This window comes from Vidua chalybeata, chromosome 10, assembly GCF_026979565.1.
Source record: "Vidua chalybeata isolate OUT-0048 chromosome 10, bVidCha1 merged haplotype, whole genome shotgun sequence".
Classification (NCBI taxonomy): Eukaryota; Metazoa; Chordata; class Aves; order Passeriformes; family Viduidae; genus Vidua; species Vidua chalybeata.
The window spans coordinates 16,805,350-17,057,978 of NC_071539.1; the positions used below are offsets into that span (position 1 = coordinate 16,805,350).

Here is a 252,629-nt window from a genome sequence, read left to right on the forward strand (position 1 = left end):
GCTTCCATTTTGTGTTTTAAGAGATAATAATGTAATCTTCACACCATACTAAACTTTCCCAGGGTATTTCTTCAGAAACAGCTGTTATTAGAAGAATTGTATGGTGTTAATTTCTTTTCTGCCTCAAAAAAAATCTGGCACTTAAGACAACAATCAAGAACTTCAAACTGTAATGCATGAGTCATGTTCAAATCCTGTTAGTTCCCCTAATATAACTGATTTACTTATTTGAAGTTTCTCACATTTTCCATTTAATTATATGAGATGCCAGAAAGTTTTGTTGTGGAAAAGCCAATAACTTCAGGCTACATTCAGTGAAAAATATACTCTATCTTGTTGCATAATCCCACAGATCTGAATTAATCCCAGCTATGGAAAATGAAATGGGGAGGGGGTCTACTTTGATAATTATGAATAATAACAATTAGCAAGTCTTGTAGAAATTATTTTGAGGTGATAAGGATTTGGTTGAAGCCACTTTGGTAAGAATGAACATGTAAAACTGAGATATGATTACAGAATCAGATATCTTAATGCTCCATTTTTCCATGTGGAAGACCACAATGTCCAGCTCTTGTGTCACCATAACAAAACTGTATTCTGAGATATCCTCTAAAGTGATAATGCTGTAAAGCTATAAAAGAAATTCTTCTCCCATGTCCCAGTTTACTGACATTTCACCTGTCCTATTAGAGGTCAGGTCACACAACCAAAACAAAGCAAAACAAGAAGCATTTTCAAAAATGTTTGTGTAGCTTCTTTTCCGCAGATTTGAGAATGAGAATGAGCAGATGGAAGCAGAGAAATGCCCGAGGTGGCTATTCAGCTTGATATTGACAAATTGGGACCACACCCCCATGGCATTGTAATGGCCACCAAGTGAGCTGAGGCTGGTGCTGTTAATGCTCATGGTACCTTCAAAGCAATGGCAAATATCTTTGTTGTGTTTTGTTTGAGAGCCTGATTGGACAAACATTGGAGCCTTTGGCTCTGGATCTGTTTACGTATTTCTGAGCAAAATGCAGTTCCATTACTGATGTCAGTGGATTTAACCTCAGTTGATTTATTTACTGGATGGTAATAAAAATTCCTGCCATATAAAGTAACTGTAACATTACTTAAGCTAGATATGTCATGAACATATGGTGGCAACTGAAAGAAAAAAAGCCAAAGGAGCAGTGTGTAAATGCAACACACAGAACATGAAAATGTTAGCATTTTGAGAGTCATAATTGGGTTAAAATTAAAGGAAATGCCCTTCATCCTTTTGGGCTTAAATATATTTGAACTTAGAGGGATTTTATGTTGCTAGATTATGCACAGTCTTCTATAAGCATTTTTGCACCACTCCATCATTTTGATGATGAACATGTGTGCTTGTGACTTCATTCTGTGCCATATTGTTTGCTGGTAGAAAATGTCAGATTGATTAATGGTGCTTTTTAACAAAAAGGAATATTTCAGCTATTCTGACTATCTTCTTTAAATGACTGCATAACATATTTTGCCCCATTATCCAGCTCATTATTATTTTTTTTTATAGTCACAGCATGCCTCTAATACTTAAAGATCTCAAGAGATGGGAAGCAACAGTGCATCCTTGGATAAGAGATCTATAAGTTAACCAATCTCACTGTCCTTCTTTGAAATGGCTTTTCATTTTATTGGCCTTACCTTTGTTAGATCAAATGACAGACATAGCAGAATTTTGCTGGGTTTTTCAGTTTTAAAACACTTTCAGTAAAAACAATTCAAATTTCAAAAATTTCCAAATGGAAAGTAAGAAAAATAAAAGTTGAAACGTCTTCTTCAGTGGATGCTTGTTTAACTCAATGGAGAATTACTACAATTCCCAACTTTTCCATAATTTGTTTTCATTTCCTGCTTCACTTATATGGCAATATTCACAGTAGCTGTTAGATATCTAGTAACTCAGTGAAAATGAGATTTTCATGTTTCTCTGGTGACAATTGATTTGTGCCTGGGACCATAAAAATACCTTTTATGAGGGCATAGATGGATCAGACATATGGCATTGGTAAAAAATCATAACCAGGGTTGCCAGAGATTTTTTTTTGTTTTTTCCTGTGTTCTACAGAAAAAGCTGCTTTCCTCAAACAATGGATGTGAAACCATATGAAATGAGGAAATACATAAATCTCTGTATTTTCTGTTTCTGTTTTGCAGCATTGGTACTGCCTAGAGTCATTCCTAAGAAATCTTAGCTGGCTCCCTTCTGCTGATTTACTAGGTTTGTGCATTGTGTCGAATATCCTGATCCCACTGAAGATTTTTCTATTTATTTAATGAAATTTTCATGGGTAGACCCAAAGAAGTCTGTTGTAATTATTAGTGCAAAGTATATGCATGGCTGGAATCGGGGAATCCAAGTCATGGTAACTGACCAGGAGCAAGCAATCATTCCCTTCTCATTAATACAACTCCTGCAGGTGTATTGTTTGCTCAAGCTCTGAACTGGGGCACTTGTGGGTTTGAACATAACTGTGGGTAAGTTTCCTTGATGGCAAAAGTGATCACCTCTAAAAGCGAGGATCATTTCTGCCATATTTGTATTATCAAACAAGTATTTGGAGAAGGAAAAAAAGCTTTGGTTGCTTTGAAAAGTCACAGAGCAAAAAATGTCAAAACAGTGTGGCTGAAGTGTGCTTTAATGAATGTGAATAATACAAAACTTATTTATGTAGACAGGCTTTTCAGCTGAATAGTCTCTTCGGTCTACTGTGTTTCATTTTGTTAGCTTATCACTGACATTTTAACCAATCCTTCCCAGGGTCCATCTGGTGGTCCATCTGTCTTCAGCATCTACAGTTCACTGTGTGACAAATGACGTATACACTATTAAAGAATAACAATTAGCTACAACATTAAACATAAAGGTTACACAAATTGCATACTTCTGTTATCAAACAGTGTCATACTAAGGCATGAAGTATTTAGCAAGTCAGACAGTAAAAGTATACTTTATATCACAGAGCAAAACATATTTAGGTCAAATGATTTGCTGTGATTTTTTTTTTTCTACCCCTCGGGTCTTCTGAATAACAGATGTTGGCTGTACAGTGTTTTGATTATGCAGAACCTTTTTAATGCAGTAATGTTCACTATAAAGGTCAGATTTACATGCAAAACAAAATAGTCAAATTATTCATCAACCAAACATTTGTCATTCACCATGCATTACTTCAGGCTAATCACCTTGAAGCAGGGAAATTATAAGGGAAAAAAAAAAAAAAAGCAAAAAGCATAGCAAATTTCCAGTACAGCTGCAGTGTGAGTTGCAGTGTGAGTTTAACCTTTGTTCTACCTGCTCTGGTTCAAAATAATCTCTCCCCTGATACAGAGAGGTTGTGCATGGACTGTGTCAAATTACCTGAGACCAAAAGAGGAAAGAGTTAACTACTGAACAGGGTTCATTTGACTCCTGAATCTTTCTGCAGAGTATGACTGTATACCTATGCACAGAGAGGAAGTCTGCAGCATTCTACGTATCAGCCAAGTGATGGAGAAATTGCCCAGGCTTCCAGCAAAAGGTAGTGCTAGAAGAATGGTGAGAGAAGGTTAAAAAACCAAACTGGTGAAAGTGGCAGGGCAACCTTTTTACACAACAGTGACGCTGCATCAGCATGGTTCACTAATTCAGCAAGTCTCTTCCTGTCATTTCATGCCAAAAAAGTGGCATCCATCCAAATTCCTTGCATGCTAATGTTGCATTCTGCTAGGTGCAGCTTTCCCACCTGTTGGGTCCCTTTAAAGAACCTTGAATGTTTAATGAGTACTTCTGACCTGGTAAAATGTGACTGGACCTTGCAAGTATAGCCATGCTGTAGCAGAGTTTGGGGTGTTTTTATCATATTTTTAAGACCTTTTTCTTTTTTTTTTTTTTTAATTGATTCAGGACCCCACAATGAATTGGAAAAGTGGTCTTGAAATTTGAGAATTTCCTTTCTCTCCTGAGTCATTAATTCTGGCCCTTTCTTTTCTGGAGGCACAAAGGCTCAACTACTGCCCCCTTTATTTCTTTCTTCCCCTCTCCTGTAGCTCACCTCATCACCATCTCCTTTGTTAAACTTCATCTGGGTGCATGAGCTGACGGCAGGTAGAAACAGTGCACAGAGCTACTTATATTTAAGTACTCACTTCTCTGTTCTTAAAATTATTTCTGATGAGAAATCCCACCCTAAATCCTAGGCAGAGAAGAGTATTAACCTGAGCTTTCAGAGGTTGAATTGCTGATGTTGTTACTAAGAAGAAATATATTTAAAGCCCCTAGTTTTCTGATTTATCCTATGCTCTGCAAGAGGGACTGTGTGCCCTGCTAAATGCATGAAGAGTTGCAGACACTAACTCATGTTTGTCAGTGGAACAGTGTATTACCAGAGTATCATACAGGGTTTTTGCCCTTTCAGGGCTTGGCAAACTACTTTGGAGTATGTGGCTATTGCTTCACCCAGACTGTTTTGGTGAATTAATATCCTCTAGGGGAGGCACAGATATGACCCTACAGAAATATGGAGTAGATACAAGATTTCAGGGGTGTGTTGAGAACACAAGGTCATACATATTAGGGGAAGGACTGTGAAGGGACAGAATTTAGGAAGAATGTGGAGGAGGATTACAATTAATACTTTTTAGTCCGGGTCAGAGTGGTACCAGCCCCTGCTGTGTTGGACCCTCAGCTTGGTGACTGTTCACCTGCAGACCAGAACTCTGGGTAGGAGTCAAGCAATGAAGGAAGTCCTTGGCTCTGACAAGGAATAGGTGGTCAGTTTGAAGGACAGAAATTGGCTGTGGGATAAGCTATAATTCTGTGTGTGGAGTGACAAGGTTTTTATTGATAATGGGGGAAAGTGGATGAGCAGAAGGGTGAAAAATTCCTGGTGATGCAAAGTTAATCAAATGTAGGAATTGAGGGAACCTTAAAGAATGCTAATGGCTCTGTCAGGGTGATAGTGATTGAAAATCAACACTGATAGACACAAACCTACATGAATGATTGACAAATTTTTCATGGTAGAAGCTTACCAAAACCTCTTTGTATGCTGCAAAATGTCCGACAAGAGCAATACGTGTTGTTCATGGGGTACAAGTGACAAGGGGCATGTGCTCCATAGTAAATGCTGTTATGACTTTTGCCAAATGACAGCTGTCCCAGTAGTGAACTTCATTATGTTCAAATTTTTCCATTCTCTTTCCTGTCCTACAGTATTGGAGGAAAGTAAAATTGACACTCTCCTTCAGAGATGGCCTCACCTGGTGCGTGAAATGATCTTAGATGCTTTCTGCATCTTAAAATGTGTAAGCACTCTTGAATTCTTCAGGAAGAAAGACCTTCTCCAAAGGCAAGGTAAAGGAGTAATATAGCAAAACATCAGTAAGTAACAGGAGTAATCTGGCAAAACATCATAATTATGTTTAATAATTCTTACTAGTAATAATATTATAGTTATAATATAGTTATTTTAAATACCACATTGAAATATTAAAAGAACAGGTGTAGTTTTTAGGATTTACCAAGGCCACATATTACTATCCAAAAAATGTAAAGTTGATTGCTAGTTCCAACAGAACTATTAAAAGCTTCATACTTTTAAGCATATAGTGAATTACATGGCTGTACAAGTACCGGAGAAATTCTTATTTATTTGGTTTTTACAGTCAATAGTTGGCATAGCATTTGTTTTCCCTTTGTTGATTTTTTTCTAACAACCTAATGCAGAGTGCCTAAATGTTGCACTTAATTTATTTTTCTGCTTGAATAGTGAATGCCAATTTGTCTGGGGGCAACAATTGTGCTTAGTATCAGCTAGTATTCCTCTCCCAGCAACAAAGGCAGAATATTTTTGAAAGAAAATATGTAGTAACATTAAGAAAAAAATACCACCCTTAGAAAAGAAGTTTTAGAATATAACTTGAAAGTGTCAAAATTGCTGTAATAGCTTCTGTGTCTATTTGAGAAAATGATGACTGGACCTTAAATTTATGAATGAGATTTTGTTATCCTTTTAGAACAGAGAGGGCATCCTCTAACATTGTTTTCAGTCTTCAATACTGAAAGGAAAACAAATTAATACTTCCTAAGAGTGCTGTGGGTGAGGAATGTAGCTCAAGTGTGCAATGGCCACGTTGGCTGTGCTGGTCAGTCCAACGAGCTTTGTGTGTTTCAGCAAGCGCAAGAAGCGAGCGTCACTGTGACCGCACATCAACCCTCTCCACTGCCACACAAAATCCACATCACGTCTGCTTGCCTGGGTCTGGGCTGGGAATTCAGGTGCTGTGGGGTTGTGAAACTGCACTGCATGGTCTGAAGGCAGGGCTGCAGCAGAGCAGCTCCAGCTGCCCCTCCCCGGCCCCACTGCTTCAGGTAGTGCTGGACTGTAAAAAGATGTTCAGAATTTGCATCAAATTCCCAGAAGTCTAAGTTACCCGAGCCTGCTTCAAAACTAACCATTGCAGAGCTGTCAGGCTTTTGTTCCACTTTATGAATGCCCTTGATAAGAAGGGTAGGCTGTATGATTGGGTTTTGTTTTTTCTTTGTTGCCTGTAAAGGTGCCCAACTGATAATCTTAGAGAATAAAATCCCCTTTTCAGTCACAAAGCAGATAACTGCCTGTGAAGTGACAGTGCAGGTCTCAGTTCTGACCTGTAAGGAGATGAAGGAATATGAAAGACTGTACAATTTTCAGTTCATACTTATTCAGACCTGACTGGCATCCAAGACATTAAGTGCATCTGGCAATGATGTCACGTTACAGACAACCTGCCCTTCCTGAGATAGACTGAAATTTCTGTGTGTGTTTTTGCTGCTGACAGAAGATCTCTGGGATATCCTGAAAGTTTTAAATTTGCACTTGTTTTGTATTTGATCATAGACTTTTTTCCCCCCCATGGAAAGAATAAGATTTATTTCATAAAAAAAGTATGATTTTGGAGCTATATAATTTTAATAGCTTAAAATGCATCTCTGTGAGGTTGAATGCTTCAAATTAATAATGTTAGAATATAAATTTATGGAACTTCCAACAAGATTGTATTTTACAAGAAGGAAAATAGAAGCCCTTTTGGGTTGTGGGCTATTTTTGCCAAGACTATTTACTTAGGAAACTCTTCAGCAGTTAGGGGTGTTCACAGGGTCAGTATTCTGGTGCTGAGTAGAGGGGCAAGTCCAGACTCATGTCAAAGAAGTAACTGTTCCTGGCAATTCCTGATCTCCTGGATCTTGAGATAGGCATCCAAACTGACAAAATACAGACAAAATGCTATGAGCTGTGATGTTGCATGATATTGTCCACTGAATTGCAAGCTGGGCAGGCAACAGAGCACCAATTTTCCTTCCAATTCCTAGTCATTCCTATTTCAATGTTCTGCTCCATCCTGATGACACTTGCTCCTCTAATTTAGGAAGATGTTGATTTCCCTCAAGGGTTTAAACAGGTTCTGTACTGTTGTAGACACAGTGTGGCCAATATTTTATGGGGCTCTATGGTTCAGATTTTCTTACTAAACTCAGATGTTTGATGCAGATTCAACACTTCATTTTCACAGAGCTTGTCACCACAGAAGAGTTTCCTTTAGGCAAGTCTTACATGCTATAATCAGCTAGAAATATTGACTGGCTCTGTGGTTGCAGCAAAGGCCTTGGGTAACAAGCAGCCATGGAACATGAAATATACTTAACAATCCTATTTAAGCAAAAAAAGATGAAGGAAGGTGAAGGACTCTGTATCCTAGAGGTATTTGTACCACTCTAGATACAAGTATAACTGTTTAAAACAGTCCTGAAAACAGTTTATTTATTCTATTTCTAAATACTTCCAGACACTTGAAAGCTTTTTCCTTGCTGTCAGTTGATCTTTTCACTTAGCCAATTTTAGGAGTGCTCAAGACAATATTTTCCTGGATCAGCTTTGATAACATGTTCAAGGAATTTTTCAAAGTAACAATACTAAATAAATAGTGTGGGGATTGGCCATTCTTTCACGCTCAGCTCAGCTCAGCTCTATCTGAATCTCCTTTCTAATCACATCAAAAGGTTGTCTAGGTGTCTTGCATTGTGCTATTGCCAGTAGGAAGCTTGGGACTCCAGAAGTGGACATGAAGCTCCCACTAGGGTGTGCGTGGCACTGCGTTTGGCAGAGCTGACTGACTGCAGTGCACAGTGATTCGTGAGCAGAGCCACCAGGTCACTTTATTTGTTTCCTGCAAGTATTCAGCACTAGCCTGACACTTGAGGAAGTGCTCAGAAATCCCTTTCAGTTCATAAGCAGGAAAGCCATCTTACTTCTTTTTCCTTGCTTGCATTCTGTCTTTAACCTTACTACAGCATTGATCTGCTCCTTTTCTTAGTAAAAACAGCTAGAGGACCTGACCTCAATTTCCCAGGATTCTGTGTTTGTCAGCAGGGAGCTACCATCAATATAAGAGGGAAAAGCTGTGTTTCTCTATCTGTTTACTTCAAGCTCAGTAGCCAGGCTCCATTGCAACAAGGGCACTGGTCTTTGCTGTGTGTTTGTGTACGGGGTAACGGTGGGGTTCCCATCGAGAGCTGGAGCTCTTAGATGTTACTGTGACAGAAATAATGTGAGGAATAATGGCAGTGCTGACAGGGAGGCAAATCAGAGCTTGGCAGGGAATCTTCCCTCAGCCCTGGTCCCTTTTTAAATGTGCAGGTAAGCTAGCTGTGCAAATTAGCTTGTCCAGCTTCTGGTACATAGGGAACAAAACTGATTTAGCCAGGTTTTGCCTATGAATGTTACTGTGTGATGGGATGTTTCCTGTGGCCTTCATGAACACTGACTAAAGCTGCTATGTGTGTGATACAGTCACATTTGAAAGTGAATTCAGAACAAAGTTGAGCTGTAATTGTAGGCATACAGTCTGTGGTAATCAGGAGTGAGGCTGTGGGAGCCTCATCCCCAGTGGGCCCAGCTGTGAGAAGCAGTGAGCAGCACTGACAGCAATGAGCCATGGAGTGCCCAGGGGCACTGAGCAACCACCAAAGGGAACAGAGGGCACACAGTGCAATGCTTGAACATGAGGGGATAAAAGGCTGGGCTAAAGAACAAGAAGAGCAGATGCCTGAAGCCTTCTGATGTGGTGATCCTCTGTATGGGCTGAACCTTTCTGAACTTGCATGATGATACTGTGTATCATGGCCATCTCAACTGCAACATGTGCTGCGACAGTAATGGCTTTACAAATCTTTCCTGATGGAATTGAGAATGTTGGGGTATTGAGAATGCCATCCTAGGTGAATTGTATGTAGAACAGAGAATGCTGCACATTTGAGAAAAACAGCTTGAATGGAAAAATATACTATTGGAAGACTAATATGCTAGCAGCAGTCTCTGTTTAAAGGCAGAGCAAATAGGCACACCAGGCCTCATAGATGCTTTGAGATTTTCTGTCCTGGCAGTAGGGAAGGGTGTTTGAAGACCTCAGACTCTACTTAGAGACTTCTCAAGCAAATGGTCTCCTATTGCCTTGTTCTTGTAGAGTGGGTAGCTGGAGGATCACCTTCTCATGATTTTACATGATTGCTTATATGATGAAAGGTCTTGAAGTGTTGAGATTTCCATGTACAAAGAGAAAACCAAAAATACTTCTGCATCAAAGTGAAACTTAATTTCCTAGAAACAGACATTGTCATCTAGGGGGAGTAGAACAGAAGTGCCTAAAACCAATTGTGCAGCTTCACTCTGCACCTCAGAGCTTTGGCTGTTTGGTGAGCCCACCACAAGCTCAGAGTTTAATGGATTTTGGTGAGACTGATTCAGCCACAGCTTCTAAGGCCCTGGCACTTTTCATCCTGCAAGAAACTGAATTAGCAAGAAATCAAGGTTTGAAGAGCCAATAAAATTACACTGCTCTTCAAACTTTTCAGTTTTGACAAACCTCCATTTTTCAAAAGACTAATGTTCCATCAGAGAACTGATGGAACCACAGGTGTGCCTTGGGGAAGGGGAGGAGGGATAAGAAGTTTACTCTTTTCCTTCTGTCTTCCAAAACAACAGGCCAGAAAGATGTTCTCATTATATAAGCAGGGACTGAGTCATGTAGAATTGAATCAAGAAAATTAGTTTAAAAGGGAGTGATGGAGGTTGTCAGTGGGTGGACTCTACAGATGTGATTTGTCTCTTCCATGTTGCTGCCTATTTTGGGGTTGCTGCCTTCCTGACTCTGCCAGCACCCAGCTGAGCCCCTCCAAGAGCCTGGAGGGACCTAGTGGAAGTGGGCTTAGGATGAAAACCACCAGTTACAATCCTGGTTGTGGTTGTAGATGTATTCACTGCATGCAGATTTGTGCAATACATTTGGATATAAAGATTTTTTAAAACTGTGTGGAAGTTTTTTTTTTTTAATTAATTGAGTGATTTAGAGGCCCAGTGGTTTGCAAGTTACAATTATAACCCATGCAATGTAATGCAAAGGGTTCTAACTTAAATTCAGCAGGCTAGTGTTGCTGTTGACAAGTTGATACAAATAGGAGAGTCATATGGCCATCATCTGGTCCAGCTGCTTGGTGAGAGCAGCCAGTGTCACCCGAGTCAGAAAAAACCAGCAACTTCACAAGGTGATTCTCTAAACAAGGTACATATTCAGAATTCTTGACATGTGCTGAAGCTGAAATTGAATGTGAAATGTTATCATACTTTCATTTCTGTGTGATTAAACTTTCTATAATATTAACCACAGAATTTGTACAATAAGTACAAAATTATCAATGGAATTGAAGCCAGCAACAGACAGTATGATTCATAGCAGAATACTGTCACTACTAAATGCTTACTTGAAGTTTTGGCAGGGTTTTATTATACAGGACAAACGCTCTGTCTCTTGTATGATTTTGCAAATCTCACTGTTAGCCTTATTTTTCCATTTCGCTTAAATTTTCAGGAACTTTAGGTTATTATAGCTGCATTGTAACAAAGGAGCTTATAAACTAGGCACAGAACAAACTTAATCTGCAAAAGCATATGGTTAATATGGGGTTCAGGCATAGTGGGTGTGAAAGAGAAATGAATTTCAGCCAGCATGTGTTTATCAAGCATTGTCATTGCCAGCTATTTGAAATTCATTTTTTGCCATTTGGAAATGTTAACATTGTAATTCTCATGTTTTTCCAGACACAAAGAGCAAACAGACACTTTCTATGCGAATTAGGTTTCTTTGATTAAGAGAAAAACAAACCAAACAAAAAAGTCCCCTTGAAAGAATGCCCTGGTGGGGTTTTCTTCTGACAGTCTGCACTGCAGTTTGCTCCGCTCCACAAATAAAGGTCATCTAGAAACGGAAAGAAGTGCACAAGAAAATGATTTTCCTTCTTCGTTTCTGCCTGTCATTGTGCCCTGAAGAACAACAGGCAAAATGCAGAGTGGGTGAGCATCGGTGGTTGTTTTTCCCACTAGTTCAGAGGATTAAGCCCAGGATATGCTGCCTGCAGTCTGTTTGCCTTGAGGGAATTCTTAAAGGACAGCCCTGAGAATGGATTGGCAGGCAGGGAGAGCCACAGAGGGTGCCATGCAGTGACTTTGGGGCGGTGAGGTGGCCGATTGGAAGGACTTGTAAAAGCAGTGGTGCTTGGGGAGGATGGCTCCAAGAGGGACAGGGGCTCACCTGGCAGCAGTCAGAGGTGCCAGGCAAAGAGGTGCCTCTCCCAAAGGCAACTGCATCTTACCTGGGAAAAAATAAAGTGAGTTTTATAGCACGTTGTCTTTGTAACACTGGCACGGGATTCTTTTATAATAAAAATATAATATTTGAATATTCTCTTTCTATCTTATTTGTTAAGATTATTTGTTGCAAAACCCTCACAAGGGTAGTCTAGCAGAAGTGGAATTCTGCATATTTGCATAACAAAACCCATCATTTTCATATTTCAACTGAAAACATGTGATACACCTAATTCCTCATCACATATCAAATTAATACTTTATTCCTCTAGATATTGTTTATATTGAAGCTTTTTCTGTAAAGAGCATAATATAATTTTAATTATTATGCAAATTGCTAACAGAAACCGCTGGGCTTTGTGCTTTGTTTTTAAATCACAGTTCCTTAAACTTTAAATTGCAGCCATTAGGGTCCCTTTTGTTTCATGAAGATGAGGGTGTGATTTCCACTGCTGATGGTATTTTTTGGGATATGGTATGGGTCAAAGCCAAGGGGGAGTTGAGTCAGGTGGGAGAGGACAGAGGTGGGTGGGTGGATAGCAGGGCAGTTGCCATGGGGATGGAAGCCCCTCACAGAGTACTGGAGGGTTAAACAAGTCTCTCCTTTGGTTAGGAAGGCAGACTGGAAGAAGCTGCTCCCCAGACTGAACCAGCTGCACTGTAGTGTTCATCTGTGTATGAAAAATTAAGATCCACTTACCTTCTTTTCTAATAAAAAGATGAAACTGTTGAGTATCTGGATGGCAACTTAGCCAAAAGCAGAAATGAAAGGTGTATGGGAGTGTCTGACTGCTGCGTGTCCTTTAGTGGCACTTAGAATATTCCTCCTCCCGTTTATCAAATTCCCATGAGTTGCTGGTTACTTCTCCCTGCCCTCCCCAACCCCACCCCCAAAAACTAGAAAAAATAATGAAAGCAAAAGTAAGAGATCTGTGGAAAAAGTTCACTGGCTTATGTCTGCTAGGTTTTATTTTTAGATCTTTAAAGTATTTCTCAACTTTCTGCCTTGTGTCACTGTCAATAAGCTTCCCTGATGTGCTCCAGCTCTAGTTCCTGTTATTAGAATTGACATAGAAGTATTAGAAAGAATTTGGGTAGCAATGCTGTGTCTGTGATACTGTATTTCAGAAGTCTGAGGGAGTCAGAGATCTTGCAAATACATCTCCTATTAGTCTTACAAAACTATTCTCATGTGCCAGGAAGATTAATGCTAATACTTTTGCAGTGAGAAGAGTAAATCCCTGAGATCACACATTCAGCTCCTGTCTGCAGGTTCTTATTATGTCTTGCCTTATTATGTCAACTCTAAGGCTTTCACCAGGCCTGCACCAAAGTAATAAGAAAACTGGAGTGGATCCTGGAGGTGAGGAAGTTACACTCCCAGTCAGCACAGGCTCCTGTCATTGCTTCCTAGGAGCTCAGCAAGAGACTGGATCTACTGTGCTTGTAGGGAGGTTGTTACTCACAAAAAGTCATTCCTTTGGTTAAAAACCTTCTGTTGACATCCAATTTTCAGTTTATTCAGGGAAAGCTCACGCTGCTTTATTCTTGTGCCAGCATTTTCTATTTTCACAGAAAGAGATCTTTCCCCTTCCTGGCATTTATCCCTGTGATGTATTTATAGACACTAATGGGCTTCTATCCATTCTCTGCTTTCATTGTTAGCAGAAGTAAATCAGGCTTCACCAGTCACCTTTATTTGAGCAAAATTATAGCCAATACTGTAGTCAAAGCTGTTTAATGTTGTGTATTCTTTCCTCAAGCATTACCTGCTTTTAATGAAGTGGATGATGTCTCTGTTACTTTCACAGGTGTCATTGTGGCAGCTTGTTGTTATCTTACATTCAGATTGCATCTCCATATATTTCTCAGTTGCTTTTACACTGAAGAACTCCTATTTTATATCAGGAGTTGTGGGGGTGGTTTTTTTTGGTTTTTTTTTTTTTTTTTTTTTTAATTAGGCCATTAAGACTTGATGTTTTATGTTACTAAATTCATTCTGTTTCTATTACTGTTTTTGTCTAGCCCTCCAATCTTCTTCTGTTGCTGATACAGCCTACATTAACTTCTATTAATCCATTTCCCTTGCTCTCTTACAATTACTTTTTCAGTCCTCACCTTCTTTAGCTCAGCTAATGGACTCCTATGTGCTGTTCTCCTGGACTCCAGCTAGTCTAGATCCTTTTGGGTTAGAAAACCAGTTCTCAAAAAAATCTAGATGAATCCAAACTAATCTGATATAGCCTGTCATTTCTTGTCCAATCCACTCAGAACCTGGGGCTGGAAATAACTCAATTTTGCATGTTTCATTTTCTCAATGCTATGTGTTCATTTGAGGTTTATTTCCATACAATTCCTGGTCATTTCTGTACCCTTTACTTAAGCCTATCTGTTTTGATTCCTATATTCTATTCCATTCAGGCCAGGCCTTATTTTCTTTTCTGTCTATAGTGAGTGGCATCTCAGGTATTTTAATTAGCTAATTACCAAACTCTTCTTGTGGCAAATAGAGTGCCTACATAGTTCAGTTGTTTGCAATGACTTCCAGAACTGTTCTAGAACCTGAAACAGATTTTTTGAGCCTATTTTTCCATTACCTTTTTAGAAGGAAGAAGGAGAGAAGACACTCAGCAGTGCAAAAAGCAAAATTTAAAGAAAGACTGCAATGCTCTCTGTATCAGCCTCTGTCATCATGACCACAGGAAGTTTTACAGAATGACTAAAGTAAGGAAATATCTTAATGAGACCCTCACAAACAGAACTTGGTATGGAATAGCTTTATCATGAGTGATTTGGGAGATTTGTGTTTCACCAGGAATGAATTTGATCCAATGACTTTGAATCTCTAAAATATTAAATTCAAATGTCAATCTATTAGACCTTATCTAAAATGTTTATTATAGACTGTTTTTGATACTTTACTATTGGCTCAGAAAAGAGTTCAATAGGTGTTACAGAACAACCATTCATATTCTTACCTTGACAGTCATGGCAGTTCTTGTTTAAAATTCTTATTTTCATGAGTTTGTCATTTGGTCGAAAGTGTTCCAGACTGAAGCTTGGCATAAGAATGTAGCTACAGATTGCATTTATTCAATTAATCTGGGGTCTGGGTAGGGGGTTGGTGGTTTATTTTATTTTTGTTTTGTTGGAGTTTTTTAAATTGCAGAACTGCTGTATAATTTAAAGAAGGGGATTGAGGGTTTTTGTCCCTAATATGAATTAATGCTACTGAGTATTTAAAGTGTCAAAGACATTTCCACAGTCAGCAGGTTTGCTGCATGAAGTGTTATTCCATTTTCAAGATGTATTACATGCATTACTTTCAGAAAATATGGGACCAAAATATTCTGAGTCTGCTTCTGTATGATGTTAATCTAACTTTGCATGTTTTTTGCAACACAAGGTTGTTGTGAAGTTGATAGTCACAGGAAGCTGATTCTAGCTGCTCAAGAGCCTTCAGCTGGCAGGGACAGCAAGGATGCTTACACACCAACTTCTTAGCTTTAACACTGTGGCTGGGATCAGGGCTTGTATTGCTAAAATTGCATTTCTGTAAACATTTGCAGCCACAAGCCAGTGTCAGCCTCTCAGTCTAGTTGCACCACTGCTGATAAGCAATTTATAATTTGTCAGTGTGCAGAAAAAAAATTAAATTGTTAATAATTTACCTTTTCTCATCTTCCTTTCTTGTCCACATTTCACATCATGTTTTGTAACAGAATAAGATTGGAAAGAATATCTAATGTATAGAATATTTTTTGCAAATACAAAACACTGGCTCATAGATGTTTAAGTTTCAAAACAAAAAAAACCAAAATCACCAAAACCTTATTCCTGATGAAATTGCCTTTCTTAGCACATACTTTATTCTAGGCATGGTATCAACAAAATATGGTTGTCATGGAGAGCCCCAGCCAGGACCCCCAGCTCAGGGGCTGACAGGGTCTGTTCAGCAGTGTGTGCACAGCTCCTGTGGCATCTGTGATGAGCAGCACTTGAGCTGTTTACAAACCAAGCACAGCACAGGGACAGCTGCCTGTCTCCTTCTCTCTTTTGTCCTTGGGTTAGAGCAGTATTAGAGCAAAGGAGATGTTGTTTTTGTCTGTAACCCAAGAGATAATTACAAATCTAAACTATAAGTGTTAGTGCTTCACATATTCAAGGAATTATTTATGAATATGGATTAGCCCAGCCAGTGAATACTAACAATGATAAATATCTTGTGTTCTTCAGCATTGTTTATCAACAGGTATTCCAAAATTCATTGGAGTTTTAACCTTGATTTATACAAACTCTCCAATATGCAGAAGTCACTCTGTAACAAATCACAGGCAAAACAAAGTAAATTAAGTTTAGCAGTTAATGTATTCAAGCAAAGTAACAAGGTTATCTGAAAGTAATAGGCTTTAGCAAGAAAAGATGCCCAGGTTAGAATTCTCTGGACTACCAACTTTTGCAGCAAGTTAACAATGATAAGTATATTCTGAGGTTTTCGTGGCTACAAACTGTCCAGCAACGTGGGTTTCCAATCCCATGGAAGCCCAACTACCTCACTACAGTAACACAAAGTACTCAGGTGGGAACTTGGCCTGCCCCTCAGTCAGACTTTGCTCAGCTTTGTGGGACTGGTGGTCTTTTGAGGACATGCTCTGTCTGCTGACCTGCATGACCAAATCCAACCTACACTACACAACAGAGCCCAGTGCAGCGCCCTGGGAAGAGCCACCCCTTCCTTTAGCAGTGTAACTTTTACTTGTACTGCTCTTAGAGCCCTGCCACTCAAGTATAGACCCTCTTCTCTTATAAGTTCTGACAAGATCACAGCTGGAGACAGTATGGCTTGTGGGCATTATGCATTTTCATGCACTCTGAGTACTCTTTCAGGATGAAAGCGATAAAAAATTTTCACATATTGAAGAAAAAAATGGGGAAGTCACATGGACTGCAACTTTAAAATACAAAATAAAACATGAGGAAGCCATGTGGACTACAATTTAAAACCACAAAATATTAAAAAGTAATAATCATGAGTGCAGAACATTTTGCACACCCTGGGCCTTTGAAACAGTTTTATTTAGTAATAGGGCTTCTGTTTGAAGTGTCATGATTACTGTATATTTTTGACAAACTTATTCGATTTTAGAGCTATCAAAAGTGTCTTCTCAGATTGATTCATATATTGCAAAACAGGAGATACTGAAAGGTGAGGAGAGAGACTGTTTGTTATAATAATGATTAACTCTATCATTAGTATTTCATTTTAATAGCTTCCAAATATAAACACATGCTAAAATCAAAATAAAGGGCATGTCAGGATAAAGAGACAAGCAAAAAGGTGTAACGCACACACTCAACAACAGAACAAATAAATGGAGCTGCAGAATACATTATATTTTCCAGAGTCACAGCTGACTTGTATGGTTATGTTGGTAAGAGAGACCACGTGCTCATATTGACCTCAAAAGCAGAAATGAAAGGAAACATAAGGCAAATATATGTGAAGGGGCCAGATACAAGTCAGGTTGGGTTTGCATGCCATTTATCATGCTTGCATAGACCTAGTGAGGCATTCCAAGACATTTTGGACACAAGTGAATAAATCCACTTAGCACTAAACTGCATAGACATACTGACTCTGGTCTGAGGACTTGGCTCTGGGTTTCCTGAAGTACATCCTATTCCTTTAGTGTAGGCATGCCTTAAAATTATTTCTTGGCTAGGTCTTCCCTTAGCTGTGAGCAGCAAGGGGTTGGGGGAAAAGAGGTTTAGCAGTGCTACATCACATGGAGCAGGAAGTGGTTACTGTGGTATTATATGAAACACAGAAGTTTGAGAGGGTGAAGGTTACAGCAAGAGAAGACAAATTAGGTTATTTTGTTTTAAAATCAAAGGAAAAAGAAAATTCTTACCATGTTGATATTTCAAGGTTGAGACGTGAATTGTGGTTACTGCACATTAAGCATAATGTTATGTGTAGGGTTAGGACTAGGAGACTCTCTAAATTGGTATCTTACAAATTTCTGTGTAAGAACAAATGAGGTCATAAATTAGGGACAACAGGCAAAATTCAGCTAATTAGAATTTATGATGGCAGAGAAGATACTTTGTGCTACTAACAAGTATCAGACTACCTTGTGTTAAATACAGGTTGTATATTTAATTGAGGTCCAGCATTTTGACCCAATAGTTTCTCCTTGGTGCAGGGTTACAAGTCTGTGTTCCTGTAACTTCAGCTGATTTGTTCTTTTACTATCTCACACTGCTCAGTAGGTTGATAGCTCAGTAATACTGTTAAAGGGATAGGTGGGCTTGCAAGCATTTGTTTTCCAGTTCTGGGCACAACCTGTGATGAGAACAGACAGTCCATGCTTCTGGACTTCTCTCTCTGGTAAATTTTCATGTGGAGCTGTTATAAATAAGGAGATTTCCTAAGAGATATTCCAAATGTCTTGACCTCTCTCTTTCTTGCTAGAAGATACTGTCAGTAAAACTCATTCCTTCAGAGCAGTGCTTTAAAAGGTCCAACTCTGCAGGAAATGGAAGTTTGAGCCAAATTCTGAATGTTCCCAAATGTTTGGGCACTCCTGCCTCAGTCTGTCTCTGGTGCCAGCCCAGTGACTCAGTGCTCTTCTGAGAAAGTCTTGCCTATTTCTTACATTCCTTCCATTCAGATCATTTATGTTTGGGCTCCCTGGTTTTACAGGGAGATACAGCTTTCTTTTCTGTCCTGGGAGGATTGCTGACCAGTATGCAGGGAATACAGTGATGGGGCTGGTGATTTTTTTTCAGAAGTCTCTTTACTACTGTCTCTACATTCCCTCTGCTCTGAGGCTGATAGAAAGAACCAGTGATGAAAGCCTAAATACTGGAAAAACACTTGGAATGCTTTAGAGGAAAGTCAAGGCCTTATCCCTGACATGAAAAATCTAGAAACTCTCTTCCAGTTACTGGCATTAGAGAGCTGATGATAATTTTGTAAGTAGAGGAAAGTCAATAAATCTGGAAAAGTAATCACCTACAATAATGTATGTGCTCTTTCCAGAAAAACAAATGTATGCTAGCTGCAGCCAAGGACTTTAAAATACCTTTGTGGAAAACAATTTTCCAAAGGCTTAATTTTTTTCTCCTTTATTATACCCTTGCAGCTCTCTATTGAAATCTTAGAGTGTTTGCTCTAGCAAGTGCTTTTTTCTTGTATGTGTGCAAAGGCAAATGAAAATTATATCAGTGATAGTCAAAATATCTGAATTATAAATAGAAGATACTTGTTGCCTGCAACTCTGATGGCAGCAGGATCTTGTACTCTGTGTCTTGAGTAAAGGCTGAATGAAATATTCACTGATGTGTTTGCAGGTCCAAGTCACTCCTAATGTTTCCCCCACTTAGGTTCCTGATCCATTTGTGTGGGATATGTTGATGTTAATCCTGCCTGGTCTCATGCAAGCTCTGCTCCTCTGCAGTCAGAACATGCATCCACTGGCAGCCCCCTGCTTGGGCAGTAACTGACTTGAGTCAGAACTGACAGAAAAAGCAGCTTTGGTTTAACTTTGTCAAATTTTCTTGAGTGTCCTCCAGATCCATTTTTAAAATATTCTTTAATAATTTAATTAGTGGAGGCAAACTTTACAAAATAATTTCTCCCAAACTAATTTTCCTCTAAATGACTTCTAGAAATGTTGGTGTTTTATCTGAAACTGCTCTCATTAGCATAAACAATGTATTGTCCATCTATCAAAGGTCACAAAACTCGCAGACTGCACAGGTTGAAGCCTCAGTCCCTTCTAGAAAAATTTCCAGTGCCATTTGTGTGCTGAAGTGGTAGAGACACGGATTTTGATACGAAAATCATGGCACTTCATACCTGCCTCTCATTCAGCAAGGTTGGCATAAGCAGAGGAAATTCTGGATTGTCTTTAAAAGTCCACGTGTATTATTTGGGAAAGGTTTTGTTACCAAAACTATTCTGAATGGAAGTTGACTGGATCCTTCTAAATAACTGAAGAAATTATAGTGAACCTTTAAATTTTAACATTAATTTCTTAATTTTACCTATTTTTTCTAACTTTAAAAGGATTGGTGATATACACTGGTACCTGAAGGGAAGGGAAAATGTGAGAAAAGGAAAATTAAGATATGACTGAATTGGTGTCTGACCAGATTAAAACCCATAATAAATTTCAAAATTTACATGGTATTTTTTTAACCTTAAAGTTATTTTTCATTATTAAGTTAAACAATTTAGTATCACCATTACTGTCTTCCTAGAAATAAAGCACTGCAGTCTTTTGCTTTGGTGCTGGAGGCTAATCCTGCAGCCAGGGACTATAAAGAAACGGAAATAGTGAAATGTGGTTTTCAAGTTAACTGGCTGCTTTCCAGCTGTATTAAGCTGAAGTGAAGACTGTGTAGGACACCACTGAGTCTCTCAGCAAGAGAATTCTAATGGAGTCTGAGATTGTGAGATTTCTGTTCAGGCAGAGCAGAGCAACTTTTCAAAGCTTGTCAAGGATGAAACTTAATTGAGTGCTGCAAGAGACCAGGAAATAATCATTCAAACTGCCTGACAACTAAATCCTAGAAATATAAGGGTATTAAAGGCCAGATGTCATACATATAATCCTAACGCATTGAGAACATTTCTATGGGGTCTAGACCAATAAGAAAATCTGGATATTGTAACATTTTCTGCCTGCATGGTTCTAGTGATCTTGGATGTGAATGGCTTTGGAGTAAGAGCCAGAAAAGTGAAACCAAAAATCTTAAATCCCCAAATGTCACAAAGGACCTTGGACATACAAAAAACAATGAGAACCGACTGTGAGTTTCCAGAGAGACTTTTACACCATGGCAGTAGCTATCAGGTAAACAAATTAATTATGCTGGTACTGCAAGATTTAATACACAGAAATACAGGACACTGCTACAATTTTTACAGAAGCAGATAAAATTTGTCTCTCATCGTTATAAACATATGCTAGATTTTTCTTACAAAGAAAAAAAGAATTGAATTAAGAAAACAAGAGCACAGACTTGTTTCCCAATATCAGATGGGATTTTCTCATCTGTGAAAAATTCAAGAACCAAATTCTATTTTCCTCACTTACTGCTCCAGCTGATTTCCTCCCACATGTCATCAAATCTATTTATGGATTTCATTAGCCCAGCGTCTCTTTCTTTAACAATGTCAGACTCTTTTCTGAGCTAAATAAAAACAAATGAATATTAATGCTTTCTTCTTTTGTTTGGCTCTTCTAACATACAGCAACAGCAGATGCAAATTTGTTCACTGTGATTGTATTCCTTTGGGTGGTAAGGGACAACATTTTTTCATAGACTTTAATAATAGTAATTTCAAAACACAGATTAGGTAAGGTAAGGTGTGTTTCTTGGTGTACATGTGGAACAGTTCTATGTATGCAAATATAAGATGATCCTAAACAAAAGCTCTTAACATAATATGCACAAAATTGTGATTCTTCTATACACCAGATGTTAAATCTGCAAGGAATCCTGTTGATAGATAACTGGATGGCATCCTAGTTCTCTTCCTATACAAGAAACAAAAAGAAAATCCTCAGATAACACTGTCATGCTATTCCTTAAGGCTTTCCTTTTTTCAAAGCAATATGCAAAATATTGCAATGCATCACAGACATAATTTTGCCTTAGTTAAGGCAGAAAAAACATCCATCAAACAAGTCAATCACTTCAAGCAGGAAAAGCATCTTGCAGTTTTATTCTGTGTTCAGTAATTTTTAATTGATTTTATTTACAAATGAAAGGACCCCCTCGTTAATTTATGTAGCATTTTTGGTATAATATGGTTTCAAATATGAAGATAAGTTTTATCATTTCTCCTTTTGTAACAAGAGAAAAGGAAAAAAGTTGTGCACTGAGATATTATTTTATTCAGCCTTCCCAGTAGATCTAAACCTGAGTTAGTAGGTCATTTAAAGCACTGGGGAGAAGTGAAAGACAAAGCAGAAAGGATCATGTTGTAACTCAGTCATGGAAAAAAGGGATCTGTTAAACTTTGTGGTTCATTCTTTTTATATTTTGATCAGAAGAGAAAAACATTGCTTGACTGAATTGCCCTCCACCTTTCTCCCCAGCCTCATCCTTGAGGACACACCTGTGTGTTCTATTTTCATCTGATTTATGCCATACTCCTTTGGAGTCCTCTTCTTCTGCCACCTCCCTTTCCATTCTGCCACAGTAATTCCCGTCTGGGGTGACAGGAATTCATTCCCATGTGTCCAGATTAGTATGACTGTTCACAGCCTGATTTATTCTTTAATGCTTGTCTGCCCCAAAAATTATAAATTGACTTGATGGTGGGAAAACTCTGCCCACAGGTGTAGAAAGCTCGTGTTAGTGTCAGTTGTCAGTTATTAACAGTGGTGTAACTTTGGAAAGGTTATGCTGAGACTTTTCTGTCTAGTGTTGTTTTAAGTATCAGGTAGCATTTGTTGTAAGTTTATGCTTCAAGTCAGTATACACTTCAGTAAAATTTCTATTTCACTTTGGTTGGGCTTAAATTAATTAGGGGCAGTATTAAGCTATAAATATCCATTAACTTGGTAAACAATTAGAGCATTTCAACATTTTTTTTAATCTAATGCTCAACATTTAGTCCACAGTTCTACCAGCAGATCAGAACATGGGAGCATTTATTAATCTGTTCCAGCATGAAGTGCAGAGGCTTACTTCAAGGTCTGCACAGATCTACTGCAGGTTTTGGTTTTTGCTGTGGGCTTTTTTTGTCTCACATTACATAATTGCTGAATTTAGATTGAATGACAATTTATTCTGTCATCACTAAGTATATGAAGATAGCTAAAAGAAGAATTTTATTTGTTTCTTATATTTGTTCTTGAATTTAGCCTGGAGTTTATACTACTGGCTCAAAATAAGATATTTATTTTTAATAACCACATTTATAGGCTCCACAAAGTGCTTATTGAGTGACATATTTGGCAGGTTTTAGATTAGTTTTGTTCAGGAAAGCTGAACATTATTTTACACTATTAGATTTCTTTAAAAGCATCCTTCCAAGAGAATATATAGCAATTTCATTCAGTTAGCCTGATTAAAAACATTTGCAGATGTCATTTGAAACTTGTGCATAAAAGCCGTTTCTTTTCTTACCATTTCTGTAGCTGGAACTTTCCTTCTCTTCTCTGTAATTGTGCACGTCCATGGAGAACTGCAGGCCTGCAGCCTGTGATTTCCCAGTTGGGCTGGAGTCAGAGCTGACCCCTGAGTGCAGGGCAGCAGCCTGCTCAGGTGTGCTGGGCTCAGGGCAGCCTGCTGAGCTGTGCTGGGCTCAGGGCAGCAGCCTGCTCAGGTGTGCTGGGCTCAGGGCAGCCTGCTGAGCTGTGCTGGGCTCAGGGCAGCAGCCTGCTGAGCTGTGCAGGGCTCAGGGCAGCCTGCTGAGCTGTGCTGGGCTCAGGGCAGCCTGCTGAGCTGTGCAGGGCTCAGGGCAGCAGCCTGCTCAGGTGTGCAGGGCTCAGGGCAGCCTGCTGAGCTGTGCTGGGCTCAGGGCAGCCTGCTGAGCTGTGCTGGGCTCAGGGCAGCAGCCTGCTGAGGTGTGCAGGGCTCAGGGCAGCAGCCTGCTGAGGTGTGCAGGGCTCAGGGCAGCAGCCTGCTGAGGTGTGCTGGGCTCAGGGCAGCAGCCTGCTGAGGTGTGCAGGGCTCAGGGCAGCAGCCTGCTGAGCTGTGCTGGGCTCAGGGCAGCAGCCTGCTGAGGTGTGCTGGGCTCAGGGCAGCAGCCTGGGGGTGTCTGGTGCCCCAGAGAGCTCCGTTTCCCAGCCCACAGCCGTGGCTGTGGTTGTTGCTGCCTGATCCCTTCTGCCTGGGGGTCCTCTCCCGTGGTGGCTGTCACCATGAGCATTAAGATGTCATGTCCTGCAGCTCCTGCTGAAGCCAGAGCTGATTTCAAAAATATCTGTGTGTAAAAATGATAGTAGCAGACCATCTGCTATAGCTACTTCACCAAGAAAACAAAAATCAAACAAACCATAAATATTTTACTTATTTCAAATAAGAAAATAATTCTTTCCACCACGTGAGGAACCAGTACAACTCTTCTTCTTTACTAACATGCATATTAGCAACGGGATCACAGGGAAAATGGGAAACTGGCCCTTACTACAGAATATGCTTTATTAAAAAATAACTTGCCTTTAATCTCAGATACAGCAATGTGCACCCAAATGTGTAATCCCTTCCTCTCCATTTCGAGGGAGTTAAGCCTAGCCTTAGATATGGAACACACATAAATTTTATTTTTTATTGACTCAGGATAACAAATGGTTCCAGCACTCTGTCTCTCGTATTCTTCAATCCTTTCTGTTTCTGCCTGCTCATTTGGAAGTGGCGAGTTCCACCAAAGATATATCACTGTATTCCAGGGACAAATTAACTTTCCTCTCACATAATTTAAGATACAGTAAATCATTCGTTTTCCTCGGAGAATTTATGCTTGTTTCCTTTATATTTGATTAAAGACTCAGATCTGAGAAGAAATTTTAAGAACCTTTGTGTAAATACTAATTAGGAATCCTGGTTATTCAGCTATCAGGGTCTTGCCAGAGCTCTGGCTTGCAGCAGACAGGAATCTCAGTGTTAGAATTCTTCTTCTAAAGATTTAAAAATGGTCGAGGTTTCTCCAGCACACCTAATTTCTGGAAGGGTACAGCACTTCTGCATTTGTGAGTCTAAAATTAGAAACAGTAGATTTCAGGGAGATATGTAAATTACTGATCCTGGGAGCTTTCCATGTTTTCAGATTACCTGAGTGTTCAAATACAGAATAAATAATCAACTTAGTCACCATTTTTGAAAACTTAAGTTGTGCTGTACATAAGTAGTTGTAATAATTTTTAATTTTTTGTACTATTACTGCTAGGGATTGTTAATTGTACTGTCAGTTTTCAAAAATAAATAAATCAGCTTAGCATAAAATTGTCATCTTTCTCCCCGAAATATCTCTGAGTGCACTGCTGTCCTGCATTCTAATTCTAAAATGAATTTGTTAAAAAGGGAAAAGAACACCGGGTAGACACATTTCATTAAATGTCCAATTATATTCATAGCTGGAGCTGTAGTGGTTCTTCCCTGATCTTTTAATAGAGACACTGGTCTCCCAATAATTATAATTGCTTGTTAAACTAACCTGATAGTGCAGTGCTAGCCTATAAAGAGTTGTTTAAACTTGACATTCAGGTAGCTCTTTCTAATTCTAGGCACCTATTTTGTTAAGGCTAATTGAATTATAGAGGTTATTCCACTGTCCTCTAAGAGGAAGAATTTATCAGTCACACAAAATCTTGCAGAATAGTAATGCAGCAACATCTCTAGCTCAACTGCCATTTTAGAAATTTGCAACAAATGTCTTTAAGAACTGAAATGATGTGATAAACAACAGAAAACGCTTAACATATGAATTTTAGAATTGGTTTGGAATATTCTCTATTATCTCTGTGAAAGCTTTTCAGACTATGCTGCCATTTTATTTCCTAAATGTTTTTCGTACTCCTCCCCATTAATTTCAAAACAGTTCAACAAATTCAATTTTCCAATCACTTTGCCTGACCCGAATCTGTATCGTTCAGTAAATTCAACATTTTCTTAAAGAACTTCTTCAACCCACAATTCAAGATGAAGCACTGACTCTCCTGTGTAAGCTGACTGAAGACTTACAGCCATACTTGTACTGAACTATAGTTAAAAGTAAGTTCAAAACTCACTTGTTCAAAAAAGACAAAGAGGCAGTATTGAGTCAAATGAAGGGCAAACTTTTCAACAGCTCAAAGTCATTTATCTGAAAGCTCTACAAAGACCTTCCTTTTGTGTATGAGCACCTCCCATACCTGAAAAATAAGGGAAACCTGGAGTTTGTTCAGAAGCTGGTGTTGCTGCAGGCAGTGGTGAAATGAGCATCCTGTTTGAGGGAGGATGTGGTTTGCAGGTGGCAAAGAGGAACTGGAGATCTGCCAGTGTTAGCACCAGTATGGCATTCAAGTTAACTCCATCAACCTCCCAGCCAACTCAAAGTAACACATGCTGCATGCTAATAAACATCATATGGCTTTTCAGTCTGGGGTGGGAAGGGCCAAACCTGCAATTTTTAAAAGTTTTTTTTTGTATTGCAATTATTTAATTAATAAGATTCATGTAAAGGCACAGCATGGACAAAATCAAAAATGTCAGAATCCCAGCAGTGTCAGAAGTTACAGTTTGGGTTGGGTGTAGGTGAAGAGGTTCATCAACTTTCATCAAGAGGAGATTCAGGATAATGGAAATGTCACCAAAGGGCCCTGGAATGTTTAGATGCATCTTCTGCCATGTCTTCTGACAGCTGGCCACAGAGTAGTAGTGAAATGCAGGAAAAGGTTAAAATAGCTTGTCAGTAAGATGCTGTCTGTATGAAGGTATCTTGGTTTGTGCTGTTTCTTATCATTTCTTATTTCAATGCACAGCAGCCAGCAGATTACTATGTGGCAAGCACATTTCTCTCTCTCTCAGGATTTTTTATTGAGGTGCACAGAGAGAAATGTGCTTGCCACATTACATAAAATTCCTAAAATAAGATTAAAAATTATGTGATTTTAGTGTGCTATTATATCTGTCAGCTTCACTTGGTGATGTCAGTAGAGAAGACATAGAAGGAGATCTATGTCTAGAGAGGTTTGATTGTGTTTGTCAGTGAGTCTTTTCCCTTTTTGGATTTTAATTGTCTGATTACAATGTGTTGTCTAGTATAAATATTAACTAGGTACTTGGAAAGGCTTAAATATTTGCCAGGAGTGTTATCAATGGGGTCTAGTGTCACAAATGAGTAGTTTAGGTTGCTTAAAGCATCATAATCAAAGCTATTAGCAAAAGCGGGTTTAATAGAAATTTGTGGAAATGTAACATAATGAAGTTTGACAGCACAGTTCACTCTATTACTGCACGGATGAAGCATGCAAAGGAAATTCAGATTAGAATGTGTTTAGAATGATTTACAGACAGGGAACACAACAGGGTAAGGCTGCAGAGGGGTAGGGACACAAAGGTTGAGGATGCAATAGGTGAGGGAGACCCTTGCACTGGGTCATGAGGTTCAGAATAGTCCCCCTTGCTTTCTATGCTTCTGGTGAAGCCTAAGCTGAGCCCAAACTTAACCTCTAAGTTGGTCAACAGTTTACATCAAACGCATTTAACAGCCCTTAATCGACAGCTGATCCAATAGGATTTGCTATAAGCACAGCAGTAACTCTAGATCTGGGATGAAAACATTCCTTCCATGCTTGCTGTGGAGTGTTTCAGTCAATTCACACCTGCACACACACAACACAGTGTATTATGTAGTATGTGCAGGGGTACAGAGGCACAGAGGTACCTGCTGAAACTCCCTGAACTCACATTCAGTGGAACACTCGGGATGCCTTTGCATTTCTCAGCAGACAAGGAGTGAGCCTCCATCAATGGGGGTCACAGCTCAGGCCCTTCAGCAGATTTCAGGGTGGCCTTTGAGTACTGCCAAGGTGACAGCTGGTGAGCTGAGCTGTCCCACTCAGGGAGGTGCTGCCACAGCCCCCTGTGACCCCAGAGAGCCCCAAGGGCCTCACTTAGCACCGTGGTTTATGAGGTTGCAGGATGATTGGCATTAGTCATCAGTCATTGTCCAGCCTGGCCACAATCCAATCCAGTAATTATTGGAATTTTTCAAAAGTCCAGTAGCAATAGTATTGTTCTCCTTGGGCTATGATTCAGGCAAGCAGTGTTCCAAGGCTGCCCAGGGATAACTACTTATCTCTTGTCCCCTTCCTTGGTTGGGCAACAGAAGTTCCTGCTGCAGCCACTGTTCCTGATAAGCTGCAGGGCAGTTTAACTGCCATGGGGCCATTAGCCAAGGCCTAAGAAGATTCCTGAGATCATAGAGCAGCCTGACGGAGGAGGATGTGGAGAATTCACCACCAAACCCAGTTACACTAGAAAGGGCACAAAACCAGTATTCAAGATGTAATCACAAGTCTCCTTCACTAATCTCTTTAATTAGATATTTTCTAGCTTTCATAGCTGCAATGTGTAATCCAAGTGTAGCAGGCAATGTACAGGAAATTAAAGTACAATCTTATTGTTGGAAGGAATATGGCAATGTAGATTGTAAATGGCAGATACAAAAAGCAAGGGAACGATAGTAGGAACCTGTCAGTCCTTCTGCAGGACATCGTCTGATAGCTATTAATCAGAGAAGGAAACCTGTTCTGGATTCTTAGGCAGCCTAAATTGAATTGTCTGGACTGGGGTAAACAGAAGGGATTTATATCGACTGAGATCTTGCCCCACAAGTTTGGAAACTCAGATTCAATTTTATAACATGTCAGAAAGCCTTATTTTTTTTTTTTTCTCAAAAATATTCTACTGGCTGGATCTGCAGAAAATTAAGCTTGTCCAAGGCTGTCAGCAGCTTGTTAAAAATGTGAAGAGCTTACAGTGACTGTACCTTTAGAGGTACACATTTAAGATGCAGTGTGACTATCTAGCACCTAGACGTGGTCTGTAGATGTGGAAATATATTTTTGTAGAAAATTTTAGCAAAATTCAAGAAACAGAAGCATCTTTGCTTTAGTTACGTGGGGGGAATGTGAATCTTCCAGATCAGAAACCATGACTTGTACAGCACAGGAAGAGCACTCAAAATTCAGACAAGCAGGTTATGACGGGGGACTAGAAACCACAGGGTGATGTGATCATAAAGCTCAGGACACAGCCAGGTCATGGTTGAGGCAGTCCAGACTTAAATATCCTTTGGCAAAGTGTTCAGAAATTACCCATTATATACAATTGAATAAGACTTTTTTTTTTCCAATTAATAGCAATTCTACACGGCTCTCTAGGCTTTTCTCTTCAGGAATTATCCTGGAGGAAAGAGACTATACAGAAGCTAAAGATTTATACTGGCCAACTTTGGAAGGGTTCTGTATTAAATTCTTACAAGCCTTATTTTCTACAGACCCTCCTAATGGCAGTAAAAGGAGTCCAGCAGCTGCAGCAGAATTGGACTGTTCCAGAACACTTGCCTTCTGTTTTTCTAGTAACTTTAATACACTGGACTGTTCCAGAACACTTGCCTTCTGTTTTTCTAGTAACTTTAATACACTGAGGCATGTCAGTCCAGGTAGAAACCTCTGCTCTCTGAAATAAGCCTATTTAGGTCAATGTGTCAAAGAAATTTAATTATTTTCAGTTGTATTTATTTATATTGAAGACCTGTTACATATGAAAAAAAATTGAATTGTTGAAATTGAGGTGTGTGTTTATTTGAATCTGAGGTTCTATTGGAATGGAATTTTTTTTACTTATCAAAAATCAAAAATATGAATGCTGAAAACTATTTTAATTCCACTTTTTGGCTGAGGACAAACACAGCTGTATGGAAATTTAGTGTGGTGGTTACCACAGCAGCTGTAGTCCCACCATAGAACACAACAATTCTTAATTTTCTTCTAAAACTTAAAATCCACCATTGTCTGGAATAAAAAATCTTAGTAATTTCACTTGCATAGTGAGTGATATATTTTTGAAGAAACAGCACTATTGAAGTTGGAGCTTCAGTAGCCTTTCATTTCCCATCTGTAATTTCCCATTAAGATAGGATTTTGTACCAATGTATTTCTATAGAACATGACAACAGTTCCTTTTACAGGCACTTATTTTTGTAGTATTTAAAATATGAAGATCAAAGTGATTAATGGATTCCATTTCACTGTAGAAGTACTAAGAGAATACTTCCTTCAATGACTTCTGTAATCAGGTTTAATTAAAATAGTTTTTTGCACTTCAGAAAATGAGATTCAGATATTTATTTGAATGTAACTATAGTCATTTAATTAAATCATTAGCAATCACAGAGATGACATTATTAGTTCAAGCTCACTTAGCGTGTATTTTAGCTTGAGGCAAAGCCATGGGCTGAAATCAAGACAGGCAAGTAATATTTTTTTCCATTTCATTAACATAAAACCTTGTGAATGTAGTGTGTTATTATTGTAGTCTGAGTTAGAGCAAGTTCTATCAGATTTCACCAAGACTGGAATCCAATGTGCTGGGCCTTAGAGCTTCCTGAAAGAGAGCTCCTGGCAGGCACAGTTTGTAGTTTAAGTGGACAATAGAAATAAAGTATAGAAAGGAGAACAGGCAGCTGCAGCTCCCAAACCTGGTCACAGCATAGCTTCAGATGATCAGGTATTACACAGGAGCTGATGTGGCCTCCACCAATTCCACTGGAGTTGGGAACCCTTCCTCTGAATTGCAAATCAACAGTGTTACAGCCGTTCGTTGTTCCTCTGCCTGTATTTTGTTAAACTCGAAGATTTGGCGTTATGACTAACATGAAAAACTTGAGAGCGAGCCATCTGTTAGTATCAAATAGTTGCTTTGTCATCTTCCCTTTATTCTGTGTCCTTATGCCACTGAAATACTCACTGGATTTTTCTGGTATTTCCCTTGGTTTTGGCGCAAGACATAAAAAACCTGGGGGTGAATTGGATGCAAATGTTACTTCTAATGAGGAGTAGAAACCTTATTTCCATTAAATGATCATAAGAGAAAAGAAGATCTTTTAGTGAAAGATACTCTAGAGAGACAAAACTGTCTCCAGTAGGGCTTTTCAGGACTATTGTACAGAGACTGTTGCCTCACAGTGTCTCAGTTCAGAGCCCCAACTCCAAGCAAGGCCACATGTTCCTGCTGGGCAGTCAAAATCTACTAAACAAATGGTTATTAGGGTATAGAAGAGCTCCTAGAGGAGATGCAATTTTTGTATTGCCACAGTCCAGTCCTAATTAGTGTTACAAAATGTGCTGTCTTTGAGGTGGGCAAGCAGACAAAGACATCTGAGAGACAGGAATGGGAGCCAGAAGCCAAATTGCAAAGTATTAGTGGGCTGGGGGGGGATTATACTAAGAGGGTTTTCCTAAAAGCTGTAAAGACCCATAGGGAGAAGTGGGATACTTCACTGTGGAGGTCTTGGACATGAGTGTATATACTGACAGTTTCAGTTCTCTCATTTGCAATTTATGAATAGATGAAAAGAGCAACTAAAAACAAAATAAAAGTGCAATTGCCTTTTTCAGTCTTCATTAGCATTCTTTTCTTGAACAGATGGGCCCTCACTAGATATTCTTATGTTAAGTTTTGTTCTGTTCTGGGCAATATTATGTTATTTGAATTATTTAATAAACTTAAATTTGCAGAGACAGTATCTGAATTGTCATGAACAAAAGGCTTAGAGCTTGGAGAAAAGCATCTTCTTCCTGTCAGCTTAAAAATCACCTGAAATTTATATTGTTTCTGAAACCAAGGACAACTCTGGAAAAATCTTCACTGTGGTTTACAGACCACAACTGTTTCAAGATCATCACCCCTCTTTCCTTATCAATTTAAAATTCAGGTCATATTTTCAAGGTGGTTGGTGAGATTTACACACATGGAACATGTCTGCAAACTCTACACCATCTTTACTGTCTTCAGGTGCATTACTGCTGCTTTTTATATTTTGCTGTTTGATTGATTTGTAAGAAGGAAGAAAACTCAAGGATTGAGATAAACCAGCAGTAAATTTAAACTCTTTTTTTCCATCCTGTTTTCTTTTGTTTGGTCTGATTATAGCTATTCACATTTATATGACATGATGAAAATTTGCTTATTTTGTCATATTTTTAAATAAATTGGTCTAACTTTTAAATAAATTGTTAGAGATCTGAAAATTTCTGGGAAATCAAACCTACATTTTGGTAAATATTTTCTTTAAGAAAAGGAAATGAGAATGCTAAGACATTAGCCTTAATTTTTCATTCTGGAGCTGACAAAATATTTGATTTTAATATTTCAGATGTCATTTAAATATGTGATATATGTAATATCAGTAGGTAAATGAGGTTCTACATTTATAAGTAAAACATCTCATTTTCAGTCAAATTAACTATTTTAACTTCCTTTTATTGGAATCCAAAATAATATTGATATCTAAAATGTTTAACATTGAATCAAATTTCTTTCTGAGGTTTTTTTCTTTCAGCTGTTAAGGCAAAAAAAATTTTCTCTCAGAGAGCAGGGAGATGTAATAACCAAAGACTTCCTGCTGTTGGCAAGGCAGGATGAGAAAAAATGTGCCAGTACCTGGGTAAGAAGCTACCTGTGGTTGAAGGCTTCAGCATCTTCTTTTGCTTTGTTTTGCTTAAAGGCATTTCTGATTTATTTCAGTGTTCCAGAGTCCAAACAGTGTAATGTAATATTTAAATCCCTGTTCTACTTCTCTTCAAGCTTGATTTGAAACATGTATTTGTATGGAGGCCTTAGGCTTGCAAGAGGAAAACAACAACAGGGAATCCAAGGTGTCCCTTGGCCATCCAAAGATTGGGTCTTTGGGATCTCTGAACTGTCTGGTTCTTGAGGGAGAACACCTCACTCCAGGGGAGCTCAGTGCAGTGATTTAGATTACACTGATCCTGCCTGGGACAGAGAAGGGATTTGGTGCCAGACAAAGGAGCATCTGTTGATCTTTTTGAACCTGGAGAGAGCCTGCTGCGATAAGTTCTAGTTCAGCATCCTGTAAATGCACACAAAGCTGCGTATATGTGGGAGGAGTGTAGCTTAACTCACTGCCAATGTTTTTCTCTTTTCTCTACACACAAAGCAATTCACAGGAATGCAAGCAAAGGGAAGAGAACTCTTGGTTTGGCTCAGCAAACTTGAACTCCAGCTGCAGAAACTTGTCCCATGTGTAAGGAAAAGCTCTTCTGTGTCTCAGGCCGTGCTTTACCAGCTCTGAAAGCAGCTACAGTGATATTACTGTGCTCTGCAGAGCACTTGGCACATTCCAGCAGTGGGCATCCTAATCCTAATTGCTCTTACTGGGAGCCAACTGCCAGGGCAAATGGAGTGAACTGCTGGAACTCCAAATGATTCCGGGAGCTAAGAGTGAAATGTGGTTCACTGGTTTTCACTCCCTTCTTCCTACCTGGTATTTTAATGCCAAATATCTGGCTTATATTTCTGGAGCCTCTCTTCTGACCTACACTGTTGTGAATCTGACTCTCCTCTTCCCTTTGCTGCCTGCCAACATGCAGGATTTCCTCTGGAGCTACTGCCCTGTGTCTCTCTGAGAAGCCTGTGGCCAGCACGGGCCCCCAGGCAAAGCTGTCTTCTTTCTAACATTAATTTCACGTATTTATAAACATCAATGATTGCAAGTTTCCCAAGGATCTGTGTAGGTACTGAGGAGCCTTTGAGGAATTACCATTGCCTCTGCTGGCCACAAAATTGTTCTCAGCATGATGCTATGGGAGGGCTGTTTTAATTCTGGATGAAAGGTCTGTTCTGCTGGAAATCTGGTATTGGCTGCCAATAAATAAGACAGAAACCAGGAATTCCCAGACTGTTTCTACCATGTTACAAATCTGGCCTCTTCAGCTGTATTCTTGGCATTGTTCCTTACCATAAAAACTGTGTGAACATCTTGTCATACTCACTATACCAGGACTTTGAGAAACATACTGGAATATTCGTCAAGGGAAACAATGTAATTTGAAAAGATGCACATCTTGAACTAAGCATTTATTTTTGAAAGAGATGGAATAAAGTTATTTCATCTCTTACAGTTAGTCTATTAATATTTTTATTTTTTGCCCTTTGCAATGAAAGGGAGTGTATTTTCTTAGCTTTATATTGTATTCAAATTACCCTGTGGATTGGGGACAATTTTATTCTTAGTTTGAAATGTTGTGTATGGAGCATTCACAATAAAATCATGTTAATAAGTATAGCTTTGTTAAAGACTTATATAGAATAAAATAGAAGCTACCTGATCCTTCTCTGTCTACCTTAAGCCCAGAAAAATAATGCAGATACTGCTATGGTAACCACAACTGAGTATTGTACCAAGACTAAATTTATACTGCTCCTCTAGTTTCTTTACCTTGTTTGTGGCTATTGAGTTTCAAGAATGTAAATCTTTCAGATGAGGACCTCAGAGCCAGGCTAACCCTCTGGTTAAAAAAAAAAAAAATTAAATACTGTAAAATTTTTTGTGGAAGTGAAACTGACTCCTTTAACATGTTCATTTGAAATGAGGTTTTCTGCCTTTGTTTTCCTGCTCACAACTCTCTCTTTCTTTGTAGTCCTCTTTGGCTCAGTGAATATTTAATTATGTACCCAAAATGAAACAGTTCCAGCAGGAAAGAGGCAGACTCTATAAAGTCTACTGTTAATATTATAGCTTCCTTTTACAAAAATGCAATGAATTTATAATTCTGGTAACCAGATGTGCTTTACCATGACTCACAAAGGTCTGATATTTCCCTCTCGAATGCATTTTCTGTCCCTGCAAGCTTTCACCACTAAAAACCTTCCACAGAGGAGAATAGTTTTTGCCCCATTCCTGTTTGGAAATGAACCATTTAATCTGACCTTGAACTTAATTGTGTTCTGCTGCCAAGTACTGCACCATGGACACAAGAGCCTCTATATGGTAAGGGAAACTCCATGAATTCACAGTCAGGGCACTGACACAAACAGGGATATGAACCTTTCTTTCCTGTGTTCCTCCCCACTAGGATATTATTTCAAGGTGAAAATTCTAGTTTTGAAGAGCTTGTATTTTCCAGAGGAAAAATGTTCAATCAGAAACAGAAATTACACATTAGTTCTCATAGCAGTTAACATAGAAGTAATAATGAAAGTATTTTCTGGGTTTAAAAGAGAGTGATTAGATATTTCCCTCAAGATATATTTACTTACTAGGTTACTTCTGTGGGTGGAAACTTTTCCTTACTGGTGCTTCCCAGGTAAACACTATTCTAAACCTCTGTGGACAAGAGTATGTACCTTTTGCTATAGAAGTTCATGAAGCTTCCAGAGAAGTATGCTATTTTGGAGGGATTTTATATTCTCTACTCTGGCTGTCCAGGCTCTTTTCCAGCTCTTGTTATGCACAATTGCAATAACTCCAAGTAGAGGACAGTAATGCATTTCCTACTGTCTAAATGTAGCTGCCATATTTAAAGGGTTTGTTCCTCATGTTCCCCATGTTGCCTCAGTATTTAACAAGCACAGAGTGTCTCCTGGCCACTGTTGTCCTCCGCCAAATCTATAACTAGAAAACAGAAGGTATTAACTTCAGATTCTCAACTTCCTTACACAAGGATCCAACTTGAGCAAGTGAGCAAATACACGCAGTCTATGCAAATACACTGCGGTTTTGGGCCTCCTGTTGCTCCACAGAACTGCCCCATTCAGTCCCAGACCACGCAGGAGGGGAATGCACCAGCCCCCTGACCATTTTGGTGGCCTTCAACAGAATTCACTTCATCTCATCAGTGTCTTCAGTTTGCTGTGCTGGCACCCCAAACGGGCAGCCAGCTGCAGGTATCAAGTGTAGCTCACTGTGGCGTGGGTGTCCTCCATGCTACTGCACAAATGTGCATTAATATTGTCATTTGAGCACTGGGAGCTGAGGCCTGGATCTGGCACCTGCTCCCTGGGGTGGTTGGAAGAAGGGCAGCCACCAGATCTGTCTTCACTCCTTTGGTGTGCTCTGGTGCCAGGCTCTGGTCAGGAGAAGACAATACTGGAAGTGGACAGCCACAATTCATCTGCTCCTTAGAGGAACTTGAATCTTTCTGTACTTGCCCTGCTTTCAGGCAAGTGTCAGTGCTGTAACACTGCTGTGTAAATTCTTGAATAACACAGTGTAGGTCCACAGTCTGTGGTGATTGGGAGTGGGGCTGTGGGAGCCTCATCCCCAGTGGGCACAGCTGTGAGAAGCAGTGAGCAGCACTGACAGCAATGAGCCAGGGAGTGCCCAGGGGCACTGAGCAACCACCAAAGGGAGCAGAGGGCACACAGTGCAATGCTTGAACATGAGGGGATAAAAGGCTGGGCTGAAGAACAAGAGGAGCAGCTGCTTGCAGCCTTCTGAAGTGACCTGATGTTCATCTGTATGGGCAGAAGCCTGAGGCCTTCTGGTATGGTAAAGGTGCTACTCTGTATGGTCAAATGCTTAAAGCTTTCTGAAATTGTTTGGTGATACTCTGTGTATCGTGGCCATCTCAACTGCAGCATGTGCTGTGAGAACACAGTATGTGGCTTCTCTGGACACCATTTGTTCATTGGGACAGGGGATACACCAAGGTTGCTATAAATGATGTTAGCCAGAGTGTCCATGGTTTGACAGTACAGAAGCATGAGTCACTAAGTCATATTCCCCTGCAACTGGAATAACTGGCTACTGGCTTCATTGGTAGCACAACAGCATAGATATGGTGGGTTTAGTGTAGGATACGATGCAGACGAAGAAGAACTTGTGAAAAGGAAGATGTTGTTATCAGTATCAGCACGGTTATGTGATGTTTATTTTTTCAGGTAGTCTGCTGATTAGCTAAAAATAGAAAGAGAAGTGGAAGTTTCATTACCTGAAATTTATTGGTATAGAGAAGCATCCTTTGACCAGTTGCACAGGGCCATTTCTGGCAATGGTATTGCTTTGAGTTTGCAAGAAATCTCCGTTACTCATTGAAGTGTGATACTTTGGAAAGGGAGCAACTCAATACCTTTAGAGGAAGGGTAACATTCTCTGAGTATTCCTGTTGTGGAATACAAATGAAGGTTTACAGCTGGTCATTCAGTAAAGCTTATTAGAGTGAGCTTCATTAGCTCTTTTGTATGATTTTGCTAAAGGCTAAGCAGCATTCTTCATGTCTTTGTCACTTTTTACGCATGCTTGTATGTAGGCTAAATATAGGAACCTAGAGAGATGGAATTGGTTACAGAAGACACAGCTGTGGAGTTATTATTTACAATCAAATTATAGAAGAAGAACAATTGAAGGGAACAGAGACCCCACTAATAACTGCTGGGAGTCTTGATTGAAGTACTCCTTTTTTTCTTATATCCAAATGTATCATTGAGAGACAAACAATTCTGTATGGTGGTATTATTGTTGCAGTACTAAATTGTGTTGTTTTTTCTTTGCCAAAATTTACTTTTTGTACAACTACTGTATTATATTAATCTGTTGCTTTGATTTTTCCTATTTTCTTTCTCCCATAAATTGCTGGGTTTCATTGTAGTGTTCTATGAAGAAAAGCATCTAAAGGCAGCAGAGGTGGTACTACAGAATGAAACTTTCCTTTCCAAAATCAGTCATGTCAATCCATCATGTCACTAGCAGATGACGAGGCTCCAAGACTAACATTAGCATCCTAAGAAAACACAAGTTCTGGCTGTATGGTGATTTCAAGCCCACCTTCTTAAGGTTCAAATCTGTTCAGCAAAAATTCTCCTACGTATCTCCCAAGACATCGCTGTGTTGGCTTCAGTCACATTTTGTGACAGCAGTGTCCTGTGGTGCTCCTGCCCTTTTACCACCCTCGTCCCAGGCTGTACTTAACGCTCTGCTGCAACCTACTGATACTCCGAGGAACTACAGATTGGGCAAGCCCTCCTCAGCCCCACCCAAGCAGGAGGTTTTAAATAATTTAAACAGTCCATTTTCAGCACTCGTGGCATCATTGTTTGGAGGGGAATGCTCTTCTATTTTGGCGTTTCTATATTGGAAAGTTTCCTGAAACGCAAACTTAAAAATGAGTTGCTAGTTCTGAAAATGGCTGTCAAGTTTGATGAGCACAGCAGGCTGAACAGATTGTAGAATCACTAACATGAGGAATTGTTTCCTTCTCACTGTTACATTCTTTCTAGAACCTCAGTAATTTTTCTGAATTTATGCAGAATGATTAATGAAATCAGCTTTGGTAACAGTTAGTAAGCACTTGCTGTGCAGGAGCAACTTGCTCTATTAAGCAACTGAGAATGGTAATATGTACAGAAGGTAGCAGAGTTTTTTCTCTAAGGTAATCAAGGTGCTGTGATTTTTCCTTGTTCTAGCATGGCAATTAATATGTGCCCTATTAGTGTTTTGTCTTCATAAGCTGTGCAGAGACAATCTGGAATTCTCAAACGCACATAGTAGCTGCCAAGTCTTGTTAATTTTTGTAGAAATGGGGAGCCCAGCACTGAGGTGGGCTCTGGTTGTACAGCTGAACTGTTGGTTGCTTAAGAATATGCTGGTGTTAGGATAAGACTAACAAGCCAGATGGCCAAGGTCTACCACAGATACCTCTACAAAGATGATAGGTAGGTGAGGAAATATCCAAATTCTACTTTCAAATTGTACTGATAGGTGGTGATGGGAGATAGAGCTTATGATTATAAGAAAAATGAGTAGAAAGAAGGATGACTAAAGTGGAAAAGGCAACTATGGACACCTCAGTAGCTGTACTTTATGGTGTGCTTTGGAAAGACCAGTGCAGCAGTGCCCTGTGTCTTTCTTTGCAAACTGTCTGCACATGGCACCTGACTGGAGTCCCTCCTGTACCAAGGCTCTCCCAGGCAGAGAGAGAAGCAGGTGTGGAGCAGTGGCTGTTAACAGGTTGTGCCATGTGGATTATGGCCATGCTCAGAAAGACCTTGGGAACACACCTGGCTCAGGGGGAGAGGCAGGGTCTGGCAGAAAGCAGTGACTCATGGATGATGTTTCTGCAAATCTCATGGAATGACAGTCTGCATCACCAAGCTGGTCACCTCCTTGCTGGTGGAGGGTGATCACATGTTCTGAGGAGCAGCCTAGAACACTAGTTACTATTCAAAATTAAATTAGTATTCATTAAAGAAACCAGGGGAGGCTCACAGTTTTCCAGAAGCTGTCCTAATGTACTTCTTTAGGATTTTTAGCATTTAAAACAGTTCCCAAATTAAACACTATCAAAATTATTTCAGAGCATGTCATGCTTTCTATTCCAGTGTACTTGAAGAAGAGCTGGGGGGGGGGGGGGGGAAGTTGCATAAAAAAACCTGGAAAGAAAAGTGTTGCTCTCATGTTCTGACTTCAACAGCCTACTGAGCCACCTTCAGGTTCAAGCCCCAGACCTCAAGAGGGAGCTCATAAGTACTTTACTGACTTTGTCCTTCACATTTGAGCTAAAAATATTCCTCATTTTAGGGTCACACATTGCTAATCTTAATTGTGGTTCTTTTCCCCATGTCTAATTTTCACATGTTAACTCCACCACAGTGCTATTGAGTAATGCCTGCCATTGTGTGAAGAGCTTTGGAATAGCAGAGCCTGATCTGGAGCAGATTCTCTGACAGAATAAGTCAGAGAATGAGAACATACTTCTGTAGTTCTTAGACACCAGAAAGAAACAAGGGAAAAGCATTTTGCAGTTTAGTCTGAAAGGACAGTCCAGCAGACAGGACACGGGCACTCCAGTGATCCTCACCTGCACTACTGTTCCCTGACTCTTGGGTGTGCCAGGGATGAGGGTACCAGCATTTCATAGTCCCACCTCACCGGCTCAAGAGCTAGTGCTGGCACCCTGTGACTTCCCAGTCACCTGGCATGGCTCAGGCCTTGCTGCCAGCCCAGCAGTGATTTCCCAGGAGAGCCTGATGTGACAGATTTGCTATTAATGGGTGTTTGACTCAGCCCACACACTGACCCCTCTCAAGATACATCACACAACCTTATTCCATTTCTGAAGACTGCCTTCAAGGAGCCAAACCAGCAGCCTGTACCTGTCTGAGGGGTTATATTAAGAAGCCTGTCTGGCATTGTGTGAAGTGTAGAAAGCAGGTAAATGGTACAGAAACATAGAGGCAGTGGTTCAGGGACCATGTGCTCCAAGGGGAGAGCCCATGTAACTATAGCTGCAGAATTGCTGAGGGTCTGGAAGGCACCAAGGGGTGGCAGGACAGCTTGAATTGTCCTGTTCTTCCCATGTTACTTCCATGCCCTGCCACCTGCTTCTGTCTGAGCCTGAGCTGTTCTCTGCTAGTTTCGGTCCCAATAACCAAACCAGAGCAAACGAGTTATTTCCCTATTTGGACCTCCAGGTGTCTGTTCTGCATAGAATGGTCTGGGAGAGGAAAAGCTCCTGAAGGAAAACAATCTGGGAACAGAAGTTCATTAGGCTGTGAATGGCTTGGGTAAGGACACCTAGGAGAGAGTTATGAAATACTGTGTTAGTTCTGGGGAGTGGGAACCTCTCCATGATATTCTCTAAAGGAAAGATGATGCTTTAATTTAACACTGGCAGAAGAAGATGGATTATCTGAATACTTGGAGGAAATTGTGTGAGGAGATGAGTTAAGAGCTATTAATCAACAAGGACTGCTAAATTGAAACAAATGCAATCCAATATGCTTCAGACTGTCCTGGGCAACAGAACACTTACACAGATTGGGATCACAAGAAAATAATTTATGCTGGGGAAGTTTCAACCTAGGAGGAAATTATAAGCATATGTTTTGGGGCAGCTGTAACCTAGAGCATTGTGGAATATGATTCTTAGTAATTAATATTGCAAAAGCAAGGACACCAGCATCTGAAGTGCTACCCATAGTATATTAGCAAATTACTCTTAGTAATAGGAGTACTCCTAGATAACACAGGAGTTTGCCTTATGCTGGCAAATTAGTTATTGGATCAGAGAGAATGTCCTGCTGATTAGACAAAGTGGCTGAATAGAAATAGAATAGACAATGCATTATATGGATGGAAAATACATTAGAAGAATGTTAAACATATGGAAAGCATTTAAGACTCTGAAGGGGGAAAATGGCTGGATCAAATCTGAAGTAAGAAATGTTCTGTGTGAGACACAGGGGTTTTGAAGCTAAAGAGAAACCTTAAAGATTGTGGTTTATGCTTTTGTTCTTCCTTTCTTCACTTCCTTATAAAATGCCTGCTCTTATGGGAACCCACAGGTCCCAGCCAGGCACACAGCAGTGCCAGCCCACAGTTGCAGTGGGCTCCCTTCCCATTGCAGAAGCAGTAGGAGTTCCCTTTGCCTCCCTGTGCCACCCTGCCCCCAGCTCCACTTTCCCAGTCAGTGTGACTTTACATGTTTTGCTAGCACAATTATACAGTACTTTGACTTCTACTGAAGAGCTGAGAGAGGGATAGAATTCAAGTTTGGAAGCATGCAGAACTTTAAGTCTGTGATAGAAAAGAATGCCTACAAATATTTCATGTGAGGCAAAATGTCCTTGAAATGCAGACCTTGTAGGTAGGCTGCTGGTAATGGCTTACACCTCCATTAAGAACATGCAGAAAATCTGGCACAGAAGATCGTGTAGGCATTTTTATAGGCCACTGACTCTAGATGGGTGTTCTAATGTTTGCCTTTCTGAAAAAGCAGTTGTGATACTGCAGACCATTATTTCTTTCCCATTTTATCTCTTGAAAACATGTCAAGTAGTTTAAAATCTCTGGGAGCTGCTCTGAGCTAGTGGGCTTTCCTGGAGAGTCTCCTAACCATCAGCTGAACACTGCAACAATTTAAAACTGGATTTGCCACTCAGCATGAAGCCAGGCGAAATTTGGGTGATTTAGGTGCAAAGATGTGCTCCTGCAAAGCCCACCAAGCTGCTGCCACAGCATCTGAGCAACACAGTTTGCTAATGGGTCTGGTAATAAGTTGCTCAGAGCACATGGAGTGCATAGGAGGAGGCTCAGTTGTTTCAATACACATTTCCTAAGCAAAAGGTGTTCAGGAATTCCTTCCTCTAAATTGTCTTCTTTAAACCATTTTGGTATTTTGAATTGGTAGTGATTGTGTAGAAAATAATGAATTGGGAAAGTTTTTCCCTTTTTTGAGAGATTTCAAACCCATGTTTCCCATTCCTTTGGCTATAGTGTCAGCAGCAGAAACTGCTCTGTGTCTGGCTGAAGCAATGCCTTTGTACAGAACCAATTCAGCTCTCTGGAAATACACAGACAACTGGCATCAAAAAGAATGAACATGACCTTGCATTTTGGCATTATGCAAGAATGCTGAAGTATTGTATGTCAAATAGAACATCTACTTTTTAAACTTGGTTTCTGATCTAGTCTGAAGTAATTCACTATTGTTTTTGCAATAAGAATCCATGCCAGGACTGAAACCCCAAACAAAGTTTCCTGCCTTCAAGTCTTCCCTTAGTACCTGAAAATACTGTATTCTGATATTGACCATTTTGGAAAGTAATTTCCTGCTTCCCTTTTCATGTAAATCTATGTTAAGAGGAGATGCTCCACTGAAGAATGAGAAGCATTTTTTTATCACCTTGTTTTCTCACTTAAATACTGGTGTCTCTGTTGCATGAATGTGCATGTGACATTTGTGTTTATTGTCTATGTAGCTTCATAACTTCAGAGAAAGTTTGAAAACATTAGATGAAAAGCTGAGAAGGTAATTTTTTATATCCATAGGTTGGGTAACCTATGGATATAAAACCTTAAATTTAAATATGATAATAAAAAATAAGAGGCATAATATAGACTAAATGTAGTCAGTTATAACTGTGAGCAAGCAAAGACTGGGAGGAAGTTGGCTACTGTACTAATATCTGGTATTTCATATAAAACCAGACATGTCACAGTCTGACCAGGAAGATGATATCAACAGGACTAATTTACCCAACAATATGCTGAGTTGAATGAGAAATAAAGACTTGCAGAATATTCCAAATTCTGACTGGTCTTTCTTCTTCTGGTTTTAAACAGAAGAGTTGTAAAATTTTAATTGTATGATACTTCTACTTGAAAAGCTTTCACTGGGAAAAGCTCTTAAGCTTTATTTATATACTGAATTTATTTTATTTGTATACTACTTTAATCTCCAATGTTCTTGATGCCTGCAGGACAGCTCTTGAGTGTTGCTGTCCTATATACACACAAAGACAATGTGTGTGGGAGGGGGTTATATTTTTACACTGACTTAAAATCCCTGATCTCCAGGAGTCATGTACAGGAATAGCTAAATGCTGCATCACTGGAACATTCTAGATAATTGTTTTAGTGGCATAACACATGTATAAGCACTGATCCCTACCTCTGCACACTGGGTGTAGCATTCTGACACAGTATTAGTGCAGGTAAATAGAATCATATGACAGAAAATATTTGGGAAACAGACCCCATTCTCTTGGTGGTGCAGTGCAGGATCTCATACCTGCATTTAAATTTTGTATTTGATATCAATTCATCATAATTCTAATTTTCTGTTAATAGAAGTTGTCTTACTCCGGGCCTTTTAGTGTCCTATTGCACTCATCTCCCAACAGAATCTTTTTTTGTTTTATATATCTTGGAAATAGTCAACCAGCATCTTGTCCCACTGTTTTCCCGACACAGAAATATAAAATCTCTAGCAATCTGAATAACTGTGGACTTAAAGGATTGTTATGATCTATGCTTAGTTTTTGAGTGACTGGGCTGTGCTATTCCCACTCATAGACAAATATCTTGCTAGCTACAAACTGGAAAAAACTGCATGCAGTGCTCTCAGTAGGTGACATGCTTGATATACCTTGTAAAATGGAAAGACTTTGACCTTAACAATATTAAATTTCTGTTGTTTGTCCCTTGATTCTATTCCTTTAAAGAGTTCTGCAGAAATTGTTTTGTATGTTGCTGTATCTCCTTATTTAACTACTTGGGATAAGTACATCACTGATTAGTTGTTTCTGAATGTTTCTTGAACCCGTGCCTAACTCTGTTCTCCCCACCAAGCCTCTGCTTCCACTCTGGATCTTTACCCTGCATTTTCACTCAGCAAACAACAAAATGCAGCAGAACATTAAAAATGTCACTGACTGACTATGGCATTTAATACCATTCAAAGTTGAAATACCTGACTGCTACTTCATTAAAAATTCAAAATTCAGAAGATTTTGACTCTGCTAGTCTCCTGCTTCTGTCAAAACTTGTACCAGTGTCCCAAGTCATCACATTTTGGCTTCTTGAAATCCTCCACAGAGTCTCACTTTAGTAAGTATTAAGTACCAGTGCACAAAAGTAATGCTTAGCCCCTTTTAGGATCCAGAGTCTTCATCTTTCTGACTTACTCATCTGCAGAGCACAGTCTAATACTTTCCAGGTCTGCCTGACAGATTGTGGAGGGATCTTGTGGATAATATCCCACAGCAGTGAAAAGAAATAGCATGCATGCCTTATCCAGCAGCTCCATGGCTAGGGCACACATCTGAAATGCTGGAAATCCCAGATCAGCTTTCTATTTAGGTGAGTTAATCTGAATCCCTCTCTCCCAGGATAAAGCCCTGATAAACATCTATAGGGTTGAGGTATTCAGCCCTCAGACTGGAGTGTCTACAGTGCAGAAGGAGATCACAGACACTCTACAGCACCTTTCCAGTTTTCCTGAGGATTTTGCCATCTCTTATTACTGTGTGACTGCGTGTCTATCTCAAAAGCAGCAGGGTACTGGAGTTCCACAGGCTGGTCAGAGCACATGGGAAAGCTGGAAGTAAAGGGCCTCACATCTCCATTTCCCTGCTGCAATAAAAAGCTGGAATACTGTTGCCTTTTAGGTGCAGGCAGCAATCAAATAAGGATTGAGACACAGAGGGCATGAAAAACTAGAGGTACTGGCAATTAGCCAGAAGAGGAGAGGCATATATATCTGTGGGGGATTTGTGTCTTGTTTATCCTCTGTGCACTCTGTAGCCCAAATTGCCTTAGCAATAGATATGTCAAAACATTTGCATTCAGGCAGTAAAATTTTCTTCTTTGACAGACCAGCTGACCTCCCAGAGCAGGGTGTGCTATATCAGATACGTGGCACACTGAGAACTCATTCTCACATGACATTCCCATAAACAGACTAAGGCAGCAGAATCTAGATGAAATCATCATTAGCTGACTACAGGACCAGCTGAAAACTGTCCAAAGGTCAGGTGTCAATTGGTTTGCTAAAAAAGAAGGAAATTTCAAGAGAAAGCTGTCCTCAGCTTAACTCTTGGCTACTGACATAAGAGTAGAACAAAGATGGTCTATTAACATTTGTAGATGATGCTGCGCAGGGAAGGGTTGCAGTACTTTGATGTAGAAAACCAGAATATTCAGATATTTAATAAATGGTCTGAAATTCACCATTTGACATTCAGTCTGGGTCCAAAACATTGCATTTCAGATAAATTGGGTACTCAAATATGAAACAGGAGAGTAACCAGCCAAGCAGCAGAAAGATGCAGGAGTTGGACACTTCAATGGGAGTACCAAGATGGTGACATTACTGTGAGGGCAGATCTCTCAGTGATGAGAAAAACTAGAGTTTAGTCCAGGAAGAAAAGAAGGCAAAGGGTATGTGGAGGAAAGAGACATAACACCAAGCCTTGAGGATATCCTTCACCCTGCCTCCAAAAAAAGATGTAAACTGTTATGACCCCTATACCCTTACATGTCTTCTCTACATAAAGGCTTCCTTACCTAATCTGAGGTAAGTTGAGGTAAAAAGAGAGAATGTGAAATGGAATAAATAATGAGAAGTGAATTAGGCTTTTAGGATTAATGGATTAATAATATTCTTTCTTGTTTAATCATCTAATTGTAACTTTCACTATGGGTGGGAAACCATTTGCAGGGACAGCGCTTATCTTCCACCTGTGACTAATCAGCTGGCAGAAACTCAAGTGTCACCCCCCCCAGGTGAAATCTGGGTAGGGATAGAGCTTTAAAGAGGGACATTAGACAGTGCATCTATGGGGAGGGAATGACTGTAAACATCCCTATTTTTTGTTTATGGCATGTGTTATGTCTGATTTGTATGCATCATTCCACTTCTGTGTAAATGTAAGGTGATAAGAAGGTGGGCCTAGAAATTTTAAATTGTTGGGTTCCACATAAAACAACATTTAAGGACACAGTCAGGGACTCCCTGCTTGTTAAACTGGGAATTCAGGGAACTATAATTATTAGTGCCACTAGTCATAAATAAATATTAAATAGTCATAAAAGCAATCCTGATGTTAGCCCCTCATGTTTTGTTATTATCCCTCAAAGGAGCTATTAAGTATTACAGATCTTCTGGCTGAGCAGGGCAGAAATGGCTTATTCCAAAGCTGAAGAGATGGCCTTGAGGAAGATGAAGCAGCTCAGAAAACAGAGCAGTAGTCTAATTGTGATGGGCCCAGAGCTGCAGCCAAAGTCACCTGGACAGTTTATCATGTAGGCAGATGCTGATTCTAGACACTGATTTCTAGGTCTTGATATCTGCCTACTGAGCCCACTGCTCTAGGAGAAATACACACACAGTAAATGTCTTTGTGAACCTGCAGTGTCAAGTCCCAGGCAGTGCACTAATGCAGCTTGTAATATTTGCACTTTCTGGTGTTTTCACTTATCTTTTATGCGTGACACGTTTCAAGTTGCATCTTTTTTCAGCTTTCTGAATGTAGTTTCCTTTTAAGAACCATTGCTTATGAAAATGGCACCTGCTCTGAACTCTACCTGCTGCTTGTAGTGCCAAAGCATTTCCAGTTTTCCTGTCCCACCAACTCTCCAAATGGGCGGGTAGAAGAATTTCTCTTTGCTTGTCTCTGATCCACCCATGAGGCATTCCCAGTAGTTTATTGCCTTATAAACTAATGAGAGACAGTGGTCTATAGTGGAATCTCATTGGGGCCTGGAGGCTACAGAGATGTGTCACATAACAGTAGCAGTAAGTAAGATTAAAAACCCAGGTGGTTTACTATCATGGCACGTTGAAGGCAGAAGGTGAGCCAAGAATATCCTACATGACAGTTTCCACTGTAGAGGTAACAGGGAGGGAAGGCTTTCTTTAAAACTTAAGTTTCTGCACCTGGGGAAATGAATGGCTCTGTGTTCCACTGCACAGATGGTAAAGTAAAAGGTATCATATAGAAAAAAGGAGGTGGTAATTGCTGTAAAAATCTTCCCTTACGTGTAATATTTGCATCTTTCCCTTCTGCCACATTAATTAATCTATGGAAGTTGAATGAGAATATGTGTGTACACTTCAGGAGACAGTTTTTCCCTCATGTTAAAGATGTACTTCAGTAGTAAGTTAGGAGGTCCCTCTTGCTTTTGCAGGGGAGAATGTCAGAGTCCAGTAAAATTAGTGGATTTAGTCCCATGAACTTTAATGAGATTTGGTCAGTCTCAATAACATGATGTATTGTTACTATCAAGTAAAAGACAGAATCTGATAACAGCTCCAGAGTACAGCTGCAGGCCAGTTTTTAACACTCTTCTCTAGTTACATTGAGTATATAGAGTTACCCTAAGCAGAGTAACTTCTTATTCCATCTTGTTGAATGTGTTTATTTATGAGTACAGAAAGAGGAGAGATGTCTTGGCACCTGTCATTGTTACAGACAGAGGAGCAGAATTATTTTACATTGACTGATGCTGGCAGAAGTTCCTGTTCAGATTTTCAGTTGGTCTCCATGGGTAGCTCTCTCCATTGGATGTTATGTAGCTATTGTGCCCATCTGTGCTCTCATTTAATAACAAATCACTTTCTAATAATCTATTAGTATTTTTGTACTCTGTTCTCTAGTAGAACTTCTATTTATATATTTCATGATACACTCCAAAGATTCAAGAAATCCATCAGAAAGAAGACATTTGATTCTCCAGTGTGGAGTACGCTCATACAGCCTGCTGCTTTCATTTATATCATATAAGTTACAATCTGAGCTTGACCTCAATTTGGCCTTGTTGCTGGATAGGTGAAAAGGATTTTTGTTTAAAATACAATCATTTTTAATTTAAGTGTCTAAATTGAAGTTAAAAGTAAACCTATTGCCATTCTAGTATTGCTGTTTGTAAATATCAAGTGATTGCTGGAGGGCATACAAACTTTATGTGGTGCAAGCAAATTGGACCCAGAGGCAGCTCTTATAGTCAAAGAAACTAGATTAAACTCTGGATTTTCACTTACGTAAATTGGTTACAATCAGCTGCTAAGCAAAGAGTTTATACTTCAGGGATGACATTTTCCCCTCTTTCTCCTGCCAATGCATCCACGTGAGTTGTTGACGGTTTTTAGTATTTTACCTGTTTGCCACTGAATAGGACAGAGGGAAAGATAACTTGACTATCTCCTTTTTCTTATTCCACAAGTTCCCTTGTAAGTGAAGAAGAAAGCAAATTTTAGCAAAACTAAACCTCTAGAGAGTAAATTTCAGAATGCCTGTTTACATTTCTTTTCTGACACATGTTTATGGTGTAGCACTTTGTTCAACCCTTCTGACTCAGAAGCGGGAGTGGGCCCAAGAGTCTTCTAACTTGGAAAATTCAAGTCCCTGGATGTTTTAGAAAGAGCCAGATTACATCAATCTGAGTGTTTTCCACAACTAAATCAGCCCTGGCAATAGTATTCTTGCAGTGTCCAGACAAGATTTCAGAGGGATTGTGGGAGACATCAAATCTTTCTGCATTCTGGTGGCAAAGAAGGTGAGAAGAGTAGGTCTCACTGTGAGTGTTTGTTCATGAAGGGAAACCAAAAGTGATTTCAATGACTTTGTGTGAGAAGCAAGAGAGGAAATAGAGAACAAATCTTACCCCAAAGCCACATGATGTGACCACGTTTCCACTTCAAGAAGCAGGCTTTAAGAGCCAGTGAGTGTTTGTGGTAGGGACAGGGCTGCTGCTGTGGCTCCTACTCACTTTTCCAGCACAGCAATAGAACAAGAGTCTAAGAGGGAGCACAGGAAAGGCCTCTGCTTTTCCTGTGACATTTGAGGACAATTCCTCCCCCTGTGCAGGCAGGGTGGTGGGAGGAAGTCAATGATAAGGGCAGAGGCCACTCACTGATGTTCCTGGCTGTATTTAGGGATGTGCAAGCTGGTGGATGCATTTCCTGAACAACCTCTTCCACAATTTTAGTGCTCTGACTATGAACTCCAGCATCTAATCTTCTTTTCTTTCCTTTTTTTTTTTTCCTTTTTTTCTCAAATGGAGCAAGAAAGAAAAAAAAAAAAAAGTTCTTTCCTCCCAAAGGAAAGTACTGAATCACATCCAGTACATTTATCCTTTTCACTCCCATCTGGCCATGCAGAATTTCCAGTCTCCAGCAGCTGCTTCCCACCATGGCAGCAGTACATTGCTCTAAGTGTGTTGCTGCATCCCAACAAACCACCAAAAAGAAAAGGGCAGTAATAGGTTCAGCCTTTACTTCCTTCCTGCTTTAAACTGGACCTGTACTGTATTGAAACCTGTGTCTTTATAAAAATGACTGAAATACATAATGGGCTTTCTGCCTTATTTCTGTTACCTTCTTCGTTCTTGGTTATGGCTACGTCTTCCTTTCCAAAGAGTTGACTCTTTGTATATATGTAGTACCCAAGAGTTTTGGCAAAAGTAAAGTCAGATTGGCTGGTTTTGCTGTTTATTGTTTTATACCATAGATCTTATAATCTATGTGCTCTGTATTTTCATGAAGGAAAAAAAAAAAAACATTTGTGCAACATCTGCTTTTAAAAAAGGAAAATATGACAAAGTATCCAGCTTTCACCCAGGAGGGTTACCCATTAGACTATGGTTACATCCAATTCTCATGTCAGTTCTTTTCCATTGGAAATTTTTACCTGTGAAGTAGCAGGCCAAACACATTTTAAAATTTAAATTTAGAGGTCACATCCTATTAATCATTTCAAGCAGTAGAAAAATCAAGCAGACTATGTGTTTAGAACAGAAAAAAGAGGATCCTGGAATGCAATCCTCAATGCCAAGTACACTTTGTATAGAGTATCATGGAAAAACAGCATTTAAAAATGGAAAGGTCAGGATCTTGACCTGATTGACTTCCACAAATGGTAAAATATGCTTACTGTGAAAGAAGAGTATGTGCTATGGAGGTATGGGACATGAAAATGAGAATTAAAAGCATGAAGCCAATTAATCTTGACTTTACTATCATCTATAAGTACAGTGAAAAATGTGCAGGTGGAGCACTTACTAGAAGTTTCAAGCTGTCTGAATATTCCTAAATTAAGACTGTGATCACAGAGAATTACCTTAAGTTTCTGCTATTTTATATTTAAATTTTCTGCCAATTTTTAAAACTAAAGTGATGGTTCTAATGATGCACACTTGTCGAGTGCTACATGGAACAGAGAATTTCTACTTTAAAAGGGAAAAGGCTCCTTGAGCTGTAGTTTAATTTGTGTGATTATGTGCACTTTCACCAATGCAAAATATGGCAGAGATCTTTTTTTTGTGACAATGGACCTCAGTCTATTTACAACAGGGTTGGTGTCACAATTAAATCATGCATGACATTGCATCAGTCATACCAAATGGAGCCTCTCAGCAATGTATGTTTAATGTAATTGATAATGGAGTCATATTTTGAAATTGAGAACATATCAATCATCCAATGATTAAGATTAAATTGAAATTGATTTGACGTGATTTTCCTTGCAGCTTCCATGTTAGAATTTTATGAGAATTTCCAAAATGTATCTGATGGCTCAACAGAGAGGGGATGTGAAGAATGACTCTTAGAAGGGCTACAGTGCTCAGTGCTGCCATGCTTGAGAATTCATAACAGCTTTGCAGAGAGAAAGGTTTAAACACCAAACTTGTTATTTTCGGCACACTTAAGAAAAGCACTCTGTATTTAATGATGTCTGTACTCCTGTGAGTGCCTGAGCACTTACAGGATGAGCATCTCATGAATCATGAGTAATGCTTCTGCTCCATAAAGGTGCTTAAATCCATGTGTGAATCTTTTCCTAAGAGCCTAATACAGCTGTCACAAATTCAAGGGTTTGCCTTCGCACAGCTGAAGTGAAAAGAACTTTTTTTTTTGTATGTTCCAGCTAGGTATTTACAATACTGGTCTGAATGCAGTGTTTGGATGCTTTATAAACAGTATTGCTCTTGCACTTTCACCATAATAAAAGGGAAAGTATTGAAACTGTTTATTAGGAGAATGATTAATGTGAATTATACAGCTGACCAGAAAATGAAATACAATATTTAGATGGAAATTTTTTGTGAAACTCCAGCTCTGAATGAGACTAATAAACAGCTTAAAATTACCACTGTTAAATTAGTATTAATTATTTTTGTTTTTACAAGTATTTACATATAGCCATAAATAGCCTTGGTACTCATTTGGACTTTGTGAACTAAACATTTGAACTCCTTTATACTACACCCATGGTGAGGATATAGTTTTTCCCATCTTCCAGAGAAAAGTCAGATAGAGAAGATAAATCCTGCAGAATAGGAATCAACACAAATGTTCAGATTATTGCCCTAACCATTACGTAGTGCCCTCTCAGGTTTAAAACCATGCCACATAAAAACTGGCAGTAAATGTTATGCTTATTCATCATGCAAAGACACATTACCCTAAAGAAACTGGTTTGGATGAATAAATGCTTCTTGTAGTATTAAATTTAAGGGTGTTGGGATGGGAGAGGAGCTTATCTCTAGAGTTCAAAGCATGAATGAATTCAGACCCACAAGACATACTGGATTTTCTGGCTGCTTATGTGATTGCATGCCCTAGTCAGAGATAACATTAAATATGTATACATCTTTGTTTTCATTTAAACTGTGTACTTGAGTACTTTGGATGCCTTTAAATATGGAGGTGGGTTTTTTTAACCCTGCAGTGCTCCAGTCTTCTCAACTTCTTGCATTTAACTCTCCAGAAGGACTAGAATTCTGTCCTAGCATTGTAACAAAATATGAGGTCAGATATGATATTCTGTAATTAAGGAAAGAAATTCTGATCTTGTTGAACATATAAAATAATGACATAGCCTGTCTTTTATAAGCAGTGTGTTTTCTAATAAGAATTTATAAAAAGGATAAGAGCACTGTTTGCCCAGTGTTTGAGATTTACACTTAACTACCAACTCGATCCCGATTCATTAAAGACATACATGTGTTAATTGATTAATAAAAACAGTTCCACTGTGATCTGTCAGCTGTAGCTCCTCAGCGATGAGCCTACATCCTCACAAATCTAGCAGAAATAGTTAAATTTATATGCATTCACAGAGCAGGTCTTAGCATGAAGCTTGAAATATTTAGAGCCACCCCCTGACCCTCTTACTTGCCTTGCTAAAATAACCCTACTGATGCCAATGTGCTTCTACTGAGGCAGCTACACCCAGCCTGGTGCCTTAGAGAAAGGGTAAATGAAGGGCTGGAAACTTATTTCTCTTAATATCCTTTATGCTATAAGCCTGTTTTTACAGAGTGTAACCTTTGCAGCAGAGTGAGCCTGTATGTGTAGATATTAAAGGCACGTGCAAGAGTATTACTTTTGCAGTTTTTAATTTGAGCGTTGAAGGAGGTATTTTGTGTTTGCAGGTTTTCATTTTCTTCTGTTGCTATCTTGTATTATGACACATAAAACAGATCTATCACCTTGAATTTGTTGAGTTCATCCACTGTGAGATGAAGCAGTGCAGGTATCAGCTGTGGAGGGAGAGAGATCTCCTCAGTGCTGGGGGTGTGCTGTGCCTGGGCAGGCTGAGCTGTGTTCCAGAGCAACCATGGTCACCCTGTGAAGGGCAGGTGGGATGTCATGTTCTGCAGGTGGCAGAACAATTAAAGATTGTGCAACGCTGTATTTTGTAACAAATCAGATGGAGTGGCAATTACCTGGGAAGTGAATAGTGAAGACTAAACAGTTTCTGAGTTACTGGACCAATGTAAAAGGCACTTGCATTTAGAATCATGTTAAAGGAGTCAACCTTCTTGTGCTATTAGTAGTGATGGAGATTCCCAAATTCCATGTAGCAAACATCTGCATCAGCATTTAGTGACAACTGTTCTAGAATCTAAGGAAGGTCTCATGGACAGGAAGATTCTTTACACTGCACACAGGAAAAAGTTTAAAGCCTATGAGAAAATGAAGTTACACTTTAGGGTATGTTTTGGGGGTTTTGCAGCTCAGATGATAAAAAAACCACAGCAGTTAGTTTCACTTCGCAGTTAGTGTGTGCTGATAATATGACAGAAATGCATTTGTGGTCAGAGGCAGAAGAGGCAGGGGTGGGGGAAGGTGTTATCTCAATGAAAAAAATGCTTGTCTTGAATGTTTGTGTGCACCAGCTTAATGGTATAAGAAATATAATAACTTTTTCACTAATCAAATTAATGAACATTTCAGGGACAAAGAAAACTTAGGTAAAATGTTTAAATAATCACACTCCTGAATAACTTGTTGGCATGAAACTAGAATCCCCAGATAACAAAGCTGGATGTCTGTGTTAGAAAACTAATGCATATTGGGTAAGTTGTGCCAGTACAGACATATAAAATGACAGATTTCTGTGATTTTCTTCAAAGGGAAGTTCTAGAAATGTTAGACTACCAAACAGGCTAAAGAAGCAAACCTAAACAGAGTGTCACTATCTTTTGTTTTGCTGTAAGCCTGGGGGAAATGGCCACTGGGGGAAACGGAGTCAATTCTTTGATGCATTTGTGAGAAAGTGGAACTTTTGTCTATTAAAGCTCATACACAGTTGTGAAAGAAAATAGTTTTCATGGTCTTGCTAAACAGAGACAAGACTCACATGGCCTTGCTATTTAATGCAACTGCAAATTGAAGGTTTTTGCTTCTGATTAGCAGTGGTATTGAAATGAAATTTTCCCAAACATTCTTGAAATTTGAAAAAAAAGTGTTCCAGATCCAAAGCCAACTTTGAGTGTGAAACCCAGTCCAAACAGTTACTGCCAGCCATTTTATGCTGTGCTGAAATGGCTCTCCATCAGTGATGCTATATCACCCATCTTTCAGGGGCAGCCTGAAGTAGTGTAGGAATAGGCTTCAAACTCATGTTTTAAGAATGACTTGTTTCTGTATATCAAAATCTCTAGTCCTAGATCAATTGGATATCCAAAGTTACAACTCTGCTGTTGCTGCTTTTTTACTAATGCTAAATACGGGTTTATCAAGGCAACCATTTTTTAAAGGTGGGGAACTAACAGCTTATAGCAGATACACCTTTTTAGCAGAACCACACTATGGGGTACCCAAAATCAAATGGAAAGCCTCCTAGGGAGTGCAGTGGCCTTGTGTAACAACTGATTGAAATCTGAAAACCAAAGAACTTCTGAAATACAGAGGAACTGTGAAACACACACAAAGAGTTACTCTTGCATAAGAGATTTTGGACAACAACCACATGCATGTAAAATCCTGGACACTTTTTGCTTTGCACTGTGTGTGACAATTTGAGAGACTCAGCTTGTCTTTGACAGAGGTCCTTTCCTAGACTATCCCTGAATGTTTACTTAGAAGGATGATAATAAAAAAAAATGTTCTATTTAATCCTACTGCCTTTTTTTTTTTTCTCTTTATTTGAGTATTTGTGGATATTTCTTGCTTCCCTGCAGGCTTAAAAATGTTTGTGGTGTAGAAACAGCTGGCTCTTTTACTTCTTGATGTCTACCAATAGATTTCAGCAGCCAAATGCTCACTGACAAGTATCTGCATATTCACTCAACCCCAGCTTGCCCATGTGCAGTTGTGAAGGGAGAAGTATTGTGGAGCACAGGCTGCTATTGCCTGACCACAGGGCTGACCACATCTGAGCAGGAGCAATAGTACTGTGCCCAAAGACAGAGATGGCTGGACAGTTTTGGTCTGCGTTATGGCGATGATTTTCTTAAAACCATTTTTCAGAATGTACATGTACATACTGAATGGAAGAAACTATTAATTTTCTTTGTCCTTTCTCACATATGCAATGTGTGTTTTCTTTGCTGTCTGCAATAAATTGCAGTCAAATTTATTCTAAATTACATCCTTGTGTTGAGGCAGAATGCTTCCCTAGTCTCTGAGGTTACTTACTCTTCTTTTTTGTTTCTTTGCAACATCAGGCTGCATTCCTAAAATAAGCCTTATATGGATTGTTTGCAAAATGAATGGAGTCTCCTTTTTCATCTCACAGTAGCTTTTTGTGTCAAATTTCTCAAGAAATCTTTTCCAATCCAGTAGTATTTTCTTACTGAGCTTTAGCTTCAAACAAATGTCATCTCCAAGATATTACAATGTAGCACCTGTTCCCTGGCTAGACTAGAGAGCTTAATTGTTTTAAGCCCATTCTGGAGCACACTTCAGATAATTCACTTTATGGGGAAACATTTCCATTGCAGAGCAATACTTAAACTCTCTTATCATTGCTGCCTTTGGTATCTTCTGTAAGCTTGGAGGAGAGAACTGGGAGCCACGAGGAGGCTGCAGTGAATTCGTACCACACTGCAACCTGCCCTGTCTTACAGGCAACTACCTCAAAACACACACAGCGCTTCTGGGCAAGGGCCTAATCCAGGAGCTCTTGCAACACTTAATTCCCTAATGGAAAATCTAGCTAAATGTTAACTGACTCTGTTGGGTTTTGTGTTTTAGCACCTTTGCAGCTTCAGCTGTTGCCCTCACATGTGTACTGGCAGTGTTGCCCTTCAGGCATTACACCTGAAGCTGCTCGGGTTCTATTTCAATCTTTTCTTACAGGGTATGCACTCAGGTATGTTATCTCTCATGGTTACCTCCTTTCCCATCCCTACTAGTTTAACTGGAGAAAGAAAACTGCATTACAGAGGAGAATGTAGGTATTATTGTGCAAAGAAATTAAGATACAGCTCTCACAGCAATCCTTTATTCTCCACATTGCAGCTTTAGTGTTAAGGCATAAAGCTGTATTCCTACGAACAGAAGGTGTGATCGCTGCGCTGGGGGCTGGGAGAACTGTTACTATTGTATAACTTCTGTGGGCTTAAATGGCTAAACTTAATAGTGGATCGGCTGAGTTTTCCACTGTGAAGAGAGGGATGCCATTCCAGCTGGCAGAAGGACTGGGAGACATCCAGCCTTCATCTGTGCAGGGTCTCCGTGCTGCTTGGAGGATGCTTTCTAAGAGCTCAGTGGACAGTGGTGATGACCAGAGAGTGGATTTCTCGTGAAACCTGGACACCGCTTCGGTTTCATCTCCTGAACCGCGTTTCCGCCTTAGCAAGCGGTTAACACCAAGAGTAGCTCTTCCTGTGCCGAACGCACCCGCAGCCTTGCCGGGAGAGCATCCTTTGGTGAGCGCCGCACGGAAAGCGGTGTGGCTGCGCTGGCCCTGCTCGGGCTCCCCCCGGAGCCCCCCGTGCGCCGCCGTCTCGCAGCAGCCGGGGCCGTGCCCGCGGCGCCTCTCGGGCCGGCGCTGCCCCGGCGCGCACATGGCCAGCGCGGGCGGCGGGGGCGCGACGCTGCCCCGGGGAGGGTCGGCGGGCGGCCCCCGCCCCGCACACCTCCCCCGCGCGGGGGGAGCGGGAGGGAAACCCCCAGTTCCGCTTCCTGACGGCGCCGCGGCCCGGGCGGGGAGCGGCGGCCGGAGCGCGGGGCTGCCGGCGCCCATGGCCGGCGAGCGGACGCGGCGCTTCACGCGGAGCCTCCTGCGGCCGGGGCAGGCGGCGGAGCTGCGGCACAGCGCGGCCGCCGCGGCCGCCAGCGGGCGGCTGCAGCTGCGGGTGAGTGCGGCGGGGCAGCGGGCACCGGCCCGGGTGCGAAGCGCGCTCGGTTCCCGGGGAGGGCGCGGCGGCAGCGCCGGGAGCCCCGGCCCGCCCGAGCCGCTCCGCTCCGCGCCTCCCCGCGCTACGGCCGGCGGCTGACAGCCCTCGCTGACAGCCCCCGGCGGCGGCCCGGCATCCTCCCTTCGCTTTCGCCGGTTTTCTGTCCCTGTGGCTGAGCTTCGCGGTGGCGGGTGAAGTGAGAGCCGGGAGCGCCCAGCCGGAGCGGGACAGGCGCGGGCTCGCCGGTGTGTGACAGTCACATGAGCGTCGGTCCTGCACAGCCCGGGTGTCACCATCGCTACCGAGAAGCGTGTGCGCTCCCGGTGATTTCCACTGGAAACCCCGCGCAAGAAGCCTCAAATGCCACGGAAACACAGACCCTGCTCTTCCTTACTTGCGTTTGCTTTTAAAATGTACTGCATGCGGCTTCAGGCCCCGTGTCTCTCCATCACTGGAGTTTTCTCCTCCGTTACATAGTTGTACCTAAGTCCTTAGCTGGTAGGCATAGATGGTAAATTGCTAGGGTTCACGAGCTTTTCAGATCTGGAGGTATTTATGAGTCATTTATTAGCCATTTTGATATTAAGATTCCTTTGGACTTAAAACTATGCGTTATGACACTTATATGACTCTTTAGATGATTAAGCAGATCATTTCTGTGAATCATTTAATTCAGATAAATATTTTCTTTTTTCTAGTTTTTCAGGCAAGACAGCTCATGAAGTGGAGGGAAAGTTTTAAGTGAAAGGTCATCACTCATCAGTTTACCCCACAGCAGTGCCTAGCTGTAATACATCCTCTCTGCATAAAACAGAAAGCAATTCTGCAAGTGTGTTCCCATAAAGTGTGTGGGCATTTTCCATCATCTGAGGGGTCTTGCCCAGTGTGCTTAGAGACAGCAGCCAGTTCACAGTTCCTAGTTACCTCTACAGCAAATGTGAGTTGTTTTCTTTACATCACTAGATTTGAAGTGCTTTTACAGTCAGATTTCAAGGTCTTCATGAAGTATTCCAAAACTCCTGATTTTTGAAAGCTTAGAAGAAGTTACATATCTCTCCTGATTTTCCACAAATGTTGTGCGTGCTATGAGTCCTTGTCAAGTCCCAAAGCATCCCTACAACTGCACCACCAACAGATTTACATGGTCCCACCTGCTGGGCACGGAGATCAAAATTTGGCTCACTACTAAACAGGATGCACTACACTGATGGACTTTTGGTGGAAACCCTCAAGGAACCATCATGGTTGGTTTGGGCTCTGACCAGACACTGTGCTGAGTAGTTGTCCCCTAAGAGGCAATGTTTCAGTTCAAGTATCACTAAACTATTGTATTGCCTCATTGCATCTTGGAGTGTTATAAATTAAGTTTTGTTAGCAATGTATTTTACTCTGCTGTGCCTTTGCTGCAAGAATGCAGAAACAGAATGAAATTGATGAAGCAAATCTGAAATTGATGGTCTGTTTCCTTAGAGGATGGTGGTGTTTTTAATGTGTTGCTAACAAATCTTAGACTGCTATCGTAATATAGCATTTAATTACTCCTCGTGTATTCACATTCTATTTTATTCAATCTGTCTTTAAAACATCAAGACTTCAGTTCTAGGGTGACAAAAATCATCTGCCACTTTTGTGAGTCTTCTGTGAGACTTCCCGTTGGCTGATGAAACACACTGGTGCTGGATTTCATCAGAGCTTTTGATGCAATATCTGAGGCAAATACAGTCAGATCTGAATAGATGGTCTTTGAAAGATACTGAAGTTAAGATTTGAAGATGCCAGACCAAATTCTGGTTTCAGTTATACCGCTCAGTGGGATCACTTAGGGACTTCCAGATGTGTTTTATTCACCAGCAGGCACAATGGTTCTGAAGTTTGAGTTGCTTGCTGTGTTGAATATGTACAGCTCTGGGGAACTTAATGGCGTTACCATCTTTTTACCATACTTTTTCGGGTTGCCAGTAATGTTGTCTCTGAAAGACAAAGTTTTATACAATGCCTTATGCTGAGGTCTTATGATGGAGTACAAAGCTGCTCCCTTCAGGGTTAAATCTTTTCTACCTACATCAGCTAGATTAGCAGAATTAACCATTGTATCTTGGCTCAGGGATGCTGGGATGGCACAGCCATTGCAGTAAAGCTGTGTTGCTTTTGTAAAAACATTCCACAGAACCTGAAATTTCTGGCTGAATTTCAACTGACATTTTGTATCAGAAGTGAATATTCCCACAGAAAAGAAAAAGTGGGTGTATTCAGTGAGGTCTGTTGGTTCTCAGCACATCTTGCTCTGGATGTATCAGCACCTTATATTCCAGTTATACTAAATCTGTTTTGTGTTGGAGTGTCCTGAAAGTTGGCTCAGCTGCTGTTAAGTCTGCAAATAACTGGCAGCTACAAAGGAGGGAAAGCATAAACATGTAATGTGTAAAGAATTATGTGTAAAGAGCAAAGAACTAAGCCTTCTGGTACTGCTTTTGTGTATGTCCTGTATTGAGTTGCAGCTGGACTTCTGCTGGTAATGTTTGGACAGCACCTGCTCTAGGTGCAACCCTTCAGTTCAGTAGGAGCATAGGGATCAAATGTCTAAACTATCTTAGAGAAAAGTGAATTGTTGTGTCTTACAGCTCTTTACTGTTTTTGTATAGATTGCTTCTTCTTTTGTGTCCTTCACCTTTACTTTTGCTCATTTATTCATTTAATATTTGCTAGCGTTCAGCACACAAATCTGTTTGTAAAAAAGAAGGTGCCATTATAATCAGGAAAAAGAGCTGGCAGAAGTAAGGATGTTTGTCACTTGGTGTTGTATAAGAGAGGAACTTCTGCAGTGCCCTGAAAGATAAAAAGTGGAAACAGAGATTGAAGGTGGAATATATGTGTGTATCTTGCTGGTAGGGGTAGTAACTGCAGTGTTTGGGCAGAAGGAACACATTCTACAATAATCACCCAACTCTGCAGCAGGTGGGAGGAGTGATGCTATCAGGTGTTAGTGGTGTATGGCTGTACTTCAGCTTGTTTCCATTGCCTCCTTAAGCTTTCAAGTAGTAATGGCAATTCACCAAACTAGCTGGTGAAATAGATCAGGATCATCTAGAAGGTAAATAATTTATTGTACTTTAAAACTTTGATGTGAAATTCTTTGTCTCTTCTAATAGAAAACACTTGTTTGAAAGTTGCTTTATGAACACTCGCTGCCACTGCCCAGGAGAGCTGAATAGCCATGCACAAGAAAGGGAAATTAATATGTCTGTTGCTTCATTTGTGCCTGTCACTGCAGCAGTATTCTACTGGAAGTTTTTAAAATGGGGATGGGCCAGTCAGTTCTCCTAGAAATCGGCTTGCTAACTGCTTAGCTAGTACTGAACTTCATGTTATACTATTATTTTCAGATCTCAATTAATTTGGCTAAGTACTGCTGGCTGCAGTCCTCATCCTTTACATAAAGTGTTGTGACGTTGCTTTTATAAAAGAGCTGTGGCAGGTCTTGCTCCTCATCTCTCTTCCACCGTTAAACAAGTTAATAGCAGTCTGGAATTGGGCTGTTGCTCCACGTGTCTTTTTTTTGGCAGAGGTTTCTTTCCATCCCACTGCAGCCAAGCACAGAGTCGGGATGTCCAATCCCTCAGTACTGGCTCTCTCTCACGTGGAAGGCTGGATTACATGGTTCTCTCTTCTGCACAATATGGGTTTGTCTCCTTTTTACCTTACCTGGGGCCACCCTAATTCCTCCCTGAAAGAACAGATCCCCTTAGTTTCCCATGTGTATTTTATGTAGTAGGTACTTTACAAATAATAAATAACATCTCTGTTTATATTGTGGTTGTATATTTCTAGTTTTGTGTGGGTAATGAACTGGTTTGTGACTCCAGTGATGTGTTTTAGTCTCTCAAGAAGAGTGATGTGGGTGGTTTCCAGCCTCTCAGGGAGCACCCACTGCCTTGGTACCTGGATAATGATACCAGAGTTTGGACTCTGCCTACTCTGTATGGCCTCTTCTCGTTATGTGGTTGGGCTTGCATGTTGTGAATGAAATATCACTGAAAACCTCATCTGTTGAGAAGGTACAGTGCTACCTGAGCTACTTCAAAGACAGAAACTGCACTGTAAAATACTCCTTTCTTCTGAGGATGTTCTAATGTCTTCTGTTAGTCCAGGGTGAACCCAAGTAATGCATTTATAAAGGCAGTGAGTCTGTCGTGGTGTTGTACCCAAAACAGACTCTGTATTCTTGTAATAGGTGCACAGGCACTGTCTTCACACACCAGCCACTAGATTTTTTGTCTATTTCTCTGTCAGAAAACCCCAAACTGGTGCAGTAATCTTAAGAGCATGTGCATACAGAGAAAGCCTCATCCTGGTCTAGCAGCTGAGAGTTTGTTCATGGCACCAGTGTAAGGGAGTATCACCTGCAGGTCTGGAGCTGGAGTTCTGTTATGGCAGGCCTTGGCATTTGAGATAAGTTAGGGTTTGCTCAGGACAGACAACTTGACAGGCATATTTAGAATGATAACAGCCTTGTGCAATGTTGAAAAATTAAATAACTTGTTTATATTTGTAATTCACCTGTGAACCTTGTTCACGGATCTACACTCTAAAACTTACCTTTCATTTATAGCCTGTGTGACATCCCTTACTTGCTCAAGCACAAGACCCACATTATTTGCAAGCAGTCTCCTTTATTAACCTTTTTTTTTTGTTGTTTTGAAGTGTCTGACAAGTAATTCTGTAGATGTTTTTCAGCTGGGGTATCCCAAGAGCTCTTGGTCTGGCCCAGGCAAGGCTCCGATTGCTTTCAGCTGGCTGCTGGAGCTCAGATGTAAGGGCAAATCAAGCAAAGGGTACAGACAAGAATGCACTACTTGCACATTCTCCAGCTGCAAGGCTCCCTCCTCTGCAGGCAGACAAAGGGGCAAAGTCTGCTTCTGAGCAATTCTAGGAACTTCATCTGGCACTGGCGATGAAATTGATGCAGAAATGAGGAAAAGGAGATAAGGGAACAGAGCCTCAGAGAGGGCAGAGACAGAGAAGGGAAGAAAAGCATTGGAGAAAATGGGGGAAAAAAGAAAAGACTTTGTGGGGAAGGAGAGGCTGAAGAAGATGATAAAACGAAGGAAAGAAACAAAGAGAGCTGCAAGAAGGTTTCGTCAGGTTGGTGAATAACTTGTGCAGATAAGGCATTAACGTGCACCCCTGGGCAGTCATTTAGGAGGTGGGGAGACCCAGGCACTTGGATTTAAATGCAGGGTTTTTTACTCTTGTCTTGTGTCCGTCACCTGACTGACACTTTCTTTTAAATTCATGGGAAGTGAGTCAGCTTGTGTAACTCAAAATGCTCTTAGTTTATAGAAGCTGCATTAACGTTTTTCCCTTTGCCTGCATGGTTAAATAAGGGGTCTTGAGAGAGAGAGAATGAACATCAATAGCAAAGAGAAGCTGGAAAATTAAGTCTTGTGTTGGCTTTGGAGGAGGATGGATACACAGAGAGATAGTTTAATATTGTTGTGGTTTATAACAGGCAATTCTGCAGAGCATATGTCACTTCCAGAAGTCAAAACATGTTTGTAACTTTTCTAGCATAAGGTCAAAGGCCTATGAAGTAGTGACACAGATATGATTATTACACAAAGACTTGCTTGTCATGTGTATAATGTTTCTAGTTTAGAATTCATTGCATTTCATGGAACTCAATAATAATTTTCTGGATCTAAATTATACTTGCTGTCTGTTTTATAACAACTGTATATTCTTATTTTAGCAAAAGCCAACTTTATCCTTGTTTTCGTTGACAAGAAAAACAAAACACCAAGAGCCAACTGCCCAAGTTCATGCACTAAATCTATAGTAAAAGCTGTAGAATGATTGTCTCCAAGTTTATCCCCCTCACAGGCTGCCCTGCCCCACATGGTTGAATAATTTGCCTGGCTTCATTATCCCCCCTACTCCTCTCATTCCTGACATGGGAAAATGTTTCCCTCTCTTGAAAAATATAAGAAAACTGAAGGCTGCCTGTCCTTTGCATGCTTGCTTAGTGTAAGTGACTTCAGCTCATGTTATCCCTTTCTGGGCAGAGCACAGACCGACTCCAGGTAGCAGTGTAACAGGAGGGCACTGAGCTGCATTGGTGTTAGATGGTGATCTGTGTCAGTGAAGTGCTGGAGCTGGGAAGGCTTTTCCTACTTTTCTTTTTTTTTTAATTTAAATTTCCCAAGTCTCCTTACCTCGCCTCCATTTTTTAGTTTGGGTGCTCAAGGCAGTCTAGTCTATTATTCTTTCTCCTTCATGTCAGTGCTGCATAATCACAACCTAAATGCATGGCTTAAATACATTTTTTGTAGATTACTTGTCATTTCTGGTACTAGTTTTTCCTTCATGATGCAGACAGGAAGAGGTCAATGTTGCATTTTTGTTCTTAAATTTTACACAGGAAGACAGTTCCCTTGGAGCACTGGGGATAGGTGGTGCTGCCCAGCCTCTCCTTCCCAGTGTTACACTGGGAGCCAACATCCAGCCTCTTTACTTGGGTACTCTAAAGTTACTTTTCAGTTGGAACCCAAATACTGCATGTTTTGGAACACAGTGTGATGTTTTGAGATGACATAATATAGATGTTCTTTAAGCTTGTATAAACTTGTACATCAGCTGGGGAAATCTGGATATGTTTGTGACGTGTGTGGGTTCATACTGTGCAGACAGCAGTGTGAACTGCAGCTACTGTCACTGGGATCCCAGGAAGATATGGGGAAAGGGAGATGGGTACCTCCCTCCAAGGAGAGTCTTCTGCTGCCTCTGTGAAACAAAGTTTTATTTGCAGACCCAAAGGAAAAAAAAAGGAAACCCCAGAAGTTGAAAATTACACTGTATTACATTTTAAATTCCTAATGCAGCCATTAGTAAATAACAATTAACTTTCTGCTAGACTTTCTTCCCCTTATTGGTGTTGAGCAGTTGTATAATATTCCTTTGTACTGAAGCTTAGTGTGCTGTCAGCATTGCAGTGTAGTTTTTCCTTCATGGACTGTGGTGGAAGTGGAGGGCAATTCTGTCACTGAGTCTGAAATGGGCTGCTCACGTGGGAGAATAATGTTGGCTGACTTAAAGCAAACATGATCCTAGGTTACTTTGACATGTTGACCTAAATTAAATGATGTAGATATAATGAAATTTAATGAATGCAATTGAATTGGATATGATAGAGGGGAAAAAAGGTTTCATTTTTTTATGTGTTGCTGTTTATCAACAAGAGTAATACAGAAATATTATCTCTGAAAGTGGAGTGATTAGGAATGTTTAGAATAGCAAAAAGAAATCTATTATCTTTGTATTTTAGTTATTAAATTGTCATTGTCTAAATGTATTGCTTGCCCATGCTAGATGTGCCTGCTTTGGTAACCATGTTTAGATTGATGATTTTGAGGAGTGTACTGCTAATTTATAGGCAAGACTGAAATTCTAAACTCTTAAGTGTCTTGTGGCTCTGCTTTTCTAGGGCTAAATTAAAAGCTCCCCACATGGGGAGCACAATGGCTCTGCAGACAAGGCCTAGAAGCATATTTTATCCAAAAGCTGCTTGGAACATTTCAACTAAGGGTTAATGTGTCTATCTTTTGATGCAGATTCCTCAGTGATCTTTGTTCTGGATTGGGTTTTTCTTGTGGTTTAGGGGCAGAGGTTGGCATGGTTTGAAGAAAATGTATTTTTAAAGAGTGAGAATATTCTCCTGTGATCTGAGTGTTTGCCAGGCCCTGGGACAGAGCAAGTGCATGGCAGAGGGACATGAGGAGAGGAGGAGGAAGACTGCTGTGGTATCCTCTGGTCACAGTGGTGTGTAACAAAGCATTAAACTACATTTTCTGCCTCTTTCTTCTGCTGTGAGGTGCTTGTTGCAGCTTCCTCCTTGCCCACTCTCTACTCCCTGCTTTCTTTCTCTCTTAGTCCTGTGCAAGCTCTGGCAGCCCTGGAGGGAGTCTGAGCCAAAAAGTCAACAGAATAGAGGAAGGAAAGGCTGCCTATACCCAGACACTGTGCAAAATGTATGTTCAGTTTGAGGGAGGGCAGGGTGCCAGCCCTCCACATCCCCCTTCTCTCCTCTTTGGAAGCAGGCACAGCACTCCTTTCCATGCCATGAGTAGGTGCAGGAGAAAGGATTCAGAGCTTGTTGAGTCTTTGAGGAAAGTGGTGGGCTGAAGTCAGCCTGGGGGCTATTGATTGGACTGTGCTTGTTTAGATAATAAGTCATCTTTGGAGCCTGTCCTGTGAAAGAGCTTTCTCCAGTGCTGTGCAAGTACCATGGCACAGGCCAGGCTTGATGTCTTTTGTTAGGAATGCCTCTTGCATTTCACAGGCCATAAATAACTCGTGGTATTTGTAGCAATCTCAGTCTCTCTTTGAAGATACAAGTGCACAGCCTTTTTCCTGGCTTCTCTTTTTTTCTTCTTTTTTTGTTACTTAGCCTCAAGTGGTCTCAAGTCTGAAAAGTGGTTCAGGGGCCTAAATTTGGCCATCCTTGGGATAGAACTGTTTTGTGGCTTTGAACATCAAGCTATATGGAACAAAATAAATAAAAGTTTTTCTACTGAACAATGGTGTGTTGACAGGGAGAGACCTTGGGAAAACAAGTTCTGGGTCATACCTCTGATTCTGTGTGCAGAGAGAAAGGGTGTGATGAGTAAGTATTAAAACCAGTAATGAGCAGACTTTGATATTCTAGAATATCATGTGGTGTGTGAATACCTTTTGTATTCACATATTTGCAATGCATAGTAAAATATGTGCTGAGCCATCATGTTTCTGTTGTCAGTATATAGGCACACAGTTTTCCCCTTCAATTCATGGGTAGCAGGTGGACTTCTAGCAGTGGTTAGAGAGCAATTACAGAAGCAAATGCAGATGTTAAATATCCTACACGTCTCTCCTCTGAAAGCAAGTTACTGAAAAGCATCTGTCTGTTCCAAAGCTGCATCTCACTTTAGGCAACAGTTGCCTTTTACATGAGTAACAGTTGTCCTTTGCTTTGAGCTGTGTGATTGCATAGTGCCTCTGTTCTGCTGACACCCTTTCATTAAACAGCTAAAATCGCAAGCGCTGATGGAAACGAAGTTGTACAACATTAAGTAGGGTTGAATTATACTGGTCTCTTTAGTGCTGCATGAATTTATCCTCATTGCTTCCCCTGAATCAATGAAAACTGTTTTGGAGGTTTTGTAAGAGAACCTACAAAACAGAAATCCATGAACAGAAATTTGGCTGTGATTTAACAGTAATGTTAGGAAATCCCTAATATAAACAAAAAAAAAATTGTAGTCAAGGTAGATGATGACTTTTCTTCGGGTGTCTTTCAGAAGACACCTGCTTCTTTTTATATTTCAAATGCATATCCAGTTGTTTCCATGTTTCTATATACTTTCTAAAAGAAATGCAGCTCATGTAACACACCAACTCCAAGTGGTTTAACTCCAATTTGTTTGGAAATGGAAGAAGATGGCATGGTGGTTTTGGGGGAGTTTTATGTAGCCATGGTAGTTCCAGCTGGCTGGAGATGTTGGCAATGAAATGCTTTTTGCCTTCTATGTTTTCTTTCCTCAGAAACAGTGAGGAGAAAACTGCAGAGGGGTTTCACGTGAATGTTACCAGTTACTTGTGTTGCAATAAGGATAGGCAGCAGTACAGTGGGACACAATATCTTACATACCTTAATGTGAAGTTTATCTCCATTTTTTCCCCCTAGAGTTTTTCTTACAATGAGAACCCTTCAAAACCACTAGCCATGGCCTGTATGTTGCAGTTAAATATTATCTTTCTCTCATTTCTTCATTCTCACATCTGCCTACTCCCTGCTTTGCTGCCCTCACCCCTTCCAGTCCTGGATCCTTGTTGTGCTTTGTGTCCCTCTCCCACTTGTCTCAGAGCCTCTGTTAATGCCTCTCTGTGCAGGGAACAGTGTGTCAGTTGTGTCAGGCACCCTATCTTTGCCTGCCATCCATGCCACATTAAAACCCACTTCTTCCAGGAATGCTCCTTGCCAGTTCTGCGAGTGGATAATCTCTGTGCTCCTCCCCTCCTGAGCAGCTGCCCCGTGCTGCTCTGCCCAGCCATGCCTGTCTCCCCCAAACTGGCAATGGAAAGCCTTTGCCTTTGGTAATAGGCCTCTCTTCTGCCTTTAGTGTGAAGTTTTGCATTGAACACATGGGTTTGTATTGATAGGTGCTATTTGAATGACTGTTCACCGGATAAAATATAGTTCAAATAGTACTGAGTGACTCTTCTTGAAAGAAGAACTTTTCCTGTGTCTGTTTCCTTAAAGGAAGCAGTGTTTCCCTGTTCCGTGTAGTGTGGAAGACAAGTCCATGTTGTGATGTGTGAATATATCAGTGGATTTATATCTATTTTAAAATCAACTCAGGTAAATAGGGCTATAATCAGTTTCCTTGGAATAATGTGGCATGCCTGGTTTGGGGGTTTTTAAGACAAGAACTTAGCATTTAAATTCCATGATGATGGGTACTGAGCTGTGCTAGAATAAGGTATAAGGGCTGCTCTGCTTGGTCTTTGTGCCCCAAGGCTTCTGGGTTTCTGATTTCTACCATTGTTTCCCAGTGTGTGTTTTAGAAGATCTTCATTCCTAATCCTAAAGGATCTGTCAAGGGTTCAGCTAATAAATTTGAGTTTCTTTATTTTGGGGGAAGATTTTGTGTGATCAAGAATGGGAGTCAGCAAATGACTTGTAATTAGAGCTTGAAAACTGAGGTGTGAAAGCTCTATGATGCACAACGAAGGGCTGCTGCTCAGTGTGTAACTGGGTCTGTCATCATCCCAGCAGCAAGTCCTGAACCCACCTGGCATAGTTTGCCAGTGCAGCTGGTTGTTGTTAACATCTGTGAAGTAAAAAAGATAATGCAAGACTGGCTTTTGTTTGCCGGTGTCAGAGCTCCAGACATGCCCCAGAGCCTATATGCCAAACACATCCTGCTATCATTAGCTAACAAGGACAATTTAACAAATACTTTTTTCTGTCATAAGGGTGCAAAAAGAAATGAAAATTGAGCCATGAGTAAGGAATAATACATTCTAGTTGCTATTATCATGGGCTCAACTTAGCAGATTTTTTAGCTTTTGCCTGTCTGTAAGATAACAGGAATAAAAGCCAGCAAAGTGCAGTGCTAACAGTATGACTGCTTTTAGACAGTTTGGCAGGAAATGCTGTTTCCTGTTCTTTTGATGTTCTGTTGACTTTCTCAGAAATATTAACCCATCTGGGGCTTCAACATTTGTTGTTATAGCGGCATAGACAATGTCAGTGACAGCCAAATTTAAATGTAGTTGTTCCTTTAAGTAGATTGAACAGGTTCTGCTTAAAAAATACAGAATTATGCTGTAGTTCTTTTGACTGCAGTGTAACATCTTCAGATTTCTGTCTGCATAGTCAAGTTGGAAAGCAGGATTAGATTTGTCTTGAAAGTATGGGCTCACTGGTGTGGTTTGCTCTTCTGGATCAGATTAGAGCTTCCAGAAATCCTGTGTCATAGGCAGATGCCAGGTTCTCTAGGCACACAGTCTGTGGTGATTGGGAGTGGGGCTGTGGGAGCCTCATCCCCAGTGGGCCCAGCTGTGAGAAGCAGTGAGCAGCACTGACAGCAATGAGCCAGGGAGTGCCCAGGGGCACTGAGCAACCACCAAAGGGAGCTGAGGGCACACAGTGCCATGCTTGAACATGAGGGGATAAAAGGCTGGGCTAAAGAACAACAAGGGCAGATGCCTGAAGCCTTCTGATGTGGTGTGATGACACTCTGAGTATTGTGGCCGTCTCGACTATGACATGTGCTGTGACAAGGTTCCTCAGCACTCCAGGTAATAATTGTAGTGCCATTTGATGTCCTTTCACCAGATGTGCAGATCACCAGATAAATTTATATTTGGAATAGGATGATAGATCCATCTTCTCCATTACTTTTTTGAGAGGAATTGTGTCTTTGTTTCTTGAGACCCCAAGCAAGTGCTGTCCACAGGGGTGTCAAGGTCCCTTCCAACCCAAACTCTTGTGTGATAGAGGTGAACCTCTCCTAACCTTTCACCCTGCCTGTTCCTCTTGGCTGGCAGTCATGTGAGCACTGGTTCAGCAGGATGTCTTGGTTAGGGTAGTACCTCCTATCAGGGTGCACCAGTCTTTTGGGCTTTTAAACTTGTGGTTTTTTCAAATCAGATGTTGATAGATGAGATTTGAAGCAGAGAGTGCTGCTTCCCAGAGAGCTGAGATCTGCAGACACGTTTGTGCTGGGTGGAGGACATCTCTAGGTGTCTCCCTGGAAATGCAGTAGCTTCCATTGCCAGTGTTTGTGCATGCCAGTGACACTGTGCCCCAGCAGTCTCCTCAGTAAATTGCCAGCCTGATCTTTTGTGAAGAGCAGTCGTGTTGAATTTAGTGTTACTATATCAAGAGTGAAGCGCTGATACCGAGAATGAGTAATTGTAACCAAGTCTGCCCTTATGCCTGACAGTGTGTGTTTGGTATTTAGCTGTATGTAACTGTTCCTAATTTGCTCAGCTGCTTGACAAAAGCATAAATGACATCGAGGTGAGAGTTCTTCTGTTGGCTGCAACTCTGTGTTACCATTAAATAATTGTAACATTACACAGAAAGTGATAAATGATTGTTAACTTTAATTAGAGCACTAATTACATATTGGAGTGAATTTCAGCAGAAATGAAAAATTGCTATCTCTGCATTTAAATTTCCATCTGAATTGTAAGAGAAAGTTGGGAATATTTTCCCTTGGTGTGAAAAAGGGGTGTGTTTAAAAGGAATATGCATGTACCACCATATTTTCACTTGGATATCATATGTTCTAATGACAGCTTTGTCAGCACAGACAACCAGACTTCCTTAAAAAACAACTATAAACAATATTTTGGGTTAAAGTTCCCATGTGTACCCTGTAAACATCTAAATAATTTACTTATGCATTTTCACTTTTTCTTCTGGAACTACTTAAGAACATAACCCTGTTGAATACTCAGCTGTCAGCAGAAGAATGAGGGGGTGGCCTAGGAAGTTGGTCATCTATTTAAAAATCTAATTGCATGTTGCACACAGGGAACTGCTTGATGCCCTGAAGTAAATCAATAGCTTTGTGAGTGTAAATAGTTGTGATTTCTTGAAAAACACTCTCTGGCTGATCTCCATTTCCTGCTTGATTGAGAAGTCCTGAAAGACTAAAAAGAGTGGTCAACATTTGGGTACTACCTAAAACTACTAGGATCCTCTGGGAGTTCATTTGAGATGTGTCATAATAATCTAGAAAATGACATTGCTTCTCTTATATACTAGGTAATTTTTTAAAGTAATGTTCTGAAGTGGTTCTGTAAGAACAGGATATTTTCATAAGTATCAGTTATTTTTACGAAAAGTCAATAGCACATGCTATTAGGACTTTAATAAGAAAAAGAAATTACTTGTAACCCGACATTTCAGTCAGTGAGAATGAAAGCTCATTGCACATATGTGCATTTAGCTCATAGTTTCTACTCATATTTTAATCTCCCTTGGAGTTCAGTATTAGTCTTTCAAAACACACATGTTACTAATCAAAATATTATTCTTCTAAGGATTTCTTCCTGAAAAACCAACCAGAAGACATATGTTTATAGAGACTGTGTTAGAACTTAACAAATACAGGCCAAACAACTTATAATTGGCCTGGTTTTGCTTATTTTGCATTTTGTTGATTCAACAACCTTGTGGATGTGAATGTTAATGGATGCCAGAAACCTAAGGTCCGTTAGTTTTAGATTTTGTATGATTTTATTATCTTCTGGAGGTCAAATAAAAGAAAGGGAGTGAAATCCTGACAAGAGACATAAAATGAAAACCACATGTTGTACAGAAAAGCTGTCCAGGGGACAGTGTCACTCATTAGCTGCTACAATAGCTGTTGCTTGGTTTGATATAGTGAGCACATTGTTGTGCTGTGACAAAAGCCCAGCAATATTATTTCTAAAAGGGGCAGCATGCTATTTGATTGGATTGGTGTGTTTTGTTTTGCCTTTTGGGGTGCTTTTTCTTTTCCATGGTGACAAGGGCAAAGCTGTGGGTTTCAGGCACTGCCTTGGGTGTGGTGTGAGGAGCTGTGTTTGAGTTGCTCCTTTCTGAAAGGGTGACAATGTCCCAGTGAGCAGTGTGGGTCTGAGGGACCTTGTCTCTTTTCCATGCTGTTGTCTGGGTGGTCTCACTATTCCATTGTGCAGCTTGGGCTTCCTGGCTGGTGTAAACAGGAGGAATGTGAGCCTGCCTGAGCTTCTAGATGTGCTAAGAAAGGAAAGGTTTTGGGGCTAATCAACCCCCACATTGCAATCAAGAGGATAACTTCTCTTACAGTATCTGGCACTATATACACACAGATCCCTTTTCTTGTCTGGTGAGGGCTGATGTTTATGCCAGTAGAATTCTCTGTAGGTGGACTTCTCTGTGGAAATTAATAATTTGCCCTGTGTGCTTTAGCCCAAGAAGCATCATAGTTAGGTGATATTTGACATGATCAAACAGGGGAAAAGTGCTTGGCTGGCTGCCCCTGGACCTGTCAGATTTGGGTAGGGTTTTTTGAGTAATATGTAAACAAACAAAAAAATCAAGACAGCTCTGTAATATTTATAGCCATAAAAACTTTCAGAGAGTCCTAACTCTTAGCTTCTTTATTTTGGATTCTTGGCACTGATAATAAAAAAGGAATCTGAAGCCACATTATTATACTGCTAGTGGAAACAATCCATATTCTTCTTGTGGGATCTTTTCTGACAGATACAAGGATACATCTGCAGCTGCTGTATTTGGGGGAGTGGGGTGATGGGAGAGCAGCACCTGAGACAACAGAGTTTTTGCTGGCCCTGTATGCACAGATTTTACTTTGCATTTCTTTTTTTTTACTATGTCCACATTTTGTGCCTAATTTTTCCTTTTGCAGCTGTAGAAGCTTATACTTGGAAATTGAATGAGATTGTTCCTTTTGGTTCCTTGCTTCTGGCTGAACTCTTTGTATATGCCTCAAAGTGAAATTGCCTTGAAATAATAAGCAGGGATTGTAGAGCTGACTTAGAGTTGAAAGAAGCCTGATTGGGAGCCTCTTTTGTTCACTTCTGGGTTAGTTTAGAAACAGAGCCTTGTGTCAAGAGAAATTGTACGGCCTGAATGGCCAGCTCATGGCCTCTAGCCTTTGGTTTAAGGCTTTGGCTTTCTTCTGCTTTGGTTGTGTTTGGGGCTGTCCCAAAGAGGGCACAAATTCAAGCTCTGGTTTGTTGGGCTGAATAAGCCATGTTCTTACACATTCATGAAATAAGTTTGGAAAGAACTTCTGGAGGTTGTCAAGTCCAGCTCCCTGTTCAAAGCAGTTCCACAGTGATAAGGTTACTTAGGACTTTGTCCACTCTCCAAGGATGCCCTGTTCCTGTGTTTGACCGCCCTTTGTGGTTAAAAGTTCATTTTACTGTATTTAATTGAAATATCCACTATCACATGTGTTCTGTTTGTTGTCTCATCCCCTGCTGCTATGCCTCTCTCTTCTCTAGACCCTGTGGGAGTGTAGACTGGAAAGGTTTTCCATCAGCCTTCATTTCTTACAGCTGGACAAAGGTATTTTCCTCACAATTTCCTCCAGCCTCAGTCTGTCTTGGTGATCTTGCAAAGAGTTCAATCCTCTGTGTCAGTGCACTTGTGCTGGGTGTCTGAGAGCCTGGCACACCATCCACATTAATTTCCTGAGCATGTTGGCAGGTCTCTTCTGCAGCTGGGTCATTCTTGAAGGTGGCCAGGCCTGTTCATGTACTTTCAGTGATGTCTCAGCAGGGTGTTCATGTCATTACTTTTAAACACAGTAGTGTGAGTACTCCCTTTGCTAGAGTTACCTTGCATGATATCCCAAACTATACTGAACTCTCCTTGTGCTGGTGTCATATTGGTAGTTGATGATCATTTTGGTATTGGCCTCTGCTTCCAGCTCTTCCTCCTTTGTTTTCAGCTGCTGATTGCCCAGCTTGCAGTAGAAATTCTTAGCTTCAAGGCATTTGATGTTTTGTATTAAAAATTTGATGTTTTGTATTAAAAATTTATTAAATTAGTCTGGAATGCTTTAGCCAGAACTCCTGGCTCCTGGGACAGCCCAAGTCCCAGGTGAGGGACTTTGGAAGGGGCTTTCTTGGCTTGAAAATCCAACAGCCTTCTGTGAAGAGCATGTGCAGAGCCAGGTGGGAATTGCTGCTGACCTCCATCACATGCAGAGTCTTGACTCAGAAACAGAAGGTGCTGGATACTACTGTAATGTCAGTCTGGCATCTGAGAGGGAGGAAGGGTATGAAAAGTGGGAGCCAGGAGATGAGTGACTGTACATCTCTGGCCTGATTTCATCTGCAGGGGAAAAATGGTGGGGTTTGGGTTCTTTTTAATTTTTCATGCAGACAAATAAAAAAACATGCTTAGCTCCCAATCTGAGTGCTGAAGAATGGGAAACTGTGCTGGAAGGCTGTGACTGAGGTGAAGATGCCATCTAACCTGCCACTGAGTTCCACTTCATTTCTCAAAATGTTTTTACCATGTGTACATTTGCAATCAATATGATCCTGCCTCCCTAGCTTATCTGTTATGGCCTGAATTTAGACCTGTCCTGTGTAATCTGTGGCATTTGTGTATGAAGCCTGACCTGTTCATTTAATACCTGATTCCACTCTTTCTTGGTTGTAAAACATTAGTTTTTCTTTGTTAAGCAATATGAAAAACATTAAATAAAAAATTCACTTATATTATTTAAATTCCTACCTCAAATGTTGAGACATGTGCTTTTGTCCTACTCAAGTTGTTTGAAAACAAAAGGAATGTATGAGTAGATTGGAGTGTCCCAAGAGATACCTTCCTTTGCAGGCTCTCTGTGACCTGAAAAAAAGAGTTATCTTTTCAAAGAGTTAGAGGCTGAAAGTGCTCTGGTTATGGAGCAGTTCTGGGTTTTGTTATTGTTCTTAGCTGGGCTGTAAATACAAAGATGTCATTGGCTCGGATTGGAGGCAAATTAAAATAAGAAATGCATTTTCGACCAAGATAATTACTGTCTAAAATTCTGCTCTAGTCCAGATTTGAGTGGTCTTTTTGAAAGTAACTCCAGTCTCTCTTTGTCCCTATTTGTGTTTGCTCTGTGTTTCTAGCCTGTATTTGACCAGAAATACCAGTTTTGGATTATGGCAAGCTGTGGTTGTTACAGAAATAGAGAATAGGTTGCACATCCTGAAGATGAGATGTCAGCAATAAAGGTTTCTATGGCTTTTGTCCAAAGTTTGTGGATGTGGGTGAGAGGTTTTGCAATGTTTTTTTTAGGCCTTTGATCATTTGTTAGAGAAGAAGTGTTGGTTTATTAAACCACAGTGTTGGTTTATTAAACCACAGTGCTGTTCAGGCCACTCACCATAGAGAACATGGGTGTACAAATGACACCTCATCCAAATCCAGATCTCGTTCCTACAACCTCCTTAGTGGCTGCTGACATCTCTGTCTCCGTGTGCCCTGGGAGGGCTGGCTGGGGGACATTCCTGCCTGGTCTCTCCAGTTGCCTTGTTCTCTTTCCAGTGTTCCCATAAGTGGCAGGGCTGGTGCCAGGGCAGCAAATGGAGAATGCATTTGCTCTTCTGTGGAAGAGCATCTTCCCATGGAGCTGGGTGTGTTTTGTTCTTTAAAATTGTTTTGTGAAACATCTAGAGAAAAGGCTTTAGACTTTATGCATGTCATGGAGATCTTGGACTGTGACAGGTAACAGACGAGTGGCACTCTGTTTAGCTGTAAGGAATGCCACAAAGCCAACATGTTAGAGTGAAAACAGGCACTGTGGTCTTTTTAGGTTTTTTTTCTCTCATGCCAGTTTTGGTTTTCAGACACTCTCCCATTGGGCTAGTGAAATGGAGGTCACCTGGAAACAGGACAAGCTGTTGATAATGCAATTTGAGGGGCTGTGTGGAAGTTAAATGTGTATCTTTCTGAAAGAGGGTAATAATTTGCTCCCAGTTCTTTTTGGGAACCAGTGGGGTGGTGGCTGCTTTTTTTTCTCTTGTGACTTACCTGTAAAATCTTTGCTTTGGAAGTCTGAGCTCAGCCAGGGTTATAACTTCTGGTGAAAACAGAGTTTATTTTAATACAGTGTTTTTATTTAACTGTGTGCCAAAGAAAAGAAGAGTTTTGGTAGCTCAAACTAATTCCCCACCAGTTTTATGGGATAATAAAAGTTCTTTTTAAAAACAAACAAACATTTGCTTTGTAGGTTAAGTAGTTATTTTTCCTGGTTTGAAGTCAAAGATTTCTTTTCCTGTTACATGTTTAAGGAAACCACAACAATGCTCTTAGATGCATTTTAGAATGTTCTGTGCTAGATCCAGAAGCCACTGAAGTGCATTGCAATGAGGAGGTTTTCATCACTGCCTATGGGTTGCAGTTCTCCATTTTACTTGATCTAAGAATAATCCCGTTGATCACACAGAAGCTGTAATTGTGGAAAATTACCTGTCAAAGTGAGGAATTTCTTGGAAATCAGCAGGGTGCTTCACCTGAGTTGAAAATAAGAATGTGGAAACTACTCGTATGCAGGTTACAGATTTATTTCCCTTTTTGTGTAAAGAGAATATTCTAAGAAACTTCTTTAGAGGTTGAAACTCCAGAGATACGAGATTGTAGACGAGCTTCTGTCATCAGCCTGTTGGAAGTCTTTACACCAGTCTTTTATCACTTTTTTTTTTTTATTATTTGTCAAGCGGTTGCAATTTGTTGATGCAATCAGCTGAAGATCTAATGGGGGAAACCTGTATTTGGGCCATGTGTGGTAGTGATTAAAGAGTCTTCCACACAAGGTCTGTGTAGCACTTTGCACCAGACGTCAACATGAAAGAACAAAAGAATATTGAGAAGAGAAAGGCAGCACTAGCACGGGCAGTCATGGGAACCCTATTTCTGTGCTTATCTGACTTTTTTTTGTCTTTCCTGCCATGCCTGTAGCAATTGTTTCTGCTTTGAGCAGGTGAAGTCAGGAAGCAGCAGTTGAGAGCTGGTCTTTCGTGTACTACTCCCTAGAGGGTGCCAGACACTCGCGTTCTGCAGCCCTGTGTGCTCCGCCGCCAGGTGCCATCATCAGCCCTGTGGCACTGCCGCTGCCTCCCGGTGCCATCATCAGCCCTGTGGCAGTGCCGCTCTCTCCCGGTGCCATCATCAGCCCTGTGGCACTGCCGCTGCCTCCCGGTGCCATCATCAGCCCTGTGGCAGTGCCGCTCTCTCCCGGTGCCATCATCAGCCCTGTGGCACTGCCGCTGCCTCCCGGTGCCATCATCAGCCCTGTGGCACTGCCGCTCTCTCCCGGTGCCATCATCAGCCCTGTGGCACTGCCGCTGCCTCCCGGTGCCATCAGCCCTGTGGCAGTGCCGCTGCCTCCCGGTGCCATCATCAGCCCTGTGGCAGTGCCGCTCTCTCCCGGTGCCATCATCAGCCCTGTGGCAGTGCCGCTGCCTCCCGGCCCGCAGCAGTGCGAGCATCGCTTGCTGCTGCAAGGGGCAGTGGGGAGAAATGAACTGGCTGAATGGTTCGGGCAGCTCTCACACAGTCGTAACCGTGTACTCTCATTCGTGGGTTTCTGCTTACTTTAACTTGTGTGTTATGAGTCGTCTGTGTTGGTCAAGGATAACTTCGTGAGAAGAAAACAATTTCAAGATGAAAAAGCAGTAAATCGTTCAGGAGTTGTGCTGACCAGTTACTGCAGTAAATACCTGCTTTCCTGGGTCACTAGGGAGCAGCTGGTGGAAACGAAAGTATTACAAAGCCTGTGTTTTCTGACTATTAGTCACCCCCTCTGCTGTTTGAGACCTCAGTGTTTCTGATATTTAACCATTTTTGCAGCAACACTTCAAGATACAGTGCATGAACATTTTGAAATGAGTGCAAGAGGGATGTTATGAGTGGAAGGCACAGATGCTATTCATGGCTTGTAGCACCTGTGACTGCATAAGCTTTCTTTGAAGTAAATGTGGCATCCCCGTGTGTCCTTTAAAGCACTTTTTTTTTCTCCTCCCTCAAAACATATGGCAGCAGAGGTTCAGCCTAGCCCTGCACAGCCTCCTGTTGGCCTCTGGGCTGGGTGTGAAAGGTTTGGGACATAACTTTTGAAAAGAGAAGACAGGGCTGCTCCTTGAGGTGTGTTGGAAATGCTGCCTCTGTAGCAGTGAGACATGCAGCTCTAACATGGTATCCTCCACATTGCTTTAAGGCCGTAGTCATAAGAGTAAAGTGCATGGAACGACCTGAGCTTATACTCAGGTATATGTACTTATAGCTTTTCCTTGTGTATAAAACGTGCAAGAAAAAGAGGCCCATTAATCAGGGTTTGTCTCGTTAAGCTACCTGCCATGAAGACCATCTCTTGGAGTACTGCATGTGTGTGATCTGGGTCTCGATGCTGATTTCTTGGGGGCCAGTTAGTATTCTCCCTGTTTGTTTTGGAGTAACAGAGCACAGAGAGTCTTTCAAACTTGGGTGTGTTTTTTCCCCCTTTGCTTTCTTTGCAAGTGCCTTCAAGCCTTTATGAAAACAAATACTAGAGACAAAGACCTTTGCTAAGAAAACGTGTATCAGCTCTTTTTGTTTGAAAGGGTAGGTGATAAATATTTATGTGTTGTGAAATGAGACATTAGCTTACCAAAATGTGAGTGACCCTCATTTGCATCAAGGCAGAGACTGTAATTTTGTTGTCATGTCTTGCTTCAAATGTTTATCTGCTACTTGTATAGACTATTTTAAGAGAAGTTTTATTATAAACTGTGGGTCTATGTGTGGAGCTGTGAATGACAGCCACTGGCCACTTATGTTGTTTATGTGCTGCTGGGCAGCTGCTCATCACCTGTACCAGGATATGATCTATGTGGAATGGTAACAGTGGTAACTTGTAATGATGGCATGAGCCTTATCATTTGTAACAGTGAGTTCTTACTGCTTGTACTGCTATGCTGCCTTTAGTTCCTGCTAATGGCTTGAGGCTTCTGTGGGCCAGACTAAACACACTGCTGTAAGCGGTTCCAGGGGTGTTCCTGTTCATTTTGATGGCTCCTGGGCTCACCTGCCACTGCTGCTTTAGGATTGTCACACTACAGGAGCTTCTCAGCTTGGATACTGGACCTTCTCAGTATGTGTCATGCAAAAATACCATGGAGAGGCAGGCTTGTTTTCCAAATAAAAAAAAACCCAACCAAACAAAATGGTGCATGTCATGCTGGCAGCTGAGAGGTCTTAGGGCAAAGGGGGGGTTCTAACCTGCAGCCATCCTCCTTGCTTGAGAACTCAGCCTCCTTTGGGGGTGGAAGAAGGATCAGTATTGAATTTGATAAGTCATCCTCTCACTAAAGGATCTTCTCCAACATTAGCCTTTCTGCCTGCTTCTTTAAAGCCCTCAGCTGAAGACTAAAATACCAGTAGATTGTATCCTCTTTATTATAATCACAGGAATTCAAATGCCACAAAGAGCAAGGAGAATTAATGGAATAAAATAAGCTGTTGGAAGGAAAACAGCTTTTAATGTGATGTGCTAATGAGGTATGAAATAGGTGTGTAAGAAAATGTTTTGTAGCATCTTTAGAAAATCTTGCAACCTGCAGAAACAGAAATACAGGAATACTGTGGAAGAGAAATAACCCAGTGCTTGAGGCGAAGGAGTTTACGGTCTGCTATAGACTTTGTGTGAGAGAGTGTTTGCCTCTTCATGCTGTGGCTGCCCTTTTGCAGAGCTGGCATCTCTTTCATGTGGAAGCTGAGGCTGCAATAGCTGTAAGCTCGAGGAGACAGATGCCTTTGAACTCTGCTTTCTTATCACGGACCTTATAAGACATGGCAAGTGTGACCCACTTCTGTTCCTGCACAGCTCAGCTGCTACACAGACCCAGCCCCAGGAGCTGCTGAGGACTGGGTCACTGAAGTCCTCTGGGTTAAAACAATTGCCCTGACTATAACTTTATTTTTTTTTCCTTTTCTTCATTGAGTTGCCTTTAGTGGTCTCCTTCTCAGCCTGTCCCCACAAACCATGATGTTGGTGTTACATGTCCGTGTAGCATAGCTAAAATGAGTGGTGGTAAGAATGGAGTGAGAGTGGGCAGTGGAAGGTTTCCAGTGTGCATATTCCTTAGCCCAGCATTGCTGCCGAAGTCGTCCTAATGGGGAATTAAGGAATTGCTTGCACAAAGGAGTATTTTGCTTCCCAGGGGGTTTCACTGAATTTTGTTTCTGGATTAAAGTGCTAATTAACACAAAATAGTGCTGAATGCTTCACTGTAAGAGTAACTAACACTGTTGATAACTGGTGTATAAACATAATGTATGCTAATGAGATCCCTACCTTTGTAAAACAAAGCTGTTGATACTCTGTATGTGTCCAGGCATTTTTAGTGGCTGGGAGGTTTCTTTTCCAATGATAGCTTATGTTTCTGTGAGATTTCCTTAAAACAGAAGGGAATTTTTCAGCTCCTCAGTGGTTTCTTTTTTCAGTGCATTAGCTGTTTTTCAGTTCTTGAATTTTGATCAAGAGCTGGAGGCTACTTTTAGCTGGCTTTGGCTTGTTAGTTTACTTGCTTTCAGACTAAGTGTCATTTTTCTGTCCAAAGAGCCAAAATGCCAAGATTGTGTCATTTCTACTTGTATCTAATAATAGCTTAATCCACAAATGATTTTATAATGAAGTTACTAAGGCCACTGGCAGAGAATAGTGTGATCCAAAGACCCCTGGAATGAATGGGAATCTTCCCTGAGAACGAAGTGAAGCTTTGGGTCGAGCCCTAGGGTTCCATACGCACGTGCCTGCACATGTGCGACTGTGTTGGGCTGCGCTGTGGAAACCAAATTTCAAAAATACGCTGCCAACTCTCCCAGCTGAGCGCTGGTGAGTGAAGGAGGATGCTGTGCAGACAGACAGAAGTGTTAGCAGCCCCCAAGGCAGCAGAGCAGTTGCCATAACAGCCAGCAGCAGATGTTACCCAGGACCGTGGTGCTGCTGCTGGCATTAGAGGAGGAATGGAGGTGTCCCAGCTGCCAAGTGCATGGTTGGTGTGGCCACGGTGTCAGTTGCAGCTCTGGAGCAGGCAGGGGGCCGATGAAAACACAGACAATAGCGGCAGCAGCAGGATTGCAGGTTTGGTGCAGGAATTACTCAGCTGTGCCACTGTGCCCTTGTAATCCCATTAGGAAAGTCAGACTAACAAGCATGATAGGAGGCCCCCTCTGCAGGGTTTGCTGCTGGGGGCGGGGGGGCAAGGACATCTCACCAGCCTGTGAAGGGTGTGCCCAGGAGGATCCAAGGGGGAAGAGCCAGGTGGGTGCATTGGCAGGGCTGGGTCTCAGGTTGTGCAGTGCCTGCCAGTGCTGCTCACTGTTTTCCACGTGCACTTAAAGCTGTTTGCTCTAAAGAAATAAAGGTAAGAAATAATGGTGATGAGTTTGTTGCTATTAAAGGACAGATCTAAAGGATTTACCTTTTCTGGGAAATGCTTTAATTAGAATGATGATGTCTTTTGCCATATAGCTGAGCAATTAAACTCTACTTAAGCCCAGAAAAAGTACTTCCATAAAAAGTTTTCAGTGTAGTTCCTGGCTCAGATTGTGAAGAGGATATTGTTTACAAATATCTCATTAACAGACATTATAAAGTTGATTATGTCCCCATGGGAATTGATGACAAAACTTTTCATGGCCTTCATTAGAAACGAAAACCTTTTGATGCAAGGTAAATATGGTTTTGGGTGCACATATAATAAAGTTACACATATTAGCTTAAAAGCAACTGCTCTGGAAACCCTATTGGAAATTTTTAGTTTTCCTAATGTGTAGGAGAAATCCATTTTCTGTAGGTATTTTTAGTGCTAACTTCCTCTCCTGTGCTATTATCTTACACACTCTCCCATTAGTGCTTGCTGTGTTTCCAGGTCAGCCATGTGATTGCCGAGCATCCCTGCCTGCTTTTGAATGACTTGCAAGGCAGGAGCCAGAGAGGCAAGTTGTTAGTGCTGGCTACCAGCAGCAGCTTCTGCCAGCCTGGACCCACTGATAACACACAGAAACCCTCTCTTCTCACCCTTCTGGGAAGGTCATCACAGTGTGGTTCAGAGTGAGACCCTGCCCCTGTGTAGGTGCAAAGATGTTTCTCTGTGTTGTGTGTAGGAGCACAGAGCAGCCCCACTGCTGAGAGGCATTTCAGAGCTACTGCTCCGCCTTGAGCCACGGTTGTTTCAGCAGGAGCTGGATGAAGCACTCACATTTCTGCCTTTTTGCCACTTGTTACATTTACAACTCAAATGAACTTGCTGTGCTTCAGAAAATTGCAAGAAGTGTCCAAATCCCTCTGTGAGGTTTTTGTGTGTGTGGTAAGAAAACCCTTTGGCAAAGTGTTTTAAACTCAGCAGTGCTGATAATGAGAGTTAATAACTTTGCAGATATTGGCTTTTTTGCTACGTACGACTTTTTTAAAAAGGTATTTAAACTGATCCAGCCAGTTGCTGTGGATGCCTCTGTGTGTGAACAGCTGGCTCTTTTGAACTGGGAATTTTAATACTTTCAGTTCCATGAAACTCGAATCGGAGGAGGCGGATGATTGTACAAGAGAGGGAGCGCGTTTTCTCATGCGAATTCAGGAGCAGAGAGGGAGGGAGGGAGAGGAAAGCATTGTAATATTGCGTGTGTTTCTGTTTCAGTGGATCAAATCTTTCCTCTGTCTGCATCCAAGCTATTTGGTTGTGATCAGATGATCAGAGCTCAAGGAAGCGATTGGAGAGCGAGCTGGCTGCAGCTGCACTGTAGGCTGTTTTCAGGGACAAGGAGCCACTGTTTTTCAAACATAGCATAAACATAGAAGTTATTTTGTAGGCTTCAGGATGCAGATATGGGTTGTGCTGCCAGCATTGTTCTGCTCCAAGCCTTTCGTTCTGTGGTACAGAGGAACTGTCCACATATCTGCAGGCGCCGACGACGAGAGGAGTTGTCACATGAAATTCTGCCGCTGGATAGTGATGATGAAATGAGCAGACCCAGGACTCTCATCATAATGGTATGGTACACTTTAATCAAGAGAGAGGTGATAGAATTATTATTACAGATGTTATGTGATTATTTTTTTCCTTTGACTATATATACTTGTACAGAGAGAGCATTGACAGGCAGTTTGTCAGTTCGGTTCGTTTGCTGGTAGATTTGCTGTATCTGTGTTTCTTTTTAGGTGAAGCTGTAAGCTGCACATAAGCTCTGTGTAAAGTAAATGTTCTTTTATTTAATTGTTGGTGGGTTTTGTCTGAGAGATAGGCAGCACTGGAGCCGGTAGCATGGTTATGTTTTATTTCAGACTTGGAATTCCAAACAGCAGACAGCTTAGGAAGTGTTTGCTAAGTCTGTTCATCATAAAAACAAAAACAAACCCAAAAGCCAAGTCAAACAAAACGAAAAAACCAATCTTTACTTGCACCCAGGATGCAGTTGGAATTCATATTAAGTTGTATGCAAATAAACTCCCATATATCTTTGCTTCAAACAGTTTGCAGCAGTACAATGTTTGCTGGATCACTGCTTTCCACGTTACTGAGTTGCCTCTGTTCTTTAATGAAGGAGGGCTTGAAAGGCTGTCTGTCTCTGAGCGTCATTTGCTTCCTGAATTAAATTTTTGTTTTGTGATGGCAATATAATAAGCACTACAGGTTTATTAGAAATAAGTGACAGGGTTGTTCCTGATTATAAATCACTGTTTCAGAATGAGGAATACACTTACTGCCTAGTTACTGCTCTTCCTTGCCAAATACACATATGGTGAGCATTTCCAGAACCCTGGAGTGGTCTGCATCTGAGGTGACAATGATTTGTTACTCTGTGGCTATCACTTGATAAAAATATTACCAAGACACTGAAAATAATATTTTTGTCAGTTTGTCAGGACATTCGTTTATATCATTTAAGTGGTAGAAATTTGAAGAAGTTCAAAGTGCACTCCCATGATACTCTGATCCCACCCAAGGCTGTAACTTAGTGGTAAAGGGTAACATTAGAGAATTTAATAGCTCTCCTGAGCAGCTGTTTTGAGTAGAGTAATGCTGCCCATGGAGAGGTGTGTGGTGCAGTCATGGCAACGATAGTAGCAAGGACCCAATCTCAGCAGTGCTTTATGTATCAACTGAGGGTATTATCCAGTGCAGGGGGAAGTTGCATGGTCATAAGGAGGAAGGAAATTGATTTCATCATTGTCAATCTGACGTTAAAGCTTCTTTTGCTCTAAAAGTATCTGTCTGTACAACAAACTTTTTTTTTTTTTTCCCACTTAATGGTTAAATATATGACCTCAACAGTATTTAAATGAATAAATGGCTCCTTCCTGGTAGTAATTTCCAGCATGATGAAGTGAGAAATGTCTGGAAGCACATCTGAGTATGGATCATCTGTGTAACTTGCTTCAGTCCTTGGAAGAAAAGGGTAGTCTTGGGTGTTGTGCCAGCCTTGCCAAACCCAGAAATACTCATCAGCAGCTTGAGTTGTGTTTCTTTCTGTGGTAAGTCCTGTGAGATCAGGGCTCCAAGAGCAAAGGTCCCTGGGCTCTCAGGGAGGTGGGGCTTTACCCTGCAGTGTGGAGGGAGCCGTGGAAGGAGAGACATTCTGGTCAAGATGATGTGTTACCTGATGCTGGATGTGGGCTCTGAGATCCCCTCAAACACATCCCCCAGCTGTACTAACAGGGGCTTAGGTTTTCTATGTCAGTGGTTCATACACTGGTGTTTGTCCTGTCAAAAGGCTGCCCTTCCCTAGGAGCTTTGTGGAATCATTTTCTCCCTCTCAGTCCCTTTGAGAAGAGGAGGAGGGTTGGTCCAGCCCTGTCCTGAGGCTGGGGTAGGTGCAGGCAGGTGCTTTGGAAGAAAGCTGCTGGGCAGAGGTTGACTTTAGACACATCTTTCTCTTCAGGATGTGTATTATTACCATGCTTTTGTTTTGAACCAGTTAATTACGTAAATATCTAAAGGAATGATGTGGAGATCTGGCAAGCTGAGAAAAAAGGTCCTGTTTCCACCTGAATTCATGTAACTTGAAAGAACATCATGATAAAGACAGCTGGAGGCTACTGGGCCTTAATACAACACATTATGGTCCTAACAAATTAGTTTTTCCCCGGGTCTGTTGTAGATCATTGAGGATTATGTCTGGATAGTGGAGGCAACTATGTAGATGAGCAAAAGAGTGTTTGGTTCCCAGTGTCATTATGCACATTGTGCAGATGCCAGGAGCTGAACTGATCCAAATGAGATTCCCAAGTGCTCGTGTCTGAGGGCAGTGAGTAACTGGGGTGCCCAAGAAGAGAGGCGAGGAAATCTCAAATGTAGAATACCAGAAATAGACTGATGGGCCTGGGTGTGATCATTTGGCTCCTGCCAGCTGAAGGTCTGGCATTCTGCCTCTTCAGATGAAATGGTCTTCCTCTGTCGCTCGTGTGCCACTGCCTATATACGTCCTGCTGGAAGTGTGAGCATTTGGTATTGATTTCAGGAGATAAACTATGCCTTCTGATTGAACAGCTTTTTGCAGTCACCAGGCTCTGCTGTCTGTTCTTGCAAGTTTGCTTGTCCTGTGTATAGCAAATGTAACATCCTGGTGTTGTCTTGATACGGAAAGCAGCCCTGAATCAGAGAGAACAGCAGTCTACCCTAAAGTGCTTCAAGCAAGCAAACAGCTCTAGGGATGTGCCCCATTTTGCTTTGATATTCACTGAAGAGGAACATCCTGGTAGGGTATTCTTCTAGGAATTGTTTTTGCCAGTGGCACTCCAAACAGGAGGTTCTGTGGGTGCACTCTATGAGAAAAGAAAGGAACAAGTCCCAAGCACAGCTTCCAGCTATTGCTGCGTGGCTACCTACTAATCACTGTATGAAGCCTTTAGGCATCACAGCAGGTATTTCTAACATTCTGGTCCTTGCAGAACGTGAGGATTGATGTCTTTATTCTGAGAATTTTTTTCCTTTCATTTGTTAGTTTAGAAAACTGGTTTTACCCTTAGGCAAGACAGATAAATCATTAGTTTTAGATCTTGACTGGATCCACAGAGCTGGCAGAGATGTCAGAAAGAGAAAACTGTAAATTCTCTGTCAATTACTATGGTGTGTCATCTTCTCTTGGATGAAATCCTGGAATTTGCCAGAGACATGTGAAGTGTCCAAAGCTCTAATATGGTATACAAGTTCAATCAATTTGTTCAGTGACAGTAATTTAATTGACCCTTGTTTTCTGTACCTTTAAGAGCATGTCTGCAAGAACTGGCTTTCAAAATAAGACTGAGGTTTGAGGTACTAAAAACCTTTCTAGAGTGAATGCAAATGGCTGTACATGCTGTTTCCACAACAAAAAGGAGAAGAGGAAGATGCCTGAAGGAAGAAAATGAAGTACATGGGTTATGTAGAGCTGTTTGGTGTTTTAAGGGGGGCACAAACATTCAAGATGATGGTTTGCATTTGGAACTTGTGACTTGAAGTTGAGCTTTATCTAGTAGGTCATTCTTTGGGTTTATTCATGCAATTTATTACAAACTGTGCCAGCTGGGATTTGTGTGATAAGAGCAAAGCATATTTGAGAATACGATCCTGCTTTCCCCCACCCCCAGTCTTCCTGCCCTTGGTAATAAACTATATAAAGCTGTAAAAATTATTTTGCATTTTGAATAAAATAGTGTAACTTGAGCTGATTTATTAGCTTGAACACCGCAATATTCACTTCATTAATGCTGCCCAATTTGCTTCTCAGGTCACTTAGTGTGTAAATGAATTTTTACTCTTCTAAAAGCATTAGAAGCATGGCTTTCAGAATTTTCCATCATCTAGTGTTGAAGTTTGCCTCCAGAACTGTGTTCCTTAAGTTTTGTTGTATAGTCTGTGTTAATTTTCTACTTATAGTTGAAATAATTTTGTGCACTCATCTCATTTGTATTTCTCTCCTGAAGGCCTATACAATATAAGTGCTATCAATGGGTGGCAATTCTAGGAATTGCAGGATCTCTGACTCAAAACTTACTGGTTTTGAATGTGGGAATGTGTCTGTGTATACTCACCTGGTGTGGAATTGCAGTGCCTTTTGGAGGCTCAACCCTGGGAGCAGAATGGTGTTCCCTTCTTGCAGTGTTTTGGAGGAGGGATTGTCTTTGCAAATCAAGATTACCCAGAGCTGCAAAATGAAAAAAAAAAAAAATACTCAAAATTTTCATGACTTCTTAGCTCAAGTCAGAAGCTTCAATGTGTAATACACTTTTAAGCAACAATAAGCATATGGAGCTTTATTTGACCTTAACTTTCACTTCAGCACTTGACCTCAGCAGGAACAGAAACAGGCCCATGTTTGAATAAATGAATAACATTAGAGTGTAAAGAGGAGAAGTAGTAAGTGATGCACAAAATCAGTTCTGCTTCAGAGTCATTTTGGCCACTGTTCTTGTTACCATTGCAGCTGCTTTGTGTGCTGTGCCACTCAGAGCTGTGAGTGACTGCAGTGACTGCCAGCCCTTCCCCTGGGCACCAGGGACAGTGTCCCTTGCAGCTCCTCAGAAGGATGTTGGGTTTGTTTTGGTGTTTATCCACTCAGACAGCAGCTGTGGCTCTGGGTAGAGTTTCTTATATACAGAGGGGAGGAAATGTGGGTCAGTTTTCATTCTTCAGTGTTGCAGTACCATGTAGTGTATGCACATGGTTCAAGAAAAGCTGATGTTAAAAAGTAGCCTTTTAGCACTGAGCAAATCTTCTCCATTTGACTTTGGTACTCTGAGCAATGTTTTATACTGCTTTCACTTCTTATTAGTGTTGCAGCAATGTGTATAGTATGACAGTGTGTGAAATGTAATTATTATGAATGTGTTAACCAAATTTTTTATGACAGCTTATGAAGAGTGTGGGCTTAAAGCAATAAAGTGATGAAAACATTCTCTTATATATGAGGAATTTATTCTCTTTTTTCTAGGGAAAAAAGAGAGAAGTAAACTATTTATTTGTTAGCAATGCCTACCTGAAGGAATAAGCTATGAATTAAAGAGGCACAGAAAGTCTGTAAGTCTCAGTCCTTGGGAGTGCTTTGGGAAGGTGATCTATGCATTTGACAAAAATCCCAATTTAGAATGTGTGCTCAAAATACTACTTGAGAGAGAAGAAAATTGAACTATAGAAAGGCAGAGGAACTTGATTAAAGCCAGTAATACAAAGAGAGAAACAAACCTGTACAAGAAAAGCTGGAAAAAACCAAGTCCGGTTTTTCAGGCTTTGGCCATCTGCCGGCACAGTGCTGTGGCACAGGCACATATACAGACAGAGCTATGCATGCACATGCTTGATTTGTCACAGTTTTATCAGTGATACTCTGCAGTTCAGCTTGGCTCCAGCTCTCGTGGGCTTTAACAAATGCAAGCTTTCTGTATTTCTCTTCATCATTTTGCTCTTTGGATTGTCACACAGAGGAAGGTAGGGGAGTTAAGAGGAAGATCCCAGTGATCTGTGCAGTCTGGGATTTTGGAACTAGGTGAGCAGTGGTTCTAGTAACCTGAAGCTCTGTACGTGGTGTGGTGCACTCATACTCCAAGTCAGCCATGAGCAGAGATTTTGCATTTGTTTGTGTCTCTCCCGTGTTTATCACAATATTAAATACTTGACTGAATTATAATAAAAAGATAAACTGAATAATAATTAAGATACTAACATAGATTTAAATGCCAAGTGCTAGACACAGGATGAATCACCTAAAGTAACCACAGTAATATCTTAGAAGTTCTGGAGATTTGATTTGAAATGCATTTCACACAGAATTTAGTAGAGGTATTTTCTTTCATGCTGTCAGACAGTGTAGTGTTGGATAGAAATATAAAACATGTATACATGTATTTGGAACCAGCAGCCTTTAGGTATAATTTCAGAGTAGTTCTCTGGGTTTTTTATGCATGTCTTGGGCTGCACAAGGAGTTTCAGACTCATGACTTTGTTCAAATAATTTGGTCTTCTGCTTCCCCCAGTGAGGTTTTGGTGCTGGGATGTGTGGCTGCTGCTGGCACTGTACTGACCAGGCTGTGGGAATGGGTTAGGTTGATAGTTCATATCTACAGAAATTAAGTGATAAACCTGCTGCAGTGTCTTGGCTGAGAAGCAGGCGCTGCCATGCTCCCTTACAAGGAGCCTGTCTCCATTAGGCAGGATTCACAGAATCACAGCACACTCTGAGTTTAGCAGCACTGTCACTGCCCATAGCTCACAGGAGGCAGGCTGGGGCAGCACAGGCAGTCTGATGTGCCAGAGGAGTGCAGAAACCCCGCTGTGATGCTTCATTCCCAGTCCCAGCACATCACAGGTGTTTGCACTGCATTGCCAGTGAGAGCATTCCTGCAGGGATCTGCTGCTGGAGCACCGACCTGCGATGGGCAGGGCAGCTGGACAGCCTCTGGCTGCAGCCTGGTGGCAGCAGGGGCAGTGGCAGCCTGGTGACAGCAGGGACAGTGGCAGTGTGGTGGCAGCAGCACTTGCCTCTGAACGTGCGCTCGCTGTCCTTGGCCCAGGCTCTGGCAGACTGGGTCTCTCTGGCTGAATTAGGGACAGTTGCAGCTGGTTCCAGAAGAGCACAAAGGAACAGTATATTAGTCTCATGCTTTCAGAAAACGTTATTAGTGCCAGCCCTCAGCCCTTGCCTCTCACTGGCCTTAACTCACTGCTGGCTGCAGCCCTGAGAGCCGGGCTGGGCTTTCTTTTTCCTGCTGTTGTCAATACAGAATCCTCTGAGTAGCACTGAACTGGATTTAAATGCATATGGCTGAGTCCAGAGTCCATTTCAGGCCTTTGGCCACAAATATGGGATATCGATTTAGCTTGGAAACAGTTCTGCCCTGTAAGAGGTATGCTGAGTGCTGAAGGGAGCCATAAAGCCACCTGGGCCCTCAGAGAGCACTGGCCAGCCAAAAGTACGGCCAAAGTAAAAGCTGCTGGGAGGGAGGTTTGTTGAGGCAAAGACAGTGTGTAAGAGAGGAAGAGTTAAGTGATGAGAGAGAAGCCAAGAGGGAAATTTCTTCTCATCTGAAATTAAACAGGCACACTGCTGTTAAACTGTGGTCAGATGCTTCAATTTAGAGGGCTACCCACCATTGTTCTCTTGATATATCATATTCTGCTTTTTGCCTCCCACCTTGTTTTTTTCAAAAGCTTTGGTTTTACTTCAGAGTATGTATCTTTCTCACTGATATTAAATTCTTCTCCCTTGCCCTTCTTCCATCTCCCCCTTCCCAAAGTGTAAAATAATCGTCTGCTTTGACTTCAGCATAAATATGCTCCATTCCCCTCCCCTGCCTGGATTGGAAATCTGAATGGAGTGCAACAGAACTGTTCCTAATATTTCTCACTTCCATGAAATTTCTTCTTTACAGCATACACTTGTTCTAAACCTAGTTTAAATAAACCAGAATGCCAGTTTAGCGCATTTCAGACAAAAGCATTATGCAAAGTTTCATTGCTCTTGAGCGACAGAGATATATCTCTGAACCTTTATGTCCATGCTTCATACTCTTCCATCCAACAGAACTATTTGCTTTTTGTGTATGTGGAAGGTCTCTGTTGCTCTGTAACCTCTCTGGTAACCTCGGGGCAGCAAAGCAAGGTCATGTAGTAACAGGAGTCACTTCTCTTCAGAGCAGCTGCTCAACCATTCCACCATCAGCTGTGGCAGAAAGTTGAATGGATGAGTAGATACTGTGAATGCACCTGCAGCCTAAAATTAAGTGTGGTCAACTGTGTGCTGCAAAGCCTGGTGTGGGCAGCTTTGTTCTTGGTTTTTTCTGTGCATCTCAAGGGGATTCCCACCTGATTTCAAAAAACCTCTCAAGAGATTCTGACTTCTAGATTACATTTCCTGAGCCATACAGGGTTGTGATGAAAGGCAGCAGTGCTTCATGACTATCAGATGCCTGCTGTCATTGTGGGGGTGAATACAGACCAGCTTCTGCTTGCACCATCTCCTGTAGTGGAAGGGGAACTGGACAAACACAGACAAATGGTTTTGATGTTCCCTTGTCCAAAGAGAGGTTTGTAAAGGCAAAACACAGGATTTAATTTCTAGGTCTACGCAGCAGTTCAGCCCGTTTGAGGATGACAGCTAGTAGTGGCAGCTCTACTTTTATGAGTAAAACAAAAATTAAATTACCTGCTGAAGTACTCAACTGAACTCTTGTTCCCTGCAGTAATGTTGTTCAGGAATATAGGAGCAGGTTTGTTATCTTCAGAGTGTTTGGAGCTAAGGAAGATGAAGGAAAATGGACTGTTGAGGAAATATGGGAACCATTCCTGGTCTTTCAGCTTTCAAATCACTTCCTTGAATAATTAAGGCTTCCAGCTTGAATTAGTGATTGGAGTGAGGAATACCACAATATTGAAAGGATTAGGATTCAGCATCAAAAGCAAGTCACATGAATACTTCAGGATGTTTTGGGTGGCAAGGGTTTGACATCATCTCAAGGGACTATTCCAAGTCCCGTCCAGCTGAAGCTGGCTCAGACCATGGGCCATGATCTCCTATGCCAGGGTGTGGTAGCTGTACATGTGTGCACACATTTACAGTCAGAAACTGATTACTTCATTGTTCTGGGGCTCAATTATTTCTCTTATTTTAAACTGTTTAAGTAAATATATTCTGTAAAAATGTACTTTCATTATCCTGTTAATGTGGTGCCTCTTCAGAACAAAATGTTATTTTCTGTCCAAACGGAAAAAGCTATGTGCAATATCTTACTTTACAATTGCTGTCTGTTAATAATTATTGCCAATATGTGGTTAGCTTAAAAAATAATAGATTCTCTGTGTGTGGTTTTCAATGAAAAATAGCCATTGTGATGTTTGTTGGACTTTCTGCCTCAGGGATCACTCTGAGTACAGTGTATGGAGCCAGTTGAATTGAATACTTCGTGTCTTTGGTGTTTGTTTTTCCTCACTTCTCATCTGTCAACTGCTGTGCTCATTTTCTTTTCATTAGTATTGATACTTGCAGGAAGATGAGTCAGCCAGATTCAGTTCTGTTAAATGTGTGCAAGTCCAGCAGAATAAGGTTTTGACTTAAAGCAATAAAACAGATCAGAAGTTTAATTCTGTGCTGCTTGCATGTTTCTCTCTCCAAAAAAAGAAATTATAAAGTTAGAGTGGAAAATGTGTGTGGCCTGGCTGGATCAGTCAGTGGTTGGCTCTGAAATGGGGATGCTGGGAGTTGAACATCATGCCACCAATCACTCAGGACTTTCTTTGGCATTTCAAGTGAGGGTTTGGTGTTATTACCTTGATGTATTCCACAGGTTGTGAAACCTGTGCTAAAATTAGCTTGTGCAGAGTATAAGCCTTACCAGTAAAGAGATTAATTACTGAAATGGAGATTCCTGGATCCAGATGCTCCCCCATAATTTGAGATGTTTCTGCCATTAGTAAATTATGTGCAAACATTCATTGCAGCCATCACTGTAGGAGATCTGATCTTAATGAGATTACAGGGAAGTTCTTGAGAGAAACTGCTCTTGGAATTGGGCCTAGATTTTTTTTTTTCATTTTTGGATCCTTCTCTTTTATGGCTTGAAGTTAAAGAATAAAAAGTGCTCACACAGCTGATCTTCCTTTTCATTGCCTTAGCCCTTTCCCTGTCTTTATTCTCCCATGAGTTTGAGGAGATTTTTCTCACCTCCCTAGAGCTCCCCAGAAGATGCATCCAGCTGCCTGTTTGGTCTCTCCACCTGCCAGGTGGTGCTTGAGCCTGACTTTGCTCATTCCAGCTGTGACTCTGGTTGGCTTTTGCAGTGCTCGAGTTCCTCCAGCTATTGTCCCCTGTCTGCTCTTTGGTTTTAAGCAAGGGCACAGCCCTTAAGGAGGTGCAGTGATCTAAGCAGTTACCTAATATTTTGTTTGTTGCCAAGAATGTCCAGTTCCTTTGGCCTTTCAGCCTTGCAGTTGGCTCTCCTTTTATCTTTAACTGGGCTGTTAGGAAAGAAAGCAAGTCCCTTATTTGCTGTCTGCTCCCAGGTGTCGGACATGTGCTCCCTAAGACATACTCCAGATGAATGTGAGCATCACATGTGTCAAAGGTAAAGGGAGAGCAATCCTAACCTTGAATCTGGTGCATCCAGCAGGAAACATTCACTGTTGCTTTGCACTTTCCAGTATTTCAATATATTTTGTTGTTCATGGTGCAGCTGATTCTTCATGATGACCATTTGCCCCTTGTAGCGCCTGATTTTATTTGTGGTGGCAGTGCAAAGGCGTCACTTGGGGAGTGACTCGTGACTGGAGTGTTTGTGCATCTGTCACCTGCTTTTGTTCAGAAACCCTCTGACCAAGCAGCTCTGACAGACCGCATGCTCATTCCTCAAACTCATCTGTAAATGCAATATATTTTAGCAGAATGTATGGAAGTATACAAAATACTCATAAACACAGTTTGAACTGAAGAACTATTTGGAAATAATAGAAATGTTTACTAACACGTGCTTAATTCTGCTTTTTATATAAAAGATAAAAGTGAGTCCAAGCCTGGAATAATACCAATATGTTTTAGCCTGTCCTCTCTGAATCTAAATGAAACTGTAAGTATCAGTTAATAAAATGTAATTCTGAAACATTTTACCGTATTAAAAAAGCCAGTTCTTGAAGAATGCACCAAAGCAGACCTGCCCAGATGAAATGTTTGAGATGAGTTGACATAAAAGTTTGTACCAGCTCCCACTGAGAAGTTTCTTTACACAGTATTTTTAAGCTGCCAAAAACTTTTGTACGTGCTAAGTGCTTGCCAAATTTTCCTTTCTAAAAGAACTCAAAGGCAATTTTAAGTTACATGAGCCTGCAGAAAGAATCTGAATTGGTGGCTAAACATTGTGTTTTGTAAAATGCATTCAAAAGACAACTGTATTTCTTGGAAATATTTTCAAAAAAGGTTTTGTTCCTACAGTCAGGACGTGTCTGCAATTTTTCAGGCAGAACAAGGAGCTGAGTGAGGAGGAACTGCAGCAAACTCTGCTTTATTTCCCATCCACATCCTTTTCTGGCACTTGTTTATGCCTGGCTGTAGTGTGTGTTTGTAGGAAATCAGAAGTTAACCTTTTAGTTTCTGATTTCCTGACCAATTCTTTTGTTTCCAGCTGAAGTGGCACTTAATAGAAACAAGAATCATGATGTTCCAGCAATTTCCCAGTAAAAGGGAATTTTTTGGACTTTCCAGAATTTCTATATTAAAAAAAACCCCAGAATTTCCAAATTAAGAAAAGACTTCTTGGTACAGAGTCAGTTGTCAGTGACCAGTTCAGGATTGATATAAGGCCAGAACAAAGGTGCAAACAATTGTCCTTGTGTGTTGGATACAAAGAGCATGCTATGGGAGTGGGGAGAAACACAAGGCAAGGAATACTGGCTTATCCTGCTGGAGAAAGTCATCCAGAAAGGGTGAAGGAAGAGGAATCACTATGATTTAACTCCCTGCCTTGCCGGGGCTGGGATCTGGAAGCTTAGAGCAGCTTTATTGTATTAAGAATGACATTGTTTTGGAGCTGTTTTCCAGTTCACTGAGAAATCAGGGTTAAAAAATCAGGATAAATAAATTTTGTTTTTTGATCTATCCTTGGATAGAAGAGTTCTATAGCAACTTCTTGGGAGGCCTTTAATACCTCACAGAATTCAGACAGACTTACTGGAATTGGAAAATTACAGGGAAGGGTGAGGAGAATCAGCAAAATTTGTCCATGACTACATTTGTACATAAAGACTGGGCCTGGACTGGCCTGAGAAATAACTATCAGGGGATATGATGGAAGTCACAAATCAAGAATGGTCAGAGGCATGTAGACTTTGCTTGCAGTTTTTTCTAAGTGAGAGAAGGTGGACTAAGGATCATCCAATTAAACCTACAGGGGACATGTTTTGGGGAAAAAAATGTACAGAATTAACATTAAAACTGAATTTCTTTGCCACAAAATATGTAGGTTTGAAGAATGACTGCAGAAATTTGTGAGAGAAAAGTCTTGGAGGACTAGTAAATATGCTGATGCTGTCTCAGGCTGGGAACCTGCATGAGTGCAGATTGAAAGGGTATTCAGGAGAAATTCTGTTACAGTGACCATGTTCTGTACTTCTACTGAAGCACCTGCAGACACAGGTGCAGAAATGTGGTTTAAATCCTACATGTTATGACCATGCTTACAAAACTGAAATTTGGTGTGGGATAACTGAAGGAGTAGAATTTGATGGATTACATTATATCTCTTTTTCTGGTCAAGGTTGGGTTACATGTGGTTTTAATGACTTCACTTGGGCACACTCAGAGACCCTAAGCACTGCCACTTACCTTATAGTTTTTGCCTTCTTATTTTGGCAATACTGAAGATTGCATATTTTTTTATGTCTCAATTAGGATAAGCAGTTTTTAATTAAGAAATTAATCACAAAGGCCTGGAAAGGTGAAACAATTCTCTGGGTTTACAGAAAGTTGTGTCAGAGTGAGAAATACCATATCAGATGTTGGCACAATTTGATGATGCTGTTTTATTTTCTGTGTTCCAGGAGAACAAAAAGAGAAGAGCAATGTCAAAAGGATGCAAATTGTCTTTCTCTCTTTTCCACACACCAAATTTAATTAATGTAAATCTTCCTTGCAGAGTTTTATACGTCACACTTTTTTTTTTTCCTAAAATGAGAAAATAATCTTGCTTATTTGCTTTTGGAATTTGTGTGCTTTTTGTCTCTTCCAAAATGCCATTATTAACTTTCAATTATAGCATCCAGATGATTAATTATTACATGCAGTTGTTTTCTTAATTGCTTAAGTTACCCACAGACACTAGAAGAGAGTATACAGAATTTGTGACATTGATCTTAAGTTATAAATATATGATATCAAACACAATAATGATTGTAGAGTCATCTTGCAGATGTATGGAGGAGAGAGTGTTTTAGTGTTTAGAAAAAAAGAAGAGGATTCTAGGATATTTTATATCAATATTATAGCATTGTAGATATTGATTGTGACCTTGAGTAAATGAGTGAGTTGCCCAGCCTCCTTTTGCTTCAGTTATTCCAGCTGGGAAATTGGATGAAAATGTGGATTCTCTTTATAAACCAGATGTCTGATCTGAGGTTTTTCTCAGTAAAGAAAAAATATTTTTTGCAGCATAGCATAGACCTGAATAAAAAGGATTAAAGTTACATTCAGAAAAGCAAGCAACAGGAGCCAAAGTCACAGCTGCATTTTCATGTCTGGAGATACTGTAAAGTCAGATGATTAAATAACTTAATCACCTTTCATGTCCCTTCATCACTCTGTGTGTTGCTATCAAGGGCTGATTCCAGTCCAAGTAGACGAAAACAAAAGGGGATAATATTTGTTTGAAATTTCCCAATGGATCAAGCTAAAGAAGAAATTAAAGTAATTGCGTATTTTGCTTTTGTACACATCAGCAGGACAACATTTCTAATGGGAAGTTTATTCTTCCAACCTGATTGCTGGTGCAAGAAGCAGCATTTTGTTTGCTCAAAGAGAGCAAGTGCAGCCCAGTTTCTCCCCAGCCTGTGATGGCTGCGCTCAGCTGTGCTCTCGTGGGGCTGCAGTGCCCTGGGGAGCCTGGCACTGGCACAGGGCACCAGCTGGCAGCACCATGGCACAGAACCAGTGCCCTGCTCCCTGTGCTCCCCCCGGGGCTCTGTGCCCAGAGGGCTGATGGGGTAGGAGAGGAACAGCAGCAAACATGAGAGCCGAGGTGATGGTGTCTGTAAATGAGACCATCATTAGGTTCTCCAAGGCCCCTTTCATTTTCATTCAGCCCTGTGGCAGAGGAATGTATTATATTTGTGCCAGCTGCAGGTGGGTTTCCAGCTTGGGAAGCTGCTGAAATGATGCTGCTGTTCATCAGTGTTCTTGTGGGGTGAGCTGACAGAAATGTTGTAGTGGCAGACTGGAAGCAGGATGGTGTGTGCAGGGGGAGCAGCATTCTCAGGCTGTGGGGCAGAGAGGGATTCTCTGGCTCAGCCAAGCCTGCTTCCCTAACAGGAGGACAGCAGGATGTTCTTTAGGAGCTGTAAATTCAGCTAAGGGGGTAGCAAGTGGTTCTTGGGGTGTGGGTGTTACCAGCCAGCCCTTGTGTTCACATGGGCACATTGAGGTGGTGAAAGGCCGTCGGGTGCTGTGTGGGTGGTCAGGCTGGGAGCTGCCAAATTGCTTTCCCAAGGCCTTCTCCTCAAGCCCAGGGGTCCCCTTTGGCCCTGGGTGAATTCTCTGGCAAGGCACAGACTGGCACAGACAACCTGGGCATGGCTCCTGTCACCACCAGTTGATCTGGAGGGGCTGTTTCAGCCTTGCATGCAGGGCAAAGAGACACAGCAGCCTCTGCCAGAGGAGTTCTGTGTGAATGCCCTGATAGCTGGGGCACAAAGAGAAGGTGAAGGCACAGAGGGAGGAATTGCTGAGATCAGCACACAATCTGCCTGGGAAGAACAGAGATGGATTGACACAGGCAGAGTCTCTGACATCAGGGAGTGCTCTCTGGAAAGGTCTGTTAGCAGAGCTCTGACAGCCAGAAGGGCTGCTTTTCATGGATATTTATGCAGGGGCACTGTCCCCCTGCCTTGGAGAGCTCACCTTGTGTGCTGATGTCGTTTTAACTGTGATGGATTCCCAGCCCTTTGCCTGGTCAGAGTGAGCTTTATGGATGTTTGGGCAAAATGCAAGCACCAGCTGCTCTAAAGGCTTTGTGGAGTGTTTGTATGCAAGACTTGATGTATCAGCTTAAGCTGTTAGACCATAGGTGGAGTCATATTTCTCAAAAAAAAAAAAAAAGTCATTCAATTTCAGTTGATTCAATACCAGAATGGCTTTGCAAAAGGTTGCTTTAGATGTACTTTTTCCTAACTCTGTTTTTTTACCTTTCTGTTTACATTGCTTTGGTTTCAAAATTTTCCTTTTTTTTTTTTTTAATGACTTGTTTAAATGTTTATGGATCAATAGTGAGCATTTAATTCCAAAATACAACCTCTTGGTTTGATTTGGGAGTTTTTTGACAGGGGAGGAGAAGAGGAGAGAATGTACAGTCTTTGACAAAGGGATTGGGATGGAGGTCACTAGTGCTTTCTGTGGTCTTTGTTTGTTGCTAGTGAAAAGCACCTATCTGTCCCTGGCCCCAGTGTAGGGATCTGCTTTACCTGTCCAACATGAAGCTTTTGGGAAGTGCAGTTTTTGGGGGCAGTCACACATCACTCCAGAGCACACGCTCTTCCCGAAGCCGGGACGATGCAGGTAAGGTGAACGTGGTGTCCAGCCCCTGTCGCCTCAGCTTTAGTCCCACAGTCCCATTTGGAGATTTTTGACTGTCATATCTGAAAAAAACACATCCAGTGTGTGGCCACTCAGTGCAATCAGTGTCCTAGAGAGCATTGTGACCACAGAAAGGACAGTGTGTAATATCTGATCCTGCTGGCTTTGTCCAAACACAAAACTGGCTTCTGGCAGCATTGCCTTGTTCAGGGGGATTTGCTGGGGATTAACACTGAAGACATGAAAAGCAGCATCAGCCTGTATATCTGCACTGCCTGGATGCTGTGGGATATTAACTGTGTAAATCTCCTCATTACTGGCCTCAGAAGATGAATACACCAGCTACATCTCCAAGTTTTGGAGAAAATTATGTGAAAATTAAAAATTATTAAAATTTTAAAAGAAAAAATATAAAGAGCTCTTCGTGACCCTCTCCAAGAACATGATTTTTTTTCTTCTCCCCAGTACCTGAGCTAATAGCTGCCAACCTGTAACCATGGGCACAGAGTGCAGGATTGTTTCTGCTTCTACCCCAGGGGCTGAGTGTTGGCAGGGCTGGCATCCTCTGGTTTTTCTTCTATGACTTTATTGTAGTGGTTCTACCAGGAACTCTGATGTGCTAGAAGTGCCACAAGCCATTCAAGGGAGGTAGGGAGGTTTTTATCTGCACTCTGCCAAGCTGGGAAATGTTAAGTGTGTCAGAAGATCTCTCAGTACTGGTCTAGGCTGCACAGACTTTCTGAATGGCAGTGTCACTGTCATCACAGGGGTCTTAGTTTATAAATGAAGCAAGGTTTTTTTATGAAAAGCTTCTGTTTCATGTCAGAATTTAACCTCAGCATAGGCAGAAAATACAGTTGATGCAGCAAAAGGAGCTTTCTTACTTGTTAATTCAACTTTTTCCCAAATCTGTTAAACAAAAGGCCTGAGTCAGGATTATACTATACACTGGCATAAGTCAAGATTTTGTTTTTGACTTGCACTCTGTTCAGGTCAGCATTGCTCCCAGACAGAAGTCCTGAGCTGAAGGGAAGCATTCATTCCCTGAAATTTGCTATGAATTTGATGTTTGCATGAGATTTCTTCTTTTGGTTTTTGTTTTTTTTTTTTTTTTTTTTTTTTTTTTTTTTTTTTTTTTTTTTTTTTTTTTTTTTTTTTTTTTGTTGTTCTCTAATCTGTGTGGAAAAAATGCCAGTGTGGCAGACAAAATATCAGTCCTTGATCCTTCTTCGTTGGAGTTGGTAGATTGTATTATTTCAGAAGGACACTATGTTGAATTGATTATTTGCAACACAGCAAATGTTCAGCCTGTTTTGGGATGTCTTTTATGTTAGTTGAAGATACACACTTTAGGAACTGCATTTTTGTATCTTTCTATGGCTCCTAGCAAAGCACTATCGAATGCATTTTCTAGTGATCACATGATGTGCTGTAGCAGTGAATTTGTTTTGTTCAATGCTGTTTTTTTACATATTGCTGTATATCAGAATTAAAACTGAAGTAAATGAAGCATGACAATTAATAGATCTACAAGGGAAATAAGAAACTCTAGAAGAAATGGAGGAAAAGGAAATTAAAGTTACTAAAGAACTTGTGACCCCCGTTGGAAAATTAAATGCTAGTGGTTCTGCAGCAAAAGGAATGCACAGTTTTTCCTTAACTGGAGCAGAGGTGTCAAATATCATTATTCTTCCCTTCTGGATATTTATGCATTTCTGAAAACTGCTGGGAGCAGATGAACATGTCCCACAAAGCAGAGCAGAAGGCAATTAAACACTTAATTGACTACTTTACATAACAAAATGTTTTTTGAAGGGCTTCAGCATCCTTATTTTGACTCTATGTATTGGGTACAAGAGTTCACAAATGTAAACCAAGGCTTGTAGTTTTTGTGGAGCCAAATCCCTCTCTTCATGGAATAGCTTGAGGTGTGGATAATACTTCTCACCTTATACATTATAGTTTTGAATTTAAAAGTAGTACAGGAGCTTTATTCATATTAACATAACCAATTTTATGATCATCTTAAATTATCTGGCATCTTTAACTGAAGAGACAGAGAAGTCTTGAGGAAAAGTTAGGAAATCTTTTACAGTCACACTGATGCTAATGAAGTTTGCTTTGTACTTTGGTACAGGACAAAGCATTATTAGACATTTGAATGGTATTGTTATTCCCCATTACAGGAGGGATTTGCATCCAAAACAGATCTAAAAAAAGTAGATTCTTTATTTGCAGTTGTTTGCTATTATTTTAGGTCATATCTCTGTGTGAATGCTGCAGCTTATTTGTTATTTCAGTACTTCAACTTTTTAATGCCCTGGTGTTGAGAAAATACAGTGATCTTAGTATTGTTCCTGAAAACCTATTTGCCAGAGATATGGCAGTAAATGAGGATTAATAATAATATTAGGAATGAAAATCTTCTGGACAAAAGACACTCAGTGGAGTAAACTGGATGAGGACCAGCTGGAAGCTTGAACCTAAGTTCATCTTTTGTATTACTTTGGAGTAATTCAAGTTCATTAAAGTTTCAGGAAGTGCTAGTGACCCTTATCTCAGTGGAAAGGGCACCCTGGACAGGTTCCTCTGTGCTGTGGGAGGCAGGAAGCTGAGGAGAGCCTTGCCAGGGAGGGGAAGGATGGAACTCTGCTTGTTCTGTGTGACAGTTGAGTTAAGGAGTGGATAAGCAAAGGAGCCTCAGAGGAACTGATACCTGCCCAAAGTTCAGCCAGCAGAGCTGATGATTCCAGCATTAAATTTAACTTCTGGCAAGGAGCTCTGGTCTTGGCAGCCACATTCTGTGTTACATGAGAGGCACCAGGGACTCCAGTAGAGATAGCGCGGTAGTTTGAGAGAAAACAAGGGAGATTCCAGCTTGGTTAATGCTGTGCTTCTATATTGGTAGCTACTTGAAATGTCTGCATACCTTGGCAAAGGGTTTCTGTTGTCTTTTTTGTTTCCTATGGCCAGACAGATGCCTTTCACCACTAAGTAGGAGTACAGTGAAATCTGTTTTAGGGCATCACACAGCAGGCACAGCACTCAGTTTAAAAGAGTTGATCTTCTCAAAGGCAAAGCTGAATGTCAAAGAAAATGCTGAGATGGGGGGTTAATTCAAGAGTAGCACCATGTTTTAACTTTGGAAGAGGAAAGCAACTGGTCAGACGGATGTGGTTTTATAGTGTTCAGGGTAGGATGTGCTGGGCTCAGTGTCTCTGCTCTCCCAGAATGGAAACCTAGCATATGGAACAATCCTTGGAACTCATGCAAAGGTTTGGTACTTTGGATCAAATGTTACTAATCTTGAGAAATGTGTGAAAGAGTTCCTAGATTTTGTAGAACTCAGAATTATTTGTTAGAAAGGAAAAAAAATGGCACTCAGGATGAAGTTGCAGATCTCAAACAGAGTAATTAATTAATTCAAAAAAGTTATGAGAATGATGCTTATTGTCCAATTGGCAAAAAATACAGAATGAGAAAGCAGAAAAACTATTCATTTGTCCTAGCTATGCACACAGATACTCAATAAAAATAAAAACCTAATGCATGCCTCATAAGGGCTGTGTGCATAGGGGAGTGCAGCATTGCTGCTGCAGCAGGATGAATCCTCAGCTGGAGCAAAGAAGAAAAGGGTCTGTGTGTGTGCCTGCACATGTGTGGGCAACTGAGAGAGTTTGTTCAGTTTTAAAAGACCTTTGTGCCCTGCCAGCCTTCAGACAGCTGAGCACTGGGTGAGTCTCCTACCTTAATTAAGAATCATTTCACTGGCCCTGTCACTGCTCCTGTTGCCACTGCAGTTCTGAGGCACTGAGTGAGGGCTTCTACATTGCCAAGGTGCTGCAAGGATTGCCCCTGTATGGGGTAGTGGGCAAGGGGAGCTGCTGGTATTTCCCATGTGTGGAGCATTTGGGGAGCAGCTCAGTCTGGCAGCTTTGCTTCTCCTGAGGTGGGAGCAGGGTGTGAAGCAAGAAAGTTCTTAGCTGGCAGGTTACAAGCACTTCTAAATCCTGCCTTTTACAAGCCAAAAATTTATTTTGGACATTAGCATATTCATTTCTCTGTTTTCCCCTTTTTTTAACTGTCTGCAAATTTAGGAATTTGCAGGGTTCTTCCTCTTATTGGTGTTTCACACTCCTTTGAAAGAGGAACTGCTACCTTGGTCCAAAAGCAGAGGTGGCCCTGGCAGCACAAATCTGTCACTGCATGCTCTGTCGTCCAAGTCAGCTGCCAAGGGGCTCTGTAGGAGATGGCTGTGCTGTGAATGACTTTTTTTATCTTGCAGACACACACACATGAAGTAAAAGTGCAGCTGTTTTGGCTTTCGAATCGGGGAGGGTGGTGAGGAGAAAGGATGTAATGGTGTTTGAGACAAAGATAGATGCTCGCTTGCAGTGTTTTTTCTACAACTTCCTATTTCGATTTGCATTAGAGGTGGGGACTGGGTGTATTTATGGTTTAATGAGACGCTCTTACCTTAATAGCAGAATGTTGTTCACAGGAAGAAATGAGTTATTGCTGGTTTTCTTCTTCTTTCTGTTCAGTTACTGTGGATACAGCATGTAACTTTTAGACCTACTTCTGCCTTGAACAGCATATGCAGCTTCCAGTTGTTGTGCTGAAGCTGCTGAAGGAAGGAGGTTATAGGAGCACAGTTTTTAAACAGATATTTGTTGGCTGCTTAATTCCTACGGATACAATGAGCTTTCGTGGGAGATTCAGAAGGGAGGCCAGTGAACTGCGGAGGAAGAGAAAGACCACTAGGAGAGTGAATCAAGGAGAAATTCAAAGATTAAGCTGTGTGAGTATGCACCCTTCTTGCACCTCTTCTGAGCAATGGCTAAGAAATTGCAGGTCACTCTTAGGACTACACTTTGGAAAGAGTGGGATTTATTGCTTGTTGTTTATGTAGGAGTCACCAAGCCTCATTCAGTCTGCGATTAGGGACTGAGCACTGGAGAATGAGACTGAAGCACAGGGAGTTCAGGAGTTTACAGAACTCGGGCACATTTGGGAGACTTTTATAGCCTCACATTGCTGATCAGAAACCTTCCAAGAGTAGCAGTGTTTGACAGTCTCTCTGGCACCTATAGCAAGTGCCTGGAAATTCCATGAAAATTCAAAGTGCTGCTTCTGGAGTGGAAAGTTCCTCTGTGGTATTTCAGAGCTTGTGATCTGTGATGGGCGCCTCTCAAGGCTGGGAAGAGGAGGAGGACAGTGCAGGGAGCCACTGGAGAAAGCTCCAGAACCTTTGGTGGAAAGCTAGGGCGAGGTTCTTCCCCATGGGCTACACAGCAGCTTTGCCACTGACAGTTTTGGGACAGGACTGAGCCTCCTGAAACTGCACTGTGGGGCACTGGGAGGCTCACGTTAACTGCGTTGTGCCTAAACTGTCCTGGCTGAAACTGAAACTGCAGACAGCAAGAGGTAAAACGCTTAGAGCCTGCTGTTGAGGAGTCTTGGGCAAGTACTGGCTTTCAGCGTATTCTCTTCACTTGAAAGTCTGCTTTAGCTCATAAAACGGCTTCCCCAAGAAGAGACAATGAATCCTTTTCCTCAAGGCAAGAGGTGTTTGGTTTTCTTCCATAGTTTTGTTCATCCAATTACTCTGTTTGCATGTGCATGCAGAGGGCACTTTTGAGGCTTTTCAGCATTTTCAGTGTAAGAGAATCAGTGATAATATGACCGAGAAGAGTATTCTCATTCTCTATTTTAAATAGGAAGGAAAAGAACATTGCAGTTGTAACACTTGGTCACAAGTTAAGATGTTTGTGGTTCATCTAGTAGTGTTTGGGTTTTGCTTGTGACTTTTTGGAAGGTACTAGCTGCCTTTTTGGATAGGTACTTTACATGGAAGTGCTCTTTTTGGCAAGGCTACTTCATGGTGTAGTTTCTGCTGCCCTAAGCTATTGGCAGGAGTCAAAGATGACCTGTTTGAGCTTCATGGTCAAGGCTCCCAGGAATCAGCTTCTTTCAGCTGCTGGTGCTGCTGAAGGCATCTAACCCTGGCAGTTCACAGGGCTTTGGTAGGAGGCAGGCACTGCTTACTTGACTTATCCTCTTAAATCCTGGTGAGGAGGGATTTTTGTCATTATTGTACAAATCTTGACTGGACTTCATTAGTGCTCACCAGAGGTGGTTGCAGCCTTACAGGAAAGTCTGGCTGGAAATAAAGTCCAAATGGTAACAACAAGCCAGCAGCCTGCCTGGAGATAAAGAGGAATCTATTTGTTCCCTGTTGCATGTATCCTCAGATAACAGAAACTGAGCATTCAATTTAGTGGTGCTAAATAGTGCAATATTAGTGCAATAGGTAGTGCAAATATTAACACTGCATTGCAGTTTGCAGTGTAGAGCACTTGTAACCCTGGGCCTGTTGCCTGTAATTGGAAATAGGAAACAAGCCTGTTTCATCAGAAGCTTGTGGGTCACGCTGCACTTTCCCTGACGTGGATGGCTCCTCTGTGTCAGCTACATAGCTCAGCAGGGGAATCTGTGCTGATTTCTGTTCTTTTCAAACATAAGATAGACTAAGATGGGTCACTGTGTCATATTACTCTGTAGATGTATTTCACAGTAGTTTGTTTAGCCCTTAGGAAATGCAGGCACACTTGGCTTTACTTCTGTGCCTTGCAATCTGTGTCTTTCTGCCCAATATTTCATAATTGGAGCATGTTAAATCTTTGGCCTACAGGCACTTTTGCTATCAACCAGCAGCCAATCTCTCCTTCATGCATCAGCCCTCTGCACCTCCACACAGATTTCAAAGTGATGTCAGCTCCCACTGCAGCTGTAAAGGATTTTGTGTATGGGGACCTTACTCAAAGAGTGCATTTCTTCAGATATTGTTCTTAGACCCGTATTTTCTGTCAATTGACTCGCATTATTTGCTGGAAGCTCCTTGTTTTCTAAGACTAATTATTATCTGATTAGCTTTAATTGTTAGTAGGTTGATGATTGAGTTCAGTGTGATTGACCAGATTTTGCTCTCATTTACATCCTGTGAGTGTAAATGCATTGATAGCCAGATAATTGACTGGGAGGGGAGTTGATGTCAAGGAAACAGTTACAAATCTAATGTCATTGTGAGAGCTGAGTTTATAGTGGTCATGTACAGATGATGTTAATTTTACAGATAAAGCCTCTGTGGAAATACTTAAAATCATTTACTCAGATACGTAGCATGAGAAATACGTATCACTTGTGAAGAAATAGTAGCCACAGTGCGAGTAGAGAAAGAGGTATATTCACTGAGTAAAATGAAGCAGAACGCCATACATGAGATTTGCCCCGTGGGACAGTGACTTATTACTGAGTACTCTAGAAGTTAAATGATATCTTTGAAAAGTTTATTTAGAGCTAATGCAAACATTTTTCTTAGTTGTCTTGCTTCAGGGGCTTCTGAAGTGGTTGAGCCCATTTCAAAACAGTTGTTTGCTTAGTCGACATGTCTAGGTCTTCATAAATCTAAACTTTAGGTTTTAATGGAAAATGAACAATGGATGTTTGCCTTTGCACTGCGTTGCAACTTCATCAGACATACAATAGTGATCAAAGTTTTTAACATCAGAGTGTGATCTAATGAACAGACAGAGCTTTCCCTTCAGTCCTTGAAAAACAAACTCTTCTATGTGTTCTAAAACCAAAGACTGCTAAAAAGAAATCTTAAGTTTCAAAGTAAATAAAACCATTTTAAAGACAATCTCATGCTGTGCATGGTGTTACCTAAAATCTACCTGTTTTTAGCAGCAGATTTGTGCTGAATGAACCTTGAGGAGGGTGGATGAGGCAGGAATGCCTGGCACATCCTTCTTTTTGTACTTCCCCTGAACCTGTACACTGATATCCATGGGTCTCCCTAATTCATCCAGTTTGCACAAAAGCAGGGGACCAGTTTGCCTGTTGCTCTGTTCACTTCTGTTATTGCTGTGTAGATATGTGTCAAAGCTGGGCTTCTGCCTCTGCTAGGAGTGCTGCTTAATGGCAAAAATTGGGAGTATCTTTTCTTTAAATCTAGATTTTCCTGAGCCTACAAAGACTGTCTATGTGAAGTTTTACATATATATGTGTATGTGTGTGCATGCATGCTCCAACAGACTCAGAAGTGCTGTTTACATAAACTTTATACTGGAAGCTGACAAGTTTTGGTCAAATCCACTGCATGCAGTTTTCAGGCTGGTGTTGTTAACATTTCTGCCTGGGGGTCTGCCCACCTGCAACTGTGCTGGAAGAAGCAGATGTGAAGCAAAGCATATCCCCAGAAGAGCTGAACTAGACACACTTCAGCATCCCCTTTGTGGGACAATGCCCTTTTCCTTCCCTGGACTGAAGTAATCACTAACGAGGCAAGTGCCAGATCAGAACACTCCAGCTCTGTTGGCAGCTCCTCTCTGCTCCCCCACAGTTCCCATCCCTTCTGCCCACTCCCCTTCCACCATATCCTCCCTGTCTCTTCAGATGCCTGCGTGAAGAGCAGTGAATTGTGTCTTTGGCTTTTGCTTGCTTTCTTTATGAATAGATTCTGTGTGATAGATTCAAAGAAAGCCTTTTGTTGCTAAAACTGCACTTTTTTTTTCCAGGTTAAGTCAGGTAAGCGGAGAGAAAGTGGCTGAGTGTTGCTAGGTTAGAGGTCTGTGTAAATTATATATTTAAAAAAACCCTTACGATGCTTTACAAAACTTTCTTGTTTTTCCCCTGAGGTGACCTATGGGCAAATATTTAGTCTAGGCTTCAGAAGTCCTCACTATTTAGAAGCTGTTATTCTTGACATTTTGAAAAGCCAACCAGTTAAATCCAAATTTAAAACTTAGCATTTTCTTGTCAGTGGCTGATTTTGGTAGTTTTATGATTAAATGAAATTTTTTAATCTTCCTAAGGAGAGTTTCAAGATAGTGCATAAGCAGAGAGAATGAGTAAGTTGTTGCTGTGTTACCCTGAATGTTTTTTGCAGATTATACTGATAATTTTATTAACTGTCTAAAAGGACGAGTGCTAGTCCATGAAGATGGACATTCCAGAGTCACAAGGCTGCAATGCCAGGTGCACAATCAGGGTTGGGAAGCAGAATTCAGGAAATGCATATGACTAAGTCGAACATAGCACAAAGCATCTCCTCTCGCCCCCCAGCTGGATGCTTTGCTGAACCAACAATCCTGTGTGGCTTCCACAGTTTAACCATGAGGGCAATAGTTTTATGAGGGCTGGAGCTTTCAAAATTCATAATGAAAGGTACAATAAGTTCTGTCTTGAGAAACAAGAGGTATTAGAAGGAGTGGGTCACGCCCAGTTGCCTGAGAGCAGATCTCTGTGGTTTGAGCAGCCTTAGCCCTGGCCACTCGCCGTGCTGGAGCAGCTCCGTGTGCCACTGAAGGCTCCGAGGGCTCCAGCTGGACCATCAGTTGACATGAAAGTTTTCAGTTAGCTCGTCCACATGAGAGGTGTTTCTGTTTTTCAAGACATGCTGAATTCTCTTACAGTAATTTTTAAAGCTGGAACATAATACAAATTAGACTTACATAGGTTGGGATCCACAAAACAATGGTAATGTAAGCAATTAGAATTCATCCTATCCCAGCTGTATTTGTACAAAGTCTCATTTAGTCAAGCAGGTCACTCACTGGTGTCAGAATTTTCTTTGAATAAAGAGGCTTTAAGGATTGAAAATTACTTTTCACTTTTGTCATTCCCAGAAGGGTCTTCAACAGGTTTCCTTTCTTCTGCTGTTTGAGCTGATGGGTACTATAGCATATTGCCAAGTAATTTCAGAAGCACTAGGAATTGGGGGTTAGAGTCTTCATAATTCTTTGTGATTTTCTCTCTAGCAAAATCGTGTGGGAACTGGAAATCCCCTTAATGAAATTTATTGGAACGTTGGCTTCAGTGCTGACACTGTAAAGTATATTAGTTGTGCTGTACCACCCTGACTGGATTCTTTCCAAGTGCAATTCTCCAAGGTTTACTGAAAGTCATGACAAATTAAACATTTTGGACCTGACAAGTGAATGTATTTTAAAGTGGGAGGGGGTGTGTCAAAGAAAATTTTCTTTGTACCACTAATTTTAATAAATTTGTTGACTGTGAATCACATACTGAGCCAAAGGAAGCCTTTGTAATGTGACCAAAGAGTTTGTTGACTGTAAATAGATGCAGAACAGGCCAAGCAGTTATAAAGAAGAGGAGATCTGAATCAAAAGGAGAGACCGTCTGCCTGCTGGTTCAGGCTGTGCCTCCTGATCCATACTCGAGATACCTTTTGCAGACCTTGAATTGCCTGCCCTGTGCTTGAAATGCAAATCTTACTTTCCTTAAAGGAAATCTGTTACATGATGCAGAGTGTGTTGGGAGCAGAGGGAGGGCAGGCCTGTGGGGTGAAGCATTTTGAGTGGGTGATTCCTGTCACCCCCAGCTCAGCTGATTGAGGCTCTTGGGAACCCCTTAATCCCAGAGTGGCTGTGCTGTTTCCCCTGGAAAAGTGCTGCCATGGGATTCCCTGACAGCAGTACACAGGGTCTTGGGCTGCTCACCCATGATCTGGTGGGGAAAAGGTGCACCCAATGGAGATATCCTTCCCGTGGAATTATCCCCGGGCACCAAACTGCTCTGCTGCCCTGTGAATAGAGACATACATTGCTCCTACAGAAATGCAAAAGTTTTGGTGACTCTGTGAAACCCAAGTTGTTTCATAGCTTCAGCTCCTCAAGTGTCCAGGCAGCTGCAGGTAGCACATCTCAGAACTGCTGGATCTCTGGCATATCTGAGGCAGGGTTAAATTCAGCCTTTATGCCGCATTTTCTCCAGAAGTCATGGAGTTCTGGCTTCAGCTTGGACAGGCTTCAGTTTGGACAGGCTTGGCAAAGAAATATTCCATTGAAGTTGTTCTGCCCTGGTGGAATATAATTAGCTACATATATTAACCATATGAAAACATAGAAAGACGTGTGTTATATCAGAGACACAGTGTTTAACAGGGGAAAGGAAAAGAAGAACAAAGGAGTGTGAGAAACACTTCATGTTGGTGTCATCCTAGAAAGCATTTTAATTTGCTGTTGTGAGTTTTGGTGGGATTGGGCCTGGTTCATAATATCATTAAGTCTAAAAAAGTGAAGGAAGGTGATGGTGTTGTTTTAGTAAGTGGCCTTTTCTTTTTAAGTGCCCATTTCAGTATTTCAAATGTATATTAGAATGAATTGTCATTTTTGACAAGCCATAGGTTGGATGAAATATAAAATCTGAGTCTTGCTTGATCTTGGTCAATCTGGCAATCACAGTAGTTTTGAATCTCTTTATGAGCATGGGTCCTCCTGTCACAGAGACAGGGTTAGGGTATCTGAAGTCCATCAAATAACTTCGTTCTGTTTATCTGTTTTCTTAATTTTTTTCTTCCTTTTGTGTGGAAGAGAAGGAATTAATGTAAACATCTCTATTAAAATCAATAAATTCTAGATATTCATGATTTGGTGTCAGAATAATATGACATTAAAGCATAGAAATCATAGCAGTTAGTCTAGCTTATTTTTAGAATGGAGAAGTTCTTGGGATGACTGTTCAGAGACTATTGGTCTCTGTTACATCGTTTCCTCCTTCAGAGAGTGTTCACAGAAATGCAGCTTTAGGAGGATGAGATATAATTATGAAGAAAAGATGGGTACTAGCATCAGTGTAAAATGTCTGTGCATCTGGAGGCAAGTCAAGTACCATATTTAATTCTATAATATCATTTATGGGGATATTTTGGGTAGTTACTACTGGGAAATATAATCCTTTTTTACCTAGACTAGAAGATGCTGGCAATGAAGCCATATATCACTGGTGGAATCTGGCTGGTTTCACCCCTGTGAAACTATATTGTCCTCTTATGGTATTGGCTCTGATTTAACATCTCTCCAGTGTTCCAAAAGACTGTGGAAAAGCTGGCTCAACAACATACAAAGCTACACTACACTGTCAGGGTGTGAAGTAAATGGTACTGCTGAGAATGTTGTAGCAGGTGAGGAGTTGGAGAGTGACTTTTTACTAGATGTATTCACAGCCATTTCAGCACAACTAAATTCATTACTCACTTGAGATGGGGAATATAAAAAGCATTACAGAACTCCAAGCCAGCATAATTCGATTTTGGCATGGATTGCCAGGTTGGCCTGTTTCCAAAAAGAACAGACAAGTTAAATTGAGAAGAGGCAGTGCTGTGGTTATTAAATTAGCTTTAAATCATCCCCACTATTTACAGATCTCTGCTAGTGCTTGCAGGGAGGAATTTGCTAATCCCAACATCACTGCTTCTGTCTGCTTGGGAGGAAAAAACCGAGCAGCCACCCCACAGCAGCAGAGATAAGCTGCTCACTAACCAGCTGCTGCTTCCCATGACAACTGCAGCACGAGCATTGCACTGCTGAGCCTTGCCAAGTCCAAAGTACTGGCTCTGCAAAGGATGGAGTCAGTGTCCACAGAACAGTATTATGGTCTGTAAGAACATGCAGAATTGATGAAGAGAGGCATCATGTTTATTGCACTATCATGCTGGATGCTGGCAAGGAATGGACTAAATTATCTCTGCAGCCAGTGTATTGACAAGGATGGGCTATTACTTGCATCTATGATTTATGGGAGCTGGCATAATACAGTATTGCATTATACACAGGATTTTGCTGTACTGACATGGAAGGAAGAATGTAATTTTTATTGCATCAGTAGAAAAACATCAGCATTAATATTGAAGTGCTTCAGTGAAAAGTTTTACAGTAGGTTTAATAATGTCATATCTACTTATATTTAGTTCAGATGTGTAATGTTTCTCCAAAGACTTCTCTGTTAACATCTGTTAAAATGCTTCCATCAGATCATGCCCTTTGCAGCACTGAGAGTAGGAGAATTACTGCTGTGGGAACAGTGATGTTCATGCTTGCTGTGTTCCTCTGCTTCGGGGTTTTCTCGAGCTGTATTTTTGTCTCATGTAAATGACCTTGCAGCTGCCAAGGAGAAGTTTCCCCCTGGAGTGTTAGAGCAGCTTTCAGCAATGGCTTTGTGAGCATTGCTGGTTTCTGAAGAGCAAAGAGAGGGCAATGTGGTATAGCTTACCCTGCCTCCACTTGCACCCCAGCATCTACAGAGTATTAATTTTGGAGGGGATGTAGCTGCGTTCACCCCAACCTTACTGGGATTTCCAGGGGGAAGAAGGAATACCTCTTCCTTCTGCCAGCCCCAGCAAAAAGGGTGGTTTCCACAGGCATAGAAAACCTGCAAATGCTACACATTTTTATGGGATTTCCCCATATTTCAAGAGAAGTTCCAAGATTTCTGGGGTTTCCCAGCTCTTCCCTGGTCTACAACTTCAATAAGGTGACTACTTATGCCATTTGTTTGCTAATGTTTTTTAGGAGATTTTGAAAATTGACATTCATGATGTTTCCAAGGAGCATCTGACCAAGACTGAGATTGTGTTGACACATGGTTTTTTTTTGGGAGAGCAGACATTTTATGATTTCAGTGGCATATCTGTCTTACCAAGAGTTGAGATGTTGCAGAACCATTAGCATGACAGTATCAGCTCTGGGAAGGGAGAGTTATCAGTGTAGTCAATGTCACAAATTTTCTGCAGAAGATGTTCATGTTTTAGTGAAACCACTACATAGGAAAAATGCCTGTGTGAAGCACTGGTGCCTCATAAATGTCAGTGCATATATTTCTTTTACTTGGAGTTTTCTGGTAAATGGTTGCTATAAGGTTTCCTACTGAAGTTGCACTACTACAAGTTTGCTTTCTGCTGAACTTGACCTGAATGAACTTTGTTCAGGCCTAGGTATCATTATCAAAATCAGTGGTACAGCATAGATGGTACTCTCACTGTGCACTGGTGTCTTCTCTTCATGTTTCTAACTCCTTGAAATGTATGTTTATAAAGTAATATTTAATAAATAGATGCAATGACAGTTTAATGACAAAAAGTCTGAAACTCCTGTAAAAAAGATTCTGCAGTGACTTAACACAGTTTGGATGGGAATGAGAGCAAGCTGTGCATGTTGACATGGCCAAGTGACCCCATTAAGATCCTGTGGGGAGCCACTGTCAGCAAAAGACAGCGAGAGAGCTCCCTAAGGGATATGGCTGATTCTGAGCCCAAGAGCTCCTTGAGCAGGGCTGGATCATTGTGTGTCAGCTGGGGCAGGCCAGGGCTAAGTACTGGCTTGGGACAGCTTAAGGTGACGTGGCTGGGTTCATATGAAGTCTTATGTCCTAGTAGGGCTCCTTCTTAACTGGACATCACAAAACCAGAATCTAGTCCTGTCACAGAATCTAAATCAAACATTAAAGTAGTTTGATTTGTTACTGTTATGTGTTGATCTTGCATGTCTTTTATAATCCTTTCATGTCTCAGCATCAGTAGATAGTGCTTGTGGCCTGTGAATGCTAAATAGTAATGATTTTTAGAAGTTTATTACTCTTAAGTGTGCAAATGGAAGTGTGAGAGTTAATAGATCAAGAGAGGTCATAGATTGAACTGCTGACGGAGCAGTTGTAACTTTTTTAATTGCCTTGCCAGACTTTGGTGGAGCTTTGATGCTTTAAGCATCAAAGTTGGAGTAGATGACCTGCAGAGGTCCCGAGTTATTTTGTGATTCTTGCAGCAGCTGTTCAGCAATTGAATGATTTTCTAAGAACATGTGTATTCCTGTGTTTTAATCTAATTTGTGTGGCTGTGTTACTGATACTTAATTAAGTTATTCATAGATGCATTTGATGCCAAGGGGAGTCTTGGACTAAATATTGAAGGGAAACAATGCTCATAAAGGATCTTGAGATGACTGTGATTACAGAATAAACAACAACTTTCTAGGACAAAGTCAAAAGAGAGAGGGACTATTACATTTGAGTCATTATATGTATGAGGGACCATACATGGATCAGATAGGTAAAATCATATATGATGGACGATCTCCTTGGAGAAATTTGTTTTATGGAGATGTCAAAGCTTTCTTTTTCAATACACCTTGGTTTTGATTTAGGGAAGACAGGAAAATTTTATATAATTTTGAATAGCCCAATGAAAGAACAGTGAATAAAATACTACTTATCTAATGTCCTCTTTTGAATCAGAGTAAGAGAGTAAATATTTCTGCATTTGCTTTCCACTAGTGCCCTTCTTCTCTCTCATCATTTTCATTTCCATCCCTTCTGGCAGTTCTCTTGCCCTTTCTCATTCACTCTTCCTGATGCCTGCATCTTTGAATTGAGCAAATGTTCTCACTCTAGTACATGACTCTTCATTTGTTTAATGTATTCTAGCATGTCAGGCAGGCTTCTCTTTTTCTATTTTTGGGTTGTATTTCAAGACACTGTGACTTTCCTTTTTCCTCTGGTGGTTTCTTACCTTACTGCTGTTTCAGGCAATAGTAGTTCTGCTATGATGATACTAGTCCTGCTTTCTGACAAGAGAAGCTGTGGAGGTGGATGCCAGATAGTTTATCCCAGGAGAATAACCTTGGATTATTACCAAGTAAAACAATATGGTGCCTTTCACAAGCTGCCAGCAGTTCAAAAGGTGAATTGTGTAAGACAGTGAAGAAATAAGTAGGTTTCTTATTCTGAAACATATTAGCTCCAAGTCCTGTCTATGTTCAGTTCAAACTGTGTCCATCAGTTTTCTTGATGTATTTATGAAGAAAGAGAGAGAGAATCCCTGAGACTTCCAGGTTAATTAATATGGTGGTTTCAGTCTCCGTAATGAGCTGACAGATTGCTCTGGAGTTTTGAGATGGAGAGTGGCTCTTACAAGTGGCCCAACTTCCTCACTTCACTCTCATGGCATGAGCTCAGATGCGACAAGCTGAGCAGAATGGAATGAAAGGAGAAGTTATTCATGCTTTGGTGTACAAAAGCAAAAATGCCACAGACCTCAGTTTATGAAGGGGGAGGAAAGCAAATTTATGTATAGAGAGATCACCTGGTCTTTTCTTTTTTTCCACAGCAGGAAAAACCCAAACTCTTGGAGCCTTTGGATTATGAAGCTGTTATCACAGAGATCGAAAAAAATATTGGGGACAGCCAGTTTAAGGATCTGATATTATTCCCTGATGATGACTTTTCAGTAAGTACAAGCCAAATATGTGTTGTTTCTTTGCTTAGGTTTGTTTTGTTCATTGATTTAATCTCCACTGCTGGAGGGAGAGCCTGAAATTGTCCAAGGGCTCTCTAAGATTTTCTTAACTCATGCATAATGCCATACTTCCCTCCCACCAAATTCACTTGGCTTTTGTTTTTTTTTTTTTTTTTTCCTCTGACATTTATATATGCATGACTTTACTGCTCAGGATTAGATAAAGTTTGAAGGCCTGGTTGTTCCCAGATACAGATGTTCAGGAACCCACAAAACACGTTATTCTATAATGTATACTTGTCTGTTTGCTCAGCACAGTATTCGTTTGGCCAGTCCTAGAATCTCTCCAAACTATTATAGTCTAATTTAGTCTAATTTAATCTGTAACTTCTGATCCTGTTCTGTTTGATGTATTTGGCCACTAGATAGAGTCTCTGGTGCTGAGGAAAGCTCTCATGGTGGAACACTGAGGAGCAGTGGATCCCCAGCCCACAGCCATGGAGCTGCCTGACCTCATCCTGGGCTTCCCCTTGTTTGTCCTGGCAAACTGCAGACACTGAGAGCCTGGGGGCCCAGGCAGCTCTCCAGGGGCAGTGCTGGGGTGCTCAGAGGGGTTCCTGGGGAGCTGTGTTGCCAGGCAAGTGCACGGGCACATTGCCTGCATTGAGCAGCAACTTCTGCAAAATCACCCCATCTTTGTATAACATTTAGGTTTTGATGAATAGGCATTCTCTAATGGAAAGACATTTCAATTTGTGACCAATTGTAACTGCTCTGTGAGGGCCCTTCCCATCAGCTCATGGCACTGCTGCTGTCCTAGGAGGGCAGCTTAATCTAATTGACTGCTTTGTTTTACTAAATGGCTCTATTTCCTTGGTGGCATTAACTGAGTTAATGTGCTCATGGGATTGAGAGAAGCTAAACAGAATAGATTTCCTCTTTATTGTTAATTCCTTTATCCATTTTGCACATTTGTCAATTTATGAAATTGAAACTTAGCATTACAAAGCTGACTAGGCATACTGTATGCTGTGACAAGGCCCCTGAGCTCTTTGATTTAGAGTAACTGAGCTCAAGTCCATGGAGCAAATCTTCTCAGTGAAAGAAGAATCTTGTCCTACTGCTGAAGACCTCTGTCTTTCAAGCATATTTTCATATCCTTATTTTAATTTTACTTTGAGCAGTTGTTGCCTGGATTTTTAGAAGCTAGTTCTATTTTGTTTCCTCTGTGTTACGCTTTGCAACTATTTGGCATAATCTATTTGAATTCAAAAAATAATAATAAAAAATAGACTAAGACAGATGAGAGAGGTAGTTGCATGGTAGAGGTGGTCTGTACTTACAGAAGATCAAAATCCATGGTAGGTAGGGTCCATATCCTTGCAATGAACCTCTCATGTGTATTATCTCCTCTTGAAGTCAGTGTCAGGGGCAAGAGCCTGCATCACCAGACAGGACTGCAGGGCTTTTGTCCCAGGCAGGTTTTCCAGTTGCAAAGTATCTATTTACAGTCCTGATCCCTCCTGCTGAAATATTACCTGAGCACAAAAGTCTGGGTCAGCCATTTGAGTAGAAAGAGATCCACGTCTGACTGAATTAGGAGGTGCCCAGGCTGGCTCTGAGTGGGATTTAATGTGATAATGCCCGAGGAAATGGTGGCCAGCTCTGTTTAACTGCTAATGATTACACTTGCTGCAGACTTTGTGTCTCAGTGTTGATACAGCCCCAATTTGGGCCTGTGGGTGAGCACATCCTATGGGCAAAAGTCTCTTCAGAGTAAAACCCTAACCAAAAGGGTTGGCTGAAGTAGTGAATATGGGAGAAAATTCTGCTTTTAATAATGTTTTTCTGTTTTTGGATCTGTCATGTTCACCACATGCATCAGCTGTGGGTGAATTATTGTAGCTGTTGTTGCATCTCAGATTTGTTTCTCTTTTTGACTTGCATTTAAAGAGAATGCTGTTATTCTCACAAGACTTCTGTTGGTCATTTCCAACATCTTATGTGAAGTCTGTGGAACAGCAGAGAATTCTTTATATCAATCTGAGCCTGATAGACTGTATTCCTCCATTCCCAGCATCTCCACAGAAGGGTGCAAGATGTATACATCACAGATGCCTCCTCTGGTTTTATTCCAGTTGGGGAAAAGATATTTCACTTCTTTTGTAACCATGCTTAATAATCCCTTTAAAAAAATTAAAAATACTTGATTCACACCAGTTCCACTTCTTGTTTTCCTAGCAATTTCTTCCTTATAATTCATTTGCCTGCCTAAAGTCCATTTTCCATTTCAGAAAAAGCATGTCAGCTCAGCTTCATTTTTCACCTGTTCCTGGATCCCGTGAACAAATTTCCCTTCTCTTGCTGTGCTGTGAAATAATGCCCAGTGGAAATTTCTGCAGCACTACATCAGTACAGAGCTTACACTGTACTTCTTGGTGGTAGTGAGAGGGAGTTGATGAGCTTCCTGTTGCACCTATAAAAAGCTTGGTGATGATCCTGGTAGTTTTGCATCCTCACCATTGGGTTGTTGTGCTTCCTTCACCTTCTGCTCCCCAAACCTGGCCATGCTCTCCTTGACAACTGGAGCTGCTGCTGTCTGGGATTCCTGTTTCTCACTTCTCCACTGTGTTTGACAGAAAGGAAGCCATGCAGGAAGTAGTACACCTTCCTTCATGTTGGTCTCACTCCCACCTTTAACTTTTAACATCTTAGTGTTACCTGGATTTGTTGTCATACGTCTGTGCTTCTGCTCCTAAGCACTGCCATACATCCAAACATGTATCCTTGTTGTATCCTTTCATAGGTATTTTTTTATCTTTTCTTCCATCCTTTGGAAATTTACCGAACACCCAGCAGGCTCTTTTCAAATCTGCAAGATCTGAAGTCTTGCTTAAAATCACTGTTGCTCTTCCTTAGTGGCAAGGAGTGCTGGCAGGACCAGCACTCCTTTGCTAATAGCATTTCTTGTGTGGAGGTTTAGTAGCTAAATATGTTAATACTATGTTGATAAATATAAATTAATTGTATTAAAAAGGTAGATTAAAGTATTTAATAGTCACTTAAATTTGTATGGTGTAAAAGCATGTTAAACTCTCTGGGTCATGAAAATTTGTTCCTCCTTTTCACATATGACTTTCCTAAATCTGTTTGAAAAGCGGAACTCAGATTTTTTTTTTAAACTATTTGTATAAATATGGCTGAATGCCTGGTTTTCAACCTGCAATAGAAACAATAATTCATTGCCTAAATTTAGGACAGGTGTAAGATGTCAAAACTTGCCTGCATAATGCAAAACCTATTGAAGTTCAGCCTGATATGCTCCTGACTCTTTGGGCTTCTGAAAGCCCACCTGGGAGCCCTGCTCCCTCCAAGCATCACGGAGGCCTTCAAAGAAGAGGGGCTGAGTTGTGAAATTGCTGTAGTTGCCATCACTGCAGGCATGATTGTTTCCAAGCTTCTTATTTTTAGCTCTGAACAAAAGCCAAAATCTCCCTGTTTTTCAGGTTGTGAAACCTCTGCTTTCTAGATGTTGTGCAGGGACAAAAGTTGTTCATTTGGACACAGAAGTTCATAACAGAACCAGATGCATCTGTAAGGGGAGGGAGCAAGACAAGGACACTGTCTCTTAACATGAAATGTGTATGCCATAGGGGCAGCTGGAAGTGCAGGTCTTGGAGCCTCCTTGGAAAAAACCCTAGAAACCTGACTGTTATTTCTAAGATCAGAAGAGCTACTGTGGTGAAATCATGAGTTATTTCAAATAGCACATGATTTAACTCCCACTTTGCATGTGAGTATCTGCTCATTCTTAGAGGAGCAGAAATTGAGTCCATTTCTCTCATGATTAATGGGGTTATGGCTATCCTGGACATGCAGGTTTGCATGGGCTGGCAGGAGCAGGTCAGTGAGAGGTATCTGGACTCCTAGGGAGGCACTCCAACTGCTTAAGTAGAGAGAGCTAATACAGTCAGCAAAGCAAGCTGTGGGCAAAGCATAGCTGCTCACACTGAATGTGATTCAGCGAGTGATGGGGCAAAATCTGTCCTTGAAAGGTGCTCTGTTCCTGCTTTCCTTTCTCCTTGGCCCCACACAGCTGGTGAGGTCTGTGCTGGGACTGCAGCCTGTCAGCAAGCCCTGTACCACAGCAGCCTCTGCACCGTGGTATCTGCACAGCATAGTTGCATCTTAGCCTTCTTTTTTATTTTGATGGACTATGTCATTGCATGTTTTGGTAACGTTTAGTAAATCTGTTTACTTGGATGAAAGTGGGGCTGAGCAGCTTTTATTTAGAGAGCCTGAACTTCAGCATTACGAGGGAGGAACATGTCAGCCCATGTGTGGTTAGGTCTCTCTGAAGGGCAGCCTTTGCAGGAAGTAAATGTCATTGTTGTTGCTGCATCCCTCTGAGGATTTAACCACTGCTAACGTTCTTTCAGACTAAAAGCTGTTCAGAATAGATTGAGACTGAAAATGTTTGAAATGGCTAATGGAGTTTGAACTCCATTTTCAAATGCTAAATTCACCATGCCACTGGGAAGTAGTCACTGCCTGAAAACATTATTCCTAATTAGTGTTTGAGAAGGAGCAGTATTAACTTTTGTGCTTCGCTGTAGAAGTTGAATGTGGCAAGAGAAGGTGCTTAGTGAAATTGCACCTTATAGCTCCTACACCTGGGGCCAACAGCTTATGCAGATGAGACAGCCTGGCAGTGCCAGAAATCATGGTTAGATATAGGATATTTATATAAAATAAAATAATTCAGAAGAATTATAGACTTGAATATTTTAGGCTGATACCTGCATTATTTGATTACCACAGTTTGCATGCGCAAATGAGAGGGTAATTGGTCTCTGGGTTGAACAAACAATTGCCATGATTGCCTAAACATTAGAAAATTAGGTTAAATTCACAGCAGATTCATAAATACTGAATTCTCTAAATAAAATCTCTGATTTTTTGGATGAGTGTTTCAGAAGCATATATTCTGTTGTTGAAATTTAGTTCTTTTCTGAATAAAGCAGTTTTGGTGAATAATGCCATGCCTAAACAGCCTTTAAGTGCATTTAACTTTGAAAATAATCAACTATGAACAGGAAAAGCCTTTGTGGCCAAGCTTGTGCAGCTAAGTGGTTAAACATAACCAGTTCTCAGAAGGGAAGTGCTTTGTAGTTTTTAACACAAGTTTAAATATAAAAATATGCAACATTTTCCATGTCCCAGTTCTTTGTAAATAAACCTGTGGTATTCATTGTCAGAGTCTACAAAGACAACAAGCCCAGTGTTACCTAATTTCTCAGGTTTGTAAGGCTGTTGTTCTTTCTTTCAAGTGCAGTCTTTTTGGGAAGGACAGTGGGGGACCCAGTGAGCTTGGGTTACCAGTCTTGTTCAGCTACAGTATTTTTAACAGGCTGTGTAAGGAGAGGGAGGCACAATGGCCCCACAAAGACAAATATTAGCTCAGTCAGTGTGTTCATATCAGTTGACAAGAAATGTTGCATTAGGTAAAGAAAATTGACTTGCTCTATGTCTTAACTATAAAAAAAAAGCTACTTGAAACTACTTTCTGTACAATACATGGAGCAGGCAGGTTTTGCTGTGGGCAAGCAGAACAGGTCTCTCTGAAGCTTATTCACCATCATGACAGGGTCAGTGTGAGGTGCAGGGTGCATTACATCTCTTCTGTGGCCTCCCACTCTGCCTCAGTCTGGGGAGAGCAGTGGCTCCTCAGCAGTGCTGTGTGTGCTGGGAGGATGGTGCCTTGTGGCTACAGGGCCCAGCTCTGGGAAAAGCTCCATATCGTGGGCCACAGGGGCACCCCTGCCTTTCCAGCTGTGCTCAGGGGTTGTGTCTTGTTGTGACTGCTTAAAAAACTTTACTGGTTAAAATGTCATGTATGTGTGAAGTAAGAGGAATAAGGTGCATTTCAGAGACTGTGAGTACTGCTGGGAAGTCCCTAAGCAACCGAGAATTACGACATCTATTACTAAGCATGGCCTGAAAATTCATACTTCTCTATCTTCTGTCTCTTTTACTCCCAGGCTCAATGATTGTGTAAATCACTTCATGCAGGCATTGGTAACACAGCTGGGCAGAGCCCAGGAACCCACATGCAGGAAACTGTGCTCAGTTTGTCAGAACAATGGGATTTTTTTTTCACTTTCTGGTGTCTATGAGGCCCCCATCATTTTTTGTGAGAGCCATGGTTTAGTCATATTGTATCCTGAGCTCTCCAGATGAAGCAGAAGTTTGGGGAATCCCATGATGTTTCTGCCTGAGTGATACATGCTTTTTTTTTCATAACTACACATGTGGAAAATGATGGGGGGAAATCAGAGTGGTTCATGTAAGCTCTAAGAAAAAATGCAGTCAATAATATCCAGGCACTTGTTGTGTAGAGTTTGGGTGCTTCAGTTTATGGAGAGAAAACATCACCTTTTAGTCTGAGGGTGAGGATATGGAGGAGAGCCTCCAGGGATGCAGTAGGTACTGCAAGCTGCTCCATGAAATTACTATGTGGTAATTCTTCATACTAGGCAAGTTGCATGCCACAGGCCTTCCTCTGGAAATCTTGGGTCTTTCTGTAATGGAAGAGAAAATGTGTTTGGGTGGCCAGATTTGTCTGGATTTCAGTCCTTGGCTATCTTGAATGACAGAGTTACTCCACTGTAACTGAGAGCATAATCTGGGCTGCTGGGCATTGATTTTGGTTGTTTTCTCCTCTTATGGCGCAGAAAATGAGTGGGACAGATCTGTAGGTTGATTGAAAATACCCCAAAGCTTCCTCTTGTGAACCTTCTGTGAAGTGGCTGCCTTGGCTGACCCCAGCAGTGTCCTGGTCACACAGGCACTGCTGGTGGCCCTGGCCTCTTGCTGGCCTGCTGGGAGCCAAGAGAAGCTTGGCTCCTTGTGGAGAACTTCAGGAGATCCACTTCTCTCTGTGGTTTCCTGTTCTGGAGCTTGGCAAGACAGCTCATCCAGCAGCTGCTTTCAGAAAAAGGGCTTAATTTGTGGAGGCTGGAAGAGGCTGCAGGCAGTGCCAGGAGTCCCTTGTCAGCCCTGTCCTGCTGCCCATGCCCATGGGTGGGAATGTCCCTCCAAGAAAATGCTGCCTGGTTCTCCTTGCTTTCCAGCCCTTGAGCTGTCCTGTGGCACTCCTTTTGCAGCTTCCTGGAGCAACTCTGCTCGTCTTCTCCTTTCAAAAGAGTCAAAGCTTTTAGTTCTGTCTCCACATTGCTCGCCAAAAAGGCATGAGGTGGAGAAGGGAAGTGGAGGAAGCAAGTATCACTGTTGGGTTTGGCATGTATGTCTGGGAGAGGATGTAAGGAAGACGTGACTTTTCTTTTATCAGAAACCTCAGAGACTGAAGGAACTTTGCTTGGAACAGTTTTATTCCCAGAAATCTACTTGAACACTGTTCTTGCTCATAATTAATGCCTTAGCTGATAGTATTGAATAGTGTGTGTGGGCAGGAGCTGGGTTGCAATTGTTGGTATGCATGTGTGTTGGCTGCACGACAAACTGAAAAATGCAAGCCATGATAACAAGGTTCTTAACCTCTTCCTAAGACAAAACTGCTCTTCTGTTTGGCTTTGACTAAATTGCATATTTTTTTTTTATTGTCAGATAGACACAATTTCACTGGAAATCAGGACGCTGTATCCTTCTGTACCTGAAGATGCAGAACAAAAAGCAGAAAATTTATTTGTTAGAGAGGTGAGTATCTAATTTTAAATGAAACCAAGAGTTTGGGGGAGGTTTGCTATGTTTATAATGAACATCTTTTTTCTTTTAATATGCTTTAGGTGATTTGAATCAGGTTCAAATTTTGAAGGCTCTGTAGGAGGGGGGAAGGTTAACAGCATGTCTGCAGTTGCCTATTGTGAAGTGTTTGTATCTAGAAAAAATGTAAATGCACTGAATTAGCCAGTCACTGTACTGCTTTCCAGCTGCATTCCCTGCCTCCACTAGTCCACTGATATTGATGTTGGTATTTTTGCATCACTGCTAATGATCAGTGATATGCATGTGCCTTGTACTTTGAAAATATTGATACCTTTCCAAAACTAGATAGCCAGTTGGCACTGGTTTAGACTCTTAGGTGTTATTACAAGGTATGTATCTCACTTGGAGGTGTACATATGAGGAGTAGGTGCACTGTGAAGGGTGCATAGGGATTTATATTTATTGTGAGTATTTAGTGTCTGTTTCACTTTACCATAATAGAAAGTTCAACAAGTTCTTCCTTTAAAGTTAGAGGCCCACCAGGAGTCAAAAATTGCTCTATCTTTAAAAACCTCCTATGGTTGTATTGCTTCCATACCTGATCTCAGATTGTAGGAGAAGATTTCTCATCCTGCTGCCTCAGGAATATTTCGTGTTGTCACTAGTTTTATCATTTTGAAGGACTTTAGAGGAGCTGGTTGCACTGTTCAAAGGAATTTACTTTAGATGGTCCCCAGAACATTCCCATCTTTCATTATAGACGTGCAATATAGCTCACTATTTGCATTCACAAAACAGGTTTATGAAACCAAATTTTTGGCCAGCTTTGAGAAGGAGTTAAATTCCAAGCACTTATGATTAGCCCGTAATGTGATGGTTCTCAGCCTTATTTCACATATTGGGATTTTTCACACCTCACTTCTGGTCTGAAAAAGTTCTTCATATGCACTATAATTGCAAGAAGAAACTGTGGAGGGAAACTCAGTCACAGACAAGCACAGGGGTTAGAAATCATTAAGTCCAAAATTAGGCAGAAATGTAGCTGTTGACTTGTGTGCAATGTGACATTTTACAGGCTGGCCCTATTTCTTTTCAGCAGGTCTAAAAAGAGCAATAATCATTTACTGCCGGCTCAGATTGCCTACTTTGCCATCTTTGTTAATCTGGCAGCAGTGTTCAAAGATAACATAGCTTGTGGAGTTATCTACCTTCCCAGAAGCCTCACTGCCCTTTCAGCACTTTGGGGTCTGCTTTTTATCTTAAGGTTCCACAAGTTGCAAGGCCAGCACTGCGCTCATGGCTTTGCGGAGAAAGTGCTGGGTCTAAAAATGGAACACGGTGCACAGTGCCTGGGAATTGTTACAGCGGAGTATGCCAAGGGGATGCTAATGCAACCTGGTGAAGCACATATTGAGTGCATCTATAGCTTTCTCTGCAGTACCAGTGAGCCAAGGGGAGGGGGAGAGGGGAGCAAAGCAGTGGAAAAAAACAGTGCTACAGGAGTAAGCCTGTGCATGGAAGAGTGGCAGGGTGAAGACTCTGTTTAAAGTAGTAATGCGTATGTTCCGATTTGCCACAAAGCCAAAAACGATACATATATTCACAATAAGTTAAAGTCTATGAAGAGGATGGTTTCCTGTCCAAAATTAGGGCAAAACTGAGCATGGGTTTCTGTGAAGATCTGTGATGGTAGTCCCCTGCAGCAATTGCAGAGATGTTACTGCCCTAGCAGCAGCCTGTTGTGTTCACAGCAGATGTTCAGCAATTCAGGATAGATGTACAGGAGTGAGTTGGTGGCTTTTGTTTCTGTCTTGGAACCGTGGAAAAGCCAACTCTTCACTCACTGAAGGAGGCTTTCTTCAAATATAGCACAGTATGAACAGTGAAGGTATCCACCTTGTGCACACTTGAGTGACTTGTGGCAACCCAGGCTCAAATGCCTAACTCCTGATGAGACTCTGGGGAATGTCCAGCTCCATATGCTGAAGCCATTTGGGTATCAGCTGTCTCTGACTGCTCACTGTCTCAGTACTTCAGCAAGTTGAGACAAAGACCTGGAGCAAGTTGGTGAGCTGTAAAAGAAGGATCTGCTCTTGGAGGGGAAGCTAATTGCCTCCATGTGGTGCAGTGTGAGGACATGGTACTGAAACTGTTTAAGACCTCAGATTCATGACCTCGTGTCTCATTCTTCTGGGTGCTTGGTGGTGTTCAGATGGCCTTGCTTACAAGACAAGGTCATTTGTAAAGGGTTTTCAGAAGTCTGTGGTAATGCCTTAACATCCTATCTGTTTCTTCCCAGCTGTGTGTTTCCCACTGGTGACACAGGAAAGCTTTTCCTCCACCTCTAGCCCTTTCATTGCTGTAGCTCTTCAAGGATGAGGGTTTTTCCCCCAGCCCTTACCAAAATCCATCCAAAGACACCATGGGGATTTGATCAGATTTCTCTTCCTCAAGCAACCATAAACAGTACTCAGAGGCACACCAGGAGGACTCAATTGCCTGGGCAGTATCAGTTTATGGATCCAAAAGAGCTGACAAGACAGATGGAGACAGATGAGGCTGATATTGCTGAGGAAAGCTTTCAGTATCGATGGCATTTGATGCTGTCCACCTGTAGCAGAATGTTTCTGCCTCTGGTTGTCTATTCAGTTCTCTTAATACCGCTTTTGGATTCCTCAGGAACTCAAAACTTTCCCTATTGATGATATTGAAATGTTATTGCAATGGCTGAGGCCAAAGAATTGACTTTAAATAAGATGTCTTACAGCATCAGACATTCCTATACCTGTAGTTGTATTAGGATCTTTTCCTTGTGGATTTTTTCCACCTTAGCTTTTCTTAGGGAGGACTAGCCTGAGAAACTAAATCAGGTTCCAAGAAAGGTGAAGTTTCCAGAAACTTCTAAAGCCAAAATGAAATTGTCTTCAGTGGTTTGTTGTTTTAAGTATTCCTAACTTCCTTTATCATGCTGCTTCTTTCCAAATTCTGAATTTTTTCATTCCTCGCAGAGTCTGCTGCACATCTACTGCATTAATGCCAGTCAACATTGTCCTCATGGTCCATAATTTTGGCAAAAAGAAAAAAAGGTATATGTAAAAAAAATGCAGAAAGTAAATAAATATTAGTTTTCAACTCTCCTTTAAGAAATTAGTTTAAGCCAGGTGATCCTTCCAAAAAAAAAATAAAAAGTGCTATGTGGACAAGTTTTTGGGAAACATGTTTGCAGAGGGGCTGTCCCCATAAATGAGAGGTGTAGGAGTTTTGCAGGGGCAGGAGGGGTGATCTTTCTGGGTGAAAAACAAATAAAAATGAAATAACAGTGTCGGAATATTTCAATTTTGTTCAGTGAATGATGTAGTTAATTTTGTCTGTGGTAATACAGTGTTCATGTGGGTGTCTCTGAACTTTCCTGTTGAGGTTTCCTAAATACGGAAGAGGGAGTTGTCACTTGTAGAAAGCTTGCAAAGCCCTTGCTACTCATCTGAGGGAGTTTTTATTTGAGATTTTGCAGGTTGGGTTTTACAGGATCTGTAAGTAATTACGAAACATGAGTTTTATTAATCACAATGTAAAAAAGCCACAGCCTCCTGTATAAGTTCTGAAAGTGATGCTGTGCCATAGTGTTGATTTCTGAGGCTTTTTGATTTGCAGGCTAATCTGCATTGTTCTTAGCTCTTTCCAAATCAGACTAAAATGGGAACTCCTGTTGACAATGACACCCAGAAAGTTTTGTTGTCATTCATCACAGTGTAATTTTCCCCATCTTCAAAATCTAAGTTTTTTCAGTGCTTGAAAAAGCTGTAGCGTCAGGGCTGGACATAGATCATTAAAGGATAGTGTGTCTTTTGATAGCACAGAAGATAAATACTTGTTAAAATGTTTTATACTTTAAAATAATAGTGTGTTTCAATGTTTTGGCTTGTTACTTGTCTGTGTCACTGGACTTTACGTGTGAAGTGTTATTTTGGGAACAGTTTTGAAAGCCCCAAAGCAAAGGCCCAGGTTGGCAGCAGCCGCTGGTGATGCTCACTGGGCTGGATTTCGACCTGGTGATCTCAGCACCTTCCATGTTCCCAAATCCCCACACACTTCCTTCCTTTGGTGTTGCAGCTGAGGTCAGAGGAGAGAGGGAAGGCTCTGTGAGCAGAGCTGTGCACGTCATGGGCAGAGCATGGAGCCACCTCTGCAGCTTCCTCTGCAGCGCTGCGGCCGCTTCCAGCTCCGGAACGCCTTGGCTTTCTGTTCCAGGCTCCTGCGTGCGCTTGCCCTGCCCTGTGCCACCTCAGGAACAGCCACTCTGCCATGATGAGGGGACAGAGATTCTCTGTGCGTGCAGTTCCTCTGCAAGGAGCCCACTTGTTCCACTAATGACTTTTGTTGTACGTGCATCTCTGTTTCTGAAGGCTACATACTAGTGCTGTCTTAGAGAGGATATAAGCAGGGAAGTTGTTTCCTTTTTGTTTCCCTCACTTCCCCCTTTTTTTGTTTTTTCTTTTTGTTTGTTTGGGATTTTTTGTGGGTTGGTTAGTTGGTTGTTTTGGGGGTTTTTTCCCTCCAAAACGTTCCTTTCCATTGCTGGGTAAATCTTTCTTAAACGTCTTTTTCACAGTGGTAGCCATCATGCTGTCATCACCACCAGAACCAGAGATAAGTTACACGTGGAAAAAGTCTGCAGGATTGTCTGTCCCTGCAAGAAAAAATTAGGCCATCTGGACAAAAAAAAAAAAAAAAAAAAAAAAAAAAAAAAAAGACCTAAGTTTGATAGGGCCCCTGGGAATGGGCTGTGCTGCCTGCCTGGTTAACAGAGCAGTAGAAAGTTCGTGCAAACATGTGCCAAGCCTCCCACATCCCAAAACTTCCATTTCTCCGTCTATATTTTTCCTCCCCCACAGTTCACTTGAGCTCAACAGCCCCTGCATTGGTGCCTCTGTTCTTTGCCAGGAAGTATCCAGCTGTAGCCTCTTCATGAAATCTCTGCCTCTAGAAAGGTTTTACTTGCTCCTCAAATCAGGTTTGCAGGTATTGTTCCTCATTGCTAAAACTTAATTTCCGGTAATAATTTCCAATTTAAAAAAAAGCATTCTAAGTCAATATGGTTAGCAGAAGTATTTAATTTTCAGTTGGGATATTCTGAAAAGAAAATCTCTTTTTGGTGTTACTATTTAAGTTAGCTCTAGTTTCCTCACAGAAGCTAGTTCAGGAGCAGTGGTAGCTGTTGCACGGGGTTGGCTTGTCTTTTGTGAATTTATTGAGTGATACTTGAATGTGCTCCTTTGTCCCCTTGGCTTTTTATTTTGATTAGCTTTTTCTTGGAGGAGCACAATAAACCTTTATAGTTACAAGCTAAAATACTGTGGCATGCTTTATATGTTATTCACAACTGCTTTTTTGAGCACACCAGCCTATAATGTTTGCAATAAAAGCCGACATTGAGAGTTCTCTGTGGGCTTTAATTGCATCTATTAAATAAAATACTTAGTAATGAAAGTACCACAGGAAAAAAAGTGGTCCTTTCTGTAGAAGGTTCACTTGGTTTACATTTGCCAAGGAAAAGGGGAGTGATGTGTGAATTGGAGATTCTGAGCTCACGCTCACAATGCTCTGTGAGCTTTTCCTTGGCTTATGTAGAATAGAGTATATGTTACTCTTATAAGAGTATTCTTATAGCCTAGGTAACTGTCATACACATTTAATACAAATACAAGAGTGACAAGAAAGTTTGGTGTGAAGTGTTTTTTTTTATTATCTCTGCAGTCAGAGGCCAAGTGCAAACAATGCTGGAGTGGTTTTCAGGAGTAGCTTTGAACCTGACCCTGGCAAGTGCAGAGAGAGTCAGTTATAATGCTGTAATATTATCTTCATTCTTGGAGAATATGTGATTATATTGTCTAATGGTCACACTTTGTTCTGCATCCTGTAAAATAATGAGGTCTTGTATCAGATGAGAAGGTAAATACTGGATCCACATGGAAGGTGTTTACTGCTTTTGGTTGTGCTGAACTGCTAGGGCCAGAAGTGCCTGTAAATGTGCACCCACTTCCTTGCCACCTTTTCCACACTCTAAACCAAATAAAGCTGTCACAGAAGACACTGAATACAAAGAAAATTACTTCCCAAAATAATTTATGGCTACGTACTCTGCCTATTTTGCACAAGATTTAGAAAAAGAGATGTGTTAAGCCAGTGCTGAGTAATCTAGACAGCCCATCTCAGGTTTGCTCCAGCAGCCTGCTAATCCCCTCTCTGTCCCTCCTTCTACCTTCCCTGCACAGTTTTTGGTATTTAGACACCTTTGATCCATCTGTTATTCCATTCTGTTTGACTCCTGGAGTCTCATGCCTTTCTGTGAGACTGTCTTTGCTGTTCCCACCTCAGATTCCTTTCAGTCCTGCTGCTTCTTTCTCTACTGTAGATCCCCATCATTTTCCTTCCTGATGTGCCTCCTTTTCCCTGTGGTCTTGGGCAGCAACTTCTACTGTTGGATTCTAGGCTTGAGCCCTCTCTTTTTTGCTTTCCATCTCAGGTGGGCTGGCACAAATTTTCAGGTGGAGTGCGGGGAGAAAATAACACAATACTGTGGTGAAATCTTCAGCATACTGTACAAATACCAGTTTGCAATTTATACTCTCTATGGGGAATCACTGGAAATTCTGACATAGTGTCATTTTTCTTGTAGATGTGCACCTTAGCCATAACTGTACATATTTCATGCATCTTGTTGCCTTTCAAAATGTCATGTTGTGTTTAACTGCATTGATAAAAGCTCTGCATCAAATAAATTGCACAAATATTCTGGTCTATTTGACAGCACAGACAAGCCCTTCTGTATAGTTCATGTTTGGCTTCCTTATTTAAGGGTGATTGATGTACTAAGAACAATTTTCAAAGGTGAATACAAAACCAGCAAGAAAATTTCTAGGCAGTGAAAACTACATGATGACATGACTGAGCAAATTCAGTGTAGAAGGGAAAATTATGGAGTGGTGAAAAATTATAGTCCTATTAATATATTCCTGAATGTTATTAAGAGGTTAAAGATCAATCCTGAAGGGCAGAATAAGATGTAGAGCACTTGTGCTGCAACAAGGGAGAGTAAAAAGAGTAAGGCAAATGTATTTACAGTGGAAGGCTTCGGTAATGAAACAGGATGCAAACAAAAAATGTGTAATTAATGTCTGTGGAGGAAGTCAGGCCTAAACTAGATCATGTCTTTTGAGGGAGTAACTATATAATTTAATGATGCTTCCTAGAAAGCAGATGAGAATCAGTAAAGCATGTTAAATTGCTGTCAGCTCCCTCCTCCATCTTGTGTGATTCAGTGCATTTGATTTTAAAGGGAAATTGTGCTTCAAAATATGGAAACATATGACTCTGGCTTTCCTTTAAGAACTGAGCACCCAGTTCTAAAAGAGAAGAATATGTTCTCTAGCATGTGGGCTGCCCAGAACTTTACTGGTCTCTAGCCTTCTTGAGTCAAAACCCTTGTAGTAATTCTATTGTTGTTGTTTGTGTTTCTTCTATTTAGGCTTGTAAATACTACAGTTCCCACTGGCATGTTGTGAACTACAAATATGAATCCTATTCAGAAGACTTTCGACACTTACCACAGTAAGAACTCACATAAGTTCCCTTTTCTTATTATTTTTTCCTCATTAGGCTTGTGTTATTTGCTAAGCTTTGTCCGTATTTGCACTTTCCTTTGTCTTCTAAGCTGTGCTTAGTTTACCATATTTTTAGTGCCTTGCATTTTTAAAAAGGGGAAGCAAAGGTCTTTCAGAAAAGTTCAAGACTCTGCAGAATTCCCTGGTATCAACAAACTCCATTAGTGCTGATTCAAATCCTTACAAGTGTATTTGCCTTTTTAAAGCACAGTTGATACAGGAGAGGTGGCTTTTCGTTTTCCTTAATAATGCATAAATGTCACTCTCCTTTCACTGGGGTTCATTCTCCTTTTACTTACCCTGTGGAACAGAGAGTAGGATTGCAGTGCTTTGTGGCCTCATTGTACAGGAGAGCTGGGTGCACTGATGGTACAAGGCTCTGGAGGTGTGCCAGTGTCAGGGTAAGGGGCATCTTGCCTGTGCTTGGAGGCACGTGCACATGATAATCACTGGAAAAGTGCTGGGAGGAGCAGGAACAAGTTCCTTGACTTGAGTGAAAAGAAATGAAGAATCTGGTGTTCCTACATGCATGAGTTTCTACCCATACTCTTGTTTCTGGAAGGTTTGTGTCCTGCCCCTGAGGAAGGTTTTAGAGAGTAGTTACCAAAATCACCAAGTGCCAGAATGAGCTGTTTTACTGCCTCCTTTCATGGAGTTGAAGTCATTAAAATTACAATACTGGATGAAGAAGGTTTTTACCTGCACAGAAGACAGGAATGAATAAGTGCTCCAAGCTTGGATTGGATGGAAACTAGTACTATCTTCATTGCTTCAGGAACTGAAAAAAACTCATAAAATTGAGTCTTATGGCCCAGTTAGATGCTGTGTTCAGAGGGTTTTGTACTGCAAACCTTCCTTTAGACCTGCATTTGCTCTTGTAAGTTGGTATTTTTATAAGCAGCATACATGGTAGTACAAAAAGCCATTAAGAGCAATTTTGCTAATCAGAGATTATAAACACACCCTTTCTTAAGTACCCTGCCTGCTGATTGGTTTAGAAAATTAATGCATTTAGTGCTCAAGAAAAATGGTTGTAGCACAGCAGTTTTCCATTTAACCTTAAATGTCTTTGCTCTTATGAAATATGCATGGGGCAGATGTGGGTACATTACTATGCACATAAGTACATTTTAGCTGATTACATACATCCCCTTCTACAAAGGATGTTTTAGTGTGGTGCTTAATGGGATCTGCTTTCCATGGCTTCATGCTCCAGGGGTACCAGGGTGTCTTACATCTTACTTTTTCCCCCTCCTAGCACATTGTACTGAGGATGATACTGACACAAGATCTTGTGTCCCATAGGGAAGGTCTGGGTGCCACACTTGATATTTCAGATGCAAAGTTATAAGCAGGGGTAGTCTACATTTCGTTTGCTGGAAACTGCCATGGCTTTTGAGCTTAACATACCTTTAACAGATCTGGTTTGAGATCCACCTCATTTCATATTGTTTCCAGCCTCCTCTACCTTGATTTGCACATGCATGTTACAAAATTTGGTGTTTTAGACTAAACCTTTTCAAGAAAAATAAAGAGATGTGATATGTCCTGGTCATTATACTGTATCTCACTGTTGATAGTTCTGGATCTTTTTACCACTTTTTACTGGTTTTTGTTCGATTTGAAGAAACCTGCTGTCATACTTCCAGAAATCTGAACGTATTCTTGTATCAGTCCCTTTATAGGAAGTCATTGTGTGGGCAAACACTGGATGAGTGTTAAGTGTTTAGCTTTACATTGTGGGAAAGGAATATCATTCACAATACCAGTTATAACTGTGCCTAAAGTAATTCCCTTCACTTAGGGTGTGCTGAACTTCCCTGTGGGCTCTTCCATGCAGAAACAAGCATATTGGCAGTCAGCAGCTTTCAGCAGTGCTGAAGGACTTTACGCTTGGGTGTGCTTGAGGCCGTGCTGTGCTGGGTCACACAGTTGTGCAACACCTCCAGTAATGGCTGCATGGTGTAGCAGATTTTTGTCAGAGTTGCTCCTTCTGAATGCTGACCCTTTCTGATTGGAAAGCAGCTGCTGTGGGGTGCTGAGCACCCAGAGCAGGCAGTGAGTGCTCACCATGCCCACTGCAGCACTGCTGTGGCACCAGGACAGAGCTCAGCGCCTTGTGCATGACAGGATCAAAATATTTAGCAATTGGCTTTGGTTTTTCTCTGAGCGTGTTCCTCCTTGGAGGTTTTTCTCAGCTTTTTCTAAGCCCTTAAATTCATCTCTGTGAGCTCTCACTACCTCTTTTACACCATGTTTTATGCTTCGTGCTGGTGTGTTCTTGCTTCTTGAGCAAGTGGACAGGCGGGAAAAGATTAGGGATTGTTTAGTGTGTGCTGTGCTGACTGCCTGGGAACAGAAGGAGTCATTAGCAAATTTTTGCTGCTGTTTATAGGAAACCTGGAACAGTTGATAGATATTTCAGGTCTGGTGCCTCTTTTTTGTAAAAGGTGGGATTTGGCTTGAGATTTTTGGTTTGGAGTCCTTTCAGATGGGAGTGTTTGTGTAAGAATTTTTATCAGCTGCCCTTGGTTGCATTGGAAAACCTGCAATGGTTTTCCATCACAAGTATTCTGACTATTAAAGCTTTACAGGTGTCAAAAATGCTAGTAGATTGTAAATGTTGTTTTATTCAAAACGTTGATCAGTTTTTTGCAGTAAATAAACTGCAAAACCGGAACGAACCAAAGAGGGAATGAAACACTCTTGTGTTCTCTGTGTGCACTTGTGGTGGCATGGGCACATCATGGGAACACTGGTTTTGAAATGGGGAAAATGAAGAGGAGATAGGTGTTGCCCATTACTCTGATCTTCCTTATCTGTAATTTATGTATGACTGAATAAAAAATGAAAAGGGTCAAAGTTATCTTTTTCTTTTTTTTTTTTTTAATTCTGGAAAAATCAGTCTTCCTAATAAATAATAGCTTTTAGCATGAAAACTTTTTTAGGTTTTCATATCACAACTGAAGGTTTTCAATATGAGATTTGTAATCTTTAGGAATTTGAAAACAGTACTGGAATTTTTCAGGGCACTGAAAAATCTGGGTTTTTCCATTTAAAAATACCCTTGAATTTTTATTGTGTGTATTTGGCTGTAACTTACTGTTTAATTCTGCAATATGAGAAGTACTCTGGGCCTAAATACCATTATTTATGTGCTTGAAATTAAGCAAATGCTTAAGTGCTTTGCTTTTTCATATTCATTTGTGGGTTTGAGTATACAGTATAACGAAATTAAATGGCATCACATCAAAAAGACACCTGTGTATTTTGAAAAATTGCTTGAAGGCTGTGCTCATCATATTGAATAGAAAAATAAATCTTGAAATCATGAAGTGATGTAGAAGCTTTAGGATAAAAGTTCTAATGTTCTTGGATAACAAATCTATTGAAGAACTCAGTCTCCTTACTTTGCCAACATTGAATGGGATGTCTCTTTGGAAATTTTTTTGGGTTTGTTGCCCGTTGTGGTGGAAGAGCTGCAGAGAAAACAAGAATTGCTATTTTATTATTTGTATAGAATTGCTACATCTTCAGAGTCTTGGGGGGGGGGGAAAGATATATGTGGCTTAGGAAAAAAGTATTTTAAAAGTGTCGTGATTTTAACGGAGACAATAAGATCACAGCAAAAGGTGTACTGACATTGCAGTGGGGGCTCAGTATGGCTACCTCCCTGAAATAGTAGGTACTTTATTTCGTTTTAAGAAATAAATAAATACATTTTTCCCTCTCCCAGAAGTGAATGTAGACCAGAGAAACTGCCATCACATTCCTTTGAAATCGATCATGAAGATGTGGATAAGGATGAAGTATGTATTCTGGTTTTGGCATGGGTTGTTTTTTTTTCTACTGGGAAAGTTATTTATTGCTTTAATATCAAATAAAGGATGATAATGGAGCATCATTATCGTATATAAAATATTTCATATTTTATATAGCTCTGAAATTAGTGGAACAGCTTTGTCTCATGTCCTCCAATGTATGGGAGGGCTATTAATAATGTCTTATTTTAAAAGGAATGAAAGGATGAGTATTTGTTATTAAGCAGATATTCACACATTACAGTTTTTGTCTTGGAATTCAGAAAACAAGTCTGTGCAATTTTAACCTTGTCTTCCATATAGGACACAACATCCCACTCATCTTCTAAAGGTGGTGGTGGTGGAGGAGGAGGAGGATTAGCAGCAGGAGTTTACAAGTCTGGATGGCTTTATAAAGGGAATTTCAACAGCACTGTCAACAATAGCATTACTGTTCGGGTAAGGAAACAACAAAATTCTTTCTTTATTCCCTTTGGATTTATTTTCCCCACAGAGGCACACTTTTTTGCCATTGTCACTTAGCTGTTTATATCTCAGGTTTGATTACATTGCTTTAAATGATAATAAAGTAATATTTCATTTGTCTGCAGAATAGTGATTGAAGTGCAGTCAGGAGTTACCTGTTATCTAAACCCTGTGAATAAAGTATCAATGAAAATAATTTACATTACAACAATTTTCATGCTTCTTCTTCCCCACCACTGCAGTCATTCAAAAAGCGCTACTTCCAGCTGACACAGTTGTCGGATAACTCATATATTATGAATTTTTATAAAGATGAAAAAATATCAAAGGAGCCAAAGGGATGTATTTTTTTGGATTCTTGTACAGGAGTCGTACAGGTAAGTTCCAGTTTATTTCATTTTGGGTGTAGGAGGCATTTAAAAAGGCGAGTGGAAGAACACGTTCATTAGCAGAATAAATGGTCTCATTAGTAGTTTCAGGAAGTGAAAGCACCAATGGTTTTGCTCTTTAATTTGGTGCAGATGCTCATACTAACAAGTTACAAAAAAGCACAGCTGAATTATGGTAGCACACACTCTTTGTCCATGGTGAACATGAGAAAAAAATATCGTGAAATGTTTGGGAGGGGTTTCACTGAAATTATTTTCTGAGATATTAGATTTTACCTCATGCTTACTAAAAGCATGCTTGCTTGTTGTGTGGTAAGGAGATTCAGGTTACAAAGCATTGCCTGTTGGGCAAGTGTGAAATTTATCTTGTACCCTGAGCCTCCTTGAAGATCACCACTTTTGGAGATGATAGAGTCTTAATGGCATCAGATAGGACAGAACCTTATTGTTTGTTATGCAGAAATATCTAAATCAATCCTTTTTTCCTATTGTTACCCTTAGACTGTGTTCTTAGCTTTTTTCTCCCATCTTGTTCTTCCTTTCCTCTCATTCTAATAATATATTTCTCTTTTTCTTTTGTTTCATTCTAAACAAGATGTTACCTTGAATGGTATGTGACTATTGACTGTTCTAGCCCAATGTGTCAGTGAATAAGGAAATGCCTTTTATTTAATCCATACTTCACAATTTAACCAGTAAAGATTGGTAACGGTGCTAGGCAGGCTGATTTGAGGGTTGCTTTGAAAGAAACCTTTCAGGTAACACAAGGGAAGACCCCTGATAAACAAGAAGTTTTCTTGGTTATGATGTCCCTCCTTTACCTCTAAACCCCTTGGAGCAAGAAAAGTGATCAGTTCCCAGTGATTCACCCTGGGAACAAGTATTTGCTGACAGTCCCCAGCTCTGTGGGCAGTGGCCATTATCCCAGTGCTGCTCAGAAGGGTGTTTCTTTTTCCAAACAGGGGTAGGAGAGGATGGAGATAAGCATGTAGGACATTGATGTTTGCCAGTGTCAGTCCAATGGCTTGAGAGACCCTCACAGGTAGCCTGGAAGTGTAGCAGAAGCCATGGAGGTGATTCTTACAGAGAAATCCTGGTCTGAAATTGCTGCTTCCTTCTGCCTGCAGCAGGGGCTTTCTTGTAAGCTGGGTCTCAGCAGAGCTCCAGTTCAGCCCATTAGGGTGTTGTTATGCACATAATTTAATGCTACCCCAGAGGGTGCCCTTTCTGCTGTGTTGTTTCTCATGACATTCCAGGATAGCAGAAATGGCTTGACTGCAAGATTTCTGCCCTTTTTGACTAACTTCTGACAAAAAAAAAAACTCAAGAAACCTTTGAAAACCTCCTCCCCCAGAACCTTTGACAGCTGCTTTCTAAATCTACAGTGTTCCTCCAGATTGTCCCACACTGGTTGAACGTGGGTTCTCCTCTTGCCTGCCTCCAGATATAAGTTTCTGTGATAGTTTTTGATTGAAATTTAGTATGGGACTCACAAATGTGAGCTGTCTTCACTAGCAAGAAGTTAGAGTCTTAGCCAAGGGTGTACTAAGGCTGTCAAAGTCTATGATGGACTTGGAATCATAGGGCTGAAAAACAAAACCTGGCTTAGAGTTGCCATAAACAGGGAGACCAGAGAATGTGGAGAAAGAGTTGGGTAAAACTGAATTTTTAGTGAAAAATTGTGGTATGTACTTTGTGATTTAATGAGTTTTAATACTACTGTAAATTATTTTAAGTCTCTGTGAATGACTTTGAGCTCCTGTTTGATTGAGATAGAATATCAGAATTGTAGTAAATATCCCAGAGAAATCATCTCCAGATAAAATACACATTGCTTCCAAAACAATTCGTTAGTTTGGAAGAATGGCCCTGCAGGCATTAGACTTAGCCCAATGTTTCATTTATAGCTCATTCATAGTCTCTTTGTTGAATCTTGTATTATTTCCTTCTGGAAGAAATTTTTGAACTTGAAATTAATTGTTGAAGATTAGAATTCAAGGTACATATACCATGTGGAAGAAGTTTTATAGAGGAGCAAACTGAGAAATGGTACCTTGGGTTCTTTTTTTCCTGTTAACTGATCAGGAAGGTAAGATAGTTGGCCTTAGATTTGAAACAAAGACTTTGCTGTAGATCTCATCTGCTTGCCAGAAGTCTGAAGTGCAGATGGAAAAGTGGATATTGAAGTTTTCCTGCCCTGCCTGATGTTTTTAAGGTTCAACATGCAAGATATATTGCTGTGTTAGATAATGTCTGATAGTCTTTCAGTACCTGATTTAAAGATCTTGGCCATGTCATAAGGGAAAATATATAAAATAGGAAAAAAATCCATTAATTTTAAATGTTTTTGTCTTATCTGAAGTAAAATTGAAACAGAGTATTCTTCTTCATAGATTGTGCATAAACTGGTGTACATAATTAACTTCACAAGTAATCTGGCTTTAAAAGTTTTAAATGGCCATTACCTAAGATTCTTGACATGGTTTTGTTTAACTTCTAGCTCTTGGTCAAGCCCTTATATAATTTTATATATGTGTAACAGGTTTTAGTGAAGTTTTAGTCCTTGTTTTACATTAGCTTGAAAGTATGATTGGAGGAAAGGGGTAATTTCAGGTTCAGGATAAATACTGAACACCCAAGAACCAATTGCTACAAAACCCAAGCCTATTCTTACTCTGCATTGATGAATTAAAATTTATAACCCTGAAAGAATATTCACCTCCATAAAGTACTTGAGAGGAAATTTCCTATCAAGAGAATTTCCAGTAGCAGAACTAAAAGCTCGCACATGTGCACACACATACACATAGACAATCCCAAGTCAGTTTGAAAAGCCAAGATTTGTCTGACCCCATTGACCCAAGTAGCTCCAGAAGAAGTTGTTCAGTCTTAAGTGATTCCTGATCTGGGTCATGACATGTAATATAAGAACTGGAGCAAGTGATTAGCAACAGATTGGGTAGGAATCTTCTAAATCATCTCAGCTGCTGGAAAAAAATGTTCATGGAACTTGCTTCTAAGTGTCCTGGGTTGTCATCCTCCTCTGCTAATCAGTATCAGATTTTGCCTCTGTTCCTCTTAAATCAGAGTATCACTATCATCTCACCATCTGGCTTAGAAACCTCTTAATAACTTGTTCATATAGAAGTGTGCAGAAAAATACTTACAGTATGCAGAACTACGGGAGACCACTGTGATGTTATTTGAGACTGTTAAGGAAGAAAAAATTGAGTGAAATGACCAGTTATGGGGTGGATGATTTTTTTTTTCATTTGTCAGCATCACTCCAAGGTTAAATCTGTCAACAAAGTGACGGCAATCTTCTGGAATATTGGAATCAAAATAGTGGCACTGATGTCCATCATCAATCAGCTTTAAAAGTTCAGTGAAACAATGGGGGATGGAATGCATTACTGTTCTCTCAGATATAAGCAAGGAGGAGAGAAAATTGATGCAACTGCTTCCTTAAGACTAAGAGATATGTACCTCAATAATTGGGTAAATGTGAGAAATGAAGCACATTATGTTAGATCCCATCACTTTATTTAATTTTATTGAGCTGTTTCAGTAGCTAAGTACCTGTTAATTCTTATGACAGAAATGTATAGACTTATCATCTCCTGGAAGTAAAATCTGGTGACAGAGGACAGCTCTCAGGACTCAATCTATTCCTAGTATACTGGGCATTTGTTCTTATTTTGTGCTTGAAAAGGATAGCATTGCAATGACTGCCCAGCACTATACCTCACCTTTGCCTTTTGTAAAAAATACTTGAAATCCCCTAAGTTGTTTTTTAAAATCCCTCTAAGGCAAAAGTAGATGTGGGAAGTACCCATTGTAATAGTTACTGTGCAGGGATTTGTCCTGTTGCAATCTTCTGGAAAGTCCTGTTCCCACTCTCCCCCAAATATTTATATGTCTTAGCAATACTTTGATTTATCTTTTTGGGTGTCTGATGCGCTGGTCAAGTGTAAGAGGCTTGGTTTTTTTTAAAGCTGTTCTCTCCAGACCACTCCAACTCGTGTAGCAGTGCTGCATTTTGTGACCAGAGGTTTTTTATTGTTCCACATGGGAGGTATTCCCTTCTGAGCTATTGTCCATCTTAGATTTCTGTGGCTAAATATAGGACATAGGTTTGGTCACAGAAGCTCTTAAATGCACAAATTGACAGAAATGTGTGTTAATATTGCACTATTTAAATTTTCTTTAAAGCCACTGAAGTTTGCTTATATGTCATTTTTAAGGAGCGGCCATATACAAGTCCATCTTATGGATGCCTTTTTCAGTACCTTTTTGTATTAGTTCTAGTGGGTTTTTTTATTTTCCTTTTGTTCCAACAGAATAACAGACTTAGGAAACATGCCTTTGAGTTGAAAATGAATGACCTCACATACTTTGTGCTGGCAGCTGAAAATGAGCAGGATATGGATGACTGGATTTTTACTCTCAACAAAATCCTGCAAATAAATCCAGAGGGAACCATTCAGGAGAGGAAGAGTGCAGATCTCACTGATCTGAGACTTGGTAAGAGTGAAAAATCTCTTGTATTGTCGGGCTTTTTTTAAACAAGTGAAAAAAGTGGAACCTTCATATGAGCATTTAATCATTTTAACTGCCTGAGTCTGTAATGGATTCTGTACCTATTGATTCCTGACGAAGCAGCACCAGTCTTGGCAATCCCTGAACAATTTCAGCTAACTCCCCTCAGATCATGTTCAAACGGCTGGAGGGGAGGTAATGCTGTTCCCACAAAGTCAGCAGGAGCAGCGTGGCTCCACTTTGCATATGCAGCTCTTTTTTAAATTTAGTCCTCTCTGTCAGTGATCTTGCTGGTACTTTGTGTTTTACTGTCCTGGAATTCTGAAGACTTAAATTTTTTTAAGTTTTGTGCCAGAGTGTGGTTTGATCAATTCTTTTTCCAACATTATGATTTCTTTAAAAATCTGGAGCTAATAATTAAAAAAAAAAAAAAAAAAAAAAAAAACCAGAAAAACAGCTGTGGTATATGGCTCTTTCTCTGAAAGCTTATTGACTTTTGCTTCTTGCTTTTTTGAGCTTGCATATTATGCACTGTGGAGGAAAGAACTGGATGCTCTGTTATACTGCAGTCTTCATGTGACAGTAACTCATTCCTCCACATAATAAATCCACATACAGTTTGGATGAACTCCAGCTGAAATTCTAAGGCTGAAAATACTTGAAACCTTAATACAGATGTAAAATGCATGTGCTCTGAGCTGAGTCAAAGCTTTGCATCCATATGCATCTGAATCTTAGAGATGTTCAGAGCTAATTGAACTCTTTAGCCTGATGTTTATAGTAAGTTCTAATTTTGGAAGGACAGGATACTCATATAGACAAAGATGTTTTTAGAACTTGGAGGCACAAGAGACTTGCACTTCAGAATCAGAGGAGTACTTTTGAGAATCTGATTCATAAGGAATATTAATAAAACAGGAAGAAATATGTGCATAAGGGGTCAATAACACAGGCTAACAGAAAACAGAAGTCTCTACTGATAAAAAAGCTGATAACAAACAACAGGAATGTGCTGTTGAGTTAACTTGTCAAAAGACATGAGGCTTTCTTGGCAAGAAGAGCCCTAAGTGACTGTAGTGACTTCTTTCACATGGGGCTGAATCACCACGTGAGAGCAGAGCACTCCCTGGTGAGCTGGCTAAAGCACAGGGCTTGTGTTCAGTGCTGTTCTCTGCATCCATAGGTTTGCAACTCATGGAGTCCCAACTGCACCCCTCCCTTTCCCAGAGAGAGGGTAAGGTCCTGCCTGCCTCACTGAACACTCCCTTGACTGGGAATCCAAAATCTTTGGTTGCCGTAAACCCTTGGTATTACATCAGAAGGGACTGAGAGGAAAAGGTGTCTTTGTCATGGGTGTGAATATTTGTCATGGGTGAATGTGTTGGATGTTTCACTGAGTAGTCAGGCCTGTTGTTTGGAAGCTTAAATATAGACTAAGATACAGTGAGCAGCAGTGAGAGATGAGGTTAAGGAGGACAGAGCATCACTTCCATTTGGAGAGATGATGAGTCTGAAGGGAATAAAAATAAATTACATGTGTAATATGTAATATGTGTTTTTATCTTTTAAACCCTTTGGTAATAGCAAGAATAATAAAACCATTTTGTGTTTATTTTTCCTTCTCTTCAAGACCCTGCAGAAGTTCCGGTGAATTATGATTGCTCTCAAGAAGAGGCAGATTCTTCAGAGAGCACCTTGCACCCAGACTTCGCAAAAGTAATGGCTGTTACACTTTTCTTTACAAGTCTAGTGGAAAGAACTTCCTAGGTGAAAGATGCCTGCCAATACCTGATCATTAATATTCTGAAAGGTTGAAAAATATAGCACAGTCTATTACAATGGTTAGAGACACAGCAAGTGACAGGAATAATCTTCTTTCTGAGCACCTCATCTTTTTGTTTAAGTGAGAAAATCTCCACCAGATTCAAAGAGTAGGTGCTCCACAGTGTGCTTTGATTTAGACCTGTGAAGTCAGTAAGGATCTGGTCCCCTCAGTTATGTGTGAAATATTTGCTCATCTGAGCTGCATTTCAGTAGGAGCTGGCCCTTGGAGAGCCAAAATTTCCTCTGTGACTGGCAGGGAAGTGAGCTCTGAACTGCTCATGGCCTTCTGTAATTTCATTGAAAGATGCATGTTCTACCAGGGGAGGCATTTTGTCCTCTAGAGCTCATAAACTGCTTCATGTGGATGAGATAATTGTGTGTGGTGCTAAGAAGCTTTTTAATGAAAAGCTAGATTGGAAATGCTTCACTGCTTTCTCTTGAACAAATGTACAATCTGTTTGTAGCCTTCTGCCAGTGAGCTGCTGTAGATGCTGCCTACAGAGCCAAACACTGTCTGAGGATGTTACACAGATTTGAACTGAAAGCTGTCTATGTAACTGAGGACAGAATTTTACTGTAGGTCATATTCATATATGTGAAGTGGTCACCTAGAATGTGAAAAAGAAAAAAAAATCAAATCACCAAACAAAATAAAAACGAAACAACCAACCAAATTAAATGTATCTGAGTTTATGTATTAAGGGCAACAGAAGTGTCTATCATCCTGTCTGTGGGTAGATTCTTTCTAATGGTTTAGTTGATGCAGATATCTCAGAGGTGTCTTGCAGATATCTCAAAGACCACTGATGCCTGCAAGGCTATAGGAGATGGTCAGCTTGTTTTCTGATGCTCTTTTTGCCCTTTATATGGATAACTCCTGTTCCCCCACCCTGGCTCTACAGGCCTGGCTGCAGCAGTGTTCTGGGGCCTTTCCCTAGTCCATGCAGATAAACATCCTGATCCCATCTCTAACTAAACCAGGCCACCAGAGCCATCCAGTGCTGCTTCTGCAGGTCAGGCCATGGGCAGTGCCTGTTAGGAAGTGAGCACAGAGCTCTTGGTCCTGCTGGGCTGCTGCTGCTTGCTACTTAATGTGTACTGGCATTATCATGATGTTGTGGGAGACATGGAACACTGAACAAGAGAATATCCTGTGCCATGTCAGCTAAGGGTTGTACTCAGTCCTAGGCAACCAGAAAAGATGAACACTCTTTTAATATTTCAGAGATAATTAAAAAAAAAAAAGTTAGAGAAAATCAAAGTGCAAAGAAAGACTGAAGGAATTGAACAATTGAAATATCCCAAGGGATCCTTAAGGGGAAAGGAATGTGTAGGGCTTACTTTACATGTTGGATAAATGAGCTTAACTAGCAAGGAAAAAGGTTTTTGCAGTTTGACATAAGAATAAACTTTTAGAATGTAGGGCAGGAAAGCACCAGGTGGCTTCAGAAGGTGAAGTTGGTTTTGGCAGAGAGCTTGCTATTAACTTAAGCATGTGTCTATCAGAAAGGAAATGGGTATGTCTGATCCTGCCTGTGGGGGAGGACTGCCAGCCTTCCCTTTGGGAGACACTGCAGTCTGTGTGCCTGCTCAGCCTGTGAGGCATTTGCTGCTCCCCTTTCTGCCCTCCCCTGGCACAGGTGCTTTTCTGTGGGGCTGGGTTGTTGGGGCTTTATTCCCTTCAGCTTGGGAATCTCTACACTGATCTTGGTGCAGAGATCTGACATCTTCCTCAATGGACAGCATACGTGAACATACAGAAAATTGAATTACTTAGTTGGTCTATTTTGGGATTCCTTAGAGTGTGTCATGGCCTGGAAATCCCTGCTTCACAAACAAGGAGTGCTTGCAGGTACTTGGGGATAACTGCTGCAGAAGTGGGAAATGTTGTTATGAATGAAATATGGATCACTCATTTAGAAGTTTAACAGCTCTATGGATTTCTGTTCTTGTGCAGAAAACTAATTTATTATCTGTCACCACAGTACATCACAGAAACAGAAGAAACAGTGAAAGCCTCTCGAAATACAGAGCGACTAAACCTGTTCTCTTTGGATCCTGATATAGCAGTAAGCAATATTTAATTGTTCTTTTTTTTTTTAATTCTTAGATGTTTTAAAATACAGGTGACATGAGCTAACTGGGTTTGCTCAGCCAGCAGAGTGGGTTGCATTTCAGCAAGCAGCTGGGTATACCCGAGGCTCCAGCAGTGAAGAGGGAGAGGAGCTGTCTGTAGTCCACAGAGATTTCTGTGCAGACTCTACCCTTGGACTGCAGAATGCTTGAGCATGGCAGTGACCTCTGGAGGTCATCCAGTCCAGCTGAGCTAAGCTCTGAATTACTTTAAAACAAGCATTAAAGCTAAGTTTAACATTTAATGTCAGGATTCAAAGAAAGTAATTTCTTGCACTGAATGTGATTTAAATGGAAATTTTACTGTAGTTAAAAAGAAGGCCCAAGTAACATAGGGATCAGTGTATATTTAAACTTGAGCCTGATGTCAATCAACTATAAGACCTTTATTCAAAGTATTAAGCAAATTGAAATTGTGATGTGGTATGTAAGTAATGGGAAACGATGGAAATGCCTGGAATTTCATTCTAAAATGTGCTGTTAATAATCTGAAAATGTGAGGGTTTTTAATCTATATGAGGAAATTAAAAGCTAAAGTTTTAGAAACAGTAAGTAAACAAGAAAAAAAGTCTGTTCTAAAATTATAGGAAAATAATTTAAATTCCTAAATCTGCCTCTGACATTATATATGTCCTCAGGCAATCTTTTGGTTTGCTTCCTAATCTAAAAATTAGGAATAGTACTCATTTACTATAGTAATGTGAAGAGACCAACAGTGACATTTGATATTTTCAGGTCTTTCAGTGGTTGCAAAGACCTTTAATAAGCTTAGTTAGTTTTGGAATATGATACTTTTTCCTATGTATAACAAATTGCCCTGCTGATTTCAGGCATTGAATCCTCAGAAAAAGGAGTTTCCAGGGACAAACTCAGTGATAAAGCCATTTGAAGAAAAGCCTGCAAAGAGGATCCTGATTACCTGCAAATCCCTCAGTTTGAATCTCCAGGCCTGTGTTACTGAAAATGAAAATGATCCCTCAACCAATGTAAGCTTTTCTTATTTCTCTGTGATATTTTTTTTCTTTCTTTTTTTTGGTTGGTTTGTTGGTTGGGGTTTTTCTTTTCATGCATGTGTTAGTTTGGAGAGAGAAGTGAAAGGAAAGCTGTATCACACGTGCATACTGCTCCCTTTGCACTGAATAATAAAACTGATTAACTTTTCAATAGATATTTTGAAGCTGATTTATGTTGCAGACTTTTAGCTACAGTTCAGTGAAAGATTAAAAATGTTTCAAACCTTGAGGATTCTTAACAATTGCTATAAGAAGAACAAGTTTAAACTGCCAAGACCTATGTAGGGAGGCAATGGAATATCAGTTGCTGGTGACCTGAGGGTTTTTTGTTGTTTTTCAGGGAGAGACAAGGAACCAAGCAGATAAAGTTACAGGAGAGAAGACAAAATAGAAAGGACAAGATGTTTCATCTAGTGGAAAAATCTAGCTAAAACCATGACAACACAGAAAATTTTGCTTATTTTTACTGTAAAAAAAAAAAAAAAAAGGGGCTGGGAAAATTGAGATATAGATGTCAGTCTATAGCTTTTAGTTAGTTCTCCTCTGAAGCAGTAAAGGTGTGAGACATCAGTGTCCCAGAACTCCACTTTCATATATTACATATGAGGCATTGATTTTGTTTGCTGATTTGTTTGCTTTTCATCTGAAGATGACCTCTACAGTGAGTGCAAATTCAGCATGATGTAATCAATATCTTTTTTGGCAGACTGGAATAACTGTTTAAATAAAGCCATGATAACTGCACCAAGGGCGTGCAAAATTCACTGCAGAGGCTGAAAAAGCAAAGGACATTGTACCTGCTATGCCCTGCTCTTTATCTCCACAGTTTCAAGGTTCTGGTTTCTGGACAGCTCAGGTAGTGTTATTCTGAGGCTGATTTATTCTGTCAGAGCTGTGGATGCTCTTAGGAGGTTGCTTTCAGTCACAGGACTGAATTCCCTGGTACTCTGCCATAGGATAAATGGGACTATCAGAGTGGTTTGAATGCTCTTAGTTTCCCAGCAAAATGGAACATGTGTTTCCCACAGAATAATACACCCACGCTTTTGTGTTTGTACCAGTAAACATTTTCCATCCCCTTACATTTGTCATCTTTGTGTTGCATTTCTGACGATCCCTGGAAAGCCCACACTCGCTCTTCCCTCTTTTATAATGACTCTCAATCTACATTTTAAAAATCCTGCAGTGTGTTTTCTGGGGCTCTATTCAATTAGTTATCTATTTGGTTTTGATTCTTTGAGTTTCTAAGCTGACAATTCCTCTTCTAGCACCCTGTTAAGAAGCTTTCTTTAAAAGCCCATAAAATTGAATGGTTGGAAACTAATTTGGGGTCTCTGCAAACATTGTTTTTAATGTATCTCATAATTTGTAAATAATATTTGTTTACTTTCTTTTTTTCTACTTGCAGAAACCCATTAAAAGATAGCCTTTACCCCCATTCTCTCACTTATCACTGTATTATGTTTCTGGTATTTTCTGCAGGTAGAGCCTTTCTTTGTGAGCGTGGCACTGTATGATGTCAGGGATGGCAGGAAGATCTCTGCTGATTTTCATGTGGATTTGAACCACACTCTGGTTAGACAGATGATTTCAGGTTCCTCAAGTCCATTAGAAAATGGTGCAGTTGAAAATATTGACTCAAATGAAATGGAAGAACCACAGGTCAAAGGGTTCCCAGAAGAGTGGCTGAAATACCCCAAACAGGTATCCAAATGTGATTGCATGGCTTAGTGACTCGTGAGACTTATTTTAGTTTGGTAGTATTCTTTTTCATTGGAGAAGCTTTGCATGCCGTGTTCTTGTTTCCAAGAAAATTCTCTTTTGTGTGTCAGTTGTGTAGACCCACTTGCTTTCTGAGCTCCCTGTATAGACCATTTACAATCAGAACTGATAAAAGTTAGTGTCTCTTATTTAGAGAAAGCACACATATTTCCTGTGCTCTTTGGGTCCATTGGCTGACCTCTCCCAACCAGCCAAACAAAATCACAACTCAAAGCAGCACCTAGATGCTGCAATAATCTCAAAGTGCCTCCACAGTCTTGTTGTTGCCATAAGCTGTGGGCTGAAACAGCATGTGTTACCTTTTCTCCTTTCATTGCCCTGCAGAATGATGGACACAGGCCAGCTCTTAGGTGCTACCCAAGAGGAACAGTTCTGTTAGGCCATACTAACATGGTCACACTGCTTTTTGACTTGAGTCAGTCTGTTTGCCAAGGTGCTGCATGTGCACAAGCTGACTTCAGCACTAGCACAAAGATTTTCTTTTCCATCTGGCTGTGTTGGAATATGTAGAGATACTAATCCTTAATAATCCTTTCTAGATTTGGTTTGTTACTGTTTCCATCAGCAGAGAGCACTGGCAGTGTTTCCTTTCTCCTGTATCACTGTATACTTTTGAACTGTTCTCCCTTTTATCCACAGGCTCTTTTCTCCATAAGTAATCCTCACTCTGAGATTGTGCTGGTGGCAAAAATAGAAAAGGTGCTTACAGGAAACATTGCCAGCAGTGCCGAACCTTACATTAAGAATCCTGATTCTTTTAAGGTAATGTAACAGAAACATCCTTTCCTGCTCTGTAGGCTTCAGCCTGCTGAAGGCATTGCAAATCATGCTGACAAATCTCAGGTTGCTGAACAGGACAGGCTCCTGGGAGCCCCATGCTTCAGAAAGCAAATGTCCAAGTTCCACTGGCTGGATGAACAAAGCTCCATTTTGTCTGCAGCTTACAAATCCATCTGTGGTGCATTGTTGTGCTGGTTCTGCCTTAGTACAGGGATGTTCTGTTTCAGCAATGTTTTTAGAAATTATGAGCTATGGAACTTTGTACGGGAGCAAAGCTGGGCTAAGCATTTCTCTGTCTCTGAGAGCAGGCACTGCACCTGCATTGGGTAGTTACAGAAAACTGGAGTAACAACTTTAATGCAGCTCTGAATAAAGGAGTGGTGACAGGGTTTAATTTGTCAGCAGCATCATATTCATCTTGTGATATCTCTGCTGTCCACCCCGGAACCTTTTGTTATGAACAATATCAGGCCAAATTATTGTAGGGACACTGTAGCCTCTTCAGCTTGGATGTACTTTCTGCAGCATTTAAGATGTTAGAATGATACTGATGAAATAATTCACATTTCCTTTTTTGCAGTGTGCACAGAAAGTGTTAAAATCCAATAAACAGTTCTGCAGCAAGCTGGGGAAATACCGTATGCCATTTGCTTGGTCAGTGAGGTATGTATTCATTCCTTTCATTATTTTATAAGCATCTTATAGCTTATTTCCTTGGACTTCTATCCTTTTATTCTTTTCCAATTTTTCTGCCTGAAGCTAAGCAAAGCTTTCTCTCTGGTCCAGGACCCCAGAATATCATGCAGGCTTTTTGTTTCATTGCCCTATTTTTCTCACAGCTAAACGTCAGTTCCTTGCTCATTAAATGTTGCTGTGGTGGAATCTTTTCTTCAGGTATGTAGTGAAATTGCTAGGGAGCAGCAAAGGTAGCTGACAGAATATCAATTTATTGTGAGCTCCACCATTCATTGGGTGCTAAAAATGACTAAAGAGATTTCAAAGTCACTGTTCTCATAAGAATTTCCTGCAAAGATAATTGTGGACTGAAATAGAGTTGCAGTGGCCAACTAGAAAGTAGCTGCACAGGCACCTGTTCTTGAGGCTGTCTTCTTGTTTTGATGCCTGTCAAGTTTTAAGAAAGATCTAACCAAGGACTTGAAATGCTTTGGGGATCGTATGGAGGGATTATGGTTCAGGTACTCCTGCATTTTTCATGGCTAGTAGGTGATGGAGAACTTCTGTTTTCTCATTTGGCAGGTCAGTTGGGTTTTATTGCAGGTCAGTGCAGTGGCAGTAATGGATTTTTATTCTTTCTCTCTCTCCTCCTGTATAATTTTTGCTTGTCTCACCTCAAGACTGAGACACCCCTGTGCTTTTTGATCCCCTTTTACCAAATTTGGCTTTTTTTCCCATTTGTTCTCCCTTCAAGTTTTGATGTAATTGCTTTCTCTGTGCTCTCCCTTTTTTCTTTCTCAATCTTGTGTAATTTCTCCAACTTACTGCTGCCCTGGGCTGAGAGCTCCCTGATGGAGACCCTTCTGTGGCAGCTCTCCCTTCTTTCTGCCGTGAGTAGAGAAGGGAATATAAATTTCCATATTCCCTATAGAAAGGAAAGTTGTCAATTGCCAAGTGAAAACATTCCCCCTCCTCTGTGGCTTCTGTTCTCACAGTAGCAGGCCAGGTGGAGAGCTGCCTGAAGCTCTCAGAAGGGAGAAAGTAACAGCAAGTGCTGGGTGGAAAAGTTGTGTTGTGGCACTGCCGTGGTTAATGAGGAACAGCTCCATGTGTGTGCTTCTGGTGTGGAGCATGGGGCACCAGGAGGGCACAGTTCCCAGGACACCTGCAGGGGAAAAACTCCTGATTTTAGAATATGGTGCTTAGATGGCAAAGAAGAAAACATGGAGTGAGGTATGGCCATTTGAAGGGTTCATTTATATTTTATTTACATACTTTTTTGTCAATATCCAGTAAGAACAGGAGAGGTAAGTGAGTGCTCAGGAGGACAGATAATGTAGTTTGATCTGTCATCGCAAGCTCAAGGATACTCATAAATATTTGCTACTTCTGTGTAGCCAGAGGACCATTCATCAAAATCATAAAGAAGGGTTAATAGAGACACTTGTACCATGTAACTGTGCAGTGGCAGGAGGTGCAGGCTTGGCACCAGACTGACCTGAAGCTTCCTATTAACCCTGCCTGCCTGCCTGTGCTCTGTGGCAATACCATCAGGGATGTGTTCTGCAACTCAGCCCTTGCTGTAGTAGCTCTCTTTAAGTGGCATGGTGATTTTAACTAGTTCAGGGTCTGGCCAGGCACTCATGGGTATAAAGAAGGCTTAGAACATTCTTCCACAGCTTCAGCAAATCCTGACAGAAATAAAACACAGAAAGGTTTTCTTCTCATTTTGAAAGAATTTCAATTTTCTTGGATTCTCCAAGTGTCAATCTCTTGCCTTGTGGTGAGTAGGCAGGAGCAGGATTTGGGCTGTGCCTCTCTCCTCTGGTTCTCAGCTGCTGGGCTGTGTGTGCCACAGCTGTGCTGGGCTGTGTGTGCCACAGCTGTGCTGCCCAAGTGCATCCCACAGGGTGTGCCCCAGCCCAGAGCTGTGGCTGCGGCTCTGCCTAAGGGAAATCTCAACAGACATGAGTGAAGTTTTGCTGCTGCTGTCCCTGTGAGGCAGAGAGCCCCCTAAATACCTGCCAATCTAGGGTGCACTGAGAAAATTCAAATTCCACACTCATTTACATCTGCTTGTATGTTAACATTGCTCAGGTCTGACTTTGGTAAAAGCAAAGTATAAAATCTATTTCTGTTTTCACAGCTTGAAAATAGAAGTTTCCACATGAGGCTATCACACTACAGGGGGAAAGAAATGGTTTGGCTACAATAAATAGCAAAACCCTGGATTTGGAAATGTGTTTTCCAGTTAGTTCATTCTGGCATTAACCACACTCCTGTTTTTGTGTGGAAATTTCCCTCCTTAAAGCAGTTACAGATGGCCACAGTGTGATTTTTACGTATGCATTCAGCAAGCCAAACTCTTGACAGCTGAGTATTGCACATGTGACTGAAACTCTTAATTAGCTTGTGTGGCACCAGTTTGTTAGCATTGCTCAAAAGCATGACTCAGGGTTCTTCCCTGAGTTCCTGCTGGGAAATCTGGTGTCTGTGTGCTCTTGCAGGTATAATTACAGTAAGTGTTAGAATTACAGTGTGTCAGAATCTCATTTTCCTGCCAGAACTGCCAAAGTTTGCAAATATCTGCCTCAGCTACATATTGTAGATGTGGGGGGAAACTTCATTCACAGAGATTAGTTTTTACACTCTTACTCCTTCAAACCTTCTCCACCCTCGTAAACTTCATGTTTTAGTGCCTAATATATGAATCCTTCAGCAGCTTGTGCAGCTGCTGATTTCTTTAGTTCATCTGCTGTAGGTTGAGGTAGCCGAAGGCAATGAGACTGCACTGATTTCCTGTAGCTGCAGGTCTAACCCTAGAGGTGAGCAATTTTCCCTTAAATCATAAACCACTACTTCAAAAGTAACATTTTTCAAAGTTAAATTCTGAACAATGTGCAGGTTTTTGTGCTTTTCAAGTTTTTAGGATTGTGGACAATCAGCTAACAATGTCAGAAGAGCAGAATCATATAAACACTTAAGTACCGAGATGATGTTTCAGGTTTTTTTTGTATAATCTATTAACTTGCTCTCCCCTAAATTACCACTTTTAGAATCTCTTCAGGAGTTTAGTTCAGTGAAATTTTTCTGATTAAAATAACTCAGTAAATAGGTACCCAGAACTAAGGTACATTGTTAATGTGTTAGACAAATATTGGACTCCTGGAGTGTAGAAGTTTTTAAAGCATTTCCTTGTTTAGATGTGACCATTGTCATTCTCAGGTGCCTTTCAGTATGATCCCTGTGATAAAGGAGCACCCTTGTTCCACCTGCAAGGATATAGCAAAACGTGGGATTGCAGTTACTTGACTGTAGCTGTAACGCTTTCAATTGTTGCTCCTCTGGCAATTCTTCAGCTTTAATGAACCTGGGGAATGGAGACACCAGTACATTTGACCTGTGCATAAAGCATACCTTTTTAAGAAGGGTTATGTCGTTTTCCATGGACATCTAAACTACTCATGTGATTGTAAGAACTTTATATAAATGGAGTACTGTGTTTAAACTGGAGAGATAAAAATATTTCCCTATTTGTAGTGGTTTCATGCCTTTAATTTTGTCCTTATTTAGATAGGTGCATTATTTAGGCAGGGACATACTGCTGAACCAGTCCTAGAGGCAGAGCATGTGATAGCCAGGGAGCACTGATGCTCTGCAGCAGTGGTTGTAGGCAGGATGACTTTGTAAAGCCCTACTGACTCCAAACCAGAGGGGAGGAGTCGTGGAATCTTTTGGGTTTGAAGATACCTTGAGGATCATGGTGCTGTGTCCCTGAGCCTCCTGGAAGGCAGTGCTCACTACCACTGACCCAGAGTGAGCTGCTTCCAGCTTCATTTCCTTTTTCACTTGCATCTGCAGCCCTCCTTGGTGAGTGCCCCTACACCCTGCTGCACTGAGCAGGGGTTTGCTCGGTGTCAGAGCCTGCTCTGGAGTCAGTTAATAGTTTCCAGCAGAGCTGGGTTTGCTCAGCATCACACTGCAGAGCCCAGTGGCACAGTGGAAGTCACTCACCCAACGTTTTGGTCCTCTCTGTTAGTCTGGAGGAGGAAGCAGGGCTGAGTCAAAGAAATATCATTATGTCACCTATACTGTAATAATTATTAAATCTTTTCTCTTTCCTTTTTCTTTTTTCTGACAGCAGTTTAATAGGATTTGTAGAGTAAGTGGTGGCTGCCAGAATTGAGGTCTGGTTTCTCCCTAGCAAGCTTTTTGACATGGTGTGTTGGTGTGGACCTTATTCCCTCCAACAGCTGGAGGTAAAAATCTGATAGAAGAGAGTTGATCATTCTTGACAGTTGCAAAGAAATGAGATAGGGATGCTTCTCTCAGTTAATTAAGTGAAGATACAGTGCATTTATACTTATTCTTGGAATCCTCTTCCAAAGGTTTGCTCCATTATTTTGCATCTGGCAACAATTTGTCCTGGCATCAATTCTTCTTCTCACTGGCAGTGGAACAGAGAAGTAAATTAAGGAAGCAAGATTGGCCAAATGATTCACAGAACAGTACTTAGTGTCAAGAACATTTTACTTTTGTTAAGCAATGTTTTTTTCATACTACAGTTGAATCCAAGGTTCATTAATTTGGAGAGCTGTTACATTATCCGGTCCAGCCAGCGTGTGTGACCCTTGAGGATATGCAAAGGGCACTGCAATGTCTTAATTTAATCCTGCAAGTGTCAATGAGCAGGAATGGAAATGTCTGGACATGTTTTCCTGTGCACACAACAGCTGATATTTATTGTTCTCAGTTATAGATGGCTATCCTTCTTTTCCAGTTCATTAGGCACTTTGTAACTGGTTCATCAAAAATTTAGTTGGTGTTCCACAAACTTGTTTTGTGAGGGAATGCTAAGCCACAGTGAGTTGGTGTCTTGCTTCTGGAGGGCACAGGACAGATTTAATGTGCAGGCACATTTCATTGAGGTCTCTAACCTGGTTCTGTAAAAGCATGTGCTTCATTGTGGTAAGAGGTGGTGGTTGAGATTTGACAGCTAGCTATGATTTCCATTCTTTAGAATTATAATGATTTTCCTTGGATAATAACTTCTTGGATGAAATTATCTATGGATGAAATTACCTACTGATACATTGAATTCTTCGAGTTGATTTCTTGAAATAAGGACTCAATCTCTTTGTTGAAGGGAGGAGCCATGCCCGTGATGGGTGAGAGGCTCTTACTCAAACCAGGTCTGAGGTTTTTGCAGGACTGGAATGCACATGGAATAGACTAAAATTGCCTTTGTCCCACAAGCATAAAGCTTGGCAGGGCTCTCTTGGGTGAAAATTTGCAGAGGCCATGAATTTGTGCAAGAATCATATCACAACCTTGTTAAAAGATTGCATGACAATTTCATATGCTCAAATATATACATACATACATGTATATGGATGAGTGTTTATAAATATGTCATTTTTCTTTCTTTATAGGCCAGTGTTCAAAGATAATCAGGGAAATGTTGACAGAGACTCCCGATTCTCACCCTTATTCAGGCAAGAAAGTAATAAGATTTCCATGGAAGATTTGATTAAACTAATAGCAGAATACAGAAGGTAAGGAAAAGTTTCTAATTTGCTTTGAAGCTTTATAAAGCTGAGCAGAATAATTGTAGCTGGGTTTTTTTCTTCATTTAACACAGTGTGCCAAAGTGGCCCTGTTAAATTATATTACATTAGTGTTTTTCACATTAGCTTATTACCTGCCAAAGAGTGCTTGAGGTTGGACTTTCCAGGAAAATTGAAACGTCATTTGGCACATTAAAATAAATGTTATAACCTAAAAATATTGATTGCTTAAATCAGCTTTTATCGGGGGAGATGCAGGTGAAGTACCCAACATTATCTCAGGGAAAAAAAATAAAACAGAGTGACAGAGACAAAATCATTCTTTTGTGGGTTTCCCAACTCCTTGCTTTTGTTTGTTTGAGTCTCCGTGGCAAACTCAAGAATGGACATTGAAAGTAAAAACCTTCCCCAAGTGTTTTGCAGGCTGCAAATTTCTGAGGAGGTTTGGCTGGGTAGTTTCCATACAGGTATAAATCAGATTAATCCTAGAGCAGGGGCTGTGTTTATACTGGATAAGTGACATGAGAATTGAACCATGTATTTCTCCTTGTTTCTTCTACTCTAAATGGGCCTAAAAATGAATTAATTTAAATAACTTCTCTTCCATTTATATAAAAAGGGATCATAGAAAGATTGAATGTCAGCTATGGGGCTTGGATTAGACCTTTAACTTCTTGTGCTCCTTGCTGTTACTGGTCAGGACACTCTAGTGACTATTCATTAGTGTCACCCCTGCTGTGTTTGTGTCCCTAAAGCATCTCCTAGACAAAAGAGATTTAGCATCGTGGTTTTGGCACTGCTCAAATTGCTCAGGCACAAGGAATGTGTCTTAGTCCCTTTTCAGCATGGCACTTGCAGAAGCCACAGTGCTGTGAACTCCTTCATCCCAGAGCTCACCGAATTCCCGTTAGGGAATATTTCATTCAGATTTTAGAAAGTAAAAGTAGGTAAGCTAATTCTCATAAATTTTGCTTCATCACTTCCTTCCTTTTCTGCAAAATAATACTGTTTGCAAAGAGAAGGCAGGAGTGAGACTAAGGAAAAAAAAAGAAACCACAAACCAAATCATATTTTATTTCTGCTGTTACATTTGATTAGAGTTTAATAGCTAATAGGTATATGTTAAATGTGTTTAATGTATCTTAAATATCTTAAATAAGGGTCTGTTTTTAATTTTAGATTAATTCCTCTGATGTTATGATCTCTGTTGTTTTAATTTTCTAAAATGTTTTCATTTATCTTATTGCAGAGCAGAGAAGATTAGCAAAATACAGACTATACCTGGCTGTTTGGACATTGCAGTTGATTGTGTTCCTTTGGAACATCCAAGTATGATTCCACTTTAAAACTATTTATTCTAATTAAATAGTAGGCTTTCTATCCATAATTGCATCTTGAGACAGTTCTGACAGAAGTGTCCATTGTGTAGGAAAATGTATGCAGGGGAATGGTTTTGATTTGCTGTCATTTAATTACACCACTCTTTGTTTCATCCTGTACCTGGCCAGATACAGCCCAGTTTTCAGTGTCTGTGAAAGAGAAGAAAGAAACCACACTGCTGCAGCTGGCCTAGAGCCACTTCTCCCTGCGCTGAGAGCACCTGCATTGCTCTGAAACTGGCAATTTCCTCTTGTACTAGCTTAGAAGAAAGTAAAATTTGGCATGGTGTATGTGAGGGATCACAAGCTTCTTTCAGTTTTCTCACAACACATTGGTAGACTTTTCCTGGAGATTATCCTATGATTTGAGGAAGGAATTTGTAGGCAGGGTCTGTCCAATGGCTTTTCCCAGAAATAGTTCTGGTTGCTCTGGACATCTCTAGCGTGGTGGCCCCTCTCAGCTTGAGTTCCCCATGAAGTTAAATGCCTCACTGCTTTAATGGTATGGGAAGAGAAAGTATTCTCTGTCCAGTTTTAATGTCTCAGTGACAGAGGGCTTATTTTCATCTTCTGTTTCCTTATCTGATTTCAGTTATCCCAGTTGCATCATATATTTGATCTAGTGCTGCACTGCTCATTTCTTCATTTTATTTAGAATGTTATTAGATAATAGAAAAACTGAAATGAACTGTTGAGCTGTAAAATTGATTAGAAGCAGCATCACTCAGCACATTCTGTAGAAGTTGTCCATATACCAATGGGGCTGTTGCACCATCAAATGTCACCAAATACTGTGGGTGTCAAAAGAGCTTACCAGTGCTGTCCAGTTTAATTCAAGTGAGAAATCATTTAAGGATGAAATATTACCACTGTTCTGAGGTAATGTGTAAATTTAAGGCATCTCAGCATTAGTCATTTTTCATAAATTAAGGCAGGATTAGTATGTTCCATCTCAATATTACTTAGTAGTAAGACAGTGAAAACAAACACAATATGTGATGGGTCTCTTTTCTTTTCTTTTGAAGACTGTGTAACTTCATCCTTTATTCCAATCAAGCCATTCTATAATGTAAAGGAACATCAACCTACAGTGGAAGTTGAGGAGTTTGTGCAGGAATCAACAAAATATTCTCGACCTTACAGGGTGTACAAGAACCAAATATACATCTATCCAAAACACCTCAAGTATGACAGCCAAAAACACTTCAACAAGGTACAGAATGTGACTGATCAGGCCAACATGGGGTAGCAGTGGCCTTCATGAGCTCTTTTAGGATTCAAGGAGAACTTATAAAGGAGAGGAAAATGGTGATGTCACTGAGTTGGCTCTTCATCTTTTTCAGCTTTTGCAATCATAAAACACTGGTACAATTTTAATGAATCTATGGGTTAATTTTAAGTTGTAACAGTGATTGAAAGAGATAATGTGGTAATACCTTCTTCACAGTTTTGAGAAGGGCTTTATATTAATGACATAATGTGTGCAGATAAAATTAATCTAGATAATGTTTGTAGTTCTTAACCAAACCTGGTACCACTTGTGTTTCCATGGTGGTTGAAAACTAATTAAGGCCAAGATATAGGTAGGTCCTGGTCACGTAATAGTCTGCTTCTACTTAGTCATTTTGAGGCCTGGCTTGCATTTTGCATTTTTCTTGGAAATTTTATTTCTAGTGATATCACTGAGACTTACAGGCATTTATAAATATTGATACACCACCTGCATGTTTCTCTTGGATTCTGAAGAGGCCTTATTCCAGCTCTGTAGTTTACCTGAGTTTTTCTGGGTACCCCACTTCTGATCTCAGCTTTAATATGCTCCTGTCTCTCCAGGCACGGAATATAACAGTGTGCATTGAGTTCAAAAGCTCTGATGAAGAAGGAGCCAAGCCACTCAAGGTGAGCTGCAAGAGCAGTATGTTCAGAGGGTGCTGTTTCTGAGGACATTACTTATAAAACCCAGGAATAAGGTGATACTGAACCAGAACAATTCAGGAGTGGATGTTGTCATACGTCCCTCTAATTTTGCACTGTGGTTCTGTTAGATCCCAGCTGGTCACAGTGATTCCATTTTGCAGTGCCAGCATTCTGACTGGTGGAGGGGAAAGGAGATGACATTAGAAAATGGAACCATTTCTTATAGTGCAGCTTGCTTTTTCTAGAATTTATCACTTATCCTACATTTCTCATTGAGCTCTGGAGACATGATTGAAAAGAGTGAGGCACAAAATTAGAAGGACTTGAGACTTTATTCTTAACTTTGTTAAGAATTAATCTTAACTCTTAACTTTGGTATTGCCCAAGGGCTGTTGCATAGTCCAGTTGTGGTCTTGTTTTCCCAGCAAAAAATAAAACTACCATTACTCAGTAATCAAGAGCTCCTAAACAAGACCCTGCCAGAAAAGAGATTCTTAACAGGGATAGCTTTTGTAACATTTGAAAGTCAGTAAAAGCACTGTATTATGTATTGAACTGCATAAAAGTGAAATAGATTTTGTAAAGCTTTTTGCAGAAAACTCTGGAATTGATAACAGCAAAAAAGAAGTCTAAGGAGTCTGCATTGCTTAATTAAGCATAGGGTAATTTTCACAGAATCAATTGACTTTTACTGGCAGTGTGTATAAAAAAATCCAGGTTTGAGCACTTAAAACGTTTCTTTTAATATTTGATAAAGTAATGATCAATCTTTCATGATAATTGTTTTAAATGTACATACATATTAGATATACCAATACTAGTATCTTCAGCAGAATTTCCCAATGTAATGAAAACATGTTACTTTAACAGTGTATTTATGGGAAGCCAGGTGGACCCTTATTTACAACCTCAGCCTACACTGCTGTGCTACATCATTCCCAGAATCCTGATTTCTATGATGAGGTCAGTGTGCTTTTTCTTTCATTAAATGTCTGCCAATCCCACGTGTTTGCCAATGAGACAGAAAAATATCTGTACAGAATGCTTCTGTTGCCATTGGTTGTGTATCTGGAAGGGCTGTGCTGTGTAGATTGACATGCAGTCTCACGTTTTGTTTTCTCTTCTTAAATCAACTCAGTGGATTGTTCCTTTTGTAAGATGTTCTGAGTACAGTTAAGATGCTGTGGAATTAATTAGGAACAGTCCAGCTCTCTAAAATGCATGTCTGGATTACATTAAGGATCCAGCTGCATCTCTGAATTTAATGGAAACAGTAAACATTATGATGAAGTGTGGAGCCAAGTGTCAGAACAAATCCCTCTCTGACATCCAAGATCTGCATTGGGGCATTTTTGTTGATGCAGTGGTCTGAACAGTATGTACAGTGACGTGTGGTGGCTGCAGCAAGTCCTGTAGCTGCTGCTTCTGAGGATGCAGCTTTAGAGCAGTTCATGTGGTGGCCTTTGCCAAATGTTACTCACACATGCATCTTTTTGTTTCACCAACACCAAGAGTTGATTCCCCAAGCTTCCTGCAGGTGAAATTAATTTCACTCTATCAGTGACTGGTGTGTTTGATGGCTTGTGAATGTCAACTGTCTGTTCTGGATTTTCCACTACTGCTTTATGTGTAGTGATCAGACTGACAAACAGCACAGAGTTTATAGCCAGCATTTTCCAAACTGTTCTCCTAGTGAGTAAAATTTCCTTTTTCAGTAAAAATTTACTTTGATAAAATTGCTGAGGCAAAATCAGAAGATAATGTACAACTACATGTGAAGTATCAATTTTAAGATTGCTGTGGTGGAACTTAAAGCATTACATTTTCAGAAATTTTGAACTCCTTGCTAATCCTTTACAAGGTATGTTTTGGAGTTTAACACATCTGAAAGTGTGTTAATCCTTCATGTGATGGTAGTGAGCCACTTGATTTGGGAAATTAGTTTGAACCTGAATGAGGAGCTGAATTCAGATGTGAATGGCCAATTTGGCTGGAAGAGGCATGCACCTGTTCCAAATGTCCCTAGTAAAGCAGGTGCAGAATTTAAAAGAATGTAGGATGTTAAGAAGAAAGTTGTCTTCAGCTCTATCTCTGGGTGCCCATTTTAAATCTGTTTATGGTATTAGGTTCTTACCCATAAGCTGATTTTACACTGGGAGCACTTATCAACGATTTCTAACCCTTACTTTAGCACAGGATTAGCTTGGATAAATTTCATCACAGCTCACAAGAGCAAAGGGTCATTTTTATTAGTTCTTACGTTAACATATTCTGATTAGTTTGTATTTTTTTTCCAATAGGTTAATAATACCTGAAAACCAGTATGTAAGATTTCATGGATGGCATGATACAGGATTCAAGACTGGGCAGAAATTATAAATAAAAGTTTATTTGCATGTCAGCATTTATTACATGGTCTTTGCCATGAAATGATGATGAAGCAGTAGCAGAGATTTCATTTTAGTTTTAGTTTGGTCGTCCTGAAAATATGAGCACGGGGCTGGCTGTTAAAGTGCAGGTGATCACTTCTAAGCAGAGTCCACCACTCTTTAGTTCTGTCTTCTTTCATCTTATGTTTTTCCATCATTAATGAAAATATTCCTCCACAAGACAAAGTTGAAAAAAAGCTGTTTTAAGTAAAAGTGATAGATGATCCTCATAAACAATTTCCTTAAGAGAGCATTTCTTAACATGGGGCAAACATTACCCAGTAAAGGCAGGCTATACTTAGACCTCTGTGCAGAGATATGTCACTCATTTAGCCCGTCTCTGATGCCTGGTTTAATTGGTTTTTAAACTAAAGTGAGGTGTAACATTTTACATTTCAGGTGAAAATTGAACTTCCCACTCAACTCCATAAGAAACACCACATTCTGTTTTCATTTTATCATGTCACCTGTGACATAAATGCAAAAGCTAATGCCAAAAAGAAAGAGGCTCTGGAAACACCAGGTACCTGTAGTAGAATTCTTTTCAATTATAAATATACATTATGTACATTCAAATAAGGATTTCAAAGTTTTTGGCTGGATGTTATTGTCTTCCTTTAAACTTTGTTTTTCCAAAGAGTCCCATTTATTTGTTCTTGTGCACAGTGGGCTTTGCCTGGCTCCCTTTGTTGAAAGATGCCCAGCTGGCTTCCCAGGAGCACCAGGTGCCAGTGGCCAGCAGCCTGCCCCCGAACTACCTGAGCCTTCAGGAGCCAGCAAGCACAAAGGTATTCATTCACCCCTCCTTGTTACTCACATGGCACAGAGCTGTCATTTCCAGGTGTTTTTCATGAGATCAGATCTCCATTTGCATTTTCTGGGCAGTGTAAATGGTAAATAGGGTTTCTGGTTTAGAATATTTATTTGCATATCACTGAATACAGGAACTAATATATGCAGCACTGAGCTGAGTGTCCTATGTTGCTGGTTCACAAGTGTATTGGAAAAAGTGGATTTTATGTATTCTACAGTGTTATAACTCCTCAATGTGACTCGGAGTGGTCAAAAAGAACTCCTTTCACAAACTCAGGCCATATGACATTCATTCTCCAGCTGATGTGATCCACAGCCATGATTCATTCTCCAGTTTTGTGGTGTGATATCATATTTTCCTGCTGATCCAGTCCAGCTTGGATTATTTCTGCCTCCTTGTGTTTGTTTTGCCATTGTCATGAGGACAGGGTGGGGCAGGGTCTGGTCCCTTGAATGGTAGCATTGGTCTTGTTCTGAAAAGTGGGTTTGTACTGCAGTGATGGTGTTTGTGAAAGCACAGCAGCCACTGCAGTCCATACACTCTCATGTGAGCTGTGCCCTGAAAATTTGATGCAAACTTGAATAAATAGGAAACAGGTGGAAAAATATTTTTTATTGTTTTTGCTTTAACAGCAGATTGGCAGTGATATAAAATGGGTAGACAGTGGGAAACCACTTTTCAAAGTCTCTACTTTCCTTGTATCAACAGTAAATACTCAGGTAAGCCAACATTCCTCTTAGTTCTGTGACCTGCTTACACACAAAAAGTGCCAGGGAATGTCTGAAAGGGGTTTTAAAATCATGCATGCATTTGTTTCTAGAACATTTAAAGATTATTTCAGTGCAGAAGGGCAAGATGCCAATGATGGAACACATACTTTTAATGATACACAATTCAAGGAAAAATAAAAATTGTTTAGCATTATACCAATAGAAAAATTGTGGAATATCAGTTTAAACAGCAAGGAAATAAAATATAAGGAAGGAAAAAAAAGTCTGGCCTTTGAAATCCCCTAGGTTGTGAGGAAAAAATTAATCACAACAGTGAAAAAGGATTTGTCAAAGCACCTGGAATTTAGCAAGCTGTGCTGGCCATTGAGTTGGATTCAATAAATTGATTTTCTTTCTGTGACTCCCATATAAGATGGTGGGGACCAGGTGTGTTCATGGGTGTCACAGGTGATTGCTGTAACCAGTTTCTGGCACTAAATTCTAATTGTGTATAATATACATTAATGTAAATGTTTCCTATTTTAGGATCCATACCTGAATAATTTTTTCCATCAGTGCCAGGAAAGGGAAAAGGATCTGTCTCAGCCTCCTACCTCAAACTTTATCAATTCTTGTAAGGTAAAGTGACCCGTATAGTACAACCTACAAATTGTACTATACAGCTGTATTTAGGGCTTTCTCTCAACTCATCCCCCACTGCAAAGGTCCAACCATGGCACGGGTTTACCAGGAGGCAGAGGGTCTGTGAGAGCTCCAGTCAGATGCACTTGATGTGGCAGCTGCTCTGCTGGTCACCAGCTGCCTCCCATCCCTTCTCATCCAGAGCAGGGCTGCATCTGCCCCAGCAGCAGCTATTCCAGGCTGTGCCAAGCTCTGACCCCATCAGGGGATAAGGGAATGCTGCTCCAGTGATGTCTGGGGAAGGGAGCTGTAGCCTGTAGAGCTGCAGTATTCCAGATAATCCTCTCTTGCCTTAAATAACTTCTATCCTTACCTCCTCTAATATCCTGGATGCTATTCCAAGGGCTCCTCAGGGTATTTGGTGGGTATAAATCAAGGGTTGCTTGTTGCCTCTCAAGTTCTGAAACCAGAAAGAACATCTGCCAAGATGAAGCAAGAGCTGTATTAAATGTGCCTGTATTCAGTAGAGGGGAAAACCTGTGAGAAGGGAGGAGTGTGACAAGCAAATTAGAAGCACCGCAGATAAATGTAAGGTCCAATTCATCACCTGTTCATGAGTACTGAAATCCAGAGTTCTTGCTGTGCACCGTGCTTGTGGAACATTAAAGACAGATAAGCAAGAAAAATGAAGGCAGATGTGACTCTGTTCCATCTCAGAACTGACTGGAACATCATGCATATGGCTTTTATTATATTTCCTTTTAGCACTCCTTTTAGTAAAATCCTGCAGGTGTTTGGGGGTTTAGATGTTTGCACCATGTAGGTGCTTTCCCCCTTCTCCCCCTTTCCCCCCTTTCCTTTGCTGTAGGGGTGTACCTTCATCAGATACAAGCTGCCTGGGGAGAGATTTTTTCTTTAATAAGCAAAAAATAGTTCCAATAAATCATGGTAGTTCCCTGGACAAATCCATGAGGATGGCCACAACTTTTGTTTGTAGATGCAGCTCTACCTGCAGTCCTGAAAAGAGTGGCTGTGTTTTCAAATACTGTCTTGATTTAAAGAAATTATTAAGTTGTGTGTTCACAAGTCAAAGCATCAGTGTTATTTAGAGGTTATACCTCCACAGAATGAAGCCCTTAATTAATTTTGGGAAAGCTATTGAGCATAATAGGCAAAGTTTAGGAATCCATAAAAGCTTTACAACTTGCTAGTCAGTAAGCTGGTTGTCTAAACCACCAGAATTGCACCATTCTTTATCTGCTGTTTGTAGTTTACCTTCTAAAAATATTCCAGTGAATTTATTAAAAAGAGAGACAATTTTGTGTGCAACAAGGAATTAACTATGCAATATAACCATAATAAATAATCTTCCCCAGGGTATTTTGCTTTTATTTATAAATTGCTAGTACCTTTGTTAGAAGTTCTGGAATGATTTGGAAATACCTGAAATAAAAACCTAGGAGAAATTCAAAGGAGTTTGTTTGTTTTTTATTAAAAGCTCAATACATTCCTTGATTAAAGAAGATAATAAAATGTCAAGTTAGTGTGTTAATACTAATTTTTACCACTTTGCCTTTAAAAAAATGAGTTTTCCTAAAAATATTAGAAAATCTTATTTTGAAAATAGTTCTCTTCTTTTATTTCCCTTACATAGTATCCTTAGTGAAATATAAACTTTTTTTTTTTTTTTTTTTTCCCCTTAAGTCAGTATAGCACAAAATCCTGGCATTCTGGACAATATCTCCAGTTGTGTTGATGGTCATATTTGAAACAAGCTTCATGGGGAACCAGTTCTCTCCTTGGCTGACCTGTTTTCCTGCTGCTGGTACACCAGTGGCTGCTGCATTTTACCTGCTGAAGCAGCAGAGCTGCCTGGCACCTGCCAGCTCTCATTGCTTACACTGAAAGTCTCTCACTTGCCTTCTTACCTCCCTTACAGAATTTGTTGAGGATTGAGAAGATCCATGTGATTATGAATTTTCTTCCTGTAGTCCTAAACCAGCTCTTCTGGGTTTTGGTGCAAAACAGTGATGATGAAGTTGCAACAGCTGTGACCAGGTATCTGGATAACTCCTGTGGGACATACAGAATTCACTCAGGAGCACAAATGCAGATGTTAGTCCAGTTATAGCTGCTCATTTAGACTTCAGTAGGTGAGAATGATGCTTCCCCCTAGCACTGAGCTCTGCAAATAACACGTGGAAGTGTTGGTATCATGTGGCTGGAAATTATTGACCATGGTGGACATGTCTGATTGTCCTGAGGCAATCCTAGGGAAAGGTCTCATTCCTGAGCAGCTAAGAGCTTCCTGACAAAGCTGGGTTTCAACTTGGGTTTCTGTTTGGTTCTGAGGATGTGGAGTTCAGCACAGGAAGAGCTCAGCATCTTGCTGCACCCAGTGTAGAGTCAAACAACCAGGCCACACCATTCAGGGGCATTTTCTCATTAGAATATATCAGCAATAACTGAAAAGCAATAGAAGCATTTTTCAAAGAGCAGGCAAACAACTGCAATGATTTGCTGACTCTCTCACCCCTCACATAATGAAATTGTCTTTATTGATGCTGTTAATCAGGGCAGCAGGAAAAAAATACTGGCAAGATTATTATTATTGGTCTCTGCAGGAGGGCAGAAAGTTGTGTTGCATTTACTTGTGTCCATAGTGATGTTTTTGTTGTACTTCCTCCAGCAGCTAAACATAGGAACTACAATACTCCTAGTAGGAAAAAATTGCAACTGTCCTCTGCAACCCTGTTAGACTGATCTGCTGTCAGTATTCTTTCTTTCCTTCCAGAGATTGTGCTTCAGAATTTGTTCCTGAAGAATAATTATTTAGGGAAACTTAAAGGAACAGGGAAGCAGAGCTCCCCATCTTAGCCTTGGAAAGCTAGAGTTTCAATATGGTTTAACAAAGGATCATGGCTTTTTTCAGGGCAAAGTCCAGTTTTACCACAGCTAGGTACTAGGATTAAAAGATCCTTTCCTCATAAGTGTGTGTGATTTCATCACTGCACATTGTTTTTAAAGGGGGAGAGGCCAGGAGACCTTTGGGGACACCTTTGTGTCCAGCAAATCAACTGATTTTAAGTCTAGAGAAAATGATGAATTGTGTCCCAGGGTAGAATTTCAGCATTAGTTAACTGACTGGAAAAATGCTGTAGAAAAAGCAGCTGTTAAAAATACAGTTTTAATGATTAGATAGAAAAATTGAAGGATATTATTTTTTAGCATGCTTTGAATTTTGACTATACACACACCTGGCCCAAAAAAAAATTTACAAAAAAAAAAAAAAAGGAAAATAAGAAGGATTCTCAGTGTTTTTCTTGCATGTATGGTGTCTTGTCTTTTGTGCTGGCAGAGCTGATGCCAGTGGGAATATGCATGTCTGCTGTGTGTCATTCATTGACGTGTCCTATATATACACACTGTGTTTTGTTCTGAATAGCTTGAAGCAGCCTGTGTTGAACTTACTAAAAGGAACAACAACAGAATGAGAGCATGGATTGGCTTATGTGTTGTGGAGAAAACATTATTCCTTTCATACTCATGGTTATTTGCTTGTCTGGGGGCCCAGTCATGTCATCATTTCTCTGTCACGTTTTTGCCAGAACTCATTTCAGTTTCAAATCAGAATGAAGGTTAAAAGATCAGAATGCCCACAATTAATTCTGCCGTAGCTTTTGTGTTTTTCTACAAGTTTTGCTTCTCCTACAAAAAGCAAGAAATGAGATAAATTAAAGATACTTAAGGGACTTAGAAAGCTTTTGGATCCAATAATAAGAATTGCCAGAAGTCACTCCAATAACCAAGCTAGTCAAAAGGAGTACTTGTATGTGGGCCACAGTTCAGGCATATTATTAATCTATTTTAGTCATACTGTTACTATGCCTATTCCTGAATTCATTAACATAAAAATAAGATTATAAATTGCAGAGTCTTTTTTATATTAAGTATCCTTTAAAAATGAGCTCCCAATAATCAAAAGGAAAGGATATGGTCAAGTTGAAGATTTCTTGCCTAGATTTGTGTTTTCTGGAACAAGATGATCTCAAACAAAGATGGTCCACATACAAACTGAAGAGAAAACTTTGCTGCTGTTCTCAGTTTCACATAGTTAAATTCTCAGTTTCCTGCTGTTTGTAGGAGCTCAGGTTTTGAGAGTGAGTGCTGGTGTGATCCAGGCAATTTTCTTCCCTGTGGCTGATCCCCAAGCGTGTCTGTGGTCTCTCCAAGTGCCCAGCCTCTCCCTGCTGTGCAGTGCTGAGGGTGCAAGGCCACGAGCAGACAGTGCTGCAGAGGGACCTGCTGGGGCTGCAGCCCAGCCTTGTGCTTGTCTTTGAGGAGCTGTGCCAGCATAAGCAGAGTATCAGGGGATTTGCAGAATTACAAAGACCTGAGAGAACTTAGCAAGTAGCATTCCTGGAGAAAGGTGCTCTTGCCTCTCTGTTTCATTAAAGTATTCTAATTTTTGTTATCCCTAAGTATCCAAGGCTTGCATAAGGTTCAGTTAATGTTTTCTCTTGTTGTGGTGACAGTGCAGTTGTTATCCTTAACACTGGGTGCAATGTTAAGCAAATGCATATATAACAGCACAATCCAAGCAGTGGAAAGCCCAAGAAATGACTGGCTTTTCCCAGTGGACAGATTTTGCACGTTATTCATCATTTGGATCACATCCCTCACACACTATTTTAGATGAGCTTACAAGAACAGTACAGTGTGAGTATCAAGAAGACTTTCTCTGCCTTATGACAAAAAATAGCTCAATTTTTGTTCTTCTTTTGTCTTGCAGAGTTCTTACCAACATTGTTGCCAAGTGCCATGAAGAACAACTAGACAACTGCATCAATTCTTACGTGACGGTACGGCCAGTGTTGAAATGTTCATATTTTTGTGGAGAGATGGGTTGAGTTTGGTGGTTTTGTGGGTTTTTTTCCTGTTTACTCTTATTTATTCTTGTTTGTAGCTTTTTCTGCATTTGCATCATAACTTTCTGCCACTGAGAGACTCTGGTTAAGAAACTTTAAAACTCTTCTGTTGAAGACAAGCAGCTGCTCAGGTCTCTGCTGCTGCTGCAGCTTTTTTTTCCATAGAACACCAAGCTGAGCAAGCAGAGGAGGGAGAAGCTGCAGTGCATCCAGCTGATAACCAGAACTTACATTTTAGAACTGAAACCTGGTGTAAATGTACTAGCGCTGAGCTTTCAGGAGTGTAGGGTGTCAGTCTTTGAAATGATGCTAAAGCAGGAATTTCCCACTGTGCAGGGTTTGAGAGAAGGGAAAGGGGAGATAACATGAAAGACCATGAAACTTCAACTATATAGGTACCAGTTTGATGCTGCTTGCAGTCTGCAGCACTCCTCTTGACTGTGATGAGATTTATCACTATAAAATATCTGGCCATTGTGGATATTCTCAGTTCAGTCAGAGAGAAAAAAGAGAGAATTCTTCCAGGCCTAGCCTGGGAAAGTTATGAGAAAGAATTCAAACAGTTGTTATCTCTCTTTCTGTTAATATTGTTTATAGATAAGTTCTACCACAGTGTACTATTCATAGTGCACCAATGGTGTGAAAGCTTTTCACTTTGAGACCGACGATATTTCACCTTAGCGATCCTGGTTATAAAAGAGGAATGCTACTTGTTAATAAAGATCATTCTTTGCCTTCTGAAGATGGAGTCTCTTCATTCCCATCCCTGCCTCAACAGCAACAGGCCACCTGTTTTGTACAGGTACAGGGTTGCCCTTGTAGGGTGATCCCTTTGAATCCCTTTCCTTTCAGTCCCTTGGAAAGGATCCACAAGTAGCAATTTTTATGAACAAGGTGCTTCTGGGTGTTCTTTGTGGTTGCCAGATGGCTACATGTCTCTTAGGAAGCTATAGCTTTGTAACTAAACTTTTCATTATAAAATCATTATTTTAGTCTCATGATCCCTTGTTTTTGCATGTGCTGTTGTACATAAATTCTTTTCTCATCTGTGGAATTCAGATTCTGTGACTTTTTCCCTATTTTTTCAGCCTTTTTTAATCCTTTATTGTTTTGAAGACTAGACTATATATGGGTAGGTACTGTGTATGGGGTTTTCTTCTGGACAATCTGTAGTATTACTTAAAAAAACAAAGAAGTGGCCTCTTTAAAGATGATCTTCTTTTCATCTGTATCAGTTGGACATCCATTAAATGAGTATGAATAATGCTGTTGGCCAGCAACTATCTCATCATCAATACACTTGGGTAACAGCTTTATAAGCTGAGAGTTTTATGAAGCAGTGTTTTTAAGCAGAAGCACAAATTAACTGCAGCTACTGGCATGGACAGAAGGATCCATAGACAAGTGAACTCCATTAAGGGTGTTATACTTATTATTCCTTTCCCTTGCCTTTGTTGTTTTCCCTCTTTTTTAATTGCAGAGGAGAGGGAAGGTAAATTTTGTCCTAGTCATGCTTGATGAATCAGTAGCAAGAAAGTTGTAGTATCTTTGAGTGTTATGTTTGCTGACTCATCTGTGTATTTCAAAGAGCAGACTAGAGGAGAATTGAAGGGTATTCAAAGAGTTGAAGGAGATATTGCCATTGCTTTGTCTCTTGTCTTGCTCTGGTCAGTGGTGACAGAACTAATGGAGATCATGACAGCAATGAGAGATCCTCCACAGTCATGGAAGAAAGCTATGAGAGACAAACAGTTGTGAGGAGTGCTGTCTGTAATGGCATCCTGCTTCACTGTGCAACAAGGAGCTCTTACAAAGTACATTTCATTTGTAGATAATGAGTAGTATTTGTGGCATAAGCTTGGAGGGAGGTGTTTCACTTTAGGAATAAAGTGAAAGCAAATACATTGCTGATAAACTGGAGACTTTACCATGTTCTTGGGTAGAAATATGAAAACATCATAGGAGTTAGGCTGCTAAGTGGGAAAACAGTTTAATATCGGTGTTGACAACTGTTGATTGATATTTGCATGGCATGGATTTACTTTCCTACCTTATGAATGTATGTGTTTACAGGTCAGTATGTGTTAAACTCTGAGTAGTTCAATTTTAGTCTCAAGTACCCCAGTTTAAGCACAGAAGAATTCTGCTGAGGTCCAGCAGAGTTTTTCAGGCTCCAAAATAAATAAACTATATAACACATAAATGTAGTTAATCAAATGGGTGTTAAAACCTCTTCCACTCAATAATTTTTCAAAATTGCAGTAGATATCTACTACATGACCAGCTAATAATATTTGAAATTACAGGTGATCATTAAGTTACACCATAAGTCCTCTTGGTCTGTTTTCTCATTTCCAGCAGCAGTCAAAACCCAATCTCTTTGTTTTCCCTCTGTAAGGAAACAAACACCTACTTTACAAATGCTGTTTTGGGAATAAGTAAGTCGAGAATTGTGATTCACAATGCAGCAATAATGTGAAATTACACTGACTTAAATAACTGGACCCAGAAGTGCCAAACTGCACAGGGAGAAGCTTATGGCATCTGCTGTGGAAACAAAGCTGAATGCTAATAACGTGTTTTCAAGAAATATTTGTTTCTTTTACCAACCTGGTTGTATTGAAAATATTTTTTTATCCCAACTGAGCCCTGTCAGAGCTCTTGCTTTGGGGAAGGTGCAGTGGTACCAAATTATTAGCTTAAATTGTTGAATAGTCATGGTAGGTTTATGATTCCTAGCAACTTGGTAGGTAAATTCCTCCCTTGAGGGCTCAGTTCCTATAAGGGGTATAGTTTTACCTGTCAGTCAACTGCAGTGGGTGCTCTACACCTTTCAGGATGAGGAGTTGTTACCAGCTGTGAGTAGCTGTTGCCACTGGAAGGAAGGAGCAGGTGAAAGGTGACCTGGATTAGGTGGGTGGAAAACCCTCCACACTTCCTCTGCTTGCTTTTTCTTTTCTTCCCAGGTGGAATGGCTTGAAAGGGAGTTTGGAGGTGTCAGGATCCTATAATCTATTGAAAAGTAAATCATAGCACTGATTTTAAGCAGAATTTCCTCTTGATTCACATTAACTTGAAATCAACAGGAAGCTGTGTTTAAAACTGAGGTTTTGTAGGGGAGTAGTGTTGTGCCATTACTGCCAGGGAAATTAAACTTTATGTGAATAGATAGTTCAGTCAGGATCTTTTGGCAGCAAAGATTGTGAGCTGTTAGTGATACATAAATGATTTATCATCTCCTACTGAGGCTTTTTTGTATTTATTTTAATGCACATTCTGAAATTTTTCATTTTTTCTTTCTTCTTCAGTATGTCTTCAGGACCAAATCATTTGATGAAAGAACTGTCCATGAGGAGCTATCCAAGAATGTGACTGCTCTGCTGAAGTCAAATGAACAAGTAACTGTGAAACAGGTTTTAAAGGTGAATGATAGCTTGAATTAGCACATTTGGTTTTCTGCCTGAAACTCATTTATCTCTTTCTCCTTTTCCTTTTCCCTGTATGACCTGTGTGCAAATCACATTCTGCAGTGATCCAACAGTCAGACTTAGCAGAGCTGCTGCAGGTTCTCAGCATAACACGTATCTCAGGATGCTGTGGTTTGCATAATAAAATTCCTCCTGTCTATTACACCTCAGTCAGAACCTGAGACCTAATTCTTACACAGTATTATGTGGGAAATTGCTTTTAGGATACTCTGTTTTAATTTTTAACTTGGAAGATGCAAGGAAAATATTGATCTGTATGAAATTCATACATCTGTAAGGTCTGTCCCTGAGCCTCTGGGTTATGGTACAGGAGCTACCCAGTCCAGCCCAGGGCCTCCCAGAGGCAAAAATGTGTTCACCTGTTTAAAAGGAACCAATTCTGATTTTCTTTATTGAGCCATTAGCAAAAAATAGTCTGAAAAAAGCAGAAAACCTGCAGAAATGCTGGGCCACGAAAAAAGTGCTTGTGGTTGGGTTTATTGTGGGGAGGTTTCGGGTTTTTTTCAGTGTATAAACTTTGGAGTGTGTTTGTTTCACATATATCCTGAGATATTAATCTGTATTATTCACCATTTCAAGTGGTATTTGAAGAACCACTCTGTTCAAGTACCATCTTATTCTCTGCCCAATTACCTGTCTGATGGAACTGACAAGGCAGGTTATTCTCTGATGTTCTCTGCATCATTCCTTTCTGCCAGTTCTGTACAAGCAAACCATGAAGACAGCGCTCAGTAGGACTGGGAAGTTGTAGGTGGGAGTGGTGTTTGGAGGCTCCTTATTGCAAAAAGCCACAGTCACAAAATGCCTGAGATGGCTTCACCTCTCTTAAGGACGTGATCCAGTGTTACTCAAATACATGGCACTTAGATTTTGAAATTTATTTGTCACATAGTGTTTAACACTGTGCATTACCAAGACATGCAATCCATCTGTAAGGAATGGTAATGCATCATAAGGTGTTTATCAGGTAATCATTAATCATTCACTCTTTTACTTCTTTTGAACAGCATTCCTGGTTCTTCTTTGCAGTCATCTTAAAATCAATGGCACAGCACTTAGTTGATACAAACAAAACAAAGGTAAGTTTATATATAAAATCTCTTAGGGAAAATATAAAATGCAGAATCCTGGCAAATGCACTTGAATGTACTTGAACTTTACTGCTTGACTGGCCAATAAAATATATCCTGTGATACTTGGTAAAATATTTGGTTGACCTACATTGTCTTACCTGCCAGGCTCAAACCTGTTCTTGATTGTACAAAGATAGATTGAGGATAGGTTGAGGACATATTTCCCATTTTCCTATGGACCAGATTCTTCTCTTTGGGGTTTGTGCTCAGAATAGATCCATGGAACTCTAGGAATATTATTCTTCTGTGTTGAATGGCCTGTGGTTTATTGTCTTTATTCTTGCCCTGAGTGTTTGATGTGTGACATCATGCACTCTTAAGTTGATGATCTATTCCCTGCTTAGGTTTCTCGAACTCGGAGGTTTCCAGAATCATTTCAAACTGAGCTGGACACACTTGTGATGGTTTTAGCAGACCATGTTGTTTGGAAGTACAAAGATGCTCTTGAGGAAACCAGGCATGCAAACTACAGCACTGCCAAATTTCTCAAGGTGAGGTGATCTGTCATTACAGCACATGCACTTCCCCATATTTAGTATAGACTCCAGACCAGTCTAGTCAAAGGGAGTAAAACCAGTTCTGAGTGGAGATGGCTCAATTCCCAAATTCAGTGGTGACTGTTCAGTTTTCTATGGTCTTTGGTCTTTGAGGATGCAAAAGCTTCATGTAAATCTGCTCTAAAGCAATTTTAATTCATTTCTGTTTATGCTCTTAAAGGGTCAAAGTTTTCAAGTTTTGCAGATTCTTACCTTATATTCAAATGGGTCAAACATTTGGTAAGGAATGCGACTTTAGTTAGACTTGAGCTGATTCTTTTTTTAAATGCTGTAATTCTGAATGACTGTGGGTAGTTTAACTGTTCCTAATCAAGGAACCATGTTTGAATGTGTGTAGCAGAAGGCTTTGCTAGTTTTGCAGAGTTCAGAACTGCAGAGAAGGAGGGAATTCAAGATTTCATTCTCTACCCTGTAGGCTGACTCTGCAAGGAAAATGTCAGTAACTGCAGAACCAAGGCCCTTAAAACCCTTACACCTTCTGTCAATATTTAGCCCCAGCAGTCAGGAAGAGTTGTGTTCTCACCATAAAGCAATGTAGTGTCCCACTTTGTCCCAGGGAGAGAACACAGCTCAGGCAGTGAGCATTGTGGCTGGGTTGGTTCCTCACCAGTGCCTGCCCTGTCACTGAGGGGATGCTCAGCTCAGCTCCCATCACCTGCCTCCTCCAGTGATGGATGCAGTGCTGCCATACAGCAGTGGCTGCCACTAGAGAAGCTTTCTCAAGTGCACTGTACACTGTGGTGGTTACTTTAGGCTGCAGACACAGTGAAAATGAAAAGTTTGATTAATTCATTGTTACTGAAAATAAATACAAAAATCAAGGGAGGTTGACCAGGCCCTGATATTCCTTGACCTGCCTAATGCTCACCTCATCTGTGCACATGATTCCAGTGTACAGGGGACACAAAGTGATCAGCCAGGTAACTGAGGCCATGTATTGGGTTTTTTTTCTATAAAATAGTAATTCTTTTTTTCCCATTTCTTAGCGCTGTTTTACATTTATGGATCGTGGATTTGTGTTCAGGATGGTCAACAACTATATAAGTATGTTTGGAGGTGGAGATAGCAAGGTATGGCTCTGCTTTATTTGTGTCTGTTTTTCTAAAGTGACTGACTAGCAGAATATTTTTTATATTGAAACTATTTATGATTCACTGTGCTCAGAACTCAAGTCAGTGCAAACATTTAGAGTAAATATGGATTAAAACCTCCTGGTTTTAATATCCATGTGTCCCCTTCTCTGGGAGTGAGTAGCCATGTTCAAACAACAACTCAGTGGTACCTGCAAGAGCAGACTCTGCACAGACCAAAGAATCCAAAAGACTGAATATAAGCTTTAATTCTTTGAAAGTACACTTGTCTATTAATATCATCAGCAATTGGCAGTGATTTTCTTTGAGGAGAATAAAGTAAGAGCATATGAAAAACTTACCATTGTGTAAACTCAAGTGAGACTGTAACATCTTTACTTTGTGTGAGTGCCATGCTCTTACCTCATTGATGATGCAAGAAGGTAAATCTGCTCCAAATTAGTTTGTGTTAGCTATGAGAAAAATTCCCTGCAGCCTGAATTTCTTCTATAACAGCTGCACTAGTCACTGATATAGTTTGAACAATCAATTTCAAACAGCAAGAGGTCCCCGAATTATTCAGCGTGACTCCTTTGCTCTTCATCCATCAGGATGAGTCACAGGCTTTTTCTCTTCCATGCCAGAGTTTATGAGCATATATTTAGTAACACAGTGTAGTCAAGATATACACTTTGAATGATTCATCTTTCCCCAGAAAGCTCACAAGGTTTTTAGTTCTTTACTGATACTGTGTGCATTTGTAGCTAAAGAATGAGATTACTTCAGGTCTGCTTTGCTTTTTGCTAAAACCAACTTCATTCTGAAGTCAGGTCTTTCCCTTAATCTCTGGAACAGCTGTAGAATGGAGTCTGTCAGTTATTAATGCCATAGCCTGAAGTCTGTAATTCTGTAAATAATATTACGCAATCTGAAAACTGTTTCCACATTTCAAACTTCCCTAAATACATTCAACCACAGAAACAGATGCTTAATTAAAAAAAGCCCATTAATGGTCAGTGGGAAAGCCTAAGATTAATCAGTGTGCAGAGCAGTACTTAGCACCTTCTTGGCAGTAAGTGTGTGAACATTGCCAGCATCCCTCCAGATCCATCTGCCAGCCTGTGGGAGTAGATTCACTGTGGAGTTGTGACAGATGTGCAGCTGGAGCAGGCTTTGTGGCACTTGGAAACAGTAGTCACAAAATAAAATCAGAGATTTCTGACCTCAAGGAGAGAGAGGCCTTGCATCATTTTCATTTCAGTCCAATGCCTAAGCAAGAGTCAGTCTTCTAAATGTGCTGAAAGATTTCTTTTTGTGTATCAAAAAAAGATAATGCAATCTGACCTGTCTTTTCAGAAAATTTAACAGTGTATATTGTTGCCTGAATATTTTGTGGATGTATCAGTCTGTAGCAGTGCAGTTTGAATTTATTGCAATTCTGGATGAAGCAACATAACTTTGGTTCCACAGAAATATCCCTTATGGCATTCCATATTTTGACATTTAAATATTATTTTGAGAACCATGTATTCAAAAGTTGAAATACCTCATTAGAAATCAGTTCATTGCTGTGCTCCCTCAAAATGTCACAGTTACTCTTGGGGAACACATTTCAGATGCTTCAGTTCTTCATTTGCCATTAGCATGTCCTGCTAACATGCTGTATTCCTGAAGAGATGCTAGAGTGCAATAAAATATTTTAGGGGAAAATTCCCTACCATCCCCTACTTGGTAGACTCAGAAAAGTCCATTTGCTAGGTATCCCAGGCTGTCGGTGGCAGCAGAAATGCTACAATTCAATTTTAGTGCAAATGAAAGGAGTTTTACAAGCGCTTTCTAGTGTTAGGGCATTCAGAGTAACCCTGCTGCTGGCTGGCTGAGAATGACTGCTTGGTCACTGAGAACAGGGAGATGTGACGATGGAAATAAAAACGTGTTGCTGGGAATGGTGTATTGTCTTTATATCTCAATGTCACATCATTACAGAAGGAATTATAAATTCTTGAGGTAGATGCAAGTCTCCAAAAATTATCTGGATGGCTTCTCTGAAGGGAGATGTTAAATAAGTAATACCAAAACTATTTTTTATCCAAATCCCTTGGAGGTGGAACTCGTTGGCATCAACAGAGGAAGTTTTTACTACTGTCAGTAAGCTCTGGGTGTGACCTGTGTGGCTGAAACTTTAAAAAAAAAAGTCATAATAACTATGATGGTTCAAAATGTCTGTGGACTGGAGAAGATACTTCACTATGATTCAATGCTATAGTATGTGTCATCAAAAGTCCCAGGGTAGCTTTAAGGATACTTTAAATACTTGTTTGGATCAAGCTTAGGTTTATCACTACATCTTCAATGAAAAATCATAGTTCAGAGATCCAAAACACTTGTTTGTCTGTGACAAATTCTTCTGATAACAGAGATGAAAACCACATGTTTATTGTTTGTGCAGCTTGGCATAACCAGCTCTAAGGTTTTGTTGTTGGGTGTGAGTGAGAAGTTTGAGGTAGAGATAAGTAGTAGTGGAGCTCGGTCTCACCATTTTCCCCGTTTTAATGTGAACTGAACCATTGCCTGTTGTGGTTTTCAGACTTTACACCAGTTCAAATTTGACTTTCTCCAAGAAGTCTGTCACCATGAGCACTTCATCCCTCTGTGCCTGCCCATACGGTCTTCAAACATTCCTGGTAAGCACGCCCCAGGAGGATTTCTGTGCAGCAGTGAGTTATTGGGAGGTTCAAAGGGCAGGTAATAAATAACTCTCTCCAGAGCTGTGTCTCTACTTCAGGCTCAGAAGCCCCCAACAGCTTTTCAGGTGTGGTACTTAAGCAGTGTGATAAAAATAATATTAGAGTTAAAAATAAAAATAATAAACTTTCAGTTGAAAAATAAAATTTCAGTATTCCTAAATAAATAAATAAATGCAATGTCTGGCAGCTCTCTTAGGGGGTGGGAGGGGGAAGCTTCTCAATGGAAGTTTTAACTGGAATTTTTGTGATGACTGATTTACTAAATCAGTAGGGCTACTGCCATAGCCTTGGGAGGTGGTAAAGGATTTCAACAGGTACAGCAGGAAGGGGGAGAAGCTCAAAAAATGGGCTCTTGTCTCCTTTTTACCTCAGTTTTCAGCATCAAAAAATGAGTTCAGTTTTGACACTCGGGGATTTTTTTAAGCAGAAGCTGTTTAGTTCAAATTGGAGTAAAATTTTTTTAAAAGCCAGCAAATATTTTTTTACAAATAATTAAAAAGTGCAATTTTTTTTTGCCCATTTTCTTATGTTTATGAAAAATGAAGACACTCTGACGCCTTCAGAATCAGCACAGGAATATCGAACATCAGGTATGAGCAATATGACTGAATCAGTGAGCAGAATTTTACTTCCACCACTGCTACTGCATTGTGGCAAATCTTAGACAGAAGTTATTTATCATTTTCAGAAGTGGAATTGCTCTCAACCTCTGTGTTTTAGAACTCTTCTAGCTTAGGATATGGGAACAACAATTTGGACTTTGTGCCTCCAAGAAGTCAGTAGTCCAATGAGCAAACAGTTGAGATTCTCATGTGGGAACATGTATATAAATCATATTTATTATTAAATAGTAAAAACTGCATGATTTTGAGAGATAATAATACTAGATTTGTTCATTCTGAGAATTGAAGGAGCAAAATGAGGCAATCAGACCAGGAAATCAAGGTTTAACAATGGAACATTTGGAAAATGGAGCGGGGAAGGATGTATGTAACCTATATATTAATTTAAACGCTCTTGTTCATTCTACTCCAAGACATTCCAGAGTACACACTGACCAATGAATTTTGCCGTAAGCATTTCCTGATTGGAGTCCTGCTGCGGGAGGTTGGCTTTGCCTTGCAAGAGGACCAGGACATCAGGCACTTGGCTCTGGCTGTGCTTAAAAACTTGATGGCCAAGCACTCGTTTGATGATCGATACGCAGAGCCGGTAAAGAAACTGTTGGTCTTTTTTCATTTGCTTGTTCATGCAGCACCTAAACATACATTAAACTTCCTTAGCTACTGGTATATATTTATTAGTTTCTTGAGGATTATGTTGTGTCTTCTATTTTCAGGCAAAACAAGCACAAATAGCAAACCTGTATATGCCACTCTATGGAATGCTTTTGGACAATATGCCAAGGATTTACATGAAAGATATGTTCCTCTTCAATATCAATACTTCCAATCAGGTAATTCATGTGGGGTTTTTTTTGAGCACTGAAATGATCAAAGTGAGCTAGTCTTGACCCAGTGGGAAGAAGTCCAAGTTTATGCTGGTCACCAGTTAGGTAGCAGAATACAGTTCTGAAATTGCTGATATATTTGCATCTGCAAAGTTAAATTTGGAAGGTCTCAATTTGCAGGGCACTTGCAGAGCCCTGTGAATCTGTACTGTCAAGGAACAGAACAGGGGTCTGGAACAGCCACTGCTGTCCCAGGGCTGGAAATTCAGGGTTAGTGATTTGGAGCCCCAGAAAATGTGCCCAGTACCTCTGCCACAGGCTGGGCTCGGAGGACGTGTGCTCAGGCAGGAGGCTGGGACACACTGGTGTAAAGAAAGCCTCCCACTGCCCACAGAGTCTTTGCAGAACTACTTTGTGTACCCAAAGATGGTACAACTGAGTGGCCATAAGCTATACCAGGAGGCAGAGAAAATGCATACAAGTAACTGAAGGAGGAAAGGGGTACAGAAACATCATAAAACAGCTTTACTGCCACAGAAAATGTCTGTATAAACTGCACATCTGGAGGAATATGTTTGTTTCATAGTAGAAATATTACAACCATACTGCTTCAAAAACTAGAAGCAGATTTCTGCAGGGGTATTGTGTCTTTCAGTCCTCCCAGCAAATGAGCCCATTTCATTTGAGCATTGCTAATGACAATTAATGTTCGTTTCCCAGTGCTGTGTTGATGTTTCAGGAACAAACACTAGTTAGACCAGTCCTTTACAGCTTCCACTGTGAGAGAGTCTCATATGGCAGGCAGCTTTTCAGCACATTATGGCAAGCCTTGATCCTTTATGGCTGTCATGTCAAAACAACTGGAAGTAGGTTCTCAAACTCAGAGCCTTAGAAAAGCCTCCTGGGTGTGCTGTCATTATCCCAGTTATGGATAATGACATGGAGTACTGGAGCTGGTTCTGTTTCTTTCCAATACAGGGATCCAGGGATGACCTGAGCACAACTGGTGGGTTTCAGAGCCAGACAGCAATGAAACATGCAAACTCTGTGGACACCTCCTTTTCCAAAGATGTTCTGAACTCTATTGCAGGTACAAATGGCAGACTGAACAGACACATAGGCAGATTTGTGTGTATCTCAATCCATTGTGCTTTCTGCTTAGAATTCATGGAGGGTATCATTCACTTCTTTTATACCATCTCCAGGGAAACATGGTATGCAATGTTTCTCTTCCCTTTGGGTGTCTTTGGATTGACTTTCTCTTGTGAAGCTGTTCTACTTCCACTGCTTCATTTACTGTCCTGCTTTGGAATGATGCCAGTATTCAGGCTCTAAGAAATCCCTTTGCCTGAGTTCATTCTTGTGGTCTCTGCCTGACTTAAAAATAGTTCCAAGGTTTCTCCTGAAAACTCCTGATGTCTCATATTGCATTTGCCTCATATGAGGCAAATATTCATAGTTTTTCCAGGCTTAACGGAAGAGTAGAAATACAACTTATTTTGTTCACTACCTCCAAACCCCATTTCAGACTTCAGGGAAATGAATTCAGGCATCTTTCCACTGATTTTTATGTCTTTAGGTCAGTTCTTACTGAATGCAACAGGCCATTTTAATGCCATAAAAAATGGCAAACTGAATCATTGTACTTCAACTTGTTGCATGTTTTCAGTACTAAACTTACCCATCAATAGCTTTGCTGTTGGAAGTTCAAAGCACTTGTCTCAATCCAGCATGTGACACATTTTAAGTTCTCCATTTTTTTTGTTGGTTTTTGTATCCATAAATGTTTTAGTTTAGCATGTTTGCTGTGACTTTCATTTACAGCCTTTTCATCAATAGCTATCTCTGCAGCAAACCATGCTGACTCCAGAGCTTCCTTAGCAAGTCTTGAATCTAACCCAAGTACCAATGAAAAAAACAGTGACAGAACTGACACGTGTGAAAAGGTACATGTGCAAATGTTGAAAACGCTTGCTAGAGGTGGGAGTCCATCACTGTGCTTAATGAGGCCCTTTGCTGTCACCTCAACAGATCATGAGACCTTTGTCTTTGATTGGGTCAACTCTTCGTTTTGACAAGCTGGATCAAGCTGAAACTAGAAGCCTTCTTATGTGCTTCCTTCACATTATGAAAACCATTTCGGAAGGTAAAAACTGCACTCACTACATAATTTATGTTGCTGTAAAATACTGTGAATACTGAATCCAAGTGAACATTAAATTAGAATAATTATCAGTGTCTTTTACAGGCTTTGGGCTAAGTTTAATTCCCTATAATGGATACATAATATATTTTAATATCTCCCCTTAGATGCACTGATTTCCTACTGGTTGCGAGCACCCTTCTCAGAAATAACAGACTTTTTCAGCATTTTAGAGTAAGTTTGCTTTGTGATTGTTTGATTTTTGTGTTGAATATTCTAAAGTGCTGGCTGCAAACAATTCCTCTGGGTTTGTCCACCTATTGGAATAGTCTGAGATAGCTCTTGTATCTTAAATTATTTTGCTATAGTCTTCCAAAGTCATAATGAGACATTATTAATAAGATGCATATCCTCCAGTATGTTGTAATTTCAATGAAAAAGGGTTATAATGCTTTGGGTCTTCCTCTTAAAAGAGATTTTCATATTAGTTTCCCATTTGGTGTTGAGATTCTGTTCTTCCCTTGAGAAATGTATTTAGCTCCTCAAAACTTCCCCGCCATAATAAAAGTCACATAATTTAGGATGACCTGCTTTTCACATCCCCGGGGTGGTTTGCTCAATCCAATCCATGTATGACTGCAGAATCCAGCAGGTAGCTGGTTTTGGAATTTCCTCACCATCTTGTAGCTGAAATGTGATTTATTTACCTTCAGCTGGTGATGCAGCAATGCTTTTGCAGCCAGGTTTTTGCCTTTGCCATCTCACCAGGCAGGAATTTTCAACTGTAGAGAAAGAGGACATGGGCGTGCAAAGTGTACCACACCTCGTGTATCCCTAGGCTGGGAACTGCTGCATTCTGTTCCTTTTGCATACTAGCTGGTGCATATGCCATAGGTCTCATTGAGGCACTAAGATTCAGCATTTTTTTCATAGGCACAAAGCCATTGATAGGTGTAAAATGTGTTGTTTTATCTTTCAGGGTTTGTCTGCAAAACTTCAGATATCTAGGGAAACGCAATATTGTCAGGTAATTCTGTAGTTACAGACTCTGTGTTGCAGTATTTAGATATTACAGCATTTGTTAGACTTAAATGAGATTAACAGTGTATCCCTCAATTTTCTCTTGAAAGAATCTCTTTGTGGAACTGAAACCAATGTATGCTTCAATTTTTCTTTTATGCAAATGATAATATTGTGATGTTCTGCATATCCGAGTACATATCTGCTATAAAGGATGAATTGCATGATGTGATAACCATTATTGCATTTATAACCCAAAATACTGGGGCCATTCTTGACTACCTTTCTGTGCATACGCCAAACAAGGGAACTTTGAACACTGTATTTCCATCCATGTCATGAAAAGATTTGTTTTAATAGGCATAGATAATTGTTTCACAGCAATAAAAAAAAAAAAATCTTCTGCCTCCCTGAATGTGACATCATGTTCAGCTGTGAAATGTGGAATGCACACTTTGTCTCAGCTGATGAGACATTGAAAATGAAACCATTTTTAATTTTATATTACTGCTGTGAACTTGTCTATATGTCATGCAGTGTCAAAATTAAAGGTCACCAGATGAACCAGTTCTTGCTTCACACCAGGTTTAGTCCGGCCTGCATTTACTCTTTAGCGACATGGCAAAATCAATGTCACATTTCATAACAGATCAACACTTATTTTCTCTTTCTCTTAACAGGAAAATTGCAGCTGCTTTTAAGTTTGTCCAGGCCACGCAGAATAATGGAACTCTGAAAGGTTCTAACTCCTCTGGCCAGGCATCAGGGCTGCTCTCACAATGGTACATTGAATTCCTAACTCTATATATATTCCATCATGGTACATTGAATTCCTAACTCTATAAACCCCCAGCCTGGGCTCTCATCCTCCAGAACTTGTACTCTGTCACAGCTTTAACTGAAAAGAGGCTGACAAAATATGTAACGAATTTCAGAGGCCCCAGAGCTTTGAACTGTAAAAAAGTTGAGTCTCTCTGGCTTGACTTACAAGCTGTTGGTTAGAGTGATATGTTCAGGGAGTAATTCTGTCCTAGAATAATTTTAATCATGTAAATTTATGAAATTACATTTTTAAAATAAATAAACAGGAACTGTGTTTTAAAAAGTTACCTAAATTTTGAGATGTTAAATGTTCCTGAATTCTACACTAGTTACAAATATAAAATCCATTCAAAAATTATAATAATCATTGGTATTTTAGTTCTAAGCTTCTCATTATAAATTAATGATGTGTTTGTCAGCATCAAAGAGGATTAAAAGAACGCATGAATATGCACATATGTATTTTTACTGTCATTGTCAGTTTTTCATAATTTCTTTCACCTCATAGAAACTGTATTATTTCTTTCTTAAACAGGACATATTTTTCTTATATTTTGAGTTAACAGAACTTACCTCAGTTTTTCTTCACCCAAAGACAGTTTTCTAAACATCAGCCTGAAAAAGCTGATGCTTTTTTTTTCAGTGCTTAATGGAAGTTTTGTCCCCTGTGATTTCAAGAAATCACAGCACATGTTTGTTTTGTCCACCTCACTGACTTCCTTCATTTTTGTTTCTCTGAAGAATTTTGCTTAATTTTGTTTAATTCAGCCATTGAGAAGCACTGTACGGAACTGATATGGAAAATTCTGAATAGGCACAATAGTTTATTCTGTTTTTAATGGTACCTTTCAATTGCAGGATGCATTCTACTTCAAGTCACGATGGCCACAAGCACCACAGATCTCAAACATTACCATTAATCCGGGGCAAAAATGCACTTTCTAACCCCAAACTCTTGCAGATGATAGACAGTAGCACTGCAAGTAAGTACAGAAATTATTTACTTCCGTCTGGAATTCTCTGGGATTTAGATCAGGCTCTATACAGACCTTTTCTTGACCAGAGGCTCTTAAAATTATGAGATTGGAGTCATCTATCCCACTTCCCAATTAGGTTTCTTCCCTCCTTTGAGGACGAACACAAATAGTGAGAGGATGTACTCACATCACTGGTGCAGCTAGTGAGATTTGACTCAAATTTCCTCCCCTTTCATCTCCTATGAGCAGTTTTCTTCAAAATACCACTTTGGTTAAAAGTAGTTAGGATACCATCTCTGCTGTGATGAGACTTAAGGACCAGATTGCAGAATTAAATCATCTTTAACGACACTCAGAAGATTGGTTTTAATCTTTCTTGCTGCAGGCACTTCCAATGAAACAGACATCATACAGTATGTAGACACAGAGGCAAACATTGCTACAGAAGTTTCCCTCACAATTCTTGACCTGTTGTGTCTTTACACTCTGAATCACCAGGTATGTTTTGCTGGTTTTCTTTTCTGCTTTAACTGGTGGGATATGGGGTGAAGGGAAGGCCTGGGGGAGCAGGCACACAGAAAACCTGAAATGTCCGACAGCAGAATAGGGAAATAAGGCATGCCCATCCTCAGTGAAGGTCTTTTAGGAGGGCATTGGTTCATAGTACTCAAACTGAATAGAAAGAGGTGGAAGAATATCATCCTACATATCCAGAGCTGTGAACAACCCTGCTCTGCTTGGAAGTGTTTTGCATCTAGTATTACATCACCTTTTCTGAATCATGCTTATCCCACTAGATGTCAGTGATTTTCAACAACAGATTTCCAAACTGCTTATTATCTCTATGTCTGCAAGTCAGCAGGTGAATCCTCTGCCTCCTTAAAAATTGCTCCGAATGCTTCAGCAAGCCCAGACAACTTGCTGAAATCTCACAGCCACAATACAGCAAACAGCTCCTTTCACTTTTAGTGCTCCCTCTCTGTCACCTTAACCCTTAAATATATTGTATACAATCCATGAGTAGTACAGGCATGGCAAAGTGCTTTTCTTGAAAAACTGCAAGAGTCTGCAGCAGGCTGGGAAAGCATCATCTGCAGAAATTTTACATTGAAAAAAGCATCTCTCTAGGAGCACACTGAGGGAATGCCCAGCAGATCCTTCTCCTGTTTATTCACTTCAGTAATCACAATGTCCTGTCTTGTCTGTGAACGTTCCAGAGGCAGCTCCAACAATCTGATTGCCAGAATGTGTTGATGAAGAAAGTCTTTGACACGCACATGCTCTTTTTGCAAATCAACCAGTCAGCAGCAGCTCTCAAACACGTCTTTGCTGCTCTACGGCTGTTTGTAGGCAAGGTAACTCTGGGTTTATTCTGTTAGTCATGCCTAGCAATATGTTACAGCAAGTACAGTTTGGGGACAGTTGGACACTTGGCAAGAGTTCTGAACTTACTCTGTTAATACTTATTCCTGACAAAGATGGTCTGATTTATTGCTGATTAAAAGTAAGAAGTTCACAATGTCTGAAAAAACAGTTCTGTTTGAAATTGAAAATTTTCCTAAGAAGGGGAAAGCTTTAATGTAAGTAGATGCGTGATGTCCAGCTCTGTGATGTATCCATTGACTTTCCTGCTTTTACCACCTATGGAAGAAAGCTTGAAAGCCTAGAGGTCCTTGGTCTTCGTGGCAGATACCTGGTTTGCAGAATCCACCAGGGAATGGTTACTGCTGTCCCCAGAGGAACGAGCAGGAGAGTATTACATACACTTCACCAGAAGTTCATCCACACTAATACAGTTTTACAAAAACCTAATTTTAAACACAGGAAACAGTATGGTTATGTGCCAAACTCTTTCTTTGCTTGCATTGCACTTGTGTAAATTGTCGTGGTCAATTAGGCACTTAGTGCCAGCTGCAAAGGCTGCACAATTTCCAAGTCACAGAGCTAGATGAGATCCTCTGAAAACCAGCCAGAATGTAGAACTCACATAGCAATTGCTCTGGGGAAGTGACAATAAGCAAGGCTGGCCTTGGTTCCTAAGTGTTTCTATGAAACACAAGAATGTAGCTGAGTTTACAGCATGTGGCTTCCCTCTGGTTGTTATCTCAGGGGAAAGAAGGAGGAAATCATGCTTCCCCCAGTAGTGTAGCTGGAGGAGGTGGGGTAAATATGAGGTAAACCGTCCACAGACAGCTTTAAATGACATCCCAGACAGCTGGAAATGGAAGGACTCCATGCAGTGGGGAGAATGAATAAATATCCAGAATTGCCCTTCTCATTTATGCTGTAGCTTTTGGGATTGAATTCTCCCTTCATGGTTCTGTGGCAGCAGGGATTTGTTGTGGTTCCTGCAGCAGAACCCCTCAGACAGTAATTGAGACACAAGAATGTAGCTGAGTTTACAGCATGTGGCTTCCCTCTGGTTGTTATCTCAGGGGAAAGAAGGAGGAAATCATGCTTCCCCCAGTAGTGTAGCTGGAGGAGGTGGGGTAAATATGAGGTAAACCGTCCACAGACAGCTTTAAATGACATCCCAGACAGCTGGAAATGGAAGGACTCCATGCAGTGGGGAGAATGAATAAATATCCAGAATTGCCCTTCTCATTTATGCTGTAGCTTTTGGGATTGAATTCTCCCTTCATGGTTCTGTGGCAGCAGGGATTTGTTGTGGTTCCTGCAGCAGAACCCCTCAGACAGTAATTGAGATCTATAGCCCATGTATACATTTCCACCTCCCCTCCCTCAGTCTTCTGTTACATTCACCCTGCTGATAACAGTGGGTATGGTTTGGGGAGCCCTTCTCTTTTGTCTCCTGCTCTTCAAACCCTTGACCTCTGGAAGTTCACTGACCTTGCTACTCAAAGTATTTTCCTTCTGCTGAACAGCTTTTGTAACCGTGCAGAGCTCCCCCTGCTTTTCCTGCTTAGCTGTCGTGCATTCCTGGCAGATTCCTTGCTGCTGGGCTTGCTGTGTGCCACCTGCTGTCTGGGCTTCCTAGAGGCCAGTTTGATGGCATACAGTGTTTGTAGGAAAATCTGAGTATAGTTCTTAATTAATCTTAATTTGCATGTGGAATTATGTTTAGTTTAAACCCTGGTATGAATAACTGTGGGAGAGTTACTGAAAGGTTAAAAAAACCTGTTAACTCAGAATAACTGCACCGAGACCTGAGAGTAGTACTGAACATGTTCACACATCTTTTTCAATAGTTCCCATCAGCATTCTTCCAAGGACAAGCAGATCTCTGTGGTTCCCTCTGCTATGAAATCCTGAAGTGCTGTAACCATAGGTCACGTTCAACTCAGACAGAAGCATCTGCTCTTCTTTATTTTTTCATGAGGAAGAATTTTGAATTTAACAAGCAGAAATCAATAGTCAGGTCCCATCTACAGGTAAGTGAAGTGTGAGATCAATATTTAACTGATGTGCATTAGTTTTTTATAATTTTTTTTAATGCATTGAAGCAAGGCAATCCTTTTGCAGTCCTCAGACAGGCAGGTCTCTGTGGCAGCTTGATTTTCCTGCCAAGTCTGAAGCTGGATTGGATTCTCTGCTGTTCTTGGGATGCTCAGCTCTGTTCCAGGGAGAGACAACAGCTGTGAACGTATCTGCATTGCCAGATTAATGGCTATTCTTGACTCACATGTTGCTTACAGCAGTTAGAACACAGCTGATGAAGGAACTAAACAGAATCTGACAGTACAGGAACAGACATGTAAAGTCCATTAATAACATATTTATACTGCAAAGCGTAAGCAGCTACAAACTTTTGAAAGATTACTCACAGTCCTTGCCTTTGTACATGTTACCTTCATAGGACAGGTATGAAATTTCACTGTATGAAATTACAAGTACATCAAGTCATACTAAAATAGGGGTTAAAAACTCTTCTGAAACTGATTTCTTTGCTAATTGCATCCTGTGTTTGCTCCCTGTGCAGCTCATCAAGGCAGTGAGCCAGCTGATAGCGGATGCAGGGATTGGCGGACCTCGATTTCAACATTCACTCGCAATTATAAATAATTTTGCTAATGGAGACAAGCAGATGAAAGTAAGAAACATTTTTTGTCAATCACTACCTCTTGTGAAAGGTCAACAATTTCACAGGAGCAAGTGTTTCAGTAAATAAAATTGCTGGCTCTATTAGCCAGTGATTTATGCATTCACAGTGTGCCTTTCTCAGGCAATCTGAGGTTCATGAAGGTGTTCGTGACTCAGAAGCTTAATAACTTAAAATAATATTTAAACAAAAATATTTTTATTGGAAAATTGTATTATTTGTTATTTATTGCTTATTTTGTTCATTTGCCTCGTGTCATAGGTCATACATTGGGACTAATGGAACACAATTGCAGTTAGCAAGCAATTTCTACTCTACAAGTGCTGCCTTTCCTCTGTTCAGTAAATGTGTAGCAGGAACAGGCACAATAGTTGTGTTTTGTAAGACCTTGCTAAATCACTGAACATATACTTGGCTCTTAGAAAAGTTACCACTGCTATTGTAGTTATTGTCTATATAAAAATTGTTGAAAAAATATTCTGGTTTTCAATTTTTACAATTCTTGTCCAAACATGTGTCTATGTGCATTTTCAGTTTTATACTTTGGAGGTGTTGTTCTTCTCTGAAGGTGACTTTAGGGTATCTCCACTGAGATTAATAATAAAGTTAGCTTAAGCAAATTGGTGGTAGATAGTTAGCAGAAGTAATAATATGTCATTACAATCCTATTTGTTTTTGAAGTCCAGCTTTAATTTCATAGCACTGCAGCCAGTCACACTGCTTCTGTGCTTTTCTCTGTATGACATAGAGGAGGGAGTATTTAATTTCATTTATTTTTTCTGAATGTTTTACTTTTAAAGAAAACAAAGGATGGAAATAAGTCTGGAAACAAATATATTTCACTGCTTATCTGAAAAAGAAAAATTGAAGAGCTGAGCTAAGTATCTTGAGAACAGCTGGTGTGAGTAATATAAGGACTCTGTTTTAATCTAGCACAGTGTGAGAAGGTCAGGAGCCAGACTTGGTGAAACATGCTGGGAGTGTAGTTAAGCAGGGCTATCTATAGCACACGGTGCTGTTGCTCAGAGGAAAGTGTGCAAGGATCCAGTTCTGGACCCAGTAAGCAATTGAGGACCACCTGTTCCCGTTCCCTGACTTCAGCAGGGCTGTTGCACATGGGCAGTGGAACTGACTTGGGCCATCTTGTAGTGCTGTGAGCCATCAGGAAAAAACACCCAGGGTTTGTGTGCAATGTGTGCATGCTCTGGAACTGTGACTGCTCCGAAGCCTGCCCAGCTAGGGAAGGGGTGGAGGTTCTCTCTGAGCAGAACATTAGCTTGTTTGGGGGTGCAGCATGGGGCTCCTTGGATGGTTTCAGTGATGCATTGCTTATCTTTCCCAAAGAACGTTAATTTCCCAGCAGAGGTGAAGGATCTGACCAAGCGCATCAGGACGGTTTTGATGGCCACAGCTCAGATGAAGGAGCATGAGAAGGACCCTGAGATGCTGGTGGATCTGCAGTACAGCCTAGCAAATTCCTATGCCAGCACACCTGAGCTACGCAGGACGTGGCTCGAAAGCATGGCCAAGATTCACGCAAGAAATGGAGATTTATCAGAGGTAAGGTAAAGAAATGAACAGGAAATCAGTTTGTCTTTAGGCTGAGCTGTTCTGATGAAAAAGGCTTTGGAACACTGACAACGGCAGTGAGTTAAGAGAATCGTACAGTCTCTCTCATATATGTGAAATCAGAGGAGTAGATGTTTGAAAACACCTGGAGATGTGATATGCTCATCCCAGCTTGCCTGATCTTGAGTACCTGATACATGCTGGAGCAAGACTTGAAACTATCTGACAGGGAAGCTGAGCAGTGTCACTTTGGCACCTCTGCTGCCTACCCCTAACAGGAACAGTAGCTGTGGTGTAGAGGAGGTTATGAGCAATGAGTAACTCACAGAAAGGATTTTCTTCTCCCCCACTATGGCCTAGGAGAGGAGTTCTGTTTATAAAGTGTTGTCATGTTCATGAAAGACTAAATGGGTGATGCAAAATTCCACTGCATAACTCAGGGATACCTTATTTACGAAGTCATCTTAATTGGTTTTCTTGAGAAAATCTATGCATTTACATAAGACATCTCGGGAAATTTACACTTGAGGAGAATTCCATAATTTAATCCTTCATTTTCTTAGATTATTTTTGTCTTCCCTTTTCTGCCTCATGATTTGGCAGTGCTGAAAGTGTATGCTGTAATTCAGGGTACTTTAACATATCCATGTGTGTTGGTCTCCTGTTACAGGCTGCTATGTGCTATATTCATATTGCTGCTCTCATTGCAGAGTACCTGAAGAGAAAAGGTAAGATCAACATATCCAAAACCAACTGTATATCTATAAATATTATTGTTCAAAATCATTTTTGGCTATCCCTATTTCCTTTCTTATATGTAAAGTATTCTTAAAGCAGCTTGAATCCTTCCCAAATGTTTTATTTTTAAAATATATCATAAATGCTAGTCTTAGACTGGAACAGTGAAAGTGTGTTTTGTGTAAAGAGGTTTAATTAAATGTTTAGCAAGCTAGTGCTAATAGAGAATGCTTCACTTGTCAGTCTGTTGTTATTAAATATGCATGTATTAACACATACCAGTAGCAGTATACTAATACCATCTTACAATATCATAGGTTACTGGAAAATGGAAAAGATTTGTACCTCACGTATGCTCCTGGAAGATGCTCAAGTCTCTGATAGTAATGTGTTACTAACAACTCACAATGGAGGAAGTGAGTGCTCTAACCGTGCCTGTTTGTGGGTCAAATAACATGATTAGGAGATCAAACTGCTGTTTTCCAACTGATCTGGAAAAATATCAAACAAATCAAAACTGTTTCTAGTGCATGTTGAAGGCTGTTACAGAAAGCAATGTCGGAAATGTCATGAGTTCCTTTCCTGATGCTCTTTGGATGGTTTGATGGATTGCTCAGAATGTCTCTGGTTATGGGCTTTTGCAGCAGGAAAATCCCTCCTGGGTCAATTGGTGTTTAGCATGCAAATCCATGTCCAATTCCTTGGCTATCCAAAGCTGGGAGGGCAGGGGATGGAATTAGTATCTGGTTAGCCATATGTAACTTAGTATAGATAAAGGGGTTTTTTTTAATCTATGATACTTACCTAAAAATAAAGTGCAGGCTTATATTTTTTAATGCTTCTATGCCAATGGTTATTTAGTTTATGAAATCTGTATTTCATAGTAATTTTCAACATGAGATATGTTAGCAATTTCCACAAAGAGCAATTTCCAGGGTCAAGGGCAAATATCTGGTAAAGAGAAAACATGGAAAGACTATAGTCCTTCAATACATTTGGAAGTTTCTGTGGGCAAGATGAAAAAATGCATGCTTTTAGAAGGAAGCTTTCTGTGAAGAGCCGTAGTTGTGAGACAGTTCAGTAGTGGTAAAAGATTTTGCCTGAATAAAGATTATAGTAGCTGGAGTGAAGAACTTGGTTGATTTAAACCTGTGTTTAGACAGTTTTCAAAACTTGAGAGAATGGAGGCTCCCATCACAGTGTCCATGGGTTAGCTTTTCTAATTGACCCATAGTAGCATTTTCCTACTGTCAAATTAAACAGGGACCTTGCCAGGAGTTTGTCACCTCCCCTGGCAGCTTTACCTTCTCCACTCCAGGGCAGTAGGAAAATCCTTGCAGGGCAAACCTTTCCTGATGTGTAAAGTGTGATGCCTGTGCAAGTTGTTTCTGCTGCAACCATGGCACTAAGGCCTCAGCTTAGCAAATACTCAATTTAAGTTCAGTTTTATTCCTTATGAGCCTTTCCATCCACGGCTGCTGCCACCAGCCAGAGCTTTCTGCAAGGGAGTCCCTTGGCTGGGGCCCTGGCAGCACTGCTGACCCAGGGCAGGACAGGAAAGCCACAGCATGGCCTCGAGCCCAGCATGGGCACAGCGTGCCCTGGGGCCACCTCCCCTGGGCTGTGCAGTCCTGGGGACTGTGCCCCCAGGACACCTGACAGGGGGGACACCTGCAGGTTCCCCAGGTGTGAATTGTGTCACCTCAGCCTGCCAGGGTCATTCCTGTGCACAGAGGAGTGTTGCATGTGAAGCTTTGCAAGGGCTGCCAGCACTTAAAGCTCAGGAACCAAAAGGCCAAAGAGAGGAATAACACTCCATCAGGAAAATGCTAGCATTCCCCTTTGCCTAGAGAAGTGAATGTATATCATTGAGGAAAATGTGGAATAGTCTTATAAATTCCATCAGCTCCATTTGTGTTTCTCATTACTTGGGCTGTGAAAGAAATGAACTCATCAGCTCTGTTTTAATGGCATCTAGTAACTTCTTGAAGTATCTGATTGTTCAGTCATTAATTATGACTTGCATTTCAAGGCTTATTTTCCATGGGATGGCCTGCTTTTCTGAGCATTACCCCCAACATTAAAGAAGAAGGTGCTATGAAGGAAGACTCTGGGATGCAAGATACTCCCTATAATGAGGTCAGCAATGTTAACATTTGTATACCTGGTCTGTATTAACAGAATGTCATTTCTAGTAGAATCCTGTGCATGTTACAACAGATTAGAGTGAGTGTACTCAGGCAATGTTAAAAGGCACTCAGCTTTTGAGTGAAATGTCACAGCTGTTGCAGTGGTGTTTAGCCAAGGAGAACATAAAGTACCAGAGCTGAAAGTCAGGGCAGGGAGAAGCCCATGAAGCAAACCCATTCTTCTGCATGAGATGTCAACTATTCAAGTATTTTCATGTTAGTATTATTTCAGGGTTTTTTGTCTAAAGAAGAGTTAGGTCACCAATATGTGATTAAACACTGTGCAATTGCAATAAACCTTAATATGGAAGTTCCAGAATAAAAATTAAATAGTGGGTATGTGCTTTTGCTGCATTGTTATTAATTAAATGCCACCAGCTGTCAAGTCACTGAACTATTTGCATTTGTGAAATTGCAGAATATTCTCGTGGAACAGCTGGAGCTGTGTGTTGAGTACCTCTGGAAGTCTGAGAGATACGAGCTTATTGCTGAGGTTAACAAGCCTATCATTGCTGTTTTTGAAAAGCAGAGGGACTTCAAAGTAAGTGGGTGTTTGGTTTGTGTCTTTTTAATTATCCTAAGGTAACAGTGAAGATCAAAATTTATAGGGGAAAAATGTGCTTTCTTTAAAAGGAGTGTTTTCTTTCTTCCTGTCTCTAATTTCTCCTTTTAATATTTTGTGCTATGAAAAAATAAAAAACATTGGTGTCTTCTCTGCCTCTTTTCAGCATCTGTAAAAAGATTTCAAACAAACCTCTTGTCTTAGCCAGTGGATATGATTTTTTACATTGGTAAAAAATGATTTTTACATCTTGGTTTTAAACCAAGAGCACATTTGCATTGTATTTAAGTTCATAAAATGCTGATAAAATGTGTGATTTCTTCACAATTTCAGGGTTTCCTTGTTTCTTATTTATATAAATCATCTGGCTGTGGATAGCCAGATGATAATCACATTTACTGATTTTTCTTGGTTTAAATTGAAAGAGACACAAAGTGGTAGGTAGCAATAAGCTGTATGCTAAGGAAGCAGATCCTTAGATGTTAACTTACCTGAAATTTTGGTTCACTATCCTGAGAAAGTGCTGTTTAGTGGTAACTGTGGGAAGCACATCTTTGTGTGGGGTTGGGAGCTGATGGGAGGTGTTGGCACCTTGTTCTCACCTGCACAAACAGCTCTTGGGTTCTCTGACCCCTTACTAGGTCAGCAGCACTGTCTGATGGGGGATGATTCTCTGTGACCCTGTACACAAAGGCTCCACTGCCACAAAACTCCTCAGAAGATGACAGACACCTTGCAATGAATCTTTAGTGACTGCTAACAGGTTAAACTATTCCCTCAGCACATCCAGCCATCTTTGCAAAGGTTTGGGAACCCAGTTAAGGCAAGCTGTGGCTGTGCAGAGCTGTGGTGGCATTTCCCAAGCGGCTGGCATGCCCTCACCTGCCCTCACCCCCCCTCCCTCTGTCTGTTTGTCCATGCAGAAATTGTCTGACCTGTACTACGACATCCACCGCTCCTACCTGAAGGTTGCAGAAGTGGTGAACTCTGAGAAACGTCTCTTTGGGAGATATTACAGGGTGGCATTTTATGGGCAGGTAAGTGAGCTTGGGCTCTTTTGTCTCCAGTCAGAGATTTCAGACCTGTTTGTGATACAGTTCAGGGAAGCACTTGGCAGTGAATCACAGGGTAAAAGCTGCCTCATGGGTCAGACTCCCAGCAGGATTTTAGTCAGGAGGGAGCACTCAGTTGCCTCTGTGTAAACCACTGCTGTGAATTTAGTGGTGTATTAGAGACCAGACTTCTGTGTCAGCTTTAGTACTTGACTTCATAAAGCAAAGCTGAGACTGAGGCAGGGCAGGTTTTTTCAAACTACAGCATAAATAGAACCAGATAAGGCATCTTTGATATATGGAACTCTAATAGGTCTTAAAGCAGAGCAGTATGCAGTAGATGCTTTGTTGTGTTTTTCACTGACTCTGCCTTCTGCTTCCAGGCTACCTCTGGTTCTGTGCAATGTACTGTAGAATAGCATTATTCCCTCTGCTGTGCTTCAGCACCCTTGAAGCATTATTTTGTGCTCTCTTCCACCACAAACCAGTGTAGCAATCCAGCATGTTCCTTTTAGTCCTGGTTTTGGCAAGCATAATTTTTCCTGTGCTCTAAAATATAAAGTGTGTAAACAACAGATTGATATGAATCATTCTGTTTGCTAATTAGATTTTAATGCAGAAATTTGCTCTTTTCTCCTTTTGATCTTATTCAAGGCTGTGGTAAGTCTAGTTCTGTTGCATGTTTTGTTTAATTCTCCTCACACATCCTTCATCCTTCCCTCTACTGTTACTTAACATTAATTTTCCTGTGCTCTTGATTCTTCGGTTCATGGCAGACGAAATAATGTTGCTGCATTCATTGTTGCATCCTGCAAACTAACTTTTGTTTGTTCAGTTACCTGAATTACCGAGCTGTACCTGTCATCATGTTGTGTGTGCACTGTGGGCCCCAATGCTGCTCCATCTCATCTCAGTGGAAGTTCCTCCCAACTTCACTGGGAGTGGGATTGGAGCCCCTCTTCCTCTGTTGCAAGTCTCGGGGTAGCATTAATGCTGTTTGAATGCAAGCCTGCTTTCCTGGCCTGCACAGCAGCTCCCAAGTGAAGGGCTGCTGTGTCAGTCTGAGGTCCATGGCAGTGGCCACTGGAGCACTCTGGGCAGGCTGTGGCCATGGCCAAGGTCCTGTCAGTCCCTTGTAGGAGCAAGCAAATGGGAATTCAGAGGGGAATGGCAGGTCCTGGCTCTCTGGACGGATTAGCAAAGCTGAACTTGCCAAATGCAAGGAGGAAGGGCAGAATTTTCCTTATGCCTAGCCTTCCTCAAAATGGGAGCAGCACAGGGCAAAACAGGGCTCTCATACTTGCAGCCTCTGGCCAGCACTCTCCCAGAGCCAGTGGCTCTCCCGCTGGGTAATTTAGCTGCAGCACTTCTGCTGAACTGGGTTAGCATCTCTGTGACAGTGCAGTGACTTTCCAGGTGCCAGTGCCACAAGGGCAACTTCATTTAAACAGCTTTAGTGCTCTAAAGGGTGTGACTTTGTCACAGCTGTGTCCTCCTCTGTTTGTTCCCCCCAGTCACTGGGTTCTAAAGGCTCTAAAGGCAACAGGCACTGCTTTCTCCTTGCCCTTTGCAGAAGAGATGTGATGTGGCTGCTGTTCCTTAACTGAAACAAAAGCTGCAGGGAAAGCAGATTAAAGAACAAAAGAATAATGTTAATACTGGGAGGGAGAATTTTGGGGGTTCTTAGTGGAGAAAGATGATCTGCTGCTGCACCTGAAAACTGTTCTTCATGCAAAGGCAGAGGCAAAATTTGGTTGCTGCATTGCTGCAGGGACCCTGTGCAAGGATGGTTTGAATTAATGTGATCCTCAGGGAGGACACAGTCATTTGTTTTCACCAGCAAGATTTATTTGCCAGCTCAGGGAGCCGGATCTCATGGCAGCTGCTGATTTGGACTGCACATTCTGTTAAAGGTCTTTGGTGACAGTGTCTCATTGCACCCCCAAGTGACCACACTAGCCAGTGCATGAGTTTACTCATAGATGAGTGTTTGAGAAGTCAGTATCTTCCTTGAATTAGGAGCCAAAACACATCCTGTTAAACATACTGAATAGCTGAGAACTCATATTGTGCTGATAAGCAAAGACATTCAAGACCTGTTTTTCAGAGCAGTGTCGGGTGAAGGTAGAGCTGAGGGTTTGTTCTCCTGTGTGTACAAGGAGCTGGAGAAGCTGGAGGGCAGAGTTTCATAGTGATCACAACACTTACTGTGGGATGAGACAGGGAAAGAACCATTAGATGCCAGTTCCTGGCAGGTCAAGCAGAAGGCTTTACCTCAGCCCCTTTCAACGAAGGGCAGAGATGGGTCTGATGTACTGTGAGCTCCAAGGCTGTGTCTGGAAGTGTGTGAGGATGAGGAAGGGCCTTATCAAAACTCTCACAGTGATAAGCCTGGGTAAAAATTTGTGTCTCAGAGCATCAGAGCTCAGTGGAAACCAGTAACCTGCTGTTCAGGAGGTCATCTGCCTTCCATCACCATCAGCTGCTCCCTGTCATAATTTTCATCTGTGAGGCTGCACTGTCCTTGCAGGACCAAACCAGCCAGGATGAAAATAATCCAGGGATATGCATCGATAATGTAACCTTGGCTGCTTAATATTTTAAAATCCTGAAATTGGAGGATATTTGGCTTCTGAAAAGTATTTAATCTTACTTTTAATAGTCTTTGCCAGACATATAGCATATGGCAGACATGATTATTTATAGCTCACAGTTAACTTCTGCTTGTCACTTGTCAGCTGAAATACTGTAGGGAAGATGTACTTAAATGATGTCTCTTGTATTAGAGATAAGACTAAATCTGTTAGTTTTTTGTTTTCGGGTATTTTTTTTTTAAGTCAAACGATTAACAGAGATATCATCTCAGTGTGCCATGCAGCATCAGCAGAGATTTGGCACTTACATGTAAACACTGTGTTCCAGCATGCAAACACACGCAGAATCAGGGTTTAAGAGCATAAACTGTATTCTAGCTTGCTATGTGATCATTTTGGAAAACATGAGGGGTTTTGTTGAAAACACTGAATAGTAACAGAAAGCAGATGTCTTTTGTCAGAAACAGTCCAGAGTAGTATGTTTAAGTATGATTGCATCAAACTAATGAGGTTTTCCCACATTAAGCATTTTTGCTTCAGTGGAAACAAGATCAGAAACCAGATTATGATCCTGTAGATGTTTTCTCAGTGTAATCAATAGGAAGTCAATTGCCTGCCCAGCTCAACAGATGTTTGTAGGATGTCAGCTTTGGAGTTCTAGATTTTTTTCTCTAATTACCTGTGAAGGTCTTCATATGCCTATGGAATTTAATTGATAATGTTGTTAAAAATCATGCAATGTTAGAAGGTCCCTGTGAGATCGAAGAAGATGCTGTCAGATGAGCTGCTGTTGCAGCTGTTAGTTATTGGTTTCCAGCAATGCCCACAGTACTCCTGATACTTGCCAAATTAAAAGACAATTTTATTGCCCCTTGTCCTCGCTGAAGGAGAAGCCAGAGATGCATATATTTGTTAATCTCCATTGAAATAAAGTTTGGGAGGGGATTCCTAAAGAAGCAATGAAATTCATTGCTTATTTTATTTTAATTCTGTTTGGGATTTTTTGTGAAGATTTGTCTAATCAAAAATTTTAGAGGGCAAAGTTGAAACACACTTCCAGATAAAAAAGCTGGATTTTGCATGAGTACCTTCTGAATAGATTTGAGATATCTCTTGCCTTCATTAATTTCTGCTTCTCTGTTTTTCTACAGATGGCAGTTTGCTTAGGCATAATGTAGAATTAGCCATCCAAGCCACATCATGTGAAGTTCAAAGGGCCTTGAGTCTGACATCATTAATTCTGTCTGCCTTTCCCCCTATCCCTGCAGCTTCAGGTGTTTTCCTCTGGCTCACTTTGCATTAAGGTGAAAGGAAAGGCTTTGAGTGTAGCTGCAGTGGTGCCCATCACCAAACTGCATATGAAATCCTAGGAGGGGGCTGGTGCTGCTCATGGCATTGGGGTGAATGCAGTCCTTGTTAATGGGGCACCTGCTGCTTTCTGCCCAGCTGGGAGAGCTTCTCCTGGAGCACTGGTGTACATGTTCATCTTGTGGCAGTTGAGTGTCTCACCTGCAGGTGATGCAATGCTCTGTTAATTTTCAGAGGTTAGCATTTCTTCTGAAGCCTGACACAGATTCATGTTCAGCTCTTTAGTTGGATCCTTTTATTAAAGCTCTGCCAAGTCCATCCAGTGTATTAAATAATGACCTTAACAAGACTTTACCTTTGTTGCAAAGGAGCACAGTCTGTGTGTCTTTTTTTTTTGTTGTTTTGTTTTTATTTTTCTTTTCAAATGTGAATAATTTGCTAATTGTCTTAGGAAGTGCTGCAATTCTATGTGGCCTTTCAAGGTGCCCACCAAAGTTTCTCTTCAGCTGCCCTGAGGCGATGCAGACTGGTTCCCAGGTGCTCCTATACCATGGCCATGGGCAGCAGTGCCCAGCCTGTGCCTGCACATGTGGCTCCCAGAGGATGCACTGGAGACGTGCTGCACACAACCCAGCTGGGCTCAGTGTCCAGCAAACCGCTGTTAATTGAACCAAATTATTAAGATTTAAAGAACTTTTCATTCTAGTTTTTAATCCATGAGGGTTTTTTTCACACATCACACACATCAGCATCTTCAAGAAAGTGCTTTAACTCTTTAAGCTGCTCAGTCTCTTAAGTGAATAAATGTCTAGGGATCTTTTCCTGGGTAACTTTGGAGATTGCAGACCAGTATAAGCACTGACCTCTAGGCACATGTCTGCTAGGAGTGGAGAGAGGTAAGCTTTTAACTTAGGTGCTGGAAGTGGCCTACTGGATGCTCTGGTGGGTATACAGGCAACTTTGATTCCTGATGTAAGCACCTTGTTTAGGTTTTGCCATGCCTGTTATGTTCACTGTATCCTTTTGTTTCTTTCTAAACAGGGCTTTTTTGAAGAAGAGGAAGGTAAAGAGTATATCTATAAAGAGCCCAAATTAACTGGCTTGTCTGAGATCTCTCAAAGGCTGATGAAACTTTATGCAGACAAGTTTGGAATAGATAACGTGAAGATCATCCAGGATTCCAACAAGGTATGAAAGACGTGATTTTGCACAAGGGAGAGAACTGAGTGCATGGTGCAAGATGAGCAGGCAGATGTTTGCTGCAGTGCAGAAGAAGGTTGTTTTCTGTTTCATTTAGCTTTCATCCATTTTTGCCAATGGCTATAGTCAAAGGTCTCACTCTTCTTAGGGAACTCTTGGTAAAATACCCTTGTATCTATCCATGATCTGAGTATTGCATTTGGAAGTCTCAGTTTTCATCGGTATGGCTATAAATAAATAAATACATCAAAAATATTATGGACGCCTTGGAAGCTCATAGCACTTAGCATAATTTTATTATGTTTGCCCCTGTCCCACAGGTGAACCCCAAAGACCTGGATCCCAAATACGCCTACATCCAGGTGACCTATGTGACACCTTTCTTCGAGGAGAAGGAGGCGGAGGATCGCAAGACTGACTTTGAAATGCACCACAACATCAACCGCTTCGTGTTCGAGACGCCGTTCACGCTCTCGGGGAAGAAGCACGGCGGGGTGGAGGAGCAGTGCAAGCGGCGCACCATCCTCACCAGTACGTCTGCTGGCCTGCTCCCACCTCGCCCAGCCCAGCCCAGAAGGGCAGCTCAAGTGCCAGATGTCCATCAGTCATTTGTGCAGGATGATAGCTCATCTTTTCACTGTGGGTGTTGGCCACGTCTTCCTCACAGACCTGCTGACCATCATAGCGATAGTTATTTTCATTCAGCTGCTTTATTTTCCCTTGTAATTGACGTCTTAACTGTTCTTGCAGTGATGTAACTTGGGAGTGGTTCTGCTGGAGGCAGCTTAGTACTCAGAACCATTTTCTTTTAATAATAAACAATTCAAAGGAAAATCCAAGTAGGATGTCTGTTCTGCTAAGAGTAAAACTTGCAGATAGAAATTTTTGTTCAAAATGGGAGTAAGATACACTATATAGAATTTTTTTTAAGCTAGACGTAAGATTTCAATCAGTGTTTTAAGGCAGGAATGTCAGGAGCACTAGATATTTCTTCTCTTAATGAGTCATATTAAACTGAAGTTCTTAGCTCCTTATCATGATTGAAATCTCTCTTTTAAAAAGCCTCCTTTGTGAGACTAGTGCTGAAACTTGACATGTCTGAATTTCGATATATGAGGAACTGTCTGAGATGGAGGCGTTGTTCTCATGGGCAGCCATGGGCAGAGAGGCTGATGTTCACAGTGAAGGCTCCCAAGTGACAGAAAATCCAGTTCCCTACCAACTTCAGTGCATCTGCTTCCCCCAAAGGACAAAGTGAAAAAAAATGCTTACCGTGCAAGCATAGTCACCTAAAAGTTTTGTTCTGGCAAGCCCAGAAAGAGGCACTGATGTCTGAGGGTGTCTTGTTACATGACACAGCTTTGCTTTTAAGAAGAAAAAAGGAGGAATAGCTTGTGTGTGTTTTTTTTAAGTGCTTGGGCAGCAGTAGGTGTTTTGAGATCTGTAGTGAAGCAGGTAGTTTCACTGACTTGAAAGTGCAGCTGTTATGGTCTGCCTGGCACAAACAGAGAGGGCTGTTCTTCTGGCAGAATATTTTCCCTGGGTTATTACATGCTGTCATCAGCTCCCACTGCTCTCAGCCCTGCTCCATCTTTGGCATTAGGTGGGAATTTCATGACCTCTTCTTCTCCACTGCTTTTCCCTTTGGCACCTACCTCACCTCAGAGGTTTTCACTAAAGGAAACATTCTTCTCTTTTCTCCCCCACTCCTGTTTGATAAAGTCATGTGTTTTCATTTGTTTCCTGGGTAAACTTAAGCACTTTCAGTTTGAGAAGAAAGCAAGGCTTTTTCTATGGCTGGAGGAGTGGTGAAGTCAGTTGTGCCTGGGTCGCTGGAGTGGCACCTGCACTGCATCTCTGCTCCAGAGCCTGCTGGTCCAAGGGCAAGTGCAGTGTGGCTGCAGTCCTTGGTTCACTGGCTCTCTGCCGTGCCTGGCTCGTGCTTCCAGCTCTGGAAGTCCTGGGTTTCCTGCTCTCCAGTGAGACAGACATGCTGTAAACTGGAGTTTATTTAGGTCTGAGATGACTGGAAGCAGATGCTTAGTGGAGAAGGACATGCATGGAGTTTGGGAGACCTTCCAAAGCATGTAGGGCAATCAGAAAAGTGTTAGCTCAGATCAGACTTAATGCACCATAACAGTACCTTTGCCAAACTCCCTGAGATCCATGAAAGGCATTGAGTGGAAGAGTTTTAGAGGTGAATAATTCCTCTGTCAGCTCCCATTGCAGTATTTAGGTTGAATGTTAAAAGTACCTCTTCACTGCTTTAAGGATGATGTTTTAATAGTAGGTTCATCTGCAGGTGAGTGTCCTGGTTTAACCTCAGCTGGCAGCTAAGCCCCCTGCAGCGGCTCACTCACTGAGTGTCCTCTGGTGGGATGGGGAAAATCAGAAGTGTAAAAGTGAAAAACCTCACAGGTTGAGACAAAGACAGTTTAATAGGTAAAGCAAAAGTTGCACAAACAGGCAAAGCAAAACCAGGGGTTCACTTGCTGCTTCTCTGAGAAGGCAGGTAAAGGTAGCTCCAATAAAGCAGGGCTCCATCACATGTAACATTGCCTTGGGAAGACAAACACCACTGAATGTTCCCTCCCCTTTCCTCCTCCTTCCCCCAGCTCTATATGCTGGGTGTGACACCATATGGTGTGGAAAATCCCTTGGGTCAGTTGGGGTCAGCTGTCCTGGCTGTGTCCCCTCCCAAATCCTTGTGCACCCCCAGCCTCCTCTCTGCTGTGTGGGGTGAGGAGCAGAAAAGGCCTTGATGCTGTGTAAGCATCACAGCATCAATAACCAAAACATCCCTGTGCTATCAGTGCTGTTTCCAGCATAAATGCAGAGCATAGCCCTGTACCAGCTACTGTGTGGAAAAATAACTCTATCCCTGCCAACACCAGCACAGTGAATGATTCCCAATTCAGCTAGGCTAGGGCCTCCTGGCTCTAATGTGAAATATGTTTGATGTGAGGGTTTGAGCTGTCTGAAGTTCAGTGTGGACTTACAATTTGGTGCCTTAACTCAGCAGAAGAAATTTGTGGATTCTAAAATCTGAGCACTGAGAGCTTTTTGCCACCTACATGGGGTAGAGCTTGGTATCAAACACTGATGAGTTCAAAAGGAAATGCTCTTCCAGTGCCAGGTACATCAGAATTCAATTCAGACCTGCTGTGTCACTTCTACTCATTCAATGATTATAACTTAATTTTTATGGATTAATAAAGACATTGACAAAGTCAAAAGTTAATACTTTGATTTACTTGTTCTGCTTTCCTAAATACTCTCTTGCTGGACGAGTTCTCTGAGCCGTTTCTCTCTCTCTCTCGTAGCCAGTCACTTGTTTCCCTATGTGAAGAAGAGGATTCAGGTCATAAGCCAAACCAGCACAGAGCTGAACCCCATCGAAGTGGCCATTGATGAGATGTCCAAAAAGGTCTCAGAGCTCAATCAGCTTTGCACAATGGAAGAAGTGGACATGATCCGACTGCAGCTCAAGCTCCAAGGAAGTGTCAGTGTCAAGGTAATGACAATTTGCTGCCTTTTTTCTCTTTTTTTTCAATGCATCTACATAAATTTTTATTCTGATTTTCATCATACCAGACATTTTTTTGTCTTTGGCTTATCCTTTATTATAGAGCTGTTAGATCTCACTCTAAACACACTAAGGAATGGAAAGTTTTCCACTGGCATGGATGACTGCTGGTTTTATATGCTAATTATTTAATTCAAGCCTACCCTAAATAACAATTAAGACCTTTCCAACAAGACTGTCACGTATCACATTAAAATATGGCCCATCACAAGCAGGTGGAATCTTTAAAGGGAGTTTTGCTAGGATTGGCTTTGTCATTTCCTATTTAGGAAAGTTGGGATTGTGACAGGCACGTGTACTCCTGGTGCTCTCATGGAAAAGTCTTCAGATAAACATGTAACTGTCTGGGTGGTCAGCTGGCTGGGGACTTGGAAAGGCCAGCACAGATCTGCAGCTTGCACGAGGTTGAGCAGCTCCTGTTTCCTCAATAAAACTCCTCAGCTTCCATCCTGTGACAAAAGGAGTGAGGGGATGTTCTTGTCACAGCCTAGCTTGCCTGAGGCCAATCTCCAAGCCCTGGAGCACAAGAGAAACAACAATGCAAGGCTTGTTCTCTGCACCTAAGCTGTGTATTTTTCACCCAGGTAAATGCTGGACCAATGGCCTATGCTCGAGCTTTTCTTGAAGAGACAAATGCTAAGAGATATCCTGATAATCAAGTTAAGCTTCTGAAGGAAATCTTCAGGTAAACATTAATTTTAGGCTTTTCACCCCCCACATAGCACATAGGGCACTCTGCATGGCACAGGTAGGCGAGACATGAAATCAGCCTTATTTACATCTGCATTTACCCTATCTTACAAGTCATTCCTGAGAAACACTTACTGGAGTTCTGGGCTACCCTAGTAGAATACATCCCTTTTGATCTGAGAATGAGTTCTGAAATTCACTTCCAACAAGGTGCAGTTTGCAAGGGGGAGAAGAGATGCAGCACTGTGTGTGTATGCGTACATAGAGAGGTTTTTTCATTACTACAAACCCTGTGTCGTTGTTTTTGTGTTCTGGTGCTTGCAGGCAATTTGCTGAAGCCTGTGGACATGCCCTGGATGTCAACGAGCGCCTCATTAAGGAGGACCAGATTGAGTATCAGGGAGAGATGAAGTCTCATTACAAGGATATGCTCAGCGAGCTCTCTGTAGTTATGAATGAACAGGTCAGAACATCTATTTTGGTGCTGGTTGGGCTCCATGAGGGTGGCTAATTGTGTCTTCTAGTGACAAATGAAGCTGTAGAGACAAATATTTAGTAGTAAAACCTTGCAATGCAATAGTGACTGAGAAAACAGTTTATTTTTTTGTGGTTTGGGGTTTTGTTTCTTCCCCTCTTTTTTTTTTTTTTTTTTTTTTTTTTTAATAGAAGTATATTCTATATCTGATCAACAAAGGTCTGTTTTCTGGCTGCCTTGCTACGTATTGAAAAGCTGAATGTTTTTGAGGCTAAATGCTGACTGGGGTTTAGAGGCATAAAAAGATAGTCTAAACTAGTGCTTTATGCTTTGCTTGCTTTGTCCTATAGCTGTGATGTATTTAATTAAAACAGTAAATTGCTATTAAGATGTAGCTTATAACCACAAGAGGTATCTTTATTGTGTCTATTTATATTCAGCTTTCAGAGAAAGTTATTTTTCAAATTTATTTTATACTTGAGTACACTGTCAGGGTAGATGCCATGCATTTTAGCAGCTTCAGAAGGATGAGCCATGCATATATACATTATATGAACTGCATCCCAGAATTCTAAATTGGACTCCAGTGCACACTTGCAGCTATTCTACTGCTGTGTCCAGGCAGATTTTTTTTTTTAATATTTTCAGTTTCAATTAAATATTGAACTATTTGCATACTGAGTGCTAATTAAACCATGTTTAATTATATCTCTGCATGTTTATGGGCAGGCTACCTTAGATTGCATGTGATAAATAGTTCCTCTCTAGCAGCTGTGCTGCATTTTCAGGTGCCTGTAGCATCTGAAAGCACTGTTGGTGTAGAGTAACTTAGTTTAACCACCAATATCAGTGGTGGCATCTCACAGAAGTGCCTAACTGGCTCTCCATTACCCCATGCTGTATTATTCATCTTCACGTATGAGAAGAATAAGGATTGACCTGAATTTTTTGCCCATTTTTGTACTTCCTGTGGAATTGAGTGAGTTTTTCCTTGGGTGCAAAGCTCCTTATTGCTTGGAGGTCTGGTGCCTGCCAGGTGAAGGTCAAGCTCAGGGGTGGCTGCAGGTCTGGGAGTTGTACTCCTCTCCTCTTCTGGTGTATAAAGATTTGTGAACCTCAAGCATTCCAGTGATTTTATCCTAACTAGTATTTATGACTGTTTTGTTAAGTATGTAAGTGTTAAGGGTATTATTTGTTAATCAATATTCATGCATCTCAAATGGAAGTTATTTTGGCCATCAGTCAGTGTGCACAGGCAGCATCATATGTCTTGTGTGAACCACAAGAATGGAAAATGGATGGTCAGCTCAAATGAGGCATGAGCAACCCATGAGCTTCAGCATTCATAAAACATTTGGAGAGTTCTGTTAAGTGCTCATACCTGTATTTATATCAGTGAGCTCTGAGTTTTCTTCATACTAAAGAATACAAAATTACGTGTACAAAGCAATGCTAATGTGTAAAGAGTTCATCCAACAAAAGTCAACATTGTCATCTCTTATCAAAATCTCTTTTTGATAAAAGTCCACCCTGAAAGCAGTCTCCCACTTGCAATCCTTTGGGGAAGCCTAAAAAGTGACAGCCCCATTTTCTGGGCAGTGTGGAGTTTTGAGAAAACTCTACTCCTCTTGCAGTGAACTCTTGAACTCCCTGCTTCTGAGCAGAGTATTTCCTCAGAGAAATCACATGCCATAAACTGTGGCTGAAATATTTATCTCACAGTTGGAAAGCTTGAGGCTCTCTTGCATCTGTGCTGTGTGCTTTACATCAGTACAATTTGCCTTCTTTCCCGTTGTTGTATTCAAGAGAGTTTTATTTCTCACCTACTGACAGTGACTTTTTCATCAACATATGTTTTTCTCTTTTTTGTTTTTCTCTTTTTTGTTTTTCTTTTCTGACAGCTCTGTCATGGTCCTTGCTTATACAGCTTCTCTTCTTCCCTGTCTAACATTTCCCTCAATACTATAGCCAAAAGTGGTATGTTCATTTTTCTTACATCTATTTTTTCTTTTAATGTCATATACTTCCCTCACTTGCTGGTTTTTCTGCTGGGTATGTTTGTTTCATTCCATCTCTAATGACTCCCTTCTCGGGGAGATTAAAAAAAAGATCTAAGCTGTATGTGTGATGTGTTGTCCATGAGCAGTCTTGAGAGGCCTGTTCTTTAGGATCCCAGTTGTGAACTTTGGGGAGGCCAGTGAGGCAGCTTGACAAGAGCCCCCTAATGCAAAAGCAAGTGCCAATAGCAGCAAAAGTGGCTGCCAGGGCGTGCCCACGTCCCAGTGCTCTTCCTGCAGCCCACGATGTGAGAGCAGCTCCTGCCAGGGCTGCCCGGGCTGCTGGCTCAGGCGCTGGAGCTGTCTGTGCTCGTGTCTGCCCGGGTGACAACTGAGGTGTGGCTGGCCTGCAGCCCTGGCCACGGACAGCTGGGGGTTCATGGTGTAGGGTTCCACATGGAGCTTTGTCAAGGGGAGAGGGTTCTCTTCCAGTGCTGGTGCTGTGTGGTCAGTGGGGATCGCCCTGTCTCTGCTCTGAATGCTTCAAGGATTTCAGTCTGCTTTTACACAAGTAGGAAAAAAGAGCTATTACCAAGGCCAGAAGAGCTTCTCCAGGAAAAAGATCTTCCTTCTTGCTAAAGCCTACCCATAGGACAGGGCAGAGGTTTGGCCACTGCTGCTCAACTGCAGCTCTGCCCACAGGCTCAGCCTGGCTTGGTCCAGCCCTGCTGCCCGGTGTGGGCAGCTCTGTGGGGCTGATGTGGGTGTCTGTGAGTTTGCAAAGTGTAAGGGACTTGTGTGAGAGTGGTGCAGTTCAGGGAACCCCATGGAGCTTGGCAGAAGCCAGCCCAGCCCCATTTTACCCCCAATTCAGGGGATGTCATCCCTGTCCCTGCAGCCTCCATTTACCAGGGAAAGGTCCTTTTCCTCTGTCAGATCCTTGACATCATTGTGTAACAATTAAAGAGTGGGAAATCCTTGGTTAGACAACGGACACTTCAGACACCAGATTATTCAGATCTCTCTCACTGTTGCTTTTTTTTTTTTTTTTTTTCTGAAAAGATTGCATACAAGGAGGACTCAGCAAAGCATCCAGGGATGGAGCGCACGTATTCACGAGTCATGCATAGAGCCAGCTCCTCTGTGCCAGCAGCAGCCACGCCAGCAAACCCTGATGCCTGACTGCAGCGTGGGGAACACACGGCCTCAGGAAGATCTGGTGTCTGGGGTGGGGTTTGTTCTTTGTTGCTGAGGGTATTTTTTCCTTTTAGATTAATAGTACTGAAAATTAAGTTGATGGACAATACCAGGAAAAGGATTTGAGGGTTAAGATTTTAATTTATTGGAAGTCCTCATGGTGTTATTTTAAAAAATGCCTGCCCCAATATTTGCACATTCCCTCTCTTTTTTCTTTTTCTTTTTTGTTGTCAATTTTTGGTTTTGAGCAGCCTTTATTAAGCCAGGCTGATTACAAAATTCCCATTGAATAGATAGGTACACAGCAAACCCTAAGTTTGCTATAAATTATAATATATCTAATACTAAGTCCTAGTATACATATATTTTAAAGGTAAAAGTGGATGTTTTATAACATTTAAGCATATTGCAATTGTAAATAGAAGATGTGTAAAATATGTCATTTTTACAAAATTTTAAAAAATATCTTTTTAGTTAATTATGACAGTACTAAGAATATGGATAACATTTCAGTTACCATTATATTAAAATATTTGTGTATGTGTATAAAATTTTCTCTTTGAAGCTCTGTGCATTGGTTCATTCCTATGACAGCACTCTCTGGAGTGCTGGAGATCAGGATGCCTCCTGCATCCCGGGTGCCTGTCGTGTTGTGGGTGCTGATGGAGACACTTCTGACATCTGCAGAACGGGGCTTTGGGTTCTCTCCTCGGCCCCAGACTGAAGTCACCCTGGGAAGCAGGTTTGGTGTAGTTCTCCTGCTTGAGGCCAAGAAAACTCAGATTTTCCTTTGAAGTTCATAGTTCCACATTTTGCCCAGGGCACATTGGGAAGCCACATGCCTTTATGAGATGTTTGTTTCAGTTTCTGGATCATGTGGGGATAAGGTGGAGTGATTGTGCAAGTTCTTAGGAGTTCCCACACTCCTTCATGTTCATTCACAGAAAATCCCTGCTTGCAGCAGTCCCTGCTCGTAGTACTTGTGTGTTAGAATTCTTCTTTCCTGTGCACACAGTCCCCACCAATTCTGCTAACTGCTTTTTTTTCTGTTGAGCTCATTTTCCCTGGAGAAGCACTGGTGATTGTCCTGAGGCCTCCACAGGTTTGTTCAGGGCAGAGGCCAGTGCTATGTCTTTCTACCTGGGGGAACCAGGAGGAATTTTCCAGTGTTTTGCTTCATTCTGCTCTCCTGTCTCTTCTCATAACACCCCAAATTCACAACTGGTGCATCTCAGCTGGAGTTGTAGCCTGGCCCTGCAGCCCAGAGTCAAGGGTGGGCTCTGAATTCACCCCATCTCTGTGTGCAAGGTAGAGGTGCCATGACCAAGTCTCTACCTGCTTGCAGGTGCTGCCATCTCACTCAGCAGATCAGGAGTTTTCCAGAATTCTTGGCTAAGGTTTGGAAACCCCCCAATTTCCTTGGCTGGTGGGGGAAGGAGGGCAATGGTTGGGACAGGCACACCGTGGTTTGGGATGGCCCTCCTCCAGCATCAGTGCAGCAACAGCGTGACCCTCACCTGGGGCTTGGAAAGAGCCCAAATTCTCAGCTGGACACTGCACAGCAGCATCAACCACACAGCTGGGCAGGAGCTGAGCCCTCCTCATCCTCACCCCGACAGGCACAGCTCTGCTTTTCAGACACTGCACTCTGCAAAAACAGTGGTCTGCTGAAAGGAGTGATGTCTGACCCAAATTTTAACTTGCTTTATGCTGTGTGTATATATATATATATATATAAACCTGCTGTTTATACAGATATATGGGAGGAACCCATATATAATGTATGTGTGTATGTGTATGTCATCAGTGGTGGCAGCAGGACTGCACCGTACGGAGAGGTAAGTGAGCACCGAGGTTTGTTGGCCTCACTGGACTCATTTTGTGTTCATGATGATTTGTGGGTGGGTACTTCAGAAGCCCTCAAGGTGATTTGGAGACAGACTGTTTCTAGGCAATGTTCCCAAGAAATGAGCAGCTACATCTGTTGGTGGCCATCTCTGGGAATAACAGGATTGCAGAAGCATGGTTTGCACTGAGGGAATGTTCCAGGCTGGGCTGAAGCCAAGCTGTGGTTTGTAAAGCAGAGGTAAAGAAACCCCTGGATTGTTTCCTCAATAGCTTACACACAAAATGAGTTTCATGAGTAAGTCCAAGGGCTGAGGGATTTGGTTTATTTTAAGCAGCCAGCTCTGCAGCCCGCTCTGGGACTTGAGAAGCAGCCCATATTCTGGGCTTGCCTTGTTGCTGGTGTTGGAGATGCTCAGGCTTGAGTGTAGCTGGGTCCTTGCTCCAGATGGCTCTTCCCCTACTGCTGTGTTCACACACTTTAAACATAGTCGGGTGCAAGCAATTAGCACAAACATTAGCTTTGAACCAAGGCTGCATCAGGGAGAGAAAACAAGACATTAAACCATGGATGGTCCCAGCGTTTGAGGAGAGAGAATGAAAGAAATGCAGGAGGCATGTGATGTAGGATGATTACAAGGATGGGGTTTGGCCCTTTCCCATGATAAAATTCAGCAACCCAAACTGCAGAAGTCAGATGTGTAGCACTGAATCCCACACCCACCCTGTCCGTGATGCTGTAGGGAAAGGCTCTTCACACAATTGCTGCTTTTTAAACTCATAGAATTACATGAGGTCTGCACCATTTTTTTTTTCCTACCAAAAGCTCCCCTTTGAGACTCCTTTTGTCTAGGGCAGCCATAAGATCATGGTTGGCTGTGCTTGGAGCTGAGGGTTTCTCCAGTAAATTATTTCACAATCTATTCTTACACCTTTTCCTTCAGCTGGAGGAGGCTCATCCCCCATGTGCTGTAGGCGAAGCTGGTGACAGATTCCCTTTCATCCAAGGAAGGAGATCTGTGCGAGCCAGACTCAAACTGAGCTTCTTTAAAAACTTTACAGAGTGCAAAAGAAATTATTCATGTTTGTTACTTAATGGAAGCTATCTCAACATCCCAAAAGGAGTTAAGTGTTATACATATTTTATGTTTAATCACATCTTTAGTGACACCCAACCACAACCAAAGGCTTAAATTTCAATTAGAGGGAGGTGTATTAAATGTTTAATAGGAATCATTCCTTACAGGGTAATTATATCTTAACATTCACTGGAGGGATGTTATCTTGGCAATGTAGTATGGATCTGAAGAGGAATATTGTTTTTTAATTTTATTTTTGGATAATATCCAAATGAGAAATGGAAGGGGATGATCTATACTATTCATACTCCAGACAGACCACCCCTGTGCTGGCCATCCATGGACCTGGATCTGGGAAGAAGTGAAATTGCATCCATACATAGCTTTAAATCTGGCTTTTTTTCATCTCGGCATGAAAACTGCTGTCCCACATGTGCTAAGAAGCTGCAGGCTGCAGGTACATTTTACATCAGTTTAAACATTTTTTAAACTGGTAACTAACTGTCAACTCAATATTTTGACTGTAAGCAACGTGGGGCAATGAATCTTCAAGACAGATGATCTATCAAGGATATCTTCTATGGACTTGAACGTTTTTACCGATTTTTAACAGGTTTAGTATGCACACAGAAGATTTTTCTCTTAATATTTAGATTATCACAAAAATAATCAGTGTTCACAGTCACTACATATTAAAACCATGAAGTGAGCTCTGACCCTAGGCAGTTAAAAACAAAGGATGTTTAAACCAAATGTCAAATGAGAACAAAGAAATGGGATTTGGAAGAAAGCATTCAAATCTGCAGAAAAAGAAAGAAAATTTCAAAACCCAAACAAACTAGAATGAAATTCTCATTTAAGAGAATTGCTTTCAGATAAAAACTAATCTGAAAGGCAAAGAACAGCCAAGCCCATGTAGAACTATAACCACAACCAGGAAGGACCTTCAGCTTCACCACTGCTGCATCCCCTCTGCTTTCACATGAGCTGCTTGGACAGGAACCACTTGGCACAAGCCACCCAGCCCCACACTATTTCCTGCTCCTTCTGCCATCATTTTGCTCTCCAGAAGCCACAGCATGGAGTGGGAAGGGTTTTTTTGTTATTTTGTTTGAAGTTCTTGTGCTTTTGCAGTGACCCCAGGTACAAACATCCTAACAAGGAAGGGAAGGGTCTCCTTTTGGTGAGCACACACTGTGCAACAGTGGAGAGAAAACCTCCCAGGGGTCTTTTGGGCTGCCAAGGTGCCATGGGCCAGCTGCCCGCAGGAGAGCCCCTGCTTGGCTTCAGCTCCCAGGTGAGCCTGGGATGGGAACAGCCACTGCCTGCTCAGGTGAGCCTGGGATGGGAACAGCCACTGCCTGCTCAGGTGAGCCTGGGATGGGAACAGCCACTGCCTGCTCAGGTGAGCCTGGGATGGGAACAGCCACTCTGAGCACAGCAGAACACGGCTTCTGGGAGGTCAAAGTGTGAACACACAGCTGGGGACAGTGGGTCAGGACTTCCCCAGGATCAGAGGTGCTGGAGCAGTGCAGAGTCCAAGCTGCCAAGGCTGGGACACGGGATCCCAGGCCCTCAGGACTGTAATCCCCTGCCTCACTACAGCCCTGTGCCCTGGCCATTCACACAGCTCTGCCTCCCTCGGGGCTGACCTCTCCTGTACTTCAAACACAGAATCCTTCCTACTGGGAAACACAACTGAAATTATTTGCTAATTGAAACTGAACAGGATAACCAATTTTAGTTGGGAAAAGCAGAAGAAATTTTGGGAAATTCCAAACTGATTCTTTTGTTTCAAAACTACTTAAATCAGGGACGTGCAGAGTTTGTTCCAAACAAGGCTGGTGCCTCTGGCTGTACCCTCCACACCAGCTCCCACTGGAGCTGAGCCAGCCCCTGGCAGCCCAGGTGGGCTCATGGCCAGTGGCAGAGCATGCAGACCCCAGCCTGGCTGCCCACAGCCCTCCCTGCACGGGCCCTTCCAGCCTGTTTTTGTTTGCAGACCACAGAGGGCAGCTCTGGGCAGCCATCAGCTCGTTGGGCAGCTGGGGAGGAAATGAGAACATTATTGTTCTTTTCAAGAAAAATCCAGCACAGTTCCTTGGTGAAATATTAGCTATGGAAAATACCAAGTAACTTTCCTACCTTCCAGGCATGTGTTGGAGCATTTGGAGATGGGAAAAAGCAAAAGTACAGTGAAACCAGCAGTGTTAGGGGAAAGCTGCCACAGCATGTAGATTATGAGGCCAAGACAGTATTGAGTGGTTTTAAGGCAGGATGGTAAAGAGCTCATCTGGGAGAGCCTCCTTGTCAATAAGTGGTGTGTGTATTTCTCACTACAGCCTCAAGGTGCAAAAACACTGACACCCAAACAGTTCTGGCTCGTGGCACTGCGAGAGGGGGTGCTGCTGCCCCTCAGGGAAGATGTACCCAACAGAGGTTTGGGATCAGCCCTGGACATGTCCCATGCCTTCAAGAGCACCTCTGAGGCACAGTCAGGTGGGAGTCAGAGTAATGAGTCCCCTTTCACCTGGGAGTCATAGCCTACACAAGACATGTGCATGGTTTGTAATGTTTTATTCAGTTGACAATGTATAGGTATTTTTAGAAAATTCTCAGTAATGGAAAAGTGCAATTGTAATTACTGAAATCTCTGTCCAGGTTGAGGATTTTCATAACTCACTAGAGCATCCTGAAGTCCTCAGTACAAACATCTCACCATGAACAGCAGCATGCTTCCTTTTTTCCAATGAACTACACCTCATCTTACAGAAGCTGCATTTTTAAGCTGTGTTCCCCATGTGCTGCTTCAGTTAGCTGTAGTCACTCACTTTTTGTTAGGGACAGCTGTGAGGGTGTTACGCTGTGATACATTTTTGTGACCTGCAAATGCCATGTGATGCTCCCTGTAGTTTTGATTTAGATGTCATTGCACAGATTGCCTGTAGTGAGATTGCTTATAGCTACAGGGTTTCAAATGTATTCAGGTTTTATATGGGGTGTTTTGCTTGAGAAAAAAAAAGCAGAGTAAGAAATTATTATTATTAATCATAATAATTTTAGGTCATATTTTGTGCTTGGGCCTGCTCTGTAATCGTGATGCTCTCTCCCATGAGTGAGGGCTTGTTTTAATTTGAAAACTATTGCAAGCTCTGTGCAGGTAACTTTGGGCCAGTTGCAAGCTCCTCATTATGAAAATCTCCAGCTGAGCATAAAGATTCTCTTGCATGAGGCATGGGTTTGTACTCTGTAGCATATGTTGTGCTTGCAGGGTGCTGGCATAAAGGAGACTAATTCTGATTATTCCACACTAACTTGAGGATCCATTTAAAGGGACAGAGCCTTGGAAATTCAACACGGCACCTGAAGTGCCTTCTTAGGAGTTTGAAATGTTTCTGTAGCCAAATTTCTTGCCAGTCCAGTCCAAAACCACAGCCAAGGTTTTCAGATGTGACTCATGTATCTTGGTGTTTCTATTTTGCATTTTCAGGTTAAGCTTGGTTTTTTCAAAAGTATTGAGCATCCCCTGCTGGAATTCAGACCCCTTTCAGAAACCCTGAATGCTCAAAATCAAAGCTTCTTTTAATATGGGACACGTGGGATTTTCTGCATACATGTGGGAGTTAGGGCACAGTCAGGCAAATGGTCCTTGCAAAAGGAAAAGGATGCTTTAATAAGGATGCATTAATAAGTTAAACAATTACCTTTTAACAGACCAATCAGATAACTTTGTGCCATCATTACCTAATGAGCTGTTGAAACCTGAGAATGCTTTACACATGTAATTGATTTTTGCCATCTTGCTTTGTTTCTAGGAGGTTGTGGAGCTCACTCCCCACAAGTGCCTCGCTGCCCCCGCTGCGAGCGAGTCCCCACTCAGCCGTGGCTGAGAGGCAGCGTTTCATTAGTCATGAGGAAGGCACGGTCTCGTTCAAGCAGAGCGAGCAGCCAGGTTTGCCCGCTCACGCCCGGCTACACCTGAGCCTGGGGGAGATTCCACGGGCTCTGCCCTCCCCTCTGCCGCTTCCCCTCCGAGTGCTGCTGCTCGTGTCCGTGCCCGAAGGCAGCCCCTGTCCCTGTGTCCCCCTATCCCCATGTCCCCCTGTCCCGTGTCCTTCTCCCACTCAGCTGGAGCACTTTCTCTTCCCACTTCCATGTACAGAGCATCCCTGCAGACTCGTATTTCCTTCCCGGGCTCATCCTGCCGAGCCGCTGGGTAGTTGTCACTCTGCCGGAAGGTCGCTCTCTGCCGAGAGCGCTCAGGAAAGCGCTCTGCACGCAGGTGATGTGTGCCGGACCTGCTCACGGTGTGTGACACACGGGTGGCGCTCCAGGCGGGACAGCGGGGCTGGCTCGGCCCGGGCAGGGATGCGCTGCTGGGGCAGGAGCGCTGTGCCCGCCTCGGGCAGCTCCGTCAGTGCCGCTCTGCGCTCCCACGGGCTCCGCCTGCACAGGCACTGCCTCAGCCCTTTTACACACTGAAAACCCGCCCTAGCTGGGCTGTGGCTCTGGGGGACACCTGCCTGCTGGCATGGTAGCACTGGCACCCTCCTGCATGGGTATCCCAACACCAGCTCACCCTTGTCCTTCAGAAGGGGCTTAGGAATAGCAGGTTTTAGCTGTGCAATCGGTAAGACCCAAAAGCCACACTTTTCAGAATAAGAATGGGTACTTTTTGGCATTTGGATCTGTGGGAATGGACTTAAACGGGCCTCCAGGTTCCTCTGTTTGGCTACAGTGTGGTGCCATCTCAGAGGATGGGGAGACAGTCCCACAGCTAAAACTGGGGGTACTCCAAACTCCTGTAATGAATCCAGTCAGTGAATAATTAACTGATTGCCCTGGTGAAAGCCTGAGGCACTGCTGCAGACGTTGGTACAAGCTCCTGTACCTGCCTTTGCTGTGGCAGCTCAGCTCTGGCAAGGAGGCCAGACTGGCCCAAGGAAGGAGCAGTGGCCCTGCAGGGATGGACCTTTTGGTGGGTGAACACAGGCTGGGGACTGCGGCTGAGAGCAGCACCCTCCCCAGGGAGTGCTCGGCCAGGAAACTGCATTGAGCACAGAGGGGACCAGTAAACTTGAAAGACTGGGCCATTTGTCCAATTATCAGAACATTTCCAATTTCTGCTGCAAAATCTACCTTGTCAAATCCTTTTCTCACAAGGGTGCATTCCTTTACATGGATGCGCATTTGCAGGTGAAATGTATCCAAAGCAAAATGTGACCTGGCCTGGCAGAGCAGCACCTGTGGGACACTGATGTGGCTGCCAGCATGCTGGGCTCAGGTGAGGAAGGACCTTGCAGACTTGCATGTCCCACTGCATTCAAGCTGTTATTTGAGTGCTCAGAAGAAAATGCATTCAAGTTGAGCATCAATCTTAAACCTGCTGCTGAGCTTCAGTCAATGGGTTAGGCCAAGTAAAGTATAGGGATAATTTAAAGGCATAAAGGTCTAAATGTCTCAACTTTGAGAAGAATGAAAGGGGAGAAATGAAAATTGGGAAAAAATATAAGTTTTCTTCTTAAATTTACTGTTTACCTCTTACTTTACCATTTACATGGAGAAGCCATTGAGAGAAAGAAAATATGGGATCAAATTTGGACATTAAACCTATTCAGTCTTTTCAGATGTACAGAAGGAAAATAATCAGAAGTGCATCAGCAAAACAGAATCAGCACACACACAAAAAAAAATTGTTAATTTTTAAATCCACTGAAACATTATTTTTTACCTCCTTAAGTTGTACAGCCAGTTTCAGAAGAGAATCAGACTCTTTTGCACCACAAAGAAGCATAAAACATGTCAAAGTCAGAAATCAAGCAAGGAGGGACTCAGGGCACAGCGAGGTTCTTGCACAGTGAGAACTGGAAGGGTTGGCATTGACCCCAACCAGCGTTGCTGTTACGCTTTTGTCTGGTAATTTTTTATAGGATGCTGTGATAATTTTTTATCCAGTGCTGCTGATGTTCAAGGCTATTTAGCAGCATACCTTCCCAGAGACTCCAGCCCTGACAGAGATCTGAGCTTCAGGTTTGCTGCTGGGATGATGGACCTGTGAGCTGTTCTATCCCCAAGATTTCCTCTTGCGGCAGGTGGGCTGCTGTGCTTCTCTCCCATCCTCTCCCAGCGAGGCTGGAGATGCAGTGCCAGTACTTGTGCTCTGTTGGTCGGGTTTAGCCCCAGAAAAGGGAGGCTCTGTCTTTTTGCACAGGGACTCCCGTGCCACTGGGAGGCAGGACACACCTCCAGCTGCAGCATGTCACAGAAAACATCCACACACCTGCTGCTGACGGATTTTCCAGGACAAAACGTTGTGGTAAGCTAAAAAAAAAAAAATCATTGCACTAGAGTAGCAATGAGTCCTTTCTGATTTTTTTTTTTATCTCACTAACCTCAGGGGAGCAAGAGGGATTTGGCAAGTGAGACAGCTACAAAAACTGTTCAGCAGCAGTGGTGGCTGTGCAGGTGCTGTTTCCTGCTGGTGGCAATTTTCACACTGTCCCTTCCCAGCTCTCAGTGCAGCCCTTCCCCAGGGAGCCCCTGGAGCAGCCGTGCACACACAGCTGCTGCACGTCACCATGCTGGGCAGGGGCAGAACAAAGAGCTGGGCTCCCCACACTTTGGATGAAGATGCTCCACAAGGTTTCTGGGTTTTGTTTGCAGGTTTTCTGCTGCAGTAGTATTTGGTATGCAGTTTGTACAGTCCACTGAAATGGAGCACATCCACCAGCAGCCACACAGAGATATTGCTATGGGGCTCCTAGCAGAGAGCTTCGGATATGTCTGAGGCTGAAAACAATTTTACCTGGGTCCATATCCTACCAAGGACAACTTGCTAAAGCATCTCAGGTGTGAGAAACTGCCCCTTCTGTTAAAGCTGAGGTGTTTTAAAGCAAAACCCACACAGTTATAGGTGTCTGCAGTAGGCTCAGGCAGGCACACTGAAGGCATGCTCACCAAAATGTGCAGCCTGCAAGCATGCCATGGCTAAGAGACACCCAGCATGCTTCCCTCTGTGGCACACAGAGCAGCAGCATCCAGGAGTTGGCAGGGTAAGCACACGTCTTGGACCTCACTGAATTTACAGAAAACAAGGTTGGGTGCATGGAGCTCTTTCTATTTTCAGGAACACACTGGTCAGCCCAGTGGCAAAGGCAGCTTTGCCAGGTTGTGATTGTCTGAAACTCCTGAGTCACCTGGCCCTTTCAGCAGGGGCAGCTGTACAAGGTTACAAGGCAAAAGCAATTTCCTCAGATGTTTCTTATGCATCAAAAGGTCTATGCCTGCTCCAGTCTGGTTCCAGAGGAGCAGATGTCTGCATCTACAGCTGGGGTAAGTTAATTGCTGAGCTGGTAAGTGTCCCCTGCCCAGCCAAACCTGCAGGGTCAGCAGCAATATTGTAATTACACATGGGTGCTGTCACTGCTCCAGTGTCTGATCTGCTTGTTGGAGAAACAGACCCACAATGCTCCCTTACACATTATCCCCAGCACAGAGGCACCTACTCTGTTATTTCAGCCTGGGTGCAAGCCCAAGAAAAATTCATGGGTGCTGTGGGCTTCATCTGCAGCCTGAGAACCCACATTCATTTCACCTCTCTGCCTGCAGCCTGAGCTATGCAGAGCCCTCTGGAGAGGTTCCCAGGAGGTGACAGCAGGGCTGATGCTGGGCAGCAGCACGTCCCCATACACCCACAGCCCTTCTGACACCTCTGGAAAAACAAAGACTGAGTCATCTCATGTTTGAAGCATCTCACAACAGTTTTTCTGTCTTCTCCCAGCCTCCAGCAGCAGAGTGGGGAAATGCACACAGATGAAATGTTTTGTTTTTTTTTTTTTTTTTCCCTCTCTGTTATTCCTGAGTCACTGTTGAGCTATTGGGAAGTGAAGGGCCTCAAAGCAAAAGGTGTGTTAAATTATTTCCCTGGTGACTTTCTGGCATTCTCAGTTCTGTATTTTAAAGTAGGTTTTGGGGAGTGAGAAGACTGCTCCGCAGGTTTTTGCATCTTACTGCCAGAAGAAAGATGGCTTTAGGGACTGGGTGATGAGAGAAATACGGGGATTGTGTTTCTCTTGCTAATGCAAGAATCATGCCTGGTCTGTCTCTCGTTACACTCCTGGGTGCTGGTGCCAGAGCTGCACTCCAGTGAGCCTCCCTGGGTGCCCAGAGAGGGCCCAGGCTCTGCTGCAGCCTTCCAGGAGAGCTTTGGTGTTCCTGCTTGTCCATCACAGCTGCTGGCATGTGTTGTTAATAGCAAGTTCTTGCACTCTATCAGCTTTCATTTAGAAATTTAATTTTCCTGAGAGAAATTACTAATTCTGGAATTGAAATTCCAGATACACAGAGCAAAAAAGTGTAAATCACCCCGTGTTAGGGGAGAGATGAAGTGCTGCCCAGCAAAGGGTGACTCTCTCTGTGTGCCACGGAGGTGATCACTGGCCATTTTGGGCAAACCAAAGGAAATGGGCTCTGTCCTCCTCAGCGTGTGGAGAAAACCAAGAGGCAGGCGAGGGGCGGGCGGGTTTCTCCCGGGGTAGCGATGCCGTGTTGACAGTGATTTGTGCGGCGGGGAGAGGCCAGCTCTGCTCTGAAACGCGAGCCCCGGATGAATAAATCATGGCCCTCTCTTGGCAACTCGACAGCTCGGTCCAGCCCCCCCAGGGCCGGGATCCGGCCCGTGCTGGGCGTGCCGGGAGCGACTCCCATTGCCCAGGGGCTCTTAAGGGCAGGGTCTGCCCGCGGCCGGCTGAGGAGCGGCTCCGCAGGGCAGGACACCATGGAGGGGAACACGCACCTCCTGCAGGTCATCCGCAAGATGCGTTCCCAAATCAACAAGCTGGAGCGGGAAAACAGGGCCCTGAAGGGAGAGCTGCGGGGCTGCGGGCAGACGGCGGTGCCGGCACGGGGAGATGGGAGCGGCGCTGCGAGCAGATGGGAGCTCGCCCTTGGTGCCGAGGGACCGGCGGCATCCCCAGCATCGCTGCCGGGCGGCGCCGCGGCCGCTGCAGCGCCGAGGGAGCACGCAGGTACCGGCGAGGGGGGCTGTCCTGGCACTGCCCGTGCAGGGTGTGCCAGCCCGCAGGGAAGGGGAAGGAGCTGCCAGCTGCCTTCTGGTTAACTCCATGAAATGCCCTGGCCTCATTCTGTGCTCACACCAAACCCACAGCACTGCGTGTCTTGCTCTGTGGGCTTTTCAGGGTGCATCCCCCACAGCTGAGCTCAGTGGAGTATTTTGCTGCTGCTCAAAGGATTCAACTCAAAGAGTTCAGTTTGCTTCAGCAGAATTTGACTTTCTGCTTTGGGTTTTTGCAGGTGTGGATTCTCCTCCACGTGCCTGTCCCCTCTCTGTTCCAGGTAGAAAAGGGCCAACACTCATAACCATGCCATAACCCATCCTGCCTTAGTCAAAGATGAGAAAAATGCTACAAAAAATAACGAGTTGGCTGCATACATCACGCCAGATGTGCAGTTTATTTTTGCAGACAACACAGTTTGTTCTTGTTGAGGCAGAGAGGGGTCAATATAAAGGAATACATTCTCTTCACAACTTTATCAGAGAAGAAAAATGGAAATATTCCTCAGTTGTAGAAGTCTGGCTGGGACTTCTGGAGGAATTAATGAAGCAGGAATCAGAGCAAAATGTGAGAAGTATTGGAGAAATGGCCCCACAATTTTCATGGAGACAAATCTATGAGAAGGAATAAGATGAGAGGCTGACCAGCAGGAGTGGATTTTCATGCAGCCAGAGGAGTGCTGTGATGGAATAGTGTTTGTTGCCAATCCCACTGACCCAGTGGCCAGATTACCAGCCTGAAGACCTCAGGCAGGGGCTGCTGGTGGCTAGGGATGTCATCACTTTGGGAACAGCTCCATGGTCTTTCAGCAAGGGGGAAAGCTGTGGAAAGTGCTTTCTAACCCTGTGGCTCTTCCTCTCCAGCTGCTTTCTAGGGCAAAGGGTAGGACCTAAAGGGGCTGTCTGGCCTCCTCTGCCTCTCAGCTTCACTACATACAAAATGTTTTTGAGCCTCAAAAAAGTGATTAAAAATAGAATGGTAGATTTGGAGTTGGAAGGGACCTTAAATATCATCTAGTGCAAACACCCCTTCTATTAGCAGGGACAGCTTCCACTAGACCAGGTTGCTCAAAGACTCATCCATCCTGGCCTTGAACACTTCCAGGAATGAGGCATCCACAACTTCTCTGGACAACCTGTGCCAGTGCCTCACCTCCTAAAATCTCACATCCCCTCTTTTAGCTGAAAACTGTCCCCCCTTATTCTGGCACTATCTGCCCATGTAAAAAGTCGCTCTCCAAAAATACATTGAGGGTATCTGAATTGTCATTATTATTATTAATAGTAGTATTAGTATTAGTATTGTTTTTATCTCTGCTTTTTTCTCTGCTCCTCAGACACTGCCATGACTGTGAGACGCTACCCCACCATCTCCCCAGCTCCTGCTCCTTCCAGCACAAGGTCCCACTGGGCTGGCAGGAAGCCTCCAAGCACTGGGCTCCTGGAGGTGCCAGGCAGTGCCCAGCCACCAGCCCCTCCTGCTGCAGCACAGCTCACCAGGGAAGAGGAGAAAGGGCTTGAAAAATCACCAGCCAGTTGTCTCTGCTACAGCCACTCCAGCAACACGAAGCTGTTTCAGGAGCACGTCTATAAGTGCCAGTAGGTTTGGTTTGCCTTCACAGCACCGCCTGCCTGGGCTGGTCACAGGTTTCGCCTAATAAGATATATGGACTTTGCTCTGGGTCTTAGTATGTTATCAGCAAAACAGTTGTTTGAATGTACATGGGCAGACTGGAGACCTCTTCTGAGGAAGCTGTGCTCCTCCCTGCACTGCGTGAGGGTTGGCAGTGGTAGCTGGTTAAATTTGTTATAGAAAGGTGAGGCTGGGGGAGAGAGAAGGGGGCTGAAATCTTTGCTCTGTTAAAGCCAGGCAGAGTTTTGCAGATTGATGTGATGTTCTGACAAGCTAAGCTTGAAAGGGATTTTTAAACTTTGAACAAAAAACACGGAAATACCAAGGAACTCTGCACTATGCCTTTAGAAGTGTGATTACTGTGGCTCATGGATTTAGATGTATTGTATCATATTTCCCCTGTAAGTGAAGCATTACAAGCTAATGCTTTCAGCCTTGAAAAAGTAGTCTGAGGACAGCTTCTAAATTAAGTGAAATGGCTGCTGGACCAGCCCTCAGTGTCTCTGCTCATTGATGAGAAGCTTTCCAGCACAGGACAACAACCACAGGTAGAACCAGCAGAAATGAGACTGTGATATATGATAGCCCAGCCACATCCTGTTGCTGATATATCCATCTTGAGAATTCATGCTGATTCCTGGGTTCAGCCCAATCATGCTGTGCTCAAAGGGACAATCACCCAAATGCCCTCAAAGCATGTGTTTGAGCAGGGAGAAGCCTGCCTGTGTGTGTTGTGGGACGGGACCCCAGTGGCCATCCTGGGGGCCGACACCTACTGTGGGTTGTGTCACCTGTGTGTGGAGGTACCTGTGCATGGCACATCACAACAGCTTTTATTCTGTCCCCCTAAATCCTCAGAGCAGAGCAGTGCCCAGCCCCTTGCACTCCCTGTGCAAAGCCGATTTGGGGCCCAGCTCCTCTCTGAGAAGCTGCAGGGGACAACAAGGTCAAGCTTTAGAGGCACCTGGGTTTCCTTGTAAGGGCATTTCAGGGTCAGACGTTTTACACCAGTTAGACACCTAAATTTAGTCCGTGGCAGGGAACTCGTATCGTTTTGCAAAGCACCCTGGCCCGTAACTCTGGATCTCGGCGCACGCCCCGCTGGCTCCAGGGACCCTGGGGGCTCTCGGTGCACAGGGACACTGCGGGGTTTGCCTGGAGCCAGCTCACGTGGAACGTGTGCGAGGGAGCAAACCTCGTGCAGGCGTGGGATGGCAATGGCAAATACTGCTGCTTGCTCACGGGGGGAAAGAGCTTTGAAAGCAATCAAAATAGCAGCACAGATCTGTTACATCGAATGCCTGGGGACCTGCCGGGTGCCCCGTGGCCAAACCACAGCAATGATGATTTTATCGCTGCCATTAGAGCTGCCTTGTCAAGCTGAACCGTGACTCATGTGCACTCACTGCTGGCTGCTTTAGGAGGAGAAGCGGCTGTGGAAAGAGCTTTGCACCTCACCCCCTCGGTAGGCTGGTTGATATCCTGAAGCACAAAGCTTTGTGTTTCTTACACCAAAAAAAAAAAAAAAATTCAGTATCTTTTATGGTCTTAATGGTGGATGCTTCCATTATATACTCAAATGTCTGATACAGACACCAATCTCAGCTTTTCACCAGTAAGGTAATTTGTAGCAATTAGTTCAGCAAGCTTATTAAGATTAATTTTTTACAAGGATGACATTTTTGTTTTCCAGCATGCTGCTTCATGTCAGGTTTCCCTATTCTTAGTTTATTGTAGCTTCCTCACATTTTGCTCCAAAGCTATAATCCTGTATGTGATATGAATATTTTTTGCTTTAAAATTAACTCTATAGAAGTATCACCTTGAATTTATATAGAGTGCCATTGCACCCAAGTAATAAAAAAACCAGCACTGCTAACAAATCATCTCTAATTTGCATGTCTAAAATATTTTAATTCATATATGCTAAAGTATTATTTCTACCAAGGGATTCCCACTGTGTTTGGTAAATGAAAAAAATTAAATATTTAAATACAGGATAAGAGAGGCTGAGGACTCTTTTCAGGACTATTATACTAAAATTACTGAAGGGTCTCAGTAGGTGCACATGCACCCCAGGGTTCTGTGCACACACAGCTTTGTACACACGTCAGGCACCGATAGGGAGATGTGAGACTCGATGGAAAAAGGCAGATGCTTCCAGCAGAGAGCACCGTGCTTGGTCCTTTGGGGTGGCCATGTGAATGGCATGAAATCCTGCCTCCAGTATCATGCAAGAGTTGAAAGCATTTACTTTTTCCTTGCTGGGTCAGGTTGGTGTTTTGGTTTGGGTTTTTGTTTGTTTGTTTTGGGGGGGTTGGTTTTTTTTGTTTGTTTGGGGGGGGGGTTGGGGGGTTTTTTGTTGGTTTTTTTTTGTTTTTTTTGTTTTTTTTTTTTTTTTACTTTCTCTGCATGTTTTATACATTTGTAATCCTCATAATGATTTCTCATTTTTTCTCCAGGGGTAAAGTGAAGGCTGTGAGTTTCCTCTTACCAACAGATATGTCATCATTTGCTGAAAAGCAAGGTTCTCTCAAAAGCCCACAAAATCAGAGCACAAAACATCTGATGACCATCACTGAAAAGGATATGTGAGCTGGTGAATTTTTAAAGGCCCATTGACTCCCGAGATAAATTGGCCTTAAATGATAGCTGTGTGTCAGGTTCCTCTCCTGCAAAACGTTTTGGCAGGATGCCCACAGAGCATCACCCAGCCATGTTTTGGGTCACTGGCCTGATGTTCAGCATGGAAATGAAGCCACAGCAAAGCCAGCTGGAAGCCCAGGCACTGTGATGAAACCACACAAAGCAAAGGTGCCTCCACCAAGCACTTCTGTGCAATGTGTTCAAGGACCCCTTCCCTCAGGACTGTGAGCAGGGTGCTGAAGCTGAGTTTGGTGTGTTTGTCACAAAAAGCAGGAACTGTGTCACCGCTTGTGTTTGCTGATTCCCCTGACAGAAAGGTGTCTGATGCAAATGACAAAATAAGAGCTATCTAAGAGCCTGTGAGGTTTTCTCTGTAGGTAAAACTTTCAAGCTTCACTAATACAGCAAAGTTAAGGAGTTATTACAGAGTCAGTTGATGTTGCCCTGAATTTCTGCAAAGCTTGGCAATGAGTTTATGTCCTTTTGGGGTTCACTTCTAACAGAGCAGAGGGGAGAGTAAGTACTTATTGGTATGAAAATGTGGCTGCAAATCTGCTTCTCACATGGTGTGCTCATCCAGCTGGAGACTAAAGGCTGGACACCAAGTCAAAATAAGAAGAACTGAGAATATCAGATTTTTTTAGGAATGGCTTCTCAGCACAGCTCAGACCAAAAATCATTAGGAGAAATTTAGCAAGCAAGTACAACATAACTATGAGATAGAACTACAGACAGCTTGTAAAAAATGAGCAGTGCTTGTTAGTCTAATCATATAAGTGAAGATAACATTCCATATGTTTATTTTGATTACTGCTATTTATGGAATCAAAATACTGCACACTGCTATTTCTTTCTGTACAGGAAGCACTGATGATTAAATATTGTATAAAGAATACATGAATAGATGTTTGTACAGATAACTTTAAGGAAGATTTTAATCTCATTGTCTACTCTTAAATTCTTGCGTTTTCTAAGGTGGAAGCAGAGACTTAGTAGAAAAAAAACCCTCTGGATTTTCCATGATGTTGTATACTTCTATGAAATAGTGTGTTTCTTTTTTCATTTTGAATTTCACCATAGTTTTTTTAGATTCAAGTGCGGTTTTAATATATTCTCACCATTGAAGTAATAATTTCAATTTCACTGCTATTTTATTTGTGTATTTCTATGTTCAGCTTGGATCCATACACAATTGCATTGTAATGTCAGAAGTAATGAATTAATGCAAACGAGGTTCCAGTTTGGAAAGTTTACTAAACAGCCAATTTTAGAAGGCTTTACAGAGAAGGTTTTATTAATGTTTTAAGGAAAGCATCATTTGTGGGAATTAAACACTGCATATGTGTTCAATTAAGCACCTAAATCCAGTTGTTTTCCCTCAGAAAAGTAACAAAAGTCTTTGAAAAATCTGGCCCTGGGACCTTTATGGTACCCAAACTTTTACAGTTAAGGTTTTAACACCAGATTTAATGGGATTTGGGAATCCATATGTTTTAGAAAGCTTTCAAAAGTCTCAACTTTTAATTTTTCTAAGCTTCCATGAAGCAGCGGTGGGAATTCTCTTCTCCCACCCTTTTTGTGTCAAATTTACTGTAGATATGTGACTGACACAAAGACTGAGCACTTCTGTAGGCACAGAGGAAAAGGAGAATAGAAAAGGTGGAAGGGAAAAGAGGGACAGGAATCAAAGTAATCACTGACAAATGGCAGTCGGTATATTAATGAAAAGATTTATTTTTGAATTATATTTTTGTAGTCCTTAGAAGTGTCTACAGATTTAAGAACACATGATGATGCACAGGCACATTAATTTTTAGAAGCAGTTGTGCAGATTTGAGCCAGCTCTGCACCTCCAGGAGAACCAGGTTGTAGCAGATGCCACAGAGAAACCACTGAGCACACCATTTTTACCACAGTACAGCATGAAGTAACTTACCATGGGGCACTTACTGGCAATTAAAACATTCCAATATTAAACACACATTGATTGTTCAGAGCAAGAAGGGCAGGTTTAAGCAAAGCAAGTGTTAAATGGATCTCTTCTGGAGGAAGCTAAGCCAGAGCATGTGCTTATGAGGTGCTCCAAAAGCTAACAGGTGCTCATTGCATGGGACCCCACCTGGCAAACCCCCTGGAACCCCTCTTTAGTGGAGAACAGCACCAGTGGCTTCACTCTGTGCATTCTCCTCTGCTGCTCTAATTGCACTAATTGTTCCTGTAGACTGAGCTGCCGAGCTCCTGTCTCAGAGATTTGAAAAAAAAAAAAAATCTAACCAGGTGAAATTTCATCTGGCTATACTATAAAGAGGAGGAGATGCCTTTCATCAGTCTTAGCTCTCTGTCTGGTGTTTAAAGAGCCTCGCTCTTGCTGCAGAGACAGAGGTGGAAACATGATGCTCCAGACTGTCAGAGAGGAGTAACATTATCACCTTCTCCAGTGAGTTCTTGCCCAGAGTTCACATTGGTCTCATGCCTGCATCCTTAGTTGATGAATATACAGCCAAAGGTAATAAATCAGTGTGCAGGGCACATCTTCTGTCAAAGTCATCCACTTTGTCAAGCTCCATTTATAGGAGTGAGAGCACAATTTATGATGCACCAAGTTGTCTATAACTTTTATATCCATTGTAATTTTGCTCCTCTCTCTGAAATCCCTGACAAATGAGCTTCAATTTTTCTCTCCCATTTTTGATCAGAAATCTAAGAATATATCAGCACAGAAGTATTTCAGTTAAGCAGCCTCTGATCCCAGGTAATGTTGATCTCTAATGCTGTTTTCAATGATACTAGCAACATTAATTCCAGCACTGACAGTCTCTTTGTGCAGTCCTGAATGTTTTGGGTTTTTTGTCTAGCTGGGGTGAAAAAATGAGAAACTTGAAACTCATTTGAAGGTCTCAAATAGGTTGTAGGCCTTGAACAGTCCTTCAGTGTTGTGACAAGTCTGATGCTTTGTAACTCTACCATTTCCATGTCCTTCTATGCACAATATGTATGGCTGGTTCAGAGACCACAGGTGCTCTTTTTTACTGTTGGCTGCTATCAAGTACACATTATTCTCTCTTCAGGATGCAAAAGTAGAGGTTATTTTAGATCCATCCTGCACTTGTACTTCATAATGCCTTTACCCAACCAAAGATTAGTTAAGAAATTAAGCTGTTATTGCAGTTAAAACATAGGTGGAATGCTGCTAACCTTACATGGGGAAGTTGTTGGCTGTGCTGGAGTCAAGACAGATGGTCACTTCAGGGAATGTTTCTTTTATGGCAAGTGCTCATTTGAGTAGGAATATTTCTAGCTGGATGAGTCACCTCTTTCTCGATTGCTGCATCAGATACCAACACATGATTTTTACACAAGGATATTCAAAGATGTGGCACAGGCTGAAAATCTTCATCTATATCATGCAAAAATGCATCTTCAAAGCATCCTGCAAGGGTTTCTTTACTGGGAGTATTATATGGCCCATGTAGATGGATTAAAAAAATTTCCTCCACTGTTTTATTCTTACTGAAAACTGTGATGAAATGTCTTTTTTTCTTTTTTTTTTTTTTTTTTACAAAATCATGTGCTACTCATGTACAAAATCAGTCCCATAACAGCAAAATGCACAAAATCATAATAAAATTTCTCTGTTTAATGTAAAAGTAAGAAACTTAGAGTAAAGTGCAAAAATTAGAGCGAACATTTCTATTCTGTGGCTCTTCAGCAGCAGGTTTGACTCTTCCCTGGTTTGGAGGACGAGGACCATCATCTGCATGCTGGTTGCCATGGAGACTCCCATCACTTTTGGAATCACAAGTTTTGCCTGAAAGGAAACACTCCTGCACTGTGAGTTTTTAAGACCAGAGAGGTTTCTGTTTGTCAGCACACCACATACTAGATTAACCACCACATCTAAGCAGGTGGGAGGGAAGGCAGTAAAATATTTTCTAGTAATTAGCGACAACATGTTTAGTCTGTTTAAAATCTACAAAACACATAAATAGAACTACAAGACTTGCTGCATTAGATTAGGTTGTTATGGCATCAAATCTGCTATCTCAGTATCAGCTACTTCAAAGGAGAATGAACTTTGGTCACAGAACATGAGCACGGCAATAAATCCTTCTGACTCCTGCAGCAGGCAGGACTGAGGTCTCTCTTGAGTTGGTAAGGCTCCCCCATAACTACGTCTTTCCTAGGAAAAGAGGTGTACATGAACAGTTCATGGGTCTGTCCCTGTGAAGAGCTGTCTAATGTTTATCTATTCTATTTGCATTCCTAAAAGGGCTCTGGGGTTTGACAGCTCTGTCAGCTTCTTTCTCACAAGTGCAAACCAACACCTGGGATTGCTCCAAAGGTAAAATTCGTCTGGCCCTAAAGATTTTGCAGAAGGGCAATGTATATATGTTGGCATGAATTTCCGGCTTGACAAAACTATGGTTATTTAGAAGATGAATATAAAGAACTTGCAAGATTAAGCCTCAGTTACTTCCTAGTTCTGTGGTCTTTGTGAGATGGTAACTAAATAGCTACCTGTTAAATCTCCAACTTTCATCTGATTTCTTCTTTTGAGGCTGTTTTGTGCATCTGTGGGGCCATCAACATACTTCATTGCAATAGCTGGGGTTTGGTCCTTCTTTTGCTCAGTCTGAGTAGCTGAAAGAAGAACACAAAAGGACATTTAATTGGATTCTATTAATGTTCATTTGTTCAAGGAAGAAAATATGTGTTGAGTTGACTCTACCTGGCTGATGAGAACTTGGTATAGTTTCATTCTTGCCTTCTGGAAAGGACTGAACAGATTCATGGCCAGAATCTAAATCTTTCATTGGCCTTCCCATAATCTCATTCTCAGTTGCAGATTTATTTCTAATGAGGAAGTATGTGTGCATTTTCCCTTTGCCTTTTACTTCTATTTCTCCTCTTTCAGTAATCTCAAAATTCTTGTATTTTAGGCACCTAAAGTATCAGAAGCAAAATGACACATGAAAATTCAAGTAAAAATGACACTGATGTTTTAAAAGAGCTGAATGATCGAATCACAACAGTCAGCGAAAAAGTCTCAATTTGCGAACAACCGAGGATTTGTTTCAACTGTTGATTCAAGCCTGCTGTGCTTTCATAGCATTACACATATAGCTTGATCAAAAAATACTGAATCACATAGTCAAATATTTCAGTAGGGTGGAGGGTTTTTATTTACCAGTAAACAGAAATTAAGAACTGAGGCAGCCAATATCAGCTAGACAGAATTATCCCCAGTCATTTCATCAGAGAAGGCAATCAGGTCTGTCAAGCATGATTGACTAATTTATTTTACATCCAGACTTGCTATTCCCAATTGCCTTTTTCATGTGTCCAAAAATGGCCATTTGATTTTCTCTGGGACCAACATGAGGCTGATCAGCCTGCAGTTTCACCACGTCACCCTTGCCATTTTTCCATACAGCTGTAGCTTTCTTCAGCTGCTATGGTGCTGACAACCATGGCCTGTCAGAGCTGACAGCCAGCAGCTCTGCAGTGCCATCACCCAGCTCTCATTACCTCAGATCCCTTCTGCTCCCATGTATTTCTGTAGACGGAGATGTCTCAAAAGACCTCTGATCCTCTTCCAGTACTCATAGTTCATCTACTCCTTGTACACTGACTCTTGGTGCAGGGACCTTGAAGATCTTGTCAGCGAAGACCAAAGCAAGAGAGGCCTTGAGTAACTCAGCCTTTCTTCAGGGCACTGTCACTAAATCACCTGCCACAGCAGGTCCATGTTTCTATTTATATTCTAACACTGAAGAGCTCCTCTGACTGCCTTTGAACTTTGTTTCCCATTTCAATGCCAGCTGAGTTCTCATTTTCCCAACATCATTCCTATGTGCCCAGACAATGTTGTTGTACTCCTTCCTTTGTAGCTTGTCTTTGCTTCCACTCTTTCATACATGTTTTATGCATACATAAAGTTCTTGGAAATGTAGTATTAATTTTTTACTAACATGAGTTTCTGGAAAGTAAATTACATCATGACGAGGATAGTTGTTTATGCAGTTAATCCTTAGTAAGTGTAAATGAAACAGTTTTGCTACAAATTATGGTGCTCAATCAGAGATTTTAAGCCTTTTGTTATTAAATGTTCTAAATGTTCTATCTTTTTAGCACCTACATTAATTTATCAGTATTTCCAAATAAGTTATCACCATTTTTTTTAATATTTTGCTCTCTAGGATGGAGACTCTCAAACCTATGCTTCTATATATAAGTACATTTGGAATAATTAGGAAAAAATAAGACTTTTACAAGCAGTGACTTCCCTTTACAAGCTGCTTAAATGAGTGACTAAGCACCATTTACACTGAAAGGTGCAGCTGCCAAGGCAGTGGATTTTAGCATGGGCTTGAGCAGGTAAGGTTTCCCTCAGAGTTACTCACTGATAGGCACTGGAGCTCAGGTGGATTTTGCTGGGGACGCCGTGGCTCTCCATCCGCGAGGCGATATTCACCGTGTCTCCAAACAGGCAGTAACGAGGCATCTTTTCTCCAACAACCCCCGCCAAGACAGGACCTGTATGGATCCCAACTCGAATCTTTACAAAGATAAAACACCCCCCAAAAATGTCACTTGTTATTTAGCATCTTTCTTAATGCTATCCAGCTACCGAAAAGTTCATCTCAACACAACACTGGACACCAGTATGATATCAAATACCCACAGGGAGAGGCTCCTCATGGAAATGTGCCCGCGTGGGCCTTGCCCAAAGCCAAAGAGGAGTCAGAAGCAGCTCTTTGAGGTGCTGCTGCAATACATTAACCAGAAGCTCAGCACAAGAAGCAGACAGACACACATGCACCTTTGTGTTAACTTACTTGGATAGGATTTCCAGAAACTGGGTTCTGTACTCCTTTGGCTGCCATTATCATGCCCAAGGCAAAATTAGCAACTCGCTCTGCGTGGGTGGGTACAGGCACAGGGACCCCCCCTACCACCATGTAGGCATCTCCAATCGTCTCCACCTTTAATTGAGAGGGACAAGCACATGAGCATCTCACTCAGGGTAGTGTTTTGCTCTTCAGGGCTCTTCTCACCTGCACCAACTGCCCCTTTCTCTTAAAAGATGCTTCCAGTCACTGAAAAGGTTTAGCACACATGAGTTTCCTTGAGATGGAGAGCCTTTCCTTCACTCCACGCTACAAATTTCATCGCATTCTGTCCCTGCTCACTTGACCCACTTTAGATATCAGTGTGAGAGACCCTAAGGAGAAAGGGCTGCTGTGCAAGTGTCAGACTATTTGCCTTCCTCTTACCCAGGGCAGACCTGGGTGTATGCAAAGAGCTAGCCCGAGGCACAGCCTCCTGAGCCAGGAGGTTACCTGAGAGATGAGTGCTGCTAATTAGCTCTAATTCACAATCAGAGCTAAATGCGTATTTCTTCTTTGAGAGAGATTTATTTTTTAAAAGTCACAATAAAGCAAGGGAGCCCATTCACTGTTGATTATGATTAAGGAGTTCACACAAAATTAAGGAACCTCCAGTTTCAAGGATCTCACAGAACAGAGTGTGAGCTAAACAATTTGGGAGCATCCTTCCCTACAACCAGCTGTTTTCCCACAACAGCTGCAGCCTGCGAGACAAATGCTGAAGGGTTTGTGCTCCTTCAGGCATCCAGTCTCCTTGAAATACATGCTAAAGTACCTGAGAAATACTTTGCATTTTGTTCTCATACCAGAAATTTTGCTGGGAATAGAACAGACCTGTTTGAAACAGAGAAACCTTAAATGTTCAAAATCCACTGTAAAAGCATGTTACACGATAATGAATTTTTTTAAACTGCTCTTATGAGGTTTCACCAGCCCATTTATCATCAGTAAAAAAGAGACCTTTTAGATTAGACTAATTGGCTTTCTTAAAAATTAACACCAATAGGAGAGTGGAAACATAATTTAATATTTGGGTTTATTCATTAACACAATGACTTAAAACAGTTCTGCACTTCAATCTCAAAGAATGTGTTCCTGTCCATGCTTTCTATCAGACAGCCAAACCCACAGTGATGCCAGAAATTTTCTGTAACAAATTAAAAACAATTGTAAAAAGCTACTAATGCAAATAGATACCCTAATTATTTTTCAGCCATAGTAGAAGATTTAATTTTACAAGATTTATTCATAACTTCAGATGTTTATAAGCTTGGGCCAAGTTTCTTTGATCAATGTCACTATTCCATTGCTTTCCCAATTCCCTGCAATAGTAATCTCATCCTTGCTCTCTGTACCCCAGTAACTTCCTTCAATATTAATAGGAGTTATATACAGGCTTCAAAAGAAGATTATTATAGTGACAGATCATTTACTTATGATGGATGATTTAGATAGAATATGATGCTAATTCATCCTGAAATCTGTGGGCCACATCCTGCATTCTTCAATTATTGAATACAGATTCCTTGCCAAGGAAGAAATGCTTCTGATTTCCCAGTACAATTTATTGTGGGATGAACTGCAAGCCTTGCCTGAGCAAAGAATAAATGAGATTTGGATTTCACCCTTTACTATTTCTGCCTTCCTAAATACTGAATGAGCTGAGGACAGACAGAAACTTCGGAAGTGTTCTTCAGCACATCAAATCTGGTACCTCTGGAAGTGTTAATAACACACGTATTATAGGCCAGCCAGGGCTCTGATCTTTCCAGCACAGTTTGGAGACCACATGTACAGTCCAGGTCTAATTGATGCTCTGTGGGGGTTAGCAGGAGATGATACCATTGCTGAAGATCTCCATGAAACAGAAGTCTAGCTATTGTCTGGGTATTGCCTATAATGTTATTTCCCACCAAAAGAGACAATGACAAAGTGACCTGTTTACAAGAGGTTCAAATAAAAGAATGAGGCAAATTATTCATATTGGATAGGCATTTGAGAAAGGAGGGAGAGAGAGATATATGAAAGAAGAGCCATTCTGGCATTTGCATAGTGGAAAGAGACTTTAGCCTATGATAGAATTGTGTTCCTGTCCAATAATGTCCACTTCTCCCTGTTTTTCAGTTTGTGTGGCCACTACGAATAGGTAATACTTTATGGTTTAACCAACAATCATGCTGTGGTGAAGAGGATTTAAGTACACTTAAAACCAACACAAACAAAAACCCAAACAAACAACAACAACAACAACAAAAAAACAGCAAAATTTCTGCAGCCTTTTTTGATCAGTACCTACCTTGTACACATCATGCACTGTGGTCAGTCTGTCAAATCTCAGGTACATTGAATTTAACATGAGAACTATCTGAATAGGCTCACACTGGGCACAAATGTTGGTAAAGGTCACCACATCACTGAACAATATAGTGCACTCCTTGAACTCTCCTGTGGGCAGAAAGAACAGTGGTATTTCTAATGGCTGGACAATCACAGTATCTGTTTGGGACTTTTTTGGAAAGATCATTCTATGGCCTCTCAGTTGTAATAAACACACACAGCTGCTGAGATGAAGGAGAGGTGTCAGTGTAAGAGTGTATCAATACAGGAATAATTGCACATCTCAAACAACCCAAACATCTGAATGCACCATATACAGGAAAGACTTAACTCGTTATCCCTAATTTCATGTATGCGCTTACTAAAGGGAATTTAAGCATATTATTGCTACCCTTAATAACAGTGGAGATCATCATGATCCTATATTTATAACTAGCATAGAGGTACTAGGAGAATTTTCTAGCAAAGACCACTTGCTTTATTCCCTTCACTTCTGAGGCCTCATTTTCCTGTATACCCATGTTAAAACAAAAATCTCAGATTAATGCTGGAACACTGAATTTTGTTCACTGAATGGGCAGCTACTACCACCTTTCACCACCTAAGAAACAATTTTGGCAAAGAGCTTCCAAAGATTTCTTTGAAAGAATAGCCTAATTTTTATTATCAGTGAAATTAAGCGTCTGTGATCATCCTCCTATGCATGGAGGTCACCAAGCAGAGAATGGACTCCAGGGCAGTGGCAAAGGGGCTGTGCCAGCACCCCAATCTCTCTATCACCACCCCCTGTTGCACAGATCACACATCCCAAATGCATCCTGTTCATTCACCTGCCTCAACTCGCTTCCCCTCTTTCAGCTGGTTGGCCACGTGCTGGGGAAGCATGGCATAGAGCAGAGCTTCAGTCTTCTTCTTCTCCTCCTCCAGGTGCTTCGACAGGATCCGCAGCTCTTCCTTCTTCCTCTCCAGCTGGCTGGAGAGCTCCATCTCTGCCAGTCGCTGCTGATTGAGGAGAATCAAATCCCTGGTGACGTCGTGAGGGGCGATGTCTGCAATGTGCATCTGCCGCTCCTCCAGCTCGTGCAGAGTGCGAAGCAGAGGTGAGCAGAGGTACAGCATGCACTGCAGGGACTCCATCCACATCATCTGGCCTGTGTGGAACAAGTGGTGGCAAGGCTTTTCAGCAGTGTGGCCTTTCACAGGGTGCTCAGCATTACTGGTGTTAATTTTAGGGGATGAGTTCTAAGGTCAATGGGTTTCTGTAGGGTCTGGGTGATCACAGGAATTTATTTCCTAGGAATTCAAGGTGAACTTGTTCAGAGGAACCAGTAACAGAATTTTGGAACCCAGGAAGCAGTCACTCCTCATTGCAGGTGCTGGGCAGAGCCCAACTAGAATTGAAGTCCCTCCTCCTCATGAGGAACTCCAGTGCTCACAACATCTCTCCTCTCCTTTCTGCTCCTCTCTGCATTTTCCCCTCCTCTTCTCCTAGTTCTTGGGCTGTTCCCAAAGCCAGCCAGTCAGAATCATGCACAAGGGAACTGAGACTCACAGTGTGATTAAGCAAAACATTTGAAGTTAAATTTCACAGTGCATAGTTTGTGTCCCAGTAAAGTCAATGGCACTTTCTTCCCTGGAAATTGAAGCTTTCAGTTACTATCATAATCTAAATAAGCAGTAACAAAAATAAAGGAAAAAGGGATTTTTGGTGGGGAATCTAGGCTTTTTTTTTGTTTTGGTTGAGGTATTATTATTATTATTATTATTATTATTATTATTATTATTATTATTATTATTTTATATTATTATATTATTACTTATTAGACTTCATTGTTTTCTAAACAGCAATCTAGGAATTCCTATTTTTTTTCTTTCTCCCTCACTTCATCCCCAGGAGTACTGGATGAACAGCTTTAAAACTAAAGAGGATTGAAACATCAGAAATACATGTGAACTAACCCCTAGAGCATAAGAGAAAGTACAACTGTACCCATGACTGTCAAAGTTCCATGTTTTGGTAGCATACTTTCATCAAGGTTGTCCCTAAATGCTTATTTTTTTTTTCTGAATCTCAGGAAAACAAGATTTGACACTCATTACATAAAGGTGAAAGGAGACAAGAGAAAATTAGGTGACATTACACAGTTCAGAAAAGAAAAACTGAAGTCACATAACAATTAAACTAAATGCCATTACAGTTAATGACACCAAGCAGAGGATCATCCCATATTCACTCCTCTCAGTAAAAATAAAGCGAATACAGTATCTTTTTTGCTGAGATAATTTTAACTGGTAAACTCTCTTACGTGGCTTTGGGGAGGTGTGTGAAGACAGAAATTAGAACCTGAAAATGTGCTACAAAAAATAAAAGCACAGAGAACGAATCTATTTTAAATCACATAGGAAACCCAGCCAGTAGCAAATCACTCCCCTCAAAGGCATAAATTAAAAACAAACCATGTATTCACATGTGGGTTTTGCAGCATCAGAAAATCACCATATTTCTAAGCCTTTCAAATAGGAACAGAGTGGTTGTTTCTGCCTGAAAGCCTTCAAAATCTGGTGAGGTGATAGCAGAATTTGTGTACAAGCATCTACTGCTTCTCTAAACAGAACCATCTAATCTCCTCACTGCCCAAAGGCTATTTATAGGACTTGAGTGAGGTCAGGAGTGCACCTCAGTGTAATTCCTGATTTAATATGAGCACTTATGCTATTGAAAACGCTGAAGTACCTCTTAGCTCTAGCATTGGCCGCTCTTTCCATGACTCAGGCATCATCTCTCTCCTAGTCTGGAAAACAAATTGGCTGTTGATGAATTTCTGAATGCTGGAGATGGTGAAGGGTACTTCTGGGTGAACGATCCTGAAATACTGATCCAAGCAGATGCCCATGGTCTGAAGGCCAGGTACAATCTTTTGAATGCTCACTCCAGCTTGCTTCACTTTGAGCTTAAAAAGAAAATATGGACCAATGTTACAATTCGTGTCCCTTTGGGTTCAGACCAAGCAACTGTTCATACATTTCCACATGCTTAGCCTTTCTAGAGCACGTGGCTTATTTCTGAGCAAAGTTTCTACCTTGTCAGAGTAGTACTACACAGCCCTGAATGCATGCTCTTCATAGCAAGACAGAGCCCCAAGAAAGGAATGTTGTTATTAAAATGTTCCTTCCTGTCAATTGTGAAAAACCCCCAAAACTACCTGCTATTATCCCTGCTTGTTTTTGTGTAGGCCTCACAAACAGCCTTACAGGAAAATATTTGAGAATTTTGCAGGAGAAATTTTGAGATACCAGAGTGTTTTATATTCCAAAATGAAAATAACTGTGGCATAAAATGCCTTGGCAAATATTAATTTTCTAATAGATGCCATGGGTTACTTTCTCTTAATGAAGTGTGATGGTTTAGTCATTTTCCTTTACTCTGCTGACCATACCTGAGCTCTTAAATTCTACAGAAACATTTTTCTCTGCTTGTCATTGAAGATCTGACCTGGCTACCAGTAATGGGTGTAGGAGTTTTCTTCTTTGCACACTAGTAATTTTATTAAATTAAGCCTACTGGTCTTCTTGAAAGGTTTATTTTGGCTGATGTGGGCAGTGGCACGAAGCAGATTATATGCTCTGGAATCTCGATCAGCACGATACCAAACTATGTTCCCTGAGGGGAATGTATTCAGTGTTCTTCTGCTGTCCCATCCTCAGCTTCTCCTTTCTTTGCTCCTGTCTTAAGCCAATATTCTCTCCACAGGGTTCAGAGCAGGAGCACCTGCAGCTTGGTGGGAACCCAGGCGAGCTGGGAACAGCCAGAGGGCAGCCCTGCCAAGGGGCTGCAGAGGTGTGTGCACAGGAGAGGAGAGACAATCCTGCCCCAGAAGGTAAAGAGATTTTTGGGTCCCACTGGGGCTGCATGCTGCCTGATGCAGTAGGCAGCTGGGCTTTCCCAGCAGAAGCATGTAGGAGTAGACTCAGGAAGCACATGGAGCCTCAGCTGCCAGCAAAGCCCTCAAAGCCTTGGGACAGATTAGTAACTGGGAGGAGAGCAGGAAACTGAAATGCAAAGCCAGTTTAAAGGGTGGGACATGTCTCTGGTATATCCAGGGACAGGAAGGTGACCAGAAACCTTGAAAAATTCTGCTCACTATTTGGTAACAGATAGACTGGTGCAATAAACCTTGCTGGCATATCTGCAGATGTTTCAGACATGGGGCCCTCAATGAATTCCAAGGAGATTCCTATCTGCAGTGATAGAGAGCATGCCTCTGTACAGAGTATTTGTGCAAATCCTGTAAGTGAGTGTACTCTGCACACTCTGTACCTACACACAGAGCACCTGCAGCAGAGAACTGTAGGACAGTCAAAACAAAGAGAAATTACTCTGAGGTTTATGGAAACTAAGGGCCCTGACCACATGCTTGTCCTACCTCTTTGTCAAAAACCATATGAAAAGGAAGTCCATTGCAAAATGTTTTTGTGTCAATCCAGAGGCTCTTGGGATAAACAGGATCAAATCCTCTCAGGAGCTTACCTGTGGTGAGATAAATGTATAGTTTTTAAATCAGGCTGCACTTCATAAAACCAATCAGCATGACTTTTTATCACTCAGTGAGACAGGACCCTGTATCATAGTGAGTGAAGATAAAGCAAACAGTGTGTGGGCCCAGAAATGTGCACACATCTGTGCTAAATGCTCTGCAGTGTAATCCACAGCTGATCAGCAACTAATCTGACTTGGCTGAGTGTTTAAAACTTAAGCACACAAAAAACACAGAGCACTAGATGCCTGAAATTATGCTGACAAAATAAGAATAGATGAACAACTGTAGATGTTATTTCTCTGTGAATCTGCAGATGCCATAGCAATACACCACAGGCACATCCCACAAAAAACGTGCACAGAACTGGGTTTAATACACTTTGCCAGCTACTAAAGAACACTAAGAGAAAAAAAAAAAAAAAAACAACAGTGTGACCTGGGTTTTAGTCTCCTATACAATAAACCATATGTACAATGTCTACAGCACAGAGACAGAATTACTGTTTGGTTCCAATTTTACTTACCCTGAGATTTTTTATAAAATGGTCACAAATATACAGAGTAGTTTGTGCTTACTAGCAGATATTTTTGTAAAAGGAATACAATGGGTAAAATATCAAAAAAGCTCATCTTTTGAATGAAGCACCCAAAACCTTTGATTTTCATGGCATAAACTTGGATTCCCATAACCCACCAGAATCAAAAAGATGATAACTTCCAGTGATCTCTTTCCCCCTGAAGGTGGCTATGATAGTTATTCCAGTAAGTTCTGCTGAGAACAAATGTCCAAGTCACTCAGGAGAGTGGTGCAAAATATTGCAAACTTACAACCTAGCTTTTAGACCTCTTACTTCTTCAGGGGAAATCAGTGTGGGTTTGTAATTTATCAAAGTCTGGCTCTTGATAACTCACACCTATCGCTAAAGATTTTTTTTTTTTTAGTAATAATGCTAGTCTAAAATTTTATTTTGATGATATATTAATTTCTTACTTAGCATATCTGCCCCTGTAATGCATGTGACACTGCAGCAGGTAATACCAGGTTCAATTTTTCTCTCATCCCGGAATGCTGTCATCTTGGCAATACTGACCTAGATTCTCATTCCTTTTGGGGAATCAAAAGATCCTAACTGAAAAATTCCTTCCATTTTATAAACATATATAAACATCTAATACATAAAGGCAAGAACAGAGATTACAAGATTAGCAGTACACTATTGGTAGTGGAGGACATAATTTGGCTTTCAGAATTTACTACAGTAGATAATTTTGGAAAGGAGTAGTATCTACCAAGTTAAAAAAAACACTTTTAAATTCAGCATCTTAAACCAAGTGACATGAGAATGAAGAATCAAATTCACCACACTGTGGCATTTTATAGAACACTTTTCAGATGAAAGCCCTGTTTAAGAGACAAAAGTGACAGGTCATATTCCACTTAAGTATCTGTCATTACTAAGCATGCTTATTATCTGCAATTTTTCTGTGATCATCAATGTCAAACTGAAAGAAACTTAACCAAAAACATTTTGAAAAGTTGCAGAGGAAATATAAATGGTAACTTCAAAATGGATGGGTGGGTGGGGATAGGGAGGCTTAATGACTTTCCAGCTGAAGAGATTCAGAAATGATGACAAGCTCTCTCTGAATGATCTCTCACCTTTTCCTAATGTGATTATTCCTCTTAATGTTTTCCAATGACTTTTCTTAGCAGGACAAACAGAGTTTCCTCTGTCACCATTTGCATTCTTGGCTTTTTCAAGGTCCTGTTGAAATAAATCCGAAGGGAAATTCAAGGCTGTTTTTATTTTAAATATATTTTAGTAATGTGGTGATAATGAATATTAAAATACCTCTTTATTCAGTTGGTTCTCAATTTGTTTTTCAGAGTCAACAAGACATTGAGATGAGGAAGAAAATTCATTTCTTTCCTTGCACGGAAATAGAGGGTTCTGAGTGACAAGAAAAACAATATGTTCTTTTTTCCCAGTTCTTTCCTCTTCTTCTGTTTGATTGACTATTTTCATTGAAATCTCAATGTTAAAAAAATCCAGGGCTGCTGCACCAATGATTCCTGAAGGGGAAACAAAAGACAAGGTATTGCCAAGAACAAAACCTTTTCAATTTCCATTTTAGAGGGCCCACAGTGGAATTTCACTGTTTCAGAAATCACTTTCCCAAAGAGCTCTGGAAGGAGAAAGCAACACATGTCGTCCTTGCTACAGTTGCCATGATGAGAAAATGCTCATAGGAGGTCAGCTTCAAAGTTACTGCTGCTTTTGCCTTGGCTGAGGACAAATGCTGATTTTCAACCAGGAGCAGCTCAGCAGGATAGCTGAAGAATGTGTTCAAGTAGCCATAGAGCAATAATTTGAATTCCCATCAACCCAAAGAGTGCAGGGAGTATAAAGAGATTCTGCTCTACAATCTATTTCAGTCATTGAAGAATATTGTATTTTGAAAGGAAGGAAATATCTTTCATGCAGATGCACAGTCAGTTCTCTCATTTCTGGTCAGGTGTTAGGCAAAATACTGGACATCTAAATGACATCAAAAACTCTGTTCAAAATTCCAAATAATTCTGTGCTTCCAATATGAAATAAGTTTTGACAAAGGGGGAAGTTTTGATGAACTCCTAAGTTCAGCATCATTTATGAAAGAAAGGAATATGATAATCTCTTACAGACCTATAGCTCTCTAATGCTTGCACAAGCACAGCTCTGGAGATGCTGCTAAATGCTGGTAAAAGATTCAGATTGGAGCAGGGTTCAGTAGGAGTTTCACAGATTGGATGTACTACAGGGTGGATGGATGTCTTCAACTCAACTAAACTTTCTACTGCATGGTAATTTAAAAAGCACAAGTCACTGAGAATTAACAAGCGGTTAGACACAATACACACCATGAACTTGAATTCTTCTTCCAGGGAGGGAATTCTATAGCAAGAATGGACATTTATGGCCTGGGTTGTCATATCCAAAATTTAATCAAATTTTGATGAAATTTACTGGGAGCTAGGAGGGATCAGGCAGTAGGGAAATATTGAGTTCAGAGTCTAGACACTGAACTCTACCAGACTTCAATTCCATGGCCAGGCCTCATCTGAAAAAAGATACCTGAGTGCACCTGCAAATATATGATTACTCTGTATGTATATTGCACAGAACTGTACTCTGCATTAAGTCTCATTACCTGGCACAATATGGCACAGACCTCTTCTGTCTGAATAGTAATGTAAATGCATTGACCCATCTTCATTCTTTTCTACTCTAAAAGATGGTGCATTCATCTCCTGAAGAAAACACAAACAAATCCAAAACCAAAACCTCAATATCTTTTTTTCTGGAAAAGTCTACTTTTTCAAAAAGTAGACTGATAAATTCCACTTGTACAAAAGCATCTCATGCCTTAATAACATAAACTGTAATATAAATAAGCTGAAAAACAGAAAATTAAATATTCTCACCTGTGAATAAAAATCTGCTATGCATTAGAGCCAATGTAGTAAATAATTCCTAATGTTGAGGACTAGTCAAAACCAATAATTTTTAGAAATTCTCCTAACATTTGAAGTAATCTGTTTCAGAACACAGCAGAAGAGAACATGCTTTCGTGACTTCTTCCATTATTTATTCACACCTATGAGATGCTGTTCATTGTGTTATGAACTCTGGCAGAGTCCATCCATACCTGCTCAGCAGTTACTACTTGGACTTGCCTGGTAAGAAAGGGACAGGTAGCTGTGCAATGCATCCAGGTTCTCTATGAACTCATAGAGATTTCCACCCAGTGTCCTCAGCATGTGGTCATAGCCTGAGCGCTTACAGAATTCAAAGAAATACTTTCCAAACTCCCTCAGAACAGTGTCAGCAGGAACACCTGGCAAAATAAAGATACCTTAAGGAATAAGAAAGGTTTGGAAGTTCTTGCAATGCTGTCAGGTGGATTAAGATTGAAGGCAGAAAATTTGCAACATAGGGAAGACATTCTCAAGGGCACAGGAGACAAAACCTGGGCTGCAGTCTCAGGCTTGACCCAGGATGATCCATTTTTGAGGCATGTTAACACATACCTAATACTTTGCAGGCTTTGTCGACAAGCTGCATTGTGATCTCATCTTTGTAAACCTCAAAAGTCAAGAAAGAATCCTGGACTCCAGCCTGCAGCCTACAACAGAGAAGACAATATTCTTGTCTCAGCAGTGTTGTAAATACAACATGCTTGGGTGACCCATCTGGCATTTCTTAAGTACTATTTACTGTGAATGCACTCCTCAACCTCCCTCAAGTGCTATATTGGAACACACTACTTCACCTAATGATGTAAGTTTAATATTAAATTGCTTTAAATTCATTAAATTGCTTTAACATGGCTGAATGGTGGCGTCCACCTCACCATTTCTGCTACTTCACATTGTGGTATTACAGTAAACTCTTTCAAGGATTAGGACATCATACTGTGGGGTGCTAGAGCAAGTGGAGTCTTAGTTTGTCTACTGTTTTGTTGTTCAATGTGGCCACAGTATCAAGATCTTGGGGCTTCCCAAACCTGCTGATTTTTTTTATATTGGCGGTGGAGGGATTATATGGCACCTAAGTATCATTTATGTATCTTGGAAATACCATACAGGTCATAAAAACAAGACAAAACCAGAGATGATGATAAGGCCAGATTGAATGGGACTTTGAGCAATCTGGTCTAGTGGAAGGTTCCCTGCTCATAGCAGGGGGATTGGAACCTATGAGTTCCAATGAGATCTAGGAGTCTATGATTTAGCTGCTTTTCTGAGTACTAGAATTAAACTGACTTTATATTAAGGATGACATCTTTTCAGTGTAATTACTTCTCGATATTGTCACAGTAAGCCAGCAAGTCTATTGCAAAATTGTCTATAAGACTAAATGTCATCTTTAATTATCTATGTGACAAATTAATTGGGACAAATTAGTATCAGAGGATGAAGTGTTACAAGGCAAGAAACTCTTGCTTTTGCCCTTTTAGTTACTCCTAATAATTACTTGAGATACACATCAGCTACCATTTACCAATAAGAAATTATATCCCCTGCTGCTGAATTGCTGAGCACTTTCTTTCAATGCACTACATTTATGGGGAGCACATTACCTTAATTTTTCCCATGTTTCTTCACCATACTTTTCAACCACCAAAGACTTCAGGCACGTGTTTATAAATCCATACTGCAAAAGCAAATATATGAACATGGAGAAGATGTACTGGTTTTTCAAACGCTGCCCCAACACACCACCTTTTTGTATTTCAGATTCCTCTGCTAATTTTATATTGCAAGAGAAAAAGTAATAATGCTTGACGGCCTAGAAAGAAAGTAATAGTGCTGGACAGCCATTATATATAGTAAACAGCGCAGCAATGCACAAGCATTCAGCACGGGAGAGCAAGCAGTCAGTGGTGTTTGGCAGAGAAGGACCGAGGCAGGGCAGGCCAGGGGTGCCCTGTGCCGCGGCTGCGGCCGGAGCCGGGCGCTGCGGCGCGGGCACAGCATCCCCGCCCGGCTGCCGCAGCCGCGGGGACCCGGCCCCGCCGCGCTGCTGCGCTCGCACGGCCGGGACCGGGGCAACGCCGAGAGAGCGGCCGAGCAGCGCTGGCACAGCGCGACAGCCCCAGCGCGGGGCGGTCCGAGTGCCCCACAGCCTGCGGCTCAGCGCCCTGTCCCGGCACGGCGGCAGCAGGGCTCAGGCCCTGCTCTCGGGCTGGGGGCCGGCTGCAGGGGCTGCCCGTCTGTCTGTCTGTCTGTCCGTCCCCGGCAGGGGCTGCCCGTCTGTCCCCGGCCGCAGCTGTTTGTGCATGACAGGGGCTACCTGTCTGCATATCTGTCCCCAGCAGGAGCTACCTGCCTATCTGTCGGTCCCCGGCAGGAGCTGTCTGTCTGTCTGTCTGTCTGTCTGTCCCGGCCCGCCCCGCCGCCCCGCTCACCATCCTGCCGCTGCCGCCGGTCCCGCCGCGCCGCTCGCTGCCGGCCCGGGGGGCGGCGGCCCGGCCAGGCCCGGCCCCGCCGCGCTCGCCCGCGGCGGTGGCACCCGGTGGCACCCGGTGGCACCCGGTGGCACCCGGTGGCAGCCGGTGGCAGCCGGTGGCCGCGGGCAGGGACGCGCCGCCGGCGCTCGGAGCGGCCCCGAGCGGTGCGGTGCCGGCTCCCCTCCGCGCCCCCCCGGGCTCGGCTGTTTTCCGCAGAAGAGGCGCGCTCCCCGCAGCTGCGGCTGTGTCGGGAATTCCGAGTGATGCCGAGGAGCATCCCGGGCCCACGGCATCGCCGGCACGACGGCAGCTCACGGCAGGTCCCCCGTCCCGCTTCCCGCTGCTGGAGCCCCGGCGGGACACTGCCTGGCACGGCCGGGATCATCGGGTCCCAGGCTCCGGAGAGCAAAGAGCCGGGAGAGCGACAAGAGCAGAGGAGGTTTCTTGCAAAGGGTTTCTTAGAACTGCCCTTAGCAAAGCAGGAGTAGAAATGGTGGAGTCGACAGCTACCCTTATCCAAGGACAGGAGGTTTGTAGGGAGAAGCAGCACTTTCCATTCCACTGTTACTGAGCTGGGAGTTGCTGCCAGAGGCCTGACAATAAGCAGGAGGTGAAGCTGCCTGCAAGTGGCTGCCATCATCCAGCATCTGTCTGCAGCCACCCAGCCTGTCTGAGAGGGAAGGACAGCAGCAGGAATGTTAGCAGGAGCGCAGTGATTGGTGTTAGGTGCATGAATTCATAAGGTTTGGTGCTTGGCAGAGTTATCTAATTTCCTAGATTTATTTTTAAAATAATTATTCATAGAGTGAGAGATTTGAGTGGCTTCAGAGTCCTGAGGGAACTCAATGAAGAACTATTTGGGGAAAATCCCTCTCGCCTGATAAAGATGAGCTTCTGTCCTCCATCAGCCAAACTGGCAGAGGCAGCCCTGTGGATGCTGAAAACCCTGCACCACCACCTCATTGCTGCTGTTCGGTGCAGGGCTTGTGGGATGCTGCAGGGGACTGTGTATTGAGCCAGGGCTCTGTGCCTGTCTGGCAGGGAGGGTTTTGCTCTTGGTGTGGTGGCTCTAAGGCACTGTTCTCACGGCTCTGTCTCTGATCTTCAGCCCTCCACTGCTCAGTGTGTTCAGCAGGCACATCAAAATCTGGGCCAAAGCCCTACACCAGGCTACAGAACTGCTGATTTTTTGGCAATCACAGCCCTGTGCTGTCTCTGCCCTCCCACAGCCTTTCTGTCCCCACAGCCTTTCTGTCCCACATCACCAGTGACTCCCCTCTGACTTCATGGATAATAAACCAGGTCTCTTCTTAAAAGCTGCCTCATGAGCCAAAGCCTGGTCAAAACCAGGCCCAGGCGAAGAGAACTAACAAAAATCTGTGCCCTGCTGTATTCCCAGTGCTGTGTGTAGAGGACTAGTTTAGCACAGAAACATGTACACAAACCCCTCTGTATTTCCTGGGCAATATCAAATATTTGTTCAAGCATGCACCTGCTGGAGCTAGCATTGGCAGCACAACAGATGGCCTATCTCCTGGTTTTCTCTCCATGCTGTGATTCCAAGGAGCACCCATGCCTGCTGCAGGGCAAGAGGTGGTCCTGGACCCATAGACTCAGCCCCACAGCTCAGCCAGCCAGCTGGAGGATGTTGCTCTCAGCCACCTGAGGATAATAAACACCATATCATCTAAGAATTGTATAGGTGTGCTTACTGCCTTCCATGTATAAATTAATTTTTATTATACAGAAATGAAACTCATTTTAAGGTTTATAAAACTTGAATCAATGGTGGGATTTGCAATTACAGTAAGAACTTTAGTATCCTCTCTTCTAGTACTTTAGTATATTTTCTTTTTCTCACTCTCATTCTCATTTCTCTAAATAAGCAATACAGTGATTTTAGTAGCAAATATCAGCAACTTTCAAAAAGATTTGGAGATGCAATGCAGGTAAGTTATCCAAAACTCACATTAGTACCTATATACTACATCTATATTGTACACGGTAAATCATACTGGAATTGAATTTATTATTGCTTTAGCCCTTCTTTGGTTAGTTAATTGATTCTATTGTTTTTTTCTGGTCCATTTGTGATTATGAGAGAAATCTGGATAAAGAACATTCAAGTCAGGATTGGTTTCTGTGGGTCATTAGGCTGCTCATCCTTCACAGCCCCTGGCCCATAATGCATCCTCAGTCATCTCAAGTCACTTCTGTCATCTCAAGTTAGATAACAGAATCCTTCTAAGTAAAAGAGCAGAAATCAAGAGGTAAAAAAATATAATACACTTCTGGTGTCACTAGGGATTCTTTATTCTTTTGGCACAATGTAATCAATACTTCCTAGAATTTTGAACTCAGCAGCTATTTCTGTGTATAACTGCCAGTCTTTAATCTAAGACAACATCCAACATGTTTCTGTATCTCAGCCCACTCTGTGCAAAATGGGGGAAACAATACTCCCCTTTCCAATCCGTTGCTGTGCTCTGGTGATGGTGGTTCTGGTCTCTCTTGGCACAGCACAGTCAGGTCTACATTGGACCTCATTGCAGAGATCTGGCATTGGCCCAACCTGCCACTTCCTGCAGCAGAGCAGGTATATTTGGGGATGTAGAGGGGAGGCTGGAGCAGGATGGCTTTGCTTTCAGAGGGTTTCTTGCTTCCCAGAACACACAGGGTGACTAGGCATAGGCTCAGACAGAACTGCACACTGGGATTCTCCTGAGAGGCTGAGCCTCTTGCGAAGGGCACATGATACCTTCAGGTGAAACGTGTCTGAAAAGCCCTCCACGGGCTGCACCTGCACGTAGCCATTCCTTCCTCCTGCAGCCCACTCAGCATCCAGTGCTGATATCCAAACAGCAGCCTGAGGACTGTGCTGCTGCAAAATTCTGTAAACTTCTGCAACATTTCTGGCAGTTTGTGAGTAAGTGTTATATCTTTTCTGCCTTTGTAGCAAAAGGTTCATTAATTCAGAAGGGAGGTGCTGTGGCCTTGCAAAAAAGATATGCATCCATACCTGACAATTGATTTTATCAAGAGCAAATTTCCCCTGGCCTTTGTTCTGCTTGTACCCATGTTAGTTCTAAACAGCATCCTTGAGCCCTAGGTACTTCAGCAAAATGAATGGGCCATCTGCAAAGCTGTATACACTGCTTCTTCAATTAGATGAGAGGTGAAAATATGCGATATAGCAATTTATAACTCCTGGTTACAGCCTTGGAGAATGCAGTCATAGACCATCATGGTCTGTGTATGCAAGGCCATCCCTTTTCTTTTTCTCTCTGTTGTGCAATCATTACCAACAATGCAAAGTCATGTGTGAGTTGCCATGGTGGAGGGGCTCCTCCCATGACTGTCTGAGCAGAGCACATTCTAAACGTTGCACCCTGGAGCCCAAAATACCACAGCAGTAACAGAATCCTTTCTCCAAGTGATTGCCAGCACTGTCTCCTACCAAAGACCCCTAAGGATGCAGGGCTTTTCAGCATACTTCCTTCAAACACAGCCTCACATCCGTTGTTCAGATATCATGTGTTCACATTTGTCTTAAATTAGCCTGCACAGTGACTTTTTAGTGACTCAAAGTGAAAACGAATCTGTCCTTCTACTGATGCAAACCAAAAAGGAAGTTTATATATATATATATGCATTGGTAGGCTTCCAGTACTTCACACTACCAAACCATGAAGACAGCTGATGCAGAGTCTAGATCAGGAATAAAAATAAACACAGGAGATGTGCTGTCCTGCATAGTTTGGATGGCTCCAGTTTTCAAAACACATATTTTAAACCCCCAGCAGTTATATTTGAATTCTTATTAAAGACCCTGGGCAAAATTTAAATAATATTAATGTAGACTAACTCAACAGCAGTGAAACTGCACGAGTGCAGGCTTTGTCCTCAAGACAGCTTTCAAAACCCCAGATCCTCTGGTTATCTGTTAAGCTGAGCTGGAGATAGGAGGCCATCAACAATATTTTAGAGGGGAATTAAGTTGGAAAAAGTCACCAGCTCAGGTCCAAAACCTATCCACAGGTGCCCTTGAGCACACAGTTGGGGAGGAAACTGAGGAAATTAATGATTCCTCCAAGAGCTGGATAGTGGCATAGCTCTCTCTCCCCTGGCTTTCCATGTCTGCTGCCATGGAGCTCTGCTCTCCCTGTGCATGATCCCCCGATGCTTCCCTTCCTCAGCACTCCTCTGATCCTTGGGAGTCAGGCCTGCATCCCTGGAAATGTCTCATGCCAAGGAAAAAGAGGCCCTGGAGGTACATTTGCATGAAACTTTCTGGTTAAAGGCTTTGTGCACATTCCTCTGGGTATTTTCTTTCTCTCTTCTTGTATAGCTACTCACATTCAAGAGCTAAGATCCAATATCTTTGTTTTCTACAAAGAAAATGGCTCATTGCTTGTATTTTTCCCCTCTGATTGCTAGTTAATGAAATTGGTTCCAGCTGTAACATCACTGTAGCAATGAGCTACAAAGAACCACTTGTCTCAACTGCCTAGGCCAGGCTCATTTCAGCTACAGCTCACAGATGGCACAGTTATCCAGGAGACTGGAAGAATGCAGTCAAGAATAATGCAAAAATGGGTAAAAGCCGAGGCTCATCAATCTTTGGTGCTTTGCTATTGTATCTGTATTGTACTCCAGCCTCCAACATATGAGCCTGTGGAGCTGTTTGGTCACTTTCTGGCATCTTGTTCCTTTGGAAGTGGAACTCCAAATGACAAGGTGCCTGTGCCAAATGAAGAAATAGGTAGTACCAGCCTGTGCAGGAGGTGCTGCTAAACAAGGAGTATCTGAGGGACCTATGGTGTATTTCCCTTCGATCTCACCAGTGTCCCTCCCTTGTGATTTGAAGAGAGGGCCTTTCCTGGAATATTCATGTCACCAGTCATCTGCCATGGAACTCAAAATCTCCAAAGGCCCAGTTCAAGAACCCAAAGAAGTTAGCAGCACATCCCTGATAAACTCAAACCAACAAATGGTAAATGTTGGCTGTAGCTTTATTTGTCTTTCACATTGTGAGAGATTGCTCCTTTACTTTTGGAAATGATAATCTAGATATCCTCCATTGTGGCATAATAAATATCTGGGGTTTGTGCTTAAGAGGTGGGCTCAGGTTTCCTGTGCCTGTGGGTATTAGGACCTCTAACTGTTAAATTGCAAATCTTATTGGGTATGTTGATGACCCAGTGAGCTTTCTCCTTGGCTACCCTTTCCCACTGAACCACCTACCACTGATGCTCTTTTGATGCTTCAGACGTAACAATCAGCTTCCTTGTCGCTTGTACTCCTCCAAGTAGCATTTTGCAATAATATTAATTATACAGCATGTTTAGATGTCTCATACCATTATTAGCAAATACATGTTTACTCTACCTTTCCTTGTTTGAACTGAATCTATGAATTATATCCTATGGGGTATCTTTGAAAAATACTTGGATCCGTTCTATACAAAGGTGAAGCTTAATATCCCTTTTTTTGTCACTAGGAACAAGATGCTCTACAGCTTTAGGTCTGAGTTTCCAGAGGATGACAGCTCCCATGATCCCCAAGAAGAATTGGACCTGAGCTTTGACAGCAAAGCACTTTATGAAAAGGAGGAAGTACACAAAAAACAATTCCCTTGTTTAAACAAGAGAAGCAAAATTTGTAATTTAGTAGGGAATGCTAAATAGAGAGTAGTAAAGTCTGCTGGAAAATCCAAGTGGAGATCTGTGATGGTAAAACAAGAGAGGTCCAAAGGCTGAAGCTCTGAGGAAACCCTGTTGATTTGTCAAGTAGCAGGGCTCTTAGCCAGGAGTTTATAAATGTTAAAGCCAGAATGGTTAATGACTTTAAAAAAATCAAGTTCTAAGGGAGAAATGTAATTTCTATTGAAGTGAAAGGAAAAGGAAGACTGAAAGCATGAAGTGCTTGCCTCTGTGACCAGTGTGTGTCAACTTGGTTTTTAAAGGCACAAAGGGATGATGGTTCCTCTTCCTCAGGAGTGAGGACGATGGGAGATGCTTGCTGGATGTTAGAGCAGCTTTATTTTTTGCAACGGGCTCTACAGGGGGAAAGGGCTTAGCTGGACAAGTAAAGTGACACACCTGTTTCTGGTAGGGTGAGCTGAGGGGATGAGAAACTCACAGACTAACTGAGAGCAACTAGTAAGAAGGAGCTGGAGGTAGCCCTGTGTTTTTCTGTCTCTGCCTAGAACTGGAATCTCCTTTTTGATCTCTGCTTTCGAAACTGGAGGTGTTGGTGATGATCTAACCAGCACCTGACTAGCCAGACATTTGTACTTGGAGGGCAGCTGGATCATGTGATGGGGGAGTGGCCGTCACTCTGGCAAATCCCTTCAGAGGATTACCCCAAAATCTCTGTAATTTTCCTTTCAGCCTTAAACCACCCACTTCCATCCAACAGTGAACAAACTTGGGAAGCCCAATGTGTTGAGCTGTTGTGCAGAGAGGACAAGAGTTAAAATCTATACTATCAAGAAAACCTGAGAAATTATCCCTTTGGTGCTTGCTAATGATTATTCTGGCTTCTGACTTCCCTGTGTATTTGTACAGACTGGATTTATATTGTAATGCACAAAGGTCCTTCCCTCCCTCTCCAATCAAAGCAATAGAGCCAAAACAGCCAGCATTAGATGTTTAAAAAGATTCACCACACATTTTCAATTATTGCTCTGACTTCTGCTGTGGCTGGTTACACTCATCCTCAGGAACAGAAAATACCTTTCTGTAAACTAGCAATACTAAATCTTTCTAGCTTAGGTTAGCAACCAAAAATGCACTGCACCTTTCTGCTGTAGCCATTTAATAGCTCTTGTGGATTAATTTGGGGACAATTAGTGGTCTTTATTCTGGTTTTGGTTTTGTGCTTGGCTTTGCACTGATATGAACACTAGATATACTAAAATTGAGATTTTGAGAGTTTTAATGTAAATGTGGAGCTACCACTATTTAAGATCTCCAGCATTTCCCTTGAGATTGATTTTTCCTCTGATAATTTGTTTTGCCAAAACCAGTGTTTTCCTTTCCTGACTTGAACCATCTTGGTTTCATGAAAACTGGTTTTATATAGTGTGTCTCTGAGGCTAGGGAGTAGCTGTATTGAAAGGCTATTTTAATTTAGAATAAGAACCTATATCTGCACCCCTGTCTAGTCTGCTTGAACTAGTTCTGCCCCAGACAGATAAAGCAGTTTAGTTGTAGCTGCAAAGAACTTGTGTAAGATCTGTCCAAGAAGCAAGACGAATTGCTCATGCTCATCTCTGGGCCACCAGCAGGGTCAGAAGCAGACAATTAATGTATGTGTGTGCCATGCTCCAGTGTAGATGTGTCACACACTGGGAAACTGGCACTGATCTCATAATGGGTGTAGCAGAGAACTAACTGCCCAAATCTGGACATCACTGGCCTTTACAAACATGGTTTGCAAGTACAGCTAATTTCTTATAGCTGTGTGAATGCCAGCTTTGCTCCATTTTTTGTCGTGACCAGGACTGATGCTGGATTTCCCTGCTGAAAGAAGGGGAATCCAAATCCTGGTCTTTCATGGAGGTGGAGGGACACAAGTTAGTGTGTGAGCTGGCTGTGGAATCAGTGCAGTGGGATGATGTGTACACACACACGGAAAACAGGAGCTCCACTGCAGCACGAGCTACAGCTCGGAGGTGCAATGCTATCTTTGGCTGCATGGGATTACACGGTTAAGCAAAGCCTCTGCATTTGTCTGTGTGGCCAGTGAGCATGCTGCAGTGTGTTTGTGTGCATGGAACCATCTCAAAGCATGCAGGATCACATTGCTGCTGGAGCAACTTGTCTTCCCTGCTGCAGGCACAGCAGCACCTGTAGCTCCTCAAGGAACATGCTGGGGCTTTGCTCCCCTCCTTTCAGGCTGCTTTGCTAGTTTCTCTTTCTTTTCTCCCTTCTTTTCCTTACTCTGACAGAGTAGCCTTGTGGGGAAGGCAAAGCAGGGTGTTTCTGAAGCACAACAATGCAAAGAGACCAGCTCCAATTGAACCTTGACTGGGAAAATCTGTGCTGCACAGTGTGGCCATCACAGTATGTGTGAGCTGCAAGGAAAGACTGCGGGGCAGGTGAACAGCCTGAAGGACCTGAAGGACCTCAGTTCTTCGACAGTGACAGTGTTTGTGAGAAATAGATTAAAACTAATTCGTGAATTAGCTCTAAAATGTTAATTTTATCCATGCTTGATGGGCATGAGTACTGTATAAAGTCAACACCAGACACCAGAGTATGCTGTGTCTCTCTTCAAAGCCTTGCACAAGTGGTGCTTGTAATGCAGGTGAATGGTGATGTCCACATTTTCCCAGGGGGGAACAGAGGAGCAGTGCAATGTGCAATGGGACACAGGGGTGATGATCCAGCATTTAACTCCAGAGCTGCTGGCCATCAGACCTGTACTCTGGACCTGTTTTATTAGCTGAAATAAGCAAGTACAAATGCATAGGTGGTGAGATGTGAGCTTCTAACTGAGAAGCAGAACCACCAAGCAGTTAATTGGGAGGAGGCTAGCTCCAACTTGTACAGCTGTTCTGTCCCAACAGCTTGCCTGATGGTGTAATACATTAAAAACAACAAAAATCCTGCTGTCCAGTAACATGTACAGGCTAGTTACTAGAATCTTAACTGCAGCTGGATGCAGAGATGCAGGAATGAATATCACAGGTAAATCCAACCCAAATCTATAGTGACAAGTCTTTTCAAGGATTGGTCATTAGGATAACAGTCTAAGTTATGTGGGCTTCCACTGCTTCCCAGACTTCCATTTGCTGCCCATAAGCCAACAGTTTAATTGCCCTATGGCAACATCCAGCTACCAAAATTTCTAATGCCGTTTTATTTATGAAACCTGCTGGGGTTCTAGGCAACACCTCTTTTCTCACATGGAAGACTGATCTCTTTAATGGAATTAAAGAGAAGATACCATTTCCTGCTTCCATGCCGAAAGTGAGAGAATTGTTAATTGGGTAAAAAATATTAGAATAGCTTTTGAGGCTGTTTTTCTAACATAGGCTAACATCCTCAACTATATGCCTTGGTTTCCATGCTTTGGGGAAAAGAGATGGGAATAGCAATGGAATATTCTAATGCCAAAACAGAGACTGGCCACAACCAGCAAGGTCACTGCTGTCATGCAAACTGCCCAAGGCTTTGGTCTCTTCTGACAAGTAATGCCTATGACATGATGTCTGAACATCCATCCTATGTTCAGGATTGCTTCTGTGTCTTCTATGTATTGCAAATATTTCCTTGCACAGTTTTTAAAAGAAGGGAAGACAAGGCAGAGCTGTTCAACAGCCATCCAGTATGAGAGCACTTGGTACATAAAGTAATCCTGAAGAATCTTGTGAATCCATGCATGTCATCAAAATGCATGCAGGATTACCTAACAGAGTTTCACAGGACTTGGACTAATGAACACCAGGAAAATAATAGATTGTATTGGGTAATCTGTGTGTTTGGACACAAGATTACCAAGCCTTCAAGCCAAGTCATTCTTGTAGGCCTGGAAAATCATTCAAGCCAAGTCATTCTTGTAGGCCTGGAAAATCATTGAATGAAAAATTCTGCCATGGCTACAGGTCTTCATTAAAACACAGAGTAAAGTCCTCTGCATTCCACCCACTGTGTAATACTGTGAAGAAAACACTGTGAGTAAAAACCTTGCTTTCATCACAAAATCCCTGCCAACCAAACGTAGATACTTTTTTTTCCTTATGGCTGCAGAAACTGAACCTTGGATGAATTTCCTGTCAGCAGTGAGTCTGACCAAGCACTGTGCATCTGACAGCCAGCCTGGCACTGCCTCGCCACACACAGCAACTGGGCTTCAATGGATCTCACGTGCAAGGAGGCCTGAAAGGCATATTAATTTTTAATTAAATGTTTGACTTCTAGGCTTAGAAGGCCTCCTCAATATATGTGTCAGTAATATGTATAATGCTATGAATGAGTAGGTAGATCCTTCCCCACTGAGAAAAAATATACATATGTGTGTATAATATATATATATATATATATATATATATATATATATATATATATATATAAATGTTTGTAAAGCAAGACATCTGGCCCAGTAACACCTCTGCAGCAATGAATGCAAGCCTCCTGCCTTGCTCTGGTTGCATTCAGTGCTGCAGCAGTTTCACAATGGTGGCTCTGGAAGCTTGCTCTAGAGGAGGAGTCCCAGACACTGGTGCAGCGTTTCAATCAGAAAGAAAAACCCTAAAAATAATGTCATAAGCTAGTGTTGACATGTGTGGAAAAAGCTTGGCAAAGTTATGTAAAGTGACTGGTGTGGTGTAGATTTCTATGTAGGGAAGGCTGGTTTAGTTGGGTTTTTTTGGTGAGGAATATCTAGGAAAGAGACAAGAAGTGGAAAAGGACATGAAGAGAGAGACAGAGAATGCTAATGGTTTGTGCTCTGGAAACTAGAAAGTTTATGTTCCCTGTGGAAAGAATTGCACCTGTTTCACTACATGTTTTTTCAGCTATTTAGCCCTCTTCAGATCATATGAGTATTTTTGAAGTCTGGCAGAAGGTACACGGAGTCAGACTTTAAAGGTACTCTCTTCTTTTGGATGCTTTCCAACATCTGGGAAGTTGTAGGGAAAAAAGCAACTCTAGAATATCTAAGCATTTCTTCTCATAGGCAACTGACCATGTTTTCTTGTTAGTAAGCACTGTGTGCCACTCGTTCCACAGCCAAGCACTGCATTTACTGGAATCCACGTCTGTGTGCTAAATAACAGCACTCCTGATGTACCAGCTATACCTTACACAAAACTCCAGTAAATAAGTCACTTTTAATCATTTCTCCCCATTTTGGAAATGCATATGCTTTCTCTTACCCATGGTGAAGAAGTGTTTGGAATACTTTATTAAGGGTAACATTTGTATTTGAATAAGGGATGTCCATTCATTGGGATAAATCCTTTAAGTCAGGGTAGTTCTGAAATGTGAAAGCAGCATAAATTTTTTTAAAAATTAAATGAATAAAATAAATAAAAAAATAAACACATGCCACTCTTCCTGGGTAAAAATCTACAATTAAATGAATTGCCCTTTTAACTAATCAAAAATTCTTTAAACATGTTTCTGCTATGGCAACTGGCCCAGCATTAGGCTGATTGATGGGACTTGTGAAATGACCTTTAGGACTTTCCAATCTGGTCAAAAATCTTCCCAACTCCTAATAGTCCAGCTGGCCCAGAGATGGAGCAGGGGATGTCTTCCTGGATCCTGCATTCAAAAATCCTGCAGTCTTCCTTTTGGCAATGTAAGCATATAAAAGTCTTTGGTACTTTTCCAGCCACTCACTTAAATAAGACCATATACTGAGCACTAAGTGTGAAAGAAATATACATGCCTTTAAAAGTCAATAAGAAAAGTATTTTTGTTTGTTTAATTTAAAAGCTGGCATTATGCCTCATGCTCTTTACAGCTGCTAATAGCTGACAGCTTCGACCTCTGCCAGGCCCTGAAGGGGGCTAGAGATGCTGGGTGCACAAGAGGACAGGATTTACACCTTTCCATTTGGCTGACTTTGTCTATTTTGGAAGAAGAAAACTCTTTGACGTTCCTGTTTTTAAGAAATCTGCAAACCTAGGTTTGCTGAGCTGTTGCCTGATGTCTAGGAGTTGCTAAACAGTGATAACATTTCAACAACAAAATGGCTAAAATAGCACAAGTGTGGCTCCTGTTATTTCTAAAACACCTCAGGACTACCCTAGAATTTACTTACTTCTATTTTCCTGAACAATCTGGTACCAGAGACAAGGGTTACAGTTAACATTCATCCTACGTTCACTTCATTAATACACACATTTGCTAAATTCATGTTCTGCTAAGATGCCTGCATTGCTTAAAAAATAAAATAAAATTGGAAATCTTTAAGGAAGAGAATTTCTGAGGGTCTTTAGCTAATGTGAACCCAAAGCCTTGCAAGTTAATTAAGAGCCTTTTGAAAGACAGGTGGATTGATGGGGCTTCCAATAAATCTGCATACAGTTGTCTTGCATACTGCAAACGTCAGAAATATCCCTTACAATGGCCTTTAAAGTAAAATAGAAGGAAATTTGTTGTAATGTTGATAAAAAATAAAATTGTAGCATTTTTAAAATGCCAGAATATTGGGGGTTTTTTGTGTTTTCACATCCTTTTTGGTTTTTTTTATACTACACTCATGAAACAAATAGAAAGTAATGAAGCATATAACTGGATCCATGTTAGCAGTTGCAAAAGGTTTCTGATAATAACACATGTCTATCCCTAGCTGTTATCATTTCTCATTTAGAAGAACCAGAGAAGTTGGTGAGGGAGATTATGGTTAAGCAATTTGTCAATTTTTTTTTTATTCCTCCACTCCCAGTTAGATATTAGAAGGATCCCGTTAAACAGAGAAGAAAATGATCTCCCAGAAATAATTCTTATTGTCTGTCTTAATATTACTAGTAGTATTCTCTCTCCATACTAAACCAGAAGTGTTTTACAGAGTCACATTTTTTTTTTACAGTGGTATCCAACTTGCTGTTTGCTCAAATTAAGAAATACCAATGCTATATGCAATAAAAATTGATTTTCAAGACTGCTATGTGCAATACAGCTCATTTGAGGAATATTGCTTGGCTTATCCTCTATGGGCAGAATCTGCAGACTGTCTGACAGCATTTTAAATTGAAGTAGTGATTTTAGTAATGACATGAATAAAACATCCCCTAGCCATGAAGCTGGAGCCAAATAAGCCTTGTGATCTGGCCACAGCTGATTTCAATCCCTAGAAAGAATTTGGGTCAGAGAGAGACACTAAGAAATGTGATTGCCAACCTGAGTATCACCTTGAAAGGTGATACTGTTTGATCAAATACTTATTTTCTTTTTATCAGCACAGGAGGCTTGTACAAAGTACATCAGTAACAATGAACTTTTCTTGATACATTGTATTTATATTAGGAAAATTTTGCTATGCATCTGATACATCCATCCTAGGAAGATGGTCTTGCATATAGATTTTCATTCTGGTGTATGTAGCTCTTGTTTTTTCTGCACTTTGTCTTTTAATGTTTAGAGAAACTGTAGCAATTCATGGGAATGGGTCTGTACTCCAACACACCATGCTTTCTCATGAGGACATTATTTATTTAGGTACTTCTCTAAGATCAAACAAACAACTCATTGGAATCCAGAGTTGTTTTTTTGCCTTGCATCCATGTCATGACTGTTCCAAAAGCCAGGCTCAGCACACATGGGCCTGCTTTGCCAAACCCACTGGACTCTGCACAAGAGACAGATGCATACCAAGGTGATCTCATGCATGTTCACACCAGGTTCAATGTATCTACTATGTGATCTTTTTCTTTTGCTTACTTGCTTTAGGCCTTCTCTCAAACTGTAAGGCCAAGAACCATAATCCCATTCTTGAAAACACATCTTCCTTCCCATCACACCTTTCCCATAACCTGCCTTATCTGCATAATTTGCAAACTTTTTTGCAGAATATTGTCTATATTTTGTGCTTATCTAGTGCCAGATAAAAATACTGTTTGTTGGCTCTCAGATGACAGTGTAGTAAATATAGTAGCAATAATCTTGTGGTTTGAAAAGGCATCTTGTCTGAATTTATTGTCATGGAATAAAAGCTGTTAAAAGATCATTTCTTGTATTGAACTCAACCTTGTGCTTTGAGACCTGTTTAAGGGCTGAAAGACAGTTGTGTTTTTCATGGATGTTTTGTATTTTTTAATCAGAACTAGGGAAAAAAATGGGCAGTTGTGCTATGCTATTTGCTTGACTACTTGATGGTCATGTGCCATTGCCATTTTGCAAACTCCTTTGATTGCTGAAATCTTGCTCTCTCTGCCTCCAGTTTTGCATTTTCATCACAACCAGGAGTTACCAACAGCACAACTCTGCAAAAAAGGTGTAGCCAGGGCAATTAATGCTCACTACTCTGTTTCAGACAAGTTCTGCTGGGTTAGATCAAACAGCTGCCAAAGGCAGGCTTGACTAACCAGCATGCTTTGTCTCAGGCAGATGAGGAAAACTGTAGCACAATTCCAGTTCATTCCAAGGAGAGCCCTGGTTTCTGGGAATGCCCATTCCAGATGCCTGGCATCTTTAGCCTGCAGAATCAGGTCTGGAAGAGGATGTTTACCAGCTGTCTGTAAAATAATGATTGTTTTCTGAGGCTTCAGTCACATGGTCATTGTAGAAATGGCTTTGTGGCACTTGAAGACGTCCATCCACAGCCATAAGCTG

At 41.4% G+C, this 252,629-nt stretch overlaps 3 protein-coding genes and 1 long non-coding RNA gene across 7 annotated transcripts; 3 read left to right on the forward strand and 1 right to left on the reverse strand.

The window, feature by feature from the left end:
• The first annotated feature begins 2,176 nt into the window (after window positions 1-2,176).
• Window positions 2,177-11,727, forward strand: LOC128793020 (uncharacterized). Its single transcript, XR_008432633.1, has 4 exons — window positions 2,177-2,251; window positions 3,459-3,551; window positions 5,225-5,365; window positions 11,145-11,727. It is a non-coding gene; the product is annotated as an uncharacterized LOC128793020 (long non-coding RNA).
• A 44,196-nt stretch (window positions 11,728-55,923) lies between these two features.
• On the forward strand, window positions 55,924-202,868 carry DOCK10 (dedicator of cytokinesis 10). Of its 3 annotated transcripts, XM_053951677.1 has the most exons (56): window positions 55,924-56,037; window positions 112,359-112,478; window positions 120,114-120,203; window positions 127,738-127,820; window positions 131,610-131,682; window positions 131,998-132,132; window positions 132,402-132,536; window positions 136,889-137,072; window positions 138,718-138,803; window positions 140,897-140,980; window positions 141,875-142,030; window positions 143,540-143,761; window positions 144,479-144,601; window positions 145,200-145,282; window positions 150,727-150,849; window positions 152,111-152,190; window positions 153,266-153,453; window positions 154,074-154,139; window positions 155,028-155,120; window positions 156,986-157,109; window positions 157,253-157,374; window positions 158,033-158,119; window positions 158,657-158,749; window positions 160,692-160,810; window positions 163,545-163,614; window positions 166,989-167,102; window positions 168,176-168,247; window positions 168,646-168,792; window positions 169,845-169,928; window positions 172,516-172,612; window positions 173,221-173,265; window positions 173,712-173,887; window positions 174,015-174,131; window positions 175,104-175,215; window positions 175,950-176,071; window positions 176,157-176,271; window positions 176,436-176,502; window positions 177,248-177,295; window positions 177,969-178,070; window positions 178,969-179,093; window positions 179,473-179,585; window positions 180,305-180,442; window positions 182,297-182,479; window positions 183,028-183,138; window positions 184,492-184,707; window positions 185,387-185,444; window positions 185,772-185,870; window positions 187,487-187,593; window positions 188,062-188,184; window positions 189,129-189,242; window positions 194,201-194,347; window positions 194,680-194,890; window positions 197,683-197,873; window positions 198,530-198,630; window positions 198,960-199,098; window positions 202,170-202,868. In XM_053951677.1, exons 1-56 carry the CDS (start codon window positions 55,924-55,926, stop codon window positions 202,287-202,289), a joined length of 6,567 nt encoding a protein of 2,188 aa, XP_053807652.1. In that variant the 3' UTR covers window positions 202,290-202,868. The 3 variants fall into 3 exon arrangements, with proteins under 3 accessions (XP_053807652.1, XP_053807650.1, XP_053807651.1); XM_053951675.1 differs by lacking the exons at window positions 55,924-56,037; window positions 112,359-112,478; window positions 120,114-120,203; window positions 127,738-127,820; window positions 131,610-131,682 and having other exon boundaries at window positions 132,054-132,132; window positions 175,965-176,071; XM_053951676.1 differs by lacking the exons at window positions 55,924-56,037; window positions 112,359-112,478; window positions 120,114-120,203; window positions 127,738-127,820; window positions 131,610-131,682 and having other exon boundaries at window positions 132,054-132,132; window positions 175,977-176,071.
• Window positions 202,869-214,004: 11,136 nt separating this feature from the next.
• On the forward strand, window positions 214,005-218,529 carry CCDC195 (coiled-coil domain containing 195). The gene is made up of 3 exons (XM_053951198.1): window positions 214,005-214,254; window positions 215,639-215,900; window positions 218,397-218,529. The coding sequence occupies exons 1-3, from the start codon at window positions 214,005-214,007 to the stop codon at window positions 218,527-218,529; spliced, it is 645 nt and encodes a 214-aa protein (XP_053807173.1).
• Window positions 218,530-220,296: 1,767 nt separating this feature from the next.
• On the reverse strand, window positions 220,297-236,637 carry LOC128792856 (guanylate cyclase soluble subunit beta-2-like). 2 transcript variants are annotated; one of them, XM_053951717.1, is made up of 14 exons: window positions 236,417-236,637; window positions 236,063-236,223; window positions 235,537-235,636; window positions 234,198-234,418; window positions 234,005-234,110; window positions 232,232-232,335; window positions 230,542-230,758; window positions 228,638-228,958; window positions 227,767-227,915; window positions 225,420-225,566; window positions 224,985-225,139; window positions 223,310-223,524; window positions 223,099-223,221; window positions 220,297-222,388 (listed from the first exon to the last, which is right to left on the reverse strand). In XM_053951717.1, the coding sequence occupies exons 1-14, from the start codon at window positions 236,583-236,585 to the stop codon at window positions 222,237-222,239; spliced, it is 2,340 nt and encodes a 779-aa protein (XP_053807692.1). In that variant the 5' UTR covers window positions 236,586-236,637; the 3' UTR covers window positions 220,297-222,236. The 2 variants fall into 2 exon arrangements, with proteins under 2 accessions (XP_053807692.1, XP_053807691.1); XM_053951716.1 differs by lacking the exons at window positions 236,063-236,223; window positions 236,417-236,637 and adding an exon at window positions 235,811-235,864.
• Between the last annotated feature and the right edge of the window lie 15,992 nt (window positions 236,638-252,629).

Coding starts and splice junctions, on each gene's coding strand:
- LOC128792856 (XM_053951717.1), bottom strand. CDS start 236,585: ATGCCAGATGGGTCACCCAAGCATGTTGTATTTACAACACTGCTGAGA. Junction 236,224..236,416: donor CAAAGCCTGCAAAGTATTAG/GTATGTGTTAAC, acceptor TTATTTTGCCAG/GTGTTCCTGCTGACACTGTT. Junction 222,389..223,098: donor GAAAGTTGGAGATTTAACAG/GTAGCTATTTAG, acceptor GTTTCCTTTCAG/GCAAAACTTGTGATTCCAAA.
- CCDC195 (XM_053951198.1), top strand. CDS start 214,005: ATGGAGGGGAACACGCACCTCCTGCAGGTCATCCGCAAGATGCGTTCC. Junction 214,255..215,638: donor AGCGCCGAGGGAGCACGCAG/GTACCGGCGAGG, acceptor TCTGCTCCTCAG/ACACTGCCATGACTGTGAGA. Junction 215,901..218,396: donor GAGCACGTCTATAAGTGCCA/GTAGGTTTGGTT, acceptor TTTTTTCTCCAG/GGGTAAAGTGAAGGCTGTGA.
- DOCK10 (XM_053951677.1), top strand. CDS start 55,924: ATGGCCGGCGAGCGGACGCGGCGCTTCACGCGGAGCCTCCTGCGGCCG. Junction 176,503..177,247: donor GACTTTTTCAGCATTTTAGA/GTAAGTTTGCTT, acceptor TTTATCTTTCAG/GGTTTGTCTGCAAAACTTCA. Junction 197,874..198,529: donor AAGGAAGTGTCAGTGTCAAG/GTAATGACAATT, acceptor TTTTTCACCCAG/GTAAATGCTGGACCAATGGC.